Source organism: Athene noctua, chromosome 3 (genome assembly GCF_965140245.1).
Source record: "Athene noctua chromosome 3, bAthNoc1.hap1.1, whole genome shotgun sequence".
Lineage (NCBI taxonomy): Eukaryota > Metazoa > Chordata > Aves > Strigiformes > Strigidae > Athene > Athene noctua.
Window position 1 is genome coordinate 71,119,703 of NC_134039.1, and position 243,793 is coordinate 71,363,495.

The 243,793-nt window shown below is 43.0% G+C and overlaps 3 protein-coding genes across 4 annotated transcripts; 1 reads left to right on the plus strand and 2 right to left on the minus strand.

Annotated features, from left to right (window-relative positions):
• Positions 1–27,688: 27,688 nt before the first annotated feature.
• Positions 27,689–201,563, plus strand: CELSR1 (cadherin EGF LAG seven-pass G-type receptor 1). Its single transcript, XM_074901601.1, has 35 exons — positions 27,689–30,989; positions 98,440–99,078; positions 120,861–121,083; positions 125,274–125,389; positions 128,256–128,344; positions 149,007–149,164; positions 150,298–150,461; positions 151,904–152,029; positions 156,999–157,165; positions 157,624–157,809; positions 158,522–158,635; positions 158,959–159,133; positions 159,832–159,973; positions 161,970–162,090; positions 163,326–163,509; positions 164,339–164,440; positions 166,251–166,345; positions 166,643–166,852; positions 169,489–169,672; positions 172,905–173,048; positions 174,232–174,433; positions 174,770–174,937; positions 177,366–177,492; positions 177,873–178,073; positions 182,801–182,975; positions 190,519–190,631; positions 191,872–191,951; positions 193,214–193,340; positions 195,277–195,402; positions 195,704–195,840; positions 196,350–196,453; positions 197,278–197,445; positions 198,340–198,582; positions 198,872–199,136; positions 201,020–201,563. Exons 1-35 carry the CDS (start codon positions 27,791–27,793, stop codon positions 201,042–201,044), a joined length of 8,799 nt encoding a protein of 2,932 aa, XP_074757702.1. The 5' UTR covers positions 27,689–27,790; the 3' UTR covers positions 201,045–201,563.
• Positions 201,564–218,341: 16,778 nt separating this feature from the next.
• Positions 218,342–229,761, minus strand: TRMU (tRNA mitochondrial 2-thiouridylase). Of its 2 annotated transcripts, none has more exons than XM_074903268.1 (11): positions 229,653–229,761; positions 229,042–229,207; positions 226,721–226,827; positions 226,062–226,184; positions 224,036–224,208; positions 223,027–223,080; positions 222,412–222,478; positions 221,493–221,593; positions 220,319–220,463; positions 219,984–220,066; positions 218,342–218,794 (listed from the first exon to the last, which is right to left on the minus strand). In XM_074903268.1, exons 1-11 carry the CDS (start codon positions 229,738–229,740, stop codon positions 218,654–218,656), a joined length of 1,248 nt encoding a protein of 415 aa, XP_074759369.1. In that variant the 5' UTR covers positions 229,741–229,761; the 3' UTR covers positions 218,342–218,653. The 2 variants fall into 2 exon arrangements, with proteins under 2 accessions (XP_074759369.1, XP_074759370.1); XM_074903269.1 differs by lacking the exon at positions 229,653–229,761 and adding an exon at positions 229,405–229,457.
• Positions 229,762–230,644: 883 nt separating this feature from the next.
• GTSE1 (G2 and S-phase expressed 1) lies at positions 230,645–240,240 on the minus strand. The gene is made up of 11 exons (XM_074901602.1): positions 240,170–240,240; positions 239,424–239,487; positions 238,728–239,343; positions 237,882–238,052; positions 237,123–237,264; positions 235,597–235,974; positions 235,332–235,401; positions 234,640–234,888; positions 233,234–233,414; positions 231,995–232,135; positions 230,645–231,004 (listed from the first exon to the last, which is right to left on the minus strand). The coding sequence occupies exons 1-11, from the start codon at positions 240,237–240,239 to the stop codon at positions 230,921–230,923; spliced, it is 2,166 nt and encodes a 721-aa protein (XP_074757703.1). The 5' UTR covers position 240,240; the 3' UTR covers positions 230,645–230,920.
• Between the last annotated feature and the right edge of the window lie 3,553 nt (positions 240,241–243,793).

A 243,793-nucleotide genomic window follows, 5' to 3' on the forward strand; every position in this document is an offset into this window, starting at 1 on the left:
CACATTTTTCATGTTTTCTTCGGGGCTTAGCCTAGCTGTGGATAGCTTTGACACCCAGCTACACACCTGCCAAGGCCTGAGGAGGCACCCGCTCTGGAAGTGACCTAGAAAAATGTGAAGTCAACCTAAATACTTGAAGTTTTGTTTCTGGGCACAAAGATGCCAAAGCATCTGTGCCTACACAAGGCTGAACAACTTTGTATTGATACCTATTCCTGGTGTTCTTCCAGTTTCTCTCTAGCAAGCTTTTTCAGGAAAAGCAAGAGCACAGAGGCACTGCTTGCTCACTTAATGCTATAGCTCAGGAAAAAAAAAAAAAAAAAAAAGTCCTAATTTCCAGATTTCTTTCCTCCCTCTGTTTGGATGAGTGGGAAAGGGGGCTTGAAATAAGACCCCTAGCAGTTAGGAGGAACACAGGAATTGCTGGGTGTAGCCACCTGTTTTCCAGCTCACAACCTCTTGCCTTGCAATTACTCCTCTTTCTAACCTGGGGCATGCCTTTCTACCCCTTCTGCCAAGGCTGAGCCACTGTTTGGAAAAAAGAAAGCAGGGAAAATACATGAAGGAAGAAGTAAGCATTTCTGAAGTAAAGGATAACAGATCAATACCCTAGAAACTGCTTGTTTCTATCCCTTAAATGATTAATGAGAAAAGTGAACATGACTTGTTAAGGATAACAAAAAATGTTTCTATAAATTCATTAACAGCAAAACAAGGATTAGGGAAAATCTCCCTCCTTTACTGGACGCGGAGGGAAACATGGTAACCAAGGATGAGGAAAAGGCTGAGGTGCTCAATGCCTACTTTGCCTCAGTCTTTAGCAGTGGAACTGGCTGTTCCCTGGACACCCAGGCTCATGAGCTGGGAGGTGGGGAGGGGAAGCACATTGAGGTCAGCATAGTTGAAGAGGAGATGGTCAGAGACCTGCTACACCACTTGGATGCACACAAGTCTGTGGGACCAGATGGGTTACACCCAAGGGTGCTGAGGGAGTTGGCAGATATGCTTGCCAAGTCCTTGTCCATGATTTACCTGAAGTCCTGGCTGACTGGGGAGGTCCCATTGGACTGGAGGGTGGCAAATGTGACACCCATCTACAGGAGAGGCAGAAAGGATGATCCAGGAAACTATAGACCTGTCAGTCTGACCTCGGTGCCAGGGAAGGTCATAGAGCAGGTCATCTCGGGTGCCATTAAAAGTCATATAATGGGCAACCAAATGATCAGACCCAGTCAGCATGGGTTTATGAAAGGCAGGTCCTGACTGACAAACCTGATCTCCTATGACAGGGCACCCTGCTTATTGGATGAGGGAAAAGCTGTGGATGTTGTCTACCTTGAACTTAGTAAGGCCTTTGACACCGTTTCCCACAGCATTCTCCTGGAAAAACTGGCTGCTCGTGGCTTGGATGGGCACACGCTTCACTGGGTAAAAAACTGTCTGGATGGCCGGGCCCAAAGAGTTGTGGTGAACGGAGTTAAATCCAGTTGGCAGCCGGTCACGAGTGGTGTCCCCCAGGGCTCGGTTTTGGGGCCACTCCTGTTTCACATCTTTATTGATGATCTGCACGAGGGGATCGAGTGCACCCTCAGTCAGTTTGCAGCTGACACCCAGTTGGGTGGGAGTGTTGATCTGCTCGAGGGCAGGGAGGCTCTGCAGAGAGACCTGGACAGGCTGGAGCCATGGGCTGAGGCCAACTGGGGGAGTTTCCATAAGGCCAAATGCCGGGGGCTGCCCTTGGGCCACAACAACCCCCAGCAGCGCTACAGGCCTGGGGAGGAGTGGCTGGAGAGCTGCCAGTTAGAGAGGGAACTGGGGGGTTGATTGACAGCTGGCTGAGCAGGAGCCAGCAGTGTGCCCAGGTGGCCAAGAAGGCCAATGGCATCCTGGCTTGTGTCAGCAATAGTGTGGCCAGCAGGGACAGGGAAGTGATCTGACCCCTGTGCTCGGCACTGGTGAGGCTGCACCTCGATTCCTGTGTTCAGTTTTGGGCCCCTCACTCCAAAAAGGACATTGAATGACTCGAGCGTGTCCAGAGAAGGGCAACGAAGCTGGTGCAGGGTCTGGAGCACAGGTCGTACGAGGAGCGGCTGAGGGAACTGGGGGTGTTTAGTCTGGAGAAGAGGAGGCTGAGGGGACACCTCATCGCCCTCTACATCTACCTGAAAGGAGGGTGTAGAGAGCTGGGGATGAGTCTCTTTAATGAAGTAACCAACGATCGGACAAGAGGTGATGGCCTCAAGTTGCACCAGGGAAGGTTTAGGCTGGATATTAGGAAGCATTTCTTTACAGAACGGGTTGTTAGGTGTTGGAATGGGCTGCCCAGGGAGGTGGTGGAGTCCCCATCCCTGGAGGTGTTTAAGGGTAGAGTCAACATAGCACAAGAATATGATGTAGTTGGGAACTGTCAGTGTTAGGTTAATGTTTGGACTGGATGATCTTCAAGGTCTTTTCCAACCTGGACAATTCTGTGATTCTGTGACTTGGAGCAGGAGACCATTCTTTAGCAAGTGCCATGTCCTTCAGGCTTGACATCAGATGGTTTCACTTTCTAATATTTTTAGACAAGGGGTCAATTTAGGAGGGGGACATGGGTGAAGTCTCCTTGGAAAGTAGGCACAACAGTATTATTCCTGAATCTCCCACACATCTCTAACACAGATAAGTACTTGCACACAGGTGGAAATCCAACCTCTTCCTCATTGTAGTTTCAAAACAGAAGTCTTCTTCTTAGCTGGGTCTGAAGATCCAAGCACTAGTAATAGTAGCATCTGTTGTTCCTGTTCTTACCAACCTTCATAAAAGGTCTTTTGCCTTTCCCTGGAGGCCATTTAATAATGAAGACCTTGGTATTATTTCAGCACTGAATATAGAGTCTTCTCCATGTCTTGGCTATGTCAGATTCCTGCACTGGTCAGATGATGACTCAGAAGAAGTAGAAGCTGTATCAGGAAGTCTTCTCAGTCATAGAATGATAGAACGGTTTGGGTTGGAAGGGTCCTTAAAGATTATCTAGTTCCACCCCCCTGCCATGGGCAGGGACACCTTCCACTAGCCCAGGTTGCTCAGAGCCCCGTCCAACCTGGCCTTGAACACTGCCAGGGAGGGGGCAGCCACAGCTTCTCTGGGCAACTTGTTCCAGTGTCTCACCACCCTCACAGGAAAGAATTTCTTCCTTATATCTAACCTAAATCTACCGTCTTTCAGTTGAAAACTGCTGCCCCTCTTCCTATCACTACACTCCCTGATAAAGACTCCCTCCCCATCTTTCCTGTAGCCCCCTTTAAGTACTGAAAGGTCACTCTAAGGTCTCCCTGGAGCCTTCTCTTCTCTTCTCAATGCAGGATATGGTTGGCTTTCTGGGCTGCAAGCGCACATTGCTGGGTCAGGTTGAGCTTCTCATCAACCAACACCCCAAAGTCCTCTGCAGAGCTGGTCTCAATCCACTCATCTCCCGGTCTGTATTTGTGCTTGGGATTGCCCCAACCCATGTGCAGGACCTTGTACTTGGCCTTGTTGAACTTCATGAAGTTTGCACGGGCCCACGTCTCCAGCCTGTCCAGGTCTCTCTGGATGGCACATCCCTTCCTTCTAGTGTGTTGACCACACCAGACACCTTGGTGTCATCGGCAAACTTGCTGAGGGTGCACTTAGTCCCACTGTCCATGTTGTTGACAAAGATGTTAAACAGCACTGGTCCCAGTACTGACCCCTGAGGAATGTCAACTTGTCACTGGTCTCCACTTGGACATCAAGCTGTTGACCGCAACTCTTTGTGTGCGACCATCCAGCCAATTCCTTATCCACCAAGTGGTCCACCCATCAAATCCATGTCTCTCCAATTTAGAGACAATGATGTCATGCAGGACAGTGTCAAATGCTTTGCACAAGTCCAGGTAGATGGCATCAGTTGCTCTTCCCTTATCCCCCAGTGCTGTAACCCTGTTGTAGAAGGCCACCAAATCCATCAGGCATGATTTGCCCTTACTGAAGCCGTGTTCCATGTGCCCTAGCACAGTTTCCAGGAGGATCCGCTTCATGATCTTGCTGCACACAGCGTTGAGAGTGACTAGCCTGTAGTTCCCTGGGTCTTCCTTTTTTCCCTTTTTAAAAATGGGGGTTGTGTTTCCCCTTTTCCAGTCAATGGGAACTTCACTGGGTTGCCAAAACTTCTCAAATATAGTGGGTAGTAGCTTAGCCACTTCATCCACCAGTTCCCTCAGGACTCACGGATGCATCTCATCAGGTCCCATGGACTTGTGCACCTTCAGGTTCCTTAGATGGTCTTGAACCTGATCTTCTACAGTGGGCAGTTCTTCATTCTCCCAGTCCCCGCCTTTGCCTTCTGTGACTTGAGCAGCATGGCTGGAGCCCTTGCTGGTGAAGACTGAGGTAAAAAATTCATTGCATAACTCAGGCTTCTCCATATCCCAGGTAACCAGGTCTCCCATTTCCTTCAGAGAGGGCCCATGTTTTCCCTAGTTTTCCTTTGATCACTGACATACCTATAGAAACTTTTCTCGTTGCCCTTGATGTCTCTGGCCAGATTCAATTCTCTTAGGGCTTTGGCCCTCCTAACCTGATCCCTGGCTGTTCAGATGATTTCTCTGTATTTCTCTCTGGCCACCTGTCCATGCTTCCACCCTCTGTAGACTTCCTTTTTCCATCTGATTTTGTCCAGGAGCAATTTGTTCACCCATGCAGACCTCCTGGCATTTTTGCCTGGCTTCCTCTTTGTTGGGATGCACCACTCCTGACTTTGGAGGAGGTGATCTTTGAATATTAACTGACTTTCTTGGGCCCGTCTTCCCTCCAGGGCTTTATCCCACATGCTACTCTAACTCTGACTCTCATTCCCTAGAGTCAGCCAGGTATAAAGTTTGACTGGATATTATAAAAGCTTTATTGGAAGACATGTGGTTGAGCTGACATCTCTGATCACTTGTGGGATTTCGTGGTCTAGCACATGTCAGGTTGTGTTTTGTTGTGCAGGGCTGCTATTCTCCTGTACTGGAATCTCCCTGGCTCTGTCACTGAGTGCTCACAATTGGGATTTAGGATGTGAATGTGCGTAGTCTAAACCATACCACAAGGTATATCCTGTGTGCCTTGCTAGAGGCCCAGTTGCTGTGCTCATAAGCTCCAGTGTGAGATCCTGCTTAGATTCTCAGGTTATAATTAAGTGAATTTCACTACAAATTGAACTTATTTTTAGAAAAGTGGAGAAAGTCCTTTTTTCTCTTTGGAGACTCAGTTCTCTCCCTAGAGACACCTAGCTAAGACACCTCCACCAGGCTGCTGAGTCACACAACCTAAGTTGGTAGCACCTCGTCGTTACAGAAATGGGTGTGATATCATCTGGGGTTTGAATCCTGAGCTGAAACAGTGCCCATACTGTACTGACAAGCTGTGTCACTGAGACGGCCACAGGGAGAGTCCTTGGGCACAGCAAGTAAACTCACCTGCAACCCAGTCCAAAGCCTTGACCCTGAAAGACAACACACAGAGAGCTCCTTCCAGCAGCTCCTGTATGAGCTGGCTTAAACCTGCTGCTGACAGTTATTTTCATTCTTATAGACAAAGATAAGCTGTGGATATGGCAGAGCAGTATTTGGTATAAATCAGTTCATTGAAACTCAGCCAACTTGTGTCAGGGCTGAAATAAAACTGAAAAGAATAAGTCATCCATCCCAATTATTTTATTTATATTTCATCAGTGCTAAAATAATTCAAATGAGAGCAGGTCTCGACAGCAAAGAAAACAGCTTCTGTGCCAGAGAGCCTTCTCACAGGCACAGGGACAGGCTGGCAGGACAGCAAGGGTGCTGTGAGAAGTGCACCAGGGTACCCTGCCAGGCACCAGGGGAGCAGAAGGCAAGTGTCTGTCTCTTCCTGGCTCCACTGACCTGTCCTACCCCTTACCGACACTTTGCAGCCTGCATAGTCTTCAGCAGGTCCCAGTGATGCCCTGTTGCTGAGGTACAGCCTATACATACACTGGGCTCATGGTGAGAGGCTGTGACACCAACATGTGCAGCCATTTGTAGGTGGCTTTGGACAGTGGAGATTTATGCCTAATGCTTTGGTCCACTCAGCATAGAAAATGACTGTTTTCTAGACAAAACTAGCCTTACAGGGTGTTGTCCATGACCTCTACTCCCATATTTCACGGTCTGCAACAGCAACAGGCTGTAGGCAGGACCCAGCAGGCAGGGGCTGGTGGCTGTTTCACTACACTACTAAAGCCAGAGGGAGTGTGGGGCTAAACCTGGTCATCTCTAGCTTAGACTTTACAGATGCTCCTTCCTGATTTAGCACTGACAATCCCAGCATGTTGAGGAAGTTTTCAGAGAAGATCCTGGTGACTGCCTCCATTTTGTTTTCTGCAGGTCTCAATTGTTTCCAGACGTGTATGGCACCTCTTGTTGCAGTTCGGTCAACATAAAACCACAGTGCCAGTATCTGCTTATAGTCTACCTTGTCCACCACAGCTTTCCAACTTCTTCAGCCAAGTGCTGGCCTCATCAGGGCTCTGCCAGGCTCAAAATCCTTTCTGCAAAGTTTTCTCAAGCCTTGCCCTCTTTCTTCTGCTCCTCACTGTGGGTGGCTTCAGCCAGCTCTTCCCTAACAGGCAAGGAGGTACCATTTACTCCTCTCTCAGTGCCCTTGTCTCCAGAAGTAGATTAAACTTGAAAAAAATGAGATTTTTAACTGTCTCAGAGGCCCTCACCACAAAGCATAGGTGAAAAGGCGTCAAAGGATTGCTCATCAGGCCACTGCGATGGATGAGGCTGAGCACCTCTGGTGCAGTTGAAAGGGGAGTTGCAGACCCCCCACACACGGGCAGCTGCAAAAACCCAGAACTGATGAACTAACATCACTTTGCTTTACTCCACTCTGATTGGATGACTAGTGCAGGTGCTGGTATCTCTCATCACTGAAGCAAGAAGCAATTTCCATACTGTGAGCCAGCTGACCTGTGTGATGATAAAGTGACCTACACCCCAGGAGTGCACATTTCTCTCATTTTACAACAGACAGAGTCTGAAAACCTTCCTTGAAGACCAATATATGAAATTAGGCAAGTTTGTAGAAGGCAGGGCATGGCAGAGGGGGAGCACAGACCCACAAAGGGCCCATCCACCAGTGCCAGGTGCCTGTGCATCCCCCAGGGTATCACATCCCTGACCCTCCCACCAGTAGTTGTATGTAGGCTATTAACTGTTTGCCATGGCAAGCTGCTGTGCTGAGAGATGCTGAACCACATCTAGTCCAGCTCAGCGTGCCAGAAGCTGGCACAGACATGTCCTCTCCACAGACCTGACACTCACCAGAACCGGGGACATATCCCAGCCAAAAGCCCCTCCAGAGCTACGGCCCTTCTGGGCTTCTCTTTATCATCTTTGTATATTTTAAGGCAGAAACTATGCTTGAGCCACCTTTCAGCGGGGCTCTTATGAAAGCAGCATGTCAGGGACTCAGGTCATGCCCTCTTGAGCAGTGGAGAGCCCCTTGAGAAGATTATGCCCATGGTTCTGCTTTTAGTCACCCACTCAACCAGCAGAGCTGCCTTGCCTTTCCCACGGGAAGCCTTTCCACTGAAAGGAAAAACTCAACACTTGTTTCCATATCTGACAGAGAGCAAGAAATATCCACTTGTGGGGAAAAAAAGAAGAAATAGAGTGTGCAAGTTTTGCAGGAAACTTTTTCAGACACCTGCCATCAGTCATAAACCTCTGTTCTTCCTGCAGTTGCTGACAGAAGTTTTCTGCCTTTCCCAAATCTGTCCTGGAAGAGGTTGTCTCTCTGCTGTTCAGGCTGTAGGCACAGTCAGGAGCTTGAGAACAGCCTTGGACTTCAGGAGCTTCAACTTTACCTACATACAGCATAGGGTTGACACCAAAAGGAAATCCCTAAGCACCTGGTTGTGTTTCTCTTGTACTGAGCCATGGCAGAAGTGGCATGAAGCTGGCAACTTCAGCCAACAGCTTCTCAGGGACTCAGTTCATGCCTAGTGCCAGTGGTCATGGAGTGGTCTGCACACACCCTTTCGTCTTCTGGTTAGAAATAAACCAGGAAAATTATCCCTCCTCTCACCCTGCCTCCTGTAAAAAAAAGGAATAAGGAAAGCACAGATCCCTGAAGCTTATGGAGAATGGTTAAATATCACAGACTGCCTGAATACTGTATTCAGCCATCCCCACTCTCCGGTGTTTCTTCTGCCTAACAGCACTGGTCAAACCCACGGTGGTAATGCAGGCGTATTCCCATGGGCACATTCTGCAGCAGAGTTTTGATTGCATTGTGAGGTGGGTGTTAGCTTCAACCAGCATCATAATTTTGAAGGTGGGAGCACAGGTTGTCTCCTCTACCGACGTCTTGGAGATGCCCTGAGGCAGACAAATCTGTGCACTTGTACAGAGGCAGCAGGAGGATTAGGGACAGTTATTTGAGGCCTGCATCACTTCTCGTGATGCTGAAGGGCTTACTCCCATTGCACCAGTGTGCAGAGGCAGAAGATGGCTCCATTTGAGTTTGGCTTCCCTTATCTAGGAGATCAGTTCTGTACTCAGGCAGCAGAGCAGGTTGTGTTCCTCCTGTGTTTAGATCCTGGACATTTGGGTTCCTTTTATTCTTCTTGCAAGTCGTATCCCATGCTTTGCAACTTATTTCATAAGGTACTTGTGGGAACAGAATCTGACATGCCACATCTCTCCCTAAAACTAACATGATCTTACTACAGTGGGAGTTTGGGGGATTATTAACACTTAATTGCATGGTTCTTTGGGTAGTATGAATCTTCCTTGTACACAGGTTGGAAGAGTCACAAGCTAATCGTAAATATTTGTTCTCTTTAATTATATGTAGCAAGGGAGGACAGCCCAGCTCCCTCCACCTTTCCTCTTCCATCACTCTGACAGCTTGAACACCACCTGCTCTTCAAGCAAAGGGAGCACAGAAATAAAATCCACACTGATTTTTGCACTGGGCATCACAGGCTTGTAATGTGAGAGCATGCACTTTATTTATAATAAGAAATCACTAACCTTCCTAATCATAAAATCATTTATGTTAGAAAAGACCTTCAAAGTCATTGAGTCCCAACATTAACCTAGCACTGCCAAGTCCACCACAAAACCATGTCCCTAAGCACCGTATCTACATGTCTTTTAAATATCTCCAGGGATGGTGACTCAAACACTTCCCTGGGAGATCTGTTACAATGTTTGATAACCCTTTCAAATGAAGAAATTTTTCCTAATATGCAATCTAAACCTCCCCTGGTGCAACTCGAGGCCATTTCCTCTCACTCTATCACTTGCTACTTGGGAGAAGAGAGCAACAACCACTTTGCTACAATCTCCTTCCAGGTAACTGTAGAGAGCAATAATGTCTTCCCTGAGCCTCCTTTTCTCCAGGCTAAACACCCCCAGTTCCCTCAGCTGCTCCTCATAAGACTTGTGCCCCAGACCCTGCACCAGCTTCATTGCCCTTCTCTGGACACACTCCAGCACTGAGTACATGGGACATTCACTTCCCTGTCCCCGCTGGCCACACTATTTCTGATCCAAGCCAGGATGCTATTGGCCATCTTGGCCACCTGGGCACACTGCTGGCTCATGTTCATCCAGCTGTTGACCAACACCCTCAAGTCCTTTTCTACCAGGCATCTCTCCAGCCACTCTTCTCCAATGTTGCGTTGCATGGTGTTGTTGTGACCCAGGTGCAGGACCCAGCACTCAGCCTTGCTGTACCTCATACAACTGGCCTCGGTCCATGGCTCCAGCCTGTCAAGATCCCTCTGTAGTGCCTTCCTACCCTCAAGCAGATCAGGACTCCTGCCCAACTTGGTGTCATCTACAAATTTATTGAGGGTACACTCGATCCATTCATCCAGATCATTGATAAGGATATTAAACAGGACTAGCCCCAATGCTGAGACCCTGGAGAACACCACTTGTGACCAGACACCACCTGGATTTAACTCCATTTACCACAACTCTTTGGGCCTAGCTACCTAGCCAGTTTTTCACCCAGCGAAGTAACCTTTCCTGTCTTCTTACCTTCACTTGCGTTTTAGAAGGTCCACCCCTGGTAATGGTAGGTGAAGCAGGCAAGAAATGTGTTATTTCTGGTCACTAAAGGATTTCTAGCTGTTGTGGAGCTCGGAGGCATCACTGCAGTTCTTCCAAAGTCAGACAGAAAGGGAGTGGGGCTGTAGTCGCTATTAGTTGTGAAACACTCCACAAGATGAAGGGAAAGCCATAATTTACAGCTCCAGAATGACTACCTGGTCCATCCACCTATCCAGCTCATTTGGGCATCTATGGGAAGAATTCTGATGTAGCTACACAAGAAAAAAGCTTACCAGCAGTAAGCTGATGGACATCAACCCCTTTTTTGAAGCAGGATGGTTTGATGCAAACCACATGCCCTCTGGGGGACATCATCTGAGCAGAGCACTTCTCAGTCACTGAAATGTTCAAGGTGAGGTTGGACAGGACTTTGAGCAACCTGATCTAGTGATATATGTTCCTGTCTGTGACAGGGGAGTTGAACTAGATGATCTTTGAAGGTCCCTTCCAATCCAAACTATTCTGTGATTCTAACAGAGGTATGCTGTCCCCTGCATCTCCAAGCCACTGACCTGTCTGTCAGCACAGGACCCTCACCCCTTGTTGTCACACTCATGGGCTTAAAAATAGGGTTTTTACATGAAGCTGCATAGCTGGGACTTACTCAGCCTGTCCCCAGGCCCATGCTGGTCCTTCCCACACACAGGGTACCACAGTTGGCAATTTGTGTTGTAGCTCCTGTTTTGGGATGCGTACACTTCAGCAGCAAGTCCTCAGGCTGATCACATCTTTTCCTGAGCTTCAGTTAATCTTGTCAGTCAAAAAAAAAAAAAAAATCCTGAAAAAACAAATCTTTCTGTTCTTTCCTCCAGGCTGCCTTTCCTGTACATCACTGTTATTCTTCTACTGCCCTACCTTCATGCTCCGCATCCCTCACAAGCCTTGTTGCTGAAATTCCCCAGGGATCCAGGGCCAACCTTGTAGGCTCCCACTGCTTCACCTCACTCCTCGCCTGTCAAGGACCTTGAGCGTTCTCCTCTGCCTCCCTGGCTCTCCCAAAAATGTCTCCTACTCCCCAGCAGCTCTTCTCCTTGTCCTCCTCCTCATCATTATGTGTTCACCCCTCTCCTTCATCTGGGAAGACAGATAAAGCCTCTCTCTCCTTTTATCAAAATCTAAAAGTGCTAGATCATCCTGCTACTGAATCTACTTTTAAGACTAATCACATTTCAGCTGATAGTGGTGAATCATGTCATCTCATCTCTGACTCTTATCAGCCAAAGGGTCTTATAATTGTTTCCTTGGAAAAACAGAGCTTCCTGCTCATGTCAGGAAAAGTAAGAGCTGATGAACCCTCTTCCATTTTGAGAAGGGAGGGGCTTCCTCTGAAATGTAATGAAATTTATACAGAAGATGGCTCAAAAATGGATAACAGTCACATCACACCAGGACCTGGGGCTCCAGGTGTTGATCTTCATGCAAGTCTTGGTCTGCAACACTATGCTACATCTGAAGCAGCACCCTTATTCTGGGGGTATTATTAGATGCCAAATATTATTTTTGCCTTAGTAAATATTCAAGAAAAGCTAAAATTATAGAATCATGATCTTTAGAGCCAGGCAGGACAGACCAAGGTGCTGCCAGCTCTATCTCTCATGCTGGCTGACACTTGACCCCTTCCCCATGGTCCTTCTGCTCTGCCTGGCATCACTGACTTGCTGTTGACTCACAGGACCCTTCTCTGGTTTATTCTTGTTAAGTAATCGAACAAAAAAGAAATTTCTGCTCCTCTTGTGTAGCTCTCAGATGACGAAAAAATAGGTTCAACATGTTAAATTACTGTTATAAACAGGTTGCAGCAAGGAGATTGGAAGGGCTGAGCCGGCAGGCTGGTCTCACCCTACAAAGCATGAAGGCCCAGTCCTGGGGCTTCAGACCAAAACACTGCAAAGAGGTGACCAGACTTCAGTAAGTACCAGACCCAACACTTTCAGGGATCTATGGTGGCAGGAGGATGGTATGAAAAGAAACCCATCGGCTGCTTTTTGATAGAAGTGTCAGACAGCTGAGTGCCACCAGAATGTTGCCAAGTTATGCATCTCCCAGTGCTGCCTGCCACGCTCAGGTGGCAGAGGTGTTATGTGGCCATGCTGGGACCTCCTGCAGCAGCACCTGGCTGGTGTAGCCACACCTTCATGACCCATGTCCCCATCCCCAGGGTGTCCTACAGCACCCTCCAGATGTGGGACTTGGCTTGGCACTTATACCCTCTGATCTTTGGGGTGGAGATAATATTTTCAGGGAAAAGCTTACCAGCTGATAACTTTTCTTTCTAGACTGATTCTGTAAAAAGGGAAGGAGTGACCCAGAGGGTGTCTAGGCTTTGATTTTTGGGTTGCTGAGAGAGGTTTCCTAGCATTTATAGCCAAAACCCATCCTAATGTAGTTGGATGTCTTTTGAGTTTTTTACCTGGCAAAGCCAACAAATACTTCAGGTGAGATTAAACCTTTACAGTAAAGTTCTGTCAGTGGGGGGAAATTCACCACATCCCGTACTGACAGCAGCCAGCTGAACAGTGTTCTCCCCTCCTGAGACCCAGCAGTGTTGCAAGGGGAGGCAGGGCAATTCTCCTCCTCAGTGACAGGGGACACTGGGAGGTGCATACCACCGCTCTCCCTTGCCAGCACCCTTTGCCCAGGATCTATCCAAAATATGTAATCTTATACTACTTATTTGTAATAAAATTTCTTTAATTTTTATTCAGTTATATTCATATAAAATTAACTATTAGAGGCATTATTTTGTCTATCAAATTCTGCTCCTCTCCTCAGCAAGCATGTCACTTTACTCTTCTTCATATAGTACTTCTAAGCTCAAATCCTATGATATCTGAAAGAATCTTAAGATATCTATCAGTTTCACCAAACTGAAATATTGGTGTACTTTAACTGCAGTTTTATAGACTTTCAAGGTTTTCAAACACTTGCTCAAAAGTATATTCAAAGGTTTTGTGTTTTTTGGGGGGTTTGGTTTGTTGAGTTTTTTTGACTGGTGAACAAGTAGTTCTGTATGTTGCAATTATGGGGGAGAGCTGAACATCTACAACCCTGCTCCTCCAAGACAGACATGGATTATGGGTAGTCTCATTCAAGCTTATATATTCATAGTCTGTGGTGTAATGTGGTCCTGATCCACATGAGGGACTTAACTGAGCTGTTGCAATGCAAATAATAATAGGTACAGCTGATACATAAGGTCAAGAAAAGATTTATGTCTTTGAAAGATCAGGATTGATGCTCTTCCTGCACAGAGAATAAATGATCCATGTAAATTTGGTTCTCAGTAGCCCAATAACTTACATCTGTTTATGTTTCTCCTCCTTCTAAGTAATGCCTGAAAACTCATGAAACACCATGAATATAACATAGATAATGTTGTTTTGGCTCTAAGATTTGGTCCTTTTTTTAATGACTCTTATCACAAGGCCAGACTTGAAATATGTGATTTAGAAAAGCGTTAACAGGCAAAAAAACCCCAAACAACAAACCTCCTTCTAAAGAGCTTCACTGGATGCTCTTTGAGAGAACTAACCCTTGCTTCACTGTTTTTATCATTGTCTTAAAAGGTAGAGCAACTCTACCATAATTAATTTTTCATGCGTTGGGTAGGAAGGGATAATTAGAGCGTGCTTCATAACGATTGTCTGCAATTGCTTTCTAATTAACTAACTGACTACAGAGCTAATGAGATACAAAATTATTTTTTATATTTGCATTTGGCCAGACTTATTTTCAGAAACATGAAGACAAATTGGCCAGAAGCTTTCATTTCACGTCGATCAGACCGGTATTTTGCAAATGTTATATTATCCCCTGGGTAGCTACTTTGCAATGGCTTTTGCCTCTACCTGGTGGCTGGAAGATGAATTGCATGATTCCCAGTTTTCTGTTGATGGGAGGCAGGCTGTCTTTTTGGGTAAGAATATATATAGAAACGTGCAAAACACTCTAAGTTATCACTATCTAGGGACTCACCTTTTTTCTGCAATCGAGTCAAGAAACTATTGGAAGGGATTGGTGGTATGGATATGTGAATAAATATGATATAGTCATCACAGTGTCAGCAGTCATGACTCAGATATCTGTAAGATTTCTTTGAAAGCATCAACAAACGGGTGTCAACAGACAAGCAAAATCCAACATAATCAACTCGATTTTCAAAAGGCGTTGGGGAAATTCTTCAACAGCAGCTCATAAAATAGCTGCCATGGATTAAGAGAGAGTGTCTTCATGTGAGCAGGCAATTGGCAAAAAATGGGAATACACCAGCAATACACCAGGAATACACCAGCAACCAGGGAAGGGGAGTCCTACACTGACATATTCTGCAGCTGCTCTGAGCAACCAGTGTCTAAAAAAATCTGCAAAAGTTGGTGAATAATAGACCTTCAGGGATAATGGGTAAAGTCGGTCAACTGTACGCAGCTGTCCAAAGTAATAAGGATGAAAGTTACTTCAGCTGTTGCAAAAGGGTTTCAGAATACCCAGAAATTGGACAGAAAAATGGCAGGTGAAATTTGCAGAGAAAAGATAGATAAGTTTAAGTCAAATCCATTAGCAAACTCAGTGCTAACTTCCAATATGCAAACACCCAACCTGAACCAGCTATTGCAAATCAGAACATGATGCACAGTTCTGGGCCTCCAGCTCAAGGCAAATATAATGGAAAAAACAGTTACAGAAAAAAATTACAGCCATTAACCCTGAAAATAAATAATTGAGGGAGGACTATGATAGCTACCCATGAAGTCCTGAGCAATACAAAGAAAGAGAACAGAGGGCACTGCTGGAGGGTGTCCGAGACCCCGAGCAGGTGGCCGATGCTACATGGAAGGGAGAGGAAGGTTTGTCACACAGTGCATACTGAAGCTTCACAACAGTTCGCAAGAGGATGACAAAGTTTACACAGTTCAGAAAGCAATCAGCCAAATTTGTGGATGAAAAATGCATTTGGCACTGTTAAAAACAAAGGTGTTATTTCTGGTCAGGAAGTCTTTGGACCATAAATGGTTGCAGTCTACAAGCACTTTTGGGAAGAACCAGCACCTCCTTGTACTCTCCTTACTGTCTGCCTGCAGGACCTGTTACCGTCCACTGCCAGAGACAGGGTAACAAGCCAGGCAGCCCTTGGTCCGCTTATTCTTGATTTTTGTGTATCACTCACATACAGTACCTCCCACATTTGAGGAAAAACCCCAAAGGCTACTAAGCATTTTCTGGAGCACATCTCATCTCCCACTAGATTACATTTCAACCCTCAGCAGGAGATGTTTATCGACAAGGCTCCATGATAGAATTGGAGAAAGCTAGACAGAAAAGCCTTAACTAAATGTGAAAGAGGACTAAAATCTTTGCCATTATTCAGTCCAATAAGTGCTACACTGAGAAACTGCAACATATTTTCATAATACATGTACATAAGGAGGCTGTATAACATGTACAGGTCACCTTAATATGGGCATACTCTTGAGAGCATGACTTTGCAAAGGCAGTAATGTTCATTTAATTTGGTCTCTGTGTGTATTTTTGAGTGAATAATTAATAGGAATAATTTATAAAATCAGCAACACTTGTTATTTTGAGATTACTTTCCTTTATCAGACCCAGTGTGGCTCAAGCTCTCTGCTCTGTTCCTGTACGTGCAGGCAAAGTCCGTGCTGGATGTGGACACTGACCCGTTAGAGGATCCTGTCTGCCTGCAACCTTTGGTCAGACTGTGTCTCAGGGCTGTCAGTGCTCCCACAGCACTGAAACCCTGAATGAGGTTCATGATGAGCACTGTGCTTGGTGGGCTCAGTTTGAGAGATGCTGAGCACCAGCTGCCATGGCCACCCCACCTGCGGGCATGGTCCTCACTGCGTGGCCAGCCTCTGGCAGCACCAAGAGCAAAAAGACAGGTCTATATGGCTTTCAGATACACCGATGGGTGCCAGATAAACTCTAGCAATGACAGGGCTAATAACAGTAATACAGCAGCAGTCCAGCCCAAGCAAGGAAGCTGAGCTCAGACCTGCCAGCAGACCATATGTCAGCTATGATTATCACATCCCAGCATATCTCACTTAGAAAAACTGTCAATGGATAATTCAGCAACTTAAATGAACACTGGCAGTGAGGCCTGCCAGCTGCTTCTGATCAAGCACTTCAGTGCTGCAAGCTCGTGCCCTGAAGCAGTTCCAGTTGCAGGGATTCAGACTCCAAGGGAGAGAGGAAACCACAGAAAAGTGCCCAATTAGGAGCCACGCCTCTTGGATCACCCCGCCATCACCTCTGCACATCCACAGGAAACTCTGTGTCCATACCCTTGCGATGAAGCTCAGGGACAGGGCAGGGACTGGACAGCTCTTCTGGCACTTCCAGGTTTTACTGACTCGGTTTGGCAGGAGGACGGGCTGGCTTTGCACAGGCTGACTACAAACCACTGACAACCATCCTTAGAAGTTCAGTACCAGGTAGGAAGGTGTCCAAGCTGTGAGATTATTACCATATTCCAGTTTGCAGCCACTTTCTATTGCAGCATTTTATCTCAATAAGTCCTAAGAGAGACTGGTTTCAGACAGGACCAGAAGAGAGGGAACTGGTCATTCCTCCTGGCAGTCTCATCCCTCTCTTCTGTTCCACCTCAGTAATTGACCTCACTCCATCTTTCTTGCCCTATTTTATCCTGCCCCTTCTCCGCTGTCCTGTTTTGAATCACAGAATCACAAATGGTTGAGCTTGGGAGGGAACTCTTGAGATTATCTGGTCCAAGCTCCCTGCTCTAGCAGAGACTTCTAGAGCCAGTTGCCCAGGGCCATGGCCAGACAGCTTTTGAATATCTCCAAGGATGAAGACTCCACAACCTCTCTGGGAAACCTGTGCCAGTGCTCAGTCACCCTCACAGTGAAAAACTGTTTCCTGATGTTCAGAGGGAACCTCCTGTGTTTCAGTTTGTGCCCCTTGACTCTGGTCCTGTCACTGGGCACCACTGAGCAGAGGCCAGCTTCATCTTCTTTGCACCCTCCCTTCAGGCATTTGTATAAGTTGATGAGATTCCCCCGAGCCTTTGCTTCTCCAGGCTGAACAGTCCCTGCTCTCTCAGCCTTTCCCCATAGGAGAAATGGTTCAGTCACTTCATCATCTTTGTACTCTTCATTGAACTCTCTCTTGTACTGCGAAGCCCAGAACTAGACACAGGATTCCAGGTGTGGCGTCACCAGTGCTGAAGAAAGCAGGATCACCTCCCACCTGCTGACAATACTTTGCCTAATGCAGCCCAGGATACTGTTAGCTTGCTTTGTGGTGAGGGCACATCTCTGGCTCCATAGTCCTGGCCCTGACCCAGGCCTTGTGCACAGGAGGCCAAATTCCACTTTCAGCTGGTCTCATGATTTAAGAGGATTTTTTGGATCAGAATGAATTTGGCTCCATTAGCTAGGTCAGTATAACAGGGCAGGTAGAGAAGCAGAGATTTTGCTCTGAGCTCATTAACATCAGACACATTCAGCACAGCAGTTTGGCTGAAAAGACTGTCAAAACCAAACTGTTGCTCACCAGAAGCAACAAGGAAAATGAGTCAAAGAAACACTCCACAAAGTAAGGAGTAGAAAATCTGATAAACAGCACATTCCTCCATTGAGGACCAGGATAAAAATGCTGCAGAGCTCACATGAGAAGAGAAGGTTTCATTGAATGCACTCTGATAGCCACCAAGTTCCTACCTAATAGATTAGCAAGGCTGAACCCTTCCATATTTTAGAAAAATGCTGCCTTAGGGGTGAACTAACCATCTGATCAAAAGTTGCAGTATATGAAAAAAGCAAGGCCTTCCCAAGAAAGCCATATGGCCGTACAATGGATGGAGATCATGGGTTGGGACAGGGAGCAATCTTGGCTGTATTAGAATAAGATGCGGGTACAGGGCAATATGCCTTCAGCAGCCCTACTATTCTGAGATGCTCTGGCATCTGCAGGCTATATGCAACATGCAATTGGGTAAGAAAGCAAAGGGTAAAAAGGAGAATTCCTTCTTCCAAACAAAAAGACCAAAGGCTTCCCTTCATCCCCTTCCCTAAGAAACCACCCATTAGTGCCCAGTAATATCTACCCATGAGAAGTCCAGCATCCCCTCAGAACTATGCCCTGTGACTAACCCAGGACCCTGCTCTGTCCCTGCATGTGCTGACAGCATGATTTGCTGCTTAAAATTTTCAGAATAAGCCAATTTTGACAACTTTTTCATCAGTGACAGTGGCAGTTGAGGGAATATTTTTAGTTTCAAGTCTCTCATCCTCCTCATAGTTCAGAAAATATTTCATTTTTTGCACTGTGGGTGGAAATTGAGATTAGTGCTTTCTAATGTTGCAGTGATGCTCCCTGGATGAGTAGCAGAGACAACAGTGGGACTCCTGATGCTTTGCCTGTGGTCTGCAAAACCCAAGGGCATCCTGCATTTTCTTAATGTGACATGACAGAAAGTGCAACTAATTGTAGAGACAGCAGCTAGGGGTGATGCTGCACACTCCAATAGGAATGGTTAGAGATATTCACAGAGAATTTTTTTCATGTGAAAATGTAATTTGTGTTCCCGAGAATAAAGAAATTATCAAGACAGCATTTATAGCAGTAGGTCAGGTCTGGAGAAGCAGGCAGGGTGCTTATGGTGCTGGTTTGGCTCTGCAGATCCTTATGCTGTTTGTCTGGAAACCATTGCTGTGGCAAAAGCAACAGTGGGATAAGAAACCAAAGCCAGTCCATGAGAAACCACCTTGTATGACTTGTTTCTTTGGGGACTGTGTCTGTCAATACAGGGAAAATCAGCCTGGCAGCAGCAGTAAGGATGTACTCAAGCCTGACAGCCTAATGACCTTCCCACTCCACAGCCTATGTAACTGGTGATTATTTTTATCCTTTTTCCTTACTACAGCTTCCAGGCCAGAATATCTAAAGATAAGGGTGTTTCAGGTAGTGCCAGGCAGAATAAGAGATGACACCTGGCTATACCTGAGCTAAAAAGCAGATCCCCTTTTTTTCACATGGCACATCCTCCCACAGGCACTGCAGTGCTGCCGGTGAGACTGCTGTGTGCAGAGGGGCTCCAGTTGCTGCAAATAGGCTTGACCAATTTTACTTAAAAAGCAGAATTTGGACTATTTCCCAGATTATAATTACCTATATATAAATATAATGGTAATTATGCTACCTAACCAAGACCTCAGAGCACAAAGCTGACAAGTGATGACAACTAAATTCATTAAGAGTGCAAATGTTCTTCCTCTCTTTTATGAAACAATATTGAGTGATCACTGAAGACATCCAGCAACCAGAGATATGATCTGCTAATAAGTGGTGAGCCTGGTGAAGGCTACTGGAAAGGCAGGACACGACACCCCCCCCCCCCCCCCCCCGCCCCCAGAAGAGCCTTGGTGCTATATAGCTAGTAGAGGAACAGAAAAGTGGACAGGTAAAACATTGAATTTTGAAAATGCAGTAAGTTTCATGCATTTGGAGTGAAACCTATCTTTTCACTTTGTTTAGACTGTGAAATAAATCAGAGCAGGGGCTGTTCTTTGGCATGGAGGCCAACTAGTCTAGCATGGCTTGCACCCAGAGAAAAACTATTTTACCTTTCCCAGTATACACAGGGTAAGCCCATCCAAATTTCTCACTGGGCATGTTCCCAGGGCTGGACAAGGGGGTGAGCTGGCACAGGGCAAAGCTCAGCCTGAGAGCAGAGCAGAGGTGCAACACGCTGGTGCTGCAGCAGCACTCAGGCCTGACCCCGCTGCATGTCTGCAGGAGGATGTGGTGTCTCTGCGTATCCGTTCCAGAACCAGAAAGAGCCTAAACTGCAGCCTGTTGCAGCCTTAATGATGCTTTTTAAAGTGATTTGGTATACTGTTTTTTCAAACACTTTCTATTTTTCACATTCAGAGGTGCCAAGCCCCAGGGATGATGACAAACACTCAGAAATATGTTACAAAATGCATCCATGAGAAAAAAAAAATTACTATTCCTAGACTTGGGAAAAGATAAAAAGTGATTGTGGTGCATGGTGTTCTTCCAGACCAGGACTAGAAATCAAGACTGTACTTAGAAATCAAGACTGTACCTTCCCATCAAAATCTAGGTATGAAATAACACTAAGGGAAGAAATAGCGATAGCCATAATAACTCATCCGCAAAAAATACAGTGATTAAGGAAAGACGCTGAACACCTACAACACCTTCTCAGTCTTTTTTCTGAGACAGCCACAAAGCCTCAAATCCCACTGTTATCCCAGCAATCCATTACTCAGACTTCATATTCCCACGTTAACCATTTCAGCTGGTGTTTTTATTTTTCTAACAGGTCAACTGATCCCCTGCCTGCAAGTGTTTCATTACAGCTGTGTGCTTCCTCCCCTAAGAGTCTGAAATACCTTGTCTTTGAATGTAATTGAACTACTGGAAAAGGAACAGTTTAGACCAAAGTCATGATGTCCTTGCTTTCACTTCACCTTCATGACCATCCACCAGAAGCTTTGAATACTCTTTTCTAAGCAGTTGAAAGAATTTCCTTTGATGGTTTTCCTGTGCAAATGTTGTTGTGTCTGAAGAGCCCGTGGCAAGATCATGGAAAACAGGCAACAAAGCCCCACTGCCAGGAAAGAGCTGAACAGAAAGGTGACTGAGTGTGTAGATGTTACAAAAATAGTCAGGATTATTGAATTTGATTACATCAAATCTAGCTGGCTTTTGGATGGGTGAAGAAGAATCTCATGGTGCTGAGTGAGTTGGCAGTATAATAGCAGATGATGCTCAGTGCTGACAAGCACAAAGTAATGGATGTTGGAGGGAAAAACCTAATCCTGTCTCAGTGTAAACCTGAAAAAGTTCAGAAAACACTAGTTCACTCCAGAAGAAAGTATTTTGGAGGCAGTAAAATCCCTGGAAAACAATGTTTCAATACTAAGTGGGTGTCAAAAGAGTAGAGAGAGCTTAAGGAATTACTAGAGGAGAAACTGTAGCACGCTGGAGTCTGACATGTTACAAATATCCATGTATAGTCACCAAGAAGCAGTTACTGGTGGTTGTACAAGAACATTATCCCCATACTCCCAAGTAAATGCAAAGTGTGCTTACCCCGTGAGCATGCTGTTCAGTCCTGCAAGGCTGCTCTGCAACGAGAAACATCTCTATCAGTACTTGAACCCTACTACTAAATCTTACTCATCTTCCATGTCATCTCCTTGCTCCTCATGTTCTTGTACCACCATCAGTAACTGCTGCTTGGTGACTACACCTGGATGTTTGTAATGTGTTATTAGACTCCAGCCTGCTTCAGTCCCTAACCTGTCTTTTAGCCAAGCTAGATGTGTCTACCTTTTGACTTGGTCATTAACCCCAGCTGGCAACTAAGCCCCACACAGCCTCTTGCTCACTCCCCATGATGTGGGATGGGGAGGGAATCAGAAAAGTGAGAAAATTCACGAGTTGAGATAATTTAATAGTTAAAGCAAAAGCTGCACACGCAAGCAAAGCAAAACAAGGAATTCATTTACCACTTCCCGTTATCAGGTGGTGTTTAGCTATCTTCAGGAAAGCAGGGGTCCAGCACATGTAACAGTTACTTGGGAAGACAAAGGACATCACTCTGAATGGGCCCCCCTTCCTCCTTCTTCCTCCAGCTTTATATGCTGAGCATGACACCATATGGTACAGGATATCCCTTTGGTCAGTTGGGGTCAGCTGTCCCAGCTCTGTCCCCTCCCAGCTCCTCGTGCACCCCCAGCCTACTCACCGTTGGGGTGGTGTGAGGAGCAGAAAAGGCCTTGACTCTCTGTAAGCACTGCTCAGCAACAGCAAAAACATCCCTGTGTTATCAACACTGTTTTGGTCACAAATCCAAAATATAGCCCCATACTAGCTAATGTGAAGAAAATTAACTCTATCCCAACCAAAACCAGTACACAATCTTGTCTTGTTTATTATCACCTAATCCCCTGGTTAAATAACAGAGGCTGGTAAAGCAAGGAAATCTGTCCTGCTGCACCTTTATTTTGATGGGCTGACAGAAAACTTGCAGCAAACTCACCTGAACCTCTTGGACAAAGCCATGAGAGTTGATTTTTTTAATGTTTGTACAACATAGGGTAAGACCCAATGAGAAAGAAAGGGCAAGTCCTGCAAAACAAACTGTAAAGGGTAATTTACAGGAGTTTGGTTTTCACCCAGTACCTCTGTTAATGTATAGGAGAGATCTGAAAAGTAAAGAAAATCACATTAATTTATAGACCTGGGCTTATTACTCTGCTTATTTCAACAGGATTATTAGTCTCAGGTTTTATATAATAGTTTTTTACAGAATTTGTTAGAGAGCTTGTTGGCTTGCAGTACTACATTTCCAGTGCATTAGCATCTGCATTGCTTCTCCCATAAATAAAAGTGAAGCCATATTTAGCTTTTATTTGCTCTTGGCCATTGTGCAATTTTGGGGCATGAAATTTGCTCTTCTCTAGGTTTATTTGTCTATTTGCATGTCGTAACTAGCCAAGCTTTTAGTTAATGTAAGTGAGGAGGGGAAAAAATACCCAAACCTATTTAGAGTGAGGAAATTCACAGACAGTGTTTGAGAAGGGTGGAGCTGAGCTCCTTAGGGTAAATTATAAATGGATGGTATTAAGTCTAAGGAAATAAACAAGTTCAAACACCAAAACGCTGCTATCTCCACCAAGGATTTTAAAAGAAGCAACAGTATGATTGGCTACAACAAACTGGCTGTCTAAGAGCTCTAAACTGTTGCTTCTCTTTCTACAAAAGAGAAGCTACATACAGCCAAGAAGCCTTGAACATCATTCCTGCAATAAGGATCCCAGCATTTTGGAACCTATTCTTGGCTTTAAGAATAATGAATGTTAGCAATAAAATGTTTCCTGAAATGTTTCCAAACCCATGTGGTTCCTGCAGTAGGTAAAGGTTCATGTTTCACCTTATGAAGCTCAAACTAATTCTTCTATTCTAAAATAAACTCAGATGAAACATGAGAAAATAAATTACTTTTGCTCATTTGAGTGTTCCTGGGCTGGACATGGGACAGATTCATATGAGGATCGGAAGTCCAAATGCCTGTTCACAGAGCAACATGTTACCATATTTCTTTCTGTAGTGACTGGAAAAACTCTCTGAAGTCCTGGTTTTATCCAATTTAAATTCACTAGAGTGACACTGGGACACAGCTCTGGTCCTTGGAACGGTTTGCACGCTGCACTGGGATGAGGTCTCCTGCAGATGCTTTGGGCAGATGGAGATCCCTCTGTGGTGCACAGCCCTGGAGAGCCAGGGGCAAGTCAGCCGGCAGCAGCCCAGGGGTCCCCCCTGCCTCCTGCCACAGGCACGGGGAACAACATCACAGCAAGGCTTACCTTCAAATCTGAGGAATTCCTGTTAGCTTGACCCTCCTTTTTCTATTAGACTTTGTCTGGGATCACAGAAGACTGAACTCTGCTGTGTGCAGTCCCAGAAAATGAAGAGATCCAACCTTGAGGGTAGGATGGAACAACCAGCACAGGTAGCCTAAAAAATAGTGAGTTAAATAGCAAGTTATTTGTTTGTGTGTGGTTTTTTTTTTCTTGGGGGTTTTTTTTTTTTTTTCCATGTCTAATATATTGTCATATATTTTATTTGAAATCATGGATAATAAATAACATTCCCCTCCAGATCCTAGTTTTGTTCACTTCTCATGTGTGGCACAAAACTCCTAGTTTCTTTCCAGGTGCTGGAAAATTGGAAGGTTGAAGCATCAAGTGTGGTTAAAGGCTGCTTTATTGCTCCCTGTTGTGGTTTCTCAGGTTATTTTCTCAAAGCATTACTTTAGCAGAAGTAGATCACTGGTGCATTTGTGAAGTAAATAAATGCAGTTATGAATATGTGTTACATGTACGAATTTATGTTAACACTATGTATATAGAGATCCTGTACAAGATATAGTTTGTGTTACACGGATGCCTAAATTTGAGGATAATTTTTCTCCTCATGCATAATCTCCCCCCAAGCAAGCGGTTAGAAGATAAAACCACTGGCTTTTGGGGGACACACTGCATATCATCTTTCTGCAATATACTTCACAAATCTCATGACAAAAAGCTTTTCACTGCTCTTATTCTTGAAAAAGTGAATTATTCATAACACAGCATTACTGAATGTGAATTTCTAAGTCTTTCCTCAAAGCACTGGTGGGCCAAGATGAGAAAAGCTCCATCTCCTTTCAGAGAACCACCTCCTCCGCAAGGATGGACATTACACTGGATCACTTCATTCCCAACCTTACAAACGTTATTGGATCTAGATACAGGCAACCCCAGATCTGCATTCCTCTTCCTCTGGGCTACAGATCTCACAGAAGAGTTTCAATTAAGGAATGATTCTTGGTCTCTTCCCTGGTCTTGTAAACTTCAAGTTTTAAGAAAATCCCTTAAAGTTTAATTACATTCTTTTTAGAGCTGAGCTGAGCACTGAGTGGAGCTGGATAACAATGCTATCTTTTTTTTTTTTTTTTTTTCCCTTTTGCTTCTCAGCTTTGTTTTCAATTCACTTTGGAAAGAAACTTGAAATACTTCACTCTCAGACAAGTCGAAACAGAGCATTTTTTGAACTGTGAAATGAATATGTCATCGATTAGTACCAAGGAAACACACGGTCAGGCAAAACCTCGCCCACTTGCATATTTTTATGGACGTTGCTCATCATGGTGATGTCAGTGTGATTTCTTCTATAGAAAAGGCAGCTTATATGGGAAAATCAGCAGAATCAGAGCCAAAGAAAGTATGTGATTTTCTTAGAAGGATCAGCCTCCATTGAAAACCTGCCAGTTAAAACACAAGACAGATGTAATTCTGATTTTCCTCCCCACCTTGAGTTGCCTTTACCAACTGTTGGTTTCACCGTTGCCTCCCCTGACTCTTCTGGACCCACAGCAGCAACAGAAATGGATCTCGCCAGCCCCAGCCTCTGGCCAAGCAGCGATCCCCTTTCTGTTCAGAGCAATACAGGAACAGGCATGAGACATCTCACCACTACCTATGTCTGAAAAACAATTCGAGTTGTCAATGTGTTGAATAACCCAGTCCTTTCACTAGGGCAAGGAATTGGCCTTGCGTTTCAACACTATATTCACCATTTTGTATTCGAAATCTATTTTTATGGTAAAATTATATGACAAGTGGTGTAACACATGAAAGGAAAAATAGGGATTATACAATTAATGGAAAACCAGTGAAACACATCAGATAAACAAGACAAAATAACTGAAAATAGAGTGCAAGTCACACAAACAGCAGTAGGATGAAGGATTTTGTGTAATTAAGCACATAATTGGGTTCATACAGGTGCTTTTACAATATCTTCCCTTTCCTGACTTGTGGATGTTGTTTCTTGTTGCAACAAGATGGAAAGAAAAAACATGCTTAAACCGTCTTTTCTTGCAGATCTATTTTATCTAACAAAACCTCTGGAAACTCGTACTTGGATCTCGTTTTTTTAAAAGTCATGGAAAAGGATTATTTCGTAACAAAATCTTTTTTTTCAAAATGTAGGCATTAGGCATTGCAGCAAGAAAATGTAGAGAGAAGTAAGAAAAGTATGGACTTAAACTAGGGTTTTGTTATGCAGATCCCAAGTTAATATTGATATGATTTACAGGTTTTACAAGTTAATATTGATATGAGCTACAGAGTGAATTGGTTGATTCCTGGAGTATAAAACAGATCACTACATCCACTCAAACTTGATAAAGGGGAGGTTATGTTTAATTTTTTTTTAACCTATTTCTTTCCTTTTCATGAACTATCATTTTTATCAGAGGATCTGAAAAGCTAAGATTCTAAACTCCATTTAAAGAAAAAAAAATCAAATTGAGTAAAGCTGAATCAGCTAAACATCTTCCAAAACGAATTTATTTTTTTTTTTTTTTTCCCCTGACAGATATATTGGCAATAATCCAGGTGGGGTTTTTCTTTTCCCTTGCAATAACGCAGTTCCGGGGATGAAAGCAGTAGAAAGAATCTGTTTTTTTCTGTCTTCTCATAAGTGCTGAAGAGCCTGAACTGACAGTAACAGATGACTGAAAGTTGCCTTCCAGCTCTTAGAAGGCACAGCGCTTCGCAAAACCCCAGTCGCAACCTCTGGTGGCTTATTGCTCGCCACTCCCCGTCCTCCTTCGTGCGTGAAGCTCCTGCACGCAAGGTCTCTGTCGGTTGGCATCGGTGTTTGCCGCCGACGGCACCATGAGCGCCGAGGGGGGGTTCCCCCGACCCTCCTCCCCCGGCGCGCAGCTCCCGCGCCCCGCGCAGCCGCCGCGGCCGGGCCGCGCTGCCCGCGTCCTTCTCGCCGTACCCACAAGAGGCCACTGCAGCCGCAGGGATGAGGAGGCAGCCGGGGCGCTGCGCTTCAGCGCGCACAGCACGGAGAAAAAAGTAAACAGATAGTGTTTAGCATAAATTTGCAGAACCGACATTATAATCACCACTGCAACATTTACATGCGGGGTTTGGCTTTGCTTCTTCCCACAAACTACCTAAGTTTGCATCTGGTATATAATTATTTGCAATTGCCTCCGAGAAGTCTTTCATTCCGGGCTCCAGGTCCTACCTGCTGTTCTGCGCGGCGCGGAGCGGAGCGGGAGCGGGTCAGCAGGGCCCGCGCCGGGTCCCCGGCGGCGCCTCAGTCCGGCACATGATGCCGGTTTTGCCCGGAAAACTAATTTTATGCGCCCACACCCCCCTTCCCCCCCCTTCCCTTGGGAGAATAAAAAGAAATGAAGTAACATTCCGTTTGACTTTGTTCTGGACGGCGGATCCGGGGCGACAGGTGGCTCCGTCGCGGGGAAGCGGCCGCGGCGCCTTCCCGCGGCACCTCCGCCCTCGGAGCGCCGGTTCTGTCGGGCAGCGGTACCTGTTCCGTCCGCCGCCGCGCAGCCTCCGCCCCGCGCAGCCCCCCCGCCGGGGCGGGCCGCTCTCCCGGCCGCCGGGGCGCGGGGCCGGGGCCGGCCGCCGAGAGGCGCCGAGCGGCGGGGCGGGAGCCCCGCGGGGCCAGACCCGGCCCGGCCCCCGCCGCCGCCACCGCCGCCGCCCGGGAGGGGCCGGGCGGGGCCGGCAGGAAACCCCGCCCCGGGCAGCGCCCGCCGCGCTCCGCGCAGCCTGCGCTGCTCAGCGCCGCCGCGGAAACGAGGGGAGCGGAGCGGGGCGGCAGGAACGGAACAGAACGGGACGGGACAAGACGGGACGCGGCGGCTCGGCCGTGTCGCGCAGCCACGCGGGACCGCTCCGCCCGGGGGCCGGCCGCGCCGCGGGAGGGGACTTTGGTATTTAATTTTATTTTTTTGAGGGGGGGGAGAGCGAAGGAGACGAGCAGCAGGTTTATGCTAATCACCTTCTCGGGAGCGGCAGCGGGAGGAGGAGGAGGAGAGGAGCCATTTTGAACTCACTTCAAAGTTTAAGGTGGAAAAGTTGGAGCTCTCCAGCCCGCTGCCCGGGGACGGGGACGGGGCGCGGGGCTCCGGGCCGGCGGCGCCCGGGCGGCGGGGGGGCGGGGGGCGGCCGAGCCGGCGGCTGATGGATGAGGGCGGGCGGGCAGCCCGGCGGGTGGATGGATTGTGCGGCAGCTCTCTGCCCGGCACCGCTGCCCGCTGAGCTCCGGAGATGCTGCGGCTGTCCGCCGCCGCCTGCCTGTCCTGGGCCGCGCTGCTCTGCGCCCTGGCGCCGGCGGGCGGCGGGGAGCTGCGCCCGCCCCGCGCCGCCCCGCTCCGCCACCTGCCCCCGGGGGCCGCGGGGCGCCGCGTCGCCGCCGCCCCCTCCGCCGCCGCCGATCCGCCGGCGCTGCCGCCCGCCGGGCGCCTGAGGGCGGCGGGGGCCGCGCCGCCCCGCGCTCCGCCCGCCGAGCCCCGCGGGCCCCGTGGCGGGCCCTGTCCGCGCCGCGCCCGGCAGCGGGCGGCCGCCGAGCCCCGCGGAGCCGCCACCGGCTGCGCCCCGCCGGCGGCGGAGGAGGGCGGCGGGCGGCCGGGAGCGCGGCGGGCGCGGAGCCTCAACAGCCCCCCGCAGTTCCAGCTGCCCAGCTACCAAGTCTCCATCCCCGAGAACGAGCCGGCCGGCACGGCCGTCATCGTGCTGCGGGCCCAGGACCCCGACGAGGGGGAGGCCGGCCGGCTGGCGTACTCCATGGAGGCGCTCTTCGACGAGCGCTCCAACGACTACTTCTCCATCGACGCCGAGACGGGCGGCGTGGTCACGGCCCGCAGCCTCGACCGGGAGACGAAGGACACCCACGTGCTGAAGGTGACCGCCTCCGACCACGGCTCCCCGCGCCGCCGCTCGGCCACCACCTACCTGACGGTGACCGTGAGCGACACCAACGACCACGAGCCGGTGTTTGAGCAGCCCGAGTACCGGGAGAGCATCCGTGAGAACCTGGAGGTGGGTTACGAGGTGCTGACCATCCGCGCCACCGACGGCGATGCCCCGGCCAACGCCAACATGCTTTACCGCCTGCTGGAGCCGGGAGCTGGCGACGGGGTCTTTGAGATTGACCCACGCTCGGGGGTTGTGAGGACCCGAGCCCCGGTGGACCGCGAGGAGGTCTCCGAGTACCACCTGGTGGTGGAAGCCAACGACCAGGGCAAGGATCCAGGACCACGCAGCGCCACAGCTATGGTGCACATCACTGTAGAGGATGAGAATGACAACTACCCTCAGTTCAGTGAGAAGCGCTACCTGGTCCAGGTGCCAGAGGATGCCCCTGTGAACAGCCAGATAATGCAGGTGCAGGCTACAGATCGGGACCGGGGCAGCAATGCCCAGGTGCACTACAGCATTGTGAGTGGCAACCTGAAAGGCCAGTTCTACATCCATTCTTTCTCCGGCGCCATTGACCTGATCAACCCTCTGGATTATGAGACTATTCGGGAGTACACGCTCCGGATCAAAGCCCAGGATGGGGGTAGGCCTCCCTTGATCAACTCCAGTGGCATGGTGTCGGTGCAGGTTGTGGACGTGAATGACAATGCCCCCATTTTTGTGAGCACTCCCTTCCAGGCCACGGTGCTGGAGAACGTTCCTCTGGGCTACTCGGTGCTGCACATCCAGGCTGTGGATGCTGACTCTGGGGAGAACGCCCGCCTGGAGTACAAACTCGTAGAGATGGCACCGTCCACCGGTGGTGCCCCTGTAGCAGGTGACTCTGGGTTCCCTTTTCAGATCAACAACAGCACAGGGTGGATTACGGTGGCTGCAGAGCTGGACCGAGAGACTGTGGAGAACTATCACTTTGGGGTGGAGGCCAGGGACCATGGTGTGCCAGTCATGACCTCCTCAGCCAGCGTGTCTATCACTGTCCTTGACGTGAACGACAACAACCCCACCTTCACGGAGAAGGTGTATCACCTCAGGCTGAACGAGGATGCGGCTGTGGGTAGCAGTGTGCTGACCCTGACAGCAGTGGACAGGGACGTTAACAGTGTTGTGACTTACCAGATCACCAGTGGCAACACCAGGAACCGTTTTGCTATCACCAGTCAGAGCGGAGGGGGGCTGATCACGCTGGCCTTGCCCCTGGATTACAAGCAGGAAAGGCAGTATGTGCTCACAGTCACCGCCTCTGACGGCACTCGTTTCGACACTGTCCAGGTCTTCATCAACATCACAGATGCCAACACGCACCGCCCAGTCTTCCAGAGCTCCCACTACACAGTGAGTGTCAGCGAGGACAAGCCCATTGGCACCTCTATTGTCACCATCAGTGCCACCGATGAAGACACAGGGGAGAATGCAAGAATCACTTACATTTTGGATGATAACATCCCCCAGTTCCGCATAGACCCTGACACGGGCACCATCACCACCCTGATGGAGCTAGACTATGAGGACCAGGCCTCCTACACGTTGGCCATTACAGCCCATGACAATGGCATCCCCCAGAAATCGGACACCACCTACGTCGAGATCCTCATCCTGGATGCCAATGACAACGCGCCCCACTTCCTGCGTGACCGCTACCAGGGCTCGGTTTTTGAGGATGTGCCACTCTCCACCAGCGTCCTGCAGCTGTCTGCCACTGACCGTGACTCGGGCCTCAATGGCCGTCTCCTCTACACCTTCCAAGGTGGTGACGATGGAGATGGAGACTTCTACATCGAACCCACTTCCGGAGTGATACGGACTCTGCGCAAACTGGACCGCGAGAATGTGGCTGTCTACAGCCTGCGGGCCTTTGCTGTGGACAGGGGCAGCCCACCACTGAAAGCATCTGTGGATATCCAAGTGACTGTGCTGGACATCAACGACAACCCCCCTGTCTTTGAGAAGGATGAGTTTGACATCTTTGTGGAGGAGAACAGCCCCGTAGGCTCTATTGTGGCACGGATCAGTGCAGCTGACCCTGACGAGGGGACCAATGCACAGATCATGTACCAGATTGTAGAGGGGAACATCCCTGAGGTCTTCCAACTAGACTTGCTCAATGGAGACCTCACGGCCCTAATGGACCTGGATTATGAGAGCCGGACGGAGTACGTGATCGTGGTGCAAGCCACTTCAGCCCCTCTCGTGAGCAGGGCAACAGTGCACATCCGCCTCTTGGACCAGAATGATAACCCACCCGTGCTGCAGGACTTCCAGATCCTCTTCAATAACTATGTGACCAACAAATCCAACAGCTTCCCCTCCGGTGTGATTGGCAAGATCCCAGCTCATGATCCTGATGTGTCTGACAGCCTGGCCTACACCTTTGTGCAAGGCAATGAATTGAACTTGCTCCTTTTGGACTCTGCCACTGGGGAACTCAAACTCAGTCGCGATCTGGACAACAACAGACCCCTGGAAGCCCTTATGAAAGTGTCAGTCTCAGGTAAGCAAGCTTTCGAGGTTAATAAAGCATGTAATTTTGCTTGGTCAGACCAGCGTGGGGGCATGGGCAGAGGTAACCCACTTGCAGTTTAGTGTGCAGCTTTCAGTTTCTTGAAGCAGCAATTTATCTGTGAATTTTTTAAAGAGGAACCACAAAAATGTGTCAAGCCCATGTGCTGTGGATTGAAGTGGTTGTAATTGTTATGTGGATCAGAAAACTAAATCCGAGTGTATTTGGAAAGGTATATACTCCCTCAGTTGAGGTAGTACCGTGGCTAAAGGTTTTCTTATGTTGCATAAAGGTAATAAATGATGTAACTTGCAAAGACAGAGGGAATGCACATGTATCTGTAATGCCATCTCCCCTCTTTTTTTTCCTCTTTAAAAAATAAAAAAAGTTTGGATTTGGTATCTCTGCTGTTTTAGCAACAAAGCATATGTATTCCCTTCTGCATATCGGGAGGTTTGGCTGGTAGATCCTTAGACCCCAGACCAGGTCTTGGCTGGTGTGGCCCAGGTGAATGTGATGCTGGTGGAGCTGTGCTGGCTTGTATTGCTGGCGTGTGTTCCTGTGGGAAATGGTGATGCTGAAAGCAATGAGTTATGGCTGTGTAATAGCTGTGTAACACAGCTAATTGCACTGGCGTTGCTTTAGTAGTGCTAGGGGCAGATACTGGGCAAATGCAGCCCCAAAATCAGTGCTGTTGCAGGGGGGGAGAGAAGGGGAGAGGTACGTGTACTGTACCATTAACTTCGTTGGAGAATTTGTGTCTCTGTGTTAAGACTGTTTGATATGGTCCAATATACACTTTTATATAAGCACATACATGCTCTTAGGATATTATTATTTTTCTGCTCCGTTGCTTGTTTATCACTGAATTACTTTTTACACCTCTAATTGTGGCATCAGTCATACAATGGGTAATTTCCTCTGCAGGTGCCACTCTATAAAGTTTACTGTGGACCTGATCCCATACTTCTGTTGACTTTCAAAGGTTTAACCAGGTACAATCCTCGCTGCGTCACTCTCTGCAATCTAAAACTAGTATTTGTATTGTCTTTGGAATAAAATAACTGAAAGTACTAGGTACGTAAAATGACATTTTAGGGGATGCTTCTTTTTGGATGGTTGTATTAAAAAAATTATAAACTGTGGCATAATAATCCTGGCAGTGCTTGTTTTACTGGAAGTAGTCATGGCGTGCAGCAGGGCCTCGGGGGAGTGAACCATGCTCTCCCTGAGGTCCTTTTTGCTTCAGGAAAATGAAAGTGATATTAACTGAGCTGACTGAATTTACTGCAGTGCATCACCTGACGAGCCACTCCTGGTTCATCCAAAATGCTAGGGGGCAGCTAATGTGGTAAGGTAGCTCATAAATGTTGTTTCCATGTCCTGTGAGGACTTGCAGAAAAAACAGACAGTTGGCTTGTGACCTTAAAGAAAAACATTTGGATTAAGGTGCAGATAATTGCATGGTCACTGTCTGTACCAGTAGCTCTTTATCTGGTAGCAGAAGATAAGAACTCATCTTGGAGCACAAAACTTGGAAAAGTTGTTTTGTTACACTAGATGAAGAGTGTGTTCAGAACAGAAAAATGGGTGACTTACTATTCCTTTCTCAGTCTAATGATTTACACTGAAGTTTAAGTGGATGAATTCTCAGGTAGGAATGAAGACCCGTTTTCTTAAGTAACAGAGCTTGATCCTTAAGTAAGGAGCTTGATCATGCCAGCATCATTTTCATGTTTGCTGAAGGTGTGAACTTTGAAACTCTGCTGTGATGTTGACCAAAACTGGCTGTCTGCTTTTTGAAAGGTATTTGAAAGATTATATATTCTTATGGGTTGGACTTTAAAATAGTTTTGACAAGCACTGAACTCCATGTGACGTTAATTTGAAGTTCACTCTCTGGAAATGGAAAGGGCAGAGTTTGGCAGTGTGTGATTAGTCCAGGAAAGTGTCACCTGCCTGCTTTCTCTGGTTTATCTGATTCAGTCTTTAAAAAAAAAAAAAAAAAAGTCAGAGAAGCAGCTCAGACAGAAGTACTCCACAGGGTTATCTCTAAGTGTTGCAAAATATCTGCAAATCATCTGCTAAAATGACCTGCCTGTTAACTGAAAAACTGTCTATGGACTAGCCGTTAACCTCTCAACCCAGACAAACACAAAGCCCTGCCCTACTAACAGCTGCTCTTCAGGTCAGGAAAGGATTTGAGCTCCTTCCGAACTTGGGGAATTTGATCTGTATGTGTCTGGGAAGTAATACTGCTGCTATAAAAAAATCTTATTTCCACCTAGCAATGTGTTGTGCTGCAGAGCCATGTGAGTGTGTGCGATGCTAGTGAGGAGCCACGCTGCTCAATTGAATTACTTTGAGAGTTTGATACTTGACAAAAAACAGCATTCTTTCATTTGAAATGGGGATGATTAAGCACAGTAATTTTGGCATTCTGCTTATAAACAAAACTTTAGGAATCGTGAAAACCAAGCAAATAGACATAGTAACTTTAATAAAACCTGAGAACGTCACACTTGGCATTTAAAACTAACAGTGTAAACGTTACCAGAAGCTACATGGCATAGTGGGCAGCCCTGGGCAGGCTGGGCACGTACGTGCATGGCTCTGCCTTTGTCCTGGTGTGGCGGTACCTGCTGGGCTGTGCCCCCACAGTCGGTCAGGAACCCACCCAAGCAGAGGAGGGAGAAGGTGGGTGGTGTGGATATTAGCATTTTGCTTTGGATCCAGAGGGAGCTTTTGAAGTCGATCTCTTTTGAAGAGAATCTCTCCGGGTGCCCCTCTGCCCGTACCTGTCGTGCAGAGCCGTCTGAGTGAACAAACTGGATCTCTTTTGGATGAAGTTAATCCAGGGGTCCCTTAAAAAGACACATTCTCTTTTTACTGTTGTACATTCGAGGGTTTTCTACATAAAGGCAGAGCTTGGCTTTATATTCCCATGCCTGCACATTGTGTCGTTAGGTTTATGTTGTTTTAATAATTGGGGCGAAATCTGGGTCCTGCTCAGATCTTGCCCCTGCTTTCCAAGGAGACAGGATTTTACTCTGGGCTTCTGAAACAGGTGTTCAAGGGTCGATCAGTCTGTGATTTCTTAGTGTTACTAATAAATATGGGGCTTAAATTGACAGGCTCATTAAAAACTATTACTTTTTGTTCACAGTGATATTCATGATAATGTTAAATTGATATTTATTTAGTCAAAAAGTGGGTTAAACATTGCTCAAGTCACAATGCGTTTGCCTGTGTTAAACATACACCACAGTCCCCGCTGGTGCGGGTGGGGGAAGGCTGGTGCTAGCCTCAGCTTCGAACAAATGTTGCACAACTTTGCCTGGGTGTCACATTGCAAATGCTGCTGGCACCTGCTTGACTGTGCTGCCACAAGTAGTCCCACTTATCATCAACGACAGCTCAATAGATGTGTGTACAAACTCCTCTGGGAACCCAGCCTAATACACCAATGCAGACAAAACCCAACCTGACTGGATCCTACAGCTTTCGAGCGGTCCAGATAAATGTAAAATATCATTATACAACATAGAATATAGAATTTTGGGAAAGTAGTGCTCCCCACGCAGTGAGGGATAGACACCCAAGCGTTTCTGAGGCCATGCAAGGTCAAGTATCACCTTTTACATTTCTTTGGCTTTTAATCTCCAGTGCCATTCAGTAAGGTTATTGACTATCAGCAAATACAAATTAAGATAGAGCTCATTTGTGTTGCAGTAAACTTATGGGATTTTTACTCATGGCTTGGTAAAGGATTTTCATTATTATTGTAATTTAAAAGTCATTGTGCTAATGACCCTGGATCGTCAGCTCTGTGCCTTCTCCATACAAATGTAACAGATGATGCAATACTTCTGTTTAGCCCTTCTGGTAAAGGTAAGGCCACAGCTGTGCCTGAGGTGCAAGGCACTGGGGGGTTGTTTGTGTGTGTGAAGATGATTTGAGAATAAAGGGGAAAAAAGAAACTCCAAGGAGAAGGTGTCTCTGTAAGCACAGGGGCACCTTTGGGTGTGGAGGGCAAGCGTGGGGCAACCACTTGGGATGTGGGCCAGGTGCCTCGGCACCATCGGATGCGCCCTGGCCTCGTGCCCCTGCCTTTGGGGAGCAGAGCGGATGGGGCTGCTGGGCCTTTGTGAGTTTTGTGGGGCAGATCCGCAGGGCAACTGGTTCTTCTAGGAGCAGTGCTTCTGGCTGCCTGCGAGGGCTTGCTTTCAGGGTCAGCCAGAGCAATTAGCACCTGAACTTGCTCTCTGTGGACCCCTCACCCCGTGGGAAACACATTCCTGCAGGTGGCTGAGGTGGGATCCCTGTGGGTTATAGAATTAGGAGATGGTGGAAACGGAGGGGTGGAGGCTCTTCTCACCCTCCTCCCGAGTGGTTGCAGGGCTTTTGCAGGCTGGCATTTCCAGGGACCTTGGGCGCTTGCACTTCACGCATGCTTCCTGCACTAAGACGAGAGGAGAGAAGGGAGCGGCTCAAGGGCTGCAAAGACCAGGGAGGCAATGATGAGGGACCTCGGTTAGAAAGATGGTGTGATACCGCGAGCTGGGGGATTGCACCCCTAGTTGTTACTTTGTGTATTAAGTAAGACTGAAGTGAAAGATGACTGATAATGGTTAGTGGCAGTGGTTTTGAACGTTTACATTATTTTCCTACAATAGCAAATCTAGAGTAGTGGCCATCATTTTAAAGTTAGGGTAGCTCCTGGATCTGCTGTGGCTATCTAAATCCTTTATTGCATCCATATAGGTTTTATATTCTAATCTATTCTATAGGTGAGATGTATTTTAGCTGTGCGTCCCTCCAGCCTGCATGAATGTGACTTCCCCTCTTCAGCTATATGATCTGTTCCAGCCGATAAAAGCTGTGGCTGCCTTGTTGCTTTCCTGTGGGATTCCCTTCCACTTCATCCCTGGATTTCATAGGAGTGGTGTATTTTTGTTTCAAAAGACAGGAAAATGTCTATGGCTATGGGAGGAAAATATTTAGTTTGTCTCAACTTTTTAGTTGAGATAAAAGATATCTTCTGCATGTAAATAAATAACATAGGGAGTTACCTGCAGCTCAAGCTACTGTAAATAAGCAATTTCTTTGCTAAAATGGTGATCTGTAGTAATAAAGAAATGTTTACCACAGAACACTTTAAAACGTAAATGAGCTGTTTTATCTCAGATAAAAGCTATTCTGTCAGTCAGCTTCTTTCAGAAAATGCTACTATGCAACATAGCTATGCCTAAAAATGTTTGTTTCTCCCTGTTTCTGTCTGTGTGCAGGCTGTATATTACCATTTTTTCCTCCACAGTTTTTAATGAGATATTACTACCTTAGTATGTCTCAGTGGTTGAAATGTATGCAGATCTACTAGGCTTTACTTGATAACAAGTCTCAAGAGAAAGAAATTGAATTTAGGGAATATGATGGTGTGATTACCTGGAAAACTTTTTGCCCTATTTGCAAATTATTTGCTCATGGAGAGATAGTTGTAATAATAATTTTTTAATTGGATCGGTAATTTAAAAATGTTTTTTTAGTACTTTTTAAGCTTCAGGTGTATTAATGAAATCGGTTTCCTTGATGTATTCCCTTGTTGTGATTTGCTTCCCTCTTAGAAGTTACTGAAGTGCTCTTACTTCTGACTTGCACTTGTGGGTTGGGAAGAATCCTCTTTTGTTCTGTTCTGGTCACATGTTTGCTTGCAGTTCGGAATTGGTTTAGGCTGGGGTTGCCGAGCCTGCTGCAAACTGCCAAATACAGGATAAACATTGAATTGTTGTCAAGGGTAATGGCAAAAGAACCCTTTGTTTAGAATACAGGAACAGTTTTCTAGGTTTGGATGTTAGGATGATAGTAAACCCGCAGTAGTGGTGGGGTAAGTAGGTGATGTGAAGCAGTGGGATTTTATACTTTGTTATCTCCAACGTCCCAAGTGCTACCTGAGGAAGTGGCTGGCTGCTGATAAAGTGTATAGTTTTACATTTGCTCATCAAATGGTTCATTTTCCTTGAGTGTATATACTTAATATCTTGAAACTCCCTTTCATTGTTGACTCCCGTCTTTGAGCTGAATAGATTTTCTCAGACATTCCATGACTGAGGAATGTAATGCTGGGTATGACATTAAGTGAAAGTAGGTAGTGTTCTCACCCCTCTTCCGGTAGGATGCTTGCTGGTGAGACCCTTAGTAGATGCTTGGATGGGAATCCTGTGGTGTCCTCACATTTACACCAGTCTGGTCAGAGTGTGGCCCTGGTGTCTCACAGCATCTTTAAGGAAGGGTTGGGGAGACTCATCTGTGGTGTCCCTGGAGTGTGCCGCAGGTCCGCCAGGCACCCCTTCAGCTGACAGACCGTCTCCAGTGTTTTGGCTTGCTGGGTGCTCAGGGTTCATGGGTTCAGGGGCATGTGATAACATGCAACACCTGTAACGGTGTTTACAGTTCAGCCAGATGTGTAGCTTCTGCATACATTGGCATGGCTGAGCTCTCTTTCATCTGGTTATTTTGGGTACAGACAGCAATGCCTGCACAGTAGCATGGGTTAGGCTTGTGGTTTCACTGGGTCCCTTGATTCCCTCATGCATCAGGTGAGACTGATACAAAGAGTCCAGGAACGTGACCACTCTAGAAGTTGGGAGCAGAATTACTTTCTGGGCAGAAAAAAAAGCAAGCATGAAGCAGAAAGCTCTTCTAAACCTACATGCTACAAATACCTTTTCAATATTTAGCAGTGTAGGCAACTCTAGCTGTAACGCTCATGCATGGAGGATGAGTAAGGGGAGGATCAAATATCAGACACAAGATCTATGCTTTCCATCCCTTCTCCCTCTCTTTTATAAGCCCTCAGGATTTTGAGACCCAGTTGGTGGGGACAGACTCTCTACGTTTGAGCGCTTGAGGTAACAAAACAACTTACCTGCTTACCTCGGTATTGGCTAATTTACAGGATTTGGGCAACTGTCTCTCTTGGCTTCCTTTGGCATACTGACTTGTATTTCCAAAAATATCTACAGAGAGTCTTTAGGAAACGTAGGAGGGTTAGAAAAGCTGAAGATATTCAAATCAGATCTAATGACCCTTTTTGGCAATATTCCATATTATAGTTTTTCTGTCCTGGTATCTGTGGGAATGATGATGGGTTTTGGTAAAATAGTACTCCCAGCTATTCTGACATCTACTTTGCCATGTAAGGAAGAAGTATGGCAGTGCTGTCTTTTATGAATGATAGACTTTTTTTGTTGCCTGCTCTTTTTTTTTAAGACTGTTTGGTCCAAAGATTGAATAAATCAGAGTACAGAACAAATTGACAAGAGGCTTGGTTCTTCAAAGCCTTGTTCACAGTGGCTGTCCACTTGAAAGCAAGAACATCTGAGACCGGTTTAAGTTCAGTTTTGCCACTTTGTGTTTCTGTATCAAGTGACAGTATTATTCCGCCCCCCCCCCCTTCCCCGGTGAAGCTCTTTTTCCAGTGCTGAAAAACACCGAACTATTTATAGATGCAACACAAGTTTCCAAATGGGGCAGGATGCAATCTTCATGGAAAATTTTGAAATCTGCCATCGAGTGATCTGTTGATTGTTTGGCGAGATTTCCCTAACACCTTTTTTATAAAGCCCAGGTGCATACACTTTGGCTGAGATTTCATTGCAATGCATTGATTTTGTTGGATTGAAACAGTGTTAACAAAGGTATTACAGCTTGGCTCTTATGGTCAGATTTGTATCACCTACCATGATCTGCCCAAGAAATCAGGTATCTCTCCAAAGGTGGTCATGTAGGTTGTGGCCATGATTGGTTGATAGGCATGAGGGCTGTTGGTTGGAGATGCCCATCTTGCCCCATGGATTACAGAGGGAACATAAATGACTGACTTGGGCTACCTGCCTTGTTGTTAGGTGGCTAAAGTTCTGTGGGATGAACGCACCCTGAATATGTGCCAGGACGGAAGGGTTTGTTTTCTTTTGTAGCAATGATTGTACTTATTTCTGTTACAGAAAACTACCTGTAGTAACAGGCTTAGCAGACAAGATGGAAAGGATAGGGGAGGCTATAATATGCAAACAGGAAAATGTTTTGCCATGAATAATGTTAGGAGAAACTTTAAATATTGTCAAGAGTTTGAGTGAATGAAGGGGGAAAGTATGCTTTTATGGGGATTTGGCATTCAACAAAGAAATAAAATTTTAAAATACTTCAGAAAGATGATCTTCACACTTGAAAAAAAAGCAGTTGGACAGAAAAGTAGGATTTGCTGGAGAGAAAGAAAAACTTTTGGACTTTGTTTCAACAAGTCGTTAATGCTCCTAAGCTGTAACCACCTTCGTATTTATTCCAGTGTTTACACTTGCCAAGCACAAAAAAAGCAAATAAATGAAACGGTAAACCTGTAATAAATCCTCAGGGGACCACATAATAAACATAGACATGTTATGCTTATCAAATACAAAGGAAAGTAATCTGTTTTCAACACCATTGCCGAACGCATGATAAATGCTGGTTTCTGTCAGGTCTCCAGCACTTTTGGAAATGACGCATCTGGTCAGAAAATTTCAGCACTTTTTGAAGGAGAGAGAAGGAGAGGCCATCGTTGACAACCATTGTCAACACAGCATCTCCTGCCTGCTATGGAGTCTGTGGGCTAGGTCCAGTTTCAGTGAGAATCAAAAGCATCTGGAACCCACCAAAAAGGGCAAATCAGGGACTGTATTATCAGATTGGAGTTTCACATATGTGATGGCCAGCATCTAGCAGCCTGTCTTTGCTGTTAAATCCCACTGGGCTGTTAGGTTTGGAAGCAAATGTACTCAAGGTGATTCTCTGTGGCTGCCATGCCACCAGAGCATGCATCATGTGTACAGATTTTGCTGCTGGATTGGTTGGATTTTCTCTTTCCTTTCACTAGTTCCAGATCAGACTCCTTGACCCTATTATGTTAGCAAGTCATTGAGTTTATTGGATCGAATTCCTGTCACAGCACTTTTGGACTTTCCAGGAACCAGCCCAGCCCAGCCCCTCATTTACTTGTGTGTTTGCAGCAATGTTCATGCTGGGTCTGTTTCTAAAGGAGACCCTTTAACATCCAAGCTGTGATTTTTATTTTTAAAATTTATTTATTTATTTATTTAGCAATCTGAATTTATTTTAAATCATGTAAAAGCTGTCCCACCTTAGTGCATTGATTGCTTTAGCAGGGTGTGATTTCCAGCCTCCAGACACTGCAGGCACAGCTCAGCATGGTTAGAAAGAGGCATTTGTCACCTTTCACAGCTTAGGTCCAATAGAGGACTTATATCTTACCATCAAATGCCACAGTGCCTCATTTTTAGGTGCCTGTTCCCTGCAGCGGTATCCTCTTTTAGACAATTAAGTGTCCTATGAAGTGGGAGTACTTGAAATACCATCCCGCTACAGCCTGGGCACTTCACTCAGCATAACGATCAGGACACTTAGCTAGGGCAAAGATGGGCTGGGCTCCAGCCCTTGATCTCAAAGCTCTTACTGTGCTATACATTAAAGAGGAGCTGAATAAGGTACAGAAGCTGTTGTGGGACTCACATTTCCCATCTCCTGGCAAGTGCCATAAGCTACAGGGTCATGCTCACGCTTGCAGGGCGCCAGATAGGAAGGCACTCTGGCTCACGTTGGTGTATGTGGGCACCTCCGCTTCAGCTGAGCAGTGGTGTGGGCAGTCTGGCTTTGACCCTCAGCTTCTGGATTTGTTTTAGGCCATAATAAAAGCTGGATCGTGAACTGTTCAGGCCATGTCAGGACTAGGTCAGTTCTGGCTGTAGCTGGGTACTCAGCTTTTCCCACCTGGGAACTCAATGGTAAAATAAACAAGAACCCTGGGGCTTCCCAGGGACTACTTTCCTATTGATCAGAGCAGGTTTGTTTGTCTTCTGGCTTTGACTATTTGTAAATGTATTTTACTTTTATGTGGAGCAGCCCCCAGATGGGCTAAAGGCTCAGTTATGGAAGGATTCATGGGCTCAGACTTAAATAGCACTGCTAAATACCCAGAGTTCAACCCATCTTCGCCTACTGTTTAATCCTCTTTCTCACTGCAGTTTGCTGTGATGATAGACTTGCTAGTAATTACCAACGTGTTGCTGCTCGTCCCTTGGATCCTGTGGCTTTTCCCGCAATGTGCTCACTGACGCTACAACTAGCCGACATTGTCCTGACACATACAGTAAAAGCCTCTTGGCAGCAACGACTGGGTCAAACTGTCCTGTTGGTTGACTCTGTTTCCCTTCTCACGGGGTATATTTCTGATGTTGGCCTTCTTTTATTGACACAGTGTAATTTAGCAAAGTGTGCTCTGTTGATGAGCTCTCCATCTGGGCAGATAATTGCCTGCTAGTTTAAATCCTGTCTTAACTTCAGTTTCTTGAGATCACGAAACCTGCTGGTGCCTTCTGGTTGGTTTTGCAGGCTGTTCGCAGAAGGAATCATTATGAGCTAAAGTGATGTGGGCAGATTGCTGTGAGTTTTTTGGAATGTTAGGTAAGTCAGGTTAACTTTTAGGTCCTCCCAACGTTATTCCTCAGTGAGTTTGGAAATCTAACACTTGGGTTTGTTGACCAAGCTGCTGACAGCAGGTGCTCTTGTTTGCACAGGCTATGCAAAGTGGGAACCCTGGGTACATTTTAGGACCTGGTGGATTCTACAAGCTTCTTACACAAAACATGCTGGTGTTCCTCTTTCCTTCTCACTTATCTTCTTCTCCCATTTCCCTTCATGTTCATTGGGTCTGTTTTGTAATGAGGTGCTGTGTCTGTGGAGTTTGCCTGCTACAAGTTTGTACAAGGCTGTGTGCAGCGGAGATCTCGCGGGGGCTGCTTTTGTAATACCTGCTGTAAATAATTAGGATGATCACCATACATCGACTGACTGCCTGCCCGCCAGATAGGAATGGTGGTGCCCCAGGCCTGGCTGATGGTGTTTCCACCAGGTGCAGGGAGCCGGCTGGCAGTTGCCCACCAGGCACAGTGCTTGCCAATGGTGTGGCAGCATCCTTTTTCACTGCCTTCCCTCTTGCCTTTGGGGAGGCAGAGCAGTTTTCTCATCCACCCTTCACCCTTTTCTGACCACTGTACTGTTACTTGCTATTAGATGGGTGTGTTGGCCCAAGGTGAGGGGCATGGTCCATCCTGTCCAAGAATGCCCTGTGAGATGCTCCCGGTGAACTGGTGACAGCCATTGTGTCACCCATGCAGGTGATGCACTTCCAGTGGCTGGTTTTGGGACTGGTTGGGACCTCAGTGGTGCTGGATGCCAGCTGCAGCTTCCAGAGGTTTTGCAGCCACAATCCTTTGTCCCTCTCCTTGCACAGGGTCTAGGGGGCCATGGCATGAGGTGGTGACAGTCCCGCAGAGGTTTTGCTGCCTGGCACAGGCAGTTGTGGGATGTCTGTAGCCAGCCGCAGGTCACAGGGCATGGTGCACACTGAATGTCAGTGCTTGTCATCTTTGTAGTCTGTGGGAACAACACCTGTACCCATGAACTGGGAATTTGACCCAGTTTGGGTGTAGATGTTGACTATATTTTTTTCCTGTCCCTCGTGACAAGTTGCAGTTGCCTTTACTGGCTAGTTCCTTCATGCTTTAGCTCCCTTATGGCTCAGCTAATAGCAGTGTCTGGGACTTTATTCCGCTTTAAGAGGCTTTAAACTAAGAAATTCCTATTTACTACCAACAGCGTTGATGGACATGACCAATTAATGGCAATAAACTCAGGTGAGAACCGAGAGGAAAGGACATTTTTTCTATTCTCTGCAGTGAACCTGTTTTGTATGAATGAGTTTTACAAACTTTTGTTCAATCTACTTTTAAAATATGTCCCCTGTCAAGTGGTTGGGGATTTCTTAAGCTGAGATGACTGATTCACTCCCTGGCTTAGCCAGCATGCATCAGAGTGTACTGAAGTGGAGGTACTGAGATAATCAGATAAAATTCTTCACACCACCGGTGGCAGTTGAGCATCCACCCTTTTTTTTTTCTGGGGGAAAGTCCTCTAGGAGAGACCATTTCTTCTGCTCTGAGGTGGTGTCAGTGACTCCCTGTGGTTTTGCTCTGCATCTCTTTGATCAGACTTTAGCTGTCAAAAGATCTCTTTGCTCCTTTCAAGGCCTAGAAGGAAAGTAAGGTGACAACTTAGGTTTCAAATTTGCCATCATTCTCAAACAGGAAAGCATCCAATGGGGTAAACAACTTTACTCACTCTCTACACATCCCATACTGATCATACAGGATAACTGTCTGAGCGCTGTGTAAAGTTGGGATATTGTGCATTTTCAGGTATTTAAATGAACTGTTATAAATGACTAGTGATAAGAAAAGACTAATTATAAATTTTATTCCTGTGCTGAAACTGAATTTTACAGAAATCAGTTTGAGATTTCAGCAGTTGTGAAATTTGCAGTGTTGTTCTTTCTACTGTAGAGACTTTGTGCTTACTGCTGTAGTCATATTACACGACATTGCCTAATACCCAGCAAGGCGTATTCTTGGCTCATTCAGCAGGTAAGGCTCCCTTAGGGTCACTGAATCCCTCCATGTACTCAGCAGAGAGCTCAGCCTGGTGATTTTTACAGCCATGCATCTCTGTTTGCATTTCCAATGCTTTTTCATTTTTTGCAGTAATTTTCCCTTTTATGATACGGTGATTATTAAAAGCAGGGATCTGTGTGGTTTTGTCATCCCTCTTGACCAGTGTCATCCCTCCCTGATTCCCACTTCCAACAGTCAGCAGCTCGTTTGTGGTTGGTCTGTTCTGAGGATGGGTTTTTTGCTGTTGAACGCGTGCTCCACCCTCCTGGTGTGGTTGGACAGGCCAACAGGCATAGGCACCTTGCAGAGATGCTCAGGTCCTAGGGCGGGGGCTCGAGCTCACAACTGAGAGCTGGTCCTCTAGCAGATGAGATGCTGATCCATTAGAGCTTCAGGGTAATTTAATCGCTTTTGGAAAGCACAATAATTAATAATCCCACACTAAGAAACCACTACTGCTTCTGTTCCTTATTAGACATCTTAATTTCTTTTCCATTTCTGTTCTTAGGCATTCATAGCATTTAATTTTCTCTACAATAATTTATGAGTCACAAAATCACTTGGAAAAGGTTAGCCTCCATGTGATGGTGTTTCAGCACCTCTTGCATTTCCTTCGGTTGGATCGTGTGTTGCTATTTGTTTAGAGGCAGCTCTGCCACTTCTCTGAGGAAAGCCATATATTGTTACCTGAGTGTGATGTGCCAGGACCGTGCTGCCCTCTCTCTGATGATGGGCCCTTCACCTACTTACCTAGTATTTAAAGTGTTTATCAAATATTGGAATGGAAAATTATTCCATTTTCTGAAATTACATTATTTGGGTGATTTACTTTTCTTGTCCAACCACTGTCTATGTGTTTGAGTTGGTTCAGAAAGATGGAAGCAACAGACCAGCTGAAAAATGCATTGGCGCATGGAGCTTCCACCACAGGGGATTTTTAAGTGGAACGGGTTTATTAAAGAAAGTGAGGTATTACATGCTGTTGTACAAGGCACTGCAAATATCTCATCTCTGTACTATTCTGATAGTTCTTAGTCAAGAAAAATTAATTTATATTGTAAAGAGGACAAGCTGGGGAACAGAGAATTTGTTTCACTGGAGGTATCATTTATGGTAGAAGATTTCATCTTTCGTTCTGCAGAATGAAAGCCAAAGAGGACTGTGATTGCTACATACCTCTCTGAAGTACTTACATAAAACAAAGGTAAAAGCAGGGCAGTTTAAAGGAAAAAATCTGTAAGTGAACTGACTCTCAATAGAATTAGGTGGGATGTTAGAAGGTGGTTTGAAACCTTTAGGGAAGCAAACTTCTGGAACAACCTCTCTGTGAAGTCTAGCTGGGTTTAAGATGAAGCTTGATAAATTAATGAAAGCTTGATAGTTTATAACTAGTATTGTGTATATACAACACACTTCCTTGAGAAGCTTCCTTGAACAGAAAATGGAACTTGTTGGTGGGAAAATTATTTCCTGTTCTCTTTTTGCTGCAGAAATTAAACACACATATTAACAAATTGTAAATGCAATTAGCCCTTTGAACTGCCTGAGCTTGTGTAACTTGTTGTGTGTTGGTAACAGCATTGCTATCTTCTCCTAAACTTGGTATCAAAAGAAGATAAAGGATCCACAAGGCAGCATGGTTCAGCAGATAAATGAATGGGGCTGGAAGTTATTCACAAATGTCATAGGCTGCAAGTTGCAGCAAATCTGAGCCAATCTTGCTTCTGGCTGTTACAGTCCTTCCCTTCCCAGCACCTCTATGACCTTGTGCTGGGCTGTTTCCAGCAACCAAGTTGCTAAAAAGCCAACCCGCCATTAAAAAACCCCCAAAGTTCTGACTTAGCATGAAGAAAGAGCTCAGTCCATCAAACAAAATCAGAGACAGTGCAAGGGAGAATGAAAGTTGATAAAAAGCCAAACTACCGATAAAAAACAAGGAAACAAAGATCTTCTGACCTATCATGAAGAAACAGTTCAATGCAGTATGAGATGAGTGCCAGTGCAGAGGAGGAGAGGGACTGTGGCAGCCAGCCCTTAGATTAGTTTAGGTTGCAACCAAAGCCTAAAGAAAAATACTTATTTTTTGTTGTTTTTTTTTAAAGTAGGATTTTTATTACCTTGTGCTGGAACAGTTCAGCACATGGTTGGACAGGTATCAGGGACAGTGTAAAAGAGGAGGCACTAATTACGTGGGTTCACGCTCTGCCCTTGGCAGCTGCAGCTTCTTGGAGGAGATTCTCTAAGTTTGCCCATGCTTGTGTTTAGTCCCTTCTGGAAGGTAGAAAGTCTCTAGAAAGTCCTTTCAACATATAAAAAGGTTGTGCTGTCCCTCCCTTAGGCCTGTGTGACCACATTGACTCAAACTAAGGGGAGAGTTTGTTCCGGTGCTCTGTGTGCAATACTCAGCCCCTAACCCAAGTAGGCAACTGTGTCAGCACTCAACACTTCTGTGGGTACAAGCCTCTCAGCTTTCATTTGTATGAAGTTCTGCCACCTAGAAATTCTACAGCTTGAACCCACCACAGGTTTTGTGATGCAAAATGCAGCTGCACTGCGCTAACATCAAAAGCGCAGGAGATTCAGTAAACATGTTTAAAAACACCTGTCTTGGAAACACACAGAGCGCAATAAAATATTGTAATAAACTAATGAAAAAATAGCTGAGTAATTTTAGTTCTTCATTCCATGTAGATTTCTGCCTTTTGAGGTGGTTGTTTTAAAAAAAAAAAATTAACAAATTTTGGTTAAAAAGGTAAGAAATTATCTGATAGTAAGGATTTTGCATTGAGAAAGTGTATATATTTATGAGCTTTGGCTCAGTCCTTTAAATTATCTAGGCACTACTGTAACCGATAAGTGAATGCTGATAACCCTGTTAATATTTCAAGGACTCTTTGCAACTATAGGGGAGCAGTCAGTAACTATCACATTCCTTTGCATTACAGGATAGGTTTTTTATTTGCTATCTTAATGGTGTTACATACATACTGGGTTTTTTTTGAGCTCAGTTCACCTTGTCTCACAGCAGCTCATTGGCAAGCAGCCTCATGAACTCTTTAAGATGCTTCTTACTCACAGCAGCTGGGCTCATTGCCTGCCCTGGTGTGGCTGGGATTTGGATTGCAAATTCCTGATCTGAACAAAGAGGAGGAATAGAAAAGGCTGGTCTCCGGCCTCTCTCACACTTTAGGAAACCTTGCTAGCTTCAGAGTATTATACTCATAACTCTGGCTGCACTTCCAAAAAACCCACCCCAATTTCTATCTTTGCAAGGACAGGTACAGCCCCACCAGTAGGCATGTTGCTAAGAAGAAGAGAGACGTGGCTCGAGGGAGGCTGCTGGAATTTCAGGCACCATCTTATCTAGAGCTACCTCATGCCTTGTCCACAATTGTTCTCTTTTTCTCTTTTCCCCCTGCTTTGTTTCGTCAGAACCACAGGGCTGGAGATCAGTGTTTTAGAAAGGACAGAGGGTGGGAAAAAAAATGAGTGGAGATAAACCATGTGTACAGGATGCATCCACATGCGTTCCTTCACTGCACTCCTCAGCTGCACCCAAAAACCTTACAATCTGAGAAGCAGCTTGCTGCAGTTGCTTTCACGAGACAGTATCAACTGGGTAGGATTTGGCCTGTACTGGCTTGCATTTGGTGAGGAGCAGAGATGAGTCAAACTAAACAGGGTGACTCATTAGAGTCGGGCTCATGCAATGGTCTGTGTGTGTTTAAAAATGCTCAGAGTTGGGAAATGGGCTGTCACAGTCATGAAATCATTATCTCCCTTTGGTCTGCCACTCTTCAGACCGTTGGAGAAGATCCATAAAGTCCATGTCAGCCACAGTCAGAGCAAAAGGTGGCTGTGTTTGGCTGATACCTAACTGCCCAGGGGCACCAGGCAGGGATACCAATGTTACTGTGAGGCAGGTGCCAAGACTAAACTTGTGTTCTTGCACTTGGGGTTCCTTTTTTGCCATCTACATCATCAAAGGTGACCAAAATGTTTAAACCACTCATTTGTGTGGAAACCTGTATGGAGGACTTTGCACAATAGGTAGCACTGGGCTAAGCAGCCTGTAATATTTAGCATTTTGGTTTAGAAAGTATAGTGATTGCTTTCCCTGAGCCAAACTTGTGTAGCGCGATGGGGAAAGCTACTTTTGCATCTCTTGAACTGTGTTTTGATTTGACACCATCCTCCATCTTATTCTTCTCTCAGGCATCCTTGTGTTAAAGATAATCACCACACACTAAGATCTCCACCATTCTTGTGGCATAAAGTCACCGGTCCTCATTTTAATGGACTCAGAGGAGCCCAGTGGAGGCAGGGAGAGCGTGGCCAGATGGACACCAGGATTACCCTGTCCCTCACCCTGGGATCTATCAGAAGAAATCTGGTCAGGGCTGCTTTTCTCCTGATGAAAAACCCTCCTTAAGAGGTAAACTGGAAGGTAGACCCAGCTGTGAAGCCCTGGGAGGAGAGCCTGGTTTGATCTGCAGACGAGGGCTCTTGTGGATGCAGAGCTGGAGTGGTGGCTGGGAGCTGCCACGGGGGCCTGAGGGCTCCCTCGCACTGATCTCTCCAGACAGGAACAGTCTCTCATAAAAATGTTTTCTTGAATATAATATGCACAAAACCAGCCTCTGGGAAAAGCTGATTCTTGCTGGAGTTTTTGGGTGTATCCTGCTCTGTGAGTGAGTTGCAGTTTCTGTGAGGTACAACACACCCTTTTTGGATATGTTTGTTAGTCAAAAAGTACACTGACTTCCTTCTGTTTCGGGAGAAGTGAGTCTGAAGGAGAGGCAGGTAAACAGTGAAAGAGCATCTCCTGGCACGGCTCATTTTAGGGCTAGGAGGCTGCACGGGGACTGGGATTTTGCTGGGCTGACTGATCCAGCCCATGTGTAGGTAATTAAGGTATACCCTCCAATTAGCCTAAGTGGCCCTTTTATTGATGTATGACATCAATGAGCCCAACTGCCATACAGATAGCAGAAAATAGTCTGGATGATTTTAACCACTGTTTTGCATGTTTAAGTAATTTAAACTTAGAAAAGACCTGCCCTGCTACTGTTTACAGGAGCTCATTAAGCAAGGCAGCGATGCTTGCCTGCCCCCGAGGCTAAATGGAGCCTGGCTGGGCCAGCATGGCTCCCTCTGCTCCGTCCCATCCCAGCATGGCCAGGATCCGTCCCTGAAAGCGAGCTTGCTTGTCAGGGCTCTACTGCACTGCCCAAAACCGGCACCAGGTCCAGTTTTGAGACTGCTGCAGGTGATTATACAGCGGCTTGTTTTATTTACTGCCATAAGCATCCCCTCTCAGACCTGCTAAAGTATATGAGGCCAAAGGGATGTCTAAACTAATATTCCGACTTTAGCTCTTCCTAGTAACAAATATTAAGGAAAGAATATGAGAAACAGGACAAGTACAGACTGGTCCTTCCCTTCTTTCACTGTCCCGGCTCCCAGCAGGCAGATATTTAAGGGCTTTTGGGACTACAGGCTTCCCCCAACCATGATGCCACAATCCATGGCCCCCTCAATCTGTCAATTTGTTTAATCCCACTCTGAGATTTCTGCTTTCCCCAGTGCCTGGTCATGGTTCCCACTGTTCAGATGGACACACTTGCAGAAATTATTTTCTGTTAAAACCTGTTTCCTGATCATTTTACTGGGTGATCTTTAGTTTTTATATTGTGAGGAACAGGGATTATGTGTTTGTTGTTCCCCTTCTAGTGATTTTTATATTTCCTTGTCATGATTACCTTTAGCCATCTGTCTTCCCATCCTACAAGAAGTGCTTCTAGTCTTGTAACATACTGTGAAGATGATTTCTCCAGATGTGCCTGACTTGCTCAGAAGGGTGTAAATGAAAGCATCCCACTGTAAATGGGTGTATTTATGCCCAAACCGTTTCCAGGGAAAGGACAAATTACAGAGGTGGTAACTGTCTGCAGTGTTCTTAAATGCTTTGAGCTTCGGTTGTTGTTTGTTTTTGTGGTGTTTTTTTTTTTTTTTTTCCCTGCAAAATTTTGTCTGTGTTTACATAATTCTTTAAAACTCCTTTGCAAAACTTGCAAAGCTTCAGCCATAGAAACACCCATCCCTGGATGGCTGCTGTTGGTGGCTGCTGGCTACTGTCTGAAAAGCAGCGGGGTGCCCCATCTAGGTTTTTTGTTATGCTCTTTGCTCATCCTTTTAACTAGTGTGTTTTGGATACAGCTAATACCCATTTCAATACACAAATAGTAGCTGTATTGCCTCCCCACTCATGTTAGAGCAAGGCTTAGTCATATATTTCAGAGAAGAATAAAGAACCAGGTGCAGCTAATGTATTTTTACATTTTTAGCTTTATTTGTTGGCAGCCTTTTAGCCTGCAGATTGCCAACACAAATGCGGACAGGAGAGCTGTGCTGAGCAGGGTTTGCTCTCCTCCCGGTGCTGCAGGTGATACAGGGTAGCTGTGACCTGAGCTGGGTTTCTTATCAAAATTAAGATGTTTGTCCCCATTTGACTTTTGGTTCCATTTGGGCCTATCTCCAGGTAATTGCTGGTTGTGGAAACAACCAGACGAAAGGAGGGGTAGGAGATACCCATGACTTCAGGGTCTCTGCTCGCCTTAAACCAGCGTGTGTGTATCACACCTGCTGAGCTGACCGCTGTGCTGGTGACCATGCTGCGAGCAGGGACCATAGTGGCTCTCTCATCCCTAGGGGAAGAGCTTGACTCAAGCTAAATATTTCACCCCATTTGCCAGTTTATTTATTTGTTTATATATATATGGATACTTTTGCTATTAAAACCACATTAATTGTGAGTACATGTGAACCTGATACTTTAAATGCTGTATGAATTGCCTTTGAATTGCTAAGGAAAGTCCCTGTATTCTCTTTTAACAATTAATGTTGCCTTTCTGGTTGGGATTTTGCTTTGAGGTGGGACAGGTATGGCTGCCTGATTTCTTAGACCCCTTGCTGAGCCCTTTGTGATAGAAAGACCAAGGTGGGTGTATGTGGACAGATATTTTTTACAAGAGCTCTTTCCACTAAAATCACTGGATTTCTTCACTAAGCCAGAATCAATTCAGGAAAGATTTCTGTAGGTTTCAGAAAGAGACCAGAGCAGTGAGAATGTTATCTAGATAGCATACGGAGTTCAGGGCTTTGGGAGCCTTGTGGTGCTGGGGGAGAGGCTCTTCATGGGGGCCCTGTCACCAGCCTGTTGGAGAACAGCTTTACCCAGAATAGGAGCTCAGAGCTTGCCTCAAGGCTAACAACGACAGATGCATATTACTTTTAGGTGTTAGGTTTAAATTTGTCTCTATTCACTGGTTTCAAAAAAGACAAAAAATTAAAACTAGAAAATCTGAAGTAACATTGTTCAAAGAATGTCAAAAGGAAAGTGTCTGCTGTTTTTCTTGTGTTTATGTTTGTAGAGCATAGGGTCTTGGTCCCATTTTGGATTATAAATCACTGTAATAAAATGAAAAAAGCGAGCAACTCTGCTTTGCCTTGTGCACAAGTATGATAGATCATTTGCTTTATTTAATTTTTTTGTTTTCCATATATGTTTTTGACTCCACTTTCAGTAGGTGAGAGCCGAAATCTTACTGGTGGTGTCTTGGTCACAGATGATTGAGCAGGGAATTATTAACCCAGTATAAGAGCTAACATGAGGATTACTGAAAGTTCCTGCCTGTGTCAGCTTTAAGTGAACTGTGTTACTGCAAAGGCTGTGGAAAGTTCAAATTGCTTGAGATCGTGCCAAAGGACTGTCAGTGGTCTTTTGTTAGACGCTGACCACCTCAGGCAGGGCTCACAAAGAGAGCCTATTTTATTTAAACTGAGCAGTGCTAGCTCTGTGCTCCAGAGTTACAGCCTAGCTACCTTCCCCTACATCAGTGTCTGGGATATTAAAACCAATTATCAGTGTCTCTCCAAAAGCCTCCAGGAGGCAACCCGGCAGCAACATGGCTTGGGTCTTCCCAGCTTTAATGGGAACTTACTGCAAAGCTCCTGTAGTCTTGTGGACTACCTCCATCTTTACCTGAATCATAAAACTTGGTTTTGATCAAATACTGCTAGCTGACCTCTCCATATGGCTGGCACCTGGGTCATCTGTGCTGATATTGAGCCTTGACAGATTTGATATATCATTGAAATAGAGCAATACTCTGGACCCTAGACAGTCTAGATGAGGCTCTTCATCTTTTCTTAAGCAATGCAAAGCTGTGATGGAGACATTTGCAAGACGCCTTGTGTGGTTGAGGTCTGGAGAACAGGTCTCCATGGCCAGCAGTTCCCTCCTCACTTGCTGAGAGGTGCCCTCTCCATTGCACATTTTTCCTCTGTACAGCCTGCATTGCCCTGGGGGAGCTCAGACATTGCACTGCTGTAGTTATTGTGGAGCGGAAGAGCCTGAAATGTCATCAGTTGCACTGAGGAACAGGGTCTTCAGCTCACTGTGGCCAAACCTTTCTTATCAAATTCAACTGGAGTTGGGAGGCTGGACAGCCCATGTTTCTCATATGATCATTTACAGCATCATCCACTGTAGAAGTTATGTCCTTGATGCCAATATCTGCAACATCTGGATTTTAGATATTTTACAAGGAACTTGTGTAGGTTGCCAGACCCCTAGAGACAGAGGAAGAGCTGATAGCAGCAGAACCAGGAACTGGAGAGGTCAAGATCACCGTCCAGGAAACTGAAGGTTGTTGTATTGTTGTACCTTGCGATGGAGAATGTCTAAGCGGTGCTTGCAAGAGGCCGGTTACAGGGCAGAGCAGTGGGCACCGGAAAGGTTTATGTCCATTCCCCAACTGCTCACAGCTGCCCAAGCTGTACGTTGCCAGCAGCTGCCCTGAGTATGTGGCCACAGCTTTCCCACATGTTCCTGGAGGACGCTGAGAGACCAGCTGGAGAGCCGCCCACCCTTGTTGCTGTTGGAACTTGGTGATCTCTGGGTAGAGTATCCTGACACAAGTGTCCAAACATGAACACATTTTGTTGAAATAACCTGGTCAGTGGCACTATGCCAGTAAAATTCATGACTTTTGACTTCTCTTGCCTTTTTGCTTCTTTTCTAGATTGACCTGTGTCTTTAGCTTTGGCTTGGGAGATGTTGCCTTCTGGGCTGATTTTTTTCCATCACTGTCAGCACATTGGTGAGGCTGTGCCTGGCTTTGTGCACCTGTGTCTCCATTGACTTTGACTGATGCATGAGTTTGCCTCTGTTGAATCTACTCCCAGCTCCGCCAGCGTCCGCTGGAGGACTAGACAAGGACCAGCCTTTGTCTTAGCTGAGGGACAATGTCATCTGTGTACAGAAGCTATAGATAGCCCAGGGCTAAATGTATGCTCACATAGTTCTGCTGCCCTTGGAGCAAGAGGCTGCATTTCGGGAAAGGAATTTGTCACACTCATAACTCAGCAGAGAACAGCACTGCCCATTCTGCCCCATCGGCATGTCCTGCCCGCTCCCAGAGGACCTCACTAAAGGTCCTTTTTGCTCAGTCTGGGGGCTGTGGACACACAGCCTTAGCTGGGTGTCATGTCTTGAAGTAGGATCTGGCTGCCTGTCCCTTTACTGATGCAGTTTTTCTGACAAAACTCATTTTCATTAGCCAAATATATAGGCATTCATGAGTGTTTTCTAGAAAAATTCCTCAGATCCCTTGGTTGACCACTTCAGAGCGTAGTTTCTTTTCTTCTGATGATGGCATGGCAGAGACATGAGTATTACGAGTTACTTGGTGGCTTATATATTCTGAGAGGTCTGTAAATACCCTTATATTGCAACATTTTTTGTTCACTGTGTGTCTGCATGTGACCATATCCCAGTATATCACTGCAACTATTTCTGAGGTCAAAATATTGAGAGAGCCACTATCCTTTCAATATTTTAACCCGTAAGTAGTGGCAGTAGCATAAGACAAGATCTTATATTAGTTTGACGCTTCCAATGTCTTTCTGAAGCAGCAGATCCTAGTGAGAGTTACAGGCACAGATAGGCAGGTTTATGTGGATTCTTCCAGAAACAGAGGTGTTTCTCCAACCCCTTTATTTGTTGTGCTTTTTATTGTAACATCTCTTTTTCTTATAACGTGTGTTGCTTCTAGAAGAGAAGGCTTAGTACAGTAGTTGTACTCCTAGCAAGTCAAAGCCTACCCTGCAGGAGTATATTCTACTCAGGCACACCTAGCGTGAAATTGCCTCCTTTCTTTTAACTATTATATATTGTATAACACTGTATTGTTATTGTATAATTTTGAAAACCCTCTTTTTTGTGTGCATACCTACACGTGTGAAAAACACCACTGTGGTAATGGTGAATAATTCTTGCAACATGTTGTTGTCAGCCATCGATGCGGGTAGTTGTTTGAATGTGCATATAGCCTTTCCATCCCTCAGATTCAATAGCAACAGCTGCTAGGGCTTTTGTGCTGGCTGTGATTGCAAAATCATTCTCTGCCCGTTTCTTCTGTGACAATCCACCACCCCTGCAGCAGGCTGCATGGGAGTTCTGGCTAGTGAGACCATTTGTATAGGGTGAGACTTCAAAATCCTCATTTTGCACTCCAGCATCTGTCACTGATTTACTGCAAGCTGTTTTAGCTGTGCCACATAACCTGTGTTAATTTATTTCCCTGTGAAAGTAATAACAGGTCAGAAATCAGAACAGAAAGTGAGCTTGCTGGAACCTGGGTGGGTGCAAATCCTCAGTGAAAGAGAAAACCGGGCAGCTACATGGCCGCAAACCATCCCGCGGCAATGCTGAGCCTGTACAGGGCTGCGCGAATGTGCCTCTGAGTTGACACTGGGTTGGAACTGCACTGTGAATATTGAAGAGTTTCTTTTATCGTATCCCCATGAGGTAATTCTTAAGGAATAACATCAAATCACTGGTGAAAGTGAAACCCTTTATTTGCTTATTATATAGAGAGATGGCAATATAGTACAAGAAATGCTCCATAAATATGAGTTGCAAGAAGTGGTTCTATTTAATTTTGTTGATGGAGATGTAACAGAGACTTAGCAGATAAAGACTGACAAATGTTAAAATATCTTTATTGTGGATTGAAATAAAATGCAAATTTGGAGAGGGTACCTCATATTCTCCTTATCTGTCCCTATACAATGCATTTTTATAGGTTTGTGAACTCCTGAGGTCCCAAAACCGACAGACCCCAGACTGCCTGTGTTTTACACAAATGATGCTTATGGCAGATTGCTGGGGTTTTTTTCCTTATTCACCCTATTGTTTTTTCCTTTACAGCAGCAATCTTTTGGCCAGCAATAATGCAAAATTCCCAGTTCTTTTCAGAAGCTGATGTTTGCCAAAATGGTAACCTCATAGATTATCTTCTTGTCAGTAAGGCTTTTAACCACAGTTTTGGCAGAGCCTTGAAACATGCCCTTTCTCAGGAAAGAGTTGTCTGGGCTAGAAAAGCATTGGAATTAAAAAGAGGTTGTCATAGTGATTGAAACCTCCTCATAGACATTCCTTAGGAAAAGTAGGGCTGCAAGATGCACCTTTGTAGTCCCTTTTTTAAGTAAGGGACCCTTTAAATTGAAGAGCCTATTTCATTGTCTAAATGCAGATTTCTGTCACTTGTAAAACAATAGGACACTGGAGTGCTGTTTGTGTATCAATGCTTATTTTAATTACTTTCTACAAGAAATGGCTCAATGGGAATTAAGTTCCAATTTCTTGCTGTTGCAAGGCTCTGGGTTTTTTAGGTCTAAACCAGGATCACAGCTTGGTTCCCTAGATTAATAGGAAAAGATTCGAGGAAGATACTCAAACTAAGCCCTGAATAACCAGCTATGAGCAGGCTTGAAAAACACAGCCTGGGAAATCTTTCCTTGTAGAAGTTTTCTCTTTTGCCAGAAAAGACCTGAACAAGATCATGACTTCACAGTTATCTCCCGCGCTGGCAGATCCACATGGATGACCAGTGTGTTTGAGTCTGGACAGAACTGTGTGCAGATAAAAAAAGAGAGAATTGAGAATATGAACCAGTCATTTTTATACTAAATCTAGAAGTATAGCATTTAATCAGTATGGTTTTTATATAGGGATGTAATTACTCATTTGAATCACTGTTTATATCTGTGTTATATTTCTGTTTACCAAAATAAGCTGAGGAAGCACATGTTTCTAGGGCAGAGTCTTCACTATATAAAGTGAAGCGAAATATATGCTGGGTAATCTGGGAAAAGATTGGAAGAAAATTAAGTTAGGAATAAAATATGTGCAGGGGCTGGGATGAGGCTGTAGAAGTCTCCTGGCAATTACATCTTTCAGTGCTTGAAGTCTCTGGATGTGCCTTATTCCATACACCTACTTTCAATTCTTTCATAACACATGCACACTAAAGGAATATTAATTAGATGAAAACTAAACTCATGGCTAGCCCAGAGCCATCTGTTAGAAACCCACTTCTTTTACCTGGCTGCCTAACAAGAAAAGTCTAATCCTGAGATATTTGGAGATGGTGGCAGAATGAGAGGTGTTGATGTAAGCTGCACTGGATTTCAATACCTACTCCCGCAACAAAATTAACCTCAAATTCCAATACTGTTGGGATTAAAGGAAGAGACAAAGAAAGAGACCTTTGGGAAGATCTTGTTATTTCTGGAAGTACCCAAAGCCCTGCTGGGAACTGGGCCTAATGAGAACCTGTTATTGTTCTTATTGTTCTCTCTGAAGTCAAAGGGACTTCTGCAATTGACTTGAAAGGAGCAGAACTAGGGAGCCATTTATTTTACTTTCATCCCCTGCCTGAGAGTTCATCAGTTCCAAAATACTGACTTCAGGGTCTGTAAGTATGGGGAAATCCATCAGAGTGAGAAACAGGTGCTGTTTTTTTACATTGCATCAGGATGTCCAGGGAATTGGGCAAAGCTAAGGTGTAGTTTAAATCTGTCTCACCATGGGTGCACCTATGTTATGTTACCATTTTAGTTCAGATCACAAGCATGCTTTTGAAGCAGATCTGCTGATCATTCCCACTTACTCTGCTTTGATGTGCATCATGAAGTCTCCTGGGAGCACACAAACTGGGCTCCTCATCCCAGATGAAACTAGTCCAGAGGATGCACACTCTCAGCCAGTCCTCGGGACTGAACCAGGGCAGGTGAGACCAGGAACCCCCAAAATGCATACAGAGAGGTTGTCAGCCCATGCTCTTTCACATTGCAGATCCTATTGCACTGCCATGTCTGCATCATGTGCCTGTGCTGCCACGGCAGCCTGGAGGGGAATGCCTCCTCAAGTTTCCCAGTTGTCCACCCTTGCTTGGCTGTCAGGTTGCAGCCTGGAGCAAGTCCACGGGGTCTCATCGGGTGAGGAAAATCCACAGGAGTGTCACCAAGCTTGCAAGGCCTTTGACAGCAGGAGATGAGTTTTGTCAGTTCAGCATGCAGCCCTGCTCGCCCCATGTCTACCTTCTCTTGTTCTTGGGATGCTGCAGCAGGTGCTGGGTTACTACTTCAATAGAAAAGTTTTTCCTTTCACATAAGCAGCTGATTTTAAATAATATCCCTGGGCTAATTGAAATACGTTTGTTAATAGATTTTTCAAGCAGCACAACATGGTAGGAGTTGTAGTTACAACTTAGTAGTTAGGTGAACTGTGGTTGAAACAATGTTATGAAAAATTTTTTGTCTGCCCTTTCTTCTTGAAAGCCCTGAAGTTAAGGAGGACTAGAATCTGGATCCAGTTCAGAGTTCCTCTTACATGTTATTCTCCACATGAGAAAGCGCTGTAAATGCTCATTCAAAAATCCTTTAGGAAAACTAATAAAAGTGCTCAGGAAAATTTGCTTTAATATTCCCTTTATGATGACTCCCACCAGCTACAGGTGTCTCTTCAGCTGCAGTTTCAGCTTGGCGACTTTCCTGGTCTGCCTTCCCTGGGGTTTGTTTCACGCTGCAGCCTTTCATCCCTGTTCCCAGCCGGGCCGGCGTTAGGGACCCGCGGGAGCGCTGGGTGCCTGCCATTGTCCCCGAGTTACTCATCAACCGGAGGGGCCGGCGGGGCTCGGGGGGCGCCCGGTTACTGTGGTTACCGGCGGCATCGCGCTCCGCTTGTAAATGCGATCTTTGACCGTAGCCACCACTCCAGAGGAATTTTCACAGCTCCCAGAGAAGACAAAACTCGTGGAGTCGGGATGTAAAAGGTTATCTGATACAAGGTGGATGAAGCGGAGGCTTGTTCTGCAGGAAAGCAAATCCCTCTGCCGTGCAATGAGGGAGACGTTGGAAGGTTTTTAAGTTTCAGGCATATTCCCTTGCAGCTATGGTCTTGTTAAATTTGTTTTCTCTAGCCCTGGTGCAAGGGTTGTGCACGATGGTAGGGGTTTGGTCACTGCCCATCAGCCCTTTTTGCAGAGGTATAAGGTCACTCAAAATTGTTCTTGTGCTTGTGTGTTCGAAGCAAGAAAATTTTAATGAGTCTTTCATCAGTAGCAGCCAGATCGTATCTTCTCTAGTGTATTGCTCATCTGGCCCCAGCAGAATTAACACTTTGAATGCCCTGAGCTACAGGCTGCACTTGCAGAAAAGGAGCTCAAGACTTTGTCTGCATAGTCACAGCAACAAAACCACGGATGGCCTCTAAGTTTCTCTAGGATCTCACAATAAACGTGTTTTAGCCTGAAAGGTTGCAGTCATCTGCCTGGTGGGAGGGTGTTCTCAGTTGGCACTTTCTGCTTATCTACTGCAAAAAGATATGTCACTGGATAACAGAAATTGGGGCCAGAGCACTGGAGACATAATATTGCTTCACTTAGCATTCACTGTTACATTACTTTAATGACTTTACTTTTCAGAGGAGCTTGTGTCCATAGACCAGATGTATCTATTCCACATCACATTGTTTTTTTACTTGAATTGCTTATAACTTTTAGTCCAGGCATGGGTTTAATGAGGGAAGGAGCTGGTGCTCCCGATTGCTGCCCTGGCTGAAAGGGAAGTACAAGAGGCTTAAGTGCTGGGATTGCCCCCGCTTGCTGGGACCATGCCCCACTCCTCTGTGCTTCAGGCACTCACTCCGAGCTCTGGTTAGGATTTTGGGAATGGTCCTTGCTTCTTATCGCTCCTAGTACATATGGGTTGAGGTCTTCATTGCCTTTATTCTTTCAGTGCTTACACAGAAAACACACTAGCACCTGTGCAAGTAATGAAAACATCCAAGAAATTATTGCCTGCCTGAATTTAAAATCTGAGTGGTGGCTCTGAGTGGATGCTCAGCCTTTACAGTGGAAAGATGGCAGCTTGCTGCCGACAGAGAAGATCCAGCCCCTGGGTCACAGGAGAAGGGGTGACAGTGACACACTGTGTTGGCTCCTGGTCCTGGGGAGGGGGTGAACAGCCAGTCCATTTTGGATCGTGTGAGGAACGAAACCAAAGGAATTGATTAAGTTAAACCTCTACCCACTTTTTTTTCAGTTCCTTCTTTGCTTCTGTGGGAAACTCCCAAACCAGGTATGATTCAGCGGGGCCCAAGAATATGGATTTTTGAAGATGATCTCCTTATGTCACTTTGGGATCTGCAGATACAGAGCTCAAGGGGTGCTGCAAGGAGGGATGTCCCAAGGCAATGCATGGGTAAAGGCAGTCAGGGTGGTGTGGCAGGTGGGAACTGTGTACTGCTGTGGGATTACAGCCCCAAATGGAGATAATAGGCCAGATACAGTATCAGTGGGACCTGTACCGTGGCATAAAGGGTTCTTTTTAGTGCAGCCAAGAGTCCCATTAGCCTTTTCTTTTCCGGAACAACCTGTCTCCTATCCATTGGCAGTACATTTTGGTTACCTAGCACCATATAGTGCGTTTTATGTGGTTTAGCTATAAAATGCATCTCTGTACATTTGCTCACATTCCAGTGATGTCCGTCGCTTCACTATGACCAGCTCCCACGAGCCTTAGTCACGCAAGGTGTCCTGCCTGACTCCATGGATCTGTTCTCAGTGGGGAGGTGAGCAGGATTTGACTGCTAGTGTGACCACAGCCTGCCCAGCACAATCTGTGTTTCTTGGAGTATTAAACGTATTGAAGGGATTTGAGTGGTCTGCGGTGCGATGCCTTAGAGCCTGCAAAATTGCAGTGCTACGATGACATTTTTGGGAGGTGTTTAACTTTACAGGAAATATTTTGCTCCTTTCTTGTAATTTTTGAACATCAATACCATTTTTAAAGCCAGAAATTCCCTTCTTTTTTCCCTTGAATACACTGAGAAAGCAACTCTTTTGCTGTATCATGAATGTTATAATACCATCTGTGTGTACCATCTAGTTCTTAAAATGTCACATCACTCTGGACTAGGAATTTGAGAACAATTATTCATTACTTTAGTGGAAAGCGCACACAAAATATCCAAGTTTTAAGTCATCAGAATTAAAATAGTAGATATTAGGCAATATCACTCTTACATTAGTAGCTTGTCTGCGTTAGAGGAAATCTGTCCTATGAAAAAACTTTTATCTGTGTGTAGAAGTATCTTAAAACTGTTTATAACCTTGCTGAATTATCTTTGAGTGGTTCTTCTGCTGTGAGATGTAAATATTAATTTAATTTCACTTTTTGGTGGAGATCTTTTAGTTCCCATGTAGATATCAGTGGCTTATAACTAGTCCTGCCATCACACATGATCATGGAAAGTGGACTCTCCAATGCTGAACCTCAGAACAAACTGTCAGCAAGTACACTATTGCAATTAGACAATTTAGAACAGTGCTAACGAGGATAAACTTGAAGGGATATTTGGCATGACTCAGTGGGGCTAGCAATGCTGGCCTCTGCTGTTTCTGCCTAAAATACTAGAATATGTGTAATTCTGTTGCCAGGTCAATTCACTGTACAGCACAGACACAGAAGTTTATTATAATAATTTTCAGGTCCAGAAATTCTGTTTGTCCCTCATAAACATCTCCAGGCACTGACTACAAATTCTTCCCTGGGTAAGCTATCTACTCTTCCTTGAGCAATTTCATTAACTTCTAACTCTAACTGCCTGGGTAGGAAGAGGTTTGCAAGACCAGGTCAACAGTTTGACTTCCTTTCCCACAGAGTGCTAGAGTTTATAATAACAAACTGATTTTTGCCATTTGCAATTAATTTTTAAGCGGACAGGCTATTTTTGGTAAACAGTCTAGACCCTGTTGTTTGTCCTCTTTTTATATGGATTCTGCCTGCCTGGGGATTTTGTGGCATTTTTCATCCGTTGAGATCTATTCTTATCAGAATTGTTATTTTGACAAAATATGACAGAGATTTGCATACATAAAATGCTGAGGTCTCTTCTACAGTGATACCATTAGGTTTCCATGTCTCATGTATTTGTCACCCTGTCGGATTAACCATTCTTGCTACGTCACCGGGAACACCTGTCAATCTTTCCTGCTCTGTCTGGCAGCTTCATTAAGCATCTCAAATGCATGTAAACACCTTGGGGCTGGGGCTGTTTCTGACTTTTCTCTTTGCCAATGCAGTCCATTTAGCCAGTCTATAAGCAGCTACAGTTCTGAGTAAGAATGACACAGATACTATGTGAGTACTCATAAAAAGCAGAAAACTCACAGTCTTATTTTGAAAGGCTTGGGAACCAGCCTCTCCCACAAAGGTTGCTGGAGTAGGGAGAACTTGGACTTTTCCATGTCAAGCTTTTAATCTCCAGAAAGTGCTTTTTACTTTAAAAAAGCCAAAATATCCCATTGGCTGTTGTTATTGCAGGATGTTCTGAGGTTCTGTTCTGTGCTGTGGTTTACTGGTGGAAAGGTATTTGAGATCCTAGTCATTTTATTTGTTTATTTACGTGGAGGGTTTTTGTGTGATAGCTTGAGGGAATCATTGAGTTCTTTTGTTTTTCTTAATTTTATTTTATAAGTGCATCATAGGTTGTTGGACAGATCAGAGGCATGGTTTGCTCTTGGTACATGCCCTTCAAGTGAGATTTCCAGTGGCAGCCATATGAAAAAGCAAACAAACGTAGTAGACACAATCCTTCCATAGGGTACAATTACTTTTTTAAAGGTGCATAGATGGAATATGCCTTCTAATCAGGAGATTCCTCAAGGAGAGGAGGATAAGACCTTCAGTGCATGGGTAGGAAGGCAGAGCGGTGGGACTAGCAGTCGCTGGGGCTTTGGCTGCTGAGTGTATGTAGAGTGGGATGCCCGGAGCTGTGCATCAGGCAGAGCTCCCCTGAAATACGAGATCTCCTTTCTCTGTCGGGGTGGGGTTTGTCTTTTTTGGAATGCAACTTCCTTGGGCTGAGCAAAATTCAAATAATCTGTGATTGGTAGCTGTTATTGGTGCTTCTCTTCTCAGACACAGTTCAGGGATGGTGTGAAGAAAGGGCAATCAGGAGCCAGATCTGCCCCATCTGGGATGGATCTTTTCTGTCTATACTTGGCACCTGTGCTTCAGAAATGATTCAAAGACTTTTTTAGTGGATGAGTTACAGGTTTTTTCCTCCAAATCATGTGCAATATCAGGTGTAGTTTCTCTGCCTAAAATACTTCCTTCTTGGGGTTGTTTTCACTATGGAAAGTGTGTCACGTTTTCTGACTTGGCTCAAACATTCACTTCAGTCACCTGAGTCACAGGATCAAGAAGATGAGGGACTTCTGTAATCCTTTGGCAAATTTGCTGAGGTCAGTAGAGTTTTCCTACCTGAGTCCTGTGAGCTGACCTTACAAAACATATGGGTGCCTTATCTTGACTATGATCTCCCTGAGTAGGTGACATGCACTAGTTAACTGCAGTTAAAATAAAACAAAACCTCCCTCCAATGAATTGTGATCCCAAATACACTCTGAACTTCCTTCCTGTGCTTCTGCTGATATTGCCAGGGTTAGCATAGCTCTTGCTAACTGAATTCCTGGTGCACCCTTGTGGGACTTTTCTTTTTCCCATTGGATGTGGATGGTGGTCTAGGAACAGGATCCTTATGTGAACCCAAATATAGAAGACAAAGGACTTACAGCTGTAGCTCACAGGAGAGTTTGTTTTGCTGTTTCACTGCAGCTTTAGGTCAGTCTGTTTTCCATGGCATGCAATTGGCCCAGTTCTAACTAGTGTACAGGTTTGCATTTCTTCTGTGTATTTTTCTGTATAAATTGTTTCTAGATATATATTTGTGAATGTATCAATGTCTATATATATTTTTCTTTTATAAAAAGTTTTAAACTTCGTAGAGCTTTTTAAGGCAATGACATAAACTATAGTGTTATTAAAAGAAAGACATGAACATGTTGCCTTGTTCTTATATTTAGGCCAAATTATGGTGAGCAGAGAGTGATTTAGCTTCGAGGTTGTAATTGAGTGCATTAGCATTCTTAAAAAATCAGTTCGTGAATCAAACCCTGACTCATGCACAAGAAGTTTTGACTTGCTGACTTAGTCTGTTGAATTTCACACAGCCAGCAAATTCACGAAGTATATGAATTATTGGCCTTTCAGCAACTCCTTCTTCCTTTTTTAAAAACATTTAAAAAGTTGTTTTCATTTTAAGTATGGATATTTCTTATTATAAAATCGTTTTGTAACTGTAGATTCCTAGTTAGCATTTTCCTGTCCTCTCTTGGTAAAATTGATGCTCAGGTTTCCAGGAGTTTTGCCTAGGCACAAATCTCTGTCCAGCCTCAAAGGGCCACAGGTGCCTCCTGCACACACACTGTGCATCTCCTCCTCCCTCCAAGCTGCTTTTTGCTCCTCGGGCAGTCACGGCATGGTCAGGATGGCAAAACAGGTTCCTTAGCCAGAGGAGAGTACTGGAGACAACATAACCAGTTTCTTTTCTGGCGTGAAACTCTTGCAAGCAAACACACTTACTGGTTTTCCTGATACCTGGAGCTCTGCTATTTCAAAGGAATCTGTTTCCCATTTTAAGAAACGTGATTTTCAGGAGCCCCCAGTCCACAGTGTCATTTAATGGCTTAATTTTATAGCACAAATAGTAAGATAGCAATATTGATTTTTATTTGAATAAACCTCCTTGTTCTTTTTGTAGCTTAGCTCCTGGTTTTTGAATACACAGCACTGGGGAAAAAAAATCATAAACATTCAAATACTTTCGTAATGAGTTCTCTCAGACTGCAAGCAGGGAGAGCTAATATTCTTGAATTAGCATGGAAGCGCCTTAGGCTTTTCTTCTTTCTCCTTTATTGATACCATCTGAAGTGTCTTCAGAGTCAGGTTCTAGATTCATTAAGTCTTGCTTTGTATGGGTGAGCCATTGCTAACTAGCCATGACACTCAGTTTACACCAGTCAGCTGAACCTCTCTTTGTGAAAATCAGTAGAATTACATGATTTACGTGGCTGTCACTACAAGTGTACATCCCCTTACAGCAAATACTGTTTAACAAGGTTGAGGGACTTTACCAGATTTGAGCACAACAGGCTGGGTGGTTGCCACTTTGATCATTGGTGGAGCATTACCGCGCTTTGCTGCAGCACCTCTTCTCCACGTGCAGTGCAAGATGGGTTAACCCTGGCCATAAAGCTCCTCTGACAATTTGAAGTACTGGTGTTAGATCTAAGGGGACTTGGATATCCTAATCCTTTAGATCACTTTGAGCATCTTAGAGTAAATGTAAAAAATGAGGGAGAAAACAACAGTGTTAAGCTAATGTTGAGGGTCTAAAACTCTCAGAAAACAAGAGGATTTGGCATCATTATCTCTTCCTGTTGTTCCTGGATATTACTGCTGTTGTGATCCCTTATAAAAAAGACTCTGACCTGCGTGAGATTGAGAGCTTGGGTGAAAAACATAAACCACTTTAATGAGCAAATGTTTAATAGCTTTAATACAAGATTTCCCAACCTGCTGCAATTTCATTTTAAAATCACGTGTTATTATGAAAAAGCCATACTCTGACAGTTGTGCCGCATTTTAATAGAGTCCTAGGGCCTAATTCTGCCATGTTTGCATTAAGCAACACTTTGTTCCAGCAGCAGTCATATGGCAATTACCAGGAGTATGTTACTGCACACCATGAGTAAGCATGTGATTTAATTAACTGGTGGAAGATTCTCATTAGTGTAAAAAGAAATACTGACCTTTCCAAAGTCCAATATCTAAAGATGAGCAAAACTAGATAAAGCTGTTTTCTACCTAAAAGCCAAGAGTATTTATTGAGCATCAGGAACTCCTTGTAAAAAAATGTGATGGGAAAAGTTGGCTTCAGCTCTGGAAGAAGTACAGTACGGGCTGGAGCCTGCACCATTCCCGGAGATGGGAATTTTTCCTTTGACTTGGCAGAGAGCAAGATAAAGATCGGTTCGCTGAGCTGTGAGGGACCAGTTAAACAACTCTGATGTTGGTTGCATTCTCATGGTAAGCCTATGGACTAAATGTGCAACTACTTCAGCAAGTAAATGCTTCTAAATTAACACTGATAAATTAAGTAACCTAATCCTTTACTGTAAATAACGTCTGTTGTGTGCCATATTTTAGCATGTTGGGATCTAAAGATACTTACAACAGAAGAGCAGAGTATGCACTCCAGTGAGGGAGAGCAACACTCTGTAAGCACACCATATTTGGGGTATCTTAACAGGGCATTAATCAGTATATGTTTTATTAGCAAAATTCTCCTTTCAAGTCTATTTACATACAACACACTAATTGCCTTTCATCAGATTTTCTTTCAGAGGGAGCGGCAAGAATCTCTCACGACAAAACTCATCTCAGTGTGTTGTGTTTGCAGGTCGCTCAAAGGAGGGAGTTACATGCCATACAGTTTATTCCTCATTAGACTGATGTGAGAAAAAGGCACTCGTCAGTCACATGGTATTCTTATATTTTTCAGCTCTTCATTGAGTGTCTTAGCAGTTTTGTTAGAAAGATGTTTTACTGTCCTGTAGATTTCTCTATTGTTTGTTACTATAAAGCTGTTGAGCTGGTTCTCAGCTAAGCTGTCTTCTGACTTTGGAGGTGCTTTTCAAATGATGATTGTGAGGTTGGAAGCCAGGGGAGCATAAGAGACCTAGACTGGCTCTGAACCGGACAGCTGCTGCTTGTGCTGGGTGTAGTCTTGGTGTGGTGCTTACACTGACCTCAGGTCAGGAGAGCCACAGAAAGCAAAACGGGGAGAGATGAGATGAATGGGGATTATAGGGTGGAGGTTTTGGCCTGGGAGGGAAGAGTGCTTTCTCCTTACAAAAAAACAAATTACGTGTGGTTTGCTTCTGTTAATGGAACTCCTTTGAGGCACTGAAAAGATTTAAAGCAACAGCATTAGCCAACAGCACTTAACAGTTTATCTTATAATAGTTAAAGAGTTTCGTGGGGTGAGGCATCAGGATCTGCCTCCTTTCCTCACTGAGTGTGTTCTGGTTTGCAGACAAGCTGGGTTGCCTGTCTTGTCTTCTCCACTTGACGGTATTGCAGCTAGCATTGTATCACAGGCCATGGTGAAGAAAGGGTGCCTGGAAACGCTATGGCAGGACATGAGCCCATGAAGAGCAGGGACAGCCATTAGCTGTCCAGCATTAGAGGTACCTTTGCTTCCCAAGTCACACATTCTGAGGGTTACACAATGTGTCATTTTGGTCATTATCTGAAAATTTTGTGCAGCTAGGGAAGTCCATAATCTACGGTCTGTTCATTCATAAATATCAGCTCGGTAATTTTATTTAACTTCTCTGACTTTATCTTTGCAAATAGTTATCAGCAATACCATAGACCATAAATGCCTATAGATGTATGCCTTTTTGGATAGCATTTTTATGAGGGTTATACCTTGGCTTTCAGAGCAACGCAGAGAAAAAAATGTACTCATAGTTAACCATATAACATCTGCTCAGATGATTTACTGCCTGACTTGCAGGTGCGGGTGGATTCATATGCAGTGTTGGTATGTTTGCTTTGCAGTATATATTACCAAATTGGTGTGTAAGGTTGCTGGAATACAGTAGAGACCAAGTCTACTGTACCTTCTGCATAGTGTGACTGTCATGCAGAAGATTAATTCCTTGTGCCACAGAAATATCTCAGGTGATTCTCATTCCCACACAAGGGAAACAGATTTCTTATTTCCTTACTTTTTCACTCTCCAAAGTATTGAATGAGGACTCTGTATCAGGCAGTGTTAAAATGCTGAAAAGTAGAAGATAATAGAACAAAAATATGTTCCCCATCACAGCAGGAATCCCTCTCTGCTCAAGCAGAGAGAGGATTAATCTATAAATACCCTTTTAAAACTTCCATCTATTAAAAGATGATTATTTGAACAACATAATACAGGAATTTATGTAAAGATGTTAACGATGTGCTATTACCACTTTCATTAATTGTGTTTTGCTGGTTTGATGAGTGAGTGTTTTCACATGAAGATGATGAGTGAAAACTATGAAAGTTTTGGTGGAGCGTGTTTCTCTGGCAGATGGATGGTCTGGGCCTGCTCTGGGTGGCTCATCAAGCAGGTGCCCATTGCTCCTGAGGTGATGGTGAGAGCTGCTTGGTGGGAAAACAGTTTGACTTCTGATCCTGGTGGCAACCATGCTGCTTTAATGAATACTGTAGTAAAAGAGCTCAGTTTATGCCACTGTGAGTAAGAGCTTGATCATACAAGCCTTACTTCATCAGATTTGTCTGCACAGACCAAGGTGAGAGGTCACTGCCGAGCATTTCTCTGAGAAATAACTCTTACAAGGGTGGACCTGAGTTGACTCTGGTGTGGGCCACAGCTCCTTGCAGTTTAGGCCTTGGATTGAGATTCCCCAGAGTGTGAAGGTTTCTAGGATTGAAAGAGTAGATTAACAGAAAAGTGTTTAATATGGAGATCTATGAACTTTTTGTATGGCTTGTGGAGATAGATATTTAAGAACTAAAGTGACCACACATGGCATATGATATGCAGTTAGAGTCATGTATCAATCTCCCAGCTGTGGCGCGTGGGGCGATGTAACTGTCCCCTTTTGTCACCACTCATTGTCTTCAACTCGAAATGTTAGCCCTCATTTTTTTCTTCTTGTGCTGCTTTTACAAACCTTTGGGCAGGAGTGCATTCTTGGCATTGCTGGGTGTTTTGGGGGAAAGCAATTCCACGCATTCTTAGCTTTGGGAAGTGATCAGGCAGAAAGGCGTGAGCTAACGTCGGGTGATTTATCATTGTTCCTCCAGAAAAGGGACACAAGACCTGAAACAACTACTGACTGTGTAAGCCCAGAAAGTTATTTTACAGAGTTGTTTAAGACTGAAATAAGAATAGTGACAGCCTTTCATACTGGAAAGGTGCACTCCTGTTCAAAACTGCAGGCATTATATACGTGTATGTTAGTTTTGAAAATGCAATAATAGGAAAAAGTTCAAAAAGGATATATTTGCTTTCAGGAAAAATACTGAGATTGTGAAGGCTTAATATGTCAAAATGTTGAGTACTTTGTTCAGTCCAGGAGGTCTTTATCTTTGTGTTCATAACAATGGTCTTCTCCAAGGTACAATTTGAGTTCATTGATATGCTGTCTTGGTGCATGACGAACTTCTTTCTGTGATGCTGAGAGAAAGATAACATCCTACTTTACTGAGATTCCCCTTTTGTTAGATCCAAAATCAGTTACTGGATGTCTGAGTGTATGTTCCTGAGTTATTCATAGCAGAAACCTTGCATTTAACCCCCTTTTTATTCTACTGTATATACTGTGTAGTAGAAATTGGCTAATTTAAATAAAGTAGTTGTAAAAGGAACATGTCAAGTGCTGTCTCAACTCCACTCTCAGAAAGCACTGGCAAATCAGATAGGCAGTAAATTATTTTAATTTGCTTATGAACTCAATAAGAATTATCTACAAAGTCATCATACTTCTAGGTTTTCTTGGACAAGACTCCTTTCTCTTCCCTGCAATTTTGTCCAGGCAGAAAAACAGGACTTTGCCTATAGGAAAGCACATATGTCAGGCCCTTAGATATGTACTTTAACTGTGTGAAAATTTTGCCTAGGGAGGTATTTGATAATTAAGATAATTAAAAGCAAGCACTAGGGCAGGTTCACTAAAGATATTTATAGAAGTTGTTTCTCTGTATAAAAAGAAAGAAAGAAAGAAAGAAAGAAAGAAAGAAAGAAAGAAAGAAAGAAAGAAAGAAAGAAAGAAAGAAGAAAAAATACAGAAATAATTATAAAGGGTGAACCTCACTGTAATGTACAACTCTTAGATTTGCTTACGTTTTTCCTCTTGCTTTAAGGAATCTCTGGGCATTTCCATACAATAGTGATGAAGAATGACCCACCTTCCATATTTATTTGTCAGAAGAAGAGCTGCTTAAAAGGATGAAAGCTTTATTTTGCATCCTTCAGGCCTGAACCAGAACAGTAACTAGAACGGCTGCTACTTTGGCTTTAAAGATAACGCTACTGTGAAGACTTGTCTGTTTTTAGGTGCATAGTTTTCTGGGTGATAGTCTTTTGAAGTTTGTGATGGACTACTTTGTACAAACACATGCATGAAGTGTTTACAGCCCTGGGTCATGATAAAGCCTCTTTAAATGAAATCAAGCAGTGTATTGTGTTCTGGTTCACAAAAATGGTATTGAATAACATAGTGAAAACCTTTGCTGCTTAGTGAATCGAGAGAGAAACAGCATCCTGGCCTTGCAGGGAAGAGTTGTGATGTACAGAGCCTTGAGAAGGTGAGGTCCCAGGGCCTTTGGGTTTATTTTCCAAAAGAAATAAAGTACATTTTCTTTTAGACACAAGTCAGTCTAGTACTGCCTTCCTTCAAACTGAAACCACAGGCAGAGTCAGGAGCAGGCTGTGAAGCAAAGCAGCCCCCCAAGGTTGTAAGGTGAAGACTGACGAAAGTGAGAGGGAAAGGAAAGGACTGGCTGTTGTGGGAAGCTGCTGGTGTTGGACACGCTTACTTAACCCTAAAGGTTTTCCTTTCCTGACTGTCACAGAGTTCCCTCCCAGCCCTCCTGAGTGAGAAATACCTGGTACCCTAAACCTGGCAAAATGTTCGTCTTTGAAGGCATAGAGTTTCCTGTTTGCAGTGTTATTAAGGGAGGGAATATGTGGGAGGGGAGGAATACATGGTGGGTCTTGGGGAACTTCTGGTGTTTCCTAGCATGCGAAGGACACAGGAATTAAACTCTGCTTGGAAGACAGGACTGTCAATATATGTGTTTGTCCTCTATCCATCTCTCTCCCTCTCCCCCTCTCCGGCCCTCCCCCCCCCCCCCCCCCATATGCCTGTCTATGCAATACATAGTCATATACTGGGTTTTTATATGGCAGTGTAACTTCCAGTCCTGTAAAGAGACCATTGAGTGTCAAATTGCCTATATTGTTATATAATTACTTAGTAGCATTTGGACTAGATGGAAAATAGTAAAGAAAAATACTTTGAATTAAAAAAAAAACCAACCAAACACCAAAAAAACCCTCAAACCCCAAAAAAAACCTCAATCCATTCCTTTAAATGAAAAACTATCATATTCAGCACCTGCAGCTGAATCTGAAAGTGAACACTCCTTAAAATGAAGGTGTTGGGAGAAAGAAATCATAAACCCAAAAATTCAATTTTACATTCAATTTTAGAAATTTGAACTTTAATACTCTAAGAAAGGTGAAGGCATTTGATTTTTTGCAGTATGCATACATGTGTGTCTGTTTTCAGTCGCAATAGTATAAACATCATCAGAACCACTGGGATTACTTCATGTTGGCATCTGTGAATGTGAGAATAATACTTGGCTTGTGATCTTAATGTTTTAGTTCCTCACCAGAACTCAAATCTACAGGTAAATCACACTGATATTTTCCTGTGAAAGTGTGAATTCACAAAGGAAAAAATGAATGCATGGAACAGTATCGTTAAAGTTAAAAGCTAAGGAGAAATTGTGCAGTCCTAAAATGCAGATACTTAGCTCAGATCTGCTTCCATTATAGCTCATGCCAAAACTCATTGTTTTTACTGGGAACTGGATTAAGACTTTTACCAATAACATGTCAGTTTGAATTCCTTCTTTTATTCTTGATTTTGATTTTGACAATCACTTTTTTCCATTACAGTTCCATTAAAGATTTAAAACACAGTATGATAAAACTCGGTGAAAAAATAATGCATCTAAATTATTATGCAAATGGATACACATTTAATCTCATTCACATCATTGCAGTTCTCTCTTTATGCCTAACAACAGAGTCTAAACTTTATTCTTTTCACTTGCTAATCAATTTTGAGTTCACTTTTTTTTCCCCAAGGGTTTCTGGAGTATCAAAATAATTGAAAATAATTGGTGTTTCAGTTGTTTTAAAGTTAGTACTTGGATAATTAAAAATGAAATAGATATGCACATTGTATTTTAATAAAACTATTAATTATTATTCCATGGTCTTTACTCATTGGCCTCTATGGGGTATGCTCAGCCCCAAACCAACAGAGACCAGTCCAGATCACAGAACTAGCCTCTGTATTTTGGTGGCAACTAAAATTACTATTACCAAGTCTCATCAAGAAAGCAAAAATAAAAAGACTGCACTATCCTTTTTTTTTTTTCCGTGAGAAGTTGCTTCAGCAGAGATTTGGGAGCAGGGGCAGTGCAGTGGCTGCACGTGTCAGAGGATGCCCGGTCAGCTACATCACTTCTTCATTTGCTTTGGCTTTTTTTCTAAGACTGAGGTAGAGGTGTCTGTTTTGGGACCATATGTAGATCTAAATAAATAGTCCTTAGACAGTCTATATCAATATAGTAAATTCAGTCACAGGTGACCTCAATATGCTGATCTGCCATATTATGTAGTTACATAATTCTGAAAAATTGTAAACTTGATTTTAAAGACTGTTGTCTCAGAATTTACGGGTAGAAATAAACAGATGTTAAGTGGAGCTGCTGCTGGCTTTTGTTGTGCAACTTTGCTGTCACTCAGACTGATCATGAGTTATTTTTGTTCATATGGTTTTGATATGAATTTGAAGATATACCATAAAGATATGGTTTGAAGAAAATTCATATACTGTGTCTAAAATGTTTTCAGTGTAGAGCCAAAGTGTTTTCTCCCATTTTGGTTGTGGGTCTCCATGATGTGAATTTGTTTGCCTCCAGCTTTTGCACAGGATAAGCTATGGGAGCACTGCTGTACTGTTTTACCATTTCATATGTCAAATATCACTTACAATTAAAGACAGTTTGAAAAATGTCAGTGTTTTTTGGATTTGAAAGAACTTTTGTGAATAGACCAGTGTCTTGTCCACAGTCAATATGCAACACAGCTTTCGTATTACACCAAATAATGGGGCCTGATGCCGACGCCCTGCAAGCTGCCAGGAGCCAAATCCATTTTGGGACATTTCCATCACTTATCCACATCAGCAGTATCTTCAGGTACTGCATACAGACACCGAATAAACTGTGGTATGGTAAGAGACATCTTTCCCTTTTCTGTACAAGGGCACCCAAGCATTGTATGGACGGTCTTAGGCCAGTCACAGCAGCCTTGTTACTCCCTGTGAAGCTCAGGCCAGTCCACGTGCTGGTTAATGAAGCAGACATGTGTGGCCTCCAGAAGTTTTGTCTGTCCTTACAACAAGGCAGTTTTTTAATAGGGATAATGAGGGGCCAGGGAGCCTGTCACATTCACCCAGCACTGGCTCTGGGGTGGCTGTTAGGGAGCATGAGCATGTTCATGCATTTTCCCTGTGTGGTTGGACCACGAAAAGAAGTGTCCATTAGATAGACCCAAGTTAATAGAGATATTAGAGAAACCTTATACATAGGTTTTTCCCCTTCTTTTCATACATTTTATTCTACATACATTTCAAGCAGAATGAGAATTGCCAAAAGGAATGAACGCTGTGCAGGGACAATGAAATCTGAATTCGTCAGCCCCCAGCCTGCCAAGGGCTGAGAGCCGGGCATGCAGCCGTCACAGGGCACCAGACCAGGTAGGCTAGCCCACATGCAAATCCCAAGTTGAACTGGAAAAGCACTTTTGGGATGGGTCTTGCTAGGACAGGTGTTCCAGATCATTCTCATTCCCAGGGCACGTGTATTACTATTTCAGCATTTAGTTGAGACTCACAGAACTGTTAGTTTTACTGTTGAAATCAGGGGTGCCAAATTCTCCCTTCAGTAATAGTCATGTAAACATCATTAAAATTAATGGAGTTACTTTGTGTTGGCATCTTTGGGGGTGAGAACAGTGTGTTTTAGCTTCCCACCAGACTTCAAATACACAGATAAAAAAGGAACTGGTTTGCCCTGCTACAAACCAACCAGCTTTTCTCCAACCAGATTTGAGTGAGTTTTGGTGGCCTGAATCTTTCATTTATTGTGCATGAAGCATGGTACACAGCTACTCTGCTCAAGCTCTCATGCTCTCTTGCTTTGCAGCAACTCTGTTTTCATGCTCACAGGTGGGCAGGTTTGCCTGGAAATGTGCATCGAACTGATGTGGTTTCATTCTTCAAGAGTCTTTTAACATTCCACCCTAAAGGTCCTGATAAAATTGTCCTTTCCCTGCAGATTTAGAAAGATCTCTCAGCTTGGCATTTAAGTAAGATTACATTATTTAATGGCATGTGGTGACAAATCTGTTGTGCACCACTGAGGTGACTTCTGCACCTGTGGCTGGAGTGGCAGTTCCTGCTTGATACCCCTTTAGGGCATCAACTCGTACGTAGGGTAGTACTACGTACCCAGCCCCAAACAGCATTACTGAGTTTCTCTAACTGGGTTTCAGTTTTCATTTTATACAGGCACATGTACAAAAGTCTGTGTCTGTTCTGACCGTAGTAGGTTTATCGGCTATGCAAAGGGATTTCACAAAGGAGGGATGCTCGGCAGGAAGATGTGATCCGGCCTGGACCAGCTGCAAGGATGTCAGCAGATCCATTGCTGGCAGCTTTCTGCTTTCTCCTTTCAAAGGAGAGACAGATACTTTCCATGGCCCATGTGGAGTATTACTGGCCTAAAAAAACCTCCCTGGTCCTGTATGCTCTTTGTGAGGCCTCTCAGGTGGGTGAACACAAGCTTAGAACAGACCAGCTCAAACAGTAATCAGGTGGTTGTTTGGGTAGTAATATTTTTTTATCCTTTTCTTCACAAAAGGCTTCATCAAGGTGTGGGTTACTTGTTAACAGCTAAAGTCAAGTAGTGATAGGCAAATCCTTTCTCTCTATTTACACAACATAATGCAAGAAAGCTGTGTTTTTGAAATAGTGTGTGTGAGGACTGTGAAAACAAATGTCTCCACCCTCCACAAATAAAGGGTTTACTGGAAAGGCCATTTGCCATGTACAGAGCAGAGAAAAAGGGAAAAAAAAAAAAAAAAAAAAAGTAAAAATACCCTGTTCACAATAGAAATGAGAATCTGGGCCATTGTTCCCTCCTTGTTTGCAGACATATTTCTGATGACTCTGTGAGTTCTGCAGAGCTGAGCATGAGGGAGGGAGAGAAGAGCTTTTGGGGGAACATTCTGCACATCAACCACCTCCCAAACCAGTGCATTTCTGAGACAGGTTTGAGAAGAGGCTAATGCCATTTGACTCCTCTCAGAGCTCCTCAGCATAGATCGCTGAAGGGGGACTTAGCAAACATCAACCTTCAGAAGCTATTTCTGAAGGCTGATGCTTGGCTATACCTCACTCATGCCCTGAAGATACCTGTTCCCGTGCTAGTTAGTCACCAGTCTTATATTTTGTATGCGTTAGCTACTGCTTCCCAAGCAACCAGAGGTGAACCACAAACTTCACAAGTTGCAACAAGACTTTAAAATGCTGAAAGGTTAGAATGCAGCAAGTGGGAATTTCAGCACATTAAGAAAAATATCTTGTAAACCTTTCATGCCCAAATTTTTAATGGATGATTTTAGTGTGTGTATCTTTCTAGGAAAAAAGTTTACTTGAGGAAATCTAGAAGTATAAATTCAACAGTAAATTGAATTGAGAAGGAACATGAGAATCCTCTCCAGCATGAAATTGTGCAGTAGGATACTAGACCTTGTAATGATTTTCCAGTTGCTTACTTCTATTTTTTTTCAATATGGCTATCTTTCTGTCTGCCTCTAACTCTTCAAAATGAGGCTTCGTATGGATTAGGAGGTATCTCAGATCTTAGCAATATGGTATCTGAGCTCTACACCAACTGTAGTTGCGGGTCTCTCCCATCTCAGACAAAAATCCCAGAAAGGCATCTTTTTCTCTCCATGTCTATGCAGAGCAGAGGAACACTTGGTTATCTCCTTCCTTGCACTGAAAATGATCTACAGTACAAGCTTCATTTGCAGAACACAAGACTGTCTGAAGTCACTTAGGCTCATGTTTCTGAAATGGCAGTCTGCAAAACACAGACAGAAAGTGCACTTTGGTGCACTTTGGAAACTGTATAATGTTTTCAATGTAACATCTGCTGTTAAGGTCATGTTTTGGTACTTAGAGAAGTCAGGTGGCCCAAAAAGCATGGACATTGCTTCTGCAAATCTTACCTAGAGGGGGCTTTAAAAGGTGTTAGCTGAAGCGGTGCTCATCAACCTGCAGCGTGCCAGAAGTGGTATGTGGGCATCATGAGTGACATGGCACAGGGCAGGCGGTGGGGAGTGGCCCCATGCCCTGTCCAGAATGCTTGTACGTGGGACATTTTAGCAATTAGTGTAAACCAGCTGAGTCGCCCAAGTTGGGAGTGTTGGAGGCAGGGAGGAGGGGCAGTTCAGGAACAGACTGCACCTCCTAATAATAATAAACTGTGTACTCCATACTAGATAAAAAATCTGCAAGCTGTTTAATTTTTTTCTTTTAATCCTTTTTTATGTGCTGTTATAAATGGTAGAATTATGGTGATCAGCCAAATAAGCTGGGGTGGCAAATGAAATGACCATTATACAGCAAAGGATGTTACATTGCTGTTCCTCTCTTCAGCTGAAATATATTTGGCATGTCTTTTTATTCTTTAAATTGCCTAATTGATGTGTTCTGGGAAGGTATGATATTACTCAAATTATTATTCTTTAATTTTCAAGGTAAACTTTAATTTGGTGCCAAAAGGTCAGCTCACAAATATTGTTTAATTTTAGTTATTTAACTTTGGTTTTAAGAAGTCTTTCAGTGACCAACATTTTGCAGTGTAACTCTGCTAATTCTGTGTCCTGTAAAATAACTCTTGAAATGCACTGAATAAAATGAAGACTAAGAAACGTAGGGTAATGATCAATAAAAATTATTAGGAGTGGGTGCCACTGGCTCGCCCAGACCTAAATGCTATCGATTGCTGAGTCTGCAGCATGTTACCCCTTGCAGAAGCAGCTTCTCCAAGAACTTGCTTAGTTTCTCTTGGCAAAGGTAGTCTCTGATACAAGGAGGAAGAACATCCCCTGAGTGCCAGCCTTGAACGGCTGCCGACCCCAGAGCTAACCTGTATTAATCTAGTGAAGACAGATCAATGTGCTTCTTCCAGCATGTTCTAAAATGTTGCTAAAATCTTCCAAATGCTAGTCCATACAAGTTACCTGGCTGAATTTTCTCTCTCTTCAGTGCCACAGGAAGGCATACTGTGTCTCTCTGAGTTTTACCTGAGCTCGGCTGTTTGCTCTGGTTTGGAGCAATATGGGAATAACAGATGATATATATTCTTTCTCACAAACATATTCTTTTTTCCATACTCCTCCTTGAATGAAGTTGTGCCAGAAGCTGCTGAGATGTTAGGAAGGCTCCGGAAGCTGGTAATTTGCTCACTTAGAGCTCCACAAAAGATACCAATTTTTTGTATGGTTCTTACCATCTAAAGGCAAATATAATTAAGAAATTGAGTCAGTTTACAAATAGGTCATGGATCATATAATAAACTGCAATTGTTGACATTTATGGAGGCTTTTTCTCCCAAACATTGTTTATGAAAGGCAACTGGCAAAGGCAACGAGACAAAAACTGCTGTAGGCTCCTTTCCTGGGCAGCTCTCATCCTCCCCAGCTCCTCCTCTCTCCTCAGTGTATCTTTTGAAGCTCCGTTTTAGTATTTTCATGTATGTACATGTGTTACACTTAAAGCGGTGCAGTAGTTGATTTTCTTGTACTGAGAGCTGTGGGTTAATTGCTGGGGAGGTTTTAATGGGATTCACCTGAATGCTGGCTTTCCCCCGGGAGGCTGCAGGGAGGCTGCAGTGCGTGGCAGTGATTTCAGCCATTGTCCGGGCCGGGCAGAGCTGCACAGGGTGGCTGTCCCCGCCCAGGCGCAGTGTCCTGCCGGGCTGCCAGATGTCCTGCAGAACTGTCACCTTCACCAGGTCATTGTGGAGAACCCCAGCTGTCTCCAGCAGCACAGACATTTGTGCATCTCAGCCCCAAATCAACCTCCAGAACAGCTGTAGGTGCATGTAGGGTCTTGCTCTTTGCAGCAGAGCAGAAGTACGTCAAAGCACCATATAGCTGCTGCAGGCAAGAAAGGGTCAGGGTAGAGTCTGTTGTTGAAGTAGCCAGTAAGTGAGCCATCAGGTTTTTCTGACTTCAGCTTGCTGTGGGTTGCATCCCATTCCTTTACCAGAATCTACTCCAGTCAGAGGCAGCTGATCTGAACTAAAAAAACTCTTGCTGGAGGCAAAATGCATATTCTCTCTTCATTACCCACACCAGACTGGTGAGAAAAAAACGAAGGCGGGGAGGCAGCGAAAACCAGATCAGGAAAAGAGTTGAAAGGCCTGGGGCTGAGCTGCAGCCTTGTCTGCATTCAGTTTTTCTCCCATGATCTTATGTGCTCAGAGGCACAGTTAGTTGGATTCAGGAGAAAAGAAGCGTTAGTCAAGGAATGACCTGGAGCTGAGCTTCTCGAAAGCTGGCAGTGTTGAGTTGCAAAGTTGTGGTTCGGCCCCATTGGTAAGGAGGCAAGGACAGGGCCGAGCAGGGTGGAAGCTGCATCCTGTGGGGAACTTCGAGGAACAATAGCATCTTTCATACTTCATGGCTATAAAATGCATGAATCAACTCACCTGAGGCAGAAGTCAGGAGCAGCTGACATCAGCCACCGGAGCCGAGTTGCTCATTCTTTCAGGGTTAGTGCATTTCCTGAGCGACCCAGTCTGTGCTCCAGAGGCTGTCTCCCTCCCTCACTGCCAATATGAACTGGGGACAGATATTTCATGTACTTCTTCCATTGTGTCAGACAACCCAGGAGGGTTTAGACACCAGGGAAGGTTTAGACTAGATATTAGGAAGCATTTCTTTACAGAACAGGTTGTTAGGTGTTGGAATGGGCTGCCCAGGGCAGTGGTGGAGTCCCCATCCCTGGAGGGGTTTAAGAGTCGGGTTGACATAGCACTGAGGGATATGGCGTAGTTGGGAACTGTCAGTGTTAATGGTTGGCCTGGATGATCTTCAAGGTCTTTTCCAACCTGGACAATTCTGTGATTCTGTGACCCACTGCTCTCACAGAGCCTACCACGGAGCAGCCCATTGAGAGGCCCAGGTGGATGCTCCTGTTGCTGGACATAACACTGGGCAAGAGGTGTTGTGTCATGCCCTTGGTGGCATCCTCACCCAGGTGCAGTACCCAGCACTGCACAGGGTGTCAAGGAGAGTGCTACCCTGCACAGCATGGGGACAGCCCTGCGCTCCCTCCTGAGGGGCAGCTGGAGATCAGCACTTAAGGCTTGGCTTTTTGGATGGTCAGTGTGAAGTTTCACAGTTGTGTCTGAGAGGCTTTTTTTCCCAAAAAATTTCTATAGTTGGAACTTCAGTGCAAAAGGTCCCAAAGTGACCAAGCTGGGATTGAACCTATCCATGAGAAAACACCTTGGTGGAAAAGCCTCCCTTCCTTGCGCTGCATGAGTCGGTGTTTGGGACACCAATAAAAGCCAGAGAGAAGCCAAGTAAAACTCATTTAATCTTTGTCTTTTGCTGCGGCACACAATCTGGTGTCAAAGACTCATATTAATAGGATTATTCTCTTGTCAGATGGAAGCTGGAGATAGTTGTCCCAGATGTGCATGCCCTGTTTGAAGGCCTGATTATCTTGTTGGTGTCAGTTCTTGGCCTCTTATCAAAGGGACTCTCACACACATCACCTTTCAGCTCCTCACTCTCAGCTTTGCAAGGAGGAGGAGTACATTTAAACAACTTCCATCTAGTAAGCCAACGTTTGTAATTTTCTTCCTCCGGGGCAGCAGTGTCAAGAAGAACAGGCTCCTGAGCTTGTCAGGTAGGGGGAGGATGGCAGAAGGTTTCTCATAGTTGAGGACGATAGATGAGGACAGAGCTGCCATGCTGCAGCAGGAGGGTTACAGTGCAGTGTATCTGAGCACAAGGTGCCTGTTGGAGCCCTTTGGGTGGTTGGGATTTGGTTTAAGGTAAAAGATGATGTCTTTGTTCTGTGGACTGCAGGGCGTGCTTGCTCAAGAAACAGTGAAATGTTTCACTGATCTTTGTGGGCATCATTTTAAAAGACCTTTTACTGGTAAAATGCAGCTTAAAATCTGAAAGTGTTACCAGGTGGCTTAAGAGGTGATGTTAGAGAAGATTCAGAAGTAGTGTAAAATTCACTTTTTAAAAAAAGCTCTATTGTTTATTTAATTTTTATCAATATATCAAATTGATTAACTAGGAAGTCTGGTGTTTCTGGAGTCATTTACATGAACCATTTAGTATCTTTTTGTAATGAAGGTATCAAGAGAAACTATTTCCTACTTTTAATTTATATAATAACCCAGACATCTTTTGGTGCCTGTCGTGGTGTCACCAGTCTAAATATAGGCGTACGTCCTTCTGAAACCAGCTCCATATGGGAGCTTCAGTCTCCGTCATTCACTGGAAGGGAAAGCTTGTCCTTTCCCAAGGCACGTTGACAAGGGGCTGTTTAATTGAGCTGAACAACTGGTACTTGGGGGATCTGTGCCGCACTGGGGGAGCTGCCAGAGGAAGAGCAGCACGGGCCTGCAGGGAAGCTGCATTGGCTGGGAAGCCCACGCTCGGCAAGGAGTCCCTGCATGAACTATAGAATGTGCATTCTCCAGAGGACTTCATGAAGTGCCAAGAGCCAAGCCCACATGGCTGCATGCGCTGCAACCAGCAGTGAGAAAGAGTTTAACCTAGGGGAGACAATAGTTAAAGTAAGTAGGTGTGGCACTCCCAGTTAGATTGGCACATGCAGCAGTTTGCAAACTCAACATAGCGTGTCCATCTCTCAGGTCCAGGTGGCCTGGAAGTTACTTCTGTGATTCAAATAAAAGATATTCAACCTGCATCATTAAAATCAGTAACTAGTCTATGTAAGAAAAGTGCAAACAGTAAAGTTTGTGTTGGGTTAAATTAGCTTGTGTCATGTCTGAATCCTGCAGGTAATAGCATCACTAGAATTAAAGATTTTCTTGTTGTATTTGGCAAATCACTTTTAAATATACTGGCTGCTGTGTTCATTACTAGCACTAAACTACCATGTTGTTGCATCACCAGCTAGTTCTTGCTTTAATTGTAAGACCTCTCAAGACTCTTTTCTTGTAATTAGATTCTACTGTTTCTGTGTCACAGAACTGTTCTATAGCTCTGCTATCAGAATAAAAAAAGATATTTTTATTACTGTCTGTGAAAACACATAATGTGTTAAAATTCCCAACCCCTTTGCATGGTGTGAAAAGCCAAACAAGTTTGTATTGTGCTGTGATCTTTTTCTGATGTCCAACTTCGGTTTCCTCTTACAGTTGCTTTGAGTTTCATCCATTTATTCACTCCCATTATGTTTCACCTCTTTATTCTTCTGCATTATCATATGTTTTTTTGTTAGCAACATCCAGCGTTGCATCACCCACCCTCCCATCTCTATTCTCTCTTTCCATGCCAGGTCCAAGAATCATTGTTCTCTGTTTAGTGATGTTACCTGGGTGACAAGTTGCATCATTTATCAACATTTTTACCATAGCTCGCTTCTTTCCCATACCCCCTACATTGTGTGTGTGTACATTGATGTAGCTGTCACTGAGGACTTATATTTCACTCTTTTAATTGTATTTTGACTTCTGAGGTTTTCTTTAAGCCATAAAAAGTGCCAACAGTTAGTTAGATTTGCAGAGTCACATATTCAGCCATTCTCCCAGGCTTGCAGAAAACCCAGGTTACATAGACCTGAGAGGTCTGTGTTAGGAAGATGTTAATATACTGCAGGGCTGTCCACAGCAGAGGCAAACCAGCCATCAGCATACAGTGTGTGGCTTAGCTTCTTGTAATGTGTATTGCAGTGTACAATTGAGAAATGTGAATATATATTTAGAAAGTAAGAAAAATAACTAATCTTTTCTTTTATGCTATATTCTGGAGTCAGTGATGAGACCTCTGAGCCAAGTTCCTCCCCTGCTTTTTTTCACTTATCTTGAAGCTCTTCTGAATTGTCAGCTATGAACGCAGGAAGGTTAACACCCACTTTGCTTAAGACCATTTAATCTTAGTACTAACCTTTCATCGCAGAAAGCACTCTTGAGCCCTGCCAATGCAGGTCCATTTCTGCAGCACTCCTGCGTGCTTTGGCTGCTGTGTGATGTCTCTGCTGACCTTCAGTGGGTACCAGCGCAGTCCTGGAGAGGGCTTCAGCTTGGCTTTTCTAGTCTCACATTTCTAGCACGATCCTATTAAGTGCTGACTTGCCTGCTGCTCATCTCATTAGTTTTCACTTGAAAATACTGACTCAGAAAATTCCCCTGTATTCCTGAGATGATCTTCCCTCCATACGCTTATTGTATTAATCCCATCCTAGCTCCCAGAAGGCAACATCACATCCCCTTCTCATTGTTACAGATCATAGGCTTGGCTCTTCACCATGAAGCTACCAGTCACAGTGCCTTACTTCATGTCTCTTTCCCTTGTCTTTGTCTCATGTTTGCTTCTTGACTGTGAGTTTGGAGAGTTTTGGGTACGTGTGTTCTTTTCCATTTGTTAGTCTCTGTGGGAGCTGCAGCTCAGTCAGTCTGAGCAGTTCCTAAGCCTTGCAGTAAATTCTCCACAAACATATGCCCTGGGACCACAAATCCTTTTGTGCGGAGATGCCTCTGCTCTGTTACCATTATCTTGTATGTTAGCAGCTGTTTTGCCAATTATTAGTCCTAGTATAAAGATGAACCAATAACCAAATTGTATTTGATACAAATGTTCAGTATACAGGTGAGCACTGAGGGTACAAACAAGTCAGTCAGATTATATACATAATTGACATCAATCCCACTGACCCCAACAATAACACCACACAACCAACAATGGGTGGAATAAATGGTGAAATTCACTCTCCCATAGAAGGGACAGGAGACAACTGAGTCAATAAGCCAAACACATCAGACCAAGGAAGCCACACACTGAATCTCTACACAGCCCACGTTTACAAAAGCCAGACCTGACTGGAGCCCAGTGCCAGGGAGGCGGGAGGTCCTTCCCCAACAGGGAACTCTGCACAGGGCACCCACCTCACACACAGACACTGCCCCTTCTGCCAGGGGTCCCAGCTTTTATCCCTCAGTGGGACACCTGACCTTTGCTTACTGAATGCAGACACCTGGGGCTCCTTTACCTCATGGCTCTCCCTGCCAGGCCGGCCGCTCCCTGGAGGGAAGCCTAAAGGCAAACTCACCCCCCTTTGGGAAGGGCTGTGGGAATCACCCATATGTCAACCTTAATCTGGGGTTGGGGTTGAAACCCCAGCATTTCAGCAGCCTGCTAACCCAGAGCAAGATGTACAAACACAGAACAGACATCCATCCCTTATGGCTGAGAAAAGAAATGGTAAAAGTTTGTCAGGCTCACTCAGAGCATGTACATTTACATCTACATTTGCAGTTGGGACCCTTCCTTACCACATTAACATGTGAAGAAGGCATCAATGACTGAAGCCTTTTGTGCCTGCTCTGACTTGCCATCACAGGCAGGTGGTTTCCCATAGGTGCCTCAGAAGAGAGAAATTTTCAGTGCGAATAGAAGGACTTTGTGGCCACTCTGGGAGGTGGAGGAAGGGGCAGACACATGAGACAAGATGAAACATAGGGGAGATCCGATACTGGGAAATGGAGCCCCACCATGTTGTCAGAGCAGATATAAATGGCAATGCATCACGGGTAGAGGCAGCAGAGTGATCATAACCGCGCAGAAATCTCAGTGCACCATGCCCACAGTGAAACGTGAGCTCTGACAGTTCCCCAGCTCATGAGGATCCTATGAATCACTACACTACTGCTTTGAGGATTGAATTTGCTTTTGTTGGTGTGACCGTCTCCTTTCTTTCCTGTCTCCTTTGAGCTCTGGTAGAAAGGACTTTCTACTGTTCCCAATTTTCTTTGCAAGCTCTGCAGGTCTCTGCATCTGCTTCAACACAGGCATCTGCCTCACACAAGGGCTGACAGGACCCGAGCCCAGACTGATAGTACTGAACAAAAAATAATATGTAGTTATCCTTGAATGATTAATTTTCATATCTGCATTCATGGTTTTCCCCTGCTTGTGCTTTGCCCCAGTTCTTTACTGACTGTTGACAATTTGCATTTGAAGCAGTTGGCTTCAATATTAGTATATGTTTTGTGACAGTTTGGGATGCCAAACTGGGCCCTGTTCACCTCCTCAAACATGCATCTGCCTCTTTGTCCTGCTTTGCAAATCTAGCAGCTGAGAGAGGGATTAGCCTCTCTAGACAGGGCTTTCAGAAACAGCTTTAATTAAAGGTGCAGGATGGAGCTCAGTGATCACCTCTGATTACTGGTGCAGATGCTTTAAGAAGAGAAATTAGAGCAACAGCGTATTAAGAGGTGGGTTTTCAGGTCTCAAGCAGTTCAGTCTTTTTAAAGTGATTTGGCCAGATTCTGCCTTCTGGTACCTGTGTGCAAATCTAGAGTAACTCCACTACACCAAAGACGTTGCAGAGTAGAGTGGTTGCTTTACTCCTTTGGATAAAGACTGCTTGTGAGTTCCATGCCACTGAATTCATTGCTCGACTCGGAGAGGAGAGAGGGAAGCACCCTGTTTATTTTACAGTGATAAGTGGTAATGGAGAATTATTCTTTATTTCATGCTCGTACAACCTCATAATTGCCACATTATTTGTTACCACATTACTTGTTACCACATTACTAAACTTCTGCTGGTGATTTGGGATTACTGTTTGGTATTTTCTAGGATGGTATAATCCCACCATTTACACAGCAGTGCACAGCATGCACCAAGTGAGATCAGTACTTTAAAAGTAATTACAGAAACATCATTACTTGATGGGCAAGTTAAAACAGTTGTGAAAGGGAGGTACAAAATGCACTCAGAGACCTAAGGAGCCATGGTCTCCAAAGCATCCTGCGCTTCCCAGATGACTCATTAAAATGCAGCAGATGTTAAATGATCATGTATATTAACAAATTGCAATATCCCATCTATTGGCTTTGAAGAGTGTTTGGGTGTGAGTCATGGACATGTACCAAAAAAACCCAAATTCTGGTTAAGACTGTGGATGTAAGGGAAAAAAAGTGTAGTAGGTAATATTAAAATGGTTCCTCTTTTTGGGTGCTGACTTAACTTTAACCACCTGTTACAGCATTTTCTGAAACCTCAGGTTACCGCTGTAGAAACATCATGTAGGAGATGTCTTGAGCCAACTGAGAAAGCCAGTTGAGAGAGGTCATTTTACAGAGCTGGAGCTGTTATAAAGAGCATAAGAGCCTGGTGTCACAGCACAGTTTCCTGTTCACAAGAGCCCCATTCAAAGACAAATGTGAAAGGATTTAGCTATTAAACATGGAGCCGGCACCAGTCCTGGAGCGAGAACATGGAGCTGGATTTCTGTAAGATGAGACTGTGAAATGTCGTCTTTGCCAAACAAGTCTCTGGAAAAGAGGCAAAGACAAACTGGTAATTTTTTCAGGGCTAGAATATGTTATTTTGAGCTTGAATATTTTTTGAAATTTTACGGCTTTTTTTTTTTTTTTACTTTTAATTATACTTCCATCCTATACATCCATCCATCCTGAAATTTTACTGCTTTTTAAACTTTTAATTATGCATCCATCCTTAATTCGAAGGGGTTTTTTTAAATGAAACTGAAGTAGAAGATATGTTTGGCAACTGGGGAAGCACTTTTAAATTTTACTGTAATGAAATTAGAGTAAGTTAGAGGTCATGAAGGCTCGAGTCTGGCTAAACACAACCCAGGCCACAGGCTTCATGCTTGTGAACAGTTCCCCCCTACACATGAAATGTACTGTTGGAGTTCTCTTTTGCTTCGCTGCTCAGCGTAGCTCATGTGAGCTGTCCTGTTCCACCTCTGCCTCCTTGTAGCTACAAATGCAGCAGTTTGTTTTGGCTGGGAAGGCAGAAAGATTAAAAAAAAAAAAAAAAAAAAAAAGAAAGAGGAATGAAAGACAGCTTCTCTGGGGTAATTCTCTGCTCCTCTGGGGACACTGAGGAAGAGTGGTATCCACCTCTTGTTAGCAGCCGCAGGAGTCAGCTGTTTCAGTGACACAGTATTAGAAGATTTCTGCTCGAAATGTTTTTTCTCCACTAGACACTTTCTGCAGATGCTGCATCCAGCTGTCATGATACTTTTGTGTGCATCTTGCTCTGTGTTTATTTGACACAAGGAATGACATCCGCGTGACAAGTTGTGGAGCTGGGTGAGGTGACAGCCAGGTATCACCGCTGACCACTGCCCTGCCCCCAGCCCTCCTGCCTGTGCTGCCTCTGACCTGAAGCATGCTGAAGCCCTCTCCCCCCTCCCGGCACACGTTTACAGGAGTTTTGGAGGTCCTTTCCACTAATGTTAGCCCATGCTGAGCTGCTGCTGCCTGTGCTGCTCAGGCACCCTGGCAGCCCTATAAACCTCTTCTGATCTTGCAGCTGCTTTACCTTTCTTCCCATCACCAGCTGTCATATCCAGAGAGAAATGCTTCTTTCCATAGAAATACTGAACCTCTGCTTCCGTTTCCTAGGAGTCCACCTGTGAGACATTCAAGGGAATTAATGCTTCAGGCAGCCAGCATTGTGAGGTCCTGCAGCTGCAGACCACCATGGATGGGATCTGGCTATCTGAAAAACCCACCTTAGATATCAACAGGTTTCTTGCAGGCTGGGAGGCAGTGAGGAGTTTCTGATATGCCCTGTGGAGAGAAGGAGTGAGTCTGCTCATGCGGGATGTTTGCACGGCTTATTAACCCAGTGCAGTGACTGGGTGCCCTGTCAGTCTTTAGGAAGCTCTTTCATGAAGATGCTCAGGACTGGCCAAGTACAGAAATATCTGCCTAAATCTAAACAGGGCTAAAGAGGTTTTTGAAAACTGAGGAAACTTTAAAAAATACCTAAAATATATTTCTGAGAACTATAATCACTCTATTGAGGCTATGATGTAAGCCTAATTTTATCAGTGGAGAGAGAGTACAAGTGGCTGTACTCAAGGGCTGATGTCCTGTCCATACAGATGACCTCAGAGCTCAGGTGGAAGAAATGTTCTGTGCACACTGAAACAGCAAATCCTTTCTACTAATTAAACTTCAGCAATTATCTGAGCTCTTGGGAAATGACTCCACGGTATGAAGCATCCTGCAGGAATTCAGATAAGCTCTTTGCAGAGAAAATCCTGATTTGCAGACAGCTGCTTTTCACAGCATGTAGTACAGAATTTTAAAAAGTATTTTTAAAAAATGAAATCAGTATTTATACTGATTTGGGGATAATTTTTATCCCATATTACATGTATACAAGTGGCTGACACAGGGTTTTGCTATGTTTTATGGGAAGGTGATAGGACCTGTACTAATGCTTGGTGAAATCTCGCCCTTCTGACTCAGTGGTTTCTTGGGAGGCCGCACTGTCTTGGAGTCATACCAAAGTACAGTCTGGGAGCTCAGGCTGAAGGCTTCATGTCCAACAGTCCCATAATGCTCAGGCTCTGCTGATATCAGTGGGTCTATACGGGTAAGTGTTCCTAGAATGAGGATTTTCATGCTTTCCCTGTATGATTTACATTTTAAGGCTCAATATTAATGGTGACAGGTTTTGAGGATGTTTTTCATAGGCTCAGTATTTTATATTTTTCCATAAAATACAACTAAAACAATGAAAAAGAATGCCTTTAAAGATATTGATAGCAATCTACGGCTACTATAATGAAGGAGACATAAATATTCATTAGACTTTGTAGAAAATACAAGCCTTGAGAAAACTCAGTGTACAATGAAACTTCTTCATGGGTAATTTATTCCATGAGAAAAAGTGCTGCTTCTGTGGCACCATTAAGGTCACTATATGTCCAGCTTTCATTGGATGTGTCCTCTTTTCAAAATGTTCCTCTGGAAATGTTGCTTAGGTTGAAAGCAAGGGCTTTGCTACTGGATGTCAGGATATTCAGCAATCTGGTAAGGGCAATAGTTTCGACGGGATGCCTGGCAACTGTTGATAAATTGTCACTGCACCGGTAAAACTTTGTGCTGCACATGATGCAGGTGGCACAGGGAGTCATCCTGCCTGGCTCAGTGGTGGGCATATGCCTGCTGGGTGTTGCCACTCTCCTGCAGTGAGCCTCTGCTTGCTCTTGGATACCTTGACCTCACCAAATACCACTTGTCTGGATTGTCTGCAGCCTTGGCAGATTAGGAAGGAAAGAACCATCACCCAGAAGAGGAAGACGCAGTCACCCTGCCCTTGGCCAGAAGCATGAGACTGCTGGGCAGAGTCTAGCCTGGCATGCTCCTGGTCATGCCCTGCTAATCCTGTGGTAAGATCAAGGATGTACTGAGAGCAGGAGTGTTTTCCTCTGTTACACAGTATAGTAAATTCCTTTAAAGGAAATTATGGAAATTGTTGGGTAGCCTTATATTAGTCCTAGAATGCAAAATACTTGTTTCACTCAAATCTGTGTCTTACAAAGTGTCTGGCAGAAAACCTTATCCGGTTCTTAAAGAAGTGAATCATGTAGTTATTACTCCATTCTACAGCTCAGCTGAATAGAAATCATTAGATAGGCATTTGAGATTAGGGTATCTTTCTGAAGATCAGTGTAGTTTCTGCATTTCACCGGTGGCTCCAAGTCACTGATGTTACCCATTTTATTCTGTTACATCTTAACCTGCCCTTTCTCTGCATCGGCTTCCCAACATGATGTACAGCAATAGGAGTTAAGCTCTTGCGTTCTCCTAATTTTGTCTGTGGGGCTGCTTTTCTCTTTGGGAAAGTTTTGGAGAGAAAAATACCCGCTGCAGGTTCAGGACTGTAGAAACAGGAAACAAGTGCTTTGTCCTTTTTGATCAGTGTCCAGCATACTAGTTCTAACGGCAGGGATCCAAGAATAATCTTCTCAGTTGACCATGCAGCCAAAAACACAATGATCTCATTGCTAGTGTCCAGTGACACGTAGATGGTTACCTATCAAATGGGTTTTTTTGCTTCTGCATTGTGTTTTTAAAAGATTGTAGGGGTTGCCTATCAGCAAGGAATCTGGACATTTTTTCTATAAATATTGCCAGTGCCTCGTGAGTCTTTCCCAAAATGACAAAAGTTTGGTAAAGTAAGCGTGTTTTTGCCTCTTTATTTTTTTCTTCTTATTTATTTATTCAAATCTCATGATGCAAGCAAATACCTTTTATTTCAGTTTCTTATTTGCTTAAATTTATTTCTTCAAGTTTCTTATTTCCTTCTTATTCTATTTAACTCAGCAGACCTCAATTAACAGAAGAGAACAGCAAAACTGGTCAATTGAAAGTCTAGTAAGAAAAAAGAAGACCTATTCCCTTTGAAAACAAAAATGGGTGAAAGCATGATATTTTGTTGAAGAAAATATTTTCCATTCTAGGGATTTCTAGTGAAGTCAAGCTAATTGAAAGTCTAAATTCTTCAGACTGTGGGAGATGGCTGTATTTTGTGTCAGATCCCAGTGGATGGACCTTGATGCTTCCCATCACTTCTCTTTATTTTGATCTACTTCTCATTAAAAACTCTTAGACATTAATTGAACTTGAGAGAGAAAGGGAGAAAAGAGAGTTATAAAGGCTCTGAAACCTTTCTTTTAGGACGTGAGTCTTACACATGGGACATCTATGCCCCAGTCATTGCTCCCCTCAACAAATTTGGTGTGAACTAAAGCAACATGAGAGTGTTACCCTGCTTGTGCGGGTCCCTCATGTTTGAGCATGTTCAAATCTCCTGGGGCAGAAGGAGTAGCTGAACCAATCCCCCTGTGCCCAGTGCATGTGGAAGCTGACACATAGCCATTACGGCTTGTCCTTCCCTGGATAGATAGGCCTCTGTTTTTCCCTTGTATTAATTTGCAAATGGTCATATGTGACTGAAACTACAGAAAACTTAAAAAAAAAAAAATATGTATGCCTGAGAACCCTCTTAGTTTCCCAGGCTGTGCTTCAGCAGAGCATGAGCACAGTCAGCAACATGTTGAGCTACCACAGCTGATTTTTTCGGCTGGTTTTTCAGTTTCAGGGGGCTGGACAAGTTTCTGCATTGCCCAGTATATCAGTAACTCTTTCAGCTGGTATGTAAGTGTTTTGAAAGCTTGTCTATAAACAGAAATGACATCAGAAAAATGTGAGCATCGTCTTTTTTCATTGTTCCCTCCTTTGTTTTTCAGTCAAGATAGCAAACCTGAACTCCATCCAGCAGGAAACGTCTCCGTGGTTTGCAGCAAGGAGCAGAGCATATCTCCAGGCAAAAGGAACATGGGAATATAGAGACATTTAGAAAAATAAACCTGATGGATTTCATTTTGCTGATACGGTTTTGAAAGGATCCCTTTGAGGTTACTAATATGCAGTATGGGTGCAAACACTGAAGCAGAGAAGCTATTTCCTTATTGCTGCTCCCAGTTTTGAAGCTTCCAGGCCCCCAGTCCAACTCTTCCCACCCTCTTGCTGTCCCTAAAATCCACTCCTGCTTTGAAACTGCAAAGCGAGAGATTTGAGTGGAGCCCTGGCTTGCCTGGGGAAGTTCTTGCTTTAATTATACTGAGTGAGTAAAAATGTTTGCAGGGGATGTGTAGCTATGAGGAGAATGGAGGCTTTTGTGGTGACCCAATTGGTTTCTCCCCCAGCAGCTCAGCCAGGCACCCCAAGCGGAGGCTCTCTCTTTTGAAGTGGGGTTAGTGACGTAAAAGTGTGTCTCGGGGTAAACATGCTGCTGTTATCTTACTCTATACAAAATTCATCATTTACTTGAAGACGCTGGCCTGAATGGAGATTACTGCTGGAGCATCCCATGACTGCAGTTTAGTTTGTCTGGTGCTTTCATGGATCTTTAAGAAACCTGTTTCAACTCCTATATTCAGCTGGTTACAGCTGGGAAGGTTGTGATGCCTATGAATACCTCTTTGGCGGTGGAGTGAGCGGATGACTGCTCTCCCTTGCCTGGGCTTCGTGCACCCTGATGCTCACCAGCATCTCCCCCTGCCCAGCAGTGCCCTATCCAAGCCACTGTGGCCACTGCTGAGGTGCACTGCAAGATGTGGATTCAGGCAATGCGAGCCTGCTGGGAAACCATCTTTTAACTATGGACATTCGGCTATGCATATAATTAGAATGAAAATGTTAATGATATTAAAACCCTCTCCCTTTAAAGTTCAGAGTAGCTTAAAAATTATTGCAATAATTAGGCAATAGTTTTGCTTATATATGAAACGAGATCAAGCTTTATGGAGGTAGTGGAGCCCCCAGCAAGTCCGCCTGTGAATCCATCTGGTGTAGCTATCTGGAGTGGGCTTTTTCATCTGAACAGGTCCGATGAGTGCCATAAGGTGCAGTTTCCGTGGACATTAGCACGAAATGGAAACCCACCTCTTCAACTGGAGTTTAAAAGCTATGTTGCAGCTGGTGTGCTGGCCATGGAGCAGCAGCGGGGTGGGCTCCTGGGCTGTGCAAAGGCCTGCCCAGCCAGGAGCTGGGCAGGGGAGCGCTGCCGGTGACGGCAGGCAGGGAGCTGGCCAGAGCCGCGACACTGGGGCAGGCTCAGCCCCTCTGCCCAGCATGGCCAGGCTGAGGAGGAATGCCAGTCCCTTGCTAACAAGGAAAACTAACAGGCACAGGGAGATGTGCAGAGTCCAAGAAGGAAAATCGTTTTGCATTTTAACTAGCAGGAAAATCTCATCAGTAATATGATCTGGAAGGAGCTGGTTATTAGTCTGCTTACATTATCTTCCCACGTATCATACATCCTTCATCCTTTCTACTTGTGCTTTCTGCTCAGGACAGGGACTTGTTTCCTTGCCTTGTCACTGCTGCATCCCTGCCAGCTTCCCCTGCCTACATCTTGTCCCCCATGTGCACCAGGTACCTGAAGAGCAAGAAGTGATGCTGCAGGAGGGCAGTCAGGAAAGTTAGGTGTATTTTCAGCCTTGCTGCAGTCAGAATTGAAGAGTGCTTATTCCTGCCAGCACATCCAACTTGACTTACTTCCCACCCTCCAGAAATATTCCCCCAGACTAGTTTTATCAACCTAATTAACATTTCAGAATTCTCAGCTTGCATGCGGTGGTTTCAGAAAAGCTAATGACAATCTTGTACAATGTTGAGCAATCCAGTTGGTATCAATTCATTCTTAATCCCCTATTCAAGCTGCAAACTGAAAAACGTTGGTTTTTTTTTTTTCTTTTCAGTATCGTGTACAAAGTAAATAATCCTGAACAGCACAGGTCACATTAAAAATAAGGAATTAAATGAATAAATTTAATTAATAAATTAAATAGAAATTAATTTGTTTTTTTCTCTTGCACATGCTGGGAATTTGCAGTTGCTTTATGGACAGTTTTTCCTCCCACAGCTTGGGTTTTTTTAGCTGTCTGATTTAGCTGGTACTGCACTGTCTGCTGCTAAGGGGACCATGGAGTGAGAGCTGCCATGAGCTGCAAGTCCCAAGTCCCACTGCCCACCCTCCCCAGGTGTTCCAGATAGCCATCTCTGTCAGGATGAAAAGATGACTCATCTTTCAAAAAGAAGTACATGAAAGTTTGATTTCAAGTGTTTTTAAAAGTATCTGCAGCCTCTGAACATTAGAGGTGGCTTTACCTGGAAGTGTCTGGACAGACTTATTGGGATCCTTTGCTTGCACCGACCCCGACATCATTTCAGAAGTGCGGATGTGGCTAACATTGCCATGGGTCAGTGCAGAGGCAGGGCACAAGCTGGCACAGCCACAACCCAGGTATGTACCCCGTGTCCTGGGTGGACCAGGGCAGACCCCTCTGCTGCTCTGAGCTGCCACAGTGGCAGTGGGACAGTGCTGGAGGCAGTGTGGTTAATGGTGATGTAGGGAGAGCTGGTCACTGGTGCAGTCATACGTAGGTGCTCACTCTGTGTCAGTGTGGATCGTTGCCTGTCCTCTGGCAGTCTTCCAGCCTTGGACTAGTTTAATCCCACACACCTTCTTTTTGTCCCAAAGATATGTTTTACTCAGGACTGAACCCCTATTGCTGGTATGCTTGCATATGCCATGAGGCTCAGCTGCCTTCTCGTTTACCTCACCCTATGATCTAAAATTCCCCCATAACACCAGGTAACGATGTCTTTCTCTCCCTCCTCCTGTGACCCTTCTGAACCCTCTCTTCTTCAAAGGATGATGGGCAACGCTGGCCACTATTTTCAAAACAGAGCATCTGCAGAAGGGGGGCTGCAGCTGCTCAGCCTTCCTGGAAATTTAGAGATGTCAAGGTACAGATTCAGACACCTGATTTTAGGAAAACCCTTGCAGCCTTTGCAGCTCATACTGTGCAGTCCATCTTGCTTGTTTCTAGTGGCCTGCTCTTCCATCATCTTTTGCTTTCTGTTCCTGCCGCTTTGGTTTTCAATCCTGAGCCTTTTCCTGGACAGACTGCTGCTCTTCTTTAGGGTTGCCAGGTCAGGAGTGAAGCTCTGTGTGAGTGCATTGGCAAGGACTCAGGGAATTAGGCTCTAGGCCCAATTTTGGCTGGGAGTGAAGCCCATGGAAGTCAATGGGAATCTTCCTGTTGACATAGTGGGCTTTGGAGCAGACCTGGGCTTCGGTGTTTCAGAGCAGTGGTTCCAGCATGAACCTTTGGCACTGTGTGAGTAATAGATAAATATTTTTATATATCCTTTCCAAAGCCCACAACTTGTGTTGGCAGTCAGCATGGAGCTGAGACTGGCAGCCTGAAACAAAGGGACAAAAGCAGTAACATAAGCTTCATGTGGCTGAGGGGAATAATTTTCATGTCATTTCATCAAACTTGATATAAAGAAGGAATCGATCGTCAGTGGCATTTCCAGTCCCAAGGAAAGGGAGGCTTTGACAGAATCCATTAGTGCCTGTCTAAGAAATGATATACATGATAACGTTAATGTTTTTCCAATGGGAAGCGATGGAGTGTATTTCTCATGGATGTTACTTTTCTGTTATTGCACCATTTAATATCACTTTTCTCTAGCAAAAGAGACATTTGTACTTCCATCTGTTCCTACCACAAAACAGGGACTACTTAGGGATGCACAGGGGACATTTGCCACTGCCCATCTCTCTGGCCTTTTGCAAAACTAAGGCCAAAACCAGCCCCTGTGTCCTTTGCCAAGGTGCCCCGAAGACACACTCAAACTGGGGTCACATACACAGTTTCTGTCCTGAAACACCCCTCCAGTGAGGCTGCTTGAGAACTAGGAAGACCCTGAGGTAAGGTCTCTGTAAATTCACAATTATGCCTGTTTTCATTTTCCTTTCTGGTCATGTTTTCTGCTGTCTCAGCAAAGCATCTTAGGTTCCCACCTCCCTTTTCTACGCAGTTTACTTTCTTTTAGTATATTTTCTCTGGGCTATAACCTCCTGAACTTTTCCATAATGTAGAAAATATTTTAAGGAGTTTATCTTACGGATGCTCATAGACGTCTTATTTCTACTCATAGAAGTGAATCTTTGTAGCGCCTAAAGCAGTGCATTGAAAGGGGTGGTATTAATACACTGATATTTTATGCATTTTAAATCTGTTTCCATAGTGATAGAAGCACAATACAAGGAAGGGACTCAGCCCTGCAAGACTTGCAGACTTTCTGAGGCAAACTGAAGCTTAGCACAGGACTATGCATCTCATTTTTATGGACATCTACTGATTTTTTACTTCTGTTTGCTCAGCAGGAAGCATAGTTTGCGTTCAGCTCTGCTCGGACAGCAAGGTATTGCCTGCAGTCTCTGTTCTGCAAGGTGGTGCTACTTATGTTCTACTGTCAACCAAGCAGTGGGGAGGACACTAAAAGTATGACATCCTCATCAGTAAATCAAGGCTTAGTGCTGGACTAGGTGTGTGTTACCTCTCATATGTAAAGACATGGCTGGATGCAATGCAGGATGGAGGTTTGATCATTCCAATGCATGTTACCAAGCAATGGCTGCTACCCATGGGCATACCTGCTTCTTATGAGCTGGGAGGAGCAAGAGGCTATTTGAACCTATGAAGTGTCCTTATTCTACATTTTGCTAGCAAAGGAGCTTGTGTGGCTATTGTAAACTCTGACCTTTGTTGTTTCCAGATGCATTATAAAGCAGAATTAGAATAGATTTGGGTTGGGATATCTATGAAAGAAAACTCTGATGGTAAAGTATTTATATAAAATACGCAGCTTTCATAATTAGCCCTAAGACCTTTGTATGTAATAAGCCAAAAAATGTATTAATTATTTTGTTTCTGCCAACTTAACAAACAAAAGAACCTTTCTGGCCAGGTGCTGCCATTGCCAAATATGCATTTCAGTTAAGCTTTGCTGTGTTTACATTTCTAGATAATAAAATTATTTGGTTTATGGACTGCCAGAAGATAGAAAGCTGAGATTAAAGTCTCAGATTTGATTAAGTTTGTCATAAAGTAAAAGTAATCATGAAACAATGACTGTTTAATCAATACTTAGTTATTCGCATATTTTGGAGAGGTTCAAGCTTGTTTGTCAGCCTTACTGTCTTCTTTTTACTTTGTAATGTGTCAAGGTGTGTGGTTGCTATTAAATCTTTTCATCAGTTTGATGGAGGATGAGGATGAGTAGTTCTGTTTTTAAGGAGCCTATTCAATAATGACAGTGACACAAAAGACAACAGTCTGCTTTGATTTTCACCTTTGGAAATTTGTTTTGTAGAAAGTGTACCTCAAATAATATTGCCAGAACATAAATTCAGTGTGCAGGGACTGCATTTATTAATGAACACCTCTTCTCCTGTGAAGGCACTCAGCCATCCAGAATCCTCTTTGTCCATTCACTGATGTGTGAGATGCTATGAGTCTTTAATTTTAATCTTTCCACTTTGTTTTTGATAAACTCGGCTGCAACAGCTTTTGAAATAACCTTTTATGATTTATTTAGGATATTTATGTTGCCTTCATTACCCCACTATCTCAGCATTTCATCACCTACTTCATAGTGTACATGGAAGTGCCATTGTCCCCACTTTACAGAAGTGAAACTTGAGGACAGAGTGACAAAAAACATTGGTACAAGGGTTTTAGGATCCAAGCCCACAAAAAGATGAGTTGGATCCTGTCTTCCTCCTTGTCCCGTCCTGTGTTTCCCTTTTCTCAGGCTGTCTGGGTGGCAGTGGCTTGGACTGATAAGATCCAGGCCGTCCACTCAAACTACTCTTAGCAGGATACTTACACATCCCATCTTGCCAGCACGGCCTGTGTTTTTAGAGCTCCTTCAGGAAGACTCCTGCATCCAGCCAGTTTGCTAAAGCCAAGCAGATGATATGGCTGTGAGAACCAGTGACAGCTAAGCCTTGCATATGTGTATGTATTCATCTGTGTGAAGGTCTGCTCCAAAGAGTAAAGTGTAGCCAGAGTTTCTCCTGTGTAGCATCACTTGAAGGGTGTTTCACACCCCTGACTGAAGCCATCTTGCATCTGCCACAACATGATAGGGACTTTTTATAGCTGTCTTATAAGACCTTTGAAAAATCAGAATGTTAGAGCCTTTTTAACAGAGTAACAGATTGGTTGTGCATGTATATCAGATAGCTGCATATGGTAGGCATGTCAGACAGTGAAAGGCCATAAAGTATTACCACTCCATAAAACAGTACTTCCTAATATTATTTTTCTGACATATTTGGCAGAAAACATTTGAAACTTTCATGGAGTATTTCACTTGTGAATCTCAAAACACATGTATTATTGTGTATTTAGGGCTTAATTCAATTCTCAGTAAAGATGAGGACAAAATTTCCATTTTCTTTATTGCACTTGTTCCAGCTCTCAAAGTGAATATTGTCTGTTTACAGTAGAATAGATACTAATTTGGTCCCATAAAACCACAGATTGTTTCAACTTTCCATGAATTTCTGAATGAATGGATGATCAGATCCCATGATGCTGCTCTCAGACTTGCTGGTGATATGAAAGAAGTGCTTGTGCAGCTGCCTGCTTAGCCATGCTGCTCTTCTGTTGCCTATAGTACATGCTCAGCTCCTTTTTACTTCTTTTTATTTTAATGCTCTTCAACAGGGCTGCAAAAAGCCGAATTAGCTTTTAAAGCACAACTTCATTTTGCAGCTATACGTCCATGCCCGATTTTCTTTTGTGCTGCCTGTGGAACAAGGAGGCTGTGTGGTATCTCACACCGGGCTTTTTCCGTGATTTATTAACTGTGTCAGAATAGCTGTTGTGAATGCTGGGAAGCTCTTGCATATTGTGACAGTTGATATTGATTATGACAGTTTGTAGACTCTAGTGCGTTGTCAGACAGTGGATCGTATTTTGTCTTCTTGGTATACATACCACGGGCTATAGATCATAGTGTTTTCTTAAGAAAAGGACCCATTGTCCAGCATTCTTGCTGGTATGAGAGAACTTCTATAGCTTATTGTGCAACAAATAGCAAAATAGTTCAGGCACCCTATGGAACAGGCAAGCAAATGTCAATTGCTTTAAAAAAAAAAAGTTAATAGTTTGTTCTGCTTCTGGCCTTTCAGGGGAATGAGCTGTGCAGTTGACAGAAGTGGATAAACTAGTCTGAGGATGTCATTTATGAAAATACGGTGGATCCTCTATTATCTGTTTGCCAGAAATCCACAGACCGCGCAGGACAAGCAGGTTGCAATGACGATTTCGGCTACTGATCATTTTTAAAGGTTGCTTTGGGTCTTGATGGAAGCTGAAATTACATGTTTGTAGATTGAGTCTGAGGAAGAGGAGATAAAGATTTCTGCAAACTTGGGAGAAAGTAAAAGCTAGCACATGAGCTTCTGTGCATGGCACATCAAACAGATCACCCCGAATAATGACCTCTTCTGACTGTTTGGTTTTAGCTAGGCAGTAGTAAAGTAACACACAGGAGAAAAGATTTTTCTGTTTGCCTAGAAGCAGCTTCAGTGTGGAAGAAAGTCAACAACTGAGCTTTTACAGATGGCCTGATCAGGAGGAGGGGGCCAAAACCTATTTGGTTAATTTTGCTGCTGTAATTTACTATATTGCTACTATGTTACTGGTGGAAAAATTTTCCAACGATACATTCCTTTTTAAAACACAGCAGCACTTTAGGAAAGGAGCCATTGTGATTTTTCAGTTCTTGAAAGACCTTTTATAAGACACCACAATAGGTCATAAACTTACACTTTGAGATAACAGACGTTAGGAAAATGACCTCTGGCAATCGAGCTATTAGCATTTTGACCTCACACTGGGTTTAGATTGATTCAGATGCAGTTTCTGCTGTGACTTTACATTGATGAGATTAAAAACCCATTTCTGCACGTACTTTATGGTTTAATTGATATAAATATAATAGCAGGTTACTTGTGAAACTGTTATTTCTGGGATACTTTGGGCCAAGACTACAGCAGTGATCTGGGATCTAGGGGAACTGGATTCAGTTCTTAACTCTACTGTGGGCCTCGTATTGGTCACTCAAACCAGTTCATCTCTCTCATGAGATTAACTCACCTCCATTTCCAGTTGTTTATGAGATCTTTGAGAAGGAACATTTCCTATCTGAAGCCAGTCTTGTTCTCTGAATTTCTAGATGTTGCTCTAATACTAACAATATTTTCTGTAATGCAGTCTGTATTTTAATGAATCCTTAATGTTAGCAAGGAGGCAGAATTAAAGCAAGTGGTTGTTTCAGTGATGATGCAACTTCTCATTCCATGCTTACATTGAATTTGGATTAATTATAGTGCTCACTGTATTATAATGTTTCATAATGATAGAATGCTCTAGAGTTTATACATTCACAGCACTACTGTAAACTTCAGGATGTACTGAGATTTTACAGTGTCATCTCTCGGTCCAGTGTCAGGTATTAGTGCTATATTTATATATTTATATATTTACAGGTTTTATTGCAGAACATCCCCAGCAAAATCAGAAATGCTTTAAAGGAAGGACAGAATGAAAGAGTTTTTAAATGTCTGCTTTTTACTACAGCTGTATTTTATTTGATTTTTTTTTCTAATTTTCGTAAAGTATTTTGAAGAAATTAGGTGTGAGGAATGTAGAAGTTCAAATGTTCAGATGTGAATATGTGTTTCCTTAGGTGACTTTTATCTAAAAGCTCTGGTCACAGTTCTCTCTCTGTGTATCGTTCTGGCTCCTTAAGCCTGAGGTCATGCCTGGAGAAGATAATTTTGGTGTTGTGCTGTGAAAAGCAGCAGCTTCCCAGCACCCATTGTAGAGTAGCTGTGACTTGTATGAAGATCTATTCAGTTGCTACCATGAGAGGCCCCTTCCACTTGGCTATCCTGGGGCTCTCAGGCTGTCTGTTTGCTCACTAGTCCTTGCCAGTTGTTTGCCTGGGATGTTCTTCAGGTGTTCTGGGCTCTTTGAGATGTCTCTTGAGTTGCAGTCCTTAAGAGATTGTTTTGTTTTCCTGAGTAAAGGCATTGGTAATCACTGCAGAAGGTTTCCCTCTTCCGTCCCAGTGCCCTGAAATGCCTTGCAGGTCCATTTTATTTCCAGGAGACTGCGGGAGCCTCCCTGTCTGTAGGTTGAAGCCTGCTCTCTGACATCACTCTTTCTCTCTTCCTTCAGATGGTGTGCACAGCGTCACAGCAGTCTGCACCCTGCGTGTCACCATCATTACGGATGACATGCTCACCAACAGCATCACGGTGCGGCTGGAGAACATGTCCCAGGAGAGGTTCCTTTCTCCTCTCCTGTCCCTGTTTGTGGAGGGGGTGGCAACAGTGCTCTCCACTGCCAAGGATGGCATCTTTGTTTTCAACATCCAAAATGACACGGATGTCAGCTCCAATATCCTGAATGTGACTTTCTCGGCTTTGCTCCCTGGTGGCATTCGAAACAAGTTCTTCCCCTCTGAGGACCTGCAGGAGCAGATCTACCTCAACAGGACCCTGCTGACCATGATTTCCACGCAGAGGGTGCTGCCCTTTGATGACAACATCTGCTTGCGCGAGCCCTGTGAGAACTACATGAAGTGTGTCTCTGTCCTGAAGTTCGACAGCTCGGCCCCATTCATCAGCTCCAACACCGTCCTGTTCCGCCCCATCCACCCCATCAATGGGCTGCGGTGCCGATGCCCCCCGGGCTTCACAGGTGACTACTGTGAGACAGAGATTGACCTCTGCTACTCCAACCCTTGCGGGAGCAACGGGCAGTGTCGGAGCCGAGAAGGGGGCTACACTTGTGAATGCTACGAAGACTACACTGGTATGTGTTTATCTTATCTTTGACCCATGATTTATATGTTAGACCATCAGTCAGGCCAGCTCTAGGTCAAGCTGAAATTGCTGACATTCTTAGTCAAAGGGAGAAAAACTCCTGGCACTGCTGTCTGGTCAGGAGAAGGCTTATGAGTGTCATATGTCACTTAGGGTAAGTCCCATATCTCTGTGTATGCATGGTGGTAGGAACCATGCCTTGCTCCAGGTCATGGAGGGTGTCCAACAGCTGCTGAAAACAATTTGCATTGTGTGAATTTCTGCTCAAAATGCTTTATGCAAACATATTTCTTCTGCCTGGAAGGAAGACGGTGAGACATATCCCTTGGCTCATGGTTTTGAATGTTAATGTCTTCCTAGCCCCTTAGCAGTTCCCTCATACCAGGCTATAGTGGGGATGTGCAGCCTCGGTAGAAGGTTATCAACCCTTGGTCATCAACAAGCACAGAGCATGAGGATGGTTCACGGTCCCAAGAAACTGCAGTAATACACATTAAAGGGAAATACTGCAAGTCAGTTCCAGTTTGTAAATATCCAGATAAACCCCAGAAGGATGTAGCAGCTTCCAGGCCTGTCTCCAGCAGCCTGCTGAGGAACGTACTTTGCCTCATCATGGACTTGACAGCTAATAAAGATCAAAGTGCTGCTTCTCAAATACTCCTGAGAAGTTATGAAAGAATATTAGCTGAATGTTTTCTGGTACTTCTGTAAAGTCAGTGGGATTATTTATGTATTTCACTGACGTGCTGCCGGCTGTAAGTTACACTGACGGCTCAGCAATGGCTGCTGTGACCTCTGCAAACAAGATGAAGCAGAGAGGGCTGTTCCCAATGCTGCCTCTCACTGCTGAAGTTACAAAAAATTGAAAACATAAATTATTTAAGTCTCCATGTAAAAAAAATCTATATTATGTGTATATGTACTGGGCTGGATCCAGCCCTCTAGATGGAAGGGTTTTCCTTCACTTTCTGTGGCTTTTGGCTCAAGGCTGTAATTAAAAATGGGATAGTGGAAGGACTCAGGAGTCAGTGAGCAGGGACATGGCAGCAGCAAGTGAACTGGGCTTCCTCCAGCAAGGGGGACAGGAGATGCTCCCTGAGATCAGAGCAGGGCTTAGGGCAGCAGAACCTTCCTAAGGAGATGCAGATGAACTTTTTGCCTAACTGGTGAAACCCTGAATAGAGCTGTGAGATGGTTGGGATATTTGGTCTTTGTTGAGGAGTGGTTTTCCTGTCAGGCTTCTCATGAATGAATTCCACAGTGAAATACATTATAATGTCCTTTATCCATTAGATACAGCTAATGCAAAATATGTGCAGCACTGGGCATGACAAAGTAGGTTTTATGGCCAGTTTATTTCATGTAACATGTTTATGTACTATTATACTGTAAATAGGAATGGTTAGAAGTAGCAAGTTTCATTAAACAAAGATATAAATAAGATAAAGATATAAATAGCATTAATTCATCCATGTTAAGACACAAGGTTTTGGAATGACATGCATTCCTACATCACATTTTGAGTGTCTCTTGCTAGAAATCTTCAGGAAAAAAAGGCTAAATATCCTTTAAAAATGAAAGATAATAATCTTATATTAATAATTGATGAATGTATTTAATAATTAACACTGTAGTCAGAACAGACACTGTACATATTTAGAGGAGAGGCACCATATTATTCATACAGAAGGGAAGATTTGTTCTGTAACTGTATTTTCAGTGCATAGTTGTTGAGTTAAAAATTAACTATCCTTCTGCCAGGATATTAAAGTGACCAGAAGTTAAGCAGTGAGCACTGTTTACAGCCCTGCTATCTTTAGGTTTCAGTTAACTACACTTCAGTGAACTACTTTATTCTTTGGAAGGACAGTTCATGTCATAATCATAGTCAGGTTGGCCAGGGGAAAACACACCCAACCATGATCAAGAGAGCTCTGGAATCCCTTACCCTGTAAATTGATACAAATATTATTGAACATCACTGTTTTATTGCTGAGTGAATCCAATAGAAATTTAGTATCTACTCTGTTGTTGGTTTAAGTTACGTTAGTGCCTTTAGGCTCCATGTTGCATGACAATGTTTCTTCCATCAAACCTGACACACTTGCCCACGTATGGTGGTCATTAGTTGGCTGATTTTCATCCCCTTTACAGAATGAGGTGGAAAATGTTACCAACAAATAATCTATTACCAGAAAAATTTGATGAAGATTCATTATTGAATCTTATCCCAATCTCCTTTAAGAACTGTTACTTTAGCTATGAGTTTTGTCCTTTCTTTATGTTCATATCCATTTGCAAGTTCAGTTTATATCTATTAATCATAATACTCTGTTTTCTGCTTGTACATAAATATTACTATTTACAATAATCTAGATTTATATCTATTTAGTATTTAAAAGCATAGGTTGGTTTCAGTAACAGCAGTGTGTATGGGCTCATGGAATACAGCGATCATAAATCAGAATGAGCAGAGAATTGTTAAGGCTGAAAGTCAGGAGATTCTGGTATTACTGAAATGTTACCATATTTACTCAGTGTAGTAACATAACCAGTATGAGGTACTTAGGAATATTTGAATTAATTGTAAAAGATGAAGTATGAATGGTAATAGTCAATGAAGTGCAGTCTGCTCTGGGAGCTCTCGTATTTCCAGTTCCCAATTAAGAGCCTATGTAGAAAAATAATTACAAGGAAATACTAAGATCTGTCATCTCTCTGGGTAGATATACTGCAACTTGATGAGAAATCACTACACAATCATAACCCTGTACTGAATCTATCCAACTGGTCACCTATTAAAAATATAGCGTTTATTTCCTGTAGAAGATAATTATGTCCTATCTTAATTAGATGGAATTTCCCCCCATTTTCCACCCCGCTTTGAAGCCCTCCATTTGTTTTGATGTAATTGTTAGTCATTTATACATGATGAAAGTTTCTCTGTCTTCAGGAGTCTTCTGTTACGGGCACAAAGGTAAACTGAGCTTCTACAAGATATTTCTGAAACCTGATTACTGGCTAGTTTGGGGTGATTTGGAATTAGCTTCACTTCCTGTGATGTAAGGAGGTGAGTGAAGAAGGACATATATTTTTAATCTTGTTTTTTTCAGAATAGTGACCCCTCTAACTTATTTTTTTTATATACAGTTTAGTGTAGAGAAGTGAACAATGTACACAATAACAATTGTGCCATTGATGGCAGGGCTATGTGCACGGCTAAAGGGTTAAAGGATGTAATTTAAGTTAAGCAAACAAATTTAATGAACTTGAACACTGTGGAAAGCCTGTGTAATTTTTTCAGCTTTATATCATGTATCTTTGAGCACTGCAGAAGCAGCTGAGATGAACTATAGGTGAAGGCTTGGTACAGAGCTGGAATTGTATGTACTCCCTGGGGGCAAGCCCCTGAACAGCAAATGCATCATGTCATCCACACCGGGTTTGGAAGCATGGTTGCCACAGTGATTCCCGAATGAGCTGTACTTCCAGCCCCATCCTGGTGCCTCCTATAGAGAATACCACTGTGGCCATAAGTCACCACCTTTATGGGCCCTGCCATGAGTGGGTGCCTCCTGCCATGGCTGGGTCCTCCTGCAGCTCTTGCCGCAGTTCAATGCCCGCAGTCCTGCTCAGCAGCCACTGCAACTGTTCCCTAGAATTGTGCTCCCAAAAAGTAAATTTTAATTGGCACAGAACAAAAGCACTCCAATGGGATCAAAAAACCAAACCAACCCCTGAAATAAGGAAGAGATTTAATGTTCCCACAGTTCTCCTTAGCATACGGCATTCTCTCTGCCTCTTTGCTACGTAACCCCTAGCAAGGAGTAATTTATAGGGAAAAAGATCATCAGAGAATTTCTCATATCCTCTGCATCTCTCCTTGGATTTCACTTCAGAGAGGGGAGAAATCTTAAGTGGTTGTAAATCTTCTAGTAATCAAATACAGCAATTAGAGATCTTTTATGTGTTATACTTTTCCCCTTCTAATTTATTTTTGTGATACCATATTGACATGAGGAATCATGACATTTAATGTGGCCACTGTGAATTCTGACTTTGTGTCATGAGAAGGTAATTATAGCTGTTTTCACAGCATCGTGCCAGAAGTCCCTATTCATTTTGTTGAGCAAGTTAGCAGCATTTGGCTCTTGCAAACACACAGCAGTAAAAGTACATGTGAAGATTTGCTTCTGCGTTATCTTTGCTTATATCCATTCTTCAGATAGTAATTTCTCAGCTTGGTCTGATACCAGATTCTCATTTTTCAGGCCAGAGAGATTTATTTGTGAGAATTTCAGCTTTCAAGTAGAGAAATCTGGCAGCCAGGGTAGCCGTAATGAGTGTTTTATCTTGGGCGGGAGGGTCTGAAATTCCACTCTTGGTTACACTTTTGCAGCTCTGCTGGAGCAGTGGGACCACAGGTGTGTAACAGCCAAATCCTGTACAAAAAACCCACTTAATTTGGTTCCTTCAGGTTCCTTACTGCATCTTTAACTCCTTGTTTAGTTTATGAAAGGCCATGGGTTTGTGACAGCATAGCTGAATAGAGATTATCCTCACAGGGCTGTGGGGCTTTGCAAGCACTTTCAAACACTGTGACCAAATTTGACTTTAATACAAAACACCAAATAACAAATTCTGTCATTACCAAATGCTCCCATAAATGTAGGGACATTGGCCATGACATGGGACAGCTTTGTGGGTCACCTTTCTGATACCTCATTCCAATGTTAAGGCAACACACTGAAGGTACTAAAATGTTTTGTATCATTGCTGCCTTAAGTGTCCCTTAGTCCAGGTCTACAAAGCGATGCTACTGGATGCCAGATGCTTTTATATAATAAAGTGATGAAAACAGACTAGGCAAGGTCTAATACTGTAAAAATTAGTATATTAAATTTCAAGAGTTTAAATATAATTACAGTTATTAGAGTGCTGGGTGATTTGCACTATTTTCAGAATTTAAAGGGTGTCTATTTTCCCATATTTGCGAAAAGTCTTATCAGCTTTTTTATTAAGTTTTTCTGCTGATTTTGGGTGCAGGAAAAGTCAATGAAGAGCACTATCAGTCTATTAATAACTTCTCTTGTTTCTCAGTGCCTCAGACAAGAATACCTGGTTGCCTTTCCTTGAAATTTCTGTATGGCGATACTGTGAGAAAGCTTATGTAGGGTGGTTGCTCCCCAGTGAAGCTCTGTATAACGCTGGAGGTCTAGCAATTCTTCATCTTTTTCAGCAGTGCTATGCCATGCTGTTGTTTAAATGTTTGCAGTGAAACTGAGTCTTCATAACTGCAACACAATTTCCCTTTGATTGCTGTGGGCCTGTCACTCTCTGCAGCTGAGAGAACTATTAGTAGTACGATTAGTACTCCTTAGTTTTGTTCTCTGCTCAGATGGCCCAGCACAGTCTTTTCCATCAATCTTCAGCATTCTCTGTCTTATCAGCTTTAAATTTTTGTGAGGAAAGCCTTCCTCTGCCTTTATTGAATAGGCAGACATCTCTGCTGGTGTAGACGTGGCAAGCTGTGTCCCTGTTGTTGGCAGCAGTTGTGTACAGGCGGGTACCTGTTTCCTCCCAGCCTGCGGCCCCTTCCAAGCCCCCAGGGGCTCACAGCGCTTGGGCAACTGGCAAGGACCTCATAAGCGCTGCAATGGATGGTCCAGAAGCAGAGCTTAACTCCTATGAACATTTTTCAGAGCACAAACACTGCAAAAACTGGAAAAGCCTATCGTTTTCTCTTTTTATGATCTTCACCATTCAGCTATGTACTGTGAGACACAGCATCTCATAAATCTTACTCTCAGTGCTTTGAAGTTTCCCCATACGACCATTGCATTTGCCCATGCCAAAAAGCAATGAACCCCAGATGTTATCTCATGAGCTGACTTAATATCTAAACATATAAGGAACCTATACAACCTATTCTTTGCAATTAGCCATGGATAATAAGTCTTCCATTGGCTATTGGGCAGCGCATGCAGCATTTGAAGAGCACAGTAGTCAACTGTGATATTTCCTTTCCTTTCCCTCCTTTTAGTGTGCTATCCATTTTGTGTCATGAATTTCTGTCCTGGTTTCGGCTGGGATGGAGTTAATTTTCTTCCTAGTAGCTAATACAATGATGTGTTTGGGATTGAAGATGAGAATAATGTTGATAGCACACTGATGTTTTAGCTGTTGCTGAGCAGTGCTTACACTAAGTCAAGGACTTTTCAGCTTCTCATACTGCCCTGTCAGTGAGGAGGCTGGGGGTGCACAAGCAGCTGGGAGGGGACACAGGCAGGACAGCTGACCCAAACTGGCCGAAGGGATATTCCATACCATGTGACGTCATGATCAGTATATAAACTAGGGGGAAAGCTGGCTGGGGGGCTGCTGCTCAGGAACAGGCTGGGCATTGATCAGTTGATGGTGAGTGATTGTTTTTCATTTGTATCACTTGTTTTTCTTGGGTTTTATTTCTCTCTCTTTGTTATTTTCCTTTTCATTGTTATTATTATTTAACTGTTCTTACCTCAACCTATGAGTTTTCTTACTTTTACCCTTTCAACTCTCTCCCCCGTCCCACTGCGAGGGGGGGAGCTCTGTGGGGCTTAGTTACTGCCTGGGGTCAAACCACAACAATTTCTGAAAATAAATATTAGTTGCTGATATTCAGATTAAGAGGTATCACCTGGCAAAATTCTTGCTTTTGGGTCTGTATATATTGTCAGAGAACTATGACTTCAGATAAATACAAGCTGTACCTGTACAAAACACTTTTCATTTAAGGATTGCTGTGGACTCTGCAAAAGTCACTCACAGCAAAGGAAGCCTCTGAGACACCCTTTTGAGCGCAAGGGTGCTGTCCCCCTCACCAAAGGCATGGGAAGCTGAGGCACAGCATCTTCATCTCTTCCAGGTCACATAAAAGCAGTCACTGACAAGTCCAGAGCAGCTGAGGCAGGTCCTCTGGGCCATTTCTGAGCTACTCATGTCTGGAAATATGGGGGAGATCCCCACGAAAGGCATTTCTTTCCTGACACGGACTCTCAGCAGAAGCCTGCATGCCCACTCACCTGCTGTGAGATTTGTTGTGCTTGTTAAAATGGGTCCTTGCTTGGTTTTGTGGCAAGGCTCACTGTTAATGTGTGCAGGGATGGGGCCAGTACACAACAGCCTTATGGCTGGACCCAAGTGATGCTGGGCTGGGCCTGAGACAATGGCCCAGATAGCAGAACTGCATGACTACTTGCTCCAAAAGATAACTGAAACAATAAAAACAGAATAAAGTTACATTTTTATATAACACAGTCAAAAGCTGAAGTCTATTAAACTTTTAAATATTGTCGTGTTGATTATATTCCTGTCCATGTCACCAAGTCAGTGGAGATGGATGTTGGAAATCTGGAGTTTATATTAGATTCACAGGACTCACTGAAGAGGTCTACCACTTCTGTAGGTGGATTTTTATCTGGAGGATATGTCCTTCAGCTAATCTTCAGCCTATGCTCACTTGTCAGGATGCAAAAAACCTTTTCTAATTGGATTATTGTGGTATATTTGTTGACAGTTTAGTTCTTGCATGGTGTAAATGGCCTGCAGCTTTCACATCAATCTGCTATGCTTTTTCCTAAACCCAAGCAAAGAGTTATCACATTATCCTCATCTTGATGGGCATAAACTAGCTACTGTCTAAAGTTTGAAAGTTTCCCCAGTCATGTACGAACCCTCCCTAGCCCCCATCCCAAGACGGTGAACGTGAGATGATCTTTGATTCAGCTGAACTGCTGCAAGTGCTGGGGGTTCAGATGCCTCTTCTGCAGCCTTGCTTCTTATCCTCCTTGCCCGTGGAAATACTTGCACTGATCAAAGTCCTTTGCTGTCATGTGGAAACCCAGCTACAGGCTTAATGTTTTGTTTGTTCTTTTTAATCAGTTTTTGAACGGTTTGACAAGAGTGCTATTATACTGGGTGCTCCTGCAGTGGAGGTGTGATGGGTGCTTTGTAAAATCAAGCAGCAGATCACACACCAATCACTTAGCCCTGGCTTCAGAAACTGCCTTAGTAATTCACCAATATACTTACAAATTCAGCTCTTTCAAATAGTTCAGGGTCTAGGAAATCTTCCTTACTGATTAAAGGTTATCTTCTTTTGCTTCTCCTTAAGATGACTGCATTGCTGGCCGGTTCTCTTCATTTAGCCATTCCCCTCATTTTCACCTGCAGAGTTTATCTCTGACGATATTACACTTTCTCTCCCATTGTTGATAATTTCAAATAGCACACAGTTAAAATAAAATCCAAAGAACTTGGGCAGTAACCCGTTTGAGGATGGTTCCATGCTTACAATTAGATTTTTACACCTACTTGCTATTAATGCCATTGATGTCTGTTAGGTTACATTTCAATATGGAGAGAAGGTAGATTCTTAATTGTGGGCTGTATGGTATGAAGTCAAGGAGCTTGCACGCATGAGAGGCCTGTGAGCACACACTGCAGGGTGACGGTGTTGCAGCTCTTGAACAAGTGCAGCCCCAGTTCTTCTACAATATAGGCATTTAATACTGAGCCCTAATGGCCAGGTATAATCACAGGATGGTTTGGGTTGGAAGGGACCCTTGAAGATCATCTAGTCCCACCCCCCTGCCATGTCTAACATTGGCTTTAGTCTCCTTTCATTAAAGTCAAATCTTGTTAAATCCCTGATGTGAAAATAACATATTTGACCCTGAAGCCATGCCAAGCTAAGCTCGTGTTTGCTGTCAGGCAGCTGGCTTTACATGAGCAAGGCAAACGCTAGCCTGTCGTGGGTACCTGCCTACCTGTGGCACCTGACCTCTTCTTCCCACCTCTTGGCAAGGAAATGTCCTATGAGTATGATCTTATCAGTTAGTGGTGTTCAGTGGGAGAGAGATACGTACTGAGCACCTCAGGCTTCCTGTTGGCATTCTGGTTAACAACACACCAGTCTAAATATAGATTTCCCTTTGTTCTAGCATACATGAAATCTCTTTTATTGTCTTTAATCTGTTGTATATATATTTCTTTCTAAATCATCTTGGTCTGTCAATTTTCAGCAGCTTTTAGGCCCTTGTACTCATGGGATTGATGGGATTTCTCTTACCACACCTAAATGGGAGTCGCAGTTCTCCCAGGCTTTTTGAAAACCTTTGTTATAATGCATTTGCTTATCTTCATTGATATAATTGGGGGGGGAAAAAAAAAAAAAGATGGAAGGTGGAGCATATTTACACCAAGTGGAATTATTTGATATTATAATTTTATAGTTACATGTAAAACCCCTCCTCACTGATGTAGCTAAATTCCCACACACTATCATAATTGTGAACATATATATGCATTGCAGAACATCAATCTCGGAGAAACTACACACACTGAGGTTTGTTTTAATTAAAATATTTTAAATAGAAGTTTATTAAACAACAGCCAACTTCTCTGTGACCATATCTTACAACTGTGTTTTTATTAATTTAGCCCAGTTGAGCCTTGTACATCATAAAACTTTTTTTTTCTCCTCGTAGTTTAATGTCAGAAGGATTAGCTAGATAAAATTTTAAGCCACACAAATGCATTCTAATAGAGCCAACCATACACTTGCAAGTTGTCAAAATAGACCCTTTATTAGACTAACATTTAAGTGGGGGTTTTTTTGCCAATGGCTAGGTGTCTTGGTTGTTTTTTTCTCACTGAAAACAAATCAGATAGGGAGAAAGGAGAAGAGAAAGGAGGAGAAAAAAAAAGCAACAACTTGCCTTTAAGTTATTTGTGGAGAAGATAAAATCATAATGAGATAGTATTTTTTCCAATATGTCTCATGTTCTGGAAAGCCCCTCACAGTGTTCATAGTAGATCAGAGGTGAAAGCTGAAAAAAATTCCAGGAAGGCTGGAATTAAATATTTTAGATCTTCCAAAACAAAAAAGAAATATTACTTCCAAGGAACAAGGTAATGGGTCTTCTTTTCTTCTGACTTTAAATACAAAACTGGGAAACAGAACTGGGAAGCCCCCTTACAATTCAGTATTGAATTATGAAAAACATATTTGACTTCTGTATGTGTTTATAATTCTCAAGTTAGGCATTTTTATTTTCATCAGTAGATAAACAGCAGGAAAGTGGCAGAAAGAATGGTTGGGTGCAGAGATGAGGGTATCAGGATCATGTCCTCTTAGGGAGGAAAAAAGTATAAAGTAGTTTCTTGTGTGTCTGGTTTTTGTGTTATGGTGATTGAAAGCTTCGACAGTTGAGCACCAGACTGAGGCACTTAGCCTTGCACATCAAGATAATTACAGTTCTGCAATACAGTTGTGCAGAGCATGGTGGGAACCACAACTTCATTGTTGTTGCAAATGCTCTTTTGTTGAGAGCATCATGGTTCAGTGCCTTCATCCCAGCCCCTGGTCCTCCTGGGGCTGGGTTTTGTTCTGCGACCTGCACTGTACAGTGCCCCTGAATCGCAGCTTCTCCAGCAGTCATCAACCCGAATTTAACATTTCTAAAAATCACGATGAAGATACTTTAATTCAGGCTGTCTCTCAAATTCTCCATAGCTACTCATATGAGAGCTATTATGCAGAATTTTCCAATATAATAACTATAAAACATACTTTAATTAGAGCCACCCAGCTTCAAGGGGTCAGCACACTGATGTGCATATTGTAAGAAATACTATTACAAAGATGAATGTCTTAAATTAATAACTAAACACAATATAGATCACGCAAGAAAGTATATTAACTCTAACAAGATGGTAATAATTTAAAGTGACTTTAAAATAAAGCCACATTTTACAAAAATAATTTTAATCTACTAAACCATTGTAAAAAGAATTAAGTACAAACTGTGGAAACTGACTGGATTCATTTTCAATGACTCTGTATAAAAATATTTTTTAAAAAAGTAACTTCTGAAGTTCTACCTATTATGTAGATTTAAAAAGACGTTGATTTTGAGATTTTCTGTGTAAGATGTATGTGACATTACAAGGCCCTTTTCAGGAGTCATTAAGAAAAAGTCAGCTTCCATGATTAAGTTGCTTTTTGTTTTCAGTTCCTGACCTGTTTATGAAATATTTTTTGAGGCTACCAAAACACAAGATTATGGGATTATTTTTTGAACCCTAATCCTTTTAATTTGACAAGAAAAAGGGCATTTTTGATTTTTTTTCAAAATTTGCCTTCCATGTATAACAGTGGAAATTTGATGAGCATCGGATTTTTTTTGCCAGTCCTATCTACTCCATCAAGCAAAACCTCTGAACTCCTACAATACACAATACAGTTGTACAGTGCTTCTAAGTATAACTTTCTTTTAACCTAATACTTCTCATATAAAATGAAAATATAAAGCTCTGAAATCCTAGCCTGCTGAGATGTAATTACGATAATAGATTTACTTTAGGCACGTTTTTTAGTTGCTTTATTAATATTTTATGGCTTCTCTTCAATTATTCTCACTAATTGGCCATTATGCTTCTTTCTACCAGAGTTTCTGGGACCACCTAGGACGTTAAGGGGCATGATTTGGTTGAGGTCTGCCTATGTCTAAATGCCATGATTTTTACCATAGCATTGGATTACGCAGAAGATGTGAGAATGAGATTTTCTTTGAAAACTTCTAGTTTATGGAAAACAAAAATGTAGGCTCTCACCAGTCTTCCTGTAATGGAGGTGTACAGAGTTAGCTGCTTGTGCAGTTAATCCCAGCAGGCTGCTGGGGACCAGGGCAGATGGCTTCTTCTGTCCTTTGTCTCGTTCTGAGCTGAAACATCAAGCCCGTAACAGCTACATGGTAAAAATTAAATGGGATCTTAGTGCAATAAAGGCTGGATTCCCCTGAAGAAAACAGTAGTGTTTGCCACTGAAAGGGAGACCCAGATCTCCTTTTCTTCATATTCCTGAGCCCTCTTCTTCCTCTTTTTCTGAGGCCAGTTATTTACAGTTATGTTCCCTTTCTAATCTGCTTTGAGATGTTATCTTGCTCAGAAATAAGCGCTAGAGTTTTCCCATCCCCTACCAATTTGGGAACTGGGAGTTGCAGCCTTTTGGTGTCCTCCTCTGTGGAAAACAGCTTAGAGAAACCAGGCTGAAAGTGTGCGGAAAGCCTGATGGTGCCTGAAAGCACATTGGTTTTCCAGCTCCTGAGTTCCTGTTGATAAAAGATGTGACTGCACACACACCCCTGGCCCGGCCATCACACCTCGCTTGCTTTCCTCATTCACTTAAATATTAGTTTAATATATTCTGAAAATCCCAGGCCGAATGAGGCCAAAATGGTCTGTAGAACAACGGCCTTGGGGAATTAATGGTGCCAGTGGTGGTGCCGAGTAAAAATTGCAAGATTTTTTTTGTCATCTGAGCAGGGGCACTCAGCGTCTGTGAGTGCCCTTTTTCTTTCTCACTGCTGCCCATGGAAGGAGGTGAGAACTAGGTATGGCAGCTGGTTCCCATGCTGAAGTGCCTGCAGGTGCGCTGGATGCAAATACCAACCAGAGTGCAAAGGCTGTCCCGAAGGGAACGTGTCCTTCCAGCCATGGTGGCTGCTCCAGTCTTCGGTTCCCTCAATGGGCCCCTCCTCAAGTAATGCTCCTGGAGATGAAACAGGGGGCGTGGAGAGCAGAGAAAACAAAGTATAGTATCAGGTGAATGTGTAGTAAAGGTGGAGGATGATTGTTTCTCTTAAAAATAAACGAAGAAAGGGATATTCCTCTGTAAATGTATGTAAGTATGTTATGCAGAGGTGTGTTTTGTTCTTACACCTCCAGCTTTCTCATTGGTTTTAAGATGGGATTTTTAGGAAGAGATTTATTCCAAGTAAGACATAATGCAAATTGCAGACACAATGGCATAATCTAATTTGAGTTTTATCTTTGACATCTACAGTAATGTTTTTCCCCTGCTAAATATATCCAGAGATAAAGCTTAGGCTTTTGAAAGGCACTGCTTCATCAACATATCTTAACCCAAATCAGTGCAATTTGCATTATTATAATTGTCTTAGATATAAACCTGACACAGAGCTCAATATATACTGGAAAAATTTTGTGTTTCTTCTTTTTCTCTTGTGTAGATTTGTGCTGTATATAGAACTGTGTGAGAGACAGAAGCTAAAAAGGTCTCTAAAGCTTTACCTTACAGGTCAAATGCAGAAGGAGATGACACCCTGTGAGGGTACTGTACATTACAACAAATGTTTCAATAATTTACAGAGCTTAGAGATAGTTGTAAAATCTTAATCAAACAATTAAGACATTAAGACCGATTGGACCCCATAGAGCAAAAATGGTTGCATAGCTGTGCCAGGCTGAAGTCATGGGTGTTTTCTTTCTCATTGTCCTCTGCCACATCTAAGTTACTCAAAAAAAGTACTTTTCCTCAGCATTTCTTTAGGAGCTTGGGGGTGAATACATCCAGTGCTGTAGGAGCAGGCAGCAGGGAGAAAGAAGCCAGGCACGTTGTGTGCACCTCTGCCCACCTGCCTGAGCCAGGAGAACAGTGCCCAGGCTTCACGCAGAGATGTCTCTGCATGAGGTGCCATTGAGCATGCACCCCAGCTCTGCAAAAACACCCGTTGGGGCTTTTTTGGAGGTACTGACACTAATCCGTGGGCTGTAAAAACCCAAGTTGTCTCTTTTCTTTCCCAAACCATAAGGTTGAGTTCAAAATGGAGTGTTTTGTTAAATGGAGAATGTTTTACTGTGGTGTCTGGCTCCTTGCTCATTAAGGTGCTATAGGGAAAAAAAATCATGGTACTTGTAATAAGTGTTGGTAGCACTTCTGGTGCTCACACCACTCCTGGCCTCATTACTGGAAGGTGAAAGGTGTCTGGTGTAGACAGAGTGGAGGCTTAATGACTGAGGATTTTTAATACTCAAGAAATATACAAGGAAGAGAGCACAGGTATTAAAGACCCAGTCATGACTTTCGTCTGTGCTCTGTTCCTGCCAGCACTGGTGGAAGTTGCATAGGAGGATGAGGTCCAGTGACCATTCAAATTAAGCATATATCATCTTGAGAACATGCTCATATTTTCTGGAATCCACAGATTAATTCATTTCTCCAACAGATGTGCCCTAAATATCACTAATCCTCCTCAGTATTGTTTTTTTTTTTCCCCAATTATTCCTTCTAATTTAAACGTAAAAGCACAAAAACCCCCAAATCCCAAATCATCCATCCATCCATCCATCCATCCATCCATCCATCCATCCATCTATCCATCCCTGCAGGGTGTCTTGTTTTGCTTTGGTTTGTGACCAGGGAAGGGGAGGAGGCAAGGAGAAGAGGAACATCTTTGCTCAGGCTGGTGCTGCGCTTAGGATCCTGGGCCTGATTTTGGACTGGCAAGGGGACGGGTAGCTTTTCAGTGGCTGCTCTGTGTGTGCAGTGTATCAGCGGGCACAGCCTGAAGCAGCTTGACAGATGGAGACCTGAGCTTTCTCTACTCTTGCTTTTGTAAAACACAGTTTAGCTTGGTCGCTAGCGGGAAAGGATCAGGAGGTGGATCAGGGATTAAATAGTTTGTTTGACCAGTGAGCTTGCAGGACTCCAGAGCAGCCAGGGTGCAGATGCTGTCCCCAAGGACCCCAGAAGAAGAGCTGGGAAGGGTCAAGTAGCATCTTCCTGTTGGGGTGGAAGTGGGAATAGGATCTCCCTCAGAGCTGCTGGTTTCAGCTGTGTTTTTTGGCCTAAAATTTGACAACCAAGAGCTCTCACACACCTTGGGGCCAGCAGATGCCACCTGCAGTGTCAGAGACAAGTAAAATAAAAAGCCTCTCATGTTCATTATTTTGGACCATCTCATGATTAAAGATCTCATTACCTTTATTTTGCCCAGTCTCATGATTTTTGGAAATCTGATTTGTGAGTTATCAGGGATGCCCAGGGGGAACTTTGTGGAAGAAGGCACAGTGAACAGAGAAGGGTGATGGTGAAAGGAGAGGGATGATATGTATAGCTGAAAGACCACTGGTAATTCTGCACCCTCTCTTCTCACCATCTCAGAGTTTAGTGCTTATGCCCGCAGAAAAATTAAACCAGATCAAGAGATAAAATGATGATTTCCTGAGTATCTTATTATAGGATCATTTTCTATATATCCCCTCAGAGAGCTACTTGGCAAGATATATATATATATAGAGAGAGAGATATATATATATACATATATAGTGTGGAAGTAATGTGTTTGGTGTTATTTTGCATAGTGTTTTTAGTATTTGCAAATACATCTTGTTAAATCTGGAACGTTTAGCAACTTAAATAGTGAAGGACAACTGTCATTACGAGTCAGAGGGATTTAGTCCTAAACAGTGTGAGTGTTTATGTGTGGGGTGTGCTTGTGTGTGTTTATGTATGTATTTATGTATTATTCTACTTTAGCCTGTTTCTCATAATATGCTTTTATAGCACAGAAAGCAGAAAAGGGAGGAGAAAGCAAAGGGCAGGAGGGAAATCCCAAAGTGGACTGTAAGCTGGTGTTTCTCCCTGTAAGAAGGTTGGGGCTGATTCTAATTTTCCTAAATCAGTCCCAATTCTAAAAACATAAATGAATAGATAAAAGGAAAGACCAAAGTATATTTTAAAATGTGAACATTTAGTAGCAGCATAATGTAGTAACCTCACAAAGTGATGACCATCAGTGTCAGTATTGAGTAAAAAGTGCATCTGCACAACAGCTTTCAAGTGTCAGTAGGGGTTTGGCCATTGATTTCTAATGGACCTCAATTTTACCTCTGCTCTTCAAATAGCACTTCTGAGTCATCTGTATAAAATGGCACATGAATATAGTCATCCCCTAATTAATCACAGTCACTAATATATTTCTATTTGATCCAGCTTCTCCTTCATTCAGAATGACTTGGTTACTTTTTCTGGGTAACTGCTCACTAACTTATCTCATAAAACTAGTAGATTTTTGTTTGTGTATTTGTTTCATTGGTAAGTGGCATTTGCTGGGAGGTAAGGCTGAATTCTCCCAATAGGTTCTGAAGGTAGACTCATGTACCATAGAGCCACTGAAGTAATTAATTTCCCTTTATGGGCAAAATCCAATATTCATTTTTATGATTTGACTTACACCTACATTTTAGGCAAATTTTCCTGCAGTATATCCATGCACAGTCAGTGGAGAGAGGTGGGTGTCTACTGAAGGTGTTGATCCAATTTACCTAAGTCAAGTATGAGCCACTGCACTCACACTTGAGCCATCTACAATGGCTTAAATCTGTATTTCCATAACAGTTAAACCTTTCTAAGACCATTCCTTCATTCTTATTCCTGGGTACATGGTCCTGCCTCCTTCCCTTGTGCCTGCCGTGCTATTCATCCCATCAATCCTAAGGAGGGACCTAATCAGAAGATCACTAACACTACAATAAAGAAATGAAGGGTGTTTTGCCATCTTAGCTCCACAAATCAGTCAACTGCATGATTACATGAATGCCAGCACAAGGGAGGGGGAGGAAAGTGGAACATATTTGGGGAAAGGAGGGGGCTATAGTAACTCCCACTCAGCCTGAACTACATTGAAACCACCCCTGAAGTGGGTACGTTGGTTCCAAACCTCTTTATCTCTTGTGCCAGTAGAGATTTCCAGGCTGATTCTGCAGCTAATTTGTTTTTAACAGCCTTCTTATTACTTAGTGCACTGATTGCTTTAGTGCCAATTGTCATTTAAGGTTAGTAGTGGTTTAGTTACTAGAGGAAAAGGAGGATTGATTTTCCCATTATGTGCAAGATAGCAAATATATTTTTAATGATAGATGGTTCTTTATTAGGGCAATGGGTCAATGGGAAATCTTTGAAGAATTTAGTTGCCCTATTTCATGTTGTTTTTTACTCGTCCCTATTTCTTATTGTTTATCCTTTCCACTTTAAGTATATCATTTTAGGCTGGCTGCTTAAATCAGCTTCTCAGAATGCTTTCCATTCTGGTAAAGCAACTGCAAACATGGAGAAGAAGATTAATATGTATCTAAAGGAAATGGCAGGAGGAGAGAAGGAGAGAAGAATCAGTTCAAGTCAAACAATTACAGATACTGAGTGAAAAATTAACATGTCTAGGAAAACTGGAAAAAAAGAAAATCATCAGTGCAGGTCAGCTGCTTCATGTAAATATATATTTAATGTAGTATTTCAGTTGAAAACAATCAGAGAACAGTACAGATTTTTGAGGTCAAGTCCCTAAACATTTTGTGGGATATAACTGAAATGTAGAATAATTCTGTATTTATTCCAATGCCATCATGTTGTTTCCAGCAAGCTTTCAAACGTTATACATTATCTATTGTTGTAAGGTCAAGCAACTCATCAGCAAAACCACAGGGAGATTTCTGCAAAGAACAGCTCATTGATGCATACCAGTGTGCAGTTTGAAACACATAATGTTCAGCTCACAAGGTATTTGCAGTGATGAGATTATTTTTTCATTTTTCAGACAGTTTATTTTTATATCTTTTCCCTTTTTTATCATCATTTATTGTTTATTCATTAAATGCTTCCATTACTTTACTTGGTATAGGTCAGAGGAAGACCAAATCTTCTAGCCAGTCTTTTGCTTTGCCTGTTCTTGTTATGTTATGCCTGATATCATGGTGTCCTCACTTGCATAAAGTTAACAAGAGAAATTTTATGATCAACATCTTTGTAGTTAGCCCTAAAATTGAAGAAGAGATATATTAAATACAGGATGGTTGTGAGTAGTAAAGAGTGTTGAAAGCATCTATCTCATTGTGATCTCAAGGACTACATAAAGGGCTGTGTAAAAGCCACAGGACTTGTAGCTTTAAGAGTCATCAATATTAATTGAGAGCCTATAAGATCAGCTACTGTCCTGTAACAGTAAACCATTTGCTGGCTTGGGCCAGGATTTTTTCAAAGCTCTGGAATCTGCCGGCAGATAACAGGCAGCCGTGGCCTGTGTTATCTGACAGTGCATGCTTTAGATTTAGCAACTGGAAGGACTGAGCTTCACATCTCCTGCTGGGATTTCACAGAGTTGTGATATGTAAGTAGTTTCTAAGTGATTCCTAAAATTCTGGCCAGTGTGAAAAATGAAATTATATTTGCCAAGGAAGTGCTGTGAGGAGCAAAGGGGAGTTTCACAAGCTGGGTGAGGGGTGAGCCATGCCAGCATCGCCAGCATCGCAGACTGACCCCAGGTTGCGTGTGGCAGCTATCTGGGCTGTGCTCTTATCACCCAACCCCCTCCAGACCCTCGCTGCACAGCAGTGCTCCCTCCTGTACTATTTTTTCCCACTGGACTGCAAGACATCCCCTCCAACAGCACGTCCCAGCCCTCCGACCTTCAGCTGCGAGCACACACAGAAGAACTTTTCATCCCGAAGGCTGGCGGATGCAGATCCCTTCCTTTTCAGCTCCTCGAGTAGCCCCTTAGGGCCTTCCGACTCCAGCTCCAGCCAGCAACCAGCTCGTCCTTCAAGGTCATGTGGGCTTCGGTTCATATTTTGAGGATGTTTTTCAGGCCGTGCCTCAAAGCTCCTGCAGAGCAGTGCTGTGGGTTGATGATGTGTCCAGGAGTAGGTGGCCACCCTTGTAAGTGACAAACCCAAGAGCAAAACAGAGGTGTGTTCTGTTGCCAGTCCTGATCAGAGCCCTGCTTCAAATACTTGCTCAAATGGGTACTCCATAAAGCCAAAAATGCCCTGCTTCTAAACTACTCCAGGCACTTTTGGGCCTTTGTGCCTTGAAGCACAATGATGTCTTGAAGTTACTGTAGAGATTTCAAAACCTCTATTTTAATACATTTTTGTAAATATACATAAAATATGAAAATTCAACATCAAAGAATATGCATCAAATGCAGTTCTCATTTACATTACAGACTAAAGAGAATTCAGAATAATTTTAGTAACTGGGACATCAGTGATGCTACAGCTGAATGAATATAGGACAAAGGATCATATTTAAAGTTGAACTACATTTTTTTTAATTACTTTAAGCATTGCAGTGAAAACCAGTAATAAACATGATTCAGTAGAACATTTCTGTAAGCTTTCTTTTCTCTTAAATGGTTTCATGCCTGTATAGGTATCTAAACAAATGGTCTATACATTCTTGTTATATCACAGAATTAATACAGAACCATCAATGATTTACAGCTAAGGCTTTTATATTTCGCCTCCTTATTGCCATGGCATTTCCACAGCATGCTACAGTGCCAGGAATCTCTCCTTTTAGCTTGTTCCTTTTTCTCCCTGTGTATTCAAGCCTGCACGTTATTTACTTTTGCCAAATATATCATTCTGTTTTCAGAAAGCCTTGAAGATTACATTCCTTTCTGAGTTGGAGAGTTATTTCACAAAATATCCTACTACTTTTTTAAAGTGACATACCTGTTTGGTCTTTCTATAGGAATTGTGGGTTTCCATTTTTTTGAGAGTTTTGTACACAAGATGTGTGTGTGTTAAGGGGGGATTGGCTGTGTTTATGCAGCAGATCATCAAGAAGCGCTTTTTATAGTGTCCTCTTAGAGCATCTGATATGTGTGTGTGTGCTTTGTTAGGCATATCCAATACACTGAGGGAATTTTCTGTTTTGGATTAAATATACAATTTCTCCCAAAAGAAAAACATTGTAGAGCATTTTAAAGTATTAAGGAAAGTGTCTTCACATACATACATCTTGCTTGATACTCACAGCTGATAAATGGAAACAGGAAGATATTTATCAAGTAGTTTTCACAGCATTTCATCTTAATATGTTAAAGTGAGAATATAGGACCATCAGTGCTGAATCAGAAAAACTGAAAAAAAACCCAGAAAAATCAGAAAAGCACAGGCTTGAAGTTGAACTCTTGATTGTATGGTTTATTCAGAGGTTTTCAATTGCACCCCCTCGGACAGGAAAGATTTATTTCTTAATTTGTTAACTGTAAGAATCATTATTAGAGAGAGATATGTTCAACTCTCCTGTGCTTTGTGTTACATTCTTTTTAAACATACTGAAACATCCTAGTATATTGTTTCCCAGAAGATACCCACAAATGCATTTGTTGGGCAGCAGTTGTGTGATGGCTCTGCTCATCATGGGGAGCACAGAGCAGGAGCAGGGGTCTGTCCTCTGGAGATGAGCCCACCTGGATGGGCAGTGCATTTGGCTGGCTGCATGGTCATGGCACTCTTGTATTTGCTCCTGCATTTTGCCAGCATACATCATACCTGCCTGAAAGGCACAAGATGTTGATGCGAGAGGAGAAAGGCAGCAAAGATGGAGAGCCAAAATGAGATTGCTACCAAAATGAGATCGCTACCCCTGGGTCAGTGGCTAAACCAACCACAAACCATTGCAGTTTACAGCCTGGCATAGAAAAGAGGTGGAGGTCCAGGCCTGGATGCACAATACTGCTGGCCGCAGCCTGCCACCCAGCACGGGCAGGTCTGGCGTGGGAACCTGTGGGAGCAGAGCTGCAGGGGCAGCGACTGGAGCAAAACTTTCCGTTTTAATTTGCCTTTGTTTGTGAGTCACTGCCCACAGCTCCTGCTGCTTTACTTTCCTCCAGGAATGTATACTAGATGATCTTTAAGATCTCTTCAAACCAAACCATTCTGTGATTTGCATGGTTTTAACTGTGCTTGATTTAATGTAATTGTATAATCTGGTAGCAAGTAATCATGCAAATATCAAACTGTTGGAAATTTATTCCTTCAGCTGGCTGTGTTGAGGAGTTTTGCTTTACATTTATTTGTCAGACATTGTTACTGGGTAAAATTCAACTACATATGCCATCTTCAGTTTCTCTGTGCAGATTTACGTGCAGGATCTGAATACACTTTATACCCTGGGAAGACAGATGCCAAACCATAAATGTTAACTAATTAACTCACACAGAGGGTTTAGTTTTCTGTACAATGATTAATTCTGCAGCTGCTTTTGTCCCAACCATGGCAAATTTTTTAAAGTTAATATCCTCTGTACATTATTTTTTTTTAAAATTGTGATTCACTCTCAGATTTTGGGGAAACTCAAGAAAAATTATGGTGTACATACAAAGCAAAACATCTCATTCTTTAGTATTGAATTTAAGACATCTTAATACACACTTTGAAGCTGGATAAAGATGAAGCATTTGAGGGGAAAACAGCTTCAGCCAGCAGCACGCAGAGAGTTACTGCACCTATCTCTGAAGGGTTCAGAAAATGGTTGTCACCTGCAGGATGCATGCATAGGAAAAGGTGGAAGCAATGTATGTGTCATCAGCATCCTTCTTATTCTTTCTATAAATATTTTGTGTTGTCGTGAGCTCGGCTGTGCCCTGTCACTGCCATGGGCAGCAAAGGCAAATTCCACTAAAGGCGAAGTGCAAACACTTAACTGTTTACACAATTTCTAACCCATAGTGAACACTGGAACAATTTACACATATTTTGGTTGACAGGGAACATGCAAGTTTTTAACTGGTGGTGTTACCTCGTCTCATGTAAATCTGTCTGTCACCAGCTTTATATTTATCACCAGGTGTGGAGTGGCCAAGGAATCTGAAATCTGAGACCAAAATTGTTGGATATTTGCAAGAGGATTGCTCAGCAAATCATATACTGCACCCCCTGAAAATTCAGACTTCAAAGATAATGCAGCATCCTTACGCCCCTGAAATTACAGGCTTGTGCCTCAGTTGCGGAGGGGGTCAGGTGCAGAAGTTTAGAAGCAGCTTAACCATTCGTAGAAACACTTGGGTGGCTGAGTGTCACAAGCTGGCTGCTGGGGTGAGGTGTAACCTTCCCTGACATCTGCTTCTCCCCTTGCAGGAGAGTACTGCGAGGTGAACGCGCGCTCCGGCCGCTGTGCTCCAGGGGTGTGTAAGAATGGAGGGACCTGTGTGAACCTGCTGATCGGGGGCTTCAAGTGCGAGTGTCCCCCAGGCGAATATGAGCGGCCGTACTGCGAGATGACCACCAGGAGCTTCCCACCACAGTCCTTCATCACCTTCAAGGGGCTGCGGCAGCGATTCCACTTCACTGTCTCCCTCACGTAAGTGCCGGTGGGGAAGGACTCTGTAGCTGGTGGCTTCTCCGCTTGAGCTTGGGACTGTTTGTAAAATATTGTGACCTACTGAATTACCTACGTTTAGAGATCACTTGGGGGATTTCTGACAGTGACTCCTGCAAGTGGGGCATAGTTGTATTATTTGAAAGCATTTGATTTTCTGCCCTGCTGAGGATGCTGCTGAGGTGCTAAGTCCTGACCTTCTTCTGCTGCCGCATGGGGTGACGGCGTGGAGGCAGGGGACCAGGGCGTCTCTGGACACCTCTCAGCAGCCCTCGGCCAGAGACGTGCAAGGGTGGGTGGTGGGTTTGCCACATTTTTCTGGTTGAGCCTGTGACCTCCTGACTCTCAGGTGGGCTGCAGAGCCAAACTGTTCATGCTGCTTGTTTGGGAGCATCTTCCCCTTTTCTGTTGCCCAGCCTGTGAAAGGAGCTGGTCTTGTCAGGCCATGGCTGAGCACAGGCTAGTCCTCCTCAGGTCCTTGCTCTCTGTTGGTTGACAGCCTTGGGCTTGGGACAATCCCAACTGTCCCAGCTCCTTGCCTCACTCCTTTTGGCCTTCACACTCCCCTCCTGCAGGCACAACCAGTCTCATCCCCATCCCATCAGCCCCGATGTTCCCACGTTGGACAGTCCTCCTCCTCCTAGACTGGCTGTCACTTTTCCCACGGGGGCACTCAGGAAGGCGAGGGGAGCGATGGTGGCAGCCACACTGCATGGACTAGGGCTCTTCTCCCCTGACTCACACATCCCAGGGGAAAAAAACCTCTTTTGGAGAAGACTTCTTGGGTCAGGCATAGGGCTTGCCTGCTGTGGAGCCACAGCTCCAGGTGCACACACACCTCTCCTCTGCACAGGGTGTGGATTTGCAGCTTTCTCATGGTTTATCCAGTCAGGATCAACCTTTGGTTTCTCCCTCACGGTTGACTGTGAGTAAATAACACAAAATATGTTAGCACCGACCCCAAAGGGCAAGGCCATGGATTTGTTGATAGGTAACAAGAACAGCAACAAAGACAGACATGTTCATGTGTCTGTCCAGAGAAAGTGCTCAGGGAAGACCTCACCAGGCACATGTCCCATCTAGCACCCAGCAGTTACCTGGTGTTTTACCTCTTGTCAGGAGACAGGCAGCTTCTTTCCATTTTATCCTTCATCAGTCCCAAGGTCTGAAATTTTATGAAATCTTGACATTTTGGTTATATCAGAAAGTTCAGGCACAGTTTGCACACAAGCTGAGGCAGGGAGGAGATGCGCCTGTGAAGATCGTTTTAGAGCATCAGATCTAAATACACGGAAAAGGCGAGGAGCAAAAGGCTCTGTTGGACTTGTCAGACCTACAGTGAGTGCAAACAAAGGAGTGGTCTGGGCTGGCTGCCAGCATAAATTACCTATACTACCCTTGGCTTGTCCCTTCAGCCAAGTGGTGTCATTTTTCAGGCTTTCAGGAAGAGATCTTTGACATGTAGGGTGCTTCAAGTTAAAGTAACTCAAATGCTCTGTGTAGGGGTTACTGAGAAACAGCAAACTACCATAGGACAGTAGTGCTTACACCAGGGTTTCCTTACCATCTTTAAAACAAGATGGCAGATTTAGTCATGAGCTGCTCAGTCCGCTCTGTGTGATTATAAAAAGCCTTAGACCATCATGGAGTTCATCCTACACTGTCTGGGATAACGATACATTTAGGTTTTCATACCTGAAGTTCACTTTTATTTACACTTGTTATCTCTTTGGCTTTTATTATCCTTCAAGGCAGGTGGAAAACATTATGTGAGGATAAGCAAGAATTTGCAGCTTGACTAGACGATGATTTGCCATTACATATTTTGTGATTTGGAAGCATTTGTAAATTCCCAGGGTGCCTATCTTCCCTCAGCCTTGAGTGACTCATGATCTGCTCCTGGCAAAGAGCAGAATGTTTGCATTGTCCATTCTCATAACTAAAATGTGATATTTTTAAAAAAGTATTTAGGTTACTGACCAGGCATGTCTTTCTGCTCCCAACATTATATGACTTCCTTGCTTCCTTCCAACACTTTCTATTCCTTCAGTCCAAGAGACACTGTCACTGGAGGGGTTTTCTCACTATTTATTCAAAACTCTCAGAAAGGGTCTTTTGTTTCCTATGTCCTGAGATTAAAAATATCCCTTTTATTAAAAAACAGTAACTTTTGCCCCAGCTGGTGATAACCAGTAAAGGAAGCAGTAGTGCTTTAACTATTAGTATGATACAAAAGATGCTTTTGACAAGTGGCAAAGAATGGAACTGAGCACACATGGAGTAAAGATATTTTTAAAATAGCTTAATAATATAATACTTTAATAAGTAATAGTTTAATAATTAAAATTATGGTAGAGAATTGTAACCTAATATGTATAGAAAAATATATTCAAACAGAACTGATGTTTCTATTGTTACTAATCAAACTAATTCTTTCTGCCCAGTAGAGAAACATCACTAACATTATTCTATTTTTTTTGCTCATATATATTCTGGATAGATCTTCAAAAACAAAAATGTTTTGCTGAAACAGTTATCTACAGAAAAATAAAGTCTTGGGAAATGTTTTACAGGAACTGTATTCCTTTGGATGAAATGTTTGATGGTGAAAATTGAAGATTAAATCAGTGTTGTGATAATACTGAAATATTTCAACAGTATTGTCTCAATTCATTTAGTTTGTATTTTACTTCTATAATATTATGTTAAAATTAAAGATATATTACAAAACTGATTAGGAGTAATCAAAACAGTAACATAATATTTTGATGGACTATCATGAATATTCTCTGGAGTATGTATTTTATTGGAAATGTCAAAATTTGACTTCTGTTTTTTGAACCAGAACAATTAATTCTCCTTCAAAAATAGTAAAAAATATATGGAATAAAAATTTCCATTTCCGTGTAGCTCTGTTTCATGGTCCTGTTTCTGAAATGTCTCTACTCAGTGTGATCCACCACATACATATGCCTGACAAACAACTTTTGTTAAAAAATATTAATTGCTTTTGAAATTTTGTATTTCACATACCAGACATTGATGTTCTAAAATACTACTTCCTTCACATTCTCTGAATACAGGTTTTGTTGAATCGTATGAGAGTCTTGCTAATAGACATGACATGACGTGACAGGCACAAGAATCATTTCTTCTGTCCATGGAAGACAGTTTTCATTAACTACGTTCAGCATTTGATTCATTTGTAGGAAAAGTAGGTTAATTTAAATCAGGCATATATCCTGAAGTTTGGGATACAAAATCAAACTACACTGCTATTTGGAAACACAAGAAATTCCCATGGTTTCTCTCTCTTTCTCTCTTTATATAATATTAATATTTGTAAAAATGTAAAGTGTAATAAATTTTTTGCATTTCTAAGTAGATGAAAGCTGTGTGTAAATCCCCAAAGATAATAGGATTCAATTAAAAATTATAAAATACACACAACATGCAGAATTTCACAGAAAAAGTTCTGTGCTGACAAAAAAAGAGGCTTTTTTAAAAGTGAGGTGACCTCTTTTTCTTCAGGGAAGGTGTGATACATCCCATATTAGACACACAAGAAAAATAAAAAAACACGCATTGAGCTGATTTAGTGGAATCATTTAAGTGTTTATTTTAATTTCTCCAATTGACTGACATGTTGATTGAAGAACCCCTATTGCCTACATGGTATTGTTAAAGTAACTCTTATCTTTCTTTTCCCCTTGCCTCCCCATCAGGTCTTTTTAATAAGTTGATGACTTTCCTTGTACCCCGTAGCACTGAGACAGCAAGCAGGCAGCAAGTATCCTGCCTTTGAGGTGAAAATGCTTCATAGCTTTCGGACTGTTTGCAAAGTGTAGTAAGTGCTACTGTTTGGCGAGTGTCAGATGCTCATGTTGCATTGTGCGTCTGCTTAATTTTACCCCTTGTGAGAGTCAGCATCCACAGCAGATCTCTGCAGAGTAGATTGCTGTACTTTCCATCTTGCTTGCCTCTGTTGAGTGTGAAAGAGTAGATTTATCCTGCAGCTGACTCCTCAATTTTATAATTTTCTGTCTGAAGAAAGATTCAAAGGCTTGGTTTTCTGCTAAATACAATGATGTCTTTCTTCTTGGAGACTTGACCATCAGTCTTTAATTCATAAGCTGTTAAGCGTGAACTAACCCCTCGTCTCTGCGTTCTAGGTTTGCAACCAGGGAGAGGAACGCTCTCCTTCTCTACAATGGGCGTTTTAATGAGAAGCACGACTTCATTGCCTTGGAAATCATTGAGGAGCAGATCCAGCTCACGTTCTCTGCAGGTGAGGCCTCGCTTGAGTCGAGCATTTCTGCTTGTAATCAGGAGATACTCTCAAGATGTTTGGAAATGCACTTTAATGATTTTATACAGCTATTTGCTGTCTCATTAATTGAGTAATTAGCTGACATTGTACAGTGAACAACTGATGCCAGCTGTTGCAAAGTACTCCAGATTGTAACAGTTTGTGGTGGTTACACGTGCTGTTGTAGGCAGGAGCTTGTCAACATATCAGTTATAAAAGCCAGAGTTTACGAGTACTATAAAAAATTGGCACTAGCATAACAGTTGGCCTCTAAGACAGTGTTTGCTTATATGAGACTTCATTTTATCACACTGTGATAAATGTTGTGTGTTTATGCATTTATACGTTACGCCAATAGTGAAACTAGGTGCATAAGTATTATCTAAAAAATAGATGCGAGCCAAAGGAAGAGCTAGCAGATAAGTGAAAAATGCCTGCCCTTCATTAGGGTTGGTGATGAGCAGTTGCTGGAACACACTTTTGCACTGTAGAAGCACCTCCTCTTTGATGAAGCCATAAACAATGAATTTAGGAGAACTTAGCTGCCCGCTCATTACTACAGTGGGCTAGGGAACAAGAAACGGAGGCTTTGGTGTTTGCTTGCTTTCTGCACTAGGACAAAGCTAGTGTCTTTTGGTGCTCCTGGGGGCAGAGAGAAAGGAAGGCTGACAAGTGAAGCTCAGGGTAGCATACATCCCTGCCACCATGGCCTTCTCCCAAGGGGGAGGTCTCCTCCAGAAACCCAGCCCTGGCAGTGCAAAGTTCTTTCTGATGAAAGTGTGGTCAGAACAAACCCTGACCATCCCAGCCTCAGCACAGGGGTGTTTCCTGAGTTAAAACAGCCAAAAACCTACATCCAGCTGTGCTGATTGGCATGACAGGTGTAGCAGGTGAAGCTGTTAGCTCACAGCTGTACAGCGTGGTTGGAGCACACTGAAGCCCCCAGGAATCACTCCCTGGACTTCATCAGGCTTGCTGAGGTGATGCAAGTTCCTCTTGGTGGATCATTTGCATTCCTGCTTCAGCCCAGGAGCAGGTCTGTGAGTTTAGTGGGAAGGCTTCGGTGGCTTTACTAAATCTCAGCAGGGCAGGCGGCCTCTACTTGTTACAGGTTCGGGGGATATTTTCTACTGGGACAGAAGCAAGTAACTGGAAAGGGCTGTTGTGTAGGTCAAGTGGGGTTACATGTAGATCAAGTGAGATGTTTGTACCTCTGTATCAGGCACATAACTCAGGAAATAATCCTGTTATTTCCCATTATCCATATTCAGGATAGACATGCAGGCTCTAGTCAAACTCCTATTTTATTTTTGTGAAAAGCAAGACATTGCAAGCCAGTAGACCAGTAGAAGCAAGGCACAGCCCATGTCAGTGTTGCACTCTCATTGCCAGTGATGGTTGCTGCCCTCAAACCCCATGGTAAATCCTATGTGAACCCCATCAACTTACCAGCGATGCTTAAGTGCATATCTGGGCCCTTTGGGTTGAAGATATCCGGTTTCATTTTTCCCTTTATTACCCCAAAGTTGTCCAAATTAGATTTTAAGGCAGGCTTTTGAATGGATTAGTGTAATGAAATAACATGCTGCAGTTGGAGAGTTGTGCTTTCTTCTGTAGCTCTGCTCCGCCTGTCTAAACTTGAATCAAATTGCTTGGAAGGCACCCTGAGGATGTGTGAGAAAAAAATAAATTCTACTTGCACTTATATGCATTTAAATGTGGAGGAGCTCCTTTAAAATACATGAAACTAAATTTAGATTTGCACTGCTGCACCTGAGAGCAGGTCTGATCCTGTATATTACAAATGGTATTTTCTTTGGAAGAAGAATGGTTTATATTTTATAGTTTAAGTGGCTTTTAACGAACAGTACAAGTTCTGGACATCTGATCTGACTGTTTTACCTGTCGAAACAACTTTTTCACAGAAAGCAAAGCAAAAGGATTGGAGATTGGTGACCTTCCTTTTGCAGAAACTTGCTAGCTGAATAAAAAACCCCCATTTTTACCACAGATTTTTTTTATCACTAAATGATAAAAAAAAATCCCATCAAGATGTCAAACATGCTAAGATGAAATCTGTATTGTTTAAGTAACAGAAGTATATAGGATAGGAATTAAAGGAAAGTAGGGGTCACAGGAATAATACTTCACTCAGGGTAAAGTATTTGTTGCAAAGAGAGAGTTGAAAGTACATTTTAAGCTCAACAATACCATGAACTTTGTTGGCTTATGGGAGTTATTTTTCCTGTGGTTTATTATGTAGAATTTTCCAACTGTTAAAATAAAAACAAAGAAAGAGAAAGAAAAAAAGTTGAAACCTAGCAATCCCTTCTCTGTGCCAGGCCTTTTATGTACTTTCAACATGAATGTTTATTTTGCTGCTACCTCGGAACAGATATGCCTAGTTACTGAGCTGGTTTTGCTGACTCAGACCTGGCTTAAAAGCTTCAGCTTTCCAATTTCAATGGCACAGACTTGCTTTCAAATTTAAATATTGAAAGGCCACCAATAGTTTCATTAATCACTGCTAAAATTTTGCTGGGGCCAAGGTTACCATGGGGTTTATACTAGAGTACTTCTGGATTTCACTTTCTCAGCTCTGACAAGGAGTAGGCTTCCTTTCACTGACAAAATATCCCAGCATGATACTCATCATATCAAAAAAACCTCAAAGTACTGCTTTTAGCAGAAATGCAGAAGAATTCATATACATTTTAACCTCACTTGACCACCAGCAATAGCTGATTCTACCCAATATCTCTCTATCTCTCTGTGTTTCAGTTCACCGCAAACTTAGCTCTGCATTAATGTTGACTTACTTTTTCCCTTCTGCCTGCCCTTGCAGGGGAGACAACCACTACAGTGGCACCATTCGTTCCAGGGGGAGTTAGTGATGGGCAGTGGCACTCGGTCCAGGTGCAGTACTACAATAAGGTAAGACTAATTGTGTTGGTGATGACCCTATTATGTGTAAAGCAATAGAGGCATGGGTCATCTAGCTCTGACCTAATGTATGCAGGTGACCTGAGTTTTATTTATTTAGCCAAGCACATTGCTACAGTTCTGCACAAATGGTACTGGTCTTGCTCACTTTGCCTGGGAGAAAAATTCTCTGTGAGGGCTTTTGACTTTTGTCTTGGGAAGGCAAAAGCAGACCTAATACATTCTTTTCAGAAGTATTACCAGGGAAGCCTTCAGGTACTTGGAAATATTTTAGTTTTCAGTTCTTTAAACCCTCATAAGTGACAGTTAAAACAACTTATTCACTGATTTGGATCTTTTTAAAGAATTGTGCAGTGTAGGAGCCTTCAGTGTAGCAACTGCGAACCACTAGTGTAGAATGTTCTTGAAGCAAAAGAAAATTCTTCCCTATAACTGTCTTTTCTTGTGTAAAATAACAAGTTTAGCTAGCACAAGCTTCTCTGGTTTGGAAAATTTGGTTATTAAATGGCTGACACTTTTCAGTAATCAAGGGCTGTCTTACTAAATCATTTTTGTCTGCTATATAGAAATATGCGCTAGAGAAATGCAAAAAACGTCATTGTATGCAGTCCATGGCACTCAGAGGTGGGCTTTTGGGTCCCTGTCCCACAGCTGCTCCCTTGGTAGCTGTCAAGAGCAGGTTCACTTTGAACCAAAGGCAGGGGGTTTGTGCAAACCAGCCATTTTGTGATGAACCAAAAAGTGGGCTTTTAGGGTGTACAGTGTCACTGTTTACAGATAGATGTCAGAGCTCTTCTATAATCTACAACAAAAATTAGAGAATTCATTTAGTTACTGAGAAGTGTTGCTTTTAAGTCTGACATGATAGCATTATGGGGAATTGGGTAAGGAAATAGAGGAGCATTGTTGGCTCTTAAAAAGGTAACAGGATACTGGTGTAGGAAGCTGAATGGAAGATGAAGGATTAAAATGATCAGCAAGTTCTTTATTTCCCAGCACTGCATCCTTTCATCACAGTTTGTGTGGCAGTTTGAATGGGAGGATTAAAATTTTCTTTCGACTCCTAGATAGGGTCTCCTAGCCTAAGGATATTTTATTAAGGAAATAAAAAACTTTTTTATTAGTTATTTTATATTAAGCAAAAAATTAAAACTTGTTTTATAAGTTTTGTACTTAATATCCTTAATATACTCTCCACTATTAGATGAGAAACGTGGTGTGTCGCCATGCATGCCTCTGTGGACACTGTGAGGCTCTTCCTTACAAACTGCAACATGCCATGTTCCCATAGTCTGTGTATTTCTTAGGGAATCACTTTAGAAGAGTAAACAGCACTTGCTGAGACAGCAGAGGGACACTCCAGGTTTCCAGCTCCTTGGTGGATGAGGAGGGGAGGACACAGCTGCAGGAACAACCATGTAGCAGCTCGCTGAAGCGCTGCCGAGCAGATAAGGGGCCCAGGCGGACCCAAGACGCTCTCTAAAAGGCAAAGAGATCTGACACAGATGTTAAAAATAAACCCCTGCTTCATTTTCAAGGCTTGTTGTTGTTCAAGCAGACTGATAGGTGCACCATGTTAGCAGCTGGTGTTTTCCTATCGTTAACATGTGCGCCCTGTCATCATTTTCTTCTTCTGCCCCAGTTTTTCAAAGGGGAATGAATCAGTCCCTGCTGCACGGGAGGAAACTCAGGACAGAGAGGGAGAGCATAGGGCCCATGCCAGGAAACACCACTGACTTCACTGCCTTTGCCACTCACATGACATAAAAGTGATAAAAAGCAGGGTCACTGTGTGGAGAGAGCACTGTGCCCTTTGCTGTCCATGTTAGAGACTTAGGTCATCACCTTCCCCTTAGCGGTACTTATTCCAGCTTAAATGGATAAATTTGGGCTGGCAGAGGGGAGCTCACCATATTGCGTAAAATGGCACAAGTAGGATATGCTAACCTGTATGTATTAAGCGTGCTCTCAGGACTTCCCAGCATGTCTGAGAATTGCATGTGTTGCATCAACTCTTCAGTAGTGAAAGAAGGAGCGGTCGCTGTGGGGCAGTGGCAGCTGGAGGCAGCTCTGCAGGTCTGCCCACTGAGCTGCCCGCTGTGCCCTACAGCGGGGTTGAGCCTTCACCTCAGCTGTTATTTCTTTGTAAAACAGTTCCTTGGCTACTTCATGTTTTAACAAAGCTGGAAGTAAAGCTCCTCTGAGGAGGTTGAAGAGACAGAGATAATTTAAGGATCTGAGTTGTGCCAAGATAAATGGGATGCTATGTCTAAACTTGATGCAGCTAAGACATGTAAGAATAACAGAATACCCAAAACTCATGAGTTTGCTTAAATTATGTACTCATATTATTTTGCAGGTATTGCATCCTTCCACTCTTTACAAAATCCTACCACAGTGTCAGGTCCTTATCCTATCACTACTCAGCCCTTTTGCTCCACTTGAACACTGCACTGTCTTCCTGAGCAGGTAGAGCTCCCCTGAGCCAGCTCCCTCCTCCCTGCCTCTGGCTCTTGTCTGATCCCCACCACCAGCCCTTTCTGCACTGCTCTCCTTCCTCTCTGCCTCCAGGCCACTCAGGCATTTTGCAGCAGCACCCTGTCCCTGGCAGCAGAGCCACAGGGGCTACCTTCACGGGCTCCTTGCCCCTTCTTCTGCTGTTTGTTTGGGGAGCTTCTGGTCTTTGCTCCTTTTTAGACATCTCCTCCCAATGCTGTCCATAGGAAATGGATACTTTGTCATCTCAGATACCTGTAGAGATCCATTTTATTAATTTGACTGTCTCACATTAAGAAGTCCTTAAAGAGGTATTCATACCTGTTCTTTCTTATCCCTCACCCATGTTGAGTTTCTCTCTCTCCATCTGCCCTTTGCTCCATCAGCAGGTTTTCTTTATTTAATAAATACCATCACCTTTGCCTATGCATTCATCAGTCCCTTCCTGTGTCACTTGTGTTATTCTTCTTATTCTGTTTCTTATTCTTCTTACTCTGTTATTCCTCTTATTATTTGCACTCTTACAGCTGAGTGCTTCCAGGCTGCTCATCCTGCTACTGGGGTCATTACAGCTGTGCCTGTCCTTTTCCTACCCACCACTGTGTCCTTGCGCAGTGACAGGCTTCTTTGTGCTGGACTTTTTCCTCCTGCTTTGGAAATGTGAGATGTGTTGGGGTGCAGGTTGAAATAAATAGCAATTAAAAAATTTCCTGTTGCGCTCACAACAAGTGTTTGGGGTCAAGTACTCTCTTAGCTTCATTCTTCTTTCCCAATTCCTTTTTTAGTTAAGCTTTTTAAAGTACCGTTTTAAAAACTAAGCTAGAAATTGTTCAGTTCATTTTGTTCTTTCTGCATTTGTACAGCATCTAGTAAGAAAAAAAAAAAAAAAAGGGTTTGGTCTTCTTTGGAGCCTTTAGATAATGCTATAATTCACATACGGAATATTAGATTTCATCACAGCTGAGGTTCGTTTTTCATCTTTAGTTTTTGAGGAGAATGACTAACAGGCTTTGATACATAATCTAAATCACTTCAGTCCAAAGCAAATTTTCGGAGATGAGTTTTTACAGCTCTGAAAGCTGTTCCTGCAATCCAAGTTGATTGTGGTCAGATATGACCAAAGGTTGAGTGGTTTTTGGCACCTCAGCTCTGTGAACGATATTTGTCTGAGCATCATTGGAACTTGGACTCCAGGAGTGGATGACTTGGATGCGGGGGGCAACTCTGGTGGGAAACTTCTACAGCAATTTTCTTAATGTGGCACACAGTTTGATGATTGCTGCCACCCTGCACAAAGTCATTTTGGTAATAACGATAATGAAATGAGAAGTAAGTGTAGAAGTGACCCCTGCAAATTATTTTTTATACTCAGCTTGGAAGTGATGTGCTTGGTAATATTTAGTATTGTTGAAAAATGTTGTTTTATAATTAACTCCGTATCAGAAGTGTCCCCTGCCACTTCAGGACAAACACTGGAGCCTCACTGGTAAATCCAGAGGTGAGTCCAGAGCCAACTTTGTACCACTGTGTTTGCAGAGAAGGATCAAACCAATTCTCTATCACCTCAAGTATTTGATGCTTTCTCACAAATCCTGTTACATGCAGGCACTGTAATGCCTTGCAGTAATGAAACAGATTGTATCAGAGGAGGAAGGGAAGCAATGTTGTTTCATTTACCATGTAGTGATGGAAATGGATTCTTCCTCCCCTGGTAACAGCTGGCACACTTGGTTTCAGTGGAAGTGCCTAAGGGAAGCACATGGATGGTGTTTGTACTAAGGAAGTGTCGGCTCTGTATTGAATTTCTGAAAGCGAAAACACCAAGGGGAAGGAATTAGTAGCTGTAAGAGAGCAGAAGTGAACTAGGAGAGTTTTATAACCATTCTCTTATTTCAGTTGTGTATTAAAAGTCTTGTCAGCTACCGAGTAGCAAGGTATCAGTTTACCTGTTAGCAGTGTTACTTGCAATTATAGATGTTTGTTGACAGTGGGGGGAAGACAGGGAGGAAAGCTACTTGCTGATGCTGTTAGCTCAAATACATAACCTGCCAGGATCCTGATCTTGTAGCCATTAAAATCAATGAGAGGTATTAAATTAATGGTGACCTACGTGTGACCTGCTTTATCAGGAGGTTTATGGAAATTCAGAAGGGGATTCTTAAAAATTATTTTGGAAGGAAAGGTGGGAGAAGAGGGAAGATTTCAGCCTGGCAAATGAAACTGATAAAAACCAGCAGAAACAACCTGCTGCTTGTTCACAGGATAGCTGGTATAAGGGGCAGCAGTGATGTGAGCTGCTCTCTTAGCCTTAGTAATGTGCTCCCTTTCCACATGATGAGAGTGCAGTTATCCTCTGATGGAGTTTGGTCCTTATTCTTTGGCTCTTCTGAGCCTGTCAGCATGAGTGATCGTCAGTAGTTTTCGCCATGCTGATATGTGTTTGGAATAGGAGCAAAACCACTAGGCTGTTTGATTGTAATGATGCTCAATATCGGTAATATCACATGAACTATGTTGCATTCATTTTACATACAGCATCGTGTATGGTTATAAGCAGTGCTTGGGACAGGATATTTTAATGAGCCCAGCAGTGGGTAGTGTTTTTAATTAAGTGAAAATGTCAAGCCACTCTCCCAAACTTCTGATAGAAATGCAATTTTGTTCAGAATTTGAGATATACCATCAAATTTATGTTAATGTTTTACCTGACTCATTACCTCAGGGTAGAATTCATCATTTGGCACAAGATAAAAATGTTTTGCGTATAGACATGTTCCATTAATTATAAAGGGCATGTGCATGTATATTTATATACTGTGTATCTTCTACATATATACTGTGTTACTTATACCTATATGGCACCAGAGTTGCTTAAGGACATTATGTTCTGTAGGCAGAAGCTCCTTCTGCATCTGTTTAATGGACCACAGGATAATTTTACCTAAATGGCAGAAAACCTGAGAAGAGCAGAGAGAAACATACTATCACTGAGTGCCTGAATTGCAGTACAGTAATTCTGGGGGATGGAATGAACAAATCCCTGAATGACTCACAGAATGACTCACAAAGTAACGACTATAAGACCAGGCAGTGTGTGCGTGTGATCCTTCTCCATGGTCAGGAGGTGTAAAACGTTGGGTGCCTCAGAGAGTGTCTATTGTAGTGGTCACTTGACCCTGCAGGCTCTTAGGATGAGATATTCAGGACAGACATTACCCTTTTTCTGTAACTGGGCTATGGTTTCTTCTCATATTTGATAATCAATAGTAAGCTGCCATTCCTTCACTCTTTCCTTGCATGTCTTTAGACTGAAGAGTGCCGTGGTTGCTGTTTCAAATGCTTGACTGTCTTGAGAGTAGTCCACCCTTTCACAGCAGTTACAGTTAGCAGGGACCTGCTGCTTTCCATCCCAGAGCCCAATCCTGTGTTTAGCCTAAAGACAGATGTTGGAGAAAACAGGCAAATTCTTCAGTTAAAGATAAACTTAAAAGAAATGAGGGCTGCTTAGGACTGATCTTTGGTGCATGGTGAATTCAAAGCACAGGAGATGCATTGCCCTAAATCAAACTCACATATGCTTTTGAAAATCTCCAGCCTGTAGTAAGTGACGGTTTCTCTTGAGCTAACTGGCCTTCATCTGGGGCAAGCTGGAGCTTGAGTATCACCGAAGACTGAGCTAATGCTGTAGAGATTTAGCTCTCAGCCCACTCACACACTAGAATTTGCCAGTACCTTTCCTTCCCAGGGAGGATCTATCCCTCACCCACTGACTGAAAGCTGTTTCCAGGTGCCAAAACACCCTCTGTTTCAGTGCCAAGTCCCATGCTGTAATTGATTTTCTGTACTTTGGGTGCGTGCTGCAGCTCTCCCCTTGTGCTTGCTCAGCTGGCAGGTGAGTGGGTGGGAAGGCAGTGTTCTCCCTCGCCTGTGGGTTCCTCGTCCGAAGCTGATCCCAAAGGGTTATTTAACTGTGCCTGTACAGCTGTGCTATGGCACCAGTAGAGCTTACCATTTTGAGTTTGTATCCACAAATCCTCCATACTGTGGATCACTAGTAGTGCCCCAGACTGGCTATTGATGTCAGGAAGTATCATATGTCTGGGCAAAACCAACCAGTTCTGTATCTGGGGAGACCTCAGTGTGCCCGTTTTCTGTGAGATCTGAGTGATGGCTCTCCAGTGCTGCCAGACAGAGGTTGTGTGCCCTACTGGGCTCCAGACAAAGCTGGGGGCAGCTGAGGCTCTTGAGGGTGATGTGGATTTGGGACTGCTGCCAGCTCAGGTAGACTTGGGAGGAAGCTCCTTGAAACAGAGGAACAGATCCCATCTGCACTTGTTTGGGACTCAGGGGATGAAGTGGAAAGCAGAACAGGGTCATGGAGGAAAAGACAGGAAGAGAAAAGCAGCCCTCGGCCAGATCAGGGCTTCATTTGCTGCTGTTCCTGTAGTTAGTCAGGCAGTATGTTGGTCAGAAAGCGGAATGCCATATGGGAGTTCTGTGAATATAGATGTCTGAAGAGACACAAATTGAGAGCATACCTATTGGAAGATAGTATCTGTCAATGCTGTTACTGTCAAAATAGAATGAAAAATATCTGCAGGTCTGTTCCAAACCACCCGCCTTCATTCCATGCACACTTGCCATCTCCATGTGCAATTTGTGTCATGTCCAAGTGTACTGTTTTTTTCTGGGACAGAGTTAATTGTCTTCATAGTAGCTGGTATGGTGCTATGGTTTGGATTTGTGACCAAAATAGTGTTGATAACACAGGGATGTTTTAGCTAATGCCGAGCAGTGCTTACACAGCATCAAGGCCTTTTCTGCTCTTCAGGCTCCCCCACTGGTGAGTTGGAAGGGGACACAGCTGGGACAGCTGACCCCAACTGACCAAAGGGGTATGTAATGTATACCCCTCTGTTATATCATATATAATGCCATATAATGTTGTGATGAGCAATAAAAGCTGCAGGGAAGAAGGAGAAAGGGGAGACGTTCGGAGTTACAGTGTTTGTGTTCCCAAGTAGCCACTGTGCATGATGGAGCCCTGCTTTCCTGGAGATAGCTAAACACCCACCTGCTAATGGGAGGTGATGAATGAATTCCTTATTTTGCTTTGCTTGCATGTGCAGCTTTTGCTTTACCTATTAAACTGTCTTTATTTTTACCCACGAGTTTTCTCACTTTTACCCTTCCCCATAACACCAGGGGAGTAAGCGAGCAGCTATGTGGGACTTAGCTGCTTGCCAGGGTTAAACCATGACCCTAGGCAAGAAAAAAGCACTTTACAACAGGCCTGGTGTTCAGCAGCTTCAGGATAAAGGCTTTCTGTAGGGGACAGAAGCAAAGACCTTGAGATGGAAATTGAAACATTTTAAAAATTGCAACATTTACCTGGCAAACTTGGAGATGTAAAGGGAGGGTTGTTGGGTGTTGTTTGGGTTTGGTTTTTTTTTTTGGAGGGGGTGTCCTGTTTTCTAAATAAAGCAGAAAAATCCAGCCAGTTTCTTTGCTTGAAAGACTTCTCTGCACAGGTGCCTTCCAGAACTCCACCAACTTCTGGTCTGGCAGATGGAACAGTGTGAGTAAATGTACATACTTGACAGAAAAGCCCAATGAACCCACCGGGCCCCCAAGGGAGACAAGAGTGGGGAAGCAGCAGTCTTGCAGGACAGCTGCAGAGGTGGTGGGACAGGGCCCACCAGCAGATGCAGAGGGGACAGCTGCACACTGCAGCGAGGATGGCAAGAATTTACCTTAGATGTGTGATGTGTCTTGCTGGAGCGTGCCTTGTGCGTGCAGAGCACCTGCTTCAGCTGACCACATGGAGAGCATAAGCTCTTGGGTTCAGTCTTGTACAACCCCTGCATTTTCTTCTACTCTTCTACACAACACAGATTATGCCTGTCACTCATTAGCAGAATTGTCTTTAGGATTATCTTTATAGCAAATCTCTAACATTCATCACTGTCCTTGTTTTACTGGAGCTTCTGTTTTGATTCTGGGAGCCTGGGTCGTGCAACTGCCTAGCAGTGGCCACAGGCAGAGGACTTCTGAAGGACTTGAGGATGCACACGCAAAACTTCTTTTTTAAAAACTCAGGTCCACCCCTGTTCTCCCACCCAAGAGCCAGCTGGGACTACATTTCATCTAGCCACCAGTCACTGGGACAGTGACACAGCCATACCCTAAAAGTCAAGACCTACAGGGCTGCATGCTAGGGTGCACACAAAATGAGAAATTCTTTCATGGGCACCTGGAAGCTCAGCAGGCACTTGTGTTCCCCCACCGAGGGCATGTTTAATCCAAACCCCTTGCATAAGCACAAGCGTCATGGCAGTCGCAGGCAGTGGGAGTGGTGCCTGTGTTGGAGAGGTTAATGTAGCACTTTGTTTTGAATAGGGTGGGATGAAATACAGCAGCCTCTGAGCGTCTGCTGCGGAGACGTGTGCCCCTGCACCAGGTGCCTGTGGAGCTGGCAGATAGGTTATCTCATTTCCTTCTGAAAACACAGACCCTCTCTGATGATGACAAATTCACCTGTTGTGGAAACATATTCTTTATACAGGACCCATAATTGATTTTGCCACTTGGCCTTGAAAAAGAAAAAAGGTAGATATCAACATTTTAGTGAAAGATTGTGACAGCTGCGCCAAAAGACACAGATGACACTGGTTACTGCTTTCTCTCCTATAAAGGGAACGAATTCTTGTTAGAAGTCTTGGGTTCATGGTGCTCCATGCCCCAAGGACTGACAAGCAAACAGGAGTATCATGCAGCAACTCAGCACAGGCTTCCCTGTGCCACCCCACTGCCACGCTCCCATTCCAGCACGAAAACCTTGTTTGCTCAGCTCTCAGTTTCCCTGCTGAGCCTGCCAACGAGGCTGCCAGCGCCGCGGGTGATTTATGAGGCAGGCACATGCCTGCAGCTGAATAGGGATTGCCAGCTCCTTGGAGAAAAGCCACGTAGCTGCCACCAGCTAGGCATAACTTTTAGTTATTGGATGCAAGGTGAAAGACTTTGCCCTGAAAGTATCCAGGACACCATTCAGTATCATTTACTTCTAATCTGAATGGTCAGGAAAAGTGGTTGGCAATTCAATTCTCAGATAGGTAGTATGTATTACACCCTGTGCCAGGGAGCACTTTTTGCACCAGAGCATGGTTGCCCCTGCCGAGTGCTGCGTTTTGTCACTCACTTGGAAAAGACAGACCCCAGCGGAAGTCAAATCACCACAAATGCAATTAGTAAAAAAGGCTGGGTATAACTTATGCAAATGTCTATCATTTGTGACATCTGAGCAGACATAATTGCGATCTGAGGGGAGACTTTCTGAAGTTAATCCTCCTGGTGGCTTCCAGACTAATTTGTTAAGGGATTGAGGGAGATTTTCTAAATAAACAATGCAGTTGTTGAAGATTATGATAATGCCACTGTTGATCAGATGTGAGCCACAGTTTGGATTTTGCTGGCTCAGAGTGACTTGCTGTGTCCGTGATCAACACAGGCCTGCTCTAACATTGCTTGGCATTGTCTGGTAAAGAAAAATGCAGAATATTAATTGCAGTGTTAAACAAGAACTTGGTGTGTGTGTAGGGTACTGTAAATACTGAAAAGTCCATGTAGTTAGAAACAACCTACTTCTCTGGGCATATCTTTCCTGGAAGAAATACAATTTCATGGATCTGCATTTTCCAAACCTAAATTCATAATATCTCTAAAAAATGCCAATATAGCTTTTAAAGTCTCTCTCAAGCGTGCAAGGCAGAAAGCATGTTAAAATTTAGTGCTTTTAAAACAAATCACGTATTCTTATTTAAGATTTAGCCATATTTCTAATTTTATCATTTCCTGATCACCCATCTCATTGTGAATATTCAGTAGTGGAAGGTACTATAGGGTTATAGAGGCCAGTGGTGTCACAGCGAGAAGGAGGCAATGGACAGTGCTAACTTCCAGTAGAGCACTGATGGTATACTTTCCTTCTGTGGCATTTTCATGGGATCAGAAGTTCTGCCATAGCTTAAGCAGAGGAAACCTTGCAGGACACCAAAACCACAGTCAAGTTGTTAGCTGTGGTTTTGAGAATGACTTATCTGTGGTTACCTGTGTAAGTGTGGGGCCTCTTCTTCACAGAGAAGGTTGCCAAGGTTTCTTCAGTTATACCAGGAAGAAAAGCAACTCAAGTGAAAAAGTCACTTTTTTTGCTAGCCACGGCCAAAATTTTTGACCAGCATCCTGAGGGACTTGCATGTTTCATTTACTTTTCAACTCAAGAGTTCAGGGAGTTTTTGTTGAATCACCAATATTGTTAGCCAGATGCAGGTTATGATAGTTTTTTCACAACTTTCTTACAAGAACAAAAGTTACTATATCAGCAGATTATTTTGCTTTTTGGTGATCAGGCTTGTATACTTGTGAAGCATGCAGTAAGTGGTGGAGGCACATGTACAGTATGAGCGTATGAGGAATTTCTGGCTACGTATTTGTGTTAGTTATCTGTACTATGGTTTTTTGGTGCTAGTAGGCATGGCCATTTAAAAAGCCTAGCTATTAAAATTACAAGCAGCTAAAGGAAGGGAAAGAAACTAGATTTTCCATTGCTGAATACACGCCAGGGTTTTACGTTTAAAGTTCAAAATGTTTTCTAGTCAAACACATAAAATATGTTCCTCGTGTCTGAATACAAACCATGTCATTTCCTACATGCTCAGAACTCAATTTTTAAAATGCCATGAGAAAAGGTAATCTCTGCAAAAATAATTCAGTTTATGAGTCATTTCCTGGCATTCTGGCTGAAGATTCAGAGACTCCCATCCTTGCTGAGACCCAATTCATCTTCTTCCGTGCAAATACAGAGGAGTACCATCAATGAAAGTCCTAGTCTAGATAAGACCATAGATTTGATATATAGAAACTGAATCTTGACAGATTTTGATTAGAAATAATCTACAGTATTGTTAATAGTGAATGTATATAATCTGCATGATAATCTGCCCGCAGTTCTGATGGTCTCGCTGTCCTCTGAAATCTTTAAATCAAGCTAGTATTTCCTTTTCTGAAAGAAAATTTTAGCTCAGGTGCAAACCAAGTTATTGAGGCAGGACTAACTCAGTGATGTTCTGAGGCTGTCTAAGGCAAAAGGCTGATTAACATGAGTCCTCTCCGTCCATGAAATGTGGCAGGATTCTGTGAAAACCCATCTCGAGCACCAGCCTGCAGCATCCAAGGTAGGAAGCAGAGAGCCAGGAGGTCAGAAGTGTTGCTGCACATTTGCCCTGTTCTTATGGTCTTCCATGACATCTACTGCTCCTTCAGCGGGACTTTGGTCTGTCCCGCTAACATCTGAAAAGCACTGAAGGGCTACCTGGCTAATATTTACTTTTTCTTGGTCCTACTCAGACATGGTTGCTGAGCCCTTGCAGGTGTTAGTGGGTGTGATCTGCCCTTGCAGAACAGGCACATGTGAGTCTGGACTTTAAAAGTCCCTCCCTGCAATTCCACCGATATTTATTCATGTGGATTTCAATTAGTAGTAATTGTTTATGTTGATTTTTTTTTCTGGTAGAGGGTAAGTGTGAAGTGATTGATATCTGGGAAAGGAAATCAGGATTTGGCGGCAGAGCGACATTCCATTGTCTTGACATGAAATAACAAATAACTCTAAATCTGTGTCTCTCGGGAAATGAAAGTGTAAAGCAGTGAAAGTCATTTGGAGGTCATTGATATGCAAAGTTTGTCCTTCTGCCCAGACTTGAGTGGCTCAGCTCTCCCTGACAGTTTTGAGAAGTCTGTTGGGCAGCTGGGGAAGAGGAGGGCAAGTGTGTACCCATACTTGCTCTTTCTCTCGTCTGGCTGCCTTTGGAAGTGTTGTTCTCACAGAGTTTGCAAACACCACCTGAAGACACTCATTGTTGTGGCAGTGATTTTTTACGCAAATGAAAACAGTAACTTTTCAGAAACCATCCCCAGGGTTTTCACTCTGCAGGGAAAGTAGGGACCATATAGTGTCAAAACCAACCCAAGCCTCTGCTCTTCTGGAAGCCTCATCCTCAGCAAGGCTGCTCAGTGCTTAGTCCTCTTGCTCCTCCCAAGACTTGACTTGTGTGCCCAGTTACAACGCTGCCACTTCTAGGTCTATGCCCACCCCAGACCTGAGCTGGGTCTCAGCTGCATGGCTTTCCTCATGGTGTGGGGCTCTCAGATCATCCTGGGGAACCTTGGCACCCCATGGTGCTGCTTAGGCCCAGGTATGCTCAAGCTGTTTTAACACCTCCATGCAGCAAAACTTCTTGGAGGTTTAGCATCACCTCCCTAAATGGTGATTTTCAGCTTCTCCTGAAGGCTGGGGAGATGCAAGGGACCTCTGTGAGAGCTGGCAGAGTCTGAATGGCTGTTGGGCTCACCATAAGGCCCTGAGGACAGTGCTTGAAGGCTTGTGCAGAGCTGGTGGAGTCATTGAAATGGCACCTCAGGAATTTGGTGCAAGTTCTTTGAAGTGCACTGTTATCTCCATTTAATCACACAGTAAATCTACATGAGCTCACTGATTTACAGTAACCCTTCAGGTATTTTGCATCTGTCTGTGTGGTGAAAGAAAGCAGCACTTTGCAATTACCTGGCCATGCAGGGGTCTCTGTGTACCAGGAGAGCCTCACAAAGATCCAGCCATGGCGAGGGTGGCCCATAGAGCAGTGTGGGATTCCTGGATTTTACAGACACAGTTGTGTCCCCATCACCCATGCTGAGTAGCAGTTTGCTTGGCAAGATGTCACCAGGCATGAGTCCAAGGAGGAGGAGGAGGAGTTAGTTGCTGTGAATAAGTGTCACACTGCTATTTCTAGGTATTTCTTGGACTCTGACAGCAATAACATTTGCATCCTGGATGCAAAAGTCATAAAACATACAAGATTTATATAAAGCTGAAAATATTTGAGATGATACTTTGGCAGGTAGACGGGGACAAACAGGAAAGGGAGAAGGGTTTGCTGAACTGTGAGAGGAGAACATGTGAAGGTGAACAAGGATGTTCTTCCAGCATCCTTCATGTGTTCTCCTCTTCCAACTCTCCAAGGATGCTGGAGGAGCACCCTTGTTGGTGAAAGGGAGGGAGGCAGCAAAACATGCAGAAAAAGTGTTCAGAGGGCAGAAGACGGTAGGGAGAAGGTGCACCAGCCACAGGGGCAGATCAGAAGGGAGAAGAGGGCTGCAGAGGGTGGATGAGGGGACCTGCAGCAGCAGAGCGCCATGGTGAGTAGTGTCTCCCACATGGAAAGCTGAATATTGTCCTGAGGAGTAGGCATGGTCTCTTGGCAGCCAAAACAGGTCCTTTTTGCTGTGTCACTGATTCAGCATCAAAGACTTGAGAAGCATCTGGGAATACAAATTGGAGGATAAAATTTCCATTTGAAGACAGGGAAAACTCATTTTTCCCATCAGCACTACAGCAGCCCTTGCCAAAATGAGTCAAATCCAAGGATAAACTTTTTGTAGGAGCTGGACAATATTTGTGAAGGTAGTGGTCACACTCTGTGGAGGGCAGGAGCACACCTGGACGCCATGTACATGTACCCATGGCTTTTCACAGCCTCGCCATGCCTTTGCCACATGGTGGGACAGGAGGGCTGCTCCCTGGCTCTGCCCTACCACTGAAAGAGCAGCAGCAATTTGGGCAGTGCCAGGTCTCATAGCTGTGCTGAAAGCCTCTTGCTTTGAATATCAAAGTTTAGCCTCTGGATTTGGCTGTGAAGGAGATAACAAATCAGGCTAGTAAAACTTGCTTGACTTTGTGGCCCAGCCTGAATCCTGACTATTGGTGTTGCAGGGAGTATGTCTAGGAAAAAGAACTGGTCTGGTGGCTTTTCAGAATTTGCATTTTTGACTCACTAGGAGGAAGCTTTTCAGTTTTCCTTTTCACTGTCACAGACTCTCATGTTTCTTTACAGACTCGAGCCAAGTTTGTATAAAGAAAGGCCATTAAAATATTCCGGGAATAAAGGGGATACATACATCAAAGGAGTAAGGGGTGTATGTGAAATGATTTGTCCTGCCTTTCCCTGGTGACTAATCAAGATGTCTAAAAGATTCTTACTTCTTCACACCACCTTATTTTAAAGGTGCTCTGGAAAGCTGTAGGGGAAAACTTTAAAAAGCAGAGATTAACATTAATGGTTTCTCTAATCTGGCCTAATTTGGAGTTTACCAATTGATCAGAACCGTCTGCAAGTCTATGCCACGGCACTAAGCTTCTCTGGCATTTCCTAGTCTCTCCCCCTGGGATTGCAAGTATGGTGCTTTCCCCATTTGTTTTTTCCTGTTTATTTATTTTATATTCCTTGCGGGGGGCTGGGCTCAGGCCACTTGCCTAGGGAGACTGCCACTGCCATGGGCCCTTAATGAGCTTTTTGACCACTGAAGCAGCACAGCATCGCCTGGGAATTGGAGAGGTTTTCTCCCTTCCCCACGTCAGATAGCAGAGCAGAGGCCAGCGGGTTAACGAAGGAGCCAGGGCGGCTGGCAGGCTGCCTAATGAGCACCAGGGAGCTGGTGAGGGGGGACCTCAGTGGTGGCTGGAGCCCCAGCAGAAGCCTCCAGTGGGACCTGCTGCTGGTTGCTCCATTTTTTCCCATTATTACTGTTACTGGAAGCATTAGAAAGCAAAGAGCCCCACAGGGTATGAACTTGAGGCATTTTCCACCCAGCACTTTTGGAGGCGGTGGGGTCTTAACCAGCACATTAACAATGCAGAGGAGTGCTTTTTTGTATTAAAAATAATTAGGAAACAGATTCTTTTTAACCTTTAACCACTCCAAACAGTCAATAAATCATTAGCTACTGATTAACAAAAACAGAGGGGTAACTTATTGTCCGCTGGGCAAACTCTTGGAAGCACTGAAAGGCTGGCGCTGACTTCAGGATGGCTTTTCTTTTTACACATTTGCACTTATTAAAAAGACAAACAAGCCAAGCTCTGCATATTAAGCTATGACACACAAAGCATTTTGCTAAAAGACCAATTTTCTGAAACAGATATATTTTTTAATGTGTACAGTGAGCTCAGCAAATGCAGTATTTACGATATGCAATATTGTGTCAGTCCCCCAAGAAAACAGGCCTCTTTGTGCCAAGATTGAGGAGGTGGGTTGTGTCTCATCTGCAAGGGTCCCCTGTTTGTGTCCTCAACATTCTGGCCGTGCTTACACTCTGCTGCTGAATTGTCTCCTGAGCTCCTTCAAAAGACTCAGTGGGGTGGCTAAAGCAGGCGGAAGTCCTCGTGGATGAGGTTCAGAGAGTGCAGCTTTCAGTTCGAGCTCAGAGAATATCCATGACATTGGAGCACTCTCCCATGGCTGACCAAAACGACTCTCCCTCCTTCCATCTGTGTGAAAAGTCAAGTGGCAATTTTTTATCTAAGAATTCAAGTTGGAAAAAGATGTTCCTGGTGGAGGACATATCTGTGGGATCTTTGGAAAAGCCATATTATCTTGCAGATTAACTAATACAACTGTGAGATCCAGGAATATGAGTGTCACCACAAACATTTGCACCTTGTAGTATTACATGTATGGTATCTAGTCATGTTTAATTCAAAGTAAGTGTACCAAAGATTGGACTATTTGCCTAAACCTCTCTAACAATTTTGCATCATGACTTTTGAAAATTGTAGTATTAATAAGAATGTAACAGTTACGTATTTAGGACAAAGCTTCCATTGTCTCTTAATCTGTATGTCTTTTCCATTCACTGTGCATCGTTACACCATCTGTGTCTTTAATAAGTAACTGTGTGGACTCTTGCAGTTTAAATATTTACTTTAAAATCATAGAGGATCCAAATGAAACTGAGATACATGAGAAAATCTATGATGTTTTAAGTGGAATGGGAGTAGATTGGTGCAATAGATTTGCAAACTATAAACAGATGTGTTTTGATGACCTCCTCTCCTCTATCTGGTCTCCATTTATAAAGCACAAATTAACAGATTAAGCTTCTCAAGGTTTTACATGCACCTGGGAGAATCTACATGTGTTTCTTTCTGTTGAAGTTGAGGGGAGAGAAGTCCATCCATTTCACTGCTCCATACTTGGTATTTCACCAAAATCAGATTTGGCATCACTAGTCAAATACCTTCATGGTGGTGTTCTCTCACTGCAATCTGAGGAAGTCACTGCAGGTGGCCAAAGGGAGTTACATGTGCCTTTGCAACTTGGGAAGGTCTCACTGTTTGCTATGGTCAGAAAGGGAGCTGAAATTTTCAAAGGACATCCTGGGAGACTGTCATTTCTGCAGTTGCAGCCTGCATGTGACTCTCTGGGGAAGGGAGAATGTCATGGGTTAAACATGAGATTTGAGATTGTCCACCCATCTATCAGAACCACTAATCTCTTTCGTGAAAGCTCAGTGAGGCAAAGTTAAGTTTCATGACATTGTGTACAGTTTTAGGTACTAATTGCCATTATTTGAGGAACATAAATATAGTTTGTCTTGTTTTACAGATAGAGATAAAGGTAGGTGACTTCTGCTCTGAGTCAGGGCTGCTTCCTTCTCTTCTCCAAGTGACTCTGTATGCGATTATAATGAGAAAACATAAGGGTCAGTACAACTAACACAGCATACTTTAATAATGGGGTGCACGGAATGTCTGAAGAATCACTGTGAAGAATCATGGTGATAATGCACTGTGACACTCAGGGCTGCTTTTTCCCTTCCTTTTTTTGAGTCCAGGATGAATCCACTTCTTCCACAGTTTGTTTAAGGGAGACCAGGTTCTCTCTTTGGCACTGTTGGGTACCTCTTCTTGCTACTCACTTTTACAGCATGTGGTCTTTGAAGTTCAAATCCCAACCTCTTTCTGGACAAGCACTAAATAAAAAGGCAGCCTTTAGGGTTAGGCAGCACAAGGTATATTTTCAGCCTCATGAGCAGGAACTCAGTTACCTGACTCGCATTACTATTAATGGGGGTCCTGCTGGTAAATTCCTGTACACCACACTGCACATTCACTCACGAGTGCAGAATTGGCACAGCTAATGAAACTTGCCTTTTGGGTAGCATGGTGTTTCAGGAGATGAGTTTGACAGGCAGAAAGGACTGCTAAGTACCCAGATGAAAGTTTGTCTTTTAACTCCTTGAACATATTTCTAGAAAATAATAGTGTGAATTAATGCTGGTTAGTGTTAGCTGTTCCTACTGTTAAGGATCAGTCTTGCTCCAGTAGGATTCCATTGAGGCAAAGATCATGTCTGAAATGTAAACATGTGTGCTGTCATTTAGTGTTGGCAACTCGCTTTCTTGTGCATTTTCCAAGTACTACTTACTGTTATTTATTTTCTTTCAAACATAGGCCAGTCCTTTGCCATCACCAGCCTCTATAATCACAAACAAATTAAATTATTTTTTATCATTTTCCCCCTGCTACTTTCCCAAAGATGCCCCCTCCTATTCACAAGCATTACCTTGTGATTTCCAGCCTACATTACTCATGGGCATCTTATACCCATTTGTTCCTCTACTGTGTCCATTGCAGTGATAGTGTTTTGTCATTTCCAAAACCCTTCCCCAGCGTTTTCTTTGCTAGGCTAAACATGTCAAGTCCATTTTGTGTTTGATAAGGTAAGCTTTGCATTGTCCTGGCTGCAGTTCTGTGCATCTGCTCTAGTTGGAAGTTATTTTTAATAAATTAAATCAAAATTGTCCTCCATATTCTATCTTGTTCAGTGTCATAAAATTTCCCTCATACCCATCTTTGCAACAACACACTGTTGTATTGCCTTTTTAACCTTTTAATCACACCATGGTTCATAGTTGTTTTGTAGTGAATAGTTATTTTTTCTTAATTTTCATCACTTATAGCTGATGGTCTCTGAACCTGCAATAGGAATTCTTGTCATTAGATCCCAGGTTTCATGTTGTGTGATTAATTCTCTTTCTAGCACTCAACTATTCAAAGTGATTCTTTTTTTAATGCATGATGCTCTAAATATCCTTTGCATCACCAGCAAACTCTATTTAGTATTAATCAAAATATTAAATGAATGAAATCAGTTTCATGTTTCAGTTCTGAAGGAACTCCTAACTTAGGCTTCCCTTGTTCCAGTCTTTTATTTATTTTATATTGTTTCAATTATAAAGTATTCCCTATGCTAGCTGCTGAGAAGATGAGTAGTGTAGTACTTGCCACATATAAGAGAAAAAGAGTCCATGTCGCATTAAATCACTCAGAAAATCTGTCTTTCCTTTCCCAGCAACATGTTCTTTCATTTTGGGAAAAGCCTGTTCTGTCAAATGAGCCTCTAACATGGTCAGAAAATCACTACATGTTTGAAGTATGGTTTGAACTGTTTGGTCTCTCTTCATTCACTGGAATATTCCATTTCTTCTTCATCAGTTTATGGTTCTGTGTGGTCATCAGAGCCAAAGAGATGCCAGAGATCCTCACTGCAATGAACAATCAACATCTAGAGAAACACTTTCTGGTTTCTATGTTAAATAAAAGTAGAAAAAAAATCAATTTGCCACTGCAGCTAGTTGACTGTGAAGGAGCAGCTGCAAACTGCGGTCTCATCAGGTTGCAATCTTGATTAACATTGGGCAGATCCCCCCTGCTGCGAGAATAAATACCCTGCCTTTGTCGAGGCTCCCACGTAAGAAACAATAGGTTATTTCAGTGAAGCACAAGAACGTAAATGTTAATCGAATCATTCCTCCGAATGAATAGAAGTAGCACCCAGAATGTAAACATTATCATTTTGGAAGGGAAGGCCTGCCTGTCAGTTGGTTAATTTTCTCTGTATTTTTTTCTTTTACTTTGAAAAGCTGCTCCCTAACATTGCCATCATTGCATACAGTAACACTTTCATCACTGCAAATATGTATGCTTCCTGTCTTTCCAAACTAGGCAGTGGCAAAGTCCAGGGAGTATCGGAAAAAATAAAATCTACCTTAATATCACTCAAGAGAGGTCAAAACCTTATACTGTGTTACTGCCAAACCATGTGATCACATTAGTTCTTGGTAGAGGAAATGGAAAATACTTTCCAACTGAAATTGACACCAGGAAATACCTTTTTTAATGTTTTTTTCTTCACTGGGATAATTAGCCTTATAAATAAATCTGTATCTCTTTACAGATGATGAAAGTGACTTTAGGTTTTTTAACAAATTATGTGTGTACAAGTGAAACAGAAAGAATAGGCATTTATCCCCTTACTGCTTCCTTGTTTGCTGTTCAAATAAGGAATTTCAGTACACAGTTGAGCAATATATGTTTTAAAGTGAGCGTACAGCAAACTACAGTGTGATGCCTGGCCATCTTCCATTTTTATATGGTTGCAACTACTGTTCATCAATACATCATAAAATTATCTCTTGGCTTTCAGTTGTGCAGTATGTCTGGTCAGATCCTGGTGACTCATGGTGTCAGTCTGCATGCTTGGACCAAAACAGCTGCATAAGCAAACTCAGATCCATCCATTATTTTTGATTGTCCGGCTCCAGAGGTCACTATTCACCCGTGACTAAAACCCAGGAGCTTATCAACTTGCTCAGCAATAGGCAGTGGTTTCCTGTACCCTCCATCTTATAGCTGGAACAAGCAGCCTTCTTCAAAGTTCCCTCCCAGTCATCAGACAACCTTTTACTATAGCCTTTATAGGAACCTGTACTCAATTTCTGGCAACCCTGACAGAGTACTCCCATCAGAGAAAATTTATTTAAGCCTTTAGCCTTGCTTGTGATATTACATCATTCTATGCTTTTCTGTCTTTGGGCAGAAACAGTGTTCAAATTCAAGTGACTTCATTCACTTGAGGTGAAGAGTTGCAAAATGAGCAGAATTTATTAGAGTTTGCTGTGCAGAAGTAAGAAAATGAATCTTTGAAGTGATTTGGGCCAAAGTGGTTCAGCAGTGGAAGAGACCAAAGCCACTTCTGACCATGCTGTATATCACACTGAGTGTTTGTAGACTTTCTTCGAAGTCGTTTGTTGAGTTTTTTTCTTGCCTAGACGTTGTAGGTCAACTTCTGCTATTTTGTTTACATATCCTATTTTAGTCCCCTTTGGGGGACAGGAAGAAGCATGTTGTTGAGCTGGCTGAACCAGCATTTAAATCCCGTGTGATATGTGTCACTGTATGACATGTGCCATTTATTTCTTGAAGCCCAACATTGGGCGATTAGGAATCCCCCATGGGCCTTCAGGAGAGAAGGTGGCCGTGGTGACTGTAGACGACTGTGACACAGCAGTGGCTGTGCGCTTCGGGAGCCTCATTGGAAACTACACCTGCGCTGCCCAGGGGACTCAAACCGGCTCAAAGAAGTAAGGATTCCCTATATTTCCATTTTCCACTCTTCTTCCAGGGGAGAGTCAACAGTATGTTATTAACTGCTAAGAAAATTAAGTTGGAAAAGCAGATACGGTTTAACAAAAAGTAACCAGGTTTAGTTTGGTAGGTGTAATTTGTTGGAGGATACTGCATATGTCAGTGGACGTGGTGGAATGCACAGTGTTTTGTGTAGATACAGACATGTGCTCAAATTACTTGTAAAATGCAAAAGAAAGAAAGAAAGATCTAGACATCAGTGTGGATAGCCCCCCCAAACCATCTACTCAGTATGAAAGTGGAGAGAGAAGGGAAAAAAAAATAGACTTCATTAATGAAGGGTATGGCTGAAGAGCTTATTACTTCCATCATTTAAGTTAAAAGCCCTGTCTTGATAGAAATAAAGGAGATACAGAAAAGGCTATTGAAAATCATTAGATATGAAAGAAACTTTACTGTGAGGAAAGACCAAAAATGATTAGTACTTTTGAGTTTAAAGAGGAGATGGACAGCAAAGCAGCATAGTGGGGAGATAAAGTGATAGTAGAAAGACTATTGAGATACACACATAAGATTCCAAGAGACGGGGCCACCATAAAAATTAGAACTAATTCAAAGTGATGAGGTGATATACTTTTCACACAGTGTTGAGTCATTCAGTGGAACCTGCAGCCACTAGATGTGATTAAAAATAAACTCTTCAGAGGATTTTAAAAGGGTTGGTACAGTATAATAATTAAATCATTATATCAAAATCTACAGCATCTCAACCCCTGTGCTGAGGAGCATAAGCCAGCCCCTGGATGACTGGAGTCAGAAACAAGTGTCCTGTGGCTGCACATCTTTCCATAATTTTCATTCTGTTCTTCATATTGACCGCTGTTAGGGAGAGGTCGTTGGATTCTGTATGCACATGACAGTTAGAAGTGATGGTGTTTCTGGAAGGTTCTTTGATTGCAAGCTCCGGAAGTGCTGATATAGCAGAGGGAAGTGCTGATGTAGCAGAGGGAAGTGCATGGCAACACGGGTAAACTAAACAGCTCACATGTGCTTATGGAAGCAGTGAGATAAAGAGCAAAACAAAACAAACTATATGCAAGAAATGGTGAGCATTTCTTTGTTTCTTCAGATCTTTGGACCTAACTGGCCCTCTCCTCCTTGGCGGTGTCCCAAACTTGCCTGAAGATTTCCCAGTGCACAACAGACAGTTTATCGGCTGCATGAGGAACCTGTCTATCGACAGCAAGCCGATCGACATGGCTAGTTTCATTGCCAATAATGGCACTCTGCCAGGTATGAGCAACTACCGCCTCAAAAGTCAACACGAGAAAGCTCTCTGCTGTAGCTATGTGTGTAACAGGGATTAGGATGTTGAAGAGGCCAGCACTGGGAGGAACCCCAAGAAGGGTCAGGGGACAGAGGTGTCTGAAATGGCCCCTGTGCCCCTGTTAGTACTGCTGAGTGTAAAGCGTTTGCCCCAGGCTGCATGACAGGGGCCTACAGTGCTGCCGGGCATTGTGCTGCCACCACATCACTGGCACAGCTGCATCCAGACCTCGTTTATTTGAGGAAGGTGCAGTCTGCGTCCATGCCAAGGATGTACACAGTGCCTGTGGCACAGCACACACTTACAGGATTAAGCTGCACACAGAAGAAGACCGGGCTGGTTTAGACCTTCTGCTTTGCTATGACTTTCACCCAGGAATTTACTCCTAAATGAACTTTTTGTCTGGTTTTTTTTTTTAAACTGCCTTTTAAAAGTCACTTTGCTCTGAGAGCTGGTGGGATTAGTTAATGAACAAGATAGCATTTTTAATGACTTTTCATAAATTATATTTGTTCTGTAAATTAAATCCTCCAGTCCTCCAAATCTGAAACCTCCTTCAAGAAGCAGCCTGTGGAAGTTTCTAATTTGGTTTCCAGTACTTGGATCCCTGACCAGGATTAGTTCTGGTGTATAGAGTGTTCTCATCATCATAAAACTGGCCCTTACATGCTAGAATGGCAAGTCCCTTCCTTCCACACTGCTGAAGGTCTGTGTAAGAGCTAAATTGCAGTTCTTAGATATGTTGCATTGATCATGGATTAAGAAGGAGGTCATAGCATACACTTCAAATTGCTCTTTTGTCTTGGAGCTCTTTTTTAACACTTAGGTGTCTAATATTAAACAAAAAAGTTTTTATCGTATGGAAATAGACATCAGGAGGCCATGAAGTGTTTTCTTTAGGATGGATTTATTTTTAGTCATTTGGAAATGTGTTTCCGTATAGTTTAAAACAACGATGTATAGCAGTGTTATTCCACTGTGTAACACTGCACGTTCGCTTTCCCTGGTTAGTGTCTTGGTTAGATGACAGTAAGTTGCGAACAGTGGTGCTGAGTCACAACACCAGTCAATCTGACCGTCTCCAGCAGTGGATGACAGGGCAAGAGCATAAAAACAGGACAACCATGTAGTGGTATTTCCCCAAAATTTTCTCTTAGTCCCCAGAGATTTACAGCTCAGTGACTGTATTTAATAGCCTTTGTTAGATTTGTCTTTAGGAATATGACACTTGCTCAGCTCACATAAACTTCTTCCATCCACATTTTGCTTCACTGACTTCAAGGATATTAAAAAAAACCCTCAAACCTGTAGTGGTCATGTCTTCTTTTTACATGCAAACTCAGATACAATCATTCAGAGCCTTTTGCTGGTTAGAACTATGCCAAGTAACTGTTTTCCTAAATTTCAGGCTGTGCAGCGCAGAGGAACTATTGCGAAACCAACTGGTGCCAGAATGGAGGCACGTGTGTCAACAAGTGGAACACCTACATCTGCGAGTGCCCTGTACGCTATGGAGGGAAAAACTGCGAGCAGGGTAGGATGCAAAGACCTCTTCGTGCATAGTCATGTGTGCACGTTTCATTACCTGTCATTAACATCTCATAGCATGTATGTCAAACTGTAATGCTTAAGGAATAGGCATTGAAAGATTGCAATTAAGACTAAAAGTCACCCATTATCTATTTGAAATATTTTTAGAGATCGCTTATATAGTAAATATGGTAACTGACATACTGTCATGGATAACAGCACCTTTCACTGATTTACTTACATAAGCAAAGTAGTTCAACAGAACTTGGCAGTATTTAGTGATTTGTTTATAGTAAAAATGCCTGATCCTAAGCCCCTTTAAATCAGTGGAAAGAATCCCGCTGACTTTATTGGGCTTTGACCCAAACCCAGGGTGAATGTGCAGTCTTAATCACCACTTTCTTGGCAAGAAGGCACTCTCTGCTGACTACAAGCACTTTCAGTTTTATTGAGTTTTTCTTTGATTGAACACAATGTGTGTATATGTGTAAAACCTCATTAACAAAGGATGAGGAAGGAGCAACAGGTGTGTTTTGTAGGGCGTGAAGAACTTGCAGTTAGTTTCATCCCAAGGAAGCAAGGAGTTGTCTGCGTGAGGGGACCCCTGGGGTCAGTGCAGCAGTGGGCTGCCCGCTGTAAGGTGGCACATACACGTCTAGTGGAGGATTGCTCATTTGGAATCTTCCTGGAGGCTTTCAGGACAGAAAAAACTGTCAAACCTAAACAAGGCATGGCTTTCCTAGAAACAGAAGGCCAGATTCTGGCCTCTGTTACAGATGTGGTAGGTTTTCATTTCCATTATCCCCCTGTGACACCTAGCTCAGAATAGTTTGCAGTATGATCAAGGATTTTGTTCTTTTTGTATGTCTACCCCAAACCAGACATTCTTGATTACTTACAGCAGGGCATGGACCCTGGAGTAGCAGGTCTCAAAACTGAGATGCACAGACCACAGTGATTTGCAAACCACTTGAGCACAGTATGCCTCCACCTGGGCCAGATCTAGGTGGTGGCAGATGCTCTCCCCTTGCCTGAGAAGCAGCAATTTAGGAGGAGAGGACACATAGTTAAGTTTTTGACTTTGAAATAAGGGTATGAAGGGTAAGAGACAGGGAAGATGAATGATGGAGGCCTCTTCCTATGTTCCACCTCATGTAGAGCTGACAACTGCTATTACTGCCCCTAGCAAGGTACCTGCTTTCTATAGCAGCTCCTCAAATATTTTGAGCTCCCTAGGTTTATATGAAGGTCTACTTTTTCCATGTGTCTCATGTCAACTATCTTTGTCAGTGAAGTTCTGGTGTTTTCTTCGTGATAAGCTGGCATCTGTGATACAAACCTATGCTGATGTCTTCCAAGAGAGTGCCAGGGCCCAACTCTGGTGTGACCTGTACTGGGGTAGATGGGAAGTAGTACTATCACATGCAAAACCTATCCTTCCCTCTGTCTTTATCTTAGTTTTGAAGCAAAACTTAAAAATTCAATCAAATGTGTGTTTTATTCATTATTTTATTATCCCAAACTCAAGACCAAAACATGAAGTATGTGATTTAGAGAATCACCTCAGAACTGCCCTGTAGCTATAACTGGATACTCATTTTAAGTTCAGGTAATACAGATGACTGGAATCATGCAATCACAGCATCACTATCTCCCCCTGCCCCAGCGATCTCCTCTGCCTCTAGTGTTGTGCATTCCTCCAAGTCCCCTTTGTCATTTGGTTAGCCTGTGTTCTTGCTGATGTGTCAGTTTGCCAGGGGAGGGGGTGGTGGGGGGTATAGTTTGAAAACAGCAGGCTGCTTGCCTTTTTGATAATATTTGTGAGGCAAAGTTTCGCTAAGGAAAAATTGCAAGCCAAGAAAGAAATTAATTTTTCTGAAATGCGACGAAAGACTTCAGGAGTCTGACATTAAAGTCAGGAGGAATCACTGCTGTACAATACAAGGATTTCGGGTTGCTCGTTTGAGTGCTCAGATATGATCCTAACAGCATTAGCTTTTATGAGGCAGCTATTTAAAAAAAAAAAAAAATAGCTAGAATATTTGCATTCTTGTGTAGGAGTTATTGGTTCATGCATTTCTTCACTACCTTTGGCAGTGCTGGATCTGCTTCAGGCTCACAGAGGAAAAGAAACTTTGGCAGGTTAAAAATCCAGCTTTTCTGATTGCCCACTCTTCAGAAACTCAGGAATCTGATCTGCACTACTCAGGTTTTACCTTCACTACCTCCTAGGACGTGCTAACTCCCCTTCTGGCAGCTCCTATCTACTTCTGCTGACATATAGAAGGAGGATAAAATAAGGGAAAAATGAGTTTCACATTTGTTGTAGTTTAATTCTTTTAAAAACTGAGATATTGCAATGCTGTGAGGAAGATTTAGCAGCTGTACCAGACTTGCTCTCGGATGGCTAATGTCATTGCACCAGCCCTGAGCTCAGCACCGCAGGTTTGCACCGCGACATAAGCTGTCACATGGCCTACACCCAACCTGCAGGTGACATCCAGATGTTGGCAGTGTGTTTCCCCAGGCCTTCAGTCTCCACAGCGAATAGCCCTCACATCTTTCTGATGGCCTTTTAGATGTAGGTGTCTCTTAAAAGTGTATGTAGATACACAGGCTGCACTTCAAAGTGACACACCTTGGAAGACAATTAATTTGTATCCCTGCGTCGCCGATGGCAGGGAGATGCTGTGCTTGGAAGTGTGTGCGCTCGTTTCTGTGGTGACAGGGGTGGTCAGGGCCCGTCTGGGTACATTGGATGTGGCCATCAACTCCTCCATGGAGACCGCTGGTCCCAGGCATAGGGAAGGGCTGGCCGGAGGAGGAAAGTCAGAGGGGGCTGACAGATGTGAATTTTTGTTTTACTAGCAGGGGAAGGTGCACCCTGGCCCCAGGGTAGGGAGGGGAGCTGGGAGGAGGTGTGGGAAGGGAATGGTATTTGCAAGCACAGAAAGTCACCACGGGTGAGAAAAGGAAGAAGGTGGCTAATTGCCATGCCAGCCCTGTTCTCCCAGGAGTGGCGCCGAAACACTTGCAAACAGCATTCCCAGCCTCTAGCGGGTGAGAAGCCCGTAAGGTTTGCATCCTGGCTCCACTCTCCAGAGGCAGGCAAACTTAAAAATCTCATCAATGGTCTAGAAAACAAGTAGCAAAGAAGTTGGAAGTTGAGGTCATTGTGAAGGTCGGCAGAGGAGAGGAGGAAGGAGAGGGCTGACTTTTGCACTTGTGGAGCAGGAGGAGATGATCCTGTTCAACAGCTATGTTCTGGTTACTTTTACACTGATGTGGTGCAGTGCAGACTGATGAATCATACCCCGGTCCAGGCAGCCAGACCTCGAACACTGAACTCAAGTTTTAAGCAAGCTGGGGACATCTGTGTCTGGTGGCAAACCATTTTAAATTGATGTCTGGGTTTCAAGAGCAGGCTAAGCTTCAGGTGTTCCACCATATGCCACTGCTAGTATTCATGGAGGACTGAGTATAACTGCAAAGGGAAGATCACAGCCTGGAGCAGGAGGGAGAAGGGTTGCCCTTTGGGGCTGCCTGCACTTACCCCAGGGTGGGTGGTTGGGTAACCACACCTTAGAGAAGGGCAAGTCAAGTACACCTCTGGCTTGGCTAGTGGTAGTCCACTAGTCACTGACATCTTGTTTCTCACAAATAGGAAGCTGAAGGGCTTACACTTTCCTCCAGCCCCTGCACTGTCCCAGTCACAGCCTTTCCCTTTATAGAGGCCAGCAAGGCAGGCATATCAGAATTTGGTGTTTGGGTTTTTTCCTCAAAAAAATTCAACTTCAGATCAACCTGACTCCATCTTCTGCTATGATGTCATCCCTCTAACTTTTTCTAAGGACTTGCCATTTTATAGGAACACATACGCATTTGTATATACATTATCTCTCTACTACAAGAAAATCCAGAAGAGGCAGCAGATATAGTAGTATGGAGCAGAAGGGGAAGGAAACAGTTAAGACCTGTCATCTCGCTGACCATCCACATGGGCTCAGGGCATGACAAGATACAAGGCTGGGTGCCAATCAGTCTCTAAAGCCTGCTTCCACTTGCAGAAAGCTGCCATGAACTTCACCGGCAGACCTGTGAGTGTGGGCATCAGGCAGGGACTGACTGCAGATCCCACTCCAAGGTGCCACACATGATGGAGGTGCCATATGAGGTGCTACAAATAGCACAGAGCTCCCATGGCTTAAAGTGTACATCCCACCAGTGGGATCAACTAATCCATGGTGCTGTAGTTCCTGTTACCTGAGGTGACTACTTTAAAAGTCCAAAGGGTGGGTGTTCCCCTACTTTCCATCAGCAAAGAACTTTCCATTGAAGGCTGTCACTGGTGTCTCCCTGTAGGAGCTGTGTTAGAGCAAGGTTAGAGAGGAGGACAACTTTTTGGCTGCCACATCAAGATATTTAAAGCAGATGATTTAGGCAATTCCACACAAACTTTCTCCCTGTGAAAAGGCTGCGTAGCTGAAACAGCTGAATAATCTGGCCCTGCAGTATTTATAATTAATTAATATTTCCTGTTGCCTCCCAGCTTTTTCCTCCACGTTTAATCTGTTAAGGTAATCAAGGATATGTTGAAAACAGCTGCAGCAACTGTTGCCCTCATAACTTCCTGCCCTGTCCACCCACTCATGAGCAGAACTGTATCAGTAGAGATCCTGAGCTTCCCTTTCTAGGAACATCTCTCACCTGTGCAATGCCAAAGCAGCGTGGATGTGCTGCCTTTGAGTGAGAGGTGCCTACCCCACAACAAGGGTAGGCTGTGAATTTACAGTATTACTGGCTGCTTCACAGTAACTCCCCTAGACTGGCTCTTACTCCATAGTGGATTAAAAATAGCTCAATGGAAGAGAGACTAGCTACCTTGCACCGTCACTGTGACATAGTGTAATTTCTCCTCTTAACCTGTTTCCTGAAGGATATCAACTGTTTCTCTCCTCTCTTTCGGTTTACAGCAATGCCTTCTCCTCAGCGTTTCAGTGGTGAAAGCATTATCATTTGGAGTGACCTTGACATTACCATCTCTGTGCCATGGTACATTGGGCTGATGTTCAGAACCCGGAAAGTCAATGGCATGTTAATGCAAGCCAATGCTGGGGCTGCATCCAAGATCAACATTCAGGTAAAAATGTGGCAGCCTTTGCTTAGAAATTCTCCCCCATCAGTGGATAAGCCACATGAACTACATAGCTTCATCCACCCAGCTAAATGCACATCAGTAAATATAAATAATTTCTTCAGCATTTTACAAAGCTCAAAAGATCAGTGATCGAAAGATCATTGTAAAATTCAGATTCGTTGGTTTAAGATTTTTTTTTTTTTTAAACAGAGGTAATGGTGTGCAATATAGATACAAAAAATGTGTCTCTTGGTTGTTTTGGGGGTTTTTTGTCAGTAGGGTAAATTAGAGTCTGAATATCCAAAGTCATACAAGTTGTTATTGCAAGTACTCCCTTCTTTACTGTTTGGGCTCTTTTCCCTTTTGCATTGTCTTAGGAAACATTATCTTGCCCTCTGCCCCCTTCCCCATCAAATACAAATATGTAGCAAAAAATAGGCATGATTTGTTTCTTTCAACAGATACTGAACAACTATGTGCAGTTTGAAGTGTACAGTGGCTTGAGCCAGGTTGCTAGTTTGAAGATGAGCCAGTCACGAGTCAGTGATGGGGAATGGCATCATTTATTAATAGAGCTGAAGAGTGCTAAAGATGGTAAAGACATCAAGTACCTTGCTGTCATGTCCTTGGATTATGGGATGTACCAGGTAAGGCAGCATCATGACTTTGCCACTAAGCACTACAGAAATGTTTTTAGGAGAAAGTAGGATAAAGGATTGTGGACAAATACTTATGCTGTTGTCTTGCTTTCAGCTGGGATAGAGGTAATTTTTCTTCTTAGTAGCTAGAATAGTGCCGTGTTTTGGATTCAGTATGGGATTTGGTATGAGAAGAATGCTGATAATAGGCTGATGTTTTCAGCTGTTGCTAAGAGATCAAGGACTTTCCAACCCCCCATGTCCTGCCCATGCACAGGTGTACAAGAAGCTGGAAGGGAGCAGAGCCAGAGCAACAGACCCAAACTGGCCTGTGACATATTCATGTAACGTCGTGCTCAGTATATAAAGGAAGGTCCACTGGGAAAGAGGGGGTTCTCTCTCACTTCTGGGATTGCGGTTTCGGGATCTTAGTCTTTTTGGGATCACTATCCAGGAATAGGCTGGGTATGAGTCATTGGGTGGTGAGCAATCACATTGTGCATTACCTGTTTGTACTTTCTGTTATTGTTTCATTTTATTTCAATTATTAAACTGGTTTTATCTCAACTTATGAACCTCCCTTTACCCGTCAATTCACTTCCCTATCCCCCAGGTGGGGAAGCATGAGCGAGCAGCTGTATGGTGTTTGGCTACCAGTCGGGTTCAAACCATGACAGCTGTGAGCCATGTTCTGCTTATCAACTGTCTTTTTCCTCAACAGAGCACTGTGCAGATTGGAAATCAACTACCTGGACTGAAAATGAAAAGCATCATTGTGGGAGGTGTCTCTGGAGACCAAGTCTCTGTTCAGCAGGGATTTTATGGCTGTATGCAGGTATGAAATGCAAAGTGTAGCGACAAACTGAACTTCTAGGAAAATACCCATGTGAAAATATGAGGTTTTCTTTTTAATCCGTTCCCAAATATTTCTGTTTCCTCCATCAAAATATCTAAGAGTTAAAATATTAAAGTGTACCCACTTTCCCAAGTACAAATCTGGTCTCACAGAGGAATAGCATTTGAAAAAAAAATCTAGGTTCAGCTCATCAGGTGATGTTTCTTTAAAATGTAGCCTCATGGATTAATGGAAGTAGTGAAACACATAGTACCATATTCTGAATGAAGACTAATTTTAAAATAATTGTCTTTTGTCACTAGGGAGTAAGAATGGGAGAGACGTCTACAAATATAGCTACACTCAACATGAAACAGGCTATCAAGATCAATGTGAAGGAGGGTTGCGAAGTAGATAACCCCTGTGATTCCAACCCCTGTCCTCAGCACAGCTACTGCAGTGATGACTGGGACAGCTACTCCTGTGTCTGCGACCCAGGTAACCCAGTGACCATCCCATGCACTCATCCAGGAGCTAGACCACATCTTCATGTGCTCATCAGAAGAGAAGTGGCAGCGGCAGCAGCAGCATGCTTGCGAAGTGCTCTTCTTCTGACTTTTCCTCTTCCGATCAGTATTATCTTTCTCAGTCTTACTGTAGCACCCTTGAAACTGCAGGATCATTTGTTCTAGGCAATGTATCAAGGAAACAGAAAGATGGTCTCTGGTCCAAAGGGTTTTTTCTGTGCACCTCCCCTTTTCTTTTTGTCTGTTTCCTTTTTTTCTTTCCCAGCCTTTTCTGCTGTTGAATTTCAGTCTCACACCCTGCATCCTAATCAAGATACTTTGAATGTTTTCTCTGTTTTGGTGCATGTAGCCAGCACATGCTGTCAGCACTCAGCACAGTCACCTCCCATACATGCAAGGAGAGAATACAAAACTATTTGTAACATGTGCCCTGAATATAAAACTGGGAATGAAAGGCACAAGGGTGCCTCAAGACTGTTGAAAAGAACAGCCCACTATCTTTTTTGTTGAGAGGGAAAGAGTACCTTCTTTCTGACAGTATCTCAGAAGGAATCTGCTGATTATTGAAGATATGTTATTAGTGTATAACCTTAAAATAGATGGTCTTTTGGAGACATGTAAATCGTAAATTACAATGGTTGCTATAATTTTATGACCTTGTCTCCCCAGGGTACTTTGGAAGAGACTGTGTTGACGTATGTAACTTGAACCCATGTGAGCATGTCTCCACATGCGTGCACAAACCTAGCTCATCCCATGGCTACACCTGTGAATGTGGGCAAAGCTACTATGGACAGTACTGCGAGAGCAAGTAAGAGAATTATTTTTGGTTTTGGTTTCTTGATCCTTCCAAGTAGCTCTTCTCTTAAGGCAGCAGTCCTCCCACTTCCTTTTCTGCTTCAGTTAGCTTTCCTGTTACTATTTAAGTGTTCACAGTGGATGGTATTTGCAGGCTCCCTGTCCTTAAGCACTCCTGAGCTCTCTTCCCAGAGGCCAGGCAAACTTCCAGATACTCAGAGGTTGCTTTTCTTCATCAGCAGCTCATGGGCTTGACCAGTTGTTCTGTGTTACACAGCACTGCATCTGATCTGTACCTTGTGGTGGGCTTGGCCTGAATTTGCTCTGCATCTCTCCTTCAGCTCCCTCAGCACACACAGAGAGCAATTCACCCAGTTAGGCGGCCTGTGGCCAGATAAAATGGCTTTGCAGTTTGGGTCCAGTCCCTGGGCTGGCAAAAAGCCATCTTTTCTGGACACTCTGGGAGGCCTATGTCTTGTTGCTCTGTGGGAGAAACGTGCAGATTCCCTCATCACTGGCTTCCTAGTCTCAGATAAGCATTCAGCAACCAGCCTTATCCCAGAGATGGCACTTTGATTTACTGTAATATGGGCCATTCATGATGTGCAAATGAAATGCATTTGTCTGCCCATTTAGGAATAGCTCATGTGATGTTTCCATCCCTTTGAAAACCGCAAGCTTCTTACTCTGCTTTTTGTTGTGTGGGCTTGCAAATGTTGGCCGTGCTGTTGCCAGATTCATCTTTCATTCCTCTAGATTAGTGATGCAGTCCCTTGTCATTATCTACTGACATCATGTCAAGTGCAGCATTGTGGTTTTTCATATTAGAAGGCATAGTAGTACAAACGTGGCAATTATCATAAACGAAATTCAGCTTGATCTTTGAAACAGACGGCAAACAGCTTTTCCTTCCTAAAATGAGCAGCAGAGAGGGGATTCCTTGTGCATTATGCTGATCACAGACTCATCAGTGTCATCCTTCAGGCTATTGCTTGACAAAGACTTCCAGCTATCAGAGACCCTGGTCGCTGCTCTGGCCCCTTCCCAGAGCTCTCCTTGCCAGCACTAGCGTTGGGGCATCTTGGGACAAACCTGCTCAGAAACTCAGCCAGAAGAAATAGAGCCAGTGAAAATGAGGATTATCCTTCAGCAAGGGTGGCTTTTGGGTTGCTGCACAGCCTCCAACAAGCTGTGCTGCTCCACTCATAGTCTTTGATTCATACTCTGGATCAAAGCTGCCACCCTTCCCTCTTTCTTGTCCCCAACCAGAGGGGTCCTTCTCCACCTACCATTGTGGCAGACCAGGGCTTTTCAGACCTTGTGGTGAGCTGGCTGAGAAGGCCAGGTTGGCTGAAAGTAGTGACGTTTCTTTGTAGCATGAGCTTGCAGCCAGCTTTGCACCTGAGCTAGTGTCCCTGCAGGTTGAACAAGCACTGCTGCCCACATCAGAGCTGGGACAGGAACCCGTCCGTGGGGATGGAGAGTGGGATAGAACGTGCTAGGGAGCTGTAGCCCAAGTCTGTTTGTGGTGGTAGGTAAATCAGGGCACGGGCTCAACACTACCTGCAGTTGCCCAAAGTGTTGAAGTGCTAGCACAGCCTGTCACAGGCTGTCCAGCCTGCCCCAGCCAGAGATTTTGTCGGCAGGGCACTGGGGCTGGTGGAACCAGCACTGTTCCACTATGCAGTGTGGGCCCCATTGCCCTCTCCCAACGGGAAGAGCACTTTATTTGCTCATAGAGATGTATACTCCTTATAAAGAGGAGATGGTCTTGAAAACATTTAGAGAAGCATTCCCTCTACAGTTTCATAGCACTAATATTATTTATTTTCTTTTATTACAGCATATATATATTTAGATATGTACTGATTGTTGGCTGCTGCAGTGAGATACATTACATGCTGTAAACTGCTGGAGCTGAGTGCAGATTTGGCCCAAAGCTCTCATTTTTCTGCCATTTAAGAGGAAGCTTGAAAGAACTTTCTTTCAATTTTGATTTTCTTTTATAGGATCGACTTGCCTTGTCCCAGAGGCTGGTGGGGAAATCCCATCTGTGGCCCGTGTAATTGTGAGACTAGTAAAGGGTTTGATTCTGATTGCAATAAGACCAATGGAGAATGCCACTGCAAGGTAAGCAAAAGAAACCAGTCAAGTCAAAATTTCTTTAGTTTAAAAAGTAACTATACCACTAATAACTACAACAAGTGAGTATCTGAGATAAAGTACACATAGTTGTGCTTTGTATCATATATATATATATGTGCACAGTATAGTTAATCCTAAAACATTTTGCTGGCACCACCCTTCACAAAATCATACTGTGCAGCTCTTATCTCATTTGCATTTGGAAAGCAAAACTGAGAGGATGAAAGCCTGGCTCTGATCTCTCTGAAGTGCAGCCTGGTTTATCGGGGGAGATCAGACCAGGGTGCAGAGGAGTGCCAGTAGTGTTTTGTGTATCACAAGTGAGTAATAGCCATGAAACAGCTCAGGCCAGCTGGGTGAAGCTCTCCCCTGTGCAGTGGCCAGCAAAAGGCCTAGCAGCTGGAGAGAGGTAAATAATACGAGAGGCTAAATGCTTTCCTCAGTGCTGGCTCTGTCGAGTTTAAGAGGAATTTGCCATGGATAGGCAGGGACAGACCGGGGACATGGGAGGGAAGGCGCCTCCCTGCTGAAGGTTTCACAAAGGACTTCTCACAATAGGTTTTACAATAGGCTCGAATGACATCAGAGAAGCTGGGCCTGTGCAGACCGGCAGCAGTGAATCTGGCCCCATATTCCTTTCCGAAATGCCAGCAGGACACAGAGCAACTGTTGCGTTAAATCGAGTCAGTGGGGTGCCAGCACCATGCTCTTGTGTAATTGTGTAATGCCTCAGATCAAAAGCATTTACAGATGCAATTTGAATACGTGATCATTGGTTGCTCTCCACCATGCAAATGGACGGTGCAAGAAGTTTCCTTACTGGCTTGTTCGTGCCATGTAAGAGTGGAATGGCAAAGCAGAGAAAACTGCAGATCCTCCAAGAATACATTTACTGTCACTGACAGCAAGTACACAAGGAGCAAAGTGGGCCCTCCACCTCCACTGCAAATGGTGATCCAAACCCCAGGTCTCTGCAGCACAGGGCAGCCCAGCCATCCCCCAGCACTCAGCTTTGCCTCTCCATGTTGCCTGGACTAACACAGCACACTTCCCATAGCAATTACATTTTCTGTTAATAGTAATACCATTATTATCCCATGCTTTGAAAAACTAGCCCTTTTGTGATGCACATGTTGCTAGAGGAGGATTTCAGAAACACAAGCAGTTTGGAATATAAGTCAAATCAAATACCTGATGTCTGTCATTTTGTTTTTTTCTAGGCAAATTACTACAGGCCCCAGAGCAGTGACACTTGCTACCCCTGCGATTGCTTCCCGTCTGGCTCCCACACACGCGCCTGTGACATGGAGACAGGACAATGTCCCTGCAAACCCGGTGTCATAGGGCGGCAGTGCAACCGCTGCGACAACCCTTTTGCAGAAGTTACCATGAAGGGCTGTGAAGGTACCTGCTGTCCAGCAAGTGCTGCTGATCATCAGCAGGGCTGTAGTTGCAGGATCAGAGCTGCAGCGGGCAGATGGTGGTGCACAGTGGTGGGCATGCAGCTGCATCCCAGGGCACATGTGAGCCTGTCAGGGTGACTCCAGCAGGGGCAGTGGGAGCTGCAGCAGCTTAAACATGCACCCCTCCTCCGAAGTCTGTGCCAGTATGACTCATAGGAGCTAGGGAAAAAGAAAAAAGCTCATATGTCTTTAATTTTCATCAAATAGAAATACAGCAAGATTAGGGGGTGAGAGAAAAACACTAATCTAAATTTTACTTGAAACCTGAGTTCATGTGCCAGTGCAGCATTGTATTGCTGTGCTGCAGCTGAAGAGGCAGGTGAGAGTCATCTCACCTTCTGCCCACAGAGGCTGTGCTGTGCACCTAGTGCCCTCTGCCTTTCTTTTCTGTCTTGCCCATCCTGCCTTTCCTCTCACCCACCCACCCTCCTCCTGTGATCAGCACAAAGCTGCTACAGCAACCATCTTACCACAGTGTGTGGGTGAAACGAAGGAGGAACGTTTTCCCACAATAAAGGAGCAGGCAGAGGTAGGCAGAGCCAAAATCCGAGCCCCATAATCATCCTGAGCTCTACTCTGCCTGTACCTGTCTGCCCGCCCTGCTGGATAGGGAGCAGCTGATGGGTTACAGCTGGGAAGGCCCTGCAGAGGACAGGTATACTGACAGTGCTTGGGAATTACAGGAAGGTCCTTTAGGCAGGTTGAAATATCTCCTTGTTGTGGTTTTTATCTTGTCAGAGAAATTGCATCATTTCTTTTTCTGCTTTCAGTAATTTATAATGGCTGTCCCAAAGCTTTTGAGGCTGGTATTTGGTGGCCACAGACCAAGTTTGGCCAGCCAGCTGCTGTGCCATGTCCTAAGGGATCAGTAGGTAAGTTCCCTGGGTAAAACATTAACTACTTTATCTACATGCCTGTTTGAGGGGAAAAAAAGAAGAAAAAAAAAAGTGTACATAGGGAATGACATTAATTCGTTTGGTCTAGAGATTACAGCATAGATCATGCATATCACAAGCAGAAAAATTTAGCTAGCTGAAACTCAAAAACTGTTAATTTGGAATAGTAGCAAAAAATAAATGCAAAATTGCAGCAGATAAACTTATATCAAATACAGAAATTCTGTATCTGTTTTTTGAAAAAAAGCACAGTCCAATTTTCTATTTGCTCTATCAAGCAATTCTTACACATGTAACTTTTGGTTTCTGGTGATTTGTGTCTTTAGCAATACAGCTCCTCTGGGCAAAGATAAAATGAGGAAAATAATTTATGTGATGATTGCTTTACTGGCATCGGAGACTAATAAAGCTAAGAGTTACAACAGAACTCGTGTTGTTCCACCTAACATCTTTTCTCTAACCCATAAATCAGATGGCTGAAAAACACATTGTAAAAAGCACAAGCAAATGGCAACCTGCTTTTTCATGTGTCCCTGAAAACTATCACATTTTTGAAAACAGAGTTCACGATCTTCTCTGAAGGCTGTTCTGTGGGAAATGAAACCTCTGTCTCATTTCTGGGCCCCGTAACTCTCTGCTGCAAGCTCTCCTCAGGTTCAATGGGTTTTAAATGGTTATGTGATTACCCCAAATACTACTCAGGGGAGGTCACTGCCTGTAAGTGTGTAGAAAATTTGTGGTCAACAAGTTCCTGTTCTGAGGATATTAGGAGATAGAATTGATTATTCTTTTTAATGAGTGAACAATAGTTACATTATTGAACAGTATAAAGTTGAATTAAAATAAGTTTTCTGCACTGTTCTTGTGGTTGACCCCAGTGTCTCTTCTAGCAAACAGGCTAGAAGACAAGGGTACTTACAGAAATTGCATGTTTTAAGTGAATTTTACAGAACATTCAAAAAAAGTAAGGTTTATAATAATGAATACTCAGATTAAGAACTCGAGTCTTATTTGTATTCACCTGATCATAGAAGAGAAATAATATAATTAGATAATTATAATTCTTATTTAGATATTAGTAATGGCTTAGACACATGCAATATGCTATGTGCAAGTTAACTAGCACAATGTACATTTTGAATTTGATAACTTGCAATTCATTGTGAAGAATCCCCAGCCAAGAATCATATTTTAAAATTATTTGACAAATAGTACAAAATAATAAGCTAAATTAAACAGTAAGCTGCTCACAGACCATTCACAAGTGGCAAAAGGCAATTACACATATTCGCTGAAGTGTTTATGTGTGCAGCATGCAAAGGTGCCAGCACATTTTGACATGAAGACACATTTTTCCAGGACGTCTTCCTACATAGGCTATTGCACAGAAATCTGAGCAGGGATGTGTTTTCAGAAATATTTAGGAAATGCACAATCTTTCTTATATTTGGTATAAATATAAATAAATAAAATAAATATAAATAAAAATTTGGTATAAAATTGCTGATTTCATTTGAGAACATTAGGGCAGCAATGCTGAGAGTGGTTGGGTAGATCTTGAACCTTGCCTAACTTTTCTGTGAAGCCTGAGGAAAAAAATTCATGAAGATTAGCAGTCTTTAACTTTTCTCAGACAGAAATCCCAGTTTGGAAAGTGAAATACGTGCATAGCTCTAAGAAACCTGAAAATGTAGGAAATCTTGAAAGTCTATGATATTTGAAATCTGTGAAGATTTACCCAGCACAATTCAGGACATTGTTATCATTAACGCCTTGTTTCCTTCAGGAAACGCAGTTCGCCATTGTAACATTGAGAAGGGCTGGCTGCCTCCTGAGCTTTTCAACTGTACCACCAGCACTTTTGTCGACCTAAAAGTCATGGTAAGCTGTGTTTTCTCAGTTTTGCCTTTATTTTGTAAATGATCAATTCAGACTCCAGTTTGATATCCCTGCACTCCGTCTTTTGACTGAGTCCCTCATTTCCCATCATGCTTTTCTGGGTCTCAGTTACATTTTCCCTTGAGTTCCCGTCAACCCTTTCTGAAGGCAAACACCATTTTGATTAAACAACTTCTTTGTGGCAAAAATCTCTAAATTACGATTGTCTTTGTAACTAGAATGAAAAAGAAAAAAAAAAACATAATTGGGTTTTTTTCTTCCTTCTTGTCTCTGATTCAGAATGAGAAGTTACACCACAATGAGACCAAGCTGGACGGAGACAAAACTATACGGATCGTGAGAGTGCTGCAGAATGCCACCAAATACACACACAGCTTGTATGGCAATGATGTGAGGACAGCTTACCAGATGATGATCCGGGTCCTCCGATATGAGAGCCAGCAGCAAGGATTTGACTTGGCAGCCACGAGGGACGTGGAATTCAATGAAGTAAGAGAGATACTGTGCTGAGCCTTTACAGTTCCCTTTAAAAGTTTTATAGCAAGGGATAATTAAACTTGACTTTGAGGTGGAGTGAATATCATGTAATTGCTTAATCTGTTTCACAAATGAGTCGGTCTTCTCAGTTTGGAATGGAAGGTTGGTTATGTATGTGTGTATGTACACATATGTGTATATAATACACGTATCATAGAAAGAGCTGTTATAATAAATATCATTATAGTAACAACCAAAAGCAAAATTCCCCAAATGAAAAAATAATCAAGTTGTTGTGTTATTCCTGAATCAAATAGCTTTGGGTACCATATTCAGTTTTGTTGGAAAACCTACTTAATTTGATCATTTTCATTTAAATGTTCATTGAACTAGCTCTGAGCTAGTTGCTGAATCTGAAGATTTCTTATAACTCAGTTTGAAAACATTTCAGTTGTGTTTATTAAAGAGTTGGTACATTGAAAGACACTTCATACTGTATTGATATTTTAAGTGATTCAAGCACATACAAAAATGTGTTCCACAGGGCTTCTGTTAGTCAAGAGCATTCATGAAGTTATTAGCAAAGACCTGACCAGGTCTAGAGAACAAACTCTAGCACCCTCCATGTCTGGGGGAAACACATAGTTGTGGTGAAAACATGTGAGATACTGAGGAAGCTGGGAGTTTTCTGTGGTCTGAAAATGTGAAGGTTGGATGACCCATGTCAGGCTCGTAGAGCTCTCCTCATTGCCATGCATGCTGCAGGATAGTGCTGTCCACACTTGCCAGTACTATTTCCAAGATCCCGACCGTGGCACAGCACAGAGTTCAAGCTAAATCATCCTTCTGGACCTGTGCTAGCAGAGCCCAGAGCTCAGACACCAGCGTAGGGATGCTGGAACAACCCTCCATGGGCCAAGACTCGCCTCTGTGCTGGCCAAAGATTGTCTGGCTCCCTTTGAAGGTGTGTGACACCCAGCTCACTGCTCATAGTGCTCCAGGAGGACCAGCCAGGTCAGGCAGATTTGGGGGAAAAAAAGGCCAAGCTGCACCTGAAGAGGATGTCCCTGGAGAGGTTGGAGCAGGAGGAAATGTGGCTGAGAAAACTCTTCAATGTCTTGGGCTGTACAGTCAACAGAAAGCATAGAATTTCTGAAACATTTAACATTTTAGGTGCACCAGATTTAATTTAAGAGATTCAGTTTTTCCTCTCCTAAGGAGACATTGTGCTGACAAACTTGTACCTGCAGGCTGTGGAGTGAATGAATTCCCCTGTTCAGATCTTGAGAAGAAACTTCATTTTAAGCATGTTCTGTTAAGTAAAAATAAGAACAATAAGCAAAAAAACATGGTTTGGAAATGTCTGCTTTAATTTATTATTCTCTGCACTTGGCACTGAAACTCATACAGATGATGTTTTCAAGAACTCCCTAAATATTTTTAGGATAGGGCAGGAATTGGAAAACTAATCAGTAAAGCTCACGAGAAAAAGAGGTAACATTCTAGGCTGAGAGAGCACAAGGGGAGAAGGATTTTTTTTTTTTATAGTCTCAGGTAGAAGCCTGAAAATAGGTAATAAAAAACCATAAATGACATTCACAAACACCGAGGAGACCTGGTACCAAGTACAGCATATGTCTCCTGGAGAACCATGTAGTGCTTCCCACCCTAGATAAAGGTAGACATACTGGCAGCTCTTTTACCTCAGATACACACTTGCATACACTTAGAAAATATAGCATATTTTTCATCTGCTTCTAAATGAAGCCTATATATTGACCTTGGCTATTTTAGAGCTTGAGGTGATTAATTCCTACCATAATTTATGCAGATTTTACCTTAGTTATGAATTAAGTTTTGACACAACAATGTAGTTCATATGTACACCAGGATCCAAAACTTCTTAGCACCTTTCCCATTTAAGCCATTTAACATTCTTTTCTGGGGTCTTCTTCCATTCACCCTGAGGGTCCCTTTGCATACTCTTGTAAGAAAGGGCAGAAGGAGCAGGTCCTCAGCTAGAACTTGCTTTTTAACACTGTTTGTAAGCAACATAAAAATGAGGGGAGAACATGATTTAAGTTTTCTTATGTATTTTCAAGTTTGTATATGTAAGTTTATAGTCCCTCTTGTCATTCTTCGCCATGCAGGTTGTCCTAGTAAAATAAAATTTAATAAAAATTTTTAAAAGTCAAAATAAAGGAGAAAGCAATATCGCTTTCTTTTGATTTTTAACATATCATTATTTTGATTTCTCTGGGGGACTTCTTTAGTGTACATACCAAGCACTCTGCTTTTCTTGTCTCTCATCTCTCCGAGACAAAGAAAACATGATTAGGTTTGCCTTCTGCATTTTCTTGCTAGGTTTCCTGTCATAAAGGGGAAAGAGAGTAGGCAGTTCTTACAGCCTCCAGTTTTGGCTTACTTTGCTTATAAAAGGTTTGGAGGGATTTGCTTTATGTAACAAAAAAACTTTAGGATAAGTAGCTGGTGTGCGTATTTTCATATGGCTTCAGTAGACCCTGTCTGCATTAACGTATCTCATTATACACTCACTGAAGCAGTAATGCCAATCATTTTCAATATTCCTCACTTGAAACCCAGCGTTTTGTTTGCTTCATAATTTAGGCTTGTACTTTGTTTCTCAGAATATTATCAAAGTGGGTAGTGCTCTACTGGACCCCAGCAATAAGGAGCACTGGGAGCAAATTCAGCGAACAGAGGGTGGCACCGCTCACCTGCTCAGACATTATGAGGAATATTTCAACAATGTGGCCCAGAACATGAAGAAAACCTACATGAGACCTTTTGTCATTGTTGCCACTAACATGAGTGAGTATCTGTGTTAAAAGCTGCCATTTTGTATTAGAGACCTAAAAATGTGCTGGATAGTGTTGCTAGCTATTTGTTTTAGTAGCACCCACTGAGAAACTATATACTTGGATTTTTCTAATCTAATTATTTCATTCATTTCAAGTCAATTGAGCCTTGATCCATGTCTCTCAGTTGCCGTGGGGGCCTCCTGGGAGGTGTCTGATCTGTTTTCCTTCTGGGCTGTGCCATTGCTCTGTTCCATTTTGTTGTAGCCACAGTAGTGTACAGGTGGTAGGAAGGACAAAGTTGGTAAGTAAAGGTAAGGCCTTTTGAGACCACCTAGTATAGTTGAACATAGTAGATCATGTTCTTGAAAGAATCACACCATGAGCACCCAAAGGATTACTGCAATACAAAAAAAAAAAAAAAACCAACCTACTACTGATCATAAACCTCTGATTTTCACATGTCTTCCTAGCCTGGAACCTATCCAGAAAATCATCTTCAGTAGAAATACCTGTGCTGAAAGGTATTTTCTCAGAATCACCCATCCAAGCCTTCAAACACACTCCCAGCCTTCCAAAAGCCAACATCAGAGCAAAATCCTTGGGATCCAAAATATCCTTAGAATTACACAATTATTTAGGTTGGAAAAGACCTTTAAGATCATCAGGTGCAACTAAACCATGTCCCTAAGCACCACATCTACACGTCTCTTAAATACCTCCAGGGATGGTGACTCAACCACTTCCCTGGACAGCCTGTTCAATGCTTGACAACCCTTTCCGTGAAGAAATTTTTCCCAATATCCAATCTAAAACTCCCCTGGTGCAACTTGAGGCCATTTCCTCTCACTCTATCACTTGTTACTTGGGAGAAGAGAGACAACCACCTTGCTACAACCTCCTTTCAGGTCTCCCCTCAGCCTTCTTTCTCCAGACTAAACACCCCCAGTTCCCTCAGCTGCTCCTCATACAACACGTGCTCCAGAGCCTTCACCAGCTCTGTTGCCCTTCTCTGGACACACTCCAGCACCGCAGTGTCTTTCGTGTAGTGAAGGGCCCAAAACTAGACAAGCATTCGAGGTGCGGCCTCACCAGTACCAAGTACACGGGGTCAATCACTTTGCTAGTCCTGCTGGCCACATTATTTCTGATCCAAGCCAGGATGCCATTGGCCTTCTTGGCCACCTGGGCACACTGCTGGCTCATATCCAACTGGCTGTCAACAAACACCCCCAGGTCCTTTTCCACCAGGCATCTTTCCAGCCCCTCCTGCTCAAACCTGTAGTGTTGCATGGGGTTGTGGTGACCCAAGTGCAGGACCCAGCACTGAGCCTTGTTGAACCTCATACAATTGGCCTTGGCCCATTGATCCAGCCTGTCCAGATCCCTCTGTAGACCCTCCCTACCCTCGAGCAGATCAACACTCCCACCCAACTTGGTGTCATCTGCAAACTGACTGAGGGTGCACTCGATCCCCTCATCCAGAGATATCCAAAGATATTAAACAGAACTGGCCCCAATACTGAGCCCTAGGGAACACCACTTGTGCCCAGGTGTGGGTCTAAACTGAGAAGGAAATATCAAATATACCAAGACACGTTCCCCACCTATCAAATTCCATGCCTCCTCTGAACAGCGAATAGCAGCTCCTGCACGTTCAGGACTGTGATATACATCACAGATGTCCCTGCCGTATGCGTGCAAGTGAAGCACAGCAACCACAGCCTGGTCGACCTCTTTTCCCATTTTCTTCCCTGCCCTCTCTATTTCATTTTCTCCCCAGGTACCAGCAGTCTGAGCTGATCAGGTGTTGGTGATAGTCCTGCTTGGAGTGGGAGGTGAGACTGAGCTGGGTGACCTTCAGAGGTCCCTCTCAAACAGCATTGCTGTCTGGTGTTTCTTTCAGAGGTGGTCTAAATTTTTATCAGCCTGAACTTGTATTTAACTTTTCAAGCTGCTGCTGCTATTTCAGACCTGAAGAAGGGCTCTTATGCCAAAAAACTTGTCTTATGCCAACTACACCCATTCGTATAAGAAGTGAATTTACCTTTGCCTACAAACCTTGTCCTGAGATTGCTTCCCATCCACAGTCACAGGGGCAAGAAAAGCAAAGGTATCAGACAGTCAAGCTACAAAGTTACAAAGTACTGTATCACCTCCAGGGGGGAAGGATTACTGTTGAACTAAGCCAAACTGAAATACTTTGATTTCTGTTTAATAAACCAAAACCAAAATATTTCCTTTTAATTCAGACTATCAGAATCAAAATATTTTCATCTTCACACTGAGAAAGAAGTATGCTCAGTATTTTAACTGAACTAAGATTAAAACAAAACCCAGAATTTCTTGCAGGTTGTAAATCGTGATTTTCTTTGACCAGTTCTTCCTGACTAAAAGGCGTGAGCTTGGGAGGGATGAAGCAACTCTGGCCTGAAAGGGGTCTGTTTTCTTTTGAACAGTTTTTCCAGGTGAACATGGTGTTAATGGAGTTTCGTAGTGGCTCATCTGGGAGTTATTTAGAGACTAGGAAAGGAATGGGAATTTACAGATCTTAACTGGGATATTTCTTCATATAGAAACTTGCAATGGAACACAGCTTTCAATGTAGGGTTACCCCCAGGACTTCCAGCTTCTCACTTTTATTAGAACATCTAAATTGGCGCTCAATGACTTCTCTTAAATGGGAAAGTTCAAGCCAACTCAGCTGTTTTTAAATATTTTGGCAGTTAGACAACAGGCAGAGCTGATGAGGTGAGGCAGAGAGGAACTGCTAATGTAGAGGAAGGACACTAGATGAGAGGACTAAGGAATAGTACCAGGTAAAATCCAGATTATTTTCTTTGCTTAGCTGACTTTGCAATTTAACAGATGTAGAAGAATTATATTTCTGAAGTAGCAGATTTAGTTCTCCCTACAAGAAGCAAGTCTGAAATTGGAACATGCTATTTCTATATTCCCAGTGTTTTCAGTAGTGTTTTCCTAGTGTGAGATACTCTCTTGTGAAATCCTTTCCGCTGCAAAATAAATTGATATTTTGATAAATATAACATAATGCTGACATGTAAGCTTTCAGTTATCATTTAAGGTAATAATTGAGAAAAACTAAATTTGACTTGTATTTTGTGGTTTAAATGACTTCTCTACATTGTACAGATTATTTTAACCTTTCAATCATGTTTCATTTTGTCTCAGTATCATATTTGAAAACATTGAAGTTTATTTTATGGGAAACTTTTTTCCCCCAGTTATTGCTGTTGACATCTTTGACAAGTCTAATTTCACGGGAGCTAGAATACCACGATTTCATGAGATTAAAGAAGATTATCCAAAAGATCTGGAGTCATCTGTTGTCTTCCCTGATACTTTGTTCAGACCTTCAGACAGGAAAGGTAAAACCCTTCTGCTGACGTTCAGAGGGCTCCTAAGGAGCGTGATTAATCCTTGCAAAGCAAAGTGGTACTAGGGTGAGAACAGGGCAACCATCTACACAAGTGAACATTATTTAAGGATGGAGCAGCTGTGCATACTTCTGAGGCATTTTGCCTGCCGGCAGCGACAGGAGTATGGGGGGGCTGCATAACTGGCTGTACCTGTCTATCAGGTCTCATTCACAGCCCCTCGAACCACCCTGTCAATGCAAGAGAAATGCTCTGCCTCAATTCCCAGCCAGGTAGGATGGGACAGCCACCTGGAGCCTGCAGCCCCACCGCCACCTTCCCCTGGTCCCTACAGAGAGGGAGGGAGGTGGTGTGAGAGGTGGGGAATCCCAATCCAGGAGCAGAGCCATGTTATCAGAACTAGACAGCAAATAAAGTTTTGAGCTACGCAGGGAGATGGGCGATGAGGGAGAATACCTGGGGAAGTACCTGCTTGCAGTGTCTCTGAAGTACCCTGAGATTGCTGAGAGGAACCACAAGTTACCTTGGGCGAGAGAAGAGTGTAACCCAAAGTGCAATAATTTTACACATACCATGGCTGAATATCCTCTGAATGGGGAAATAGTGGCACTTGTGAAAATAACACATAACAATTAATAAGCTAATACAACTTTATGACTTCTTCATCAGAAACAGGGCGCCTGCTTGTATGACTTGTATCTTTTCTGTAATAAAAAAAGGGAATGTGAATTTCAAGAGATACTGCCAAAAATGAAAGCTGATTATATGACAGAATTAGCAGGGAGAAATCCTGTGTGACCAGTTGGTGTATTCATGACACTAGCTTTGCTGTATATAGAGATACATGCAATTAAATAGCATGCATATTGTTTTAATGTTCTCCTTAATTCATGCACAGAATATTTACATACTTAAGGATCTTCTACTTTAGAAATGGCTTATTTTCTGTCTAGACTAAATAGTTATGCATGAGTCAATGGTTACTTGATTACCAGCTGTATAACTATGAAATGTGCTAAAATTTTATTAAAAATATCAAATATAACATTAGTGTTGTAAGCCTAGAGTTATAAAAACAGTAATGTTTCTGTATCTTTGCAAAGCAAGATTAACAGTTCAAATGGTAGCTCCAAAGCCATGTGGAAGGAATTTAATATTTGTGTTAATTCCATAGCAGTGCCTACAATGAAGCCTTTGAATCAAAAATTATCCTCTAAAGTGAACAGTGATGCACTAAGCCCTGAGGGTGCCTTTGCAAAGAGAAGGAAGCGACACCCAGATGATTCAACACATCATACTGTTGCTATGGTCATTATATACCGATCCTTGGGACACCTCCTGCCTGAAAACTATGATCCTGACCGAAGGAGCTTGAGGTAAACTTCAGACTTGTTTGTGAATTGTGCATATCCCTTCTTCCAGTTGCTCTGAGTGTGCAGGGGAGACAGAGCTGCTTTTATACTGATCAAAGGTCATCTGTGCTGCAGTTGTCACTGCAGTACTGTCTCTTGTCCCCCTCTGGCACACTGTGAGAGAATAACCATGTCAGTAGTCCTGCGGCTTTTGGAAACACATCTGTCTGGAAGGCTGATGGTGCATCTCCTTCACTTTCTGAGTGGAGGCGACTAGAAATCTTCTGTTTGCAGAACCTACCAAATCAGTGCTTTGCATTTTAATGTTTAGATCACTGTGCAATTTTTCTCCTTCTGCAGATTGCCAAATCGCCCTATTATTAACACACCAGTAGTGAGCACAGCCATTCATAGTGATGGGGAGCTTCCTCCCAACCTGGTGGAAAAGCCCATCATAGTGGAGTATGCCATGCTGGAAACGGAGGAGAGAACGAAGCCTGTCTGTGTCTTCTGGAATCATTCCATCACGTATGTCTCCTGCTTGCTTTAGGACTGTGCATGGCAACTGTCTCAGTAGCAGAGAAGTTATGTCCAGGAATATAATTCTGGAGGAAACCCCTTTTTGCTCAGTTTATTCAACTGGCGACTGATTTCTGGTGGAATAGAGCCATGTAGTCATTTCCTATCAACCTGAAAAAAATTAAAATAATCATCATAACTCCTCAAACAAAGGATTAGCCATACAGTTTCTAACAAACCTGATGCAATCATGTCTTTCTGCAGGGTTCATTTTCACCCAGCAGTAATAGATCTCACAATCTCCTTGTGTTTGCTCATGCTTTTTGCCCACAGATGTACATCTGGACAGGCACAGTCCAACTCCAGAGCCGGAATTCATGGCTTATCTGAGGTTCCTAAATCAGGACTCTCATTGCCCCATGCCCTCTTTTTAGGAGGTCATCTCCAGGAGATGTTTTAGTTCTTACACAGGCTGAATCTTCTCCTGTTACACTCCAGTGATTATGAACAGAGTACATGGCAATCAGGCACCCACCCTTGATGCTTCAGCCAAGGTCAGTGCAAAAAATTGCAAAACCAAGTCTTCATGTTGGTAAAAAGGAGGACTGAGGTTTCACAGATAGAATTATATGAGTAAAGATTATAAATTTTTCAATCTCAAATTTTTGAATTAAAAGTCAACCCAAAGACAATTGCACTGATAAGAAGCAACTTACCTTTCATTCCATCAACTATTGTGGATTTGCTTTCATTTGTTTTAGTGAAGGAGGGAGAGGAAATACCCTCTTTGGGACCTTAGACCTCTTCCAGTTATTAGGAGGCCATCGTAATACATAAGCAGAACATAAGGAGAAAGTATTTGACTCTAAGAGGGAAGTGTGAGGGAGAAGTCTGAACATGGCTCATTTAGGTCTTTTGTATTCATAAAATTAAAGATACAGATATATTTTTCTTGAAAATGTGAAAAAGGTTAAGAACTGTATATGCTTATAAGTGTTTTCTTGGGTTTATGGTATTGTGAAAACAGCACAGTCCTGTTGGAGATATTTCAAGGGTGGATAAAACAAAAGAAAATGTGTTGAGACGTAACTACATGTTCTGCATGTTATGATTTCACAATATTGCAACTATTACATATATAATGCAATTTTCAGCCATAAAACCAGGTATATAGTGAGAGGATAATATTGTCTGCCCAGGGTAAGAGACATAGCTGTTACTTGTTTCCTAACAACCCAAAAACTCCAGTAAACCCGTGGAAAAATCCATTAAAAGGCAATATCCCATACTGGAAATAAAACAGCTAACTAACCTGGGAAATGTTTACCTCCTAGTCAAAAGCTTCAGGAGATTATATCATTTAAAGGATCGAAGAAGCTACAGAAGTCTGTTATGTTTGCAAAAAAACCCCACTCCATTTTCCTGCATGTAAAGTAGTATATTGGATTGTATGTACAGATGATTCTGCCAATTGTGAGGGAATGGCAAGTCCTTTCTCATAAATTTTTAAACATCGTATGGACTTGAATAACTCATTAGCTCTAAAGTGATTCATCTATTAGCTATTTGCTGGCAACTTCAGTGGCATTGTTGTCTGTGTTACGTCTTCCTACAGCCACGGTTGAAAAGCAGCTCTTAAACTGCATGTAATAAAAGAATTTTTAAAAAGTGAGTACTTTTCCAGAGAAAGTGATATTAAAGCTGTTTAACAAATATTTTAGTGTTGAATGAAAAAGATGTCATATCTAATTAAAGACTCAGTAACTACAAGACTATTTTTATTACTCATTAACTTCAGAATAGAGTAATTAATATTGATACGAAATAATTTCTGAAGTCACTGGAGTTAACCAAGGATGCATAGAGAAGAATCTTTAAGGGAGCATTTCCCCCCCAATGTTAATACAAGTTATCTCCTGATAAGAAATATTATTTACCAGTATTAACCTTTTCTCGTGTACTTTTCAGGTGAACACTATAACAAAATCATTATTGCTGAAACATATTTTCCATAAGAGCTCTACAAGCAGTGTCTAGATCTAGGGAAACAGAGGTGACTCAAAAACATGTACCTCTCTGTGGTTTTGTTACTTTTATCTTCATTAGACAGTCTGCAAGTTCTTCCCTGTATTGTTAGTGTGGTCACTAACCCAAAAGCACATTTAAAGAAAATTTTTTTTTAACTCAAATGAGATTATTATAAAACCACAAAATTTGGTCAGAAAAGCCAGCTGCCATATCAGAAACTACTTTTTAAGGCTTTTTAAGTTTAAGGCTTTTTAAGTTGATGATACGCTTTCAGGCAGGTGACAGCTGTAAATATTTCTGCCTTGGTACTCACAGTCCTCTCTGGTTGCAGAGCAAGAGCTGCCCCGCAGAGCAATAGCAGCAGGAGGCAAGGGGAGATTGCTCTCAGAAAGGCCTTTTTTCCCCACAGGATTGGCGGGACAGGTGCCTGGTCCTCCAGAGGATGTGAGCTGTTTTCCAGAAACCAGAGCCATATCGCTTGCCAGTGCAACCATATAACCAGTTTTGCCGTCCTGATGGACATTTCAAAACGAGAGGTGAGTGATGTCAAGCTCATGATTTTTCAGGGCTTTGATTCAAAACTTGAGCTTGAACTTTGAGCGTGACTCAGAGCGTCGGCACTGGGTCGATCCCATGTTGCGGTGTGTCTGGAGTGCATTGCTCCATGCTTGCCAGCACCCACCATTGGGTCTGCTGAGAGAAGCTTCTACCTGGCTGATGCACCCCTGGATGTTGCCTGTACACACTCGACATGTTGAGTGATTTAAGAGGTGACATCATCCACTCACTCCTGTTGGTCCTAAAGCAAATCAGTATGTTGACTCAGTAGTAATGAAAACATTGACATTCTGAGCAGCAGGTTTGATTGGAGGAAAAGAAGGAAAACCTCACAGACGTTCTATCTGTGTTTCTATAGAATGGGGAGGTGCTTCCTCTGAAGATCGTCACTTACACAACCGTATCCATCTCACTGGTGGCTTTGCTGATCACCTTCATACTGCTGGTCCTGATCCGCACCCTACGTTCCAACTTGCACAGTATCCACAAAAACCTGGTGGCTGCCCTTTTCTTCTCTGAGCTTGTCTTTCTTATTGGAATCAACCAGACTGAAAACCCGGTAAGAGTTATTCTGTGCTTATTGCTTTAAATCAGGGAGTTCATATTGCGACTTTTACCTGCTCTCATCTGTTTCATGTTCTCTTCTTTTTTACTTCTGTTTGGCCTTGACAGTCATTCGAAAAACATCAGACTCTTAATATATTCTTGTGTGTTTTACGTGATTAATAGTAATGCCAGGAGATAGGGCTGTATCTTATTTTCAGAGAATATATGACAGCAGCCCTGTTGAAGGCTTATCCCAGGAACTGAACCCTGAATACTGATTTTTTCCTTCCTTTCCATCAGTTTTCTGTCTTGCTTCATCTGTTCAGCAGGAAGCTCTTCTGTTTCTTCTACCACAGGTACCTCACAAGCCCAAACAGCTCCTGGTGTTGGCTGGTAGGTTGTCAACTATGTGTTGCTGTGCAGGTGTCAATACACGTGTTGCACACCCACCATGGCCATTCTGGAGAAGCCACTTGCCAGGTGTGGGACAGCTTGCTATATCCAAGAATCAGAAGGAAACCTGTCACTTTGCTTTGTGCCTTCCAGCCACAGTGACTGCTGGTTTCAGCCCATCATCTCTGTTACCAAAGCCTAGTGCAGACACCTCCAGCATTGTGCATGTCAAGAAACACAAGCTATGAATGGACTGAATATGAGATATATGCCACACATGAAGCATGTATGTTCTGTACCTATGACCTCATTGCTATCTCAACTGTGTAGCATTATATTTATTATTGCTGCTGATTCTTAGTAACACCTGTCTCAAAAGTCATGGTTGCCATGCAGACAGGTAGGAGACAAGCAGGCAAGGGTTCCAGCACTGCCAAGTTTCACAGTCACCTGTACCAAATGTGCAGCAGACAGATGGGAGATGACATGCAATAAAAAGAACATCCTTAACAAATATGAAGAATATTCAAAATGTTAGCGTAGGGATTATCTGAACACTCTGAAGAAAATCCATTACTGTACATGTTTCAATCTAAATTTTGAGAGGGAACTACAATCTTGAGATGAAAACACATGAAAAAAAAGAACCATGCTGATTCCACATTGTCCAAGCAGCAGAAGTGGGAGAATATACCTACATTCAATGAGCATCATCACAGCTATGGTAATGACACCATGGTGCCTAACCACACAGCCTCACTTGCTCAATAACTTAAGCCTAAAGTGTCACCCTGGATTCTAATATCCATTTGAGCTATAACATACATTTTAGAAAGTATCTGACCTTGACTAATTTCGGCTTCCAGTAACTGAGTGTTGTCAAGACCTTTTCCTAGTAAATTTGAGAGACCTCGCCTATAAAAATTTTCTTCCCAGGAAGCCCGTGTTCAATAGTATTTCTTTTGGAAAACTAAATAAAATTAAGCTGCTTAAATTCTTCAGTTTCTAAGATTCAGGTTACTCTGTTGCCTTTCTTCTGGGCTTTCTTCCCCCACTTTAACCTTTTGAAAAATTGTGAGTGCTAAACTGGGTGAGGCTTTCCAGCTGGTAATGTCACTTCCAGTCCCATATTCCGATATTCTCCTGCACTGGGAACTGCAGTCCCTTCTCTTCTGCTATGGTGAGATCTTCTGCAGTGATCTGCCCTCTGGGGTATGGTCTCACATCATGTGTGACCCATGTTGGTTGTGTTTTATAATATACGAGTTTGCATATTAAAATAACTTTGCTCAAATGAACTCACCTTACCAGCTCATCCACAGCACTCCGTGTAACTTCACCTTTCCAATTCTTTCTTGAGTACACCACTCATTTTTCACTGCATTTCACTAGCAAGGAGTTTATACTCTTTGACATGAATACTGAGGAGCAGTGGGCCAAGCCCACATCCCTGCAGAATCTTACCAGAAATTATGCAGTAAATGATGGCTCCTCGTTTCCAGGTTCCTTTCACAATATCGTGAAGCACCAAGCAAAGGTTTATAAGAGTAGTAAAACAGTTCATTATAACAATACCACAACTACTAATGGTCGTACTTGGTGAGACTGTTCTCCTTTGCTTCTTCTCATTTTTATGCTTTGGGGCTCATGGCATGATCATGTCCTATAGTGTTCCAGGACTCAGTGAAACATCCCAAAGCTTTAACCCACTTACAAAGACCTTTAAGTTACAGAATATATTTCATATGGCAGAAAGCCGCTCCTTACAGCCTACCCAGTCAATTTGAGAAGTTAGGAGGGCTGTAAGCCATGTGTGCTTGAGACAATTATTCATCTGTCTGTATGGAATGAGAGTTGTCTAACGAGTCATGCACTGATGAACATAAAGAAGTAAAGAATGCTGGAGCACAAATAATGCTGCGCTGCTTGGCACCCAGCCTGGCTTTTATGGGTTTCTGTAAATTAACAGTCACATTTTTGGGTGAGGTTTTAATCTTTCCCTGGACTATTGATAGAAAGTGATTTATTTTCTTTCTTACCTGAAAAAGGTAATGTTCAGGGCAGCAGTCTACTCATATGCATGTGCGAGTAGGAACAAAAAAAGCACTGCTTACATAGAGGGAAGAAAGGTCTTTTATTTGGTGAGCCACATTTTCAATAACACTTGGTGTTATAGTAAAGCTGATGCAGTAAGTGAATCCAGAAATTTGGCAGTCTTTGTATGATTCCTTCACTCGGCAAAGTTAAACAGGGAAACCTACATTTCTGAGCATTATACATGAAAAAACACTAAAAAGTCATGCCAAAATCTGAAAGCAGAGTCAGTGATGCACAGGAACAAAAGGTTCCAAAACACAGTGTAAAACATTTTGAAACAAAAATTGAATTATTACACGAAGTGCTCTTAAATCAAGTTTATCAGCATATCCTTGGCAAAATCCTTTGCTTTGCTTCTGAAAGGGGAAAGTTAATGGTGAGATTTCAGTTCAGGTGTCGGATGCTTGTGGTCAATCCTGTTTTCACCCATCTAACTGTTAAGTTGGGAGGGGAAGCTGATTAGCAGATATTACAGAAATGCAAGTCTGTAAAGGTCAGAGGTTTCAAGGTGGCCATTTGGTCACAAAGATGACTGCAGCTACCAGTTTGCCCATTGTAGCTGTTACTCTTAAGGACCCGGTCTCTTTGGTTTCAGCAGGTCCTTCATTTTTGCTGTTCTCAGCCTGACAGAGCTGAGTGGTCCACTTTGTGATGCTGATGTAGTAGAAGAACCAGATCCAAACCTGGGACTAGAAGCACCCCTTGATCCTAGCCAAAGACATGAACTACGAGGCCACTAGCCTGATTTCTGCTGGTCCTCATGACTTCTGTGTCTGACTGCAAGTAGCGCAGCCTCAAGAGGAAGGTAGAGCCAAGCATTTCTGGACCCAGAATATCCTGCAGCCTGGTGATTAGAGCGGTTTTCTGCAGTGGACAAAAAGTGGGTTAACCCCCCTGCTCAAGCCAGGTAGAGCCTAGAAGCCGATCTTCCACTTTGTAGTCAAATATTCTGATATTGACATTAGGTAAAAGATTGGTCTGCAGAGGAGGTGGTGATCTGCTTCTGTCTGCATCATTTTAGTCCAGTGCAAGGCAGCCTCCATGACTTGTTGAAGTGCAGATGTGCAGGGTCTGCAGGGTTCATCAGTGAAGGGCAAAACTGCAAGGACAAAAGAGATGGCCACTGCCTTACCCCATGGATGCATCCACGGTCTTGCTTCTCAGGGTTTTTTTGAAAAAAGAGCCTGAGAAAAGGAGCTATAGATGGAACAGACCTTTTCAGACCCATGACACAAACACATATAAGACGATTTGTGAGACTGACATTTCATTTAACTGATAAGAAAATCCCTCAAAGAAAGGCTGGATTCCTTTGGTTCAAGTCTACAGATCATCCATTGCTCATATTCAGCACATTCACTTTTCCTGGGCTGTAGCTTCATAGATTTCTGTCCCCAGAAGTAGATTTTTTTGAGCAAGAAGAATTTTCTCAGGGACTGGTCCTAAACTGACCTAAGATCTTCTCACACCTCTCCTCCACCTCTGCCAAACACAAGGAGAGTTTCTTTGTACTTTTTTATCTACTAATACCAGGCACAAAACATGGTCTACTTTAAAACGTAACAAAACTGTACCAAAATAGCACACTTCCTTGGAGAGAGTTCTCTCTCAAGTAGCAGAAAAACCCAGAGGATTGCTCTTGATATGGAAATGGGAGACACCGAATCAGTGCAGGGCTGAGGGTGGCCATTCTCAGAAGCAATTTGTTGGCTTTGCAGTGAGACTGGTTTGACTGATGCAGTTAAACACACCGTGGCTGAATTTGGTGTAGTGGCATTGTGCAAGCGAGACTTAGCTGAGGCAAGGCAAAGGGGTCTGCAGCCTCCATAGAAGCATCCTCACCTCCTGCTTTGCACCAGAAGAGCCACAAGCTCTGCCAGCCCTGCCCCTCCTGTGAGCAGAACGAATTCAATCAACCAAAAATCCTTACCTTTTTAGCAAATATGCACAGAGAAAATAGTCACAGAATGTGGACGGCAAGGGCAATGACCAAAACCATGTTGGGTTGATAGGTTAAAACTGAACCAGGCTCAGAACAGGCCACATGATATTTAAAAAAAAAAAAAAAAAAAAGCTTTCACAATATGAACAGCTTTTCTAAAACTCTGAAAAACTTAATTAATGGCAGTGTATTTGTTCTGCCAAAACCTTTTTGTTACACTTACCTTTAGCTGCAGGGGGGACCCAGTGACTCACCAGGTTGTGATTCAGAAGAGCAACTCTAATTTCCCTGCCCTTTCCCTTCTGCAGTTTGTGTGTACCGTGATTGCCATCCTCCTGCATTACTTCTACATGAGCACCTTTGCATGGATGTTTGTGGAGCAGCTCCACATATACCGGATGCTGACTGAAGTGAGGAACATCAACTTTGGGCACATGCGGTTCTACTACGTTGTTGGATGGGGCATTCCTGCCATCATAACAGGTACCCTCAACCGTCCCAAAACAGCTTCGTTTCCCTTCCCTGCCATCTTCACTGGCCAGATTGAGGAAAGTTGCCCCATCCCCTAGACAGGTATGGGTGCACTCAACTACTGCTGTCACTTCAGTCTTTTCCTGAACAGGGGCAACACCAGATCATGTCTAGCAGAAGTCAGCCTGAATTTTGCAGATCTGTGTACCGCATGTCTGTTTCCCCAGTTGAAGTGATACTGAGAGTTTTACAATAACATAAACATAACTGCACCCAGATTAAAACAGGACTTGATATTATTGCCTGGGAATAACAGTATTTTTATTTTAACAACTTTGCCAGTAGCCGTCGGAAATTTTCCTTCCCTGTGCTGGTGCCCTGGGATATGGGCATGCACTCTCTTGGGGAGGTAGCTGCAGTGGCTTCAGAAGCACTGCTGCCCACCGGACATTCCTGCCCTTCACTGGACATTCCTATTGCCTACCCTTGACCAGCAGTAAATGCTCCCTGAAGGGGATTTCAGTAGTTCTATTTACTTGGAATAAAAATGAGCTGGGAATACTCAAGCAGCCTTTTACTTCATTTCAGATACAAAAGCAATAACTTCCAGTTGAGGAAAAGTGGTGAAAAGCTGGTGGCGGTAATCTTTTAAATCGTTCCAGGGTGATCCACAGGAGCACATCCATCTCCACCCTCACCATGCCTATTTTTGCAATCAGACATTTCCAGTGCTACCCTAAGCACATGGTGCTGCATTAATTCAGGCAGACAGCTCCTTGGGAAATACTCTTCACAGAACAGTTGGAGCGGGGTTTTTTGGTTCATCTATTTCAGCATGTATCTGTTGCCATATGGGAAATCAGATCATAGGCAGACAGTTAACTTTTATCCAATTACTTTTATTTTTACAGATAACAACATACTGTCAGCAATGGCAGAGGTTTAGATGTCTCTCAGATCAAACAAATAGCTATCACTCATACACACTTGCAAAAATACTATGGAACAAGTTAGACTTGAAAATATATGGGGTTTTTTTTCTGTGTGACTTAAGAAAGTGTAATACCAAAACACAGTGTAGGTTAGTACAGGTTAGTTCCTTCTCCAGAGAGAGATGATAAGTTTTTCCATATGACCTTGTGCATAAATACTTTCTACTTCTATCAATTTATCCAGAACACAGTGGAAAGCACAGCCCAGAAGCCTCTGCCACTCTAGACATATCCCTGACCTTTTAAATAGAAATCGTCCTTGAACTTCTAAACCATTTCAGACCTGAGTCACTTTTATCAGTGCATACAGGACTACTGCAGTATATTAAGGAACGTTTAAGTGCAGTCAGATAATTGGCAGCATCATTTTTAGTAGAAAATAAGTATCATTCAATAAAAATAAACAATTTGAATTTCAGAACACATAACTCTTAGAAGACTTCTGTCAGCAGGATTTTCTGTTTCATGCTTAGTTTCTCTCCTGAATTTTAAATTAATTCAGACCTTCTCAACAGCAGTATTACGCAATCTAAATACCATTTTTACATTTTTCTACTTAGATATTGTTGACTGTGATATGGAACTGTTTTACACTTTCAAAACCATGAGTTATGGTTCCAGTTTGTCTCCTGTAATTTAACCTCTGAATCTACTGAATTTGCAGTTCAGTAATTTGCAGTTTAAATGAAAAGTCAGATCCCTATTACTGAGCAACTCAGAGGATTTTGTGAAATGAAGGGTAAAGAAAACGAAGCCTTTAGTTTGCCCTTCCAGGTTTAGAAATCATCTGAAGAGAAAATTATTTAATCATAAATAGCATAAAGTGGGATTTCTTACCCCAAATAACATTGTTACTGTACATATTTTAAATAAGCTTCTTCTATAAATTTTAAATGTTAATATCTAAACAGTAAAAGGGTTCCAGATTCATCAGATGCATCTTAAACATGATTTCTTTTGAATTGTTTTATGAGGGAAGGATTGTGTATGTTTCTTAATAGTGGAAAAGACTAGATGTGGGAAGAAATTTTAACCTTGGACATCCAAAGGACTTTTTTGTTTTATTTGAAAGATAAATATCTAGCTCATTTTATCTTTATCATAGTTATTCTGGAAAAAAAAAAATATCTGCAGTAACAGTGGCTTTACTCTGTTTTGTTTGGGTTTTTTTTTTTTCTATTTTCCATGCTTAAACTGATATTCAGTTCAAGCAGGGACATACTCGCCCTAAGGCATCTGTGATTGGACCGGACTGCTTGCAGAAGGGAACCTTGACATTTAGGGGGGTGGAGGAGAAAACTTAGCAAAATGTTTACAGAGGAAACACTCCAGCAAGGAAGAACCACATTTAATCACAGCATAGAAAAGCAAATTGCCATGAATAGAAGTAGGATGGAAGTTGGAAGAAGGCTTACCGCCATCATAAGAGTGCGGATCTGGAATATTCCTCCATGGGGAGTGATAGTGTAGCATTTTAAAATGCAGTTTGATCCATCTAGGAGAGGGATTTTATGACTTTCTTGCCTCAGGAGCAAAGGGATGCATTTGGCACGCAGCGAGACCCCTCCAGTTCTTCATGGCACCACACTAACTGGTTAGCATATTTGTGCTCTAACTTCTTTGCCATGGAGACTGCAGTGCTCATGTTGAAACAGATTCTTACATAGCCCTAAACCCAATATCCCCCAGAAAATGGCACTTTCCAAATCTGCTGTTTGCTGAGAATACTAAGCAAGGCGATGAGTCAGGAGAGAGGTGAGACTGACCCACAGATGCCTGAGTCACACATGGCTGCTGAGCCCACAGGAGCTCAGAAGGGTTGAAACATGCCCCTCTGGCAGCACCTCTCCATGGCACGCTCTTGGCACACTCCTGGGATGGGTGCTGGTCCCCACAGGATGCTTGGCCATAGGACCAGCCCCAGTTCCTGCAAACATCAGTTTGCTATCACACAGCCTGCACACTCAGTCTGCTCAGGACAGCCAGGCTGCAGCATTTAATTGGCATGCAAAACGATTCTCTATATTACACTGCACTGGCTTAATTCTGCCTTTGGGTAAAGTGTTATTTCACATATTGTTGACTGCAGTAAAATTTGAACCATGTACCTGAAGACTGCAATTTGCCCTATTTGTTTAATGGACAACTTTAGGGTAGGATTTTGAGAGTGAAAAAATGTTGCTGTCTGCCAATTACTCTTAGAGCCAGATGTTTGGTCAAACTGTAGTTTAAATCAAGTCCCACTAATGGGGAAATCGAGTCCTGGGAAACAGACTGCGCTTGTTGCATCTGTATAAAATACTTTATGGTCCCTTAATCATTTATGGCTAATTCTTTCTGGATGGCAACTGCTGAAGGGGTTGGTAGAAGGGCCAGTGGGAGCAGCGAGGGAGACCAGTCCTATCTCATTCCACGTTTCAGAGAAAACAGATCCAATATCCACTGCTTTGCCAAATAGCCATTTTAATTTTCATAGACTGTGGGCCTGTACCAGATGTGAATATTGGCTGTGGGCCACCTTTAAGCAGCATGAGTGAAACACAGATACCTCTCCCTTTTTCAGTGTCTTTTTATCTAAGCTTGCGGCTTCGGTTCAAAAAAGGCATTTATTAATGTACATGTATTCTAGCAGAGAACAGCACTGCCATCAACCTTGGCTGCCTCGTTGAGTCAGGACATACGCTCTAACACAGTAGGTGCCCTCGATGCCGAGACAACATGCTGCGGCCGTTTACCATATGTTGTTGGCCATAGGCTTCGTAGGGATCAATTTCTGTGTCTTGAAGAAGGAAGATCTCTCTGCAGATGGGGTACACCTGTTTCAAAAGGGGAAAAGGATCTTTGCACAAGAGTTAGCAGTGCTCACTGAAAGAGCTTTAAACTAGATTTGAAGGGGGAAAGGGATAAAACCAGACTTGCTAGAGAGAAGCCTGGGGGCAGCACACCAATGTTTGAAGGATGGTATGCTAGCAAGGTCCTTCAGTCTGCCATTTCAGTGTAGGTAGGGGACGGAGATCCATGCAATGGCAAGACACAGGTTACTGATGTGTTAGAAACCATGAAAGTGCCTGAGAACAGTCATGTAGGAATTGGGCTTTTTCCCCTCAAAAATGTGGCAGGATCCAAATGAAGTGCATCTACACCAATGCACACAGCATGGGCAGAAAACAGGAACTGGGAGCCATTGTGAAGTGGGAAAACTATGATATAGCTGCAATCACAGAAACGTGGAGGGATGACTCATACAACTGGAGTGCTACAATGGATAGCTATAAACTCTTCAGAAGGGATAGGCAGGAGAGGCAGTGGGGTAGCCCTGTGTATTAGGGAGTGTTTTGACTGTCTAGAGCTTGATGACGGTGACAACAGGGTTCAATGTTTATGGGTAAGAACCAGGGGGAAGGCCAAAAAACAACCAGATATCATGGTGGGAGTCTGTTACAGGCCACCCAACCAGAATGAAGAGGCAGACAAAATATCCTGTAAGCAGCTGAGAGAAGTCTCACAGTCACTAGCCCTCGTTTTTGTGGGGGACTTCAACTTATCTGATGTCTGCTGGAAATACAGTACAGTGGAGAGGAAACAGTCTAGGAGGATCATGGAGTGTGTGGAAGATAACTTCCTATCACAGCTGGTGAGTGAGCCAACTAGGGAAGGTGCCCCACTGGACCTGTTGTTTGTGAACAGAGAAGGACTTGTGGGTGCTATGATGGTTGGAGGCCATCTTGGGCATAACGATCATGAAATGATCGAGTTTTTTGAATCTCAGAGAAGTAAGGGCGGGGGGTTCAGCAGAACTACTAGCTTGGACTTCCAGAGGACAGACTTTGGCCTGTTTAGGAGCGTGGTTGACAAAAGTCCTGAAGGGCAAAGGAGTCCAAGAAGGCTGGACATTCTTCAAGAAGGAAATCTTACAAGCACAGGAGCAGGCTGTCCCCATGTGCCGGAAGACAAGATGGCAGGGAAGACAGGCCTGGCTGAACAGAGAGCTTTGGCTGAAACTCAAGGAAAAAAAGAGAGTTTATGACCTCTGGAAGAAGGAGCAGGCAACTCAAGAATGTCATGAGGTTATGCAGGAGAAAATTAGAAGGGCCAAAGCCTAACTAGAACTTAATGTGGGTACTGCTGTAAAAGACAATAAAAAATGTTTCTATAAATACATCAGCAACAAAAGGAGAGCTGAGGAGAATCTCCATCCTTTATTGCATGCAGGGGGAAACATAGTGAGAAAGGATGAGGAAAAGGCTGAGGTACCTTTTTTGCCTCAGTCTTTAATAGTAAGACCAGTTGTTCTCAGGGTTCCCAGCCCCCTGAGGGAGCTGACAGAAGTGCTCACCAAGCCACTTTCCATCATTTATCAGTAGTCCTGGCTAACCTAGGAGGTCCCAGTTGACTGGAGGTTAGCAAATGTGACACCCATCTACAAGAATGACTGGAAAGAGGATTCAGGGAACTACAGGCCTGTCAGTCTGACCTCAGTCCCAGGGAAGGGTATGAGGCAGATCAACCTGAGTGCCATCACGTGACACATACAGGACAACCACGTGATTAGGGCGAATCAGCATGGGTTTCTTGAAGGCAGGTCCTGCTTGACTAACCTGATATCTTTCTATGACAAGATGACCCACTTAGTAGATGAGGGAAAGGCTATGCATGTTGTCTACCTAAACTTTAGTAAAGCCATTTCCACAGCATTCTCCTGGAGAAACTGAGTGCTCATGACTTGGTCAAGCATACACTGCACTAGGTTAAAAACTGGCTGGATGGCCGGCCCAAAGAGTGGTGGTGAATGGAGTTAAATCCAGTTGGTGGCCAGTCACAAGTGGTGTTCCCCAGGGCTCAGTATTGGGGCCAGTTCTGTTTAATATCTTTATCAATGATCTGGACGAGGGGATCAAGTGCACCCTCAGTAAGTTTGCAGATGACACCAAGTTGGGTGGGAGTGTTGATATGCTCGAGGGTAGGGAGGATCTACAGAGGGATCTGGACAGGCTGGATCAATGGGCCAAGGCCAATTGTATGAGGTTCAACAAGGCTCAGTGCTGGGTCCTGCACTTGGGTCACAACCACCCCATGCAACACTACAGGCTTGGGGAGGAGGGGCTGGAAAGATGCCTGGTGGAAAAGGACCTGGGGGTGTTGGTTGACAGCCAGCTGAATATGAGCCAGCAGTGTGCCCAGATGGCCAGGAAGGCCAATGGCATCCTGGCTTGGATCAGAAATAGCGTGGCCAGCAGAGACAAGGAAATTATTGTTTCCCATTACTCAGGACTGGTGAGGTCGCACCTCAAATACTGTGTTCAGTTTTGGGCCCTTCACTACAGAAAGACACTGAGGTGCTGGAGTGTGTCCAAACAAAGGCAACAGAGCTGGTGAAGGGTCTAGAGCACATGTAGTACGAGGAGCCGCTGAGGGAACTGGGGTTGTTTAACCTGGAGAAAGGAGGCTGAGGGGAGACCTTATCGCTCTCTACAGCTACACAAAAGGAGATTGTAGCGAGGTGGTTGTTGCTCTCTTCTCCCAAGTAGCAAGTGATAGAGTGAGAGGAAATGGCCTCAAGTTGCACCAGGGGAGTTTTAGATTGGATATTAGGGAAAAAATTCTTCACGGAAAGGGTTGTCAAGCATTGGAACAGGTTGCCCAGGGAAGTGGTTGAGTCACCATCCCTGGAAGTATTTAAGAGACGTGTAGATGTGGTGCTTAGGGACATGGTTTAGTGGTGGACTTGGCATTGTTAGGTTAATGGTTGGACTTGATGATCCAACATAAATGTTTCTATGATTCTGTGATTTTGCAGGTCAAAGGCAGCAATCCCAGTCCATTGCCATAAGGGCAAGGTGTAGGTCACCAAATCAGGCAGCACTGTAAATCAGCAGGTGGAGGTTGGGCTCAGAGACTCCATTGAAATTGTCCAGGATTTGAAAAATAAAACAATAAAAGGTGTGTTCTTAACTCAATTGCCTTGGGGGTGTTAGCAGACTCCATTTCAAACAGTGCTGAAAGCAAGAAGAGATACCTGAGATGGCAGCTCAAAATGAATCCCACCTGAGCTCAAGTGGTTAACTCCTGTGAGTTCCCAGGTTCCTTTGTCTCTGGTGTTTAATTAGCAACAGCAAGCTCACAGCAGTTAAGAATGCACTTCTTTTTGTAGTATAGACATCTCCCCAGTTATGATTCATGTCATTCTGCTGCGTAGGCTTATTGAAATTCCTCAACATGTCACTCACCCTCAAGGCTTCATCACAGTGTGTGAGTATGACTATAAAACTTCTGAAACAGAATTAATTTGGGACTTACATTTACTGTCTTTTTTATGTAGCTGAACTTTACTCTGGTAGGCAAAACTCAGTATCATTTGATACAGAGTGACTAGCATAAAAACTTTGATATTTAAAAGTTTTATTTCAATATTTTCCTTGATTTTGACTTCCCAGACTGACCCGTTAAACACATTTTGCTGTTATCATTTCATTTATCACACAGTGATTTGAAAATGTGCCTGGTTACATAGAAGTTATCAGCAGCACCTTTCTGATATACTTTCTCTCCATTTTGTGACCCAGGGCTTGCTGTTGGTCTGGATCCACAAGGCTATGGAAACCCTGATTTCTGCTGGTTGTCTGTTCATGACACCCTTATCTGGAGTTTCGCCGGGCCCATCGTAATTGTTGTAGTTGTAAGTATGGCGGAGTTGGCATCCAGAGCCTTATCTTCCTTACTGCTACCTTTTCTTCTATGTTTTATCAAACAGCAGTCATAATGTGATTCATTACATTTGAAGCCAATGTACTTGAGAATGCCTCTTTTGCTTAGATAAGACATGAGCTAAGCTCCTGGAAATCAGAGGAATGCTTGTCAGTGCAAAGATCACTTGTGGAGCCTTTGTTCCATGTTTGAAGGGTTGGTCAGTGAACTTTTTAAACAAATCAACAAAATGACCCATAACAAGTCACTTCATCCAGAAGTCCGAAAGCAATATTAAATAATTCTAGTTTCTAGAATTTAAAAGAATGGGCTGGTGTTTAACTTCTCCCTTAAGGCTTCCCTCAGTAACAGAGCACCAGAAGATAAATATTTTTCGTGTGGCTCTATCTTGAATGCAAATGCAGTTCTAGTCTCCTCATCTCCAAAAGTATGAAGGAGACCTGGAAGCAGTGTAGACTGGGGACACAAGTCATCAGAGACATGGGACAACCCCCACTGGAGGACCAACCAAGTGGACTGGGAACCTTCAGCTTAGAGAAGAGAAAGCTACAGAGAAGGGGAAGGAAAAAGCCTGTAATAGCATGGTGGTCTGGAGAAAATTACTGTGGAGCTAACTGCTCAGGGTCTTTTCTAACACAAGCAGTAGCAGAGGTGGCAGATTCAGAACAAACAGGATGAACTGCATCGTTTTTCGACAGTGAATTAAGTTTTGAACTCCTGGAAACAGGACAATGGCAGTGGTAAAGCTCTGCATGGTTTCAGAAGTGATTAAGTGCAAATGCACCACCCCACCTAGTACATCCCAGCTGTGGAAATCAGTGGAGGCTAGAAGAGTATTCAGAGGAATTAGGACTATATGCTTGCTCTGTTACTGTATTCCTACATTCTGGTTTGGCCCAGCTGAAACAAGGTGCTGGGCTGAGTGGACCCTGGTCTGGACAAGGACAGCCATTCTTCAGTTTTTATCTTTCAATCAAGCCTGTTTGGGTAGGGCTGCCTTACTGAGTTTCATCCAGATCAAATCCCAGGATTGTCTTGACTATGTTGGCTTCAAATGAGATGAATCTTGGAACTTAAAGACCTGTAAATTGAAGGAAAAATATTCTTGGCACCATAAACCATTTTAGGATAAAAATTGCATTTTCATTGAAAACTGAGCTCTAACAAATGTGCAGAAGGAATCCATGCTGTTATTTCAATTTCCCTTTCAGATAAACACTGTCATCTTTATACTAGCAATGAAAGCATCTTGCAGACGAAGGCAACGTTCATTTGAAAAAACTGGAGTCATGTAAGTTTGAGTTCAAAAACCTGTAGAAAAAGTTTGGCCAGGATTAATAAAGGGACAAAATTACCTAAAAGTCAGTATTGGAGTGGGTAATAAAAAAGGGGAGACAGTCAGCATTGGTAGAAGTAATTGGAGCTGCTTCACCAGATCTACTCCCAGGGCTCTGTAAAACCTCCACCATGGTGATCTGCACCACCAACAAATGTAGGCAGGAGAAGGGAGGGGAGGGGAAAAGGTCTGGTCTCTAGATGGTATCATTATAGTCCTTCCAGATCTTTCATCAACTCCCTACTAAACTGTCACTTCACCTCCACCTGTGGCATGCCCAGGTAGACATAATTCTGTGTCTGCCTCTGCTCACCTGTGGCTCAGAAAGGTCCCCTCACAAATGTCTGGATTACAAGCTATGTCATGGCAGAGACCAGTTGAGATTCCCTAGCTGAGGGCCAGCCTCTCCCCATCCTGCTCCTTGTGGGATGAGCAGAAAGCCTCGCAAGCTGCAACCTGCTGCCTTCCCAAGCTGCTGTGGCAGCCTGTTGCCATTAATGTCTGTTTTGCCCAAAGCTCAGAATTTACCTGTGAACTGAAATGTGATTAGCTAGTGGCAAAAGAGCCCCCCCACCCCCCCCTTTTTTTTTTTTTAAGTAGCTGTATGAGATTTCAAAAGGCTTCTAGCTAATTATTCAGTGTTGGCTGTTGGGTAATTTTTTTAAGTTTCTGTTTTTAAATCTCCCTGAACAAATGGAGTATAATTGCTACCTAATGGCAGCAATTTTACTCATAATACAAAACTTTTGCCACTAGAATTGTGACCATCTTTTGAAAGTGTCTGTGGAAATAATGCTTTTAGGCAAACAAATATTCCCGAGTGCCCTTGATCCAAAACTTTGGGCTATAATGTTGAGAAGGAATGTGAGAGTGAACTCAACAAACAGAATTGGGACTGATATGGCCATTTACCACCTAGACCTCTTCCTCAGAGTCAACAAGGCATGGGCTTGGCAAACAGCCTGGTTTGTTTGAAGAAAACCTTGGAAATGAACTTGAAAAGAAATCACCGGTTTTGTACCTGAATATGCTAAGTCACTGAGTAGTGCAGTGAGAGAGAGAGCTGGGAACTGGGAGCTGGTGAACACTGCTCTCATTTTCCCAAAGGGCCTTTCCAGTTGCCAAATCATTGGGCATGTGGCACAGCCCATGCAGAGAAGTTGGGCTATTCTTGTGTCCTATCATTCTGTAAATGCCCGTCCGTGTTTCTTTTACAGCTCTGTGTTGCGAACAGCGTTTCTGCTCTTGCTGCTCATCAGTGCCACATGGCTGCTGGGGCTGATGGCAGTGAACAGCGATGTCATGACATTTCACTATCTCTTTGCCATTTTCAGCTGCCTGCAGGTAAGTTGGGTGTCATCTTGTCCATGCAGGCCTTGGTGAGCGTGCTGCTGCACCCTGACCCACAAAAACCTGCTAAACATAAGCTAACTTAAGAAGAATAGAGATGTCAAGTACAATTTTTGCTCTCTTTTCTCACCAAGACCACAACTTTGAGTAATTGCATCTCTTACTTTTAGTCATTCTAAAGACAAATGCTTTGCTATTGTAACCTGTGACAGATAAATAACAGTAGACAATTATACCTCTGTCTTTCTAGAGACAAAATCTTTGTTACTGTCTTCTCTGTGCTCATTGTTAACAGTTGTTCTGTTGCTACCACAAATAAGAGACTGTTTTATTTCACACAGAGTGGATGACTCCAAGTTCAAGACTTTCATAAATTAAGTTACTGTTTAAGGAAATGAGACAAATAATGATTTTCAAGTACAAGTCATTGCATTAAGGTTTTACTGTGTTGCCTGTCCTACTGTACACACGTGTTGATTAAAGATGAAGAAAATAGTTATTTGTAGGAGACCTGACATGGAAGTAGTCACAACAGTTTCATGTTGGTCACATTTGAATGTGGCCAAGGATGGCAGTAACTGTCAAGGCAGTATTAAAACAGCTACTGCTAGCAGGATGCTCTTGTCAGCTGCAGCACAACAGCCACAAATTGCAGACAAAAAGAAAAAGAAGTCTGATGGGTCTCCTCTGGAGATGACTGTCCTTGCTCTGGAAGCACACCAGATAGGCCAGCCTGAAGCAAGGTTATTTTGCCACTGCAACTGGTGTGCTCTGAAATAAATACACTCGGGTTGTAAAACCAGGCTTCCACAAGCCTGAAATAAAATAAAATTAAATATAAACCTGATGAGAGGGAGGAAAGTCAGCAGCTCTCCAAACTTGCCCAGAGAGGCACAGTGGTATGTGGCGTTTCACATCATTGCTTTCTTTGAACTTGTATTTTTAAAGAGACATTTATGGGAATTTTATTAATGAATAATCCCAAAGTGCTAATGCCAACTAAGATCAAATTTGATTGAATGTTTAGAAAGTGAGCTTGAAGTTTAAAGTTACCCTAAGTCAATTGCTTTGGCTGAAATCACGAAATGCAGGCATCTTGTGATGTTGGTACAGCTGCAACTTCATGAGTGATTGGCCTCTATATACTGTATCTCCAACCAAAACTGATAATACAATTTGGCAGCTGCAGTAATTCCCTCAGAGCAAATACACCTGAAGGCATGCACATGCGTGCCCCCTGGCCCCAACGAAAGCTGTTAATGTGTGTTCCTGGCAACCATCAACTGCCCAGCCCTGGAGATTTTAGTGATTTTCCCACCAGGGGGTATTGCTGAACCAAGGAACATGTGGGGCAAAAGTTGGGACCTCTCTGCACCCCGTATCTCTCTACATCTCACAAAGTTTTCTAAAGTTCTCTTAACAACAGTGTTCAGGACACCTTCCCCATCTCCAGAGGTTTTCACTAAAGGCTATGATATTTTTAATGTGCTGCTATTGATTTTGTGTCATCATCAGTGTAAAAGCTCTAAAATCTTAGTGCAAGTACAGTCCTAGAAATCCCTGCAATATCTTCCAGTGGGATGTTGAGGTCTCCACTGAGTATTTTGAGAAGAAAGTTTCTTCCTAAATGAAAAGGGAGTGTGGCACCTACCTCAGGCTCTGCTCTGTAAATCCTGGAGGAACACATCATTGTATGTATTTTCTCAGGCCTTTTATGCACATTTGAACTTGGAGGCAAATGGTTAAGTCCTCAAAGATCAATCAATGTCATTTCAGTCAAAGACAGAAAATAGTTATTTCTATTGAAATCATGGCCCACAAACTAGAATTCAGGGGTTGTTTCAAAATGTCTGTTCTCTAATACCTGTATTTGCAGTTTGGTAGTAATCTATCATTTATGTTTATTCTTCCTCTCTCTAAAATGATCCAGGGACTGTTCATTTTCTTCTTCCACTGCGTATTTAACAAAGAAGTTAGGAAGCACTTGAAGAACACTTTAACTGGGAAAAAACCTCTTCCAGACGATTCCACTGCAACGAGAGCTACATTATTAACTGTAAGGAAAAAACACTGTGGAAAACACATCCTTTTGATGTAGAAGTTACCTGAAGTAAAATTACAGGTGGCTTATCCGTAATTAAGCGAATTGTCTGATTCAATGACTTGTACAAAGATTACTGATGGCTTCTTTCAAAAGTTTTCACTACTGTTTTAATGAAAACTTTTGAGAGAAAAGAATTATTTTCCTCAGCATCAGAACCAAGTTAGTTCCTTCAAAACTTAATACATTCGTGGGTAATGTGAGCTTTTGGTAGGATCGTTCACTATTGCTTTGTGTCTCTTGTTTTTTCCTTCAGAGATCTCTGAACTGTAACAACACATATACAGAAGAGCCAAATATGTATCGCACAACTATTGGGGAATCCACTGTCTCCCTAGAAAGCACCGTCAGGTCAGCCAAGAGCCACAATAGCTACCTTGCTTATATTCTCAGGTAATCAGGTGGCAGGTGCATGGCTTTCAGGTGCTTGCCTTTCCCTTTTTTATTGCTCTTGTGGAAAACATAAAATGTTGTGGTTCAAATGCTATTTGTTTTATGTCTTAACAGTTCTGTTTTATGTGACTGTCATTTTCTTTCATACATTTTCTTTTGCATGCATCTTCGGTGGGGAGTTCCAACAGTGCTGTGGTTAACGTAACTACTATGTTAACTATATGGGCCGTGCTGCTTGCCTGTTAAAATTCAGACATGTCTCAAGGAGTGCAGTTTAGCTTATTAACTTCAGGCTTTTTCAGAGTGTGATTCATGTGGCCGAAGGCAGACAGCTACATTAGGATAACCTACGTCTTGCTGTAAAAGTGACCACATTGACAATCAAGCACAGGCTGGCTAGCATCCACTGCAGCTGTCTGCATTTGGCTGGAAGAATCTCATCTGCATGTCAGCTTTGTTCTTAAGAACAGTAAATTGACCAAGAAAGTTGTCTGTTTTTATTGTCAAAGGGATGAGGCTGCTCATAAGCTCAGTGGATCCTCAAGTCAAGCAAGGGCTGGTCAGACTGAAGCAGATTCCTCCATTTTTCACAGGAATCCATCAAAATCCAATGGTAAGAATTATTTCTAAATGCTTTGACCCAGTTGTGCACCTTCTCCTTCTCAGCATTTTTTTCAAAGGCTTCTGTAATAGAAAGAGTAGTTAGTATGACTTGGTGTGTCTCATTCTGATTATGTTCTTGGCATAACGAGCTATGCAATGGCTGCCTTACTAGGGAATCCTGTAATGGAAATATCATGTATCTGCTTCTTGTGATGGTTCAGTTTTAATCTGACAGCTGTCACAGCTGTTGACAGTTTCTGGCGTCCCCTTTCTTTCTCACAAATTATGTGCTGTTGCTCTTGATTTTTAATTGGAGATCTTTTAACGTTTGAGACCTTGAGGCAATATCATCCTTTACTGCTATGTTTTGTACAAGAAAATGAGAAGTGTCTCTTGTCTGATTTCCTTTCATTTAGGTCCTGACGTTAAATTTTGTTGCCTTGTAGCAGTTTAAGTTTTTTAAGTGCATTTGCAGATTCTTAATATTTCTAGGTACCTTTGTTTGCCTGTGTGTTGTGTTGATTGAGATCCTACAGAGTTACTGTTCCGCATATTGAATAGGGAAAAAAGTTTCCCTATTCTGTTCTGCACCTCCCATGCACATAAAAGGTCCTGCCCACTAACTGAGCTGAGCTGTGCTTACTATAATTACTTGGATGGATGCCGCAGTCCTTGTGAACTAGTCCCATGTATACTTACAGAAGTAACAGCTTATTCCTGGGATGGCCTGAACCAAATGGCTGCCTTTTCTTTCTCCTTGTGCATTTGTCAGATATATTTGTTCAACTCCTGTCCACACTCTTATTGCTGTGTTTCCCCTTTCCACATTTGTAGAGCACGATTCAGACTCCGACAGTGAACTGTCCCTTGATGAACACAGCAGCTCTTACGCCTCTTCCCATTCATCAGACAGTGAGGAAGATGGACTCGATACAGAGAAAAAGTGGAACACATCTACTTCCAAAAATAATGAACGTGGCCCACTCCACAGCACACCCAAAGGTACTACCCTTCTATAAAATAACTTTAGAGTAGGTGCAATAAAGTTGACAGACTACCGTATGACTGAGACAGCGTCCCTACCGCTGCGCTTTGCTTCTGCAGAGATCCTTGTTGTCTTCAGCTTAGAGACCTTTCTTCCTCCCAAACTCTTCTTCATGGGGGTGACTGAGCACAAGTAAAAGGATGCTTGAGCAAATCCGCAACTTAGGGTGCTCAGGCAAAGAGTGGGCTTTACAGGCAAGTCCCCACAGCACTTGCAAATGGTGCTACCCAGCTAGCAAAGTCTCATGTGAAGGAAGGAGGAAGTAGCTGGTTTGTTTTGAGGTCAGAGGGAAGAAATACCTGCCTCTCCTCATGCAATACAGGCACATAGACTTAGTGGTGTCGGGTAGGTCCTGGACCTAAAGTGTTGGCCAATTATTGGCCATTAATATCAATACTGTATGATATGGCAGTGTGCAGGCATTTCTAGGCATAGTTCATCTTGTCCTAAAGTTAAGTAAGCTTTGCCTGACAAACTTCCAGGCTGTGTGCTGGTGCTGTGCACAGACACAGCACAAGGTGCCTTGAGTGCCCTCACCCTTCAGAAACCATCCTCCCCAAGGAGCCAGTGGGATCGCCAGCCCTGGAGAACTGAAGTTTGCCTCACACTTCTCCGTATTGGAGCTAGTGACCTTGCTCTGGAGAGGGTTTGGACACCCTGCCATCCTACGGGGGGTGTTTTGTGGGTGTTGCTACATCCTAAGGGCAGTGCAGTCGTCCAGCACAGATCATCTGAATAATTGCTCTGGTTTGACACTCAACTCCTCCCCAGCCACAGCGAACAGGAACTGGGCAGCAGTTGAGAAAACATATCTGAAGTGTTTTTCGAGCTAGTATTTTTTTGCATTGCAGTTGATACCCTTCCCAATCATGTGAAACCCTATTGGCCCACAGAGTGTGTAACGGCCAGCGACGGTGAGGACCCCAGTGGGAAACAGAAACTCAAAGTCGAGACCAAGGTCAACGTAGAGCTTCACAGGGAAAACCAGGTGAACCACAGCAATGAAGCACCACAGGACAAGGAGAATGAAGGGCAGCAGAAGGAGAACAGACCTTTGTCCCACCAGAATAACCAGCAGCCAGAGCAGAGGAAAGGTAGGGCAGCCAGCCTCCCCTCACAGCTGGACTGGGAGACTGGGTTGTCAATGAGCATTCATTAGTTCATATGGTAGCTCTGTCGGGGAATACTACTTTCCAAATGGCTTCAACCAAATACACCATAGGAAGTTAGTAGCTGAAGTCTAATCTTTTTGGTTTTGAAATAGTGACAAACTAGAAGTCTGATTAAGAAATATAAAATGTCGCTTCTTGGATGTGTTTAGCTTGATAAAGAAAATTACTGATATGTTTCAAAATTCTCATTATTCCCTCTTTTCTGCAACAGGCATCTTAAAAAATAAAGTCACCTACCCTCCCCCACTGGTAGATAAGAATATGAAGAATCGACTGCGGGAAAAGCTATCTGATTACAATCAGACCACAATCTCATCCAGGACTACTTCCCTGGGGACAAATGATGGGGTCCGCTCTCCCTCAGACTCAGGAGTGACAGTAAAAAATGCTCGGAGGGAGCAGTCTCGAGACCAGCTCAATGGCATGGCCATGAACGTCCACGTGGGAACAGGACATGCTGACACTTCAGACTCAGAGTAAGTGCTACATCAGGATGCTCTGGCAGACTTCCCACAACTCTGGTCTCTCCCTCCACTTTCCAACCCCAAACTCCTAAATGAGCAAGAGTTTCACCTGGTAACTGGGCCAGATCCCTGATGACTTGTGCATACCATGGCCCCAAGGCATGGTGTTTCACTGATGTGAAGGCCAAACTCGGTATCAGGGCAAAGTGCTGTTACAGACACCTGTCACTGGTCACCGGGGCGTACTCTGTATTGGCAAGCTGATGTGTTACTGGCATGCTGTGGACTAGAGCAACCTAGCTCTGCCCCATCACATTGCCACAGGACTTGCTGTGCTTGTACTCCCTGGTCACAGTGAACTGTGCTCCCATGTCCACATGAATTATCTATCCCCTCCCTGCCTGGTGAGCTCCCTGGCCCTTCTTGGCTATACACATCACCTGAACAAGGATGGGCTTCTTCCACTCCCTCATGCTGCCAGCCATCTGGGATGTTTTAGCAGTGCCCACATGGGGTCGTGAGAGCCATGCACACCCTCAGTGGTGCTCTGTTCGGGGTTACCCCCTGCTCCTGCTTCTGTGCCCCCAGCCCCTCACCTTTACCCCAGTTGGACCATGGGAACATTTGGTTTCCCCTCTGTTTTTCACCTGTCCTCTCTTTCGCAGCAGGAAGAGTGTTTGGGGCCATTAGGGACCTATGGTTAATGAGGTGCAATTAATGTGACCAATACCAGGCACCAAAAGAGGAGGGGAAGTAGAGGGTAAACATGAGAGCAGCACTTTTGATGCATGTCCAGTAAGACCAGCAAGAAGCTGTTGTGGGTGTCTGGCAGGGCGGGTGGGGGCAAGACCCCAATGAAGAGGACCCCTGAGGAAGCCCAGTGTTTTGGTGGGGAAAGGTGCTAGGCTGGAGGGAGCATGGGGTGGGTGTCCAGCTGGGCAGAGGGAAATCGTTGCTAGGCAGGAGATCCAAAGGTGCAGAGAAAGTGCCACATCAAGCTACTGACCCTAAATTACCAGGTGCACGATTCCCACCCACTGCATAGCGTTTGGTGTGCGTATTTGCCATTGTAAACTAAATCAAACATTAACAAAAGGCTGAGCAAGCCCTCAGCCAAAGGGTACTCTTGAAAACCTCATTACTCATAATAATTCTTGCAGTCAAAATGAGGACAACAGCCATATGTAAAGTCTGTGCACTTTTTATGCATATAGTCCCAGTTTTTATGAACACAAATAATAGTCTCATTCTTTCTCCAAGCTGAGACAAAATTTCTCACCCAGCTTTAACTCTTGTCATTGTCCTACCATGCTTTATACACCCATGTTGTCTGGGTGCACAGACCATTCCCAGCTCACTATAAAAGTACATCTTTGGATTGCCAGGAACTGGCTGATGAAATATATCCTCGTCAGCCAGGAAACAGAGATGTCATTAATGAGCAATAACTACCTGCTGCCACCAGGTAGTACAGTCATTACTGGAGAATAACTAGCCAACTTGTACTAAGCAACTGGTTTATCTCTGCACCTTCTGCATAATGTAAAACTCTGCTGTTGGACAGCAGATCTCATGAATCTGTTAAAATACCAGGCTTCTAACAGCTTGTAAGATTGTTTGTGAACCTTGCATCTTCACCTAAGCATTAGCCAAATGCAAGCCCTCCACAGAGCTTCCTCTAAAGAGGGCATCCCTTGCGTACTACCTGGAATTGTTTCTCCCAGCTGCTCTTCCCCTCCAGGGCAGCATCCCCCTGGCAAGCGCTGGATTGGCAAGGCATGGTAACTTCACAGAGCATGAGTCCTTACTAAAAAGGATTAGGTGGGTTTGGGTGGCGTGGTTTGCCTGTGCCTGTTTAACCCTAAGCTTGCATGATTACTTCTTCTCACTAACAGAGGCAGTAACGAAACTTCAATTTGAACCATCAGGAAACTGTGACCACTGCTGCGCGGTTCTGGACTCCTTGCCACAGGGTCGCTGCCTACCTGGCTCGGACTTCATCAGAGGCCACATAGCGAGGAGGACAAGGTGGGCATTGATCCCCACATGGCTTCACGTTATGGCAGACTCCTGACCGCTCACGGCAGAGACGCAGTGCCCAGATGCGCCTGCGATAAGGCTGCTGTGTGGTACGCTTGCACGGCATGAACCCATGCCAAAATGCATGGAAGTGGCCACAGGGATGCACTGTGAGGGACAGATACCTGCTCGCAGTGTGGACAGTACTGCAGGTGTTGTTTATTATTGAGGAGAACCACAGTAAAATACGATGTTATCGCAGTGGACCTACAGTAAGTCAATCCATCAGCCTTAAGACAAGCACCAGGAGACATCTCTTGTGGAGTTTTGTCTGGCTACAGTGTGAACCTATTGGCTTGCTGGGCTCTAGGGAGGAATATCCCAACAAGTGTCCTTTTGTTTCTATGCCAGCATCTCTATCCACCCCCCCCCATGGACACATCGTCTTAAGAAAAAAAAATTCTTTATATATATATAAAAAATGTAGATACTTTTATATATTTTGTATGGTGTTGCTAAAGAAAAAATTCCTTTGTATATTTTACATTTATACTGATCTTCTTAATTTGATAATAGGAAATCATTTAAAAGAGGTTTTGATATTTTTTATATGAACATTGCACAATTTTACTTGAATTTGGCGTTTGATAAAGTAACTGATGTTTGCATGGAAGACACCTTAAGATGCAATGCAGTTTTCAGAGTTGTACAGTAAAGATTACATCAAAACCCATGACTATAATTTATAAGTTTTGTTGACAAATTTTGGAACACTTTAAGAACATGGTATGTTTTTTTTCATAACCTCTTCTACAACCCATAAAAAATGTTTTGTTTTTTCATTTCTTGGTGTTTTGACTTCTTCTCTCAAGTGCATTGAAATGTTCACCAACTGAACTTCAGGACTAAAAATAAATCGTATCTTCATCTAAGATTTCAACACAGTCCTTGTCTGGAAGAAGTCAAATCAGTATTTTCTTACCAAGAACAAGAAAACAAGTGGTGTCATTGTATGCTAGGTTTTGACTTTGGTCTGGCTCTGCAACAAACCAGCACTCGGTGTGCCCCAAAAAGAGGGCCTTCCTCCCGTGGGGCAAGTTCTGCCTCAGGCACAATATTTTATTTTACTGTTAATTTCTTTCCTACTGGAGTCAGCACATTGCTAATCAAAGCAGAAATACAAATCTTTTAAGGATGTTCAGGTTTCACTGTCCAGCTCTTTGACACAGTCCTCGCCATCTTGATGTTTCAAAAAGCACGGGGAAGGCTTAAGGTTTCATGTTTCCCACAAAATGTGTTGGTTTCACAAGTATAGGAAAATTGAGCATGGCCTGTCACCTTCTTCAGCCTCCTGCAGTGTTTACAAGAAAAGGAAAATTAAGATGTGAAAAAGTTTGCGTCTGTGGGACAGAGCTCTGCTGGCAGCTCCCTGTCGAGGGAATACACGACTCAAAGGGTGGCAATGGTGTGGCCGTGACCTGCTCTCTGCTGCCAAAGCTTTCAGGAGCTCCTTGTTCACTATAGCAGCCCTTTTGGGAAAATACTGGCTTTCGTTTGTGTAACTGTGTGTGTGAAAGGGAAAAACCAGAAAATTAGGCTAAATAAATTGCAGGAGTTGAAGAAAAGATGAAATAATACATACTGTAATCTTGGTGTCATTTGATTCCTATGCATTTTGAAATGTATTGAAGAGGGCTTTGGAAGGAGAGAGGGAGGAAGGATTCTGTTCCTTTAAAAATTATGCAACATACTGTGTGACATTTTCTGACTGCAAAATGTTTTGAATGTTTTAAGGGTCTGGCACTTGGCTGTGTGCTCAGGCATTGTCTATAACCCATGCTAGTTGTTTTTACATCTGTGTATGTATATTTTGTCCCAGTGAGATGTAGGTAGTTTTTATTTTGATCAGAATTGTTGCAGTAAATGAGGGTCAGTTGTATTAATGACAAAAAAATTAAAACCTATTTTTATGACTTTTTAAAAGCTTTATGGCAGATTAGACACTGGACGTTGTTTTTTTTTAACAAATGTATATTTATTAATGTGCAGAACACTGGAATTGCAGCACAGATGAAAGGAGAATTTACAATAAATTAAGAAATTTTTTTGAACTTGTATTCTTTCTCTGGTGGCTTATTTTAACTGCAGTACAGATGCTGAGGGTCCAAATGGCATTTCCTGGGGTTCAGAAAGTAGCAGGAGGGGGGGATGTATGCGTACCCATCGCTGTTGCTGAGGAAGCAGAGGCTGTAAAGCATCAGCCACCAGTGTTGCTCCCTGAAGGAGGCTGCCAGCCCTGTGTGCTGTCTCCGGGGGGTGGTGGGGTGGTGGTGTTGCTCTGAGTGGATGGATACAGACACAAACACAAACTCTGTCTCTCTTTGCACCCCTTCCCTGCCCCCGGCCCAGTGCCCTTTGCTGACAGAGGGTACCACCATGTGCACTGTGTTCCAATCCAAACCAGCAGCATTTCTCACACCTGGGAAATGGTCCATGGAAGGAAAAACCCCCTCTTGTAACCCAGAGCAAAGCTGACCACCAGGAAGGCACTGGGTTTAGAAAAGGAAGTTGGAGAGGAGGGGTGAGGCAGCCAGCCCAGCCCATGAAAGCCTGCAATGAAAAGGACTTTTCTAGACTCTTGGCTATGGTCTTGGCTTTCTCAAGCCAACTGAGGCCAGGCCATGGTCTTGCTCACTCTATACTTTTCAGGCTGTTATGCAAGTCTTCATTCACATGTCTCATGAGGCACAGCAGTGACCCGCTGCCAGCTTTCTGGAAATAAAAGTATTTCTCAGTATCATCTGGCCAACTTTTGCATAAATGTTTCTAAACATTAGGTAATAAACTGGGAAGTGGGAGGTCAGAGTGAGAGACCCTGGTTACTGTCATGATTTAGGGGCAAAATCAAAGACAGGATCAAAACCAGCTCTGCCAAAACCTGCTGTTAAACAAACCCAAGTAATTAGCCCAAAGATAAACTGTTCTAAATTTTTATTGTACAAGTTCATTTTTTGCTGGAACACTAATACTTCGGTTTGTTCTCCAGTATTGGTTCACTGTACTGTGGAAAAGCAGAAATAAGCCTCAGGCTTTCACATAAGCAGGATAGTTACAGGACGGACCAGTTTGTGATCCTGTCTCCAACAACAGCCAACAGCAGATGTTTAGCAAAAGAGGATTATCAGCCACACGTTACACAGCGAGGAGGTCCCAGCAAGATCCACAGCCCCCAACACGCTGCAGCTCAGGGCTCCCCAGCAGGAGAGATTGTGCTTGTCTCTGGCCACCCATTTTTTCTTTCAGTAACGTGTCCTGTTGTGTTTTGGACCCACATAAACTTATGGTAGGCAGTGGGCTGCCTTATTCAGTCACAAGCAGCAAGAAAAAATTCTTACTGGTCATCAGCTTCATTCCTGTTCCATGTGATGAACACCTTTGCTGCCTGCACCATGAGAGGTAGTGAGCAATTATTTCTTGGTCACCTTCTCCAGTTCAAAGAGGAAGACAGGCTCCATCCTAGAGCACTTGGGTTGTCTCTTTCCACCCAAACAGCTCAGATCTCTGTAACTGTTCCTTGCGCAGAAACACTGCTGTACCCATTAGCCTTCCTTCTTGCCCTTCCTCAGCACCTTCTCAGGTCTAATGTAGCCTTTCCGGACATGGCAGAGGGAGGGAGAAGAGACCAGGGCAACCTACAAAATGCAAGCAGTAGGCCTAATAACAACTAAAAAAAAACCCACCACCCCCATTTCATTCCTTTTTCCTGTCCTAATCTTTACAACGACATTTGGCCTAAGTAAATTGTAAGAAAAAAGACTTCAGAAGAAATGGAACAGTGGCAGCATCACGACACAATAAGGCTGCAGTAACACAAGCAGTCACATGCCCAACTGCTCCAACAACTGAGGATGAAATACACTTGGGGATTTGTCTTAATACATTTTTAAAAATCCTAAATTATGATTCCAGCACATCAGCCACTAGCCTGTAATAGCACTTCCTAGGATGAGTTAACTTACCCATATCCTGATGTCATGCTTAGACACACAGCTTGCTCAGCTGCAGAGCATTCTCCTGCCAAGGTCTAGAAAGATCACAGAAAGGAGATCCCCAGCAGCCCTGGTGAGATGTTATCATCATCCACATCAACGTCACCCGTGGTGGCAGGGCCAGTCTGGGGTGCATTTGGATCCCACAGCCTCTGCTGCAGTTTCTGCCTTGCCTTTATGCTCCTGTTTGTACATAGGCAGTTCACTTTTCCTTCCTGTAAGTAGCAATTTGCACTGGACTCAGTTTCCATTTTAGTCTCTTGATTTTTGGATCCATTCTCCAGTTTCTCATATTCATTTTGGATTTTAGCCCTGTCCGTGAGGATGCCTGGAGTCCTTTGGCAGCATCTGCAGCCTTTACAAGCTACCTTCTATTTTCATGAATAAAAATATCAAAATAAAACTAAGCCATGAATGAAAATATCAAATAAAACTAAGCCCGAGAGGGCTTTTGTAAAACCCTTTCTTGCCTCGCAAGTTTTGCACCTACCTCGTATCGATTAACATCAGCCCACCCTGACTGTGTTTAGCATATGAGAATATAGTGTGGGACAGTATCAAACCATTTACTGAAAACATCCCATCTGCTGCTGATCCTTTATCCACCATGCCAGGGGCTGTATTAATGAAGAAAATTGGATTAATCTGACGTGTGTTGCAGAGAGACCATGTTAATTTATTATTGTCTTCTAAATACTTAAAAGTGTTTGTCAGTGCCCCCAGGAGCCCCCTGGAGCCCTGTACTGGGCTCGTGTCTCCACTTCTGCCTTGGTCAGGCATTTGCTGCTGCCACCCCTCTGCTCAAAGACCACAGTGAATACAGTATCCGCTCTTTCAAACTCAAATATTACATACTCTGAGCATACTTTCTTTATTTAAAGGGAGGCCCAGACCAATGTCTCTCTGAATCAGTACTCCATGAAGGCAACCGAGGCTGCTGTGAGAACCCAGCCTCTGCACTGTGTTGGGAGACACCACGGAGGTGGAGCAGGGCTGAGCCACCCCTTATAGAGAGGACTGTGTTTTAGTTAAAGGTGCCCTGTCTCTGACTTCTACCATGTGTCCCAAGGCCATCCTCAGCCAAAATGTGGGAGCAACCCCTGCCCAGCATGGCCTCAGGCTTCCGGAGCCCATCCTGACCTTCACAAAGCCATTGTTTTACACCAGATCCACTTGTGAAATAGAAATTAACTCAAAGCTCTGGCTTTCCAGGTGCTTCCATTCTCTTTCATTAAAATAGTTTCAGCGCATCAAGTTGGGTGGTTTCCAGTATGAGTTTCTCACTGTTAGGTTTTTTTCCTCCCTGTAAATACAACAGCTTGCAAAAACACCAACCTCTTGGGCTAAAATGTAAGAATTTTTTTTCTTTTGCTCATTTGACAACAGCTCTTTTGGAAGTCCATCTTGAATGATCTTGTTTGCATGTTAAGCCTATATCACACTTCCCAAGTGAAGACCATAGAGTTGGGTCTGTGTTTTTGACAGGTATTTATATTCTTAAGGAAATAATGAGCATGTCAAGTTCTGTGCATGTATAAACAGGGCAACTGAAGCAGTGGGTCCCTGTCTATGATGTTTTTAAATGCAGTGACAGTATTTATAAAGTACAAGTAATTCCAGCACCAAGTCTGCTGTGTGAGAAGCAGAGGAAGGAATGGGTCTCCCTGAAAATCCCTGCAAGCAGATGCTTCCCAGCCACTGTTCCCTCTGCATGTGCAAGTGATGGACATGACTGGTAGGGCAAGGGAAGACCTTAGAAAAGCATCAGTGGGGAGAGCCCACACTGGCGCTCACCCCTGCATCCACATGGTCCCCCACAGCCCCCTGGCACTGCACAGCTCTGGCAAGAGTAAAAGGGTGAGAAAAATACAGTGGGTGAGACAAGCTCCACGTGTGATGCACCAGACCAGGCAGAACATCAGTGAGAGGAGTCAGGTCCCAGCCAGGCTCCTGCAGGGACAGCAAACCTGAGGGAGCCTCCACAGCTCACAGCTCCTGCACCGAGCTGCTGGGTGCTGCTGGAAAATCACTCAGCAGCAGCAAAACTTCCAGTGCTAGCGAGCACTTGCCAAAGCCGACAGAAAGGTTTGCCATGGAAAGGCAAACAGGCGGGTTCTGCAATGACACAATTACTCAGAAAGAAAAAAAAAAAGCACACATTTATGGCACATGGCAAGCCACCCATAATAAAATAGCTGTGCTGGAGTGAGCACCCTGAAGGTACAAAAAGATAAGAGCACTCTTCAATCAAAACAGCTGTGTTTCTAGTGCATGCTCATCAGATTTAAAAAAAAAAAAAAAAAAAAAAAAAAGAAAGAACCTACAGCAGTAATTTCATTAGTTATAAAAGCAGCTCCCAAAAGGCCAGCATGTTTTAAGAAGGGAAAGAATACCTGGTTTTAAAGGAAATAAATATCCCTTTCACCTGGATCTGTTCCACATGGTTCCTTCAGGTTAGGAACATCCCACTGATCCAGTACAAAACAGCAGCAGCTGCAGTTGGGAGCCAACAAAGTGAGTTTCCAGGTGAAGCAGTAAATCATGCACTGACTTTAAGAAAAATCAGTACATTTTATTACATGTTTCAATTTTCTGGATAAAACAAGTGAGAAAGCCTGGAATGGTTAACTCCTTCACTTCCAGTTGCAGAGGGAATGGGTTTCGGGGATGGAAGGGGCCAGGGAAAAGCCCTGCTAGCTTAGGGTTAGGGGTTAGGGCTTGTTCCACTGGCAAAAAATGGCCATACTAAGGGGAGCAAGTGGGTGGTCAGGAGGTACCAAGCTGCCATGCCACCAGAGCACACCTGACACATGGCTGTTCTCCACCAGGTTGTCCAAGGGAAAATACTTTTCTGGCTGAACTCGTTAAGGTTATGCAAAGTGAAAACCAAAAGCAGCTTATATATTTTCTTTCTCGCCCACTCAGGTGACATGTCAGCTTCCCGAGTAGCCAGCTGCCCCAAGCGTGACTTCCCTGTGGGCAGGGTTCTGTGGCAGAGCCAGTGCCATCACAACCAAGGTGAGCCCAAAGAGGCTTCTGTCAACACTGGTTCCTCTCACTGGAGCAGACAGGGAGCAGGGCGCTCCTGTTCCTCACAGAGTGTTTAGCTTCCCTCCGCGGGTGATGCAGATACATGCCATGCATCCCTTGCTGCAAGCTGCAAGCTCCATCTGTATTAAACCAGCCTCTCTCTAACTGGAGACGAGCCTTGTCTCTGCTGGGCTGGCTTTTCATGGCAGGTGCTCAGTACAGCAGCATTAGCTATGGGGATGAGTTACGGCTGATGCCCATCACAATTAAGGGATTAGATAGTTGTAGCAAGCAGTTGCCTGTTCTGATTCCCAGGATCAACCTTTTGTGCTTAGAGAGTATTTACATGCTCTTTCTGATCAGTCAGTGATGCCCTTCCTCTGGATTCAGAAAGGAGGTAACTTGCAGTGAGTCACCTTAAAAGTCATTGGTCTCAAACCCTCTCTTCTCAGTAGCAAAATCTCCTGCTTTCTCTCTAATTCAAGCACTGCTATTGCATTACAGCGTAGAGGAGACACACCAGATGAGGACAGTCTCTGCTCCATGAAATGGCCATGTGACTTAAATAAAGTTGAACACCTGGCTACTAATCAGTTCACAGAGATTTTTCTTGTGCTATTGCCTTTGTCCTGAAAGCTAGTTGTAAAACTAGCTCAATGCAAATATCTTATACCATAAACCACCATCTTTAATATTTAAAACCAAGGTGGGTTATTCTGATTCATTTTTATAGATATTGCAATAGCAACAAGTACTAATAGGACATAAAGTGATCTTCAGTTTAAAAGCTGTGCCTGAAACCTTTCAGACCGTTAAGGACTGGACTAGGTGATCTTCAAGGTCTTTTCCAACCTAGATGATTCTGTGACTGAAACCTGTAATAAACTGATCACACGGTTTTACTACATATAGCAAATTTGCTAAGAGCTCCTCTGTCATGCAGCTGGTTGGTGTGGCACAACCTGCAGAGTTCTTCACATACTCCCAGAGAAGAGCAATAGATAAAAACCTGTGAACAGTATTTTAAAACACCTTAAGTAACTAGATAAAAATAAAAACTATCTTTAATCCAGTACTGATCTTATATCCACCAGATGCCTCACATCTAGTTATCTCGGTTTTGTATACCAGTCCTTTTTATGTTTATAATCCATCCTCTGATGTTCATCATTTTCTACAAAGCTTCATCCAGCATAACGAAGCCAGACCAGACCAGCTGAGTTTGCTTTGCTGTCAGGCAGGAGCTGCAGCAGGGCTGGAGATGTAGCCTTTGAGATGTACAGATTGCCAGAGATCTGTGTTACTACTCATCCTCTTTTTAGATGTAAATTTCTCTGAAGTCCTTCAAATAAGAGAAGAAATAATACATTGCTAGTTCCAACCCCTCAGTCTCTCCTCCTGCGCTGCAGTGAGCAGTGGGCACACCCCAGGGTTGTCCTGCTGTGCTGGTGTTCATCAGCCCTGGAGAAAACAGAAGACTGGGAGACAGAGAATCTCTACAGCACCGGCCCCAGGGGAGAGGAGCACACGGGGCATCTTCCCTGCTCCAGAGGACATAGGTGAACCTCTTGTCATTGTTCAGACCAAATTTCTTTAAAATTGAAAGATCGGATGCACAAATGGATGAAACAGCTGGGTCCCATGAAGTCGATGCTACATCCTCTTTCCTACCTAGGGGCTTTCTCGGCACAAAAGAAGAACTCACCATTTGTCTGAGTCCAACTTTAAGTTTGGCAGGACAAGCCAGATGGCCTATGTGCCAGCCAGAACTGCTGGGTAACAGCTGCCATCACACTGCTTGCAGAGTATGTCCAGCTCATTGCAACCCCAGAGAGACAAACCCGGGAGCCCTTCAGGAACACAAAACATCAGAGGAATTTCCATCATGACCCTCCACAGTCTCACTGGAGAAATCCAGGATGGAGCAGTTGGGTCACTTTCCTCTTAATGAAAATTCTTGCTGGAAGTAGATCTCCTCTTGCTTTTTCCCATAGGAACTGAAGTACTGTAATTACAAGGCTGCTGTTTTCCTGGAAGCATCTCAAAAGATGGTGCTACTGAAGTATCAACATCCAGAGTCTGGCTGTCCCCTGAGAAAATGTTTCTCCAGATAGGGTCTGATTAAGGTAAATATCTCTGTGTATTTCTAGGACCTTAAAAATTTCAGAGTGAGTTTGAAGCTCTTTTGTATTGAAGAAATTACTCTATGCTATAAAATTGCATAGAATCGGGGTCCATAAACTTTTTCCATTCTCAAGTTTCTCTATGTGATGCTATAAGTTTAGTAAAATGCAAAACATTTTAGAAAAGAAAAAAAACCCTAGAGATTCAGCAAATCAAACCCCGGAGTTACTGTTCATAAGACCCCTCACATGCCCAAGTAAGTGTAGGAATCTGGTGCTAGTTCTCAAAAAAAAAAAAAACAACAACAAAACCAAAACCAACAACAACAACAAAAAAAACCCCAAAACAACATAAAACCCCCACTGTTCTATCTCTAGCCATTCAAGAGCTAGGTGAAGGTTAAGAGTGACTGTGAAAGCAAATGACCAACACAGCACAGGCAACAGAGGACAGTCAGGACCTGAACTCAAAATAAAAAGTGTGTGTTTGCCCTGCTGCCAGGGCCATCACTGGCCTGAGTCGGGCCACGATCGCTGCCCAGCCCTCATCAGAGTGTTCGGCTCTGGCAAGCTGCTGCTTCTCAGCCAGCTCATCAGCGTGCTGGAATGAGAGTGTGACTTTAGCCTGCCTTGAGCAAACCCACCGAGTGACAATTCGCCCAGTGTATTGTCTCAGCAAAAGTTCCCCCAAAAAGGGAAAAACTTCACAGCTACGGCTGTGTTAATTGTCTATAGCCACCAACTCCCAACGATGATCGTGCACTGTTGGGAGGGATGAACGTGGTGCCCTGGTGCCTCCTGGTGCTGAAGCTGGAAACGGCATGCTGCTTCGCTGCCACAGTGGGGTGATTATTGCATTTATGATGGATAATTTCATTGTGTTTAATTCATTAAAACATGTACATACGTATAAATGCAGAGGAAGCATTTAAAAATACTAATCATAACCGGCATGGTTGCAAATATGTTCCTCATCAGTGGGATATCTTCTTCATCTACTGTCGCTATTGTTTCCCAACTATGCATGCTACCATGATGCACCTAACACCCACATTTTCCAGGACAGAAGGCCAGTACCTATTCCTTCATCCATTTTTCTCCCTGTTTCTTACATGGAAAACAAATCTTTTTCATTTGCTTAGCTGTTTGGGTTTGAAGGTTTTTTGGCCTTGGTAGTAGTCAGGATTGTTGGTCTTTCTTTACATGGAGAAATTAAATAATCTGGATTTATTTAAAGAAATGAGCATCTGAGGCATTCAGTGAAATATGCAGTTTCAACCTTACTTTCTCTCATCCACGCTCATCCTTACTGACAGATCAGTTGGCTCCCCAGCCTGTACAGAATGTTTTCACCGTACCCTCATTTCACATCAGCTTTTCACATTTGCCTTCTTCCCATGAACAGCCTCTCACCTTCAGTAGCTTTGTCCGGCTTGCAGCTCACCAGACCTCGGGAGAAGCTGAAGAAATGCTCATTAGTATCAGGACCAATGGGCAGGAGATGGAAGAGATGGAAGGGCTTCATCTCTGGTGGTAGTTCCCACTGAGACTGGCTTACAGTTGTGATGAAACCTCAGCCTTTTTTTTTTTTTTTTTTTTCAGTACCATAAATGTGAGTGATAAGGGTATCACATGCTTATGGAAAGCAACCAGGAAATTCCCTGGTTATATTATGTGCTCCATCTTCTGAAGGGGATCCATCTTGAAGAAGGCATTACTACAGAGCAGATGGTGCTGCATGCTTCCACGGCCGGACTCTAAAGCCGTTTGGTGGCACAGAGATCCCACGGCAGCTTTCTGCCATCCCTAGCTACAGAACCCAAAGCCTTCCCACCTAGAGAAAAGACAGCAGAGACCCTTGCTGGACCTTCCTGTGCTGAAGTCTCCAAGCTGAAAGGGGTGTTTTAGAGGTTTGAAAACTCTAGTTTGGGAATAAAGGTTGAAGGAGAACTTGTACCCTTAACTCTGAAATGGCATGTCCCTGAAATCCAGGCAACAGAGGCTGCGCTGTGAATCTTCACTCTAGTCCCGTCCCATTACCTGCATGAACAAGTCAGCAAGTCAGCACAGGTGGCTGCACACATTGTCTCCCAGCTCCTGAGAAGGGCTCAGCCTTGTACATAGGGGCTGAATGGCAATATGTATACATACAAACTTAAATGTTGCAGCCAAAAACCTGTTACTTACAGGTATGCTGAGGAGATCTATTCTAAAAAGGAAAAATAAAGGCTTTGTGAAAAGAATATGTCAGCTTTATTCCCTGTGGTTTGCAGCTACAGAGAGAAAGCACATGAACGCTTAATTTTGAAGCATGAGGAGGAAAGGTTCTTTCAGCCCAACAAGCCAACACGACCACTAAGAGCCAATGCTTTAATGCCGGACTGAACCGCTGCAGTGTGAATAAAGCCCTTCACAATACCTGTGTGACGTCTCACCTCTCCAAAGAAGCTATACAGGTGAAAAAAAGAATCAGAGGACAACCCTGCTCTCCCTCCATAGGGGACATCCCTGCCCCTCAGCTCTGCAGGACCAGCTGGAACAAAACCAGGAGAGCAATTAAAACAGGTTTCACACAAACACTTTTGGAATAAGGCTGCACTTGGAGTGCAATTCTTCAGCCTTTATACACTCAGCAACAAAAGTTTCAAACATATTCACAGGTTCCAGCAGAAACTTCAATTCAGTCCCAGCCTTTAGCTGACATGAGCTGTGGTTTTTCTGTTATATGATCCAATTCTTGTTATCATGTTCTCTACTTTAGAAGGGAAAAGTCCTCTTTTTTTTTTTTTAAGTTATTCACTGAGTCTTTGAAACCAAATATTTCAAGACTTGAAAAGCTTAATGACAACTTGAAAGTTGAATCACCTGCTTGCAATCTGTTGCCCAAAGTGGGAGAAAAATGACAAAAAAACGTGAAAAGCCAATTAATTTTAAAAAGCATGTCAATGCTAATCTTCTGCAGTAGAGAAAAAAAATCACCTGTCAGCCTGCTCTTACCCAATTCAAGCCAAACCTTGGACAAATTCCAGCCTTGGCAAAGGCTGCATGAGAGGGGCTGTTAGTGACGGTCTCTAGCAGGGAAAGCAGCTGCCTGACTCCAGGCACCGACCTCTGCTCTCACCTCACTCTTATTTGCATGTTTTCAAGCTATTACAGCTGTGCCACTATGTGCTTTCACAACCGTTTTGTGATGATCTGGGTTGGGCTGGAAGCCTCAGAGCAGGCTGGAGCGTGGGACTCAGGCAGTGCTTCTCAACATAACCCTACTGCACACCAGCCAGGTAGGACTGGTGTTCCTGAAACCTCTGTCCTCTTTACAAACGCAGTGAGACATGGTGATGGTGCTGCTCATCTTGTATGTAACAGCCAGATCCAGTGGTAGAAAAGTGCCTCTATAGGCTGCTCTGCCAGACTCCTCTGAGAAGTTGTGTCCCTGTGCAGGACAGGATAAAATTCCCCTTACCAGTGACCCTACATATGAAAGGAGCAAGGATCTCGTGCAGGAAGTCAGTAGTTAAGACCCTTACCTTGCCCAGGAGAAACATATGGGATGGGAAGAGAAATGAACCACCCCCTCTGAACAGTACAAGCTATTTGGAAATGCTGTATTAAACATGCAAGCTTCACATTGCTAGAAATGTGCAATCTCTTGTAAAACATCCCATGCAAGAAGCTTTTTGCAGTTTGAATTTCACAAATGCCTACTAATTCCTAGTTCCCAGCAGCATGGTGAGATTCACTAGGAGCAAGAGCAACAATTGCTTTATTATGTCAAAGGTCTTTGCTCATCATCCCACCAAAGGGCTGAGCTGCACTGAAGCCAAGAAGCAGCCTCCATCCTTCTCAGACAATGAGTCTCTACTAAACCAAACACAGTCCACACTCACTTCTTCCTCAGATGAGTTTCTTCAGTAGAACCAGTAGGTTCAGCTCTAATGATAAAATCAGTTTCTAAGTGAATTGAGACCATTGCTAGAGAGATTTCCACTGAAGAACAGCATGTTAGCTTAATGAATTTTCTGCACTAGCCATCCTGGATTGCTGCTGTATCCAATTTTAAGGACGCTTAAAGAATAAGAGGGAAGCAGAGCATTTGTTAAAAAGACTCTGTCCTACAGGAGCTGTAGCAGACACTCCTTGTGCCCTGTGTCAGTTACGTTACAAGCAGCACTGGCTAAACTTTCCTACTATCAGGTACTGGCTCAGTGGCTCTCAGCAAGACTGGGATTTCATAGCCAGCACTCCTAAATTCACAATAATGATCTTAAAAGCACTAATGATTTCTGCACTGACTGTCTCTTATCCAAGTGAGAACCTCAAGTCACCTGAGCTCAGGATGCTCCTGGCATCATACCAGCAATCCAGCAGCAAAGCCTTCCCAGGGATAATGCACTGAGAGAATCTGTCCTCAGAATGGGATTTATAAAAACTTGATAAGATACAAAAAACCAAACAAACAAACAAAAACCCCAAAACACCAAAAACTGAAGGAGGGTAAAAAAAGTCCTTTTCTTTTCAAAGGTTAAGGAAATACATTCAGGCTGCAGGGACACACATCCCCTGCTTGGATGAGCCATCCCCTGATGCTTTCTCACTGTACTCATAGCCAGTAACACTTTACCCAAGAACTAAAGCAGAGCCAACACCACCCAGCAGCTACACCCATCACTGAAGCAATGCTCACACCCAGAAAACCACAAGTAACTACTAAGCCTACAGGGCAGGATGAAGATTTTCTTGCAAAAAAATAGCAAATTTATCAAAATTATTGTGGGATATTTTTGTTGTTCTTAAAGTATTTGCAAAGCCAATTCAAATTTATCAAGTAGACTTTTTGCCTAGAAACATTTTTTGTAGTAGATTCAGAAGACTGTATAAAAGCGAGTTTAAAACCAGGACAATGAGAAGTTGCATGGATCTTAGTTCCTTCATCCTGAGCTCCAAGCAGAGTTCAGCCTCAGGCTGATGTGATTTCAGTGGGTTTGTGCAGGCCCAGAAGCAGACATTTTTAGGAAGCTCTGAGAACTTACCTTGTGAACGCATTAATAAGTCCAGAAGTCACAAACAGCTATATAATACCTAAACTTCGGAGTTGTCGAGCCAAAAGAATGCACATATTTAAATCCTTGGGGGCACATAGGAAAGTAAATAATGCCTGATAGAAACATAAAAATAAAAAGGAGGTAAGGACTTATTATACAAGAGAAACATTAATGGTTGGAAACCACTAATGTCTAACAGAGCCTTAAACTAAACAAAATTACCAGCTGGGATATCACTGGTTCTGCAGTCACGTATCAACTCTAAAGATCTGACTTTGATTTCTAGGGGGTGGCAACCACAACTCGGCAACTTTAGGACTTTAAATGCTAGTAACTCTCTTTTGTCAAAGGAGGAAATGTTAACAGTGACTTTAACTTAGACCAAGCTCCTCGGGGAGGGTGTAGCCCCCCAGGACGAGCAGAGCTGGGCTCCTTGCCTGCAGAAGGTGAGCACTGGTGGAGGTCTGTGTCACCAGGAGCCATGGCAGGAGGCCAGCAGCCTGGACCACATCAGAGGTGATGAGGGAGAGATTAACTGGATCATCCCTGAAACCCTGCAGCCTTGAGAACCCAAACCTGTCACCGTACCAAAGGCGGGACAGACAAGTGTGACAGCAGCCAGACACTCCCTGCCACAGGGGACAGAAGCTCCAGCTGCTGACCCAACCTGGCGCCTAGGAAGGTTTGCTGTTCACCAGGCATTTGGAGCCAGGATGTCATGGGGAGACCCAGTGGTGGACGGGGTTGGCAAGCTAAAGGCAGCAGGGTGATCCAGGCAGGAGAGACCTTGAAAACAACAAAACAGGCAGGAGGGAACCTCCCTAGGTGCCCCTCTGAAGCGCCTGCACGCTACACATGCAGCATTCCACACAACAGGAATTAGAGGTCTGTGTTGCAGGCAGTTGCAGGGTCAATCTCATTGGGATCACAAAGACAGGGTGAGAGAGCTCACACCGGCAAAGTGAGGCTGCGCATGGGCTCAGGCTCTCCGGGGAGGACGGGGCAGGCACGGGTCATCCTGGCTGTGAGGGAGCAGCAGGACAGCACAGAGCTCTGGCTGGGGGTGGACAGTGAGCCAGCTGAGAGCACCTGCATCAGGCAACCCATGTGGATGGCACTGCTGGGGGTGTCTGCTACAGCCCGAGCGACCAGGAAAAAGACCACCGGAAGAAGCCTCATAGTTGCAGACCCTGCTCCCAGTGGAGGACTCAACCTGCCAGAGGGACAACACACAGGCACAAGCAGTCCAGGAGGTCTCTGGAGCAGTGGTAACTTCCTGACACAGGTATGGAGGAGCTGATGAGCGAGGATTGAGCATCTGTCATACAAGGAAAAGCTGAGAGAGCTGGGGCTGTTCAGCCTTGAGAAGAAAATGCTCAGGGAGATCTTATCAATGCAGGTTGTGGAGTCTCCATTCTTGGAGATACTCAAAATCTGACAACACAGCCCTGAGCAACCTGCTCTAGTTGCCCCTGCTGTGAGCAATGGAGTAAAGGACTAGATGATCTCTAGAGATCAGATCCTCTGCAATTCTGTAAATTTTACAAGAAAGTGAATTTTGAAGACACAGAAGTAGTTATGTCCTTTTTCATATCCTCACAGTTGAACCTACCTCTATCAGTACAGTATCAAACAAAAAACATACCTGACAGTGGCAAGAGATGAACTAATAAAAAAAAAATTACATGAGTGTAACACAAAATATTTGTGAAGATTTTAATTGGGACATTTACTGGAAAACTCAGATGAGGAAAATGTGGAACATTAATTCCTTAGTAATTAATTCCACATTTTGCAAAGATAAGGAAAACATTAGGAAAAACACATAGATGTCATGACCAGGATCCATAACACAACTAACCTAACATGTATCAGGAGTTGACATGAAGCATGAATAGTCTTTACAGTTAACCTGAGCATGGGTAGACACTCTGAAGACACTTTTAAATTGAATTGATTTTGGCACCAGTAATAAAGGATGGCTTTGCTCCCCTCTCAAGCAGATCTACTGTAATGTCAAACAAATGCGTGAGATTTTAAGTCTAGCTTTTTTCCATAGGGCTCCAGATAGGCACTGAAGAGTGTCTTCCGCACCTTCTACTTCCATGCTTTGAAGAAAAGAGACTACCTTTTACTTTTCTTACCAGAAGAAATAAAAGGAATTATTAGAAGATACTAAGACAACAGAAAAGGATGCACATGTATTCTAAGCCTTCAGATCTGCTGAAAAGATCTATTCATGGTATTACTTTCCTACCACCCAAATTGGATGCAAATCTCAAAATTCTACACCCATCTGTAAAGTCCTGCTCTTGCACAGCTGTACTTCAGGGACAATTACCTTCTACTACCCTGCTGAAAGACACAAATTCATTTTTGTTGACTTGCAGTAATAAAGTTTTATTATAAGCTTAGGGTGTCCTCAGTGCGCACCCAATCCTTATAAATGTAGGCAATTTGGACAGGGGTATTCAACTCTTCCTAATACCACTCTATTTTGACACATGACAAGATCCAATTATTATCAGGTCTATATTAAGTTAGCTACATAATAAGGAAATGCATATGAATTTGCATTTTTCTGAAGCATAACAATGCATTCCCTTCTCCAGGAGACAAACTAAACAGCCTCTGCCCTCAGCACTTAACACAAAATTAGTCAGTTGTGTCAAAAAATTGATGATCCGGACTATTTTTAAACCCCTGGATTTTTAATTCTGAATTACGTAAACATCTAACCCACTACTTAATACATCTTAAGAATCCAAAGCATCTCTTATAAAGCTATATAAAATGAAAAATATCTGCTACTTGGAGTTCATTCAAAATGCTGATCTTAAATATCATTCATTCCTTTTCCAGAGTTCAAAGCATAAACATACATTTACTGTAAAACAACATACATGCTTTACCTAGGGATAGGTATCTTTAAGTAAGATAAAGAAATATTTCACTTATGCATAAGATAGATTTATGATTTCAGACATGATTTTTACAATAAAATTCTTGTATGTGTAACTACTATTACAGAACAACTTTAAGACATCCTTTGATACATATTAACATAAATATCACCATCTAGTCCAATAAAGTTGTACCAAACTGGCTTTAGTTTTAAACCTGTTCAGTGCTAACAGTCAAGAGCTGGGACTTGATGGTCAACTGACATTTAGAACATACAGATCAACAAAAAATATCTTTATTATTGTTTTTATTATTCTAAGACAGCAAATTCTCCAAAATTCTTCAATAAACAAACCCATATGCTACGTTGCTGGTTCTATTTTGTCTTCCTTCTTTGGACCTTCCTCTCGGTTTTTGCCCTGCTGCATGGTATACACCGATGGGCCCATCCTTAGGATCTTCCCGCTGCCCAAGCACTCATCACCCTTGTAGAACACGGCAAACTAGGAGATAAACACAGGGAGAGTCTTTTCAGCAGCTGCAAACAACATGAGTGAGCAACTGCAGGCTGTGCAAGACCTGCTGGACAGTGGGTGTAATCATTTATATTTGTTCTGATTAAATCTTAAGGAAAAATAAAAAGCAAAGGATTTGTTGGCTCACATGAGTGTTGATAGAAATTCCATCAAATTCTGCAAGATTGTCTCAAAATTCTTCAGTTACTGAGGTGGAATGAATTGGGCTGGAAAGTGTCCTTTCCCAAAGGGGATGGCATACGTATCATCATCTGTATCTTCACTAGACCTTCCCCAGACAACCATGCCCAGGCTACAGTGGCACTTCTCAAAATAGGAATGGGATCAAGGACTACTGGAGCAGACCACATGGAAGGAAGCAACTGGGGCTCCCTGACATGCTCAGCAGGTTCTTGCAGGAGAGGAAGAACAGAGACCTCTCTGTCTGGTCTCATTACCTTGCAGTAAAGAGACCAGTTACAGGCTCAGCAGCTCCTGGCAGTCAGGGGCTTCTCATGCCCATCATCAGCTCTGGCTGGAGCCTTCTCAGCTCAGCTCACTTCTCTTAAGTGTATGCCTCTCTCCATTACAAATAGCTCTCATACAATTTCTCTCCCAATACTTTCTATGGGCCCTCAAGTTTTGGGAAGCAAGAGGGAGGGTAGAACAAATGCTGTGAGAGGGCATGCGGAAAATGTTTGAGAAGCACTGGTTTACAATGTGATGGAGTATCTTTGTATTAGCAGTGTTAAAAGGCATGACTACACAGTACCTCTTCTCAGTACTGTTCCAGGACAGTGAAATTCACTGGACACAGAAGCTCACTAAATGAAGTTGAACACTAAAACCATATTAAGCAGCCAATTACCAAACTAATGCCTTCTTAAACGTATTTCTTGAAGACAACAGATTCCATTTCTGCATATACAACTGATTACCAGAGAATTTCTCATGTTTCACTAAAACTTGTAAGCCAGTTTCTCAAATATATGGATAACAGACCAGTTAAAACTAGAAACAATCTCCTTCAAAACAGCTGATGTCAAAATAGACCTAACTGCTCTCACATGCAAATAAACAAACTACTTTACTCCAACTAATAAAAACACTCGTCTGTTTTATTAGCCAGATAAGCAAAAACACAAAAAAGGAAAGAAGATGACTTCTAATCACTTACCTGCCCAGGTGTGATAGCTCTTGCTGGCTTCACTAATGTCACCCACACACTCCCATCTTGGTTTAGAGTCAGCACACACGGCACTAGAGCAGAAAATGGCCAAACACCTGCCAGTTAATCCTTACATTCACATTAAAAAAAACCAACCTTCATCACTAAGTTAGAGATGTAAGTCAAGATACTGTTAAACAGAATTGTTTTATAAAGGCACTCCAGAAACCATAGAGCAGAAAGGCAAGCCAAAACATATCAACTATTTCTGCAAAACTACACAGAACACTCTACCACAATTTCAAAACCTGAGTAAACCAAAAAACAAAACAAGGTTTGATTACCCAGTGCCATCTGGTGCCGAAACCTGAAATGACATTCCATCATTTTATCTCTAACAAGCTCTGCAGGAGGTTCCTCTGCTATCCAGTGCACTCGGTTTGTCCTCAATAGGTCTCTGTACAGAGCAGGGTGATCTGTTGATGGTGCCTTAAAATACAACATTTACTTAATATGCTCTCTAGCAAAAGCATCAGCATAACTTGTAAAGCATGAAATATAGAAGAAGCAAGAAGCCATATTAAAATGAAATCACAATGAGTAAGAAAGCAAGCATTTATTAGCACATAATCAGCTTCCAGGTGGAAGTCTTTAATACAAAAAGTAAGCTAAAGCAAGCCTGAATTATTTGTCTGTCTTCTACATCTCAGTCATTTCACCTCCTGTATTCTTGAGTATTTCTGCCTTGTTGAGGTAGGATAAAGAGTGCAGTAGATACCCAAACTCAGCCTGAACAAGATGCTACCTCCCTTTCTCCAATTCCTCAACTCAACACCTCCCCAGCAAAGGTGTTGCATACACACAACTTTACTGTAGGGCATAAAAAAATTAATTTCTTAGTTGTCCTACCTGTTTCCTCTCAACTCTCATTTGATTATGATTCTTCCCCCCTCAGAAACATCAACAAGTAGCTGAACACCTCATTATAATCACATCAGTATCAAATAAGAGTAACAACTGCATGAACAGCAAGAAATATTAACAATGCTAGCAAGCTGCAGAACTCCCAGTCATCTCATATGACTAGCCATTAAGACTCCAATTATTTGCAGTATTATATATATTCTGTTTTCAAATTGAAACTGTATTACTGGCTACTACTTCTTTTACTAGAAATAGTAAACCAAGATAATATACACTTTATATACTGTGTCATAATAACTACAATAAAACCTCAGGTTTTAGCATAGAAAGTAAGAGCTCAGTAGATTGGCCAATTCTTTTCAGTATTTGACCTTTGTTTGGAAAAGTTCTATGCCAAAATCTAAACCAATTTTCTACTCAAGAAAAGATGTTTTGAACAAGATGTTTCTAATCTGCTGATGCTGCACTAATTGGTTCTTGTTTCCCCCAAGAAGAAAGCTAAGAATTCTACTCAGGTTAGAATCACATTCCGTACAGTAGGAGTCACAAAATGCTTGCACTAGTCATTTGCAATACCAGTGTTAATTAACTCACCACAAAGACATCTCCAGTGCTGACATCTTTGTCTACAACAAACCAAGCATCCTTCAGGCCTGCTATTCTAGCCCTCTGGCCTATTGTGTAGAGGAACCAAGCTAAAGAAATAGAAAAATGTAATGCTGCTAGCGACGTTCAATCTTTTACTTTCAGAAAAATATAAGTCATTTCCCCAAAACTTTACCACTAAACAAAGACTAACAAACCCAGCTGTCTTGGAGAAGTGTGCCAATTACAAACTAAACTAACACCTACTTGAAAGTTCTCATCTGTACCTGAAGCATGTGATTTCAAACTAATCAATTACGCTATTCCTAGGTTTTATAAAAGACAAACATTTCTTTATTACAGCTTCAGTTTGTGGTTTTGCTACCACTCAGTCTTACAAGTTTCCTTTACTTTTATGGACTAGTAGAACGTCCTACTTCCATAAATTACTTGGAAAGAGGAACTCAGTTCTGGCAGCTAGAACTGCAGAGAGCAAAGGAAGGACACATCGAAGGAAAGGAAAAGGTAAGCTGCCCATGTTTGGGGATGTCCTGTTGTGCATCACTGAGGTGCATGGTGTATTTTTTCTGCAAAGTTTAAGTACTAAAGAATCTGGAGCTGAAGCACAGACATTTTGATCTAATTAAATGAACAATGGTCTCTCAGTATTAAATTAACAACCACTTAAATTAACAGAGTAACCCTAATAATCATCATTTACTTTCTTGCAACATGGAACAAATAATCATGAATATTGTAGTTCAAGGCTCTACTATTGTATAAAGCAAGTTTTCCACGATTATTAGAGTTATCAAACTGGGAAAAACGTGTAGACTGGTTGGGAATTCCACAAAATTTGTCCCTCCTAATATAAGCAGTATTGTTCCATTTATCTAAAGGCAGTTATTAAGGTGTATTAGCCCATTACCTTTGTGCGTTCCCATCACCTTCTTATCTTCAATGGAAACAAAGTTACCTGGTTGAGGTTCTAAATACTACCAAACAGGAAGAGATTGTTTAAGTCACAAGATGGCCCCCAAAAAACCCACAGTGTATTTCAAGTTCTGTCAGTACATTCCCTTGAAGTTGGAAAACAAATTTTCAAGAAGCAAACTCTGCCCAAGCAGCTTCCTACTTCTTCCCTGAGGCTGCTTGAGAGAAGGAAGTAGGAAGGGCAGTCCCCACCAGCACTAATTCTGGGCTTTACTCCCCCCATCCTCACTTATACCAGGGGACAGGAGGATTCAGCCATGTGCCTCTTGCATCCCAAACACCTGTCAGAGCCTGGCAGGCACAGAAGTGCAAGTCCACGCACTCCTTTTGCTACAGAAAATGACTGACTGTTTGCTGGTGGAGGGGAACGATACTTCCTACAGGCCTGGTGTTAGCTTCTGGGTAGGCTTGGAACTGCAAGGGGAGATGGGACATTGCTGCTCAGTGACGGCCGCAAGGCGTTGGGAGGTTTTTCTGTAGACAGTGTTATAAATGACTACTGAAAACCAGAGCAGAACATAAAGACTGTCATAGATTTAATGTTGCTCACCTCAAGAAGGAAATTTTCAAAGTTTCTTTCACCAATGAAACAGACTCCCATACTCTGAAAAGGAAAAGTGGTATTGAATCCATAAAAGCAGAGAAAAACATCTGAAATAATGTCAATAATCTTTCCAAGATGGATCTTCCCCCCTCTCTGTATTCCAAAGTATGCTAGACATGTCATAAAAAAAACAGAACCACATCTGCTCCAACATAAACTAATTCTACACAGTATCAGCAAGAGCCATAAGCACAGCAAAAAAGCAAAATACAGGAAACTGAACACATGTTGAATAAATACCTACATTAACCTTGGTGACTACATTGTATGTATATTAAAAACAGAAGCCTCTTGCAGATTCAAGTACGAAAGTTACACAAATGACACAATAATGGTATATCTCTTGAGAAAACTTTCAATACCAAATAGGCTTTCCTTTTCCTTTCAGTTACTGCCTACATTCTTCAAATACTCATTTACAGTGGACAAATATAAAATTAAAAGCAATCAAGACAGCATCAACAATACAATTGCTGCCTGCATCACATTTTATTAGAAATAACTCATGAAGTGTCAGTTCTCAGGAAAACAGAACTTTTTTTTTTTTTTTCAAAGACTAACTGTGGAAAAGCAGTATGATCTGATTTCTCTCAAGACATACTGAAAAACAATTATAGCAAGGAAGTCTTTAAAAGCTTCAATAAAGACCAAAGGCTTCTCACCTGCTGTGATAGAGAATGCATTCCTTAAGGCTCACATCATCCTAACTCACTCACATTCACCTTAGTTCTTTTGAGGTACAGTGGTAGACAAATTATGTGCAGGCTAAAACACACAACTAACCACATGCTCATAGAAGGACTTTCACACAAGCAGATGGCTATAAAACTGCTTTCCAACCTATTCTATTATGGTGCTCAGAAACAGACGAGTTGTCACAGACTAAAGTTCAAAACTTCAGAAAAGTCTGTTTCAGAAACAAACAAAAATAAAAAAAGTGTAAGTGTTACCATGCCTCTTTTTTCTTTAGGACATGATGAAGGCCATGTTCCGCTGCTATCTTCTTCACAAAACTTTTTGTTAAATCCCCTAAAGGGAAAATGGTTTTCCTCAAAGCATCCTGCGAGATTTGACTTAGGAAGAAGGTCTGGTCCTTAAAGAGGTCAGCCCCTTGAAGGAGTTTCACAGCTGTAAAGTGCAGAACACATAAAGCATCTCAGCATAAACCCCTTTAATAGTTCAACTTAATTTAGCATTTTATTTGACAATCAACATTTTAGTTTTATTATTTCCAAATATGAATTAAAGACAGTATTTTTCAGGTTTTTCAGAATCTGACTGAAAATATGTGGTTATTTTCTCACCACTAAAACAATCTAGAAAGATTCTGATTTTGTACAACACAATCTTAGATAGTCTTACATTGCCTCACTATTAAAATGCTGCATGTGTCACTGGCAAAAACATCAACAATACGAAAAGCAAAAACAACTTTTACATTTTATGTGAAAGGGAGAACAAAGACTCAGATATCTAGGGAGTATACTGTCCTTCAAAAAGACATTGTTTTGCCCAGAAATAACACTGCTACAAATCAATGAGTTGAACAATCAGCAGTTATTCCCAATGCTTAGAGAGTTTGACTTTTTTCTTCAAAATTGATGAAGTCTCATAATTGCCCAGATGAAATAAAATTGGTATAGTTTTTCAGTCATGTTCTGTCCAATCTCTTGAAGAGCTAACAGCTCTGCTGTTGTACAAACTCTACTTATGTGTTTGACTCGAACACTAACTACAGGCCAATAGTTCCATCACAACTTATGAAATCTTAGTAACAGGGCAGGGAGCCTGTTTAGAACATCACAAAATACTACAACTGTGAAACACAGTCTGTCACAAGTATAGACCGTTGGTACCACTGGGGCCATTTCAACTTCCCAGAAATAAAATTAAAACAAAGAAACCAATAAACCCCTTTAAGTCCAGAACAAATAAATTAAAGCAGGGAAGCTGTAACACAAAAACATCACCATGGCAGCTTTGCATAGTGGTAGTTCGCAAGTTTCTTTCCCTTGGGGTATAGCATGCTTCTCACTATACAACAGAGCTTCATCCGAGTTACTTTACTGCATTATGACCCACTGCAGAGTTATTTGAGAAATCTCTACATTGCCATCCAAGCTATGATAGTGCCATGCAGAGACATACCCAAACCAGCATTCATCAAACTGCTTCAAGGCTGTACCGATAACAAGAGCTGAGATCAACCTCTGATTATGTACAGCCACAGGCAGACTATTAAAGTGAAGAGCAAAACCTGCACTGCTGCCTACTAGCACCTTTGCTGACCCAAGAACTGTAGTCTTAAAAACGTCTGTGCATGCTGCACATGCACTTTTCAATTGCAGTGTAGGCAGAAACTTGATCTACCTGGAAAACCAGGCTTCCACAGGAGAACAAAAAATAAGGCAGAACAGTTGAATTACTGAATGAGAACCTGATTTTTTCCAGTAAAATAATATACAGTCCAATTACTGTATAAAAGTATGTTATTCATTTTAATCTTTCAAAGTCTTAATTCTAGAATTCCACTTAAGCATATCCCCACAATGAGTTCTATCTATACTAGATACTGAATAGCCAAATACATTCCCTAAAACAGAAGAAACATTAAAAAAGAAAATTTTACGTAAGTCATGGAAATACTTGATAAAGATTTCTTGAAATAATTCTCCAGGGTACAGACGATAGACCTGTCTCCTTAATCCACATTACAGCTCCTTCAGAATGTTGATTACTACTGAAATGCTTATTCTTCCCTCTGCACCTGGATTAGAATTCTTAAAATAGAAAACGTAATACTTGACTACCCAGGGTAATTTTAAGTAATGCAAGTCCCCTGTTTTGCACAATCAACCTGCTACAAAGGTTGGGGTTTAAATGATGATCACTGTGTTGTAAGGTAAACTTCCCTGATTCTGTGACACCAAATATTTCTCTTCCATGTCTAGGATGAAATATGAAATAAAAAAACCACTTACTATTTCTAACTTCAAAACGGTTTCTGAAAAGCATTTGTGGTCTTTTAATATGTTTCTGCTGAAACACTTCCTCATCCTCTAGTGAGGTCCTAGCATAATGCCCAGTAGCAATTGCATCTGCTCCTATCAAGAAAACAAAACACAAAGGCACATACTTGAAATTCACAGTTTAAAATCGGATTATATACAGCCAGTAAAAAAAGCAGAAAGCAATGAAGGAAGAAAATCTATACAGAAGACTAATACTGGCAATAACCATACTCCTGCTATTTAAATAATGTAAACTCTTCATCAGCATGCCAGCACTTTAAGGACCACCTAAGAATGTAAAACTGAATGGTCAGGTCAACGTGTGTGCCTGAATTAAATCCGTTGTTATATATGAGCAACCCAACCTAGTGGAAGATGTCCCTGCCCACAGCAGGGGGGTTGGACTAGATGACTTTTAAAAGGTCCTTTCCAACCTGAACCATTCTATGATTCTATATGCAAAAGCAAACTTCAAACCACATACTTTGCAAATATTAAAAACTGCCACAGAGATACGTGAATCAGGCATGCATAAGAACTCATGACTTTCCCCACCTTTTCAAGAGTTTGTATCCTTTAAGCATTTCCATGGCACACACTCTGTACTGACACACTTGAAAATGCCTTACCAAGGTTATCCATAGCATAATGAAGAAAGTAGTTGAATTTGATGTGCTTGTTACACACAATATCAGGATTAGGAGTCCTTCCCAATTCATACTCTTTTAAGAGGTCACTGTAAAATAAAGATTCAAATGTATATCAACATTATTAACCCTGCATAATACTATCCAGGACTGAACAATCTGTTCAAGCATGAGGACTTGAGACGCAGTCATACTAAGCGTTTTAGATAAGAAATAAAATATCCATTAGATTTTAACTGCTAAAAACCAATAGTTTACTCCAAAGTGCACTGAGGACATGGTTAAATGATCACTCACAATCTAGTAACCATGTTTTATTAAATTAAAACTAATACTCCCTCAGGGGAGACATGGCTGCCCACTGTGCACATCCTACTCATCTCTTACAAAATACTTTCAGAATTAAACAACCCTGTTTAATTTTTCAGTGACAGTGCTGTGGAGTACACACCAGAAGTTACCGTGTTTCAGTTGAATGCACAATACCTTAACCTTATGCCAGCATAAGTAGTCATGTGCCTTAATTTCATAGGGACCTTCTCCTGTCTTTTTTTTCCTTCAAGAAACTCAAGCAGTTTTTCAAAGTCATGGTGCAGTTTTACACTGTCATGTCATTAAAGTGCTTTGCATTAGTTGCTTGAAAACACTGATACAGTAAGTAATGAAATCAAATCAGCATACAGCAAGGCACTGATATCAAAAGGCCTGCTCACTGCATTATTCTGCTTGTCATCAGTAGTTACTGAATTCAAGAGGAACTGAGGGCACAGACTGGATTTAAAGGAACACCAGCATCCCCAGTATTTGGTTTTACTTTTCACCATCTGAAACAGAATCAATTGCTTCTTCTTTACCGTGTTGCACACTACATTCATAACTAGAAAATCAGGCAACATACCTCTTATTTTGTCTAACTCCTTTTTAACAGTTCTGAATTCAAGAGTTTATACTAATAATTAAATCACCCTGAGCTGCCTCCCTCATGCTGGCTCAACACTGTACTCTTACGGTAACACAATACTCCTTTGTAAATACTGCAAGAGTAAACTGGAAGCTTCATAAAAGACACAGCATAAAGCCACTTCAAATGAAGTACAGAACCAGAGAAAAGGCAACAAAGGATGACTACTGAATCTTTCATTGATGTAAAGATCTGGAACAGACTTTCCAAAAACCATGGGAAAGACAAGATCCAAAATAGTTCTCTTGATAAAAGGTGGTTTTTGATGAATAACTCTCTAAAGAGAGATCCAAAGAAGTAAATTCAAGGTCAGTTATGACATTAAAGAAAAAAAGGATTCTGAAACAAACCAAGACACTTGCAACTGATTGTTTAGGAACACTGTACTAATAAGTTATGAGAAGCAAAAGAAAAGCTGATCTTCTATGATCTTTGAGTCACTGTCAATTAGAGACACCCCACACCCTTCAAGAGTTTTGATAACGTTTATTCATTCTCTTACACCAGGAGGGAAAAATGGAGTGAACTTCCCCAGAACAGGGCTGTTCACCAACTGTATGAAAGTTTAGTGCTCAACATGATGTAATTTCAATATGATGTAGAAGTAGCATGACTAAGTTATTCCTCAGTTTCTTCTAAGACAAGATAACAATAGCACTACTTAAAGAGGGATGAAGAAGATCAGATAACAACTTTTATGTACTTATGTTGAGTGCATAAAAGATAAATTATGTTGTTATACCAATACTTCCCTTCTCCTTCTGAGAAAATCTCTCAACTTTTTCCTACGTAGAACTTTCTTTCCTTAAAGTGGAACAAATTCACAGAAAATCTGAATACCAGAAAATCTGAAATTCTCTTTAGAGAACAGTTTCAAATCTGTTAGAAGTTTAAAGAAGCAAAGCTGGTTCATGATCACTTGTGGTAAACTGGATTCAGTATATATTAATGTGAAATGTACTGTATAGATTACACACAAAGACAATAACAGTACCCTATTAAATACTTTTTTCTCAAGTCACAATAAGGTTTGGTTAGTAGAAAGTTTTGGGAAGTAGAAGAAATGAGCCACAACAAAGCAACTGCAATACACTCATAATAAGCAGGGAGAAATCTATTAGTTTTAAAAATAACAAACATTAAAATCAACATATAAATACGGATCTTAAATATGAAGAAAAAATAATTCCTCTGATATTTAACAGGCTCCAGCACTTTTTCTTAGTGCTGAAAATACTGCAATAAATTGCTATTGCCTGTTATCTATCCATCCTTACTTCTGACAATAACATGGTACTACACCAATATAATGAAAGACCATCTATTTCAAACGTGTTTGTACCTGAATACTTCATTCCAGTACTCTTTCACGTAGGAAACCTGGTGAAAAGGAATATCGAGCTTCTGACAAACGCGGTAAGCATCTTCGCAGTCTCTGTCGATGGAGCAAGATCCTTCTTCATCCAGAGGGTCCCAGTTCTTCATAAAGACGCCTGTGACCTGGTAGCCTACAAAATAAAGGTGAGAATGACTTATAAAGGGAAATACTTACAGACGGGACCCAAAACCTCTGTTTTTTGACTTGCTTGAGTAACTGCTTCCTTCAGAAAATGTGAGCAGTCCCGTACTTCGCAGTACAGTAGGACTAATTTTTTTTGCTATTGCTAACAGCTAACATAAAACCAAGCTCTCCTGGCAACCTTACACGAAGCGATTTCCTAGCTCTGAGTCTCTCCTATTCCCTCTACCGCTCACTCCAGCCGCCCCCGAGCCGCCCGGCTGCTCCACCCACCAGAGGAGGCGGGCGAGGGCGGGGAGGCACCGGCCGGACTCAGGTGCGCGGGGAGCGGCCGGGCAGGAGGGCCGAGGCGGGGCCGAGGCGGGGCCGAGAGCTGCCGCGCTGCCGCCGCCCCGCCAGCGGAGGGCAGTGCCGGCCCCGCCGCCCTCACCCACCTCGGCGGCGCAGCAGCAGGGCAGCCACGGCGCTGTCCACCCCGCCGGAGACGGCGCAGGCCACGCGCCGCGCGCCCGCCGCCAGCATCGCCGTCGCTTCCGCCCGACAGCCCCGCCCTTCCGGGGGAAGCCCCGCCCCTCCGGGCGCCAGCCCCGCCCCGCCGCGGGAAGCCGCCTCCCCCCGGGGGTTCCGGCGCCGAGCAGGAGCGGGGCAGGGCGGGCGCGGTCGGTTGATGCTGCAGCACGAGTAGCGCGAGCACTTGGCTTGCTCGCTTGTGAAGGCTCGTACCCGGGAGCTCTCGGCCTTTCCCCTTCACTGCTTAACTCCGTGCCGCGCCGCCGGCCCGCGCCTCTCGCAGCAGGGCGGGCGGGGTTCGCGCCCTGGCTGCAGGAGCGGCAGGGCAGCGGCTCTGTAGGGGAGGCCATACGTTGTTCAACCAAGCAGAAACGGGTAAAAATCAGTTTTCTGGCCCACAATCCTCCTGCTTGGTCATAAAGTTCTCATGCTCAAAACCAGGCATCAAAATGTTTGACAAACATCTCTGAACACTTCTTCCAGCTTAACCGCTTAGTCTCCCCTTTCCACCACTTTTTGAATACAAACCGTTGAAAAAAACATTTCCATCTCTTGATAAACTTTCAGTAGTAAGCTAGTAGATGCAGAGCAGAACTCTGTAGTCTCCCAGACATTTATGGGCTACTGCTGTATGTATTTCATTTCCACTCAGATAATACAGGGGGCTAAGTGTGGCAAAGAAAGCATTTTTCTATTCTTTAAGAGTGAGAAAGTTCAAGTCTAACCTTCAAATGTAAAGACTAAACCATCTGGCAGCAACAAGCTCTTCATTCAGTCCACTACCACTGAACAGTAAAACCTTTATTTCCAAACTTGCTACACACTCTATGAAGAACCAATCATTAGTGAAACATTAACAAACTGTTGTACAAAATGTAACCTCTTCTAAACAACCCCTTTTAAATTAAATCTTCATTGTAAATAGGGGACAAAGAACAATTGATATGAAACAGAGACAGGCTTCTAATACAGAGTATATCCCTCTTTGCCTTAGAGCAACACAGTTTAAATACTCCTATTGCAGCACATCCATGAACAGAACCATTAGAGTCAGTTTGACTATATCGACTGTTAGAATTCTATTGTCTTAATCTGATTTATAGACATCTTCCAAAAAAAAAAAAGAATGAAGAGTAACACCTAAACACTTTAAAGATCACAGATGCAAAGTAGTCTTCATTTCAATTCAAGTTCAGAACTTGAGCAGAGGGGAATCCAGATTTTCTTTGTTTACATCAGGACTCAGAGTGATAAGAGGCGAACTCAAATCAATTAGCTGAAAGAGAAGTAATAAAATTTAGCTATTGTAGTCAGCCATTGTACATAACTACTAGCAGTGATAATCTCTATTAACATAGTCTTCTCAAGTACTTTTTTGTTTAGGATTCCTATTAGCATCCAGAAGACCAATACAAGCACCACACTCAAGCTTTTAGGTTCAGGTTTTCTAACATCTAGCTCATTCTTAGACAAGCACAAGCTTCTCACAGGGTAGTTATTATTTGCTCATACTCACCTTAAAAGCCTAAAAGGCTTTTCTAAGTTTCACTACCACACACATTCAAATAACACTGTCATCCAGGCAGGGCAGAACACTTCTGAACTCCTCTGAACATCTCAGAAATCAGACTTCTGTGATCCTCTTTTGAGGATCCTCTACTTTGAATGACCTGATACTAAATTGATCCCAACCACATCTAATGTTGTCAAAGGCTACATCCTCATAGTTATCACCATTCATCTGGCAATATCTAAAGGCATCTATCTTCAAGCCACCCCTGTACAAAAAGCACTTGCCCAGAAATGCTTGTCAAATTTAGAGTAGATACCAACACATCTTTCAGCTAAGGAGGGGATTAGGAGAGGAGTTAAATAGGAGAGACAGCCTTGCTTTTTTGCAGAAAATGAGCTGCTGCTGCCAAGAACAGAAAATTTGTAAAAAAAGAAGAGTCAGCATGCCTACCCTACTGAAGACAAGAATTCACTTCCTGCTTCAGAACAGTTTAATTCTTTAACCGCTTTAAGCGTTAAATTCTCCATCCTTTTCCTATTTGCAGATTGCTCACTGAACTGTAAAGTACAGTTTTATTTTAGACATTATGTTCTCTTTACTTAAGAGCACCCTAGTACATAGTATCGCACTGAACATATCAAGCTAATATTAAATTCTTACAGTACTGTGGAACTGGTCTGCAGACAAGTATATGGAGCCAGTTGACATTTTTCTACTAGTGTATTTGCACCAGAAGACTTGAACATATCTTACCTTCACCTGCCCTGAGAATGTAGGCTTTAGAAGAGTAATCTTATTCACTTCAGGAGTATTGGAAAGGTCAATCAGAGGTCTACTTTCACATTCCAAAGTGTTTGGAAGAGATTTGTCTACTCCAATATCTACTAGTAAGGCCTTAAAAAAAAACAACAGATAATTCAGGTTTTTCCCTGTTCTCTATGCTTCCTTCATTTAGGCAGTTAATTTAGCTTACACAGTTGTAATAATCACAGGACAGGCTTAATTTACAGGTTGGGTATTTTTCAAGCAGGATTGTTTGCACACTGTAAAAACCTCAGCTCTTGTTCTGCTAAAGGCTGCATCACAAATAGGGAAAACGCAGTGAGACAAAGGAAAAGAGCTCCTTGGGGCATAAAACAATCTTTCATTTATAAGCAGATTTAAGTCAGATTTAAAACAGAAGAGTAATAACGTCCTTAATATTTAAATAACTTGACTGCAATTATTGTGCAATGTTATTTAGACATATAAACTATTCTGCAGCACTCTAAAATTTAGTTATGCTTTTGTCCAATTTAACTACTCTATACATGCGCTAAGCAATTCTGTAACGTACTGTGTCATCAAGCAAGATAACAAGGAAAATACTGATGCAATAATATCCAGTAATTATTCTACACATGTATACTTCTAAATCAATAGCTACTTTTACAGGTTAGTATTTCAGATCTACCAGTTCAGTCCTTTCTCCTTAATGCCCATGGAGTGCCAGCTTTCAGCATGAAGCCAGTAGATTTTTGGGAAAATGAAAAACTGTTCACTGGACTAAGTACATGGCACTTAACTAAGTTTACTGCTACATGGACTTTGGAGTTTAATCCTCACTCATTGTAGGCAGGTTCTTACTGCTGTTAAGTGATTGAATTTAGCTAAAACAGTGCATTTTATTTTATTTTTTCAAGAGGGCTTTATGGCTGCAATAGGAACTGCCCTGTGACACTGCTTTTCTAATTGAATCCACAAGGATTTCACAGCACTTATCCAGAATTGGAAATGTAATATGAAATCTGCAGATATGACCATTCAGCTTTGAGATGGGAGCAATCTTAGTGGAAACACTGAACAGATGTCTAGTGCTGAAAACAGGCGCTAGAGGGTGCACACACTTAGGTATTCCATTTTAACCCTGTGTGTACATTATCTGTCATCTTGAAATTGTTTTCAAGCAGTTTGCTTACTAGTTCTGTAGAAAAAGGTATTGTCATTTCTTACCTCAGTTTGTTTCTCTTCAGCCAGCTGATTTTGTACTTCAGCCTCTTGTAATTCATTTTCTACTGCTTCTGTAGCATTTTTTTCTGGTGAGAAGTTAAGTGCAAGAGGTAGCACAAGTGGAGGAGATACATCATCTTCTGAAGAAGATATCCATGTCTTACTCTCTCTTGTCTGTTTAGAACTAGGGAAAAGAGCATTGGCAGTAATTGAATTCTATAACCAACATAACTACTAATATAACAAACCAAATACTAAGACAACAGGCAAGCCAATGCCCTAACCTAATTTTCTCCATTTTTACCAAAAGTTTTAATGACCAAAAGGCTTCCCATATTTACATCCAGAAGTATGCTAGTTACCTGCAAAATACAAGATATTTCATACTGCAATAAATTTATAGCCTACCCATGCAAAAAAAGAGCTAACGACTTCATAATGATGATTATTTTAATCTTAAATTGACATACACATGCAGCCTAAACTTCACACATGGGATTTTTTTTAGACTTCGAAGAAACAACTAGCAAAGAAGTACTGATACTGCATATCACTGAGAAACTCATTTCAGCCCCTGCTGAGAGGAAATACTGACACCAGCTGAAGGACCAGGGCATGTAATCTGAGTAGTATGATAAAGTAATTGTAGAGAATCATTAAAGTTAGTCTTTTCTCTCAAGAAAATAATATTTCAGACATTTAGCCTAAGTAAACATAATGTAGGAAGAGTCTTCTAGCCATGACTCATTCCTGCTTTAATACTGTTCGTCTCCACCAGCCACAAAGCAAGCCTACATACATATATATGGCACTTGTGAGATGTTGAATTGATAATATGAATAAGCCAACATTATGTTCAGAGAAAACAAACATAATTAACAACAGTGTAGGATTCATCCATCCTGCAAGCAATTATTTAAAGTGAAACATAAACCTGGAGAGAAAAAAAATGCCAGTCAACTAAATCCTTGGCTTTTTGACTGATGCTTTAACAAAATGAAATTTTATGGAAGTGTTGGCAACAGTATAAAACAAAATTAAGATTAATATGTATTTTAACCAGCTACTTCCATTCATCAGAAGGTAATAGCAAAATAACACCAACGCCAAATATGTTTTTGGTCAGAGCATCAGCTACAAGTCTTAAGTTGTCTGCTAGCTCAAGAAACACAAATAACTTCCTATTAGAGATTATAAATTCTTTAATGTTAGATATTGACTCATCTCAGTAAGGCTTATAGTATTTTACTAGTCATAAGACAGAAATCTTTATTAGGCCTATACAGCATCTGTGCTCAGATGCTTTCTTCTAATATTAGCAGAGGTCCTTGAAACCTGAAAGTCATAATTAAAATTCATTTAAAGGCAGTTTGTCTAAAATACTCCTTTCATGGAGGGTTCTGTCTTACCCAGCTGTAAAAGTCTTTTTGGTAGAAAAGCTGGAACGGTGGCGAACAGATGCAGCATGTGGAGAAGGTGCCATTCTTGGTGCAGTTTTAGGAGTCACTGCTGGAAATCCTGAGATACGACGAACAGGTGTAGGTAAGCCAGACCGTTTCAGACTGGCAGGAGTCATGAAGACAGATTTCTCAAGAAAACAAGAATTCTGAAAGAACCCATCCTCCGAGGCTTTCATAGGAGTGCTGACTGCCATCGCACTAAGAAGAGAAACGTGCATTAGCCGAAAACTTCTAGAAACAGTTTAATTCAAACTATTCGACCAAACATTAGAAATCAGTTTCCCTTTGGTCAGTAAGGAAACAGTAATCATCATAAAGTTGAAAATCACAGCATAGTATGGGCTTTACTTCATTAGAATTCTTTTATGGATGATCTGAGTCTATTTAGCACCGCAAAGAAAATTCCATTCTGAAGGGGTGGGGTGTGTTTTTGGTTTAGTTTTGGGTATCAGGGTTTGTTTTGGTTTGTGGGTTGGTTTTATTTTTTTAAATCAGTTCCAACAGGCATTAACACAGCCAGCTTGGAGGGTACCAAGGGACTAGACAATGAAGTTCAAACTTTTAAAGATTGTTGCAACATCCGACCGTGTTGCATTCTAAGAAGTATGTCTTGGTACATTCAATTTTCAGTTAAGCCCTACCTTCCAAGTGTGCCACAAAATGTTAATCCAAGAGATGGTGTTGCTTTTGATGCTGATTTGTTTGGTGTATCTAAAGAGAAAAAAGTTTTGTTATTTGCTACTCACGTTCATATTTATTTTTTAAATAACATATATCTTTCAGTGAAAATAATAATTCTTTCCAATAAATGGACTGAATTGCAATGGAACCAATAACCAGCATTCAAGGTAACATTTGCTTTTAATAGCCAATCTAGAAGACAGGTCATGCAAAGTATGTGCTTACCTCCAGTCTTCACTGGAACCTTAGTTTGACTAGCAGGAACGGACAAAACTCTAGCCTTGGGCTTTGGACACCGGCCTCCTTCTGTTGCACTTCCATCTTTATTCTGCTGACAGAGCTTCTGCAGACTGGGAACAGAGCTCAGCCTCTGAATTCCACTGCCTACAGCCTCCGATGGTGTTGCACAAGCTGAAGATTTAGCCAAGCTTACACCACTAGATATTTTAGAAGTACTAGCTGATCTTGCTTGCTTCCTGGATTTCTCAGTATTGGCAGACTGCAGAGATGACACTCTGGTAGGTCTGACAAGGGCCAGCCTGTTTGTACTAGATGAAAGGTTAGAGCCACTTGTACTAGCTTTTGAAGACGTGCTTGATTTTCCTGAAATAGAAAGTTGTTATACTTCTGAATCATCACTTACTGCTAAGTTTGACTAAGCAGAATGATACATACAGGAAAGAAAAACAGCAATTTACAGCATTTAAATTTATGTTCAAACAATCTAAGTTTAAGGAGAACACATACAACTACTGAAAACTTACTCCCTGAATTCTCCAGAAATTTTGTTTCCTGAATTACTGCAATCAAGTCAAAGAATATTCTTCAAGGAATGCCAAAACAGTCTGCAGATTCAAATTACATTTTCAACATTTTTTCCCAGCACAGTTGGCTCTTAAGCAGGCATTCAAAAAGGCAATAGTTCACATTACACTGATTAACACCATAGGCTAAACTACCACACAAGTGCTTTTCTTAGTTCTCTGTATGGTTCTTTTAGTTTGTAGGTTACTTTCATTAATAGGATAAATCTTGACTAGACACTTCTATCACAAAATAATTCTTACCAAGCATTAACTTTTACTGATATATTATTATCCATCCAGAAACACAGTACAAAAATAAAAATTTGCAGTAACTTTGTATCTTGATAAGTCTACAAGAACTGTGGTGCTTACATGTCAGTATTTTTAGGAGAATATTCTCCTGATACTTCAAGACTTACTGAAAGGGTCAAACTGATGTCCTCATTATAGTATAAGCCTCTTGGCTGTATTCAGTTATCTCCCCTGAGGTTTTTTTTTCAATCTGCTTGAGTAAAGCTCATCCTTTGATTAGGCTTACAGAAACTCAGAACTAGGCCTTCCACATTTCAGGTTTTTTTAGTGTTGGGTTGTGGGTTTTTTTAAATTCAAGTTAGACAAGCTTACAGCATTCAGAAGCTCACATACTTGTATATAAGGTCATGTACAAAAGGAACAGGTTTCCTGAGGCATTACTTTCTAGCTGTGTCAGACCCTTGCATCAGGCTTACATGAACTTATTTTTTTACCAGTGATAGAAATGTAAGATTATCTTTAGTCCACAGGTATTTACTGAGCTAGCCTACAGAATTTTATTCTCCATTGAAAATGTTTCTTAGTGCTTGTATCTCCTGGACATCATTAAGCCATATCCAAACCCACAGTTCAAGGCATGCTTAACTACTCCAAAATTCATTTGTGGCACAAATCTGTAGTAAGAGTGATTACCATTTTTTCCTATGGGAGAAATGGGTAAACTTGAATTCAGACTTGAGTTCATGCCGGAAACTGATGACAAAGATGAAGTCTTTCTTGTGAGACCACTGGCAACACCAGGAAGTTTCAGATGTGTTATCTTCTTTAAGCCAGGCTGAATCAGAGAATAAAGTTTATTCAAAAGCAAAAAAAAAACTATATAACACAGTATTTTGCCATGCTTTTTCTTGGTATTCTATCTTTGTGAATTTTAGAGAAGCTCCTTCCTCAGATTACTAAGTTTAAAAAGTTCATTTTCTTAGAAACAGTTCACTATATCTATGTTATTATACAGAACTGGATCATCAGATCTAGAAGGTGGACTGTTATTTTTATTCCTGCCACAAATTTGAGTATGGATTTAAATGGCTTAAAGAATAAAAGGAGTAACCCCAGGCATCAGTATATGCCAGGCACCAACCAGCTGGAAATCAGCTTTGTAGAAAAGGCCCTTGGGAGTACTGGTAGACAAGCTGAACATGAGCCAGCAACATGCCCTTGCAGCAAAAAATGTTGTTAGTCCAACACATTTATAGTTTCTCTTAAGTATGTTCATTGTGTTATAGACTTAGTACACACATTCAAGAATAGCAATTACAGAACAGAGACTACTTTTGCTTAAAACCATTATAAACAATATTGCTTTAAAATAGAAAGTAAACAATATCCAGTTTTTCCTTTTTATCAGAATATCACAAAAAATATTTTCATATTAAGAATGTTTGCCATTACCTTACTGGGTGCAGGAAGGGCTTTTTTGTCTTGCACTGAGGAACTGCCACTTAATGAAGACTCAAAGACATCTGAAGTCATACTAGATTTATCAGAAGTTAGATCTTCAGATGAACCCATGGTGTTCAAGTCTCTTTTTGTAGAAATGCTAAAATGTTTTCCTGCTTTGGGCTGCAAATTTCAATGCAACATTTTAAAAGCTACTACTGTTTCTAGAAACTACTATAAAGCTTTTTGCACAAATTGATTTTGTTAAGAAACGAAGACAACAATGAAGAAGCCTTTGAACCCAGTCAAGTCCTTAGTTTTTAGGTTAATATAGTTTAGTCTAGTGAGTGTATTTGCTAAGTACTAGAACATGCAGTTCAGATCTGAGACAAGTTGTGGACAGAACTATAGCCAAAAGATTTTCCTGTTCTACTGAAATAATTGTGGGGTTTTTCCCCCTCCTCACCTCCATTGACAAGGATTAACAGTAAACAAAGCCATTCCATTTTTGCACATTAAGTCACCAAGAATGGTGCAGTGATTTTACCAGAAAAAAAAACAGTGTTTAAACAGAAGCCAGGAATGATGGTATTCACAAAACCAGAATACAATGGAAAAGAAGTTTGCCTGCAGATGCTCTAAATTGTCATAATAGATGAACTAGTTGGCTGCTATACCATAGTATCTGCCCTGACTTTTTTTTATGTATGTGTCCTGCCTAAGGATCTTTGAGTTAGAGAAACATCATGAGATTAAAGTTCACTTTAAAAAATAAAAGCTTGTAGACAGTTTAAACATTCCTAAAACACACAAAGGCCATGTTTAAAGAAAACATTGTTGCCCAGTTGCTGTCTTTACCTTTTCAATAGTCAAATTGCTTTTTCCAAGAGCAGTTGAAGGTTTTGCCATTGGCAGTTTCCCAGTTGCCTTCGTATTTTTGTCCTTAGTTTTCTGTTCTTGTGTCAGAGGTGAACTGGCAATTTTTGTAGGAGATGTGTAAGTTTTAACAGGGCTTCTGTTTGGAGGAGTATGAAGAGCATGTGTTTTGTCATCTGACAAAAGTTTATCTGATTCCTTCTGAAAACAGGGTGGCAGCTGATATGCTGGGCTATCCTGCACACAGTATGTCTCCCTTTTAACAGCCCTGGGACTTTTCTCTTTATTTTGGTTTCTCAGTATTTTCAATTTTGACTTTGAGTCCTCCACAAATTTTTCTATAATCTTGTTTTCCTGTTCTTCTGATTGGTTTATTTTAGTCTGTTCATTCTTGCTTTCAGTCTCTATCTGCAGTGCTAACAAATGAGCTTCTTTGAAAATTTCCACAAATTTCTCTCCTGTAAGTGGGCTCCACATGAGTTTATCATCAGAAGCAGGCACACTCTTTTTTTCAACATCTTTCTTTGCTTCAATATTGACAGCAATACATTTTTCTTTGTGTCCCAAAGGTCCAATAAAAACTTCATCTTCATTTCCACTACAAAGAAAAATAAGTCAGCCCAGCACCTTACATGTGTCCATTTTAAGAGTATATTTACCTGTAGACACCATACTTACCTTGCTGGAGAGAGTGAAAGGTCAAAATCAAACTTTTCATCAGTCAGAAGAGGAAAGTCTGAAACTGTAACAACAAAGATTTTGTCACAGTGAGGATTTGCAATAGAAATGATGGTTTGGTGAAGCTGATGTCAGATGGCAAAGTTTTAGCTACCAAGTTAAAATAATTAAAATAACTTGTTCTAGGTCAAAGAAATTGAAGGTTGTGAATATGATCATAGTTGTGACTGATGCCCAAATATAATGAAAAACCTCAACACTAATTTCTAAACATCCATAATAGTAGCATGGAATCTGCCCGTGGGAAAGGGCATCAGCAGCCTTCAATCAAGAAAAGTGAAAATATATTATCTAGAGCTATAGGACAACGCAGCTGTCCTTGTCCATTCTTTTCCACTTCAGACCAGCACATGACACTAACAGTGAGCCAGTTTTCTTGTTAGCTAATATATACACTAAATATTAACTGAATCTGCAACAGACAGATAAAGAAAAGGGAAGAACTCAGGTTAGATAAATAGAGAGACTGATGACATGTCACTACTACACATGCTGTAGTACCAGTGCTCCACAAGCTCCCAAGGAAGCTTGTAATTCTGAGACTGGGGAAACAACAGCCCATCCAAGGAAATGAGCATACAGAACAAGATACAAAGCAGATACAGGAGGTCTACTGATCTGAACTGTCTTAACTTTCAATAAGGAATACACCAGGTATAGAATATCCCAACACATTCTCCACCTACCATTGCTCATGCAACTTTCTTCAATCACATGACTTGAGCCATGTGCTGCCATTTCTTTTCCTTCCTCCATAGTGTCTGGAAAATACAGAATTACGTATGCAGTAGATTTAGGAGAACAACAGTAAGGTCACAGAACTGTACGATACTGCCAAATTAGTAAGGTGGTAAATACTCCCTTTAAAGGCCATATGTTATGTTTAGAGACAGCAACACAAACACAGTTTGTGGGATGTCACACATCTTAACCATCCTCTCTTGAAGCATTGCTACTGAATTATCTGAGACTATCTATATGTAAAGTGTTACAACCTCTGTAAAAAGCCTTCAAATACAGCAGTGATGCCTATGATTTCTAAATTCCCTTAATGCAAACTCTATGTTCAGCAACTAAACTCCTTGTATGAATACATGCAATGGGCAGCACGGCTGGACAGCTGCAGCAGAACACTGCCACCCAAGCTAAAATACCTTTTTTACAGCACTAACTCGAGACTGGCATAACCGAGACTCAGCACATCTCTGCTCTGCAGAGGAAACGCGTGCTGTGCTTAAGACAACACCTTTCACTGGTGCCTAGAAACGCATCAGAAACGATCTTCTGTGAGCAAAGGTAGACTCGTCCCGGCCTTAACACAACCCGCTCAGGCTTCGCCGAGAGGTGAGCCAGGAGACCCTCAGGGAGGGCACCTCATGCGGCGCGGCCAGACCGACGGGACTACTGCCGAGCACGGACCTACCAGCACTGGTCCCTCATGAGGCAGCTCAGCAGAGCCCGCCGGAGCCCAGAGGGCCCCCCCGCACACACCCCGAGGAAGAGAACTGCCCGGCGTGCGCGGAGCCGCTCACAAGCCGCACGGAGCCCCGCGAGGGGCGAGGAGCCGCCCGCCCACATCAGACGAGCTCGCGTAGGGCCGCCGCCGCCCCCCGCCCGCCCCAGTCTCTCTCTCCACAGCCGGGTCCCGGGGAAGCCCCCGGGAAGCGGCTGGGGCGGCCGCGCCCCGCTCACCTCCGCGGGGCCGCCGAGCGGACGCAGCGCTGCCGCCGGAGGTTTGAAATGGCGCCCGCTCACGTGACGCGCCCCGCGCGCCCTCACTGGAAGGTTCGAACCATACACGAGAACCGCCCCCGTCCGCGGCGCGGGGCCGCAGCCGCCCGCCCTGGCCGTTAGCGGGGTAGATAGGTGTAACTGCTGACGGTCCGGTACAACTAGACGGGCCTCTGGAGCGTCACAGCACCCACGGCCATCAGAGGCTGCCCGAAAGGCTGTGGCAGGCGGCCGTGGGGTGGCTGGGTGGCGGCTGGCTCCCTCCGGCCGCGCTCGGCCTCCAGGCCAGGCCGCTTCTTGGGCGCTTTCCACTCCTCAAGTGCAGGTTCCAGCCTTGCTGTTTCATACCCAGTGCTTGTGCTGCAGAGCCCGGTTTGCCTGGCAGAACTGGGCAGCCATGGTGGTGGCAGCAATGGAAGGGAAAACCTCGTTCTCCTGCCATGGACGGGTGTCTGCTGACCTGTGCCCTGACCTGTAGGAGCTGTCTGGGCACTCCTAAAGGACTTGGCTTCAGACCCCTGGTGGGGCGCAGGACCTCAGGGCGACAGCTGGCACAGCTGCCGCGCCGGTTATTGTGAGGCATAGAACAACCCCCAGCAGCGCTACAGGCCTGGGGAGGAGTGGCTGGAGAGCTGCCAGTCAGAGAAGGACCTGGGGGGTTGATTGACAGCCGGCTGAACAGGAGCCAGCAGTGTGCCCAGGTGGCCAAGAAGGCCAATGGCATCCTGGCTTGTGTCAGCAATAGCGTGGCCAGCAGGGACAGGGAAGGGATCTTGCCCCTGTACTCGGCACTGGTGAGGCCGCCCCTCGATTCCTGTGTTCAATTTTGGGCCCCTCACTACAAAAAGGACATTGAATGACTCGAGCGTGTCCAGAGAAGGGCAACGGAGCTGGTGCAGGGTCTGGAGCACAGGTCATACGAGGAGCGGCTGAGGGAATTGGGGGTGTTTAGTCTGGAGAAGAGGAGGCTGAGGGGAGACCTCATCGCCCTTTACAGCTCCCTGAAAGGAGGGTGCAGAGAACTGGGGATGAGTCTCTTTAACCAATAAGTGATAGGACAAGAGGGAATGGCCTCAAGTTGCACCAAAGGTTTAGGCTGGATATTAGGAAGCATTTCTTTCCAGAAGGGGTTGTTGGGTGTTGGAATGGGCTGCCCAGGGCAGTGGTGGAGTCCCCATCCCTGGAGGTGTTTAAGAGTCGGGTTGACATAGTGCTGAGGGATATGGTGTAGTTGGGAACTGTCAGTGTTAGGTTAATGGTTGGACTGGATGATCTTCAGGGTCTTTTCCAACCTAGACAATTCTGTGATTCTGTGATTCATTTTTCTATATTTTATATACTATTAATAATGAAGAATGATATGACATCCTCAGTAACTCCAGTGACAGTTTTACTCACATAAACAGCACGTGCACTTCTACTGAAATGCAACTGAGGTACTAGTCTTGTAACAATTTTACTTAAAGGAAATGGAGACAAAATCCATTTCTGTTAAACAGTCACAGTGTTGATTAAATTAAAATAGCTCTTTTTCTAAATGTTACTTACAGAAAAGAGTTTTAAGACCACTGAGAGTATGAGTACGCAAGCTCAGTTTTAATTTTCTGGAGTGTAAGTGATATCCCAAGACATATTTGGAAATTGATAATTGTTTTACTAAAACTAAAGGAACCAATTTTATTTATATAGAAACATAAATGCTATGTGAAGGAAAAGCAAAAGCCTTTAGAAATGCACCAGGCCTACAAGTTCAGATTTGTCTTAACGGCAGTTATAAGTGACAATAAACTTAAAGTAACAGGTAAATGAGAAATGAAGTTATTTTAATGCTTTTGACAGTTTAAAGATGATGCAAGAAGGTGTCCACATTTTGTTTTGGGAAAGAAGGGCCTTGACCTATTTTTCTAATCTACAAATTTAAATGTGTTTATTCACAAGCCCTACACATAATTACTGGACCACTGGACTTATTATACTAAACCCACCATTAACCCAGCTAATCATGCAATGCCCAACTTTTGGGGGAACTTCTGCACTGGCATAGTCTCTTATTAATTAATGGCTCCAGGTGGTCAGGGACAAATAAAATGTATGTGACTTTGTTACTAACCCTAAATGTCCAAATGGTTTTTTTTGTACTGATATACTGCTTATTAACTCTTTATTGAATATGACTGTGTTATAAAAGTCAACAGATTATTAAAGAAGGGACCTACTTTTTCATTAAAATCTTTGAATATTAGAGCACACCTAAGTGATGGTGGCTTGAAATTTCACTCCAGGCAAGTTAAACCAAATTACAGTTGTAGAAAGAAACAAAGTTTTACCCCAAAATAGCCTGTGATCTAATAGAAAGTAGTTCTAAGTTACAGCTCATCCTGCATTTTTCATCACCAGCACCCTCCATCTGTGCATTAGTTGTGTTGCTATGAATTTGGCAATGCTTCAGCAGCGAGCTACTGTTTATAAGAAGGGATCCCAGCAGCTAAAAGAAGCCAGTCGTTGGGATTACTCATTACTTGCCTTGTGAGCTGCTCCAGGGAATTTCTTGAAGAGCAATGTCAAAATCAGCTTTAAAA

What these genes read in the sequence shown, in the direction of transcription:
- CELSR1 (XM_074901601.1), top strand. Translation starts at nt 27,791, where the DNA reads ATGCTGCGGCTGTCCGCCGCCGCCTGCCTGTCCTGGGCCGCGCTGCTC. An exon ending in CACTTCACTGTCTCCCTCAC is followed by an intron (nt 121,084 to 125,273) that starts GTAAGTGCCGGT and finishes TCTGCGTTCTAG; the next exon opens with GTTTGCAACCAGGGAGAGGA. An exon ending in GCAGCCAGAGCAGAGGAAAG is followed by an intron (nt 198,583 to 198,871) that starts GTAGGGCAGCCA and finishes TTTCTGCAACAG; the next exon opens with GCATCTTAAAAAATAAAGTC.
- TRMU (XM_074903268.1), bottom strand. Translation starts at nt 229,740, where the DNA reads ATGCTGGCGGCGGGCGCGCGGCGCGTGGCCTGCGCCGTCTCCGGCGGG. An exon ending in CCTGCTGCTGCGCCGCCGAG is followed by an intron (nt 229,208 to 229,652) that starts GTGGGTGAGGGC and finishes TTTATTTTGTAG; the next exon opens with GCTACCAGGTCACAGGCGTC. An exon ending in TTATGCTATGGATAACCTTG is followed by an intron (nt 226,185 to 226,720) that starts GTAAGGCATTTT and finishes TTTTCTTGATAG; the next exon opens with GAGCAGATGCAATTGCTACT.
- GTSE1 (XM_074901602.1), bottom strand. Translation starts at nt 240,239, where the DNA reads ATGGAGGAAGGAAAAGAAATGGCAGCACATGGCTCAAGTCATGTGATT. An exon ending in TTCTCCCATAGGAAAAAATG is followed by an intron (nt 235,975 to 237,122) that starts GTAATCACTCTT and finishes TTTCTATTTCAG; the next exon opens with GAAAATCAAGCACGTCTTCA. An exon ending in AAAAAGACTTTTACAGCTGG is followed by an intron (nt 233,415 to 234,639) that starts GTAAGACAGAAC and finishes TCTTTTCCCTAG; the next exon opens with TTCTAAACAGACAAGAGAGA.